We start from the raw sequence: 288358 nt of genomic DNA, 5'->3' as shown, positions 1-288358 counted from the left end.
AGTAAAGGTATGTTAATACAGGACTAGTAATGGTCTGTTAATACAGGACTAGTAAAGGTCTGTTAATACAGGACTAGTAAAGGTCTGTTAATACAGGATAGTAAATGTATGTTAATACAGGACTAGTAAAGGTCCACTAATACAGGACTAGTAAAGGTCTGTTACTACAGGACTAGTAAAGGTCTCGTAATACAGGACTAGTAATACAGGACTAGTAAAGGTCTGTTAATACAGGAGTAGTAAAGGTCTGTTCATACAGGACTAGTAAAGGTCTGTTAATACAGGACTAGTAAAGGTCTGTTAATACAGGACTAGTAAAGGTCTGTTAATACAGGACTAGTAAAGGTCTGTTAATACAGGACTAGTAAAGGTCTGTTAATACAGGACTAGTAATACAGGACTAGTAGAGGTCCGTGTTACAGACGTCGATACTTTGTGATTTTTTAAACTAAATGTATTTGAATGTTTACCTATTTTTGTAACTTGAGTCTGATAATTATCTGTTCAAAACAATCTGATAATGCTTGTGGAATGTAAAAATACTTGCTTGATATATGTTTTCCAGTTTCTTGAAATACGGAAATGGTTTATTCATTCCATTTCCGTTTTAGTAGACACTCATCCAGAGTAACTTACAGTGGTGAGTGCAAACATTTTCATACTTTTCGTACTGGTCCCCCGTGGGAAACGAACCCACAATCATATTATTGCAAGTACCATGCTCTACCAACTGAGCCAAATGATCACAGGGGGTTCTGCAGCACACTCAGTACCCCTACTTCCCACGGCTATGCCTAAATCTACCTACCTTCACCTATAGTGCCTTCGGAATGTATTCACACCCCTTAACCTTTTCCACATGTTGTTGTGCTACAGCCTGAATGTAAAATGGATTCAATTGAGATTTTTTTGTCACTGGCCTACAAGGTGTTGTGTTAAGGACCAATCCAATACAACACATTGCTGAGTACCATATTTTCAAGCATAGTGGTGGCTGCATCATGTTATGGGTATGCTTGTAATCGTTAAGGACTGGGGAGTTTGTCAGGATAAAAAAGAAAAGGAATGGGCCATCTGAGTGGCTCAGAGGTGTAAGGCACTTCATCACAGTGCTTGAGGCGTCACTACAGACCCGGCTTTGATCCCAGGCTGTGTCACAACCGGCCATGACCGGGAGTCCCATAGGGCGTGCACAATTGGCCCCGCGTTGTCCGGGTTAGGGGAGGGTTTGTCCGGGGGGGCTTTACTTGGCTCATCGCGCTCTAGTGTGCTCTGGTGGTGGGCCGGGCGCCTGCAGGCTGACTCCGGTCATGAGTTGAATAGTGTTTCCTCCGACACATTGGTGCGGCTGGCTTCCGGGTTAAGCAGGCGGGTGTTAAGAAGCGCGGTTTGGCGGTCATGTTTTGGAGGACTCATGACATGACCTTCGCCTCTCCTGAGCCCGTTGGGGAGTTGCAGCTATGAGAGAAAATAGCTATGGATATTGCTCTGTGTGTGTGTGTGTGTGTGTGTGTGTGTGTCTGAAATCTCTCCCATCCACTGCCTTTTCTTTTTAAAACAGAGAAACAGAGAAACCTTGACTGCTTTCAGTGTTCATGAGCTTGGCCATTGTCCCATTGTGAGTGCTGTTGAAAGCATCTTGTCCCTGAGTCACCTATCAATTCTGTACTCCGGCTGTCATCAGAGCAGCACTCTCCCCAGTTATAACAGATATATCTGGTCAGGTAGTCATCAGAGCACCACTCTTTATTTTTTTTTATTTTTTATTTTACCTTTATTTAACCAGGCAAGTCAGTTAAGAACAAATTCTTATTTTCAATGACGGCCTGGGAACAGTGGGTTAACTGCCTGTTCAGGGGCAGAACGACATATTTGTACCTTGTCAGCTCGGGGGTTTGAACTCACAACCTTCCGGTTACTAGTCCAACGCTCTAACCACTAGGCTACCCTGCCGCCCCAGCTAGGCTACCCCACTCTCCCCAGTTATAACAGATATATCTGGTCAGGTAGTCATCAGAGCACCACTCTCCCCAGTTATAACATATATATCTGGTCAGGTAGTCATCAGAGCACCACTCTCCCCATCTGGTCAGGTAGTCATCAGAGCACCACTCTCCCCAGTCATAACAGATATATCTGGTCAGGTAGTCATCAGAGCACCACTCTCCCCATCTGGTCAGGTAGTCATCAGAGCACCACTCTCCCCAGTCATAACAGATATATCTGGTCAGGTAGTCATCAGAGCACCACTCTCCCCATCTGGTCAGGTAGTCATCAGAGCACCACTCTCCCCAGTCATAACAGATATATCTGGTCAGGTAGTCATCAGAGCACCACTCTCCCCATCTGGTCAGGTAGTCATCAGAGCACCACTCTCCCCAGTCATAACAGATATATCTGGTCAGGTAGTCATCAGAGCACCACTCTCTCCAGTTATAACAGATATATCTGGTCAGGTAGTCATCAGAGCACCACTCTCCCCAGTTATAACAGATATATCTGGTCAGGTAGTCATCAGAGCACCACTCTCCCCAGTCATAACATATATATCTGGTCAGGTAGTCATCAGAGCACCACTCTCTCCAGTCATAACAGATATATCTGGTCAGGTAGTCATCAGAGCACCACTCTCCCCATCTGGTCAGGTAGTCATCAGAGCACCACTCTCCCCAGTCATAACAGATATATCTGGTCAGGTAGTCATCAGAGCACCACTCTCTCCAGTCATAACAGATATATCTGGTCAGGTAGTCATCAGAGCACCACTCTCCCCATCTGGTCAGGTAGTCATCAGAGCACCACTCTCCCCAGTCATAACAGATATATCTGGTCAGGTAGTCATCAGAGCACCACTCTCCCCAGTTATAACAGATATATCTGGTCAGGTAGTCATCAGAGCACCACTCTCCCCAGTCATAACAGATATATCTGGTCAGGTAGTCATCAGAGCACCACTCTCCCCAGTCATAACAGATATATCTGGTCAGGTAGTCATCAGAGCACCAGTCTCCCCAGTCATAACAGATATATCTGGTCAGGTAGTCATCAGAGCACCACTCTCTCCAGTCATAACAGATATATCTGGTCAGGTAGTCATCAGAGCACCACTCCCCCCATCTGGTCAGGTAGTCATCAGAGCACCACTCTCCCCAGTCATAACAGATATATCTGGTCAGGTAGTCATCAGAGCACCACTCTCCCCATCAGGTCAGGTAGTCATCAGAGCACCACTCTCCCCAGTCATAACAGATATATCTGGTCAGGTAGTCATCAGAGCACCACTCTCCCCAGTCATAACAGATATATCTGGTCAGGTAGTCATCAGAGCACCACTCTCCCCAGTCATAAGAGCTATAGCTGGAGACTAACAGATACTGTGATAGATCAAATCAGATCACGAGCGCACACACACACACACACCACACACACACACACACACACACACACAAAAGGAGGAAACAGCTGATACTAGTGGTCTACTGTTAGTCAAGGTAAACAAGTCATATCCTCAACCTCAGCTATACTAGTGGTCTACTGTTAGTCAAGGTAAACAAGTCATATGATGGTGTTGTTCATGTGACAGTTGATAATATGTTAACTGTAGTAGATGTTAACCAGTACATCAGTAGGACATGGTGTCTGTCTATGGTACTCTCCTTACCTGTTGATTTTCACTAGTATCCATTTTCCATACACAACATTACATGTTGAATTAGAGGTTGAAAATGCCTTCTATTGAACATCAAACCCACGGCACATTGGCCAAACATATTGAATATAACAGACTAACATAGAACATCTGCTTTCATAAGGGTTTCTCTTTTCATAATGATCATGTCAGGGGAAAGCATTTCAAGGATAATGTCTATTGGCTTTGATTTCTGAAATTCTCTCTCTCCCTCAGTGTTGACGCATCAATGATATCAAGACTGCTGCTTGGATTCAAACTGACAGTGTGTCTGATTCAACTAGTTTAGCTTCAGATCAACACACACACTCACACACGCCAGGCAAGCATGCACACACGGTTGCACTTGAATGAGCGAGCGCATACACACACACACAAACAAACAAACAAACACACACAGAAATCATTGCCCACAGACAGTACACAGAAGGTTCTTCTGTACCCTACATCTCTATTCATATAAAACTCCATAACTCTCCATAATTATAAATCCCTGTTTCCACAACTCTCTATTGTAAAACCCTGTTTCCAAAACTCTCTATTGTAAACCCTGTTTCCACAACTCTCTATTGTAAAACCCTGTTTCCAAAACTCTCTATTGTAAAACCCTGTTTCCACAGCTCTCTATTGTAAAGCCCTGTTTCCAAAACTCTCTATTGTAAAACCCTGTTTCCACAACTCTCTATTGTAAATTCTGTTTCCACAACTCTCTATTGTAAATCCCTGTTTCCACAACTTGATATTGTAATTCCCTGTTTCCACAACTCTCTATTGTAAATTCTGTTTCCACAACTCTCTATTGTAAACCATGTTTCCACAACTTTATATTATAGATCGATGGCACACTCACCTCCTCCAGCCGTGCTGGTCGTTGAGGAATATCCACAACCCATCTCACATCCACACTGACCTGACAAGGTGAAAAAGGGAGTCACGGAGAGAGAGAAGAAGTGGAGAAGAGGGGAAGAGGGGGACAGTAGTAGTGGAGAGAAGAGGTGGAGAGGGGGACAGTAGTAGTGCGGTCTTTGGTTTGCTGCTGCTGTCTCTCTCTGTGGTGCTCTCTGAGTGTCTCCACTGTGAGACTGAAGCAGCATGTTAGGATTGGGGGAGGAAACTTAAAGAGAGGGGAGGAGGAGAGAGCGAGGGAGGAAGAGAGAGGTTAACTGTTGTAACACTGTGTGAGAGAGAGAGAGAGAGAGAGAGAGAGAGAGAGAGAGAGAGCGAGCGAGGGAGGGAGGAAGAGAGAGGTTAACTGTTGTAACACTGTGTGTGTGTGTGTGAGAGAGAGAGAGAGAGAGAGAGGAAGAGAGAGGTTAACTGTTGTAACACTGTGAGAGAGAGAGAGAGAGAGAGAGAGAGAGAGAGAGAGAGAGAGAGAGAGAGAGGGGGCGATGGGGAGAGTGGGTATATTCCTCTCCCTGGTGGGGTTGCCCAGGTAACAAGGAGTGGGCATGTCAGGGAGGGGGCTCAGCCAATGAGAGGGCTGTGTGTGTGTGTGTGTGTGTGTGTGTGTGTGTGTGTTTCCTTGTTCTCTACTTCCGTCTTGAGACAACCAGCCCGTTGAAGCAATTGAATCAATCTATTTCAACCTAATCAAAAATCTCAACACACCAAAAGCTTACTTGCAAGGAATAACTGTCTTCAAAGGACTACATCCACATCTGTACAGGTCCGATGGCCATATAACCTTACTGAACCGGGCTACATCCACATCTGTACAGGTCCGATGGCCATATAACCTTACTGAACCGGGCTACATCCACATCTGTACAGGTCCGATGGCCATATAACCTTACTGAACCGGGCTACATCCACATCTGTACAGGTCCGATGGCCATATAACCTTACTGAACCGGGCTACATCCACATCTGTACAGGTCCGATGGCCATATAACCTTACTGAACCGGGCTACATCCACATCTGTACAGGTCCGATGGCCATATAACCTTACTGAACCGGGCTACATCCACATCTGTACAGGTCCGATGGCCATATAACCTTACTGAACCGGGCTACATCCACATCTGTACAGGTCTGATGGCCATATAACCTTACTGAACCGGGCTACATCCACATCTGTACAGGTCCGATGGCCATATAACCTTACTGAACCGGACTACATCCACATCTGTACAGGTCCGATGGCCATATAACCTTACTGAACCGGGCTACATCCACATCTGTACAGGTCCGATGGCCATATAACCTTACTGAACCGGGCTACATCCACATCTGTACAGGTCCGATGGCCATATAATCTTACTGAACCGGGCTACATCCACATCTGTACAGGTCCGATGGCCATATAACCTTACTGAACCGGGCTACATCGTCAACATAATCTTACTGAACCGTGCTATATCACCAATATAATCTTACTGAACCGGGCTACATCGTCAACATAATCTTACTGAACCGTGCTATATCACCAATATAATCTTACTGAACCGTGCTATATCACCAATATAATCTCACTGAACCGTGCTACATCACCAATATAATTTTTACTGAACCGTGCTATATCACCAATATAATCTTACTGAACCGTGCTATATCACCAATATAATCTTACTGAACCGTGCTATATCACCAATATAATCTTACTGAACCGTGCTATATCACCAATATAATCTTACTGAACCGTGCTATATCACCAATATAATTTTACTGAACCGTGCTATATCACCAATATAATTTTACTGAACCGTGCTATATCACCAATTTAATTTTACTGAACCGTGCTATATCACCAATATAATCTTACTGAACCGTGCTACATCATCAATATAATCTTACTGAACCGTGCTATATCATCAATATAATCTTACTGAACTGTGCTATATCACCAATATAATCTTACTGAACTGTGCTACATCATCAATATAATCTTACTGAACCGTGCTATATCATCAATATAATCTCACTGAACCGTGCTACATCATCAATATAATCTTACTGAACCGTGCTATATCATCAATATAATCTTACTGAACTGTGCTACATCATCAATATAATCTTACTGAACCGTGCTATATCATCAATATAATCTTACTGAACCGTGCTACATCATCAATAAAATCTTACTGAACCGTGCTACATCATCAATATAATCTTACTGAACCGTGCTATATCATCAATATAATCTTACTGAACCGTGCTATATCATCAATATAATCTTACTGAACCGTGCTATATCATCAATATAATCTTACTGAACCGTGCTATATCGTCAACATAATCTTACTGAACCGTGCTATATCATCAATATAATCTTACTGAACCGTGCTATATCATCAATATAATCTTACTGAACCGTGCTATATCATCAATATAATCTTACTGAACCGTGCTATATCATCAATATAATCTTACTGAACCGTGCTATATCATCAATATAATCTTACTGAACCGTGCTACATCATCAATATAATCTTACTGAACCGTGCTATATCATCAATATAATCTTACTGAACTGTGCTACATCATCAATATAATCTTACTGAACCGTGCTATATCATCAATATAATCTTACTGAACCGTGCTACATCATCAATAAAATCTTACTGAACCGTGCTATATCATCAATATAATCTTACTGAACCGTGCTATATCATCAATATAATCTTACTGAACTGTGCTACATCATCAATATAATCTTACTGAACCGTGCTATATCATCAATATAATCTTACTGAACCGTGCTACATCATCAATAAAATCTTACTGAACCGTGCTACATCATCAATATAATCTTACTGAATCGTGCTACATCATCAATATAATCTTACTGAACCGTGCTATATCATCAATATAATTTTACTGAACCGTGCTATATCATCAATATAATCTTACTGAACCGTGCTATATCATCAATATAATCTTACTGAACCGTGCTACATCATCAATATAATCTTACTGAACCGTGCTATATCATCAATATAATTTTACTGAACCGTGCTATATCATCAATATAATATCAAATCAAATCTTATTTGTCACATGCACTAAATATAACAGGTGTAGACCAATGCTTACTTACAAGTCCTTTACAAACAATGCAATTTTAAGAAAAATACCACAAAAAAATAAACTTAACAAATAATTAAAGAGCAGCAGTAAAATAACAATAGCGAGGCTATATACAGGGGGTACCGGTAATATGTAGATGTAGGTAGAGTTATTAAAGTGACTATGCATAGATAATATCAGAGAGTAGCAGCAGTGTAAAAGAGAGGGGGGGGGGGGCAATGCAAATAGTCTGGGTAGCCATTTCATTAGATGTTCAGGAGTCTTATGGCTTAGGGGTAAAAGCTGTTTAGAAGCCTCTTTGACCTTGACTTGGCGCTCCGGTACCGCTTGCCGTTGGGTAGCAGAAAGAACAGTCTATGACTAGGGTGGCTGGAGTCTGGCATTTTTTACGTCCTTCCTCCGGCCTGGTATAGAGGTCCTGGATGGCAGGAAGCTTGGCCCCAATGATGTACTGGGCCGCATGCACTACCCTCTGTAGTGCCTTGTGGTCGGAGGCCGAGCAGTTGCCATACCAGGCAGTGATGCAACCTGTCAGGATGCTCTCAATGGTGCAGCTGTAGAACCTTTTGAGGATCTGCGGACCCATGCCAAATCCTTTGTCCCCTGAGGGGGAAAAGGTTTTGTCATGCCCTCTTCACGATGGTCTTGGTGTGCTTGGACCATGTTAGTTTGTTGGTGATGTGGACACCAAGGAACTTGAAGCTCTCAACCTGCTCCACTACAGCCCTGTCCATGAGAATGGTCCTCCTTTCCCTGTAGTCCACAATTATCTCCTTTGTCTTGATCACGTTGAGGGAGAGGTTGTTGTCCTTACGCCACATGGCCAGGTCTCCGACCTCCTCCCTATCAGCTGTCTCATCATTGTTGGTCAACTTAATGATGGTGTTGGAGTCGTGCCTGGCTGTGCAGTTATGAGTGAGCAGGGAGTGCAGGAGGGGACTGAGCACGCGCCCCTGAGGGGCTCCTGTGTTGAGGATCAGCATGGCGGATGTGTTGTTACCTACCCATACCACCTGGGGGTGGCCCGTCAGGAAGTCCAGGATCCAGTTGCAGAGGGAGGTGATCAGTCCCAGGCTCCATAGCTTAGTGATGAGCTTTGAGGGCACTATGGTGTTGAACGCTGAGCTGTAGTTAACGAATAGCATTCTCACATAGGTGTTCCTTTTGTCCAGGTATGACAGGGCAGTGCAGAGTACAATAGAGATTGCATCATTGGTGGCCTCCCGAGTGGCGCAGTGGTCTAAGGCACTGCATCGCAGTGCTAGCTGTGCCACTAGAGATTCTGGGTTTGAGTCCATGCTCTGTAGCAACGGGCCGCGACTGGGAGACCCATGAGGCAGCGCACAATTGGCCCAGTGTGCGTCCGGGGTTAGGGGAGGGTTTGGCCGGCCAGGATGACCTTGTCCTATCGCGCACTAGTGACTCCTGTGGCTGGCCGGGCACAGTGCACGCTGACACAGTCGCCAGGTGTATGGTGTTTTCTCAGACACTTTGGTGTTCGTATGGGAGTTGCAGCGATGAGACAAGACTGTAACTACCAACTGGATACCAAAAAAAACAGGGGAAATTTTTTTTTATAAGAAAAGATTGCATCATCTGTGGATCTGTTGGGGTGGTATGCAAATTGGAATGGGTCTAGGGTTTCTGGGATAATGGTGTTGATGTGAGCCATGACCAGCCTTTCGAGATACTTCATGGCTACAGACGTGAGTGCTACGGGTCAGTAGTAATTTAGGCAGGTTACCTTAGTGTTCTTGGGCACAGGGACTAATCTTACACATAATGCACTTTTAATGTTTGAGTATCCATGTCTCCAGCCCTCCCTGAGCTTTCTGACACAGTTCACTGTTTATGAAGCACGTGCTGCTGATTGCGTCAGGGGAAGGTTGCGGGAAAGTTGAAGTAGAGTTACCAGGGCATTAGCTACTGGATGCAGCCGTGGATGGGCCCTGAGTGTCGTCAAGATCGAAAGTTTAAAATGAAAGCCAGACAAAATTAGAGAAAACATGTCAAGCACAAACACACACAGCTGCTGTATTGCCTTCAATTAAGAGTATTTTAGAAGATTCAAAGAAAAAAGTTCATTTCTAAGAAATCAGAAAGATGGATCTTCAGAAAACGTCGTGCGTGTGACTAGATTGTGTAGAACTAGATTCTGAATATACAGCCGCGAGGTGGGCTGTATATTCACTCCGGTTGTCTATCATTAGTCTATTTCAGGTGCACATGGTAGTCATGCAATCACGGCTGTTTGGGTGTTCATGTTATCCATTCTAACCCGTAATGGCTATGACTCAGAGACATCCTGTGTGTGTCCTTTCACAGTACCCTGTCATCTAGGCTTTGGTACTTAATCTGACCAGGATGAAGACGTCCCAGTGGCACCGGAACAACCATGATGGCACCAATTGGAGTTATTTGCCTCAGTTCATTAATAGCATATATATTTAATGGACCGGAACACCATACATTCAGACAATAACACTGTTATTTTCCACATTTTCTACAAAGACCAAGACTAGCAGCAGAACAGTGATTATGACTTGTGTGTCCTCGCCTTAGCTCTTATAATGCTATATATATATATATATATCCGACCGTAACTACAGTTTCACAAAACAAACAAAAAACACTTGGAGGAATGAGTCATTCTTTGCAGTAAAATTGTGTACCATACTCCAAGCAGGGACAGAGACATAAATCCAATGTTCCCCCCCCCCCTCACATTGGTCCTGTTCCAAAAAAAGTATTATATATATATATATATCATTTTTTTAAATTTTATATATTTGTTTTTCTATAGTACTATTAGCCACCCAACCTCATAACTAGAAACCAAGAAGCCATTTCAGGCTATCAATCAAGTTATAGTAGCTAGCTTGTCTAACAATCTTAGCTGCCATGCCTGCTGGCAAGGTTGGTAGACATTAGAAACATATTTACTGAACAAGACTCACAAACCTTTCAATCTTTTACACAGATTTCAGCAGATGTGCAGAGAAGCATATTTAGTTTATTTTAAAAAAAGAACCAAGATGAATGCTTAGATATGTCGAAATATAATTATATATTTTTTTTTTACATAGAATTAAGAATAATGACTATGACTTCAGATTGCAGGAATACGTGTTTGAAAATTGCAAAATTATCAATTTTACAACGAGGGGCCTTGCCCCCATATGGACCACCCCCCAGCCATCTTCATGTACTTTATGCCCCGTCAGATTTTTAAGGTGCATGACGCCCCTGGTTGGGACTGCGGCCTGTCAAAGCTCACATCCACTTTAAGACCATGGGAAACTGCCCTTCTCTTCCTTCAGGCTCGGCTCAAACTCTACATCCCAACCCAAGCACTCCATTCTGCCATCTCTGGTCTACTGGTCCTCCCTACCCTACAGGGATTTAACTCCCACACAGCCCAAGCTCTTCTCTGTCCTGGGACCCCAATGGTGGAACAAGGTTCCCCTTACGTCAGGACAGCGGAGTCCCAGCCCATCTTCCGTAACCCTACCTCTTTGAAGAGTATCTTAAATAAACCCCAATGCGCCCTCCGCAGTTGTACTTAACCACATATCACAATTGTATTGTCTCACCTAGCTACCTCCAAGTGCCAATCAGCAGTTGAAACAATAACAAAGTGAACTCCCTGCCACTGTTTTGCTAAAAAGCTGAGGGATAGAGAAATGTCACCCCTCTCAAATTCATAGACAGAGCCATGTCAAATGCACTAACTGTAGGGGAGAATGGGGTACGTTTTCACATACAGAATCACTCCGTCAAAGGAAATGTACTATTCCTTCTAACAAGGGTATCTACATATATTTCACAATGTTGTGTGTCTCTGGATATAATCAGAATTCATGTAAACATTACAGTTTAGAAAATTGCCCTCAAAAAAGTGGGCTCTTGGCACAACTTACCGGGTATTGGGTAAGTTGAGCTGTGAGACAGGGTAAGTTGAGCTGTGAGACAGGGTAAGTTGAGCTGTGAGTACATGTGAGACAGGGTAAGTTAAGCTGTGAGACAGGGTAAGTTGAGCTGTGAGACAGGGTAAATTGAGCTGTGAGACAGGGTAAGTTGAACTGTGAGTACCTGTGAGACAGGGTAAGTTGAGCTGTGAGACAGGGTAAGTTGAGCTGTGAGAAAAGGTAAGTTAAGCTGTGAGACAGGGTAAGTTAAGCTGTGAGACAGGGTAAGTTAAGCTGTGAGACAGGGTAAATTAAGCTGTGAGACAGGGTAAGTTAAGCTGTGAGACAGGGTAAGTTAAGCTGTGAGACAGGGTAAGTTAAGCTGTGAGACAGGGTAAATTGAGCTGTGAGACAGAGTAAGTTGAGCTGTGAGACAGAGTAAGTTAAGCTGTGAGACAGAGTAGGTTGAGCTGTGAGACAGGGTAAATTGAGCTGTGAGACAGAGTAAGTTGAGCTGTGAGACAGAGTAAGTTGAGCTGTGAGACAGAGTAAGTTAAGCTGTAAGACAGAGTAGGTTGAGCTGTGAGACAGGGTAAATTAAGCTGTGAGACAGGGTAAATTAAGCTGTGAGACAGGGTAAGTTGAGCTGTGAGACAGGGTAAGTTGAGCTGTGAGACAGGGTAAGTTAAGCTGTGAGACAGGGTAAGTTGAGCTGTGAGACAGGGTAAGTTGAGCTGTGAGACAGGGTAAGTTGAGCTGTGAGACAGGGTAAGTTGAGCTGTGAGACAGGGTAAATTGAGCTGTGAGAGAGTGAGTTGAGCTGTGAGACAGAGTAAGTTAAGCTGTAAGACAGAGTAGGTTGAGCTGTGAGACAGGGAAATTAAGCTGTGAGACAGGGTAAATTAAGCTGTGAGACAGGGTAAGTTGAGCTGTGAGACAGGGTAAGTTGAGCTGTGAGACAGGGTAAGTTAAGCTGTGAGACAGGGTAAGTTGAGCTGTGAGACAGGGTAAGTTGAGCTGTGAGACAGGGTAAGTTGAGCTGTGAGACAGGGTAAGTTGAGCTGTGAGACAGGGTAAGTTGAGCTGTGAGACAGGGTAAGTTGAGCTGTGAGACAGGGTAAGTTGAGCTGTGAGACAGGGTAAGTTGAGCTGTGAGACAGGGTAAGTTGAGCTGTGAGACAGGGTAAGTTGAGCTGTGAGACAGGGTAAGTTGAGCTGTGAGACAGGGTAAGTTAAGCTGTGAGACAGGGTAAGTTGAGCTGTGAGACAGGGTAAGTTGAGCTGTGAGACAGGGTAAGTTGAGCTGTGAGACAGGGTCAGTTAAGCTGTGAGACAGGGTCAGTTGAGCTGTGAGACAGGGTAAGTTGAGCTGTGAGACAGGGTAAATTGAGCTGTGAGTACCTGTGAGACAGGGTAAGTTAAGCTGTGAGACAGGGTAAGTTGAGCTGTGAGACAGGGTAAGTTGAGCTGTGAGACAGGGTAAGTTGAGCTGTGAGACAGGGTAAGTTGAGCTGTGAGACAGTGTAAGTTGAACTGTGAGTACCTGTGAGACAGGGTAAATTAAGCTGTGAGACAGGGTAAGTTGAGCTGTGAGACAGGGTAAGTTGAGCTGTGAGACAGGGTAAGTTAAACTGTGAGACAGGGTAAGTTGAGCTGTGAGACAGGGTAAGTTGAGCTGTGAGACAGGGTAAATTGAGCTGTGAGTACCTGTGAGACAGGGTAAGTTAAGCTGTGAGACAGGGTAAGTTGAGCTGTGAGACAGGGTAAGTTGAGCTGTGAGACAGGGTAAGTTGAGCTGTGAGACAGGGTAAGTTGAGCTGTGAGACAGGGTAAGTTGAGCTGTGAGACAGTGTAAGTTGAGCTGTGAGACAGTGTAAGTTGAACTGTGAGTACCTGTGAGACAGGGTAAATTAAGCTGTGAGACAGGGTAAGTTGAGCTGTGAGACAGGGTAAGTTGAGCTGTGAGACAGGGTAAGTTAAGCTGTGAGACAGGGTAAGTTAAGCTGTGAGACAGGGTAAGTTGAGCTGTGAGACAGGGTAAGTTGAGCTGTGAGACAGGGTAAATTGAGCTGTGAGTACCTGTGAGACAGGGTAAGTTGAGCTGTGAGACAGGGTAAGTTGAGCTGTGAGACAGGGTAAGTTAAGCTGTGAGACAGGGTAAGTTGAGCTGTGAGACAGGGTAAGTTGAGCTGTGAGACAGGGTAAGTTGAGCTGTGAGACAGGGTCAGTTGAGCTGTGAGACAGGGTCAGTTGAGCTGTGAGACAGGGTAAGTTGAGCTGTGAGACAGGGTAAATTGAGCTGTGAGTACCTGTGAGACAGGGTAAGTTAAGCTGTGAGACAGGGTAAGTTGAGCTGTGAGACAGGGTAAGTTGAGCTGTGAGACAGGGTAAGTTGAGCTGTGAGACAGGGTAAGTTGAGCTGTGAGACAGGGTAAGTTGAGCTGTGAGACAGTGTAAGTTGAACTGTGAGTACCTGTGAGACAGGGTAAATTAAGCTCTGAGACAGGGTAAGTTGAGCTGTGAGACAGGGTAAGTTGAGCTGTGAGACAGGGTAAGTTAAGCTGTGAGACAGGGTAAGTTGAGCTGTGAGACAGGGTAAGTTGAGCTGTGAGACAGGGTAAGTTGAGCTGTGAGACAGGGTAAGTTGAGCTGTGAGACAGTGTAAGTTGAACTGTGAGTACCTGTGAGACAGGGTAAATTAAGCTGTGAGACAGGGTAAATTAAGCTGTGAGACAGGGTAAGTTGAGCTGTGAGACAGGGTCAGTTAAGCTGTGAGACAGGGTAAGTTGAGCTGTGAGACAGGGTAAGTTGAGCTGTGAGACAGGGTAAATTGAGCTGTGAGTACCTGTGAGACAGGGTAAGTTAAGCTGTGAGACAGGGTAAGTTGAGCTGTGAGACAGGGTAAGTTGAGCTGTGAGACAGGGTAAGTTGAGCTGTGAGACAGGGTAAGTTGAGCTGTGAGACAGTGTAAGTTGAACTGTGAGTACCTGTGAGACAGGTTAAATTAAGCTGTGAGACAGGGTAAGTTGAGCTGTGAGACAGGGTAAGTTGAGCTGTGAGACAGGGTAAGTTAAGCTGTGAGACAGGGTAAGTTGAGCTGTGAGACAGGGTAAGTTGAGCTGTGAGACAGGGTAAGTTGAGCTGTGAGACAGGGTAAGTTGAGCTGTGAGACAGGGTAAATTAAGCTGTGATACAGGGTAAGTTAAGCTGTGAGACAGGGTAAGTTGAGCTGTGAGACAGGGTAAGTTGAGCTGTGAGACAGGGTAAGTTGAGCTGTGAGACAGGGTAAGTTGAGCTGTGAGACAGGGTAAGTTGAGCTGTGAGACAGGGTAAGTTGAGCTGTGAGACATGGTAAGTTAAGCTGTGAGACAGGGTAAGTTGAGCTGTGAGACGGGGTAAGTTGAGCTGTGAGACAGGGTTAGTTAAGCTGTGAGACAGGGTAAATTGAGCTGTGAGACAGGGTAAATTGAGCTGTGAGACAGGGTAAGTTGAGCTGTGAGACAGGGTAAGTTGAGCTGTGAGACAGGGTAAGTTGAGCTGTGAGACAGGGTAAGTTGAGCTGTGAGACAGGGTAAATTGAGCTGTGAGACAGGGTAAATTGAGCTGTGAGACAGGGTAAGTTGAGCTGTGAGACAGGGTAAGTTAAGCTGTGAGACAGGGTAAGTTGAGCTGTGAGACAGGGTAAGTTGAGCTGTGAGACAGGGTAAGTTAAGTTGTGATACAGGGTAAGTTAAGCTGTGAGACAGGGTAAGTTGAGCTGTGAGACAGGGTAAGTTGAGCTGTGAGACAGGGTAAGTTGAGCTGTGAGACAGGGTAAGTTGAGCTGTGAGACAGGGTAAATTAAGCTGTGAGACAGAGTAAATTAAGCTGTGAGACAGGGTAAATTGAGCTGTGAGACAGGGTAAGTTGAGCTGTGAGACAGGGTAAGTTAAGCTGTGAGACAGGGTAAGTTGAGCTGTGAGACAGGGTAAGTTGAGCTGTGAGACAGGGTAAGTTGAGCTGTGAGACAGAGTAGGTTGAGCTGTGAGACAGGGTAAATTGAGCTGTGAGACAGAGTAAGTTGAGCTGTGAGACAGAGTAAGTTAAGCTGTGAGACAGAGTAGGGTGAGCTGTGAGACAGGGTAAGTTGAGCTGTGAGAGAGTGAGTTGAGCTGTGAGACAGAGTAAGTTAAGCTGTAAGACAGAGTAGGTTGAGCTGTGAGACAGGGTAAATTAAGCTGTGAGACAGGGTAAATTAAGCTGTGAGACAGGGTAAGTTGAGCTGTGAGACAGGGTAAGTTGAGCTGTGAGACAGGGTAAGTTAAGCTGTGAGACAGGGTAAGTTGAGCTGTGAGACAGGGTAAGTTGAGCTGTGAGACAGGGTAAATTGAGCTGTGAGACAGGGTAAGTTGAGCTGTAAAACAGGGTAAATTGAGCTGTGAGAGAGTGAGTTGAGCTGTGAGACAGAGTAAGTTAAGCTGTAAGACAGAGTAGGTTGAGCTGTGAGACAGGGTAAATTAAGCTGTGAGACAGGGTAAATTAAGCTGTGAGACAGGGTAAGTTGAGCTGTGAGACAGGGTAAGTTGAGCTGTGAGACAGGGTAAGTTAAGCTGTGAGACAGGGTAAGTTGAGCTGTGAGACAGGGTAAGTTGAGCTGTGAGACAGGGTAAGTTGAGCTGTGAGACAGGGTAAGTTGAGCTGTGAGACAGGGTAAGTTGAGCTGTGAGACAGGGTAAGTTGAGCTGTGAGACAGGGTAAGTTGAGCTGTGAGACAGGGTAAGTTGAGCTGTGAGACAGGGTAAGTTGAGCTGTGAGACAGGGTAAGTTAAGCTGTGAGACAGGGTAAGTTGAGCTGTGAGACAGGGTAAGTTGAGCTGTGAGACAGGGTAAGTTGAGCTGTGAGACAGGGTCAGTTAAGCTGTGAGACAGGGTCAGTTGAGCTGTGAGACAGGGTAAGTTGAGCTGTGAGACAGGGTAAATTGAGCTGTGAGTACCTGTGAGACAGGGTAAGTTAAGCTGTGAGACAGGGTAAGTTGAGCTGTGAGACAGGGTAAGTTGAGCTGTGAGACAGGGTAAGTTGAGCTGTGAGACAGGGTAAGTTGAGCTGTGAGACAGTGTAAGTTGAACTGTGAGTACCTGTGAGACAGGGTAAATTAAGCTGTGAGACAGGGTAAGTTGAGCTGTGAGACAGGGTAAGTTGAGCTGTGAGACAGGGTAAGTTAAGCTGTGAGACAGGGTAAGTTGAGCTGTGAGACAGGGTAAGTTGAGCTGTGAGACAGGGTAAATTGAGCTGTGAGTACCTGTGAGACAGGGTAAGTTAAGCTGTGAGACAGGGTAAGTTGAGCTGTGAGACAGGGTAAGTTGAGCTGTGAGACAGGGTAAGTTGAGCTGTGAGACAGGGTAAGTTGAGCTGTGAGACAGGGTAAGTTGAGCTGTGAGACAGTGTAAGTTGAGCTGTGAGACAGTGTAAGTTGAACTGTGAGTACCTGTGAGACAGGGTAAATTAAGCTGTGAGACAGGGTAAGTTGAGCTGTGAGACAGGGTAAGTTGAGCTGTGAGACAGGGTAAGTTAAGCTGTGAGACAGGGTAAGTTAAGCTGTGAGACAGGGTAAGTTGAGCTGTGAGACAGGGTAAGTTGAGCTGTGAGACAGGGTAAATTGAGCTGTGAGTACCTGTGAGACAGGGTAAGTTGAGCTGTGAGACAGGGTAAGTTGAGCTGTGAGACAGGGTAAGTTAAGCTGTGAGACAGGGTCAGTTGAGCTGTGAGACAGGGTAAGTTGAGCTGTGAGACAGGGTAAATTGAGCTGTGAGTACCTGTGAGACAGGGTAAGTTAAGCTGTGAGACAGGGTAAGTTGAGCTGTGAGACAGGGTAAGTTAAGCTGTGAGACAGGGTAAGTTGAGCTGTGAGACAGGGTAAGTTGAGCTGTGAGACAGGGTAAATTGAGCTGTGAGTACCTGTGAGACAGGGTAAGTTGAGCTGTGAGACAGGGTAAGTTGAGCTGTGAGACAGGGTAAGTTAAGCTGTGAGACAGGGTCAGTTGAGCTGTGAGACAGGGTAAGTTGAGCTGTGAGACAGGGTAAATTGAGCTGTGAGTACCTGTGAGACAGGGTAAGTTAAGCTGTGAGACAGGGTAAGTTGAGCTGTGAGACAGGGTAAGTTGAGCTGTGAGACAGGGTAAGTTGAGCTGTGAGACAGGGTAAGTTGAGCTGTGAGACAGTGTAAGTTGAACTGTGAGTACCTGTGAGACAGGGTAAATTAAGCTGTGAGACAGGGTAAGTTGAGCTGTGAGACAGGGTAAGTTGAGCTGTGAGACAGGGTAAGTTAAGCTGTGAGACAGGGTAAGTTGAGCTGTGAGACAGGGTAAGTTGAGCTGTGAGACAGGGTAAATTGAGCTGTGAGTACCTGTGAGACAGGGTAAGTTAAGCTGTGAGACAGGGTAAGTTGAGCTGTGAGACAGGGTAAGTTGAGCTGTGAGACAGGGTAAGTTGAGCTGTGAGACAGGGTAAGTTGAGCTGTGAGACAGGGTAAGTTGAGCTGTGAGACAGTGTAAGTTGAGCTGTGAGACAGTGTAAGTTGAACTGTGAGTACCTGTGAGACAGGGTAAATTAAGCTGTGAGACAGGGTAAGTTGAGCTGTGAGACAGGGTAAGTTGAGCTGTGAGACAGGGTAAGTTAAGCTGTGAGACAGGGTAAGTTAAGCTGTGAGACAGGGTAAGTTGAGCTGTGAGACAGGGTAAGTTGAGCTGTGAGACAGGGTAAATTGAGCTGTGAGTACCTGTGAGACAGGGTAAGTTGAGCTGTGAGACAGGGTAAGTTGAGCTGTGAGACAGGGTAAGTTAAGCTGTGAGACAGGGTAAGTTGAGCTGTGAGACAGGGTAAGTTGAGCTGTGAGACAGGGTAAGTTGAGCTGTGAGACAGGGTCAGTTGAGCTGTGAGACAGGGTCAGTTGAGCTGTGAGACAGGGTAAGTTGAGCTGTGAGACAGGGTAAATTGAGCTGTGAGTACCTGTGAGACAGGGTAAGTTAAGCTGTGAGACAGGGTAAGTTGAGCTGTGAGACAGGGTAAGTTGAGCTGTGAGACAGGGTAAGTTGAGCTGTGAGACAGGGTAAGTTGAGCTGTGAGACAGGGTAAGTTGAGCTGTGAGACAGTGTAAGTTGAACTGTGAGTACCTGTGAGACAGGGTAAATTAAGCTCTGAGACAGGGTAAGTTGAGCTGTGAGACAGGGTAAGTTGAGCTGTGAGACAGGGTAAGTTAAGCTGTGAGACAGGGTAAGTTAAGCTGTGAGACAGGGTAAGTTGAGCTGTGAGACAGGGTAAGTTGAGCTGTGAGACAGGGTAAGTTGAGCTGTGAGACAGGGTAAGTTGAGCTGTGAGACAGTGTAAGTTGAACTGTGAGTACCTGTGAGACAGGGTAAATTAAGCTGTGAGACAGGGTAAATTAAGCTGTGAGACAGGGTAAGTTGAGCTGTGAGACAGGGTCAGTTAAGCTGTGAGACAGGGTAAGTTGAGCTGTGAGACAGGGTAAGTTGAGCTGTGAGACAGGGTAAATTGAGCTGTGAGTACCTGTGAGACAGGGTAAGTTAAGCTGTGAGACAGGGTAAGTTGAGCTGTGAGACAGGGTAAGTTGAGCTGTGAGACAGGGTAAGTTGAGCTGTGAGACAGGGTAAGTTGAGCTGTGAGACAGTGTAAGTTGAACTGTGAGTACCTGTGAGACAGGGTAAATTAAGCTGTGAGACAGGGTAAGTTGAGCTGTGAGACAGGGTAAGTTAAGCTGTGAGACAGGGTAAGTTGAGCTGTGAGACAGGGTAAGTTGAGCTGTGAGACAGGGTAAGTTGAGCTGTGAGACAGGGTAAGTTGAGCTGTGAGACAGGGTAAGTTAAGCTGTGAGACAGGGTAAGTTGAGCTGTGAGACAGGGTAAGTTGAGCTGTGAGACAGGGTAAGTTGAGCTGTGAGACAGGGTAAGTTGAGCTGTGAGACAGGGTAAGTTGAGCTGTGAGACAGGGTAAGTTGAGCTGTGAGACAGGGTAAGTTGAGCTGTGAGACAGGGTAAGTTAAGCTGTGAGACAGGGTAAGTTGAGCTGTGAGACAGGGTAAGTTGAGCTGTGAGACAGGGTAAGTTGAGCTGTGAGACAGGGTCAGTTAAGCTGTGAGACAGGGTCAGTTGAGCTGTAAAACAGGGTAAATTGAGCTGTGAGAGAGTGAGTTGAGCTGTGAGACAGAGTAAGTTAAGCTGTAAGACAGAGTAGGTTGAGCTGTGAGACAGGGTAAATTAAGCTGTGAGACAGGGTAAATTAAGCTGTGAGACAGGGTAAGTTGAGCTGTGAGACAGGGTAAGTTGAGCTGTGAGACAGGGTAAGTTAAGCTGTGAGACAGGGTAAGTTGAGCTGTGAGACAGGGTAAGTTGAGCTGTGAGACAGGGTAAGTTGAGCTGTGAGACAGGGTAAGTTGAGCTGTGAGACAGGGTAAGTTGAGCTGTGAGACAGGGTAAGTTGAGCTGTGAGACAGGGTAAGTTGAGCTGTGAGACAGGGTAAGTTGAGCTGTGAGACAGGGTAAGTTGAGCTGTGAGACAGGGTAAGTTAAGCTGTGAGACAGGGTAAGTTGAGCTGTGAGACAGGGTAAGTTGAGCTGTGAGACAGGGTAAGTTGAGCTGTGAGACAGGGTCAGTTAAGCTGTGAGACAGGGTCAGTTGAGCTGTGAGACAGGGTAAGTTGAGCTGTGAGACAGGGTAAATTGAGCTGTGAGTACCTGTGAGACAGGGTAAGTTAAGCTGTGAGACAGGGTAAGTTGAGCTGTGAGACAGGGTAAGTTGAGCTGTGAGACAGGGTAAGTTGAGCTGTGAGACAGGGTAAGTTGAGCTGTGAGACAGTGTAAGTTGAACTGTGAGTACCTGTGAGACAGGGTAAATTAAGCTGTGAGACAGGGTAAGTTGAGCTGTGAGACAGGGTAAGTTGAGCTGTGAGACAGGGTAAGTTAAGCTGTGAGACAGGGTAAGTTGAGCTGTGAGACAGGGTAAGTTGAGCTGTGAGACAGGGTAAATTGAGCTGTGAGTACCTGTGAGACAGGGTAAGTTAAGCTGTGAGACAGGGTAAGTTGAGCTGTGAGACAGGGTAAGTTGAGCTGTGAGACAGGGTAAGTTGAGCTGTGAGACAGGGTAAGTTGAGCTGTGAGACAGGGTAAGTTGAGCTGTGAGACAGTGTAAGTTGAGCTGTGAGACAGTGTAAGTTGAACTGTGAGTACCTGTGAGACAGGGTAAATTAAGCTGTGAGACAGGGTAAGTTGAGCTGTGAGACAGGGTAAGTTGAGCTGTGAGACAGGGTAAGTTAAGCTGTGAGACAGGGTAAGTTAAGCTGTGAGACAGGGTAAGTTGAGCTGTGAGACAGGGTAAGTTGAGCTGTGAGACAGGGTAAATTGAGCTGTGAGTACCTGTGAGACAGGGTAAGTTGAGCTGTGAGACAGGGTAAGTTGAGCTGTGAGACAGGGTAAGTTAAGCTGTGAGACAGGGTCAGTTGAGCTGTGAGACAGGGTAAGTTGAGCTGTGAGACAGGGTAAATTGAGCTGTGAGTACCTGTGAGACAGGGTAAGTTAAGCTGTGAGACAGGGTAAGTTGAGCTGTGAGACAGGGTAAGTTAAGCTGTGAGACAGGGTAAGTTGAGCTGTGAGACAGGGTAAGTTGAGCTGTGAGACAGGGTAAATTGATCTGTGAGTACCTGTGAGACAGGGTAAGTTGAGCTGTGAGACAGGGTAAGTTGAGCTGTGAGACAGGGTAAGTTAAGCTGTGAGACAGGGTCAGTTGAGCTGTGAGACAGGGTAAGTTGAGCTGTGAGACAGGGTAAATTGAGCTGTGAGTACCTGTGAGACAGGGTAAGTTAAGCTGTGAGACAGGGTAAGTTGAGCTGTGAGACAGGGTAAGTTGAGCTGTGAGACAGGGTAAGTTGAGCTGTGAGACAGGGTAAGTTGAGCTGTGAGACAGTGTAAGTTGAACTGTGAGTACCTGTGAGACAGGGTAAATTAAGCTGTGAGACAGGGTAAGTTGAGCTGTGAGACAGGGTAAGTTGAGCTGTGAGACAGGGTAAGTTAAGCTGTGAGACAGGGTAAGTTGAGCTGTGAGACAGGGTAAGTTGAGCTGTGAGACAGGGTAAATTGAGCTGTGAGTACCTGTGAGACAGGGTAAGTTAAGCTGTGAGACAGGGTAAGTTGAGCTGTGAGACAGGGTAAGTTGAGCTGTGAGACAGGGTAAGTTGAGCTGTGAGACAGGGTAAGTTGAGCTGTGAGACAGGGTAAGTTGAGCTGTGAGACAGTGTAAGTTGAGCTGTGAGACAGTGTAAGTTGAACTGTGAGTACCTGTGAGACAGGGTAAATTAAGCTGTGAGACAGGGTAAGTTGAGCTGTGAGACAGGGTAAGTTGAGCTGTGAGACAGGGTAAGTTAAGCTGTGAGACAGGGTAAGTTAAGCTGTGAGACAGGGTAAGTTGAGCTGTGAGACAGGGTAAGTTGAGCTGTGAGACAGGGTAAATTGAGCTGTGAGTACCTGTGAGACAGGGTAAGTTGAGCTGTGAGACAGGGTAAGTTGAGCTGTGAGACAGGGTAAGTTAAGCTGTGAGACAGGGTAAGTTGAGCTGTGAGACAGGGTAAGTTGAGCTGTGAGACAGGGTAAGTTGAGCTGTGAGACAGGGTCAGTTGAGCTGTGAGACAGGGTCAGTTGAGCTGTGAGACAGGGTAAGTTGAGCTGTGAGACAGGGTAAATTGAGCTGTGAGTACCTGTGAGACAGGGTAAGTTAAGCTGTGAGACAGGGTAAGTTGAGCTGTGAGACAGGGTAAGTTGAGCTGTGAGACAGGGTAAGTTGAGCTGTGAGACAGGGTAAGTTGAGCTGTGAGACAGGGTAAGTTGAGCTGTGAGACAGTGTAAGTTGAACTGTGAGTACCTGTGAGACAGGGTAAATTAAGCTCTGAGACAGGGTAAGTTGAGCTGTGAGACAGGGTAAGTTGAGCTGTGAGACAGGGTAAGTTAAGCTGTGAGACAGGGTAAGTTAAGCTGTGAGACAGGGTAAGTTGAGCTGTGAGACAGGGTAAGTTGAGCTGTGAGACAGGGTAAGTTGAGCTGTGAGACAGGGTAAGTTGAGCTGTGAGACAGTGTAAGTTGAACTGTGAGTACCTGTGAGACAGGGTAAATTAAGCTGTGAGACAGGGTAAATTAAGCTGTGAGACAGGGTAAGTTGAGCTGTGAGACAGGGTCAGTTAAGCTGTGAGACAGGGTAAGTTGAGCTGTGAGACAGGGTAAGTTGAGCTGTGAGACAGGGTAAATTGAGCTGTGAGTACCTGTGAGACAGGGTAAGTTAAGCTGTGAGACAGGGTAAGTTGAGCTGTGAGACAGGGTAAGTTGAGCTGTGAGACAGGGTAAGTTGAGCTGTGAGACAGGGTAAGTTGAGCTGTGAGACAGTGTAAGTTGAACTGTGAGTACCTGTGAGACAGGGTAAATTAAGCTGTGAGACAGGGTAAGTTGAGCTGTGAGACAGGGTAAGTTAAGCTGTGAGACAGGGTAAGTTGAGCTGTGAGACAGGGTAAGTTGAGCTGTGAGACAGGGTAAGTTGAGCTGTGAGACAGGGTAAGTTGAGCTGTGAGACAGGGTAAGTTAAGCTGTGAGACAGGGTAAGTTGAGCTGTGAGACAGGGTAAGTTGAGCTGTGAGACAGGGTAAGTTGAGCTGTGAGACAGGGTAAGTTGAGCTGTGAGACAGGGTAAGTTGAGCTGTGAGACAGGGTAAGTTGAGCTGTGAGACAGGGTAAGTTGAGCTGTGAGACAGGGTAAGTTAAGCTGTGAGACAGGGTAAGTTGAGCTGTGAGACAGGGTAAGTTGAGCTGTGAGACAGGGTAAGTTGAGCTGTGAGACAGGGTCAGTTAAGCTGTGAGACAGGGTCAGTTGAGCTGTGAGACAGGGTAAGTTGAGCTGTGAGACAGGGTAAATTGAGCTGTGAGTACCTGTGAGACAGGGTAAGTTAAGCTGTGAGACAGGGTAAGTTGAGCTGTGAGACAGGGTAAGTTGAGCTGTGAGACAGGGTAAGTTGAGCTGTGAGACAGGGTAAGTTGAGCTGTGAGACAGTGTAAGTTGAACTGTGAGTACCTGTGAGACAGGGTAAATTAAGCTGTGAGACAGGGTAAGTTGAGCTGTGAGACAGGGTAAGTTGAGCTGTGAGACAGGGTAAGTTGAGCTGTGAGACAGGGTAAGTTGAGCTGTGAGACAGGGTAAGTTGAGCTGTGAGACAGGGTAAGTTGAGCTGTGAGACAGGGTAAGTTAAGCTGTGAGACAGGGTAAGTTGAGCTGTGAGACAGGGTAAGTTGAGCTGTGAGACAGGGTAAGTTGAGCTGTGAGACAGGGTCAGTTAAGCTGTGAGACAGGGTCAGTTGAGCTGTGAGACAGGGTAAGTTGAGCTGTGAGACAGGGTAAATTGAGCTGTGAGTACCTGTGAGACAGGGTAAGTTAAGCTGTGAGACAGGGTAAGTTGAGCTGTGAGACAGGGTAAGTTGAGCTGTGAGACAGGGTAAGTTGAGCTGTGAGACAGGGTAAGTTGAGCTGTGAGACAGTGTAAGTTGAGCTGTGAGACAGTGTAAGTTGAACTGTGAGTACCTGTGAGACAGGGTAAATTAAGCTGTGAGACAGGGTAAGTTGAGCTGTGAGACAGGGTAAGTTGAGCTGTGAGACAGGGTAAGTTAAGCTGTGAGACAGGGTAAGTTGAGCTGTGAGACAGGGTAAGTTGAGCTGTGAGACAGGGTAAATTGAGCTGTGAGTACCTGTGAGACAGGGTAAGTTAAGCTGTGAGACAGGGTAAGTTGAGCTGTGAGACAGGGTAAGTTGAGCTGTGAGACAGGGTAAGTTGAGCTGTGAGACAGGGTAAGTTGAGCTGTGAGACAGGGTAAGTTGAGCTGTGAGACAGTGTAAGTTGAGCTGTGAGACAGTGTAAGTTGAACTGTGAGTACCTGTGAGACAGGGTAAATTAAGCTGTGAGACAGGGTAAGTTGAGCTGTGAGACAGGGTAAGTTGAGCTGTGAGACAGGGTAAGTTAAGCTGTGAGACAGGGTAAGTTAAGCTGTGAGACAGGGTAAGTTGAGCTGTGAGACAGGGTAAGTTGAGCTGTGAGACAGGGTAAATTGAGCTGTGAGTACCTGTGAGACAGGGTAAGTTGAGCTGTGAGACAGGGTAAGTTGAGCTGTGAGACAGGGTAAGTTAAGCTGTGAGACAGGGTAAGTTGAGCTGTGAGACAGGGTAAGTTGAGCTGTGAGACAGGGTAAGTTGAGCTGTGAGACAGGGTCAGTTGAGCTGTGAGACAGGGTCAGTTGAGCTGTGAGACAGGGTAAGTTGAGCTGTGAGACAGGGTAAATTGAGCTGTGAGTACCTGTGAGACAGGGTAAGTTAAGCTGTGAGACAGGGTAAGTTGAGCTGTGAGACAGGGTAAGTTGAGCTGTGAGACAGGGTAAGTTGAGCTGTGAGACAGGGTAAGTTGAGCTGTGAGACAGGGTAAGTTGAGCTGTGAGACAGTGTAAGTTGAACTGTGAGTACCTGTGAGACAGGGTAAATTAAGCTCTGAGACAGGGTAAGTTGAGCTGTGAGACAGGGTAAGTTGAGCTGTGAGACAGGGTAAGTTAAGCTGTGAGACAGGGTAAGTTAAGCTGTGAGACAGGGTAAGTTGAGCTGTGAGACAGGGTAAGTTGAGCTGTGAGACAGGGTAAGTTGAGCTGTGAGACAGGGTAAGTTGAGCTGTGAGACAGTGTAAGTTGAACTGTGAGTACCTGTGAGACAGGGTAAATTAAGCTGTGAGACAGGGTAAATTAAGCTGTGAGACAGGGTAAGTTGAGCTGTGAGACAGGGTAAGTTGAGCTGTGAGACAGGGTAAGTTGAGCTGTGAGACAGGGTAAGTTGAGCTGTGAGACAGGGTAAGTTGAGCTGTGAGACAGTGTAAGTTGAACTGTGAGTACCTGTGAGACAGGGTAAATTAAGCTGTGAGACAGGGTAAATTAAGCTGTGAGACAGGGTAAGTTGAGCTGTGAGACAGGGTCAGTTAAGCTGTGAGACAGGGTAAGTTGAGCTGTGAGACAGGGTAAGTTGAGCTGTGAGACAGGGTAAATTGAGCTGTGAGTACCTGTGAGACATGGTAAGTTAAGCTGTGAGACAGGGTAAGTTGAGCTGTGAGACAGGGTAAGTTGAGCTGTGAGACAGGGTAAGTTGAGCTGTGAGACAGGGTAAGTTGAGCTGTGAGACAGGGTAAGTTAAGCTGTGAGACAGGGTAAGTTAAGCTGTGAGACAGGGTAAGTTGAGCTGTGAGACAGGGTAAGTTGAGCTGTGAGTACCTGTGAGACAGGGTAAATTAAGCTGTGAGACAGGGTAAGTTGAGCTGTGAGACAGGGTAAGTTAAGCTGTGAGACAGGGTAAGTTAAGCTGTGAGACAGGGTAAGTTGAGCTGTGAGACAGGGTAAGTTGAGCTGTGAGACAGGGTAAGTTGAGCTGTGAGACAGGGTAAGTTGAGCTGTGAGACAGGGTAAATTAAGCTGTGATACAGGGTAAGTTAAGCTGTGAGACAGGGTAAGTTGAGCTGTGAGACAGGGTAAATTGAGCTGTGAGTACCTGTGAGACAGGGTAAGTTAAGCTGTGAGACAGGGTAAGTTGAGCTGTGAGACAGGGTAAGTTGAGCTGTGAGACAGGGTAAGTTGAGCTGTGAGACAGGGTAAGTTGAGCTGTGAGACAGGGTAAGTTGAGCTGTGAGACAGTGTAAGTTGAGCTGTGAGACAGTGTAAGTTGAACTGTGAGTACCTGTGAGACAGGGTAAATTAAGCTGTGAGACAGGGTAAGTTGAGCTGTGAGACAGGGTAAGTTGAGCTGTGAGACAGGGTAAGTTAAGCTGTGAGACAGGGTAAGTTAAGCTGTGAGACAGGGTAAGTTGAGCTGTGAGACAGGGTAAGTTGAGCTGTGAGACAGGGTAAATTGAGCTGTGAGTACCTGTGAGACAGGGTAAGTTGAGCTGTGAGACAGGGTAAGTTGAGCTGTGAGACAGGGTAAGTTAAGCTGTGAGACAGGGTCAGTTGAGCTGTGAGACAGGGTAAGTTGAGCTGTGAGACAGGGTAAATTGAGCTGTGAGTACCTGTGAGACAGGGTAAGTTAAGCTGTGAGACAGGGTAAGTTGAGCTGTGAGACAGGGTAAGTTAAGCTGTGAGACAGGGTAAGTTGAGCTGTGAGACAGGGTAAGTTGAGCTGTGAGACAGGGTAAATTGAGCTGTGAGTACCTGTGAGACAGGGTAAGTTGAGCTGTGAGACAGGGTAAGTTGAGCTGTGAGACAGGGTAAGTTAAGCTGTGAGACAGGGTCAGTTGAGCTGTGAGACAGGGTAAGTTGAGCTGTGAGACAGGGTAAATTGAGCTGTGAGTACCTGTGAGACAGGGTAAGTTAAGCTGTGAGACAGGGTAAGTTGAGCTGTGAGACAGGGTAAGTTGAGCTGTGAGACAGGGTAAGTTGAGCTGTGAGACAGGGTAAGTTGAGCTGTGAGACAGTGTAAGTTGAACTGTGAGTACCTGTGAGACAGGGTAAATTAAGCTGTGAGACAGGGTAAGTTGAGCTGTGAGACAGGGTAAGTTGAGCTGTGAGACAGGGTAAGTTAAGCTGTGAGACAGGGTAAGTTGAGCTGTGAGACAGGGTAAGTTGAGCTGTGAGACAGGGTAAATTGAGCTGTGAGTACCTGTGAGACAGGGTAAGTTAAGCTGTGAGACAGGGTAAGTTGAGCTGTGAGACAGGGTAAGTTGAGCTGTGAGACAGGGTAAGTTGAGCTGTGAGACAGGGTAAGTTGAGCTGTGAGACAGGGTAAGTTGAGCTGTGAGACAGTGTAAGTTGAGCTGTGAGACAGTGTAAGTTGAACTGTGAGTACCTGTGAGACAGGGTAAATTAAGCTGTGAGACAGGGTAAGTTGAGCTGTGAGACAGGGTAAGTTGAGCTGTGAGACAGGGTAAGTTAAGCTGTGAGACAGGGTAAGTTAAGCTGTGAGACAGGGTAAGTTGAGCTGTGAGACAGGGTAAGTTGAGCTGTGAGACAGGGTAAATTGAGCTGTGAGTACCTGTGAGACAGGGTAAGTTGAGCTGTGAGACAGGGTAAGTTGAGCTGTGAGACAGGGTAAGTTAAGCTGTGAGACAGGGTAAGTTGAGCTGTGAGACAGGGTAAGTTGAGCTGTGAGACAGGGTAAGTTGAGCTGTGAGACAGGGTCAGTTGAGCTGTGAGACAGGGTCAGTTGAGCTGTGAGACAGGGTAAGTTGAGCTGTGAGACAGGGTAAATTGAGCTGTGAGTACCTGTGAGACAGGGTAAGTTAAGCTGTGAGACAGGGTAAGTTGAGCTGTGAGACAGGGTAAGTTGAGCTGTGAGACAGGGTAAGTTGAGCTGTGAGACAGGGTAAGTTGAGCTGTGAGACAGGGTAAGTTGAGCTGTGAGACAGTGTAAGTTGAACTGTGAGTACCTGTGAGACAGGGTAAATTAAGCTCTGAGACAGGGTAAGTTGAGCTGTGAGACAGGGTAAGTTGAGCTGTGAGACAGGGTAAGTTAAGCTGTGAGACAGGGTAAGTTAAGCTGTGAGACAGGGTAAGTTGAGCTGTGAGACAGGGTAAGTTGAGCTGTGAGACAGGGTAAGTTGAGCTGTGAGACAGGGTAAGTTGAGCTGTGAGACAGTGTAAGTTGAACTGTGAGTACCTGTGAGACAGGGTAAATTAAGCTGTGAGACAGGGTAAATTAAGCTGTGAGACAGGGTAAGTTGAGCTGTGAGACAGGGTCAGTTAAGCTGTGAGACAGGGTAAGTTGAGCTGTGAGACAGGGTAAGTTGAGCTGTGAGACAGGGTAAATTGAGCTGTGAGTACCTGTGAGACAGGGTAAGTTAAGCTGTGAGACAGGGTAAGTTGAGCTGTGAGACAGGGTAAGTTGAGCTGTGAGACAGGGTAAGTTGAGCTGTGAGACAGGGTAAGTTGAGCTGTGAGACAGTGTAAGTTGAACTGTGAGTACCTGTGAGACAGGGTAAATTAAGCTGTGAGACAGGGTAAGTTGAGCTGTGAGACAGGGTAAGTTAAGCTGTGAGACAGGGTAAGTTGAGCTGTGAGACAGGGTAAGTTGAGCTGTGAGACAGGGTAAGTTGAGCTGTGAGACAGGGTAAGTTGAGCTGTGAGACAGGGTAAGTTAAGCTGTGAGACAGGGTAAGTTGAGCTGTGAGACAGGGTAAGTTGAGCTGTGAGACAGGGTAAGTTGAGCTGTGAGACAGGGTAAGTTGAGCTGTGAGACAGGGTAAGTTGAGCTGTGAGACAGGGTAAGTTGAGCTGTGAGACAGGGTAAGTTGAGCTGTGAGACAGGGTAAGTTAAGCTGTGAGACAGGGTAAGTTGAGCTGTGAGACAGGGTAAGTTGAGCTGTGAGACAGGGTAAGTTGAGCTGTGAGACAGGGTCAGTTAAGCTGTGAGACAGGGTCAGTTGAGCTGTAAAACAGGGTAAATTGAGCTGTGAGAGAGTGAGTTGAGCTGTGAGACAGAGTAAGTTAAGCTGTAAGACAGAGTAGGTTGAGCTGTGAGACAGGGTAAATTAAGCTGTGAGACAGGGTAAATTAAGCTGTGAGACAGGGTAAGTTGAGCTGTGAGACAGGGTAAGTTGAGCTGTGAGACAGGGTAAGTTAAGCTGTGAGACAGGGTAAGTTGAGCTGTGAGACAGGGTAAGTTGAGCTGTGAGACAGGGTAAGTTGAGCTGTGAGACAGGGTAAGTTGAGCTGTGAGACAGGGTAAGTTGAGCTGTGAGACAGGGTAAGTTGAGCTGTGAGACAGGGTAAGTTGAGCTGTGAGACAGGGTAAGTTGAGCTGTGAGACAGGGTAAGTTGAGCTGTGAGACAGGGTAAGTTAAGCTGTGAGACAGGGTAAGTTGAGCTGTGAGACAGGGTAAGTTGAGCTGTGAGACAGGGTAAGTTGAGCTGTGAGACAGGGTCAGTTAAGCTGTGAGACAGGGTCAGTTGAGCTGTGAGACAGGGTAAGTTGAGCTGTGAGACAGGGTAAATTGAGCTGTGAGTACCTGTGAGACAGGGTAAGTTAAGCTGTGAGACAGGGTAAGTTGAGCTGTGAGACAGGGTAAGTTGAGCTGTGAGACAGGGTAAGTTGAGCTGTGAGACAGGGTAAGTTGAGCTGTGAGACAGTGTAAGTTGAACTGTGAGTACCTGTGAGACAGGGTAAATTAAGCTGTGAGACAGGGTAAGTTGAGCTGTGAGACAGGGTAAGTTGAGCTGTGAGACAGGGTAAGTTAAGCTGTGAGACAGGGTAAGTTGAGCTGTGAGACAGGGTAAGTTGAGCTGTGAGACAGGGTAAATTGAGCTGTGAGTACCTGTGAGACAGGGTAAGTTAAGCTGTGAGACAGGGTAAGTTGAGCTGTGAGACAGGGTAAGTTGAGCTGTGAGACAGGGTAAGTTGAGCTGTGAGACAGGGTAAGTTGAGCTGTGAGACAGGGTAAGTTGAGCTGTGAGACAGTGTAAGTTGAGCTGTGAGACAGTGTAAGTTGAACTGTGAGTACCTGTGAGACAGGGTAAATTAAGCTGTGAGACAGGGTAAGTTGAGCTGTGAGACAGGGTAAGTTGAGCTGTGAGACAGGGTAAGTTAAGCTGTGAGACAGGGTAAGTTAAGCTGTGAGACAGGGTAAGTTGAGCTGTGAGACAGGGTAAGTTGAGCTGTGAGACAGGGTAAATTGAGCTGTGAGTACCTGTGAGACAGGGTAAGTTGAGCTGTGAGACAGGGTAAGTTGAGCTGTGAGACAGGGTAAGTTAAGCTGTGAGACAGGGTCAGTTGAGCTGTGAGACAGGGTAAGTTGAGCTGTGAGACAGGGTAAATTGAGCTGTGAGTACCTGTGAGACAGGGTAAGTTAAGCTGTGAGACAGGGTAAGTTGAGCTGTGAGACAGGGTAAGTTAAGCTGTGAGACAGGGTAAGTTGAGCTGTGAGACAGGGTAAGTTGAGCTGTGAGACAGGGTAAATTGAGCTGTGAGTACCTGTGAGACAGGGTAAGTTGAGCTGTGAGACAGGGTAAGTTGAGCTGTGAGACAGGGTAAGTTAAGCTGTGAGACAGGGTCAGTTGAGCTGTGAGACAGGGTAAGTTGAGCTGTGAGACAGGGTAAATTGAGCTGTGAGTACCTGTGAGACAGGGTAAGTTAAGCTGTGAGACAGGGTAAGTTGAGCTGTGAGACAGGGTAAGTTGAGCTGTGAGACAGGGTAAGTTGAGCTGTGAGACAGGGTAAGTTGAGCTGTGAGACAGTGTAAGTTGAACTGTGAGTACCTGTGAGACATGGTAAATTAAGCTGTGAGACAGGGTAAGTTGAGCTGTGAGACAGGGTAAGTTGAGCTGTGAGACAGGGTAAGTTAAGCTGTGAGACAGGGTAAGTTGAGCTGTGAGACAGGGTAAGTTGAGCTGTGAGACAGGGTAAATTGAGCTGTGAGTACCTGTGAGACAGGGTAAGTTAAGCTGTGAGACAGGGTAAGTTGAGCTGTGAGACAGGGTAAGTTGAGCTGTGAGACAGGGTAAGTTGAGCTGTGAGACAGGGTAAGTTGAGCTGTGAGACAGGGTAAGTTGAGCTGTGAGACAGTGTAAGTTGAGCTGTGAGACAGTGTAAGTTGAACTGTGAGTACCTGTGAGACAGGGTAAATTAAGCTGTGAGACAGGGTAAGTTGAGCTGTGAGACAGGGTAAGTTGAGCTGTGAGACAGGGTAAGTTAAGCTGTGAGACAGGGTAAGTTAAGCTGTGAGACAGGGTAAGTTGAGCTGTGAGACAGGGTAAGTTGAGCTGTGAGACAGGGTAAATTGAGCTGTGAGTACCTGTGAGACAGGGTAAGTTGAGCTGTGAGACAGGGTAAGTTGAGCTGTGAGACAGGGTAAGTTAAGCTGTGAGACAGGGTAAGTTGAGCTGTGAGACAGGGTAAGTTGAGCTGTGAGACAGGGTAAGTTGAGCTGTGAGACAGGGTCAGTTGAGCTGTGAGACAGGGTCAGTTGAGCTGTGAGACAGGGTAAGTTGAGCTGTGAGACAGGGTAAATTGAGCTGTGAGTACCTGTGAGACAGGGTAAGTTAAGCTGTGAGACAGGGTAAGTTGAGCTGTGAGACAGGGTAAGTTGAGCTGTGAGACAGGGTAAGTTGAGCTGTGAGACAGGGTAAGTTGAGCTGTGAGACAGGGTAAGTTGAGCTGTGAGACAGTGTAAGTTGAACTGTGAGTACCTGTGAGACAGGGTAAATTAAGCTCTGAGACAGGGTAAGTTGAGCTGTGAGACAGGGTAAGTTGAGCTGTGAGACAGGGTAAGTTAAGCTGTGAGACAGGGTAAGTTAAGCTGTGAGACAGGGTAAGTTGAGCTGTGAGACAGGGTAAGTTGAGCTGTGAGACAGGGTAAGTTGAGCTGTGAGACAGGGTAAGTTGAGCTGTGAGACAGTGTAAGTTGAACTGTGAGTACCTGTGAGACAGGGTAAATTAAGCTGTGAGACAGGGTAAATTAAGCTGTGAGACAGGGTAAGTTGAGCTGTGAGACAGGGTCAGTTAAGCTGTGAGACAGGGTAAGTTGAGCTGTGAGACAGGGTAAGTTGAGCTGTGAGACAGGGTAAATTGAGCTGTGAGTACCTGTGAGACAGGGTAAGTTAAGCTGTGAGACAGGGTAAGTTGAGCTGTGAGACAGGGTAAGTTGAGCTGTGAGACAGGGTAAGTTGAGCTGTGAGACAGGGTAAGTTGAGCTGTGAGACAGTGTAAGTTGAACTGTGAGTACCTGTGAGACAGGGTAAATTAAGCTGTGAGACAGGGTAAGTTGAGCTGTGAGACAGGGTAAGTTAAGCTGTGAGACAGGGTAAGTTGAGCTGTGAGACAGGGTAAGTTGAGCTGTGAGACAGGGTAAGTTGAGCTGTGAGACAGGGTAAGTTGAGCTGTGAGACAGGGTAAGTTAAGCTGTGAGACAGGGTAAGTTGAGCTGTGAGACAGGGTAAGTTGAGCTGTGAGACAGGGTAAGTTGAGCTGTGAGACAGGGTAAGTTGAGCTGTGAGACAGGGTAAGTTGAGCTGTGAGACAGGGTAAGTTGAGCTGTGAGACAGGGTAAGTTGAGCTGTGAGACAGGGTAAGTTAAGCTGTGAGACAGGGTAAGTTGAGCTGTGAGACAGGGTAAGTTGAGCTGTGAGACAGGGTAAGTTGAGCTGTGAGACAGGGTCAGTTAAGCTGTGAGACAGGGTCAGTTGAGCTGTGAGACAGGGTAAGTTGAGCTGTGAGACAGGGTAAATTGAGCTGTGAGTACCTGTGAGACAGGGTAAGTTAAGCTGTGAGACAGGGTAAGTTGAGCTGTGAGACAGGGTAAGTTGAGCTGTGAGACAGGGTAAGTTGAGCTGTGAGACAGGGTAAGTTGAGCTGTGAGACAGTGTAAGTTGAACTGTGAGTACCTGTGAGACAGGGTAAATTAAGCTGTGAGACAGGGTAAGTTGAGCTGTGAGACAGGGTAAGTTGAGCTGTGAGACAGGGTAAGTTGAGCTGTGAGACAGGGTAAGTTGAGCTGTGAGACAGGGTAAGTTGAGCTGTGAGACAGGGTAAGTTGAGCTGTGAGACAGGGTAAGTTAAGCTGTGAGACAGGGTAAGTTGAGCTGTGAGACAGGGTAAGTTGAGCTGTGAGACAGGGTAAGTTGAGCTGTGAGACAGGGTCAGTTAAGCTGTGAGACAGGGTCAGTTGAGCTGTGAGACAGGGTAGGTTGAGCTGTGAGACAGGGTAAATTGAGCTGTGAGTACCTGTGAGACAGGGTAAGTTAAGCTGTGAGACAGGGTAAGTTGAGCTGTGAGACAGGGTAAGTTGAGCTGTGAGACAGGGTAAGTTGAGCTGTGAGACAGGGTAAGTTGAGCTGTGAGACAGTGTAAGTTGAGCTGTGAGACAGTGTAAGTTGAACTGTGAGTACCTGTGAGACAGGGTAAATTAAGCTGTGAGACAGGGTAAGTTGAGCTGTGAGACAGGGTAAGTTGAGCTGTGAGACAGGGTAAGTTAAGCTGTGAGACAGGGTAAGTTGAGCTGTGAGACAGGGTAAGTTGAGCTGTGAGACAGGGTAAATTGAGCTGTGAGTACCTGTGAGACAGGGTAAGTTAAGCTGTGAGACAGGGTAAGTTGAGCTGTGAGACAGGGTAAGTTGAGCTGTGAGACAGGGTAAGTTGAGCTGTGAGACAGGGTAAGTTGAGCTGTGAGACAGGGTAAGTTGAGCTGTGAGACAGTGTAAGTTGAGCTGTGAGACAGTGTAAGTTGAACTGTGAGTACCTGTGAGACAGGGTAAATTAAGCTGTGAGACAGGGTAAGTTGAGCTGTGAGACAGGGTAAGTTGAGCTGTGAGACAGGGTAAGTTAAGCTGTGAGACAGGGTAAGTTAAGCTGTGAGACAGGGTAAGTTGAGCTGTGAGACAGGGTAAGTTGAGCTGTGAGACAGGGTAAATTGAGCTGTGAGTACCTGTGAGACAGGGTAAGTTGAGCTGTGAGACAGGGTAAGTTGAGCTGTGAGACAGGGTAAGTTAAGCTGTGAGACAGGGTAAGTTGAGCTGTGAGACAGGGTAAGTTGAGCTGTGAGACAGGGTAAGTTGAGCTGTGAGACAGGGTCAGTTGAGCTGTGAGACAGGGTCAGTTGAGCTGTGAGACAGGGTAAGTTGAGCTGTGAGACAGGGTAAATTGAGCTGTGAGTACCTGTGAGACAGGGTAAGTTAAGCTGTGAGACAGGGTAAGTTGAGCTGTGAGACAGGGTAAGTTGAGCTGTGAGACAGGGTAAGTTGAGCTGTGAGACAGGGTAAGTTGAGCTGTGAGACAGGGTAAGTTGAGCTGTGAGACAGTGTAAGTTGAACTGTGAGTACCTGTGAGACAGGGTAAATTAAGCTCTGAGACAGGGTAAGTTGAGCTGTGAGACAGGGTAAGTTGAGCTGTGAGACAGGGTAAGTTAAGCTGTGAGACAGGGTAAGTTAAGCTGTGAGACAGGGTAAGTTGAGCTGTGAGACAGGGTAAGTTGAGCTGTGAGACAGGGTAAGTTGAGCTGTGAGACAGGGTAAGTTGAGCTGTGAGACAGTGTAAGTTGAACTGTGAGTACCTGTGAGACAGGGTAAATTAAGCTGTGAGACAGGGTAAATTAAGCTGTGAGACAGGGTAAGTTGAGCTGTGAGACAGGGTAAGTTGAGCTGTGAGACAGGGTAAGTTGAGCTGTGAGACAGGGTAAGTTGAGCTGTGAGACAGGGTAAGTTGAGCTGTGAGACAGTGTAAGTTGAACTGTGAGTACCTGTGAGACAGGGTAAATTAAGCTGTGAGACAGGGTAAATTAAGCTGTGAGACAGGGTAAGTTGAGCTGTGAGACAGGGTCAGTTAAGCTGTGAGACAGGGTAAGTTGAGCTGTGAGACAGGGTAAGTTGAGCTGTGAGACAGGGTAAATTGAGCTGTGAGTACCTGTGAGACATGGTAAGTTAAGCTGTGAGACAGGGTAAGTTGAGCTGTGAGACAGGGTAAGTTGAGCTGTGAGACAGGGTAAGTTGAGCTGTGAGACAGGGTAAGTTGAGCTGTGAGACAGGGTAAGTTAAGCTGTGAGACAGGGTAAGTTAAGCTGTGAGACAGGGTAAGTTGAGCTGTGAGACAGGGTAAGTTGAGCTGTGAGTACCTGTGAGACAGGGTAAATTAAGCTGTGAGACAGGGTAAGTTGAGCTGTGAGACAGGGTAAGTTAAGCTGTGAGACAGGGTAAGTTAAGCTGTGAGACAGGGTAAGTTGAGCTGTGAGACAGGGTAAGTTGAGCTGTGAGACAGGGTAAGTTGAGCTGTGAGACAGGGTAAGTTGAGCTGTGAGACAGGGTAAATTAAGCTGTGATACAGGGTAAGTTAAGCTGTGAGACAGGGTAAGTTGAGCTGTGAGACAGGGTAAGTTGAGCTGTGAGACAGGGTAAGTTGAGCTGTGAGACAGGGTAAGTTGAGCTGTGAGACAGGGTAAGTTGAGCTGTGAGACAGGGTAAGTTGAGCTGTGAGACAGGGTAAGTTGAGCTGTGAGACAGGGTAAGTTAAGCTGTGAGACAGGGTAAGTTGAGCTGTGAGACAGGGTAAGTTGAGCTGTGAGACAGGGTAAGTTGAGCTGTGAGACAGGGTCAGTTAAGCTGTGAGACAGGGTCAGTTGAGCTGTGAGACAGGGTAAGTTGAGCTGTGAGACAGGGTAAATTGAGCTGTGAGTACCTGTGAGACAGGGTAAGTTAAGCTGTGAGACAGGGTAAGTTGAGCTGTGAGACAGGGTAAGTTGAGCTGTGAGACAGGGTAAGTTGAGCTGTGAGACAGGGTAAGTTGAGCTGTGAGACAGTGTAAGTTGAACTGTGAGTACCTGTGAGACAGGGTAAATTAAGCTGTGAGACAGGGTAAGTTGAGCTGTGAGACAGGGTAAGTTGAGCTGTGAGACAGGGTAAGTTAAGCTGTGAGACAGGGTAAGTTGAGCTGTGAGACAGGGTAAGTTGAGCTGTGAGACAGGGTAAATTGAGCTGTGAGTACCTGTGAGACAGGGTAAGTTAAGCTGTGAGACAGGGTAAGTTGAGCTGTGAGACAGGGTAAGTTGAGCTGTGAGACAGGGTAAGTTGAGCTGTGAGACAGGGTAAGTTGAGCTGTGAGACAGGGTAAGTTGAGCTGTGAGACAGTGTAAGTTGAGCTGTGAGACAGTGTAAGTTGAACTGTGAGTACCTGTGAGACAGGGTAAATTAAGCTGTGAGACAGGGTAAGTTGAGCTGTGAGACAGGGTAAGTTGAGCTGTGAGACAGGGTAAGTTAAGCTGTGAGACAGGGTAAGTTAAGCTGTGAGACAGGGTAAGTTGAGCTGTGAGACAGGGTAAGTTGAGCTGTGAGACAGGGTAAATTGAGCTGTGAGTACCTGTGAGACAGGGTAAGTTGAGCTGTGAGACAGGGTAAGTTGAGCTGTGAGACAGGGTCAGTTGAGCTGTGAGACAGGGTCAGTTGAGCTGTGAGACAGGGTAAGTTGAGCTGTGAGACAGGGTAAATTGAGCTGTGAGTACCTGTGAGACAGGGTAAGTTAAGCTGTGAGACAGGGTAAGTTGAGCTGTGAGACAGGGTAAGTTGAGCTGTGAGACAGGGTAAGTTGAGCTGTGAGACAGGGTAAGTTGAGCTGTGAGACAGGGTAAGTTGAGCTGTGAGACAGTGTAAGTTGAACTGTGAGTACCTGTGAGACAGGGTAAATTAAGCTCTGAGACAGGGTAAGTTGAGCTGTGAGACAGGGTAAGTTGAGCTGTGAGACAGGGTAAGTTAAGCTGTGAGACAGGGTAAGTTAAGCTGTGAGACAGGGTAAGTTGAGCTGTGAGACAGGGTAAGTTGAGCTGTGAGACAGGGTAAGTTGAGCTGTGAGACAGGGTAAGTTGAGCTGTGAGACAGTGTAAGTTGAACTGTGAGTACCTGTGAGACAGGGTAAATTAAGCTGTGAGACAGGGTAAGTTGAGCTGTGAGACAGGGTCAGTTAAGCTGTGAGACAGGGTAAGTTGAGCTGTGAGACAGGGTAAGTTGAGCTGTGAGACAGGGTAAATTGAGCTGTGAGTACCTGTGAGACAGGGTAAGTTAAGCTGTGAGACAGGGTAAGTTGAGCTGTGAGACAGGGTAAGTTGAGCTGTGAGACAGGGTAAGTTGAGCTGTGAGACAGGGTAAGTTGAGCTGTGAGACAGTGTAAGTTGAACTGTGAGTACCTGTGAGACAGGGTAAATTAAGCTGTGAGACAGGGTAAGTTGAGCTGTGAGACAGGGTAAGTTGAGCTGTGAGACAGGGTAAGTTAAGCTGTGAGACAGGGTAAGTTGAGCTGTGAGACAGGGTAAGTTGAGCTGTGAGACAGGGTAAGTTGAGCTGTGAGACAGGGTAAGTTGAGCTGTGAGACAGGGTAAATTAAGCTGTGATACAGGGTAAGTTAAGCTGTGAGACAGGGTAAGTTGAGCTGTGAGACAGGGTAAGTTGAGCTGTGAGACAGGGTAAGTTGAGCTGTGAGACAGGGTAAGTTGAGCTGTGAGACAGGGTAAGTTGAGCTGTGAGACAGGGTAAGTTGAGCTGTGAGACATGGTAAGTTAAGCTGTGAGACAGGGTAAGTTGAGCTGTGAGACGGGGTAAGTTGAGCTGTGAGACAGGGTTAGTTAAGCTGTGAGACAGGGTAAATTGAGCTGTGAGACAGGGTAAATTGAGCTGTGAGACAGGGTAAGTTGAGCTGTGAGACAGGGTAAGTTGAGCTGTGAGACAGGGTAAGTTGAGCTGTGAGACAGGGTAAGTTGAGCTGTGAGACAGGGTAAGTTGAGCTGTGAGACAGGGTAAGTTGAGCTGTGAGACAGGGTAAGTTGAGCTGTGAGACAGGGTAAGTTGAGCTGTGAGACAGGGTAAGTTGAGCTGTGAGACAGGGTAAGTTGAGCTGTGAGACAGGGTAAGTTAAGCTGTGAGACAGGGTAAGTTGAGCTGTGAGACAGGGTAAGTTGAGCTGTGAGACAGGGTAAGTTGAGCTGTGAGACAGGGTAAGTTGAGCTGTGAGACAGGGTAAATTGAGCTGTGAGAGAGTGAGTTGAGCTGTGAGACAGAGTAAGTTAAGCTGTAAGACAGAGTAGGTTGAGCTGTGAGACAGGGTAAATTAAGCTGTGAGACAGGGTAAATTAAGCTGTGAGACAGGGTAAGTTGAGCTGTGAGACAGGGTAAGTTAAGCTGTGAGACAGGGTAAGTTGAGCTGTGAGACAGGGTAAGTTGAGCTGTGAGACAGGGTAAGTTGAGCTGTGAGACAGGGTAAGTTGAGCTGTGAGACAGGGTAAGTTGAGCTGTGAGACAGGGTAAGTTGAGCTGTGAGACAGGGTAAGTTGAGCTGTGAGACAGGGTAAGTTGAGCTGTGAGACAGGGTAAGTTGAGCTGTGAGACAGGGTAAGTTAAGCTGTGAGACAGGGTAAGTTGAGCTGTGAGACAGGGTAAGTTGAGCTGTGAGACAGGGTTAGTTGAGCTGTGAGACAGGGTCAGTTAAGCTGTGAGACAGGGTCAGTTGAGCTGTGAGACAGGGTAAGTTGAGCTGTGAGACAGGGTAAATTGAGCTGTGAGTACCTGTGAGACAGGGTAAGTTAAGCTGTGAGACAGGGTAAGTTGAGCTGTGAGACAGGGTAAGTTGAGCTGTGAGACAGGGTAAGTTGAGCTGTGAGACAGTGTAAGTTGAACTGTGAGTACCTGTGAGACAGGGTAAATTAAGCTGTGAGACAGGGTAAGTTGAGCTGTGAGACAGGGTAAGTTGAGCTGTGAGACAGGGTAAGTTAAGCTGTGAGACAGGGTAAGTTGAGCTGTGAGACAGGGTAAGTTGAGCTGTGAGACAGGGTAAATTGAGCTGTGAGTACCTGTGAGACAGGGTAAGTTAAGCTGTGAGACAGGGTAAGTTGAGCTGTGAGACAGGGTAAGTTGAGCTGTGAGACAGGGTAAGTTGAGCTGTGAGACAGGGTAAGTTGAGCTGTGAGACAGGGTAAGTTGAGCTGTGAGACAGTGTAAGTTGAGCTGTGAGACAGTGTAAGTTGAACTGTGAGTACCTGTGAGACAGGGTAAATTAAGCTGTGAGACAGGGTTAGTTGAGCTGTGAGACAGGGTAAGTTGAGCTGTGAGACAGGGTAAGTTAAGCTGTGAGACAGGGTAAGTTAAGCTGTGAGACAGGGTAAGTTGAGCTGTGAGACAGGGTAAATTGAGCTGTGAGTACCTGTGAGACAGGGTAAGTTGAGCTGTGAGACAGGGTAAGTTGAGCTGTGAGACAGGGTAAGTTGAGCTGTGAGACAGGGTAAGTTAAGCTGTGAGACAGGGTAAGTTGAGCTGTGAGACAGGGTAAGTTGAGCTGTGAGACAGGGTAAGTTGAGCTGTGAGACAGGGTCAGTTGAGCTGTGAGACAGGGTCAGTTGAGCTGTGAGACAGGGTCAGTTGAGCTGTGAGACAGGGTAAATTGAGCTGTGAGTACCTGTGAGACAGGGTAAGTTAAGCTGTGAGACAGGGTAAGTTGAGCTGTGAGACAGGGTAAGTTGAGCTGTGAGACAGGGTAAGTTGAGCTGTGAGACAGGGTAAGTTGAGCTGTGAGACAGGGTAAGTTGAGCTGTGAGACAGTGTAAGTTGAACTGTGAGTACCTGTGAGACAGGGTAAATTGAGCTCTGAGACAGGGTAAGTTGAGCTGTGAGACAGGGTAAGTTGAGCTGTGAGACAGGGTAAGTTAAGCTGTGAGACAGGGTAAGTTAAGCTGTGAGACAGGGTAAATTGAGCTGTGAGACAGGGTAAGTTGAGCTGTGAGACAGGGTAAGTTGAGCTGTGAGACAGTGTAAGTTGAACTGTGAGTACCTGTGAGACAGGGTAAATTAAGCTGTGAGACAGGGTAAATTAAGCTGTGAGACAGGGTAAGTTGAGCTGTGAGACAGGGTCAGTTAAAATGTGAGACAGGGTAAGTTGAGCTGTGAGACAGGGTAAGTTGAGCTGTGAGACAGGGTAAATTGAGCTGTGAGTACCTGTGAGACAGGGTAAGTTAAGCTGTGAGACAGGGTAAGTTGAGCTGTGAGACAGGGTAAGTTGAGCTGTGAGACAGGGTAAGTTGAGCTGTGAGACAGGGTAAGTTGAGCTGTGAGACAGTGTAAGTTGAACTGTGAGTACCTGTGAGACAGGGTAAATTAAGCTGTGAGACAGGGTAAGTTGAGCTGTGAGACAGGGTAAGTTAAGCTGTGAGACAGGGTAAGTTGAGCTGTGAGACAGGGTAAGTTGAGCTGTGAGACAGGGTAAGTTGAGCTGTGAGACAGGGTAAATTAAGCTGTGATACAGGGTAAGTTAAGCTGTGAGACAGGGTAAGTTGAGCTGTGAGACAGGGTAAGTTGAGATGTGAGACAGGGTAAGTTGAGCTGTGAGACAGGGTAAGTTGAGCTGTGAGACAGGGTAAGTTGAGCTGTGAGACAGGGTAAGTTGAGCTGTGAGACAGGGTAAGTTGAGCTGTGAGACAGGGTAAGTTAAGCTGTGAGACAGGGTAAGTTGAGCTGTGAGACAGGGTAAGTTGAGCTGTGAGACAGGGTAAGTTGAGCTGTGAGACAGGGTCAGTTAAGCTGTGAGACAGGGTCAGTTGAGCTGTGAGACAGGGTAAGTTGAGCTGTGAGACAGGGTAAATTGAGCTGTGAGACAGGGTAAGTTGAGCTGTGAGACAGTGTAAGTTGAACTGTGAGTACCTGTGAGACAGGGTAAATTAAGCTGTGAGACAGGGTAAGTTGAGCTGTGAGACAGGGTAAGTTGAGCTGTGAGACAGGGTAAGTTAAGCTGTGAGACAGGGTAAGTTGAGCTGTGAGACAGGGTAAGTTGAGCTGTGAGACAGGGTAAATTGAGCTGTGAGTACCTGTGAGACAGGGTAAGTTAAGCTGTGAGACAGGGTAAGTTGAGCTGTGAGACAGGGTAAGTTGAGCTGTGAGGCAGGGTAAGTTGAGCTGTGAGACAGGGTAAGTTGAGCTGTGAGACAGGGTAAGTTGAGCTGTGAGACAGTGTAAGTTGAGCTGTGAGACAGTGTAAGTTGAACTGTGAGTACCTGTGAGACAGGGTAAATTAAGCTGTGAGACAGGGTAAGTTGAGCTGTGAGACAGGGTAAGTTGAGCTGTGAGACAGGGTAAGTTAAGCTGTGAGACAGGGTAAGTTAAGCTGTGAGACAGGGTAAGTTGAGCTGTGAGACAGGGTAAGTTGAGCTGTGAGACAGGGTAAATTGAGCTGTGAGTACCTGTGAGACAGGGTAAGTTGAGCTGTGAGACAGGGTAAGTTGAGCTGTGAGACAGGGTAAGTTAAGCTGTGAGACAGGGTAAGTTGAGCTGTGAGACAGGGTAAGTTGAGCTGTGAGACAGGGTAAGTTGAGCTGTGAGACAGGGTCAGTTGAGCTGTGAGACAGGGTCAGTTGAGCTGTGAGACAGGGTAAGTTGAGCTGTGAGACAGGGTAAATTGAGCTGTGAGTACCTGTGAGACAGGGTAAGTTAAGCTGTGAGACAGGGTAAGTTGAGCTGTGAGACAGGGTAAGTTGAGCTGTGAGACAGGGTAAGTTGAGCTGTGAGACAGGGTAAGTTGAGCTGTGAGACAGGGTAAGTTGAGCTGTGAGACAGTGTAAGTTGAACTGTGAGTACCTGTGAGACAGGGTAAATTAAGCTCTGAGACAGGGTAAGTTGAGCTGTGAGACAGGGTAAGTTGAGCTGTGAGACAGGGTAAGTTAAGCTGTGAGACAGGGTAAGTTAAGCTGTGAGACAGGGTAAGTTGAGCTGTGAGACAGGGTAAGTTGAGCTGTGAGACAGGGTAAGTTGAGCTGTGAGACAGGGTATGTTGAGCTGTGAGACAGTGTAAGTTGAACTGTGAGTACCTGTGAGACAGGGTAAATTAAGCTGTGAGACAGGGTAAATTAAGCTGTGAGACAGGGTAAGTTGAGCTGTGAGACAGGGTCAGTTAAGCTGTGAGACAGGGTAAGTTGAGCTGTGAGACAGGGTAAGTTGAGCTGTGAGACAGGGTAAATTGAGCTGTGAGTACCTGTGAGACAGGGTAAGTTAAGCTGTGAGACAGGGTAAGTTGAGCTGTGAGACAGGGTAAGTTGAGCTGTGAGACAGGGTAAGTTGAGCTGTGAGACAGGGTAAGTTGAGCTGTGAGACAGTGTAAGTTGAACTGTGAGTACCTGTGAGACAGGGTAAATTAAGCTGTGAGACAGGGTAAGTTGAGCTGTGAGACAGGGTAAGTTGAGCTGTGAGACAGGGTAAGTTAAGCTGTGAGACAGGGTAAGTTGAGCTGTGAGACAGGGTAAGTTGAGCTGTGAGACAGGGTAAGTTGAGCTGTGAGACAGGGTAAGTTGAGCTGTGAGACAGGGTAAATTAAGCTGTGATACAGGGTAAGTTAAGCTGTGAGACAGGGTAAGTTGAGCTGTGAGACAGGGTAAGTTGAGCTGTGAGACAGGGTAAGTTGAGCTGTGAGACAGGGTAAGTTGAGCTGTGAGACAGGGTAAGTTGAGCTGTGAGACAGGGTAAGTTGAGCTGTGAGACATGGTAAGTTGAGCTGTGAGACAGGGTAAGTTGAGCTGTGAGACGGGGTAAGTTGAGCTGTGAGACAGGGTTAGTTAAGCTGTGAGACAGGGTAAATTGAGCTGTGAGACAGGGTAAATTGAGCTGTGAGACAGGGTAAGTTGAGCTGTGAGACAGGGTAAGTTGAGCTGTGAGACAGGGTAAGTTGAGCTGTGAGACAGGGTAAATTGAGCTGTGAGACAGGGTAAGTTGAGCTGTGAGACAGGGTAAGTTAAGCTGTGAGACAGGGTAAGTTGAGCTGTGAGACAGGGTAAGTTGAGCTGTGAGACAGGGTAAGTTAAGTTGTGATACAGGGTAAGTTAAGCTGTGAGACAGGGTAAGTTGAGCTGTGAGACAGGGTAAGTTGAGCTGTGAGACAGGGTAAGTTGAGCTGTGAGACAGGGTAAGTTGAGCTGTGAGACAGGGTAAATTAAGCTGTGAGACAGAGTAAATTAAGCTGTGAGACAGGGTAAATTGAGCTGTGAGACAGGGTAAGTTGAGCTGTGAGACAGGGTAAGTTAAGCTGTGAGACAGGGTAAGTTGAGCTGTGAGACAGGGTAAGTTGAGCTGTGAGACAGGGTAAGTTGAGCTGTGAGACAGGGTAAATTAAGCTGTGAGACAGGGTAAATTGAGTTGTGAGACAGGGTAAGTTAAGATGCCTACACATTTCTGAAATATTACCACTATCTTTTTTAAACCTGGTCTCTCTTTATTTCCCAAAGACAATTCAACACAATAGTTTTTTGTTGTATTCTAATAATTTACAACACTTTTAACAAAGGCCAGGCCTTGTTGTTACCTCATATCCCAGAGCCTGTGAAGAAAACACTTTCATTTGCTCATGTAAAATGGACATGGAGAATGTATGTCCATGGCAGTGATTGTTGGTTGTTATTCTACTTTTGACCATGTGAGGGCAGCTTTGTCAAGCAACTACATCTACACCCACACCAGCCCTACGAGAGACCCAACAACATCTACACCCACACCAGCCCTACAAGAGACCCAACTACATCTACACCAGCCCTACAGTATGGACCCAGCTACATCTACACCCACACCAGCCCTACAAGAGACCCATCTACACCCACACCAGCCCTACGAGAGACCCAACTACATCTACACCAGCCCTACGAGAGACCCAACTACATCTACACCAGCCCTACGAGAGACCCAACTACATCTACACCAGCCCTACGAGACCCAACTACATCTACACCCACACCAGCCCTACGAGAGACCCAACTACATCTACACCCACACCAGCCCTACGAGAGACCCAACTACATCTACACCAGCCCTACGAGAGACCCAACTACATCTACACCAGCCCTACGAGACCCAACTACATCTACACCCACACCAGCCCTAAGAGAGACCCAACTACATCTACACCCACACCAGCCCTACGAGAGACCCAACTGCATCTACACCCACACCAGCCCTACGAGAGACCCAACTACATCTACACACACACCATCGCTACGAGACACCCAACTACATCTACACCCTCACCAGCCCTGCGAGAGACCCAACTACATCTACACCGGCCCTACGAGAGACCCAGCTACATCTACACCCTCATCAGCCCTACGAGAGACCCAACTACATCTACACCAGCCCTACGAGAGACCCAGCTACATCTACACCCACACCAGCCCTACGAGAGACCCAACTACATCTACACCCACACCAGCCCTACGAGAGACCCAACTACATCTACACCCACACCATCCCTACGAGAGACCCAACTACATCTACACCCTCACCAGCCCTACGAGAGACCCAACTACATCTACACCAGCCCTACGAGAGACCCAGCTACATCTACACCCACACCAGCCCTACGAGAGACCCAGCTACATCTACACCCACACCAGCCCTACGAGAGACCCAACTACATCTACACCAGCCCTACGAGAGACCCAGCTACATCTACACCCACACCAGCCCTACGAGAGACCCAGCTACATCTACACCCACACCAGCCCTACGAGAGACCCAGCTACATCTACACCCACACCAGCCCTACGAGAGACCCAACTACATCTACACCCACACCAGCCCTACGAGAGACCCAGCTACATCTACACCCACACCAGCCCTACGAGAGACCCAACTACATCTACACCCACACCAGCCCTACGAGAGACCCAGCTACATCTACACCCACACCAGCCCTACGAGAGACCCAGCTACATCTACATCCACACCAGCCCTACAGTATGGACCCAACTACATCTACACCCACACCAGCCCTACAGTATGGACCCAACTACATCTACACCCACACCAGCCCTACGAGAGACCCAACTACATCTACACCCACACCAGCCCTACAGTATGGACCCAACTACATCTACACCCACACCAGCCCTACAGTATGGACCCAGCTAAATCTATACACCCACACCTGCCCTACAGTATGGACCCAGCTACATCTACACCCACACCAGCCCTACAGTATGGACCCAACTACATCTACACCCACACCAGCCCTACAGTATGGACCCAGCTACATCTACACCCACACCAGCCCTACAGTTTGGACCCAACTACATCTACACCCACACCAGCCCTACAGTATGGACCCAACTACATCTACACCCACACCAGCCCTACAGTATGGACCCAGCTACATCTACACCCACACCAGCCCTACAGTATGGACCCAACTACATCTACACCCACACCAGCCCTAGTACCAGATAATAACATGGCTATATACAGGGAGTACCAGGTAATAACATGGCTATATACAGGGAGTACCAGGTAATAACATGGCTATATACAGGGAGTACCAGGTAATAACATGGCTATATACAGGGAGTACCAGGTAATAACATGGCTATATACAGGGAGTACCTTGTAATAACATGGCTATATACAGGGAGTACCAGGTAATAACATGGCTATATACAGGGAGTACCAGGTAATAACATGGCTATATACAGGGAGTACCAGGTAATAACATGGCTATATACAGGGAGTACCTTGTAATAACATGGCTATATACAGGGAGTACCAGTAGCGAGATGATGTGCAGGGGTACGAGGTAATTAAGGTAGATACAGTATGGACATATAGGTAGGGGTAAAGAGATGATGTGCAGGGGTACGAGGTAATGCAGGTAGATACAGTATGGACATATAGGTAGGGGTAAAGAGATGATGTGCAGGGGTACGAGGTAATTAAGGTAGATACAGTATGGACATATAGGTAGGGGTAAAGAGATGATGTGCAGGGGTACGAGGTAATGCAGGTAGATACAGTATGGACATATAGGTAGGGGTAAAGAGATGATGTGCATGGGTACGAGGTAATGCAGGTAGATACAGTATGGACATATAGGTAGGGGTAAAGTGAATAGGTAACAGGATAGATCATCAGCAGCAGCAGGGAGCCATTTGATTAGCTACTTATCAGTCTTATGGCTTGTCCACGTGACTCGAGGTGTCCACACACACAATGCTGCTGTTATGATGAAGCCAAGCCACATCTGCAGACACTAAAGAATTTCTCATGTGGGTTGGTCTGATTACTTAACTACTTCAGAGATGCTGCCCTCCCTCTCGAAGTGTCGTAATCAGTGGGCTGACGAGGGAAATTCAAATATAACCTCCCAACAGCAATTCCTCAGGATCACATAGGACTTCCATAGGAGACAAGTACTACATTCCAGTATCCACACTAGGACAGCACTTAGAATGAATGACCAATACATTACTTCTTTCTAAGTGCTTTACTAGTGTGGTATGGCAGTGAAATAAATCAGTTAGCAGGAGAATGACAGTGATTATGCTCCAAATGGCACCCTATTCCCTACATAGCGCCCACAATTACTGCACTACATAGGGAATAGGGTGTGACTATTAAGATGGAGAGCTGTTGTGATGGTGGGATGTTGACATCCTCCAATAGTCACCCACTTCCCTGGCTATCTCCATCAGTGTCCACCCATCCCTCTGGCTATCTCCATCAGTGTCCACCCATCCCTCTGGCTATCTCCATCAGTGTCCACCCCTCTCTCTGGCTATCTCCATCAGTGTCCATCCCTCTCTCTGGCTATCTCTATCAGTGTCCACCCCTCCCTCTGGCCATCTCCCATCAGATCAGTGTCCACCCCTCTCTCTGGCCATCTCCCATCAGATCAGTGTCCACCCCTCTCTCTGGCCATCTCCATCAGATCAGTGTCCACCCCTCCCTCTGGCCATCTCCCATCAGATCAGTGTCCACCCCTCTCTCTGGCCATCTCCCATCAGATCAGTGTCCACCCCTCTCTCTGGCCATCTCCCATCCGATCAGTGTCCACCCCTCCCTCTGGCCATCTCCCATCAGATCAGTGTCCACCCCTCTCTCTGGCCATCTCCCATCAGATCAGTGTCCACCCCTCCCTCTGGCTATCTTCCATCAGATACGTGTCCACCCCTCTCTCTGACCATCTCCCATCAGATCAGTGTCCACCCCTCCCTCTGGCCATCTCCCATCAGATCAGTGTCCACCCCTCGCTCTGGCCATCTCCCATCAGATCAGTGTCCACCCCTCTCTGTCAGGACAGAGTTTTGGCAAACCTACTATAGTGTCCTCTAATATACTGTACAGTAACATTGATGCAGTGTGTGTGTGTGGGGTCTTTGATACGCCCTCTGCTACGAGGGGCTTGTTAACGAGACAAGAACCCAAACACTTTCATCCTTTTTTATTTCATTTTAGCAGAGCCGTTGGTGCTCTGGGCTAACGAGGATGTCTTTACAGAGCTCTTGCCCCAACTGTTAGGAGGATCTCTCAACAGAATATCATTGTTAACACTCAAATATGCACAGACGGGCGTCTGCAGAACAGACTGGAAAACATTCAGGACAACGTCTTCTGAACAGACGGTATTGTATACCAAAGGGTCTGTATGTAGTGTTGAACAGACTGTATTGTATACCAAGGGGTTCTGTATGTGGTGTTGAACAGACTGTATTGTATACCAAGGGGTTCTGTATGTAGTGTTGAACAGACTGTATTGTATACCAAGGGGTTCTGTATGTGGTGTTGAACAGACTGTATTGTATACCAAGGGGTTCTGTATGTGGTGTTGAACAGACTGTATTGTATACCAAGGGGTTCTGTATGTGGTGTTGAACAGACTGTATTGTATACCAAGGGGTTCTGTATGTGGTGTTGAACAGACTGTATTGTATACCAAGGGGTTCTGTATGTGGTGTTGAACAGACTGTATTGTATACCAAGGGGTTCTGTATGTGGTGTTGAACAGACTGTATTGTATACCAAGGGGTTCTGTATGTAGTGTTGAACAGACTGTATTGTATACCAAGGGGTTCTGTATGTAGTGTTGAACAGACGGTATTGTATACCAAGGGGTTCTGTATGTGGTGTTGAACAGACTGTATTGTATACCAAGGGGTTCTGTATGTAGTGTTGAACAGACTGTATTGTATACCAAGGGGTTCTGTATGTAGTGTTGAACAGACTGTATTGTATACCAAGGGGTTCTGTATGTGGTGTTGAACAGACTGTATTGTATACCAAGGGGTTCTGTATGTGGTGTTGAACAGACTGTATTGTATACCAAGGGGTTCTGTATGTGGTGTTGAACAGACTGTATTGTATACCAAGGGGTCTGTATGTGGTGTTGAACAGACGGTATTGTATACCAAGGGGTTCTGTATGTGGTGTTGAACAGACTGTATTGTATACCAAGGGGTTCTGTATGTGGTGTTGAACAGACTGTATTGTATACCAAGGGGTTCTGTATGTAGTGTTGAACAGACTGTATTGTATACCAAGGGGTTCTGTATGTAGTGTTGAACAGACTGTATTGTATACCAAGGGGGTCTGTATGTAGTGTTGAACAGACTGTATTGTATACCAAGGGGGTCTGTATGTGGTGTTGAACAGACGGTATTGTATACCAAGGGGGTCTGTATGTGGTGTTGAACAGACTGTATTGTATACCAAGGGGTTCTGTATGTAGTGTTGAACAGACTGTATTGTATACCAAGGGGTTCTGTATGTAGTGTTGAACAGACTGTATTGTATACCAAGGGGTTCTGTATGTAGTGTTGAACAGACTGTATTGTATACCAAGGGGTTCTGTATGTAGTGTTGAACAGACTGTATTGTATACCAAGGGGTTCTGTATGTAGTGTTGAACAGACTGTATTGTATACCAAGGGGTTCTGTATGTAGTGTTGAACAGACTGTATTGTATACCAAGGGGTTCTGTATGTGGTGTTGAACAGACTGTATTGTATACCAAGGGGTTCTGTATGTGGTGTTGAACAGACTGTATTGTATACCAAGGGGTTCTGTATGTGGTGTTGAACAGACTGTATTGTATACCAAGGGGTTCTGTATGTGGTGTTGAACAGACTGTATTGTATACCAAGGGGTTCTGTATGTGGTGTTGAACAGACGGTATTGTATACCAAAGGGTCTGTATGTTGGGGCTTTAAGAGATGTAGAGGAATGGAAGTCTGGCTGTTGGACCAGTGTTGGCCAGAGTTCAGTCAGTCATGGCTGAGACTGCAGAGAAGAGGAGCCCCAGACCAGACCTGGAAGGGGCTGGGGTATCTGGCTGGCATTCTCTACTTGTGTTGCCCACTTCTCCTCTGCTAGGCAGGGCAAGGCAGGGTTGGGCAGGGGCATTTGGTTAGAAGTCTAGTTTCCACACAGCCAGCCGATTCACTAACATGGGCGGGAGGACATCTCAACACTCTTCATGCCAACCCAGTCCAGGCCACAGTCAGGAACACCAACAGGCTTAACAGACAGAGGAGGAATCAGATCTGTCTGAGGACGCACGCACACACACACCAGCTGATCTCTTGAACAAAATTAGCCTCAATCAACATTCTCTGACTAAAAAACACTCATGTTGAGTATGGGTGGCTCCATAAAGCACTCCACCAAGCTCTCCTTTCTGAACCATTAAGAAGTGGTGAGTATTGGGTTTGTCCTCACTGTGATTGATTAAACAGTTGTTGCTACAGCCCCATCTGCAGCCCAACAAATCTTTCATCTGTAGTCCAAAACACACTGTTAGGATGTAGGGAGGAAAACACTGGTCTGCTGTGTTCAGTCAGTCAACACACATATCACTTACCCATTACAGTGTTGACCGTGTCAATGGTTTTACCCATTACAGTGTTGACCGTGTCAATGGTTTTACCCATTACAGTGTTGACCGTGTCATGGTTTTAACCATTACAGTGTTGACCGTGTCAATGGTTTTACCCATTACAGTGTTGACCGTGTCAATGGTTTTACCCATTACAGTGTTGACCGTGTCAATGGTTTTACCCATTACAGTGTTGACCGTGTCATGGTTTTACCCATTACAGTGTTGACCATGTCATGGTTTTACCCATTGCAGTGTTGACCGTGTCAATGGTTTTACCCATTACAGTGTTGACCGTGTCAATGGTTTTACCCATTACAGTGTTGACCGTGTCAATGGTTTTACCCATTACAGTGTTGACCGTGTCAGGGTTTTACCCATTACAGTGTTGACCGTGTCAATGGTTTTACCCATTACAGTGTTGACCATGTCATGGTTTTACCCATTACAGTGTTGACCGTGTCATGGTTTTACCCATTACAGTGTTGACCGTGTCATGGTTTTACCCATTACAGTGTTGAAAGTGTCATGGTTTTACCCATTACAGTGTTGACCGTGTCATGGTTTTACCCATTACAGTGTTGACCGTGTCATGGTTTTACCCATTACAGTGTTGACCGTGTCATGGTTTTACCCATTACAGTGTTGACCGTGTCATGGTTTTACCCATTACAGTGTTGACCGTGTCATGGTTTTACCCATTACAGTGTTGACCGTGTCATGGTTTTACCCATTAGTGTTGAAAGTGTCATGGTTTTACCCATTATAGTGTTGACCGTGTAAATGGTTTTACCCATTACAGTGTTGAAAGTGCCATGGTTTTACCCATTACAGTGTTGACCGTGTCATGGTTTTACCCATTACAGTGTTGACCGTGTCATGGTTTTACCCATTACAGTGTAATGTACAGGGTACCATTTGAGGGACACCCTAATTATCTGATAATAAATCAAATAAGCATGTCTTCTCTTTCCTCCGCCCATCATCACTACCTTTATTACCACCAATCCTCTATTCATTAAGAGAATTAAACCTCTGCAATACTGTCAGCATGAGAGAGAGAGAAAACGAGAGAGGAGAGAGAGAACGAGAGAGGAGAGAGAGAACGAGAGAGGCGAGAGAACGAGAGAGGCGAGAGAACGAGAGAGGCCGAGAGAGGAGAGAGAAAGAGAGAGGAGAGAGAACGAGAGAGGAGAGAGAACGGGAGAGGAGAGAGAACAAGAGAGAACAAGAGAGGAGAGAGAACGAGAGAGGAGAGAGAACGAGAGAGGAGAGAACGAGAGAGGAGAGAACGAGAGGAGAGAGAACGAGAGGAGAGAGAACGAGAGAGGAGAGAGGAGAGAGAGAAGGAGAGAGGAGAGAGAAAAGGAGAGAGGAGAGAGGAGAGAGAGAAGGAGAGAGGAGAGAGAAAAGGAGAGAGGAGAGAGAAGGAGAGAGGAGAGAGAGAAGGAGAGAGGAGAGAGAGAAGGTGAGAGGAGAGAGAAGGAGAGAGGAGAGAGGAGAGAGAAGGAGAGAGGAGAGAGAAGGAGAGAGGAGAGAGAGAAGGAGAGAGGAGAGAGAGGAGAAGAGTGAGAAAGAACCATGGAGAACAAGAGAGAAAGTGACAAAGAAAATGAATAAAGAGAATGCATAAATGAGTCAGTCAGTGATGACTTGTGCAGTCATTGTAATTAGAGATCAAAGGAGTTCCCCTGCTGTGTCCGTCTGTCTGGCTGGTGTGGGTCCTTTAGAGTGGGCAGAGACGGGGTATGTGACTGGCAGCCATAGCAACACCAGACAGTCTGCTGATGCCATCTACCCCCTAAGGCACTACTTTTTTTAACCAGTGCCCTATAGGGAATAGGGTGCCGTTTGAGACTTATTCTCAGTCATAGCCACCTGCTATGGTAACAGAGGGGTTCTGAGACCAATCACAACCTGAGGATAGAGTCTCAATTCCTGTTAACATTCATGACAGAGTTGTGCAAGTGTCTGAGTTAGGTGCTAAGTCATATCCCATATTAGGATTAGTCCTCATTCATCCAAGTGTCTGAGTTAGGTGTTAAATCATATCCCATATTAGGATTAGTCCTCATTCATCCAAGTGTCTGAGTTAGGTGCTTAGTCATATCCCATATTAGGATTAGTCCTCATTCACCCATATAGCTGGCAAGCAAGGAGAACCCAGCATCCTCAGATGAACTGAGACTAATCCTGTAGTTGAGGAAAGACTTGAATTTCAATTCAAAAGACGCATTAATATTTATCAGAGTTGCACAAGTGTCCCCATTTGACCCTATGAGTGGTGAACACAGTAAGGAACAACCTAACAATGCTCAGATGAACTCAGACACACTTAGGCAGCGCCCCAAATACCACTATTGCCTTTTATAGTGCACTTTTTTGGGGTAGCACACTATATAAGTAGCATTTTGGATGCACCTTAAAGACATAACCAGGTCAATATGTGAGGATATATGCAGCATCACATCATGTACCATAGAGACATTCTATTCATCTACCCCCTATAGCTTCAGCATGACAACACAGCAACACAGTGGTTTAGTATTAAAATATATTTGAGGAGTGATTCAAAATGAAACAGTTGCATAGCAGAAGAAACAAACGAGCTGATGACGACGTGACAACTATTTGGCAAATGATTTAAGGATGTTTGAAATCCATTGAAATGGTTTCAGAAGAATTGACAGTGGTGACAGGGATCACTAGAGAAAGGCAGTACCTGTGCTGTAGACAACCTCCACAAGTCATGGTGGTTCACAGCTCAATGATTTACACAAGTACCATTCAATTATATACATAAGTAATGATCATTTTAGCATTTCTCTTTTCCATATCTAGTCTCATGTTTCACACACAGGCAATGGTCTACAACGACAATAAGAGCCATTTTGAAATAAACAGTTTTAAAAAATGATACAGGAAAAACAATTATGGCATAAAACATACCAGCAAACATTCTATACTATCAGCATTGAGCTAAAGTGGTTACTATTTCAGATAAACATTAATCTATCCACATACATACTATTTCAGATAAACAGAGCCCTGATTCATCTATCCACATAGTACTATTTCTGATAAACAGAGCCCTGATTCATCTATCCACATAGTACTATTTCAGATAAACAGAGCCCTGATTCATCTATCCACATACGTACTATGTCTGGACCCAAGATGGAAAAATGAAGACAAATGATTTATTTATTGTATAAAAATGAGAAGATGTTCAACTTCAGCTCTACTGTGTATTGGCACTTAGTTAGAGCTCCTACACACGCTTGACTATGTCCACCAGTTACTTTCAGTGAGACGTTGATATCAATGGTACAGTATGAATGTGCTTCATCTTTTAGTCCGGTGGGCTGGTTTTACTACCGTATAGGGGAGAGCTGACCCTGAATAGGGACACAGTCATCATGTGAAGAGGTTCAAGGCTGCACCCTATTCCCCTGCATAGTGCACTACACTGAGAACCCACATCCAAAATATATCAACGACAAATACAAATCATGACAAAAACAAAGTGATTAACCAGTCATAACTAGCCAATGGCAATGCAGATTACACAGTAAGCAACCAATCGATTAAACACAGGATATGACATCATGGAACACCCTGCTTCTTCGCTTCTAGAAACTTTTTAAAAACACAAATTAACAAACTTAGTTGTGCCCATCCATCCTTTAAAAAATAATTTCATCTTGGTATGTAAAGCGTCTTTTGCATAAAGCCTGTGCCATAAAAATATATTTACATACAACACCACTCTCCTAAGTCGGGTCTACTCTGGAGCACATTAAACATCTGATTCTCTGTGCAAGCTGCAAGTCATCAACACCAGGTTGTATATCATGGGACTGACAGGTATAGTTGCTATGGTTGGTCAGTGGTGGTGTACCGTATATCCTCTGTAGGCTGGGTTTACAGTCTGCTAGCTCACTCAGGGACTATACTGAAGGCCCTTGCTCATTCAGTCTATAGGATCCATAGAGTCAGAGAGAGAGAGAGGGAGACTGATGATTAGGGATCACCCTGTCCAACTTTGGCCCAGTAGCTCTGCTCCTTTACAAGTATTTTGGCCAAAACGCAATAGTTTCCCACAGCTTCTCATGTCTCTAGGGGGAAGAGATATGTGTAGCTCTTCATGGTTGATACTGTAATAGTCTGAAGTCTGCCTCAGTCTCCGGTCCCCCTCATCTTGGTCTACAGAGTGGTCCCATAGCTCCTCCCCCTTTCTCTAGGGGTCAGAGGTTAAAGATCGGTGACTTTGTTCTCGAGGGCGGCGGCTATCTGCTGCAGCCGCAGGGTCAGCTGTTTACTCTGGGCGGCTGGGTCATCATCTAAAGACTGGATGATCTGGAGGGAGGGAGGGAGGGAGGGAGGGAGGGAGGGAGGGAGGGAGGGAGGGAGGGAGGGAGGGAGAGAGGGAGAGAGGGAGGGAGGGAAAAATGAGAGAGGACACAAAAGAGACACTAGTAAACAGATTTTCCTGCGACAGCAAGTGACATTAATTTGTCTAATTTCCTACAGGATGTAGGAACCAAGAGGATAGGGCCTTCAAACCACCAAACAAGGAAGTGAGTCCTAAGGTTCTTAACCAAGTGGATAGGGCCTTCAAACCACCAAACAAGGAAGTGAGTCCTAAGGTTCTTAACCAAGTGGATAGGGCCTTCAAACCACCAGACAAGGAAGTGAGTCCTAAGGTTCTTAACCAAGTGGATAGGGCCTTCAAACCACCAGACAAGGAAGTGAGTCCTAAGGTTCTTAACCAAGTGGATAGGGCCTTCAAACCACCAGACAAGGAAGTGAGTCCTAAGGTTCTTAACCAAGTGGATAGGGCCTTCAAACCACCAGACAAGGAAGTGAGTCCTAAGGTTCTTAACCAAGTGGATAGGGCCTTCAAACCACCAGACAAGGAAGTGAGTCCTAAGGTTCTTAACCAAGTGGATAGGGCCTTCAAACCACCAGACAAGGAAGTGAGTCCTAAGGTTCTTAACCAAGTGGATAGGGCCTTCAAACCACCAAGGAAGTGAGTCCTAAGGTTCTTAACCAAGTGGATAGGGCCTTCAAACCACCAAACAAGGAAGTGAGTCCTAAGGTTCTTAACCAAGTGGATAGGGCCTTCAAACCACCAGACAAGGAAGTGAGTCCTAAGGTTCTTAACCAAGTGGATAGGGCCTTCAAACCACCCGACAAGGAAGTGAGTCCTAAGGTTCTTAACCAAGTGGATAGGGCCTTCAAACCACCAGACAAGGAAGTGAGTCCTAAGGTTCTTAACCAAGTGGATAGGGCCTTCAAACCACCAGACAAGGAAGTGAGTCCTAAGGTTTTTACCCCGTCATAGTATTTGCTGGCATACTGGTAGAGCTGGTGCAAGGCTGCCTGGGTATTCAGCGTGTCTGTGTGTTCCTGGAGAGCACAAAGGAGGAAGGATTAATTTTTTTGTTGTATTCTGATGATTCAATAGAAGACTGCCCACACACAAGTACAAACAGATGTGAGGTCACATGTACGTACCCTGGACACCTCAGCCAGGTGTGTGTTCATGTCCTGGTCACTGACTGGGACCATCTGCTTGATTCCCTTGTAGTAACTGAGGAGAGACAGAATGATAGAGAGATGTCTGATTGGCTGCCAGGTCCTACCAACCTATCCCCTTGTGTTGTTTCTGATGCACTAGAAGAGAGTATTTCTGGTGTGTTCTGACTGCAACCTATTCTCTATATTGGCCAAGAGTACTGCAGTATCGGCTCATTTGATGGGCAGTCAATCATGAAAAGGGATGAATATGAGAGAACTCACTCGTCCACCATCTTCTTATAGGTGGAGATCTCCTTTGCATAGAGCAGCTTGTTGCTGGGAGATTCCCGGCTCAGTTTGTGTTCCGTCTTGGTGCAGGCGTCCATGAAGGTCTGAGCGATGACGGACAGCGATGCGTCCACCACCTCCGTCACGTGCACGTCAAAGATGAAGTGAGGGTTCTTCAGGATGTTCACCCAGAAACGCATGGGCAGGCTGGGGATAGAGAACACACACATTAGTATACACACCAACACACACCGCACCGCGCAGAGCAACCCAGAATGAGAGCAAGGTGAAACAGTCGCAGGCTATCCAAACTAAAAGCCAACTCCTTCCTATCTAATTTAACAAGATAACAGATCCCTTTTCCTTCTGCCTCACAGACAAGCTGAGTCACTCAAACCCAGACATCTGAACTCAACCCAGGAAAGCACAACTAAACAGGTGTATGGCTGAATGAAGCCTAATAAAGCAGCCTCAGTCCAAAAATAAATCATGTTACAGTGGTGTGATGCTCCTCCTCTGAGAAGGACTAGAAGTGCTGTGTTATTAAAACGCTGACTGGGGGAGCCTGCAGGGGTAATCTGATCTCCATCTACCTCTGAATCAGCCTTGGTCCAGTGAATTCCTAATGACTACGGTCTGTCTGTCTGTCTGTGTGTGTGTGTCTTATCCTCCAGGTCACCTCAGGGTACACCGAGCTACAGCCTCTTTAAGAATTTATATTTGTTGGCTGGATGCTCACTCTCCCGCTCAAGGTCTTACGTTCTCTCCCTCTATCTGTCTCTTTCCTCTCCGTCCCCTCTAGCCAGCTCAGCTTCACACCTGCTCTAACCCCTACAAACCTCTTCTTGACTGGAGAACAGGCCTGGGGAACATTATCCAGGATACTGGGGGAGAATTAACAAGCCTTTTTAGCTGAATCACATTCACTGAAAGCCCTCATTTAATTGGCTTGCTGATGTCCCCTCTTGCTGATATGCAGGAGAGGGGTGGGAGAGAAAGGGAGAGGGAGGGAGAGAGAGAAAGAGGGTTAGTAAGTGTGTGAAACAGGAGAGAGACATCTAGGAAGGGACTGAGAATGGAGAGAGGAGAGGAGAGAAACAAGGGAAGAGTAAGTGAGTGAAAGAAGAGATGATGGATAGTGAGAGAGATGTCTCTAGAGTCTAATGAATTCAGTCTTTCATCTCCTCATCCTGACTAGAGATCTTACTCTGCCACTCATCCCCACCTGTCAATCCAATACGCATCACAAGCACTATCTATATTTAATAGTTCCCATCAACAGGAGTTCACTAATTCACTCTGATAACGTCCAGGGGTTTCAGGGGAGTTAGGAGTCAGACCCTAGGACTACAACATGGTGAGGAGGAGTCAGACCCTAGGACTACAACACGATGAGGAGGAGTCAGACCCTAGGACTACAACACGGTAAGGAGGAGTCAGACCCTAGGACTACAACACAATGAGGAGTCAGACCCTAGGACTACAACACGATGAGGAGTCAGACCCTAGGACTACAATACGATGAGGAGTCAGACCCTAGGACTACAACACGATGAGGAGGAGTCAGACCCTAGGACTACAACACGGTGAGGAGGAGTCAGACCCTAGGACTACAACACGATGAGGAGGAGTCAGACCCTAGGACTACAACACGGTAAGGAGGAGTCAGACCCTAGGACTACAACACGATGAGGAGTCAGACCCTAGGACTACAACACGATGAGGAGGAGTCAGACCCTAGGACTACAACACGATGAGGAGGAGTAAGACCCTAGGACTACAACACAATGAGGAGGAGTCAGACCCTAGGACTACAACACGATGAGGAGGAGTCAGACCCTAGGACTACAACACGATGAGGACAGTCAGACCCTAGGACTACAACACGATGAGGACAGTCAGACCCTAGGACTACAACACGATGAGGAGGAGTCAGACCCTAGGACTACAACTCGATGAGGAGGAGTCAGACCCTAGGACTACAACACGATGAGGACAGTCAGACCCTAGGACTACAACACGATGAGGAGGAGTCAGACCCTAGGACTACAACACGATGAGGAGGAGTCAGACCCTAGGACTACAACACGGTGAGGACAGTCAGACCCTAGGACTACAACACGATGAGGAGTCAGACCCTAGGACTACAACATGGTGAGGAGGAGTCAGACCCTAGGACTACAACACGGTGAGGAGGAGTCAGACCCTAGGACTACAACACGATGAGGAGGAGTCAGACCCTAGGACTACAACACGGTGAGGAGGAGTCAGACCCTAGGACTACAACACGATGAGGAGGAGTCAGACCCTAGGACTACAACACGATGAGGAGGAGTCAGACCCTAGGACTACAACACGATGAGGAGGAGTCAGACCCTAGGACTACAACACGATGAGGAGGAGTCAGACCCTAGGACTACAACACGATGAGGAGGAGTCAGACCCTAGGACTACAACACGATGAGGAGCAGTCAGACCCTAGGACTACAACACGATGAGGAGGAGTCAGACCCTAGGACTACAACACGATGAGGAGGAGTCAGACCCTAGGACTTCAACACGATGAGGAGGAGTCAGACCCTAGGACTACAACACGATGAGGAGGAGTCAGACCCTAGGACTACAACACGATGAGGAGGAGTCAGACCCTAGGACTACAACACGATGAGGAGGAGTCAGACCCTAGGACTACAACACGATGAGGAGGAGTCAAGTGTAGAAGAAGGTTGGAGGTACTGAACTATTGTGTGTATACAGTGTGCATATCTGTGGGTGTGGTTACGTGCATGCATGTGTGTGTGTGCGCGCGTGTGTACAGTGTTCATATGCGTGTGTGTGTTTGTGTCAGTGTGTGTGTGTGTGTGTGTGTACCTGTTGGTCTTCCAGATATGGACGGTCTCCTCCTCAACGTTGTCGTGTTTCAGAGCCTGCTCATCCAGGAAGTCAAAGAAGTATTTAACTGCAGGAGGAACCACGGCTCCAGAACACAACACACTGCGGAAGAAATCATCCACAAACTGCTGCAGAGTACCCTGCAACACACCGAGGACACACACACATTAGGACACACACACATTAGGACACACACAGTAGGACATATCCAGAGCGACAACCACATATCATATTAGGTGGTCAGTAGACAGTATCTGACAGACACGGATACAAAAATCAGCTCACATTATGTACACCAACATACACTTACACCCACCCAATCAGTGTGTCTCCTGTCCACCCACCCAATCAGTGTGTCTCCTGTCCACCCACCCAATCAGTGTGTCTCCTGTCCACCCACCCAATCAGTGTGTCTCCTGTCCACCCACTCAATCAGTGTGTCTCCTGTCCACCCACTCAATCAGTGTGTCTCCTGTCCACCCACTCAATCAGTGTGTCTCCTGTCCACCCACCCAGTCAGTGTGTCTCCTGTCCACCCACCCAATCAGTGTGTCGCCTATCCAACCCACCCAATCAATGCTACATCTTCTACATGTTCCAGGTCAAATCAGTAATGTAGGAGTAATTCTGAACTGTGCTAAAGGTGTTATAACCCTATTATAACTGCTATATGTAGTACTATAACTGTTAGTAGTGCTTTAACTGCTCTACGTAGTGCTATAACTGCTGTAGGTAGTGCTATAACTGCTGTAGGTAGTGCTATAACTGCTGTAGGTAGAGCTATAACTGCTCTACGTAGTGCTTTAACTGCTCTACGTAGTGCTATAACTGCTGTAGGTAGTGCTATAACTGCTGTAGGTAGTGCTATAACTGCTCTACGTAGTGCTATAACTGCTGTAGGTAGTGCTATAACTGCTGTAGGTAGTGCTATAACTGCTGTAGGTAGTGCTATAACTGCTCTACGTAGTGCTATAACTGCTGTAGGTAGTGCTATAACTGCTGTAGGTAGTGCTATAACTGCTGTAGGTAGTGCTATAACTGCTGTAGGTAGAGCTATAACTGCTCTACGTAGTGCTTTAACTGCTCTACGTAGTGCTATAACTGCTGTAGGTAGTGCTATAACTGCTGTAGGTAGTGCTTTAACTGCTGTAGGTAGTGCTTTAACTGCTGTAGGTAGTGCTATAACTGCTGTAGGTAGTGCTATAACTGCTGTAGGTAGTGCTATAACTGCTGTAGGTAGTGCTATAACTGCTGTAGGTAGAGCTATAACTGCTCTACGTAGTGCTTTAACTGCTCTACGTAGTGCTATAACTGCTGTAGGTAGTGCTATAACTGCTGTAGGTAGTGCTTTAACTGCTCTACGTAGTGCTATAACTGCTGTAGGTAGTGCTATAACTGCTGTAGGTAGTGCTATAACTGCTGTAGGTAGTGCTATAACTGCTGTAGGTAGTGCTATAACTGCTGTAGGTAGTGCTATAACTGCTCTACGTAGTGCTATAACTGCTGTAGGTAGTGTAGTTATCAGACTGACTAACCTTGACAGAGAGCAGTCGTGTCAGGTAGATCTCAGCGATGGCTTTAGTCGTGGCCTTGGCCTTCAAACTTCCTCTCTTAGATTTGACCTCATCCAGCTCGTCAGCAGGCCGCACCAGGTGGAACACCTTGTCATCTTCCAACAGGGCGTTCTCTACAGGGACACCAGGGACATGTTCAGTGGGCATCAAACGGAAGACAACAGACTCAAACAGGGTGGGACAACCTCAACTCTTTTTTGTTTCCTCATGCAAAATGTTTGGCCATAATGAACACGACCCAAAGTTGAGAAGTTTTTCCAAGATGCTGATCTCAGGTCAGTAGCGCATTACCCACCCTGATAGTTAAGGTTAGGATTGGAGGACAGGTAGGCTGATCCTAGATCTGTGCCCAGGGATAACATACTGAGGATATAATGAAATCGGACTCACTTTCTTCATGGCTATCCTGGTTCTGGTGGAACTGGCGATGGGTGTGAAGCACTCTGGACAGAACCAGCGTGGCATTGTCTCTCACCTGAAACACACAGTACCACATATAGTTAACACAGTACCACATATAGTTAACACAGTACCACATATAGTTAACACTGTACCGTACCACATATAAACGCAGCAAAAATAAATAAACGTCCCATTTCACGACTCTGTCTTTCAAAGATAATTCGTAAAAATCCAAATAACTTCACAGATCTTCATTGTAAAGGGTTTAAACACTGTTTAGGCCCTTCTCCCCAGATTGCTCAGTTTGACCACTGTGTTCTTGGGGACCTTCAATGCTGCATCATTTTCCCCCCTGGTAACCTTCCTCAGATCTGTGCCTCGACACAATCCTGTCTCGGAGCACTATAGACAATTTCTTAGACCTCAATGGCTTAGTTATTGCTCTGACATGCACTGTCAACAGTGGGACCTTATATAAAAAGGAGTGTGCCTTTCCAAATCGTGTCTAATTAATAGAATTTACTACAGGTGGACTCCAATCAAGTTGTAGAAACATCTAAAGGATGATCAATGGAAACAGGACGCATCGGAGCTCAATTTCGAGACTCAGAGCAAAGGGTCTGAATACTTATGTAAATAAGATATTAAAATATATATATATATACACAAATGTGCAAAAACATTTTTTAAAAACTGTTTACACTTTGTCATTACGGGGCATTGTGTGTAGATTGCTTGGGGGATTTTTTTACATTTTTTTATTATTTAAACTATTTTAGAATAAGTCAAGGGGTCTGAATACTTTCTGTATAGTTAACACAGTACAGAAACATATCGTTTGAGTTTCACATAGTTTAATTAAACTGTGAAATAGCAAAACCCAACATTTCAACGGAATATCTGGCATGCTCAACTCCGAACATCTTTAGCCCAGGAACAACTCAACGTTAATAAAGCCAGCCAGCCCTGATAGATATTCACATTAACTATACAGTAAGCTGAGAAGATATTCAGAGAGAACACGAATACCAGGCTGAAGTCCTCAGCCAGCCCTGATAGATATTCACATTAACTATACAGTAAGCTGAGAAGATATTCAGAGAGAACACGAATACAAGGCTGAAGTCCTCAGCCAGCCACTCACGTTGTAATGTGCCAGGGTGTTGAGTCTCTTCCACCTGCCCTCCTTCTGTGATGTCAGGTCCATGTCAGACAGGATCTGCCCTGTAGAGCCAGGCCGCCACTCTGTGGACGGGGTGGGAAGTGCACCTTATACATTAGAATATTACTGAAAGGTACAGTTGAAGTCAGGATTTTACATACACCTTAGCCAAATACATTTAAACTCAGTTTTTCCACAATTGCTGACATTTAATCTGAGTAAAAATTCCTTGTCTTAGGTCAGTTAGGATCACCACTTCATTTAAGAATGTGAAATGTCAGAATAATAGTAGAGAGAATGATTTATTTCAGTTTTAATTTCTTTCATCACATTCCCAGTGGGTCAGAAGTTTACATACACTCAATTAGTATCTGGTAGCATTGCCTTTATATTGTTTAACTTGGGTCAAACGTTTTGGGTAGCCTTCCACAAGCTTCCCACAATAAGTTGGGTGAATTTTGGCCCATTCCTCATGACACAGCTGGTGTAACTGAGTCAGGTTTGTAGGCCTCCTTGCTCGCACACACTTCTTCAGTTCTGCCCACACAATTCTATGGGATTGAGGTCAGGGCTTTGTGATGGCCACTCCAATACACTCCAATACCATGACTTTGTTGTCCTTCAGCCATTTTGCCACAACTTTGGAAGTATGCTTGGGGTCATTATCCATTTGGACCAAGCTTTAACTTCCTGACTGATGTCTTGAGATGTTGCTTCAAAATATCCACGTCATTTTCTTTCCTCATGATGCCATGTATTTTGTGAAGTGCACCAATCCCTCCTGCCGGAAAGCACCACCACAACATGATGCTGCCACCTCCACAACATGCTGCTGCCACCCCGTGCTTCACGGTAGGAATGGTGTTCTTTGGTTTGCAAGCCTCCCCCCTTTTCCTCCAAACATAACGATGAGCATTACGGACAAACAGTTCTAATTTCCTTTCATCAGACCAGAGGACATTTCTCCAAAAAGTACGATCTTTGTCCCCATGTGCAGTTGCAAACCGTAGTCTGGCTTTTTTGGGCGGTTTTGGAGCAGTGGCTTCTTCCTTGCTGAGCGGCCTTTCAGGTTATGTCGATATAGGACTCGTTTTACTGTGGATATAGATACTTTTGTACCTGTTTCCTCCAGCATCTTCACAAGGTCCTTTGCTGTTGTTCTGGGATTGATTTGCACTTTTCGCACCAAAGTACGTTCATCTCTAGGAGACAGAACGCATCTCCTTCCTGAGCAGTATGACGGCTGCGTGGTCCCATGGTGTTTATACTTGCTTGTGGAGGTCTACTGATTTATTTTGATTTTCCCATGATGCCAAGCAAAGAGGCATGGAGTTTGAAGGTAGGCCTTGAAATACATCCACAGGTACACCTCCAACTGACTTAAATAGCCTATCAGAAGCTTCTAACGACATTACATAATTTTCTGGAAATTCCAACTTAGTGAATGTAAACTTCTGACCCACTGGAATTGTGATATAGTGAATTATAAGTGAAATAATCTGCCTGTAAACAATTGTTGGAAAAATGACTTGTGTCATGCACAAAGTAGAAGTCCTAACCGACTTGACAAAACTATAGTTTGTTAACAAGAAATTTGTGGATTTGAAAAACGAGTTTTAATGACTCCAACCTAAGTGGATGTAAACTTCTGACTTCAACTGTATGTAGACTAACGTACATGCAAAAATATGAAACTCATTGTTGTTTCCCCCAACTCTTAGCACAGGATAACAGTGGTAGAACCATGTGTGTTCTCACCAAGAGCAACACTGTCCACCTTGGGTCTCTGTGAGTAGGGCAGGTTGCGGTACACCTGTTCAATGATCTTCTCCTTCACCTGAGAGATGGTGTCACAGTTTAGCACCTTCACCGGCGTCACGTCTGGTCCCTCGCCGTGCACCAGCACCTGCAGGGTCTGGTTGGACACACACAGCTGTCAATCATCTATCATCCAGAATCACACTGAGCTCATGATTAGGTCACACCCATTTGTTTTGGTACATGCTAGCAACATGTTGGGCACAGTCCCCTAGGAGCCCCGTGTCGTTCAGAGTGTACTCACCAGGACGCAGTACTCCACGTCGTCCCCTAGGAGTCCCGTGTCGTTCAGAGTGTACTTGGCCTTCTTCATCTTAGCGTCCACTGGGCCCTTCTCTACCTGGTGCTTGATGGCCTTGAACAACTTGTATAGGGGTTCGCCCGCAGAGTCCTACACACACAAAGTGAAGATGCACACACACACAGCGAGAGGGGAGTGAGCTCATCAGTTCTAATGAGACCGTTCTCTCAGTGTAATTACTGAAGATACGGCTCCATGTTCACTGTCACACATGACTGATTGTTTAAAGAGCGCTTTAATCCAAAAATCAATAAGACCAAATAAATTGGAACATTTCATCTAAAACATTAGAAGAAATGGAGAGCGAGAGAGAGAGAGGAGCGAGAGAGAGAGAGCGAGAGAGAGAGGAGCGAGAGAGAGAGAGGAGCGAGAGAGAGAGAGGAGCGAGCGAGGAGCGAGCGAGAGAGAGGAGCGAGAGAGAGAGGAGCGAGAGAGAGCGGAGCGAGCGAGCGGAGCGAGAGAGCGAGAGAGAGGAGCGAGAGAGAGCGAGAGAGAGGAGCGAGAGGGAGGAGCGAGAGCGAGAGAGAGGAGCGAGAGAGAGCGAGAGAGAGGAGCGAGAGAGAGCGAGAGAGAGGAGCGAGAGAGAGGAGCGAGAGAGAGAGAGAGAGAGAGGAGCGAGAGAGAGGAGCGAGAGAGAGAGAGAGAGAGAGAGAGAGAGAGAGAGGAGCGAGAGAGAGAGAGAGAGAGAGGAGCGAGAGAGAGCGAGAGAGAGGAGCGAGAGAGAGGAGCGAGAGAGAGCGAGAGAGAGGAGCGAGAGAGAGAGAGCGGAGCGAGCGGAGCGAGAGAGAGAGAGCGAGAGGAGCGAGAGAGAGGAGCGAGGGAGAGGAGCGAGAGAGAGAGAGAGAGAGAGGAGCGAGAGAGAGGAGCGAGAGAGAGGAGCGAGAGAGAGAGAGAGGAGCGAGAGAGAGGAGCGAGAGAGAGCGAGAGAGAGGAGCGAGAGAGAGCGAGAGAGAGGAGCGAGAGAGAGGAGCGAGAGAGAGAGAGAGAGAGAGGAGCGAGAGAGAGGAGCGAGAGAGAGAGAGAGAGAGAGAGAGAGAGAGGAGCGAGAGAGAGGAGCGAGAGAGAGCGAGAGAGAGGAGCGAGAGAGAGGAGCGAGAGAGAGCGAGAGAGAGGAGCGAGAGAGAGAGAGCGGAGCGAGCGGAGCGAGAGAGAGAGAGCGAGAGGAGCGAGAGAGAGGAGCGAGGGAGAGGAGCGAGAGAGAGAGAGAGAGAGAGGAGCGAGAGAGAGGAGCGAGAGAGAGGAGCGAGAGAGAGAGAGAGGAGCGAGAGAGAGAGAGAGGAGCGAGAGAGATAGAGAGCGAGAGAGATAGAGAGCGAGAGAGATAGAGAGCGAGAGAGAGAGAGGAGCGAGAGAGAGAGAGGAGCGAGAGAGAGAGCGAGAGAGAGAGAGAGCGAGAGAGAGGAGCGAGAGAGAGGAGCGAGAGAGAGGAGCGAGAGAGAGGAGCGAGAGAGATAGAGAGCGAGAGAGATAGAGAGCGAGAAAGATAGAGAGCGAGAGAGATAGAGAGCGAGAGAGATGGAGAGCGAGAGAGATAGAGAGCGAGAGAGAGGAGCGAGAGAGAGAGAGCAGGTTTGAATGAAAAAGGTGAGTCTCACCCTGAGGAACTGATACAGACAGATGGACATCCAGTTACACAGCATCCTCTCCACCACCGTCTCTGACCTGCACACACAGTCAACATGTTAACTACTGTCTGACCTGTACACACACAGTCAACATGTTAACTACTGTCTGACCTGTACACACACAGTCAACATGTTAACTACTGTCTGACCTGTACACACACAGTCAACATGTTAACTACTGTCTGACCTGTACACACACAGTCAACATGTTAACTACTGTCTCTGACCTGCACACAGTCAACATGTTAACTACTGTCTCTGACCTGTACACACACAGTCAACATGTTAACTACTGTCTCTGACCTGTACACACAGTCAACATGTTAACTACTGTCTGACCTGTACACACACAGTCAACATGTTAACTACTGTCTGACCTGTACACACAGTCAACATGTTAACCTACTGACTCTGACCTGCACACAGTCAACATGTTAACTACTGTCTGACCTGTACACACACAGTCAACATGTTAACTACTGTCTGACCTGTACACACACAGTCAACATGTTAACTACTGTCTGACCTGTACACACACAGTCAACATGTTAACTACTGTCTGACCTGTACACACAGTCAACATGTTAACTGTCTCTGACCTGCACACAGTCAACATGTTAACTACTGTCTGACCTGTACACACACAGTCAACATGTTAACTACTGTCTGACCTGTACACACACAGTCAACATGTTAACTACTGTCTGACCTGTACACACACAGTCAACATGTTAACTACTGTCTGACCTGTACACACAGTCAACATGTTAACTGTCTCTGACCTGCACACAGTCAACATGTTAACTACTGTCTGACCTGTACACACACAGTCAACATGTTAACTACTGTCTGACCTGTACACACACAGTCAGCATGTTAACTACTGTCTGACCTGTACACACACAGTCAACATGTTAACTACTGTCTGACCTGTACACAAACAGTCAATATGTTAACTACTGTCTGACCTGTACACACAGTCAACATGTTAACTACTGTCTGACCTGCACACACAGTCAACATGTTAACTACTATCTGACCTGTACACACACAGTCAGCATGTTAACTACTGTCACCACCTGGGTTTACTAGGCACCATACTAAAACACTACGCAACAGAGAGATACTATCGAACCTTGTCCAATAACAAATGCCTGTTTTCATGAAGACAAGCCTGATTGGAAGGCAGGGTGTGTCTCACCTGCGCAGCATGAGTTTGGGGTTCTTGCTGTGCACGTATTCCTCCATCAGCTCCAGCAGCAGGCTTCTCATGATGTCTGTGTAGTACTCTAGTTTACCATGCAGAGCCACGGTCAGTAACGAGGCAAAGTAGACCCTGGACCTGGCATTAAAGTCTGGACGGCCCTCCAAGGTCTTGATGAACTGAGAACACACAGAGAACGCAACAGAGAGATGGGGTTAGCAACTCAGTATAACTCCATAGAACATCTGTAGGTATAGAACGACGGCAATACTCAAACTGTATCTTGGCACAGGTACTTTAGACAGGCAGACAGACTAACAGACAGGCAGACAGACTAACAGACAGGCAGACAGACTAACAGACAGGCAGACAGACTAACAGACAGGCAGACAGACTAACAGACAGGCAGACAGAGCCAGACAGACAGGGAGAGAAACAGTCAGTCATCTCAGCTAGCTGAGTAAACCTACATTGATGAGGAAGGTCTTAGAGTTGAGCAGGTTAGAGAACTGGTTGAGGGCTTGAGCTACGATGACCTTCCGCCCCTCGGGGATGTCCAGCTTGCCAGTGATCATGACGTCGTTGTCCCCGTCTTTAGAGGGCAGGAAGAAGACCCGGTCTGTGTAGGTCTTATAGTCCAGGAAGGGGATCCTGGCCTCACTCAGGTCATTGGTCTGGTCCTCCATCTCAATCATCAGGTCTGGAGGAAGATACAGAACACAACAAGACTAGCTCCTAGTAGAACCCAAACGCAACAACAAGACTAGCTCCTAGTAGAACCCAAACGCAACAACAAGACTAGCTCCTAGTAGAACCCGAATGCAACAAGACTAGCTCCTAGTAGAACCCGAACGCAACAACAAGACTAGCTCCTAGTAGAACCCAAACGCAACAAGACTAGCTCCTAGTAGAACCCAAACGCAACAACAAGACTAGCTCCTAGTAGAACCTGAACGCAACAACAAGACTAGCTCCTAGTAGAACCTGAATGCAACAACAAGACTAGCTCCTAGTAGAACCCAAACGCAACAAGACTAGCTCCTAGCAGAACCCGAACGCAACAACAAGACTAGCTCCTAGTAGAACCCGAACGCAACAACAAGACTAGCTCCTAGTAGAACCTGAATGCAACAACAAGACTAGCTCCTAGTAGAACCTGAATGCAACAACAAGACTAGCTCCTAGTAGAACCCGAACGCAACAACAAGACTAGCTCCTAGTAGAACCCGAACGCAACAAGACTAGCTCCTAGTAGAACACGAACGCAACAAGACTAGCTCCTAGTAGAACCCGAACGCAACAACAAGACTAGCTCCTAGTAGAACCCAAACGCAACAAGACTAGCTCCTAAGAGAACCCGAACACAATGACAAGACTAGCTCCTAGTAGAACCTAAACGCAACAACAAGACTAGCTCCTAGTAGAACCCAAACGCAACAACAAGACTAGCTCCTAGTAGAACCCAAACGCAACAAGACTAGCTCCTAGTAGAACCCAAACGCAACAACAAGACTAGCTCCTAGTAGAACCCGAACGCAAAAACAAGACTAGCTCCTAAGAGAACCCAAACGCAACAAGACGAGCTCCTAAGAGAACCCGAACGCAACAAGACGAGCTCCTAGGAGAACCCGAACGCAACAAGACTAGCTCCTAAGAGAACCCGAACGCAACAAAACTAGCTCCTAGTAGAACCCAAACGCAACAAGATTAGCTCCTAGTAGAACCCCAACGCAACAAGACTAGCTCCTAGGAGAACCCAAACGCAACAAGACTAGCTCCTAGGAGAACCCAAATGCAACAAGACTAGCTCCTAGGAGAAACCGAACGCAACAAGACTAGCTCCTAGGAGAAACCAAACTGAACTTTAACTGACCTAAGACAGAGAATTTTTACTAGGATTAAATGTCAGGAATTGTGAAAAACTGAGTTTACATACACCTCAGCAAAATACATTTAAACTTCCAACTTCAACTGTACATATTACCTCGACTAACCGGTGGTCCAGCACATTGACTATGTACCGGTACCCCCTGTATACAGTCTCCACATCGACTCTGTACCGGAACCCCCTGTATACAGTCTCCACATCGACTCTGTACCGGTACCCCCTGTATACAGTCTCCACATCGACTCTGTACCGGTACCCCCTGTATACAGTCTCCACATCGACTCTGTACCGGAACCCCCTGTATACAGTCTCCACATCGACTCTGTACCGGTACCCCCTGTATACAGTTTCCACATCGACTCTGTACCGGAACCCCCTGTATATAGCCTCCACATTGACTCTGTACCGGAACCCCCTGTATACAGTCTCCACATCGACTCTGTACCGGTACCCCCTGTATATAGCCTCCACATTGACTCTGTACCGGTACCCCCTGTATACAGTCTCGCTATTGTTATTTTACTGCTGCTCTTTAATTATTTGGTACTTTTATTTCTTATTCTTTTTTTAAACTGCATTGTTGGTTAGGGGCTTGTAAGTAAGCATTTCACTGTAAGATCTACACCTGTTGTATTCGGCGCATGTGACTAATAACATTTGATTTGATAGTGTGTGTGTAATGTTATAGTAGTGTGTATGGTGTGTGATAGTGTGTGTGTAATGTTATAGCAGTGTGTGTGGTGTGTGATAGTGTGTGTGCAATGTTATAGCAGTGTGTATGGCGTGTAATGTTATAGCAGTGTGTGTGGTGTGTGATAGTGTGTGTGTAATGTTATAGCAGTGTGTGTGGTGTGTGATAGTGTGTGTGTGTAATGTTATAGCAGTGTGTGTGGTGTGTAATGTTATAGCAGTGTGTATGGTGTGTGATAGTGTGTGTGTAATGTTATAGCAGTGTGTGTGGTGTGTAATGTTATAGCAGTGTGTATGGTGTGTGATAGTGTGTGTGTAATGTTATAGCAGTGTGGGTTGTGCCGCGGCGGAGATCTTTGTGGGCTATACTCGGCCTCGTCTCAGGATGGTAAGTTGGTGGTTGAAGATATCCCTCTAGTGGTGTGGGGGCTGTGCTTAGGCAAAGTGGGTGGGGTTATATCCTTCCTGTTTGGCCCTGTCCGGGGGTGTCATCGGATGGGGCCACAGTGTCTCCTGACCCCTCCTGTCTCAGCCTCCAGTATTTATGCTGCAGTAGTTTATGTGTCGGGGGGCTAGGGTCAGTTTGTTATATCTGGAGTACTTCTCCTGTCCTATTCGGTGTCCTGTGTGAATTTAAGTATGCTCTCTCTAATTATCTCTGTCTTTCTCTCTCTCTCTCTCGGAGGACCTGATCCCTAGGACCATGCCTCAGCACTACCTGACATGATGACTCCTTGCTGTCCCCAGTCCACCTGACTGTGCTGCTGCTCCAGTTTCAACTGTTCTGCCTTATTATTATTGGACCATGCTGGTCATTTATGAACATTTGAACATCTTGGCCATGTTCTGTTATAATCTCCACCCGGCACAGCCAGAAGAGGACTGGCCACCCCACATAGCCTGGTTCCTCTCTAGGTTTCTTCCTAGGTTTTGGCCTTTCTAGGGAGTTTTTCCTAGCCACCGTGCTTCTACACCTGCATTGCTTGCTGTTTGGGGTTTTAGGCTGGGTTTCTGTACATCACTTTGAGATATCAGCTGATGTACGAAGGGCTATATAAATACATTTGATTTGATTTGATCTGTGGTGTGTTTTAGTGTGTGTGTAATGTTATAGCAGTGTGTATGGTGTGTAATGTTATAGCAGTGTGTATGGTGTGTGATAGTGTGTGTGATAGTGTGAACATACCTGTGAATTCCTTCTTGCAGCGGTCTCTCACGCTCTCCTCCAGATGATCCAACTGGTGTTTCACTTTCTCATACTCTCTCTCTGCCTGCTGGCTCTTCCTCCTGTCACATAGGAACAGTCCATTAGACTATAGACATTAACACATAGGAACAGTCCATTAGACTACAGACATTAACACATAGGAACAGTCCATTAGACTACAGACATTAACACATAGGAACAGTCCATTAGACTACAGACATTAACACATAGGAAACAGTCCATTAGAGTACAGACATTAACACACAGAAACTGTCCATTAGAGTACAGACATTAACACACAGGAACTGTCCATTAGACTACTAACACATAGGAACAGTCCATTAGACTACTAACACATAGGAACAGTCCATTAGACTACTAACACATAGGAACAGTCCATTAGACTACTAACACATAGGAACAGTCCATTAGACATTAACACATAGGAACAGCCCATTAGACTACTAACACATAGGAACAGTCCATTAGACATTAACACACAGGAACAGTCCATCAGACATTAACACACAGGAACAGTCCATTAGACATTAACACATAGGAACAGCCCATTAGACTACTAACACATAGGAACAGTCCATTAGACATTAACACATAGGAACAGTCCATTAGACATTAACACACAGGAACAGTCCATTAGACATTAACACATAGGAACAGTCCATTAGACTACAGACATTAACACACAGGAACAGTCCATTAGACTACAGACATTAACACATAGGAACAGTCCATTAGACTACAGACATTAACACATAGGAACAGTCCATTAAACTACAGACATTAACACATAGGACCAGTCCATTAGACTACAGACAGTAACACATAGGAACAGTCCATTAGACATTAACACATAGGAACAGTCCATTAGACATTAACACATAGGAACAGCCCATTAGACTACTAACACATAGGAACAGACCATTAGACTACAGACATTAACACATAGGAACAGACCATTAGACTACTAACACATAGGAACAGTCCATTAGACTACTAACACATAGGAACAGTCCATTAGACTACTAACACATAGGAACAGTCCATTAGACTACTAACACATAGGAACAGTCCATCAGACATTAACACATAGGAACAGTCCATTAGACTACTAACACATAGGAACAGTCCATTAGACATTAACACATAGGAACAGTCCATTAGACATTAACACATAGGAACAGCCCATTAGACTACTAACACATAGGAACAGTCCATTAGACTACTAACACATAGGAACAGTCCATTAGACTTCAGACATTAACACATAGGAACAGTCCATTAAACTACAGACATTAACACATAGGACCAGTCCATTAGACTACAGACATTAACACATAGGACCAGTCCATTAGACTACAGACATTAACACATAGGAGCAGTCCATTAGACATTAACATAGGAACAGTCCATTAGACTACAGACATTAACACATAGGAACAGTCCATTAAACTACAGACATTAACACATAGGAACAGTCCATTAGACTTCAGACATTAACACATAGGAACAGTCCATTAAACTACAGACATTAACACATAGGACCAGTCCATTAGACTACAGACATTAACACATAGGACCAGTCCATTAGACTACAGACATTAACACATAGGAGCAGTCCATTAGACATTAACACATAGGAACAGTCCATTAGACTACAGACATTAACACATAGGAACAGTCCATTAGACTACAGACATTAACACATAGGAACAGTCCATTAGACATTAACACATAGGAACAGGCCATTAGACTACAGACATTAACACATAGGAACTGTCCATTAGACATTAACACATAGGAACTGTCCATTAGACTACAGAAATTAACACATAGGAACAGTTCATTAGACTACAGACATTAACACATAGGAACAGTCCATTAGACTACAGACACTAACACATAGGAACATTCCATTAGACTACAGACATTAACACATAGGAACAGTTCATTAGACTACAGACATTAACACATAGGAACAGTCCATTAGACTACTAACACATAGGAACAGTCCATTAGACTACTAACACATAGGAACAGTCCATTAGACTACTAACACATAGGAACAGTCCATTAGACATTAACACATAGGAACAGCCCATTAGACTACTAACACATAGGAACAGTCCATTAGACATTAACACACAGGAACAGTCCATTAGACATTAACACACAGGAACAGTCCATTAGACATTAACACATAGGAACAGCCCATTAGACTACTAACACATAGGAACAGTCCATTAGACATTAACACATAGGAACAGTCCATTAGACATTAACACACAGGAACAGTCCATTAGACATTAACACATAGGAACAGTCCATTAGACTACAGACATTAACACACAGGAACAGTCCATTAGACTACAGACATTAACACATAGGAACAGTCCATTAGACTACAGACATTAACACATAGGAACAGTCCATTAAACTACAGACATTAACACATAGGACCAGTCCATTAGACATTAACACATAGGAACAGTCCATTAGACTACAGACATTAACACATAGGAACAGTCCATTAAACTACAGACATTAACACATAGGACCAGTCCATTAGACTACAGACAGTAACACATAGGAACAGTCCATTAGACATTAACACATAGGAACAGTCCATTAGACATTAACACATAGGAACAGCCCATTAGACTACTAACACATAGGAACAGACCATTAGACTACAGACATTAACACATAGGAACAGACCATTAGACTACTAACACATAGGAACAGTCCATTAGACATTAACACATAGGAACAGACCATTAGACTACTAACACATAGGAACAGTCCATTAGACTACTAACACATAGGAACAGTCCATTAGACTACTAACACATAGGAACAGTCCATTAGACTACTAACACATAGGAACAGTCCATCAGACATTAACACATAGGAACAGTCCATTAGACTACTAACACATAGGAACAGTCCATTAGACATTAACACATAGGAACAGTCCATTAGACATTAACACATAGGAACAGCCCATTAGACTACTAACACATAGGAACAGTCCATTAGACATTAACACATAGGAACAGTCCATTAGACTTCAGACATTAACACATAGGAACAGTCCATTAAACTACAGACATTAACACATAGGACCAGTCCATTAGACTACAGACATTAACACATAGGACCAGTCCATTAGACTACAGACATTAACACATAGGAGCAGTCCATTAGACATTAACACATAGGAACAGTCCATTAGACTACAGACATTAACACATAGGAACAGTCCATTAAACTACAGACATTAACACATAGGAACAGTCCATTAGACTTCAGACATTAACACATAGGAACAGTCCATTAAACTACAGACATTAACACATAGGACCAGTCCATTAGACTACAGACATTAACACATAGGACCAGTCCATTAGACTACAGACATTAACACATAGGAGCAGTCCATTAGACATTAACACATAGGAACAGTCCATTAGACTACAGACATTAACACATAGGAACAGTCCATTAGACTACAGACATTAACACATAGGAACAGTCCATTAGACATTAACACATAGGAACAGGCCATTAGACTACAGACATTAACACATAGGAACTGTCCATTAGACATTAACACATAGGAACTGTCCATTAGACTACAGAAATTAACACATAGGAACAGTTCATTAGACTACAGACATTAACACATAGGAACAGTCCATTAGACTACAGACACTAACACATAGGAACAGTCCATTAGACTACAGACATTAACACATAGGACCAGTCCATTAGACTACAGACATTAACACATAGGAACATTCCATTAGACTACAGACATTAACACATAGGAACAGTCCATTAGACTACAGACATTAACACATAGGAACTGTCCATTAGACTACAGACACTAACACATAGGAACAGTCCATTAGACTACAGACATTAACACATAGGAACAGTCCATTAGACTACAGACATTAACACATAGGAACAGTCCATTAGACTACAGACATTAACACATAGGAACAGTCCATTAGACTACTAACACATAGGAACAGTCCATTAGACTACAGACACTAACACATAGGAACAGTCCATTAGACTACAGACATTAACACATAGGAACAGTCCATTAGACATTAACACATAGGAACAGTCCATTAGACTACTAACACATAGGAACAGTCCATTAGACTACAGACACTAACACATAGGAACAGTCCATTAGAGTACAGACACTAACACATAGGAACAGTCCATTAGAGTACAGACACTAACACATAGGAACAGTCCATTAGAGTACAGACATTAACACACAGGACCAGTCCATTAGACTACAGACATTAACACACAGGAACAGTTCATTAGAGTACAGACATTAACACACAGGAACAGTTCATTAGAGTACAGACATTAACACATAGGAACAGTTCATTAGAGTACAGACATTAACACATAGGAACAGTTAATTAAAGTACAGACATTAACACATAGGAACAGTCCATTAGAGTACAGAACTGTTCCACTATGTGAATCTGTAGTTTGCACATTTGAGATTATTTAATTGGTCCTAGAGTGTAAACTCCAGACACCCATTTCACCGGGTGAACTAAAAACAATTCACCCATCAGAACTACATGAGTGGTGCTTGATGGGAAGTGTAGTTGTGTACCTGTAGCAGTAGACGGACACAGCTATGAACAGTAGCATAGGGACGATGACAGCTGGGATGATGATAGCCAAAGGAACCTCATACTTCCTCTCATAGTTCACTGAGCCCACCACCCACTCACCATTACCAAACTTGATCTGTTAGGGAGGGAGGGAGAGAAGAAAAGAAAGATAGATATAGAAAGCAAGGGAATGAGAGAGATGAGGGGGAGTGTGGGAGAGAGATGGACAGAAAGAGAGAGAGATGGACAGAAAGAGAGAGAGAGAGAGAGAGAGAGGGACAGAAATAGAGAGAGAGGGACAGAAAGAGAGAGAGAGAGAGAGAGAGAGAGAGAGAGAGAGAGAGAGAGATGGACAGAAAGAGAGAGACAGAGAGAGACAGAGAGAGAGATGGACAGAAAGAGACAGAAAGAGAGAGACAGAGAGAGAGATGGACAGAAAGAGATGGACAGAAAGAGATGGACAGAGAGAGAGATGGACAGAGAGAGAGATGGACAGAGAGAGAGATGGACAGAGAGAGAGATGGACAGAGAGAGAGATGGACAGAGAGAGAGATGGACAGAGAGAGAGATGGACAGAGAGAGAGATGGACAGAGAGAGAGACAGAAAGAGAGATGGACAGAGAGAGAGATGGACAGAGAGAGAGATGGACAGAGAGAGAGACAGAAAGAGAGAGACAGAAAGAGAGAGACAGAAAGAGAGATGGACAGAAAGAGAGAGACAGCGATGGACAGAAAGAGAGAGACAGCGATGGACAGAAAGAGAGAGAGATGGACAGAAAGAGAGAGAGATGGACAGAAAGAGAGAGATGGACGGAGAAAGAGAGAGAGAGAGATGGACAGAGAAAGAGAGAGAGAGATGGACAGAAAGAGAGAGAGATGGACAGAAAGAGAGAGAGATGGACAGAAAGAGAGAGAGAGAGAGAGAGAGAGATGGACAGAAAGAAAGTTCAAGTCAGCTAAAGGCAAATAGGAGAAAGCTAATTCGCTACAATACGTATATAATTGTGGAGAGTCAGATATACATCAAGGTGTTGATAGTGATATTTCTCTGTCAGGACTGAGTGGTCCCGGTCAGAAGACTAGGATTATTGTATGGTTGAATCAGGTGTGTTACTGCCTTGACTGAAGTGAATGCCTGCAACAGGACATTGGATTAAGTTTGGACAGCCCTGATTTAGATAGAAATGTACTGGAACACAAGCACCTATCTGAAATACATGTTGAGAGCCAGAGAGACATATCAGCTTGTCCAGTGCTAATGCCTGAAGCCTCTCTCTCTATGCCTTGGGTTTAGACAGAAGGCCAGTGTTGTCACCGTTAGGTCCAAAGGGTCGGAGCTGGTGTCTCTGCGCTGGCGTTTGGAGCGGGCTCTGGGCTGGGTGGACGGAGCTTCCAGGAACAGCTTGTCATCCTGCAGGATGGTCACCTTACAGGACGCATCTCCCACGAACGCCTGGGCTTCTTCAGCTGTCATGGCCTTGCTGAAACCACGACCCTGGGGAGAAAGAGGTGGCTGGTCGTTAACCTCTGGACTGCAGGGACATGCAATCATTTGTAAAAGCAGATATGATTATCTCAATATTGATATTAATTATATCAACATCAATGCACTATAATTGTCTTTTCTCTCCGAGGGGGACATCATAGTCACAAGGCAGAATACATGTGTTTGTTTGTTTGTTTGTTTGTTTGTTTGCCCTTTTTCTCTCCAATTTCGTGGTATTCAATTGGTAGTTACAGTCTTGTCTCATCGCTGCAACTCCCGTACGGACTCGGGAGAGGCGAAGGTCGAGAGCTGTGTGTCCTCCCGAAACACAACCCAACCAAGCCGCACTGCTTCTTGACCACTAAACCTGGAAGCCAGCCGCACCAATGTGTCGGAGGAAACACCGCACACCTGGCGACCGTGTCAGCGTGCACTGCGCCCGGCCCGCCACAGGAGTCGCTAGTGCGCGATGAGACAAGGACATCCCTGCCGGCCCAAACCCTCCCCTAACCTGGACGACGCTGGGCCAATTGTGCGCCGCCCCATTGGTCTGCCAGCTGCGACAGAGCCTGGACTCGAACCCAGAATCTCTAATGGCACAGCTAAGACCACCGTGCCACTCGGGAGGCTGAAGCAGAATAACATTTAAGCCACAATGGCCCATGGAAAATGATAAGCCAGTATTACTAGAAATAACCCAAAAAACTACTAGACAGTAACCATGACAACACAACCCCATAAGAGTAGTGTTACTGTTCTTTACCGTAACGATGATGATGGAGGTTTCAGTGATGATGTTCTTGGTCAGTTCATTGAAGAATGGGTCGGGGTGGTACTCAAAGGAATTCAGTTCCTCTATCACGTTGTCTAGCTGGAGGAAGGCCCTAAAGGACTGGGTCTCAGAGGACCTGTTCACCACTGGACTGTCAAACAGCAGCACAGTGTCGTTCTTATGTACGGCATACTGGATGAACTGGAGAGGAGGGCAGAGAGAGATAGAATAGAGAGAGAGAGAAAGATATTTCATTCCTGGCAGGACACTGTGTCTGTGTTTAGTCTCACAGAGAAGTCTGTAGTCACAGACAAAAACATACAACTCACTGTTGACATGCTAGCTACCTGCCACGGATAATATCACAGCTAGAGTACTGTACACTAGGACATGCTAGCTACCTGCCACGGATAATACCACAGCTAGAGTACTGTACACTAGGACATGCTAGCTACCTGCCATGGATAATATCACAGCTAGAGTACTGTACACTAGGACATGCTAGCTACCTGCCATGGATAATATCACAGCTAGAGTACTGTACACTAGGACATGCTAGCTACCTGCTATGGATAATACCACAGCTAGAGTACTGTGCACTAGGACATGCTAGCTACCTGCCATGGATAATACCACAGCTAGAGTACTGTACACTAGGACATGCTAGCTACCTGCCATGGATAATACCACAGCTAGAGTACTGTGCACTAGGACATGCTAGCTACCTGCCATGGATAATACCACAGCTAGAGTACTGTACACTAGGACATGCTAGCTACCTGCCACGGATAATATCACAGCTAGAGTACTGTACACTAGGACATGCTAGCTACCTGCCACGGATAATACCACAGCTAGAGTACTGTACACTAGGGCATGCTAGATACCTGCCATGGATAATACCACAGCTAGAGTACTGTACACTAGGACATGCTAGCTACCTGCCACGGATAATACCACAGCTAGAGTACTGTACACTAGGGCATGCTAGATACCTGCCATGGATAATACCACAGCTAGAGTACTGTACACTAGGGCATGCTAGATACCTGCCATGGATAATACCACAGCTAGAGAACTGTACACTAGGACATGCTAGCTACCTGCCATGGATAATACCACAGCTAGAGTACTGTACACTAGGGCATGCTAGATACCTGCCATGGATAATACCACAGCTAGAGTACTGTACACTAGGACATGCTAGCTACCTGCCACGGATAATACCACAGCTAGAGTACTGTACACTAGGGCATGCTAGATACCTGCCATGGATAATACCACAGCTAGAGTACTGTACACTAGGGCATGCTAGATACCTGCCATGGATAATACCACAGCTAGAGTACTGTACACTAGGACATGCTAGATACCTGCCATGGATAATACCACAGCTAGAGTACTGTACACTAGGACATGCTAGCTACCTGCCATGGATAATACCACAGCTAGAGTACTGTACACTAGGACATGCTAGCTACCTGCCATGGATAATATCACAGCTAGAGTACTGTACACTAGGCCATGCTAGCTACCTGCCATGGATAATATCACAGCTAGAGTACTGTACACTAGGCCATGCTAGCTACCTGCCACGGATAATACCACAGCTAGAGTACTGTACACTAGGGCATGCTAGATACCTGCCATGGATAATACCACAGCTAGAGTACTGTACACTAGGACATGCTAGATACCTGCCATGGATAATACCACAGCTAGAGTACTGTACACTAGGCCATGCTAGCTACCTGCCATGGATAATACCACAGCTAGAGTACTGTACACTAGGACATGCTAGCTACCTGCCATGGATAATACCACAGCTAGAGTACTGTACACTAGGCCATGCTAGCTACCTGCCATGGATAATATCACAGCTAGAGTACTGTACACTAGAGGGATTAGAATACACTACTGGCAGGAAACAGAGAACTTGTGGAATGGTATACTAACCTCAATGGGAGTGGACTCTAGAATGGATAACATGTCATGTATTGTATAATAGGAGTGGACTCTAGAATGGATAACATGGCATGTATTGTATAATAGGAGTGGACTCTAGAATGGATAACATGTAATGTATTGTATAATAGGAGTGGACTCCAGAATGATAACATGTAGAGTATTGTATAATAGGAGTGGACTCTAGAATGATAACATGTAGAGTATTGTATAATAGGAGTGGACTCTAGAATGGATAACATGCAGAGTATTGTATAATAGGAGTGGACTCTAGAATGGATAACATGCAGAGTATTGTATAATAGGAGTGGACTCTAGAATGATAACATGTAATGTATTGTATAATAGGAGTGGACTCCAGAATGATAACATGCAGAGTATTGTATAATAGGAGTGGACTCTAGAATGATAACATTAGGTGTATTGTAATAGTAGTGAGTAGTGTGTACTGACCTCAACGGGAGGGGACTGAGAGAAGTCATCAGCAGATGGCAGCACCTTCATGGTGGCTCTCTGGATGAGGTCAAAACCACTGCCCACACACACGATCCTCCTGCCTCCACTGAAACACCAGACAACACACACGTCAGCTCTCAATACAACACACACAATCCTCCTGCCTCCACTGAAACACCAGACAACACACACGTCAGCTCTCAATACAACACACACGATCCTCCTGCCTCCACTGATGTTCAACCTTCCTAACTTCTCCCATGTCAGCCCCCTGATGTTCAACCTTCTTAACTTCTCCCATGTCAGCCCGCTCCTCAACACACTGCACTGGCTTCCAGTCAAAGTTTGGATCCACCACAAGACCCTGGTACTTACCTACGGAGCAGCAAGAGGACCTGACCCTCCCTACCTTCAGGCTATGTTCAAACCCTACATCCCAATCAGAGTACTCTGTTCTGCCACCTCTGGTCTCTTGGCTCTCCTACCCTTATGGGAGGGCAGCTCCAGCTCAGCCCAGTCCAACCTTTTCTCTGTCCTGGCACCCCAATGGTGGAACCAGCTTCCCCCTGAAGCTAGGACAGCAGATTCCCTGTCCGTCTTCTGAAAACATATTTTGTGAACCAACACTCGCACTTGACTCTTTTCTCTCTTACTAGCTGGGACTTTGAAGATATAGACAGATGAAACATGTACTTCCAGTACTATGAATTATTTATTTTTATTTAACTAGGCAAGTCAGTTAAGAACAAATTCTCATATTCAATGACGGCCTAGGAACAGGGGGTTAACTGCCTTGTTCAGGGGCAGAACAACAGATTTTTACCTTGTCAGCTCGCGGATTCAATCTTGCAACCTCCCAGTTACCTGTCCAACGCTCTAACCACTAGGCTACCTGCCGCCCCATGTGGTTGTCCCACCTAGCCATCTCAAGATGACGGCACTAACTATGCGGCTCTGGATTAGAACGTCTGCTAAATGACTAACATGTAATCCTCCTGCCTCCACTGAAACACTAGACGACGACACCATATATCAGGGTCATGTTAGGAAGCACAAAACAGGAGAAACCTTTTGAAACGTTTTGAAAGAGGGAGACACGACCTGAATGTGTCCAATAAGAAACGGCCATTTAATTATCCACTTCAAACTGTTTTGCATTCAACTCAAGCTTGGCTTAAAGAGGGGCTTTGACTTCCACCCTCTCTGGGGCACTGTGGACTCCACTCACCATACGAAGCTGGTCTTGGGGCTGTAGTCCGTGAGTTTGGGGTTCTCAGAGTACTGGAAGTTGAAGGTGACGGGGACGTCCTTGGTGGTGCTCTTCCCATACTTCACCGAGACTCTCAGGGACTCCAATGGAACCTTTTGTCCCTTGTATACACCTGTCTCACAGGTGATCTCACTGCCAAACGACAACCTGAGGGAGAAACGGGGACAGAGAGCATCGTGGGAAAGGTCAAACTGGGGTCGTAGTGTTGAGGGGAGAGAAGGTCATCTCAAAGGAACAAGTCAAACATAATTACTGTATGGCTAATATATTTCAGAGGTCGGCCTTGAGAGAAGAAGTGAATAGGACATGACTCAGGCAACCTATCCAGACAGCAACCTGCAGGGGTTGGAAGACTCAAGTATGATCATCCTTACACTTCACAGGGCGTTCCCCCCACGGTGACAATGACATCATTCTTGTTTGCCGTATCCAGGTGTTTCCCAGAGATAGTGATGACTGTTCCCCCGGCCACAGGGCCCTTCAAGGGGGAAACTTTCTCCGGGATGGGGTCCTGGAGGGGATAAGAGATGAGACATCAGTGATAAGGTAACATACTTAGGTCCTGGACGTTTTCTTGACTGCATGACCTGACAAGAAAAAACTCCTCTCCTGACCTTCTAACATTCTATATGGTTATTTAGCAGATGTTTTCATCCAAAGTGTTTTACAGTTAACAACCCAGAGCCCACTGTCCAACAACCCAGAGCCCACTGTCCAACAACCCAGAGCCCACTGTCCAACAACCCAGAGCCCACTGTCCAACAACCCAGAGCCCACTGTCCAACAACCCAGAGCCCACTGTCCAACAACCCAGAGCCCACTGTCCAACAACCCAGAGTCCACTGTCCAACAACCCAGAGTCCACTGTCCAACAACCCAGAGCCCACTGTCCAACAACCCAGAGCCCACTGTCCAACAACCCAGAGCCCACTGTCCAACAACCCAGAGCCCACTGTCCAACAACCCAGAGTCCACTGTCCAACAACCCAGAGCCCACTGTCCAACAACCCAGAGCCCACTGTCCAACAACCCAGAGCCCACTGTCCAACAACCCAGAGCCCACTGTCCAACAACCCAGAGTCCACTGTCCAACAACCCAGAGCCCACTGTCCAACAACCCAGAGCCCACTGTCCAACAACCCAGAGCCCACTGTCCAACAACCCAGAGCCCACTGTCCAACAACCCAGAGCCCACTGTCCAACAACCCAGAGCCCACTGTCCAACAACCCAGAGCCCACTGTCCAACAACCCAGAGCCCACTGTCCAACAACCCAGAGTCCACTGTCCAACAATCCAGAGCCCACTGTCCAACAACCCAGAGCCCACTGTCCAACAACCCAGAGCCCACTGTCCAACAACCCAGAGCCCACTGTCCAACAACCCAGAGCCCACTGTCCAACAACCCAGAGCCCACTGTCCAACAACCCAGAGCCCACTGTCCAACAACCCAGAGCCCACTGTCTAACAACCCAGAGCCCACTGTCTAACAACCCAGAGCCCACTGTCTAACAACCCAGAGCCCACTGTCCAACAACCCAGAGCCCACTGTCTAACAACCCAGAGCCCACTGTCTAACAACCCAGAGCCCACTGTCTAACAACCCAGAGCCCACTGTCTAACAACCCAGAGCCCACTGTCCTACAACCCAGAGCCCACTGGGACCACCAGTTAGACCTCATGTCACGTCCCATTCCCCTTCACTGGTTTATCACCACAACACAGCTACTGAATACCACTTTATCACCACAACACAGCTACTGAACACCACAACACAGCTACTGAACACCACTTTATCACCACAACACAGCTACTGAACACCACAACACAGCTACTGAACACCACTTTATCACCACAACACAGCTACTGAACACCACAACACAGCTACTGAACACCACAACACAGCTACTGAACACCACTTTGTACTTTATCACCACAACACAGCTACTGAACACCACTTTGTACTTTATCACCACAACACAGCTACTGAACACCACTTTGTCACCACAACACAGCTACTGAACACCACTTTGTCACCACAACACAGCTACTGAACACCACAACACAGCTACTGAACACCACTTTGTACTTTATCACCACAACACAGCTACTGAACACCACAACACAGCTACTGAACACCACTGTCACCACAACACAGCAACTGAACACCACAACACAGCTACTGAACACCACTAACACCACAACACAGCTACTGAACACCACTGTCACCACAACACAGCTACTGAACACCACTGTCACCACAACACAGCTACTGAACACCACTGTCACCACAACACAGCTACTGAACACCACAACACAGCTACTGAACACCACTTTGTACTTTATCACCACAACACAGCTACTGAACACCACTGTCACCACAACACAGCTACTGAACACCACTGTCACCACAACACAGCTACTGAACACCACAACACAGCTACTGAACACCACTTTGTACTTTATCACCACAACACAGCTACTGAACACCACTGTCACCACAACACAGCTACTGAACACCACTGTCACCACAACACAGCTACTGAACACCACAACACAGCTACTGAACACCACTTTGTACTTTATCACCACAACACAGCTACTGAACACCACTTAGTACTTTATCACCACAACACAGCTACTGAACACCACTTAGTACTTTATCACCACAACACAGCTACTGAACACCACAACACAGCTACTGAACACCACTTTGTACTTTATCACCGCAACACAGCTACTGAACACCACTTTGTCACCACAACACAGCTACTGAACACCACAACCCAGAGCCCACTGTCCTACAACCCAGAGCCCACTGGGACCACCAGTTAGACCTCATGTCACGTCCCATTCCCATTCACTGGTTTATCACCACAACACAGCTACTGAATACCACTTTATCACCACAACACAGCTACTGAACACCACAACACAGCTACTGAACACCACAACACAGCTACTGAACACCACTTAGTACTTTATCACCACAACACAGCTACTGAACACCACTTTGTACTTTATCACCACAACACAGCTACTGAACACCACTTTGTACTTTATCACCACAACACAGTTACTGAACACCACTTTGTACTTTATCACCACAACACAGCTACTGAACACCACAACACAGCTACTGAACACCACTGTCACCACAACACAGCTACTGAACACCACTGTCACCACAACACAGCTACTGAACACCACAACACAGCTACTGAACACCACTTTGTACTTTATCACCACAACACAGCTACTGAACACCACTTTGTCACCACAACACAGCTACTGAACACCACAACACAGCTACTGAACACCACTTTGTACTTTATCACCACAACACAGCTACTGAACACCACAACACAGCTACTGAACACCACTGTCACCACAACACAGCTACTGAACACCACTTTGTCACCACAACACAGCTACTGAACACCACAACACAGCTACTGATCACCACTTTGTACTTTATCACCACAAGACAGCAACTGAACACCACAACACAGCTACTGAACACCACAACACAGCTACTGAACACCACACCACTTTATCATCACAACTACTGAACACCACTTTATCACCACAACACAGCTACTGAACACCACTTAGTACTGTATTTTCTCATCAAACAGTACTAAGTATTGCGAGTAGACAGCCAGATCTAGAACAGACCAACTTAAAACGACAGAGACAGAGAGACCGAGAGAGAGCAAACGAGAGCGAGAGAGCAAACGAGAGCGAGAGAGCAAACGAGAGCGAGAGAGCAAACGAGAGCGAGAGCAAAATAATGTTATGTTCCCTAGAAAATCTGAAGCTTTGATCAAATCTATAAGAAGGATAAGTAGCTCAGTACATTCTCATGGGGACATTGTTATTTTGGCAGAAACAAACAAACAAGAAAATACGAACCCCAAAATAAATTAGTGTAAATATTTACCATGAAGTGAAATAGGCTCCCATTATAGATGTGTTTTTAAGTCAATCATTATACTCGTTAAATTCCCCTGTTAAATTCTGTTTCCTTTCAACAGATGCTATTCTGAATTCTAAGAGCATCTCCTAAGAACAAAGTACATTGATGAACGTGGAGAAGCAAAACCAGCAGAGAGAGACTAACATAGTGGCTGTATGAGCAGAGCTTTAACCACACTAAGAGCCATGTACAGTATGACACATCAGATCACTCCTGCAGTGTGACTCTTACAACAGTTAGGATTCATGTTGGGGTAAAGAATGGCCCTGTAGCTGTATGACACATCAGATCACTCCTGCACAGTGTGACTCTTACAACAGTTAGGATTCATGTTGGGGTAAAGAATGGCCCTGTAGCTGTACGAAACGTACCCTGTAGGTGAAGAGGACCTCTGAACGTCCTCTCCTGCCCCCCTCCACCTCCACCTCCACTACCCCCTGGTTGATGGGACCTGGGAGGTCCACTGAAGACCGGACCGGACCGATCTCACACACAACACTGGAGAAGACACAGAACAGCTGGAGTAAGACAAAGGCCCGGTTTCTCCACCACACACACAAGCAGACATACTGTTCATCCAAATGTTGTGTGTAATGAAATATGTTATTCGCTGGACATAAAAGTGCATTAGAGGCAGGGCCGGTCCTTTCCGTTCTGGCGAGACCAAAAAATGCCACCCCCCCCTTCACAAACCGAGAATAGTCCCAGTAAGCAAAATTATGTTGAAAAGACATCTAAAATATGTATTTTCTAGACGTTTAAATCAGGTTAATTTTCGGTTGTGAATTAAAGTTGAAAAGACAGTAGGCAGTCAATAGTTTGGACACCTACTGTACTCATTCAAGGGTTTTTCTTTATTTATTATTTTCTACATTGTAGAATAATAGTGAAGACATCAAAACTATGAAATAACACATATGGAATCATGTAGTAACCAAAACATGTGTTAACCAGTTGGATTTAGGGGGCGCTATTTTAATTTTTGGATGAAAAACGTTCCCGTTTTAAACAAGATATTTTGTCACGAAAAGATGCTCGACTATGCATATAATTGACAGCTTTGGAAAGAAGACACTGACGTTTCCAAAACTGCAAAGATATTGTCTGTGAGTGCCACAGAACTGATGTTACAGGCGAAACCCAGATAAAAATCCAACCAGGAAGTGCCGCATTTTTTAAAACTGCCTCATGCCAATGACTCCTTATATGGCTGTGAATGAGCTACGAATGAGCTTACGTTTTCCACGTATTCCCAAAGGTGTCTACAGCATTGTGACATCTTTTTAGGCATTTCCATTGAAGAATGGCTGTAAGGGACCATATATAGCATGTGGTCACATGGTGTCTCCCGCAGAAAATCTCGCATAAAATACTGAGGTAGCCATTTTTCCAATCGCTTCTTATGAGAAACCAACTGCCTCGACGGATATATTATTGAATATATTTGTTAAAAGCACCTTGAGGATGGATCCTAAACAACGTTTGCTGTGTTTCTGTCAATATTATGTAGCTAATTTTGAAAAAAGTTTGGCGTTATAGTTGAAGTATTTTTCGGTCGATTTCTCAGCCAAGCATGGTGAAGAAATGGGAGCTTTTTCGTCCTACAAAAATAATATTCTTGGAAAAAAGGAACATTTGCTATCTAACTGGGAGTCTCCTGAGTGAAAACATCCGAAGTTCTTCAAAGGTAAATGATTTAATTTGATTGCTTTTCTTATTTTTGTGAAAATGTTGCCTGCTGCCAGCAGAGCCTAGCATAGCATTATGCCATGATAAACTTACACAAATGCTTGTCAAGCGTTGGCTGTAACGCATATTTTGAAAATCTGAGATGACAGTGTTGTTAACAAAAGGCTAAGCTTGTGTTTGAATATATTTATTTCATTTAATTTGCGATTTTCATGAGTAGTAAAAGTTTCTAGGGGTATTTATGTCCGCTGCGTTATGCTGATGCGTTTGAGTCTATGATTACGCTCCCGGATACGGGTTTGCTCGTCGTAAAAGGTTAATCAAAATACATGTTATATTTGAGATTGTTAAAAAGTCGCTACCCGTTGCCTTGACGACAGCTCTGCACAATCTTGTCAACTTGTCAAAAATGGACAGAAACAAACTTGAAACCACTGATCTTGACAACGGGATGAAACCCCTGGACAACAGCTGTGATGATTCATTTACAACCCCCCACTATCACTATACCTGGTGGAGACAGAGTATCTGTCCCCCTGGTGAACACAGTCCACTCCAGCCACCGTCACCTTCTTAATGTCCTCCTTCTTTATGCCCAGGTTAGACCCTTTAATGGTCACCACTATCCCACCGTTCAGAGGCCCGAAACGAGGGATGATCTGTGGGGGAGAGAGAGAGAGAGAGGGGATGATTTAGATGAGTGGTCACCACTATCCCACCGTTCAGAGGCCCGAAACGAGGGATGATCTGTGGGGGAAGAGAGAGAGAGAGAGGGGGGATGATTTAGATGAGTGGTCACCACTATCCCACCGTTCAGAGGCCCGAAACGAGGGATGATCTGTGGGGAAGAGAGAGAGAGAGGGGGGATGATTTAGATGAGTGGTCACCACTATCCCACCGTTCAGAGGCCCGAAACGAGGGATGATCTGTGGGGAAGAGAGAGAGAGAGAGAGGGGGGATGATTTAGATGAGTGGTCACCACTATCCCACCGTTCAGAGGCCCGAAACGAGGGATGATCTGTGTGGAAGAGAGAGAGAGAGAGGGGATGATTTAGATGAGTGGTCACCACTATCCCACCGTTCAGAGGCCCGAAACGAGGGATGATCTGTGGGGAAGAGAGAGAGAGAGAGAGGGGATGATTTAGATGAGTGGTCACCACTATCCCACCGTTCAGAGGCCCGAAACGAGGGATGATCTGTGGGGAAGAGAGAGAGAGAGAGGGGATGATTTAGATGAGTGGTCACCACTATCCCACCGTTCAGAGGCCCGAAACGAGGGATGATCTGTGGGGAAGAGAGAGAGAGAGAGGGGATGATTTAGATGAGTGGTCACCACTATCCCACCGTTCAGAGGCCCGAAACGAGGGATGATCTGTGGGGAAGAGAGAGAGAGAGAGGGGATGATTTAGATGAGTGGTCACCACTATCCCACCGTTCAGAGGCCCGAAACGAGGGATGATCTGTGGGGAAGAGAGAGAGAGAGGGGATGATTTAGATGAGTGGTCACCATTATCCCACCGTTCAGAGGCCCGAAACGAGGGATGATCTGTGGGGAAGAGAGAGAGAGGGTGGATGATTTAGATGAGTGTGGTAGATTAATATAGAATATAATGGTCAGTGCCATCAGTGTGTATATAGTAGAACGGTCCTTACAGTAGTATTTCAGTGTGTATATAGTAGAACAGTCTTTACAGTAGTAGATCAGTGTGTATATAGTAGAACGGTCCTTACAGTAGTATTTCAGTGTGTATATAGTAGAACAGTCTTTACAGTAGTAGATCAGTGTGTATATAGTAGAACAGTCTTTACAGTAGTAGTTCAGTGTGTATATAGTAGAACAGTCTTTAGTGACAGCTAAAGGGAAGAAGACAGGAAGGAAGAGTGCACCAGACAGAGGAGAACACCTCTAGTGATAATCAGAGACAGAGACTGTTCTCACCTCAGTGATCTTGGGGTTGGGGCACTGCGCTGGTTCCTGGGACCGGCACAATTCTCTGTACACACAGGACCTCATGTTGGCACACCACACACAGCTGTATTTGGGGTCGGCATTCTTACACAAGCTGCAGTCCTCACGACCCAGAGAACAGTTATACAACACCACTAAGAGATGGAGAGGAGAGGAGGAGGGAGAGAAGGAGGATAGAGTGAGAGGAGAGAGAGGAGATGGAAGAATAGGAGAGAGGAAGGGGAGAGGAGGAGGATAGAGAGAGAGAGAGAAGGTAGAATGGGAGAGAGGAGGAGGGGGAGAGTGAAGAGGGTAGAATGGAGAGAGGAGGATGGAGAGGAGGTAGAGAAGAGCAGGGGGAGAGGTGGAGGATAGAGAGAGGAGAGAGAGGAGGGGAAAGAGATCAAACAACGACTCCATACCAATAACCCACCAGTCTATACAGGGTTCACATCTTATTCAAATAAGCTTGAACTTTGTCCCAAAAATGTATGAATAATAATAATGGCTGAATATTAAACATGTCCAATACTGGGGTTATCCTACGCAGGTCCATTAAGGTGAAAGAGTTGAAATGGATCAACAGTTTGAGCAGAATAATCCTGGTTGTAATTCAGTCAGTTGTTTGAACAGTGCATTGCACAGCAGCGCTGCATCAACTCCAGTGTGTCAGACGGTCTGACTCACCAGTCAGAGTGCTGTCAATCTTCTTCTCTGTGTCTCGGTCTTTGATGTGGAAGGACACATTGACCTCCTGCTCCTTGTCGTAGGCAAACTAACACACAGGATAACAGAGAAAACTGACGTCTGAGTTACTGAGGGCCAGAGACATGTCAAAACACACTTGCTGGCTCTTTTTCTCACTCACACAGGACCCCCCCACCACACACACACACACACCCATACATACCCCCACACACACATACCAGGGTTTCTGTTAGCTGGTTATAGCTGGCTTTTGGACCATTAAAAATCTGTTTGGAATAGGCAATTTCTTTTTTGCACAGAATCACAAGCTGACCAATAGGTCAACTGTTCTATTATGGGGGATATTAGATTGACAGGCTGGTGATTCTGCTGTTCTTTACTCGTCTTGTTGTCTGAGGAAGAGTCGGCGTGGACAGTTATTCTATCACCTTCAACGTGAGCATCGTTGCATGTTCTGTTACGATGAAGTACCATAATGTAAATGTTATTTCTGTCATTCTGAGCACCGTGGGTGGACGCCCTAATCAGGTTACCACCCTAACCCTAACCACCCAATGCATATGGGTTCAGTAAACTTCTCAAACATCTTAAATTATAATACTTCCTGTCAAATATCCAGCACCACATTTTCCTAACAAAAACACTGACATGCACGCATGTACACACAATCCACACACAACATAGCTCTTAACTCCATACTGGCAGCCTCTCAAACTCAGTATGAAAACAGATGGGTGGAGAGACAGAGAGAGTTAGAGTACTGGCTGGAGGTGAATGTCTTTGGGACTGAGGGAAAAGACTTGTACTGCTCATGTGGGGCGCTGGGATGTAAAACCTGTGTTGTCTCAACTAGAGGTGGATATTACTGACCTCATAACCCTTGAAGTTGAACTTTAACCCCTCATTAAAGGTGAACTCTTCCTCCGTGTGTTTCATGAGCTCCGTGCCAATTTTAAACGTGTGATCCTGGAGAGAGAGAGAGACAGAGACAGACACAGGACAAGAGAGAGAGAGACAGACACACACAGGACAATAAAGAGAGTCAGAGACACACACAGGACAAGAAAGAGACAGAGACCCACACAGGACAGACAGAGACACACACAGGACAGACAGAGACACACACGGGACAGACAGAGACACACACACGACAGACAGAGACACACACACACACGACAGACAGAGACACACACACGACAGACAGACAGACACACACACGACAGACAGACAGACACACACACGACAGACAGACAGACAGACACGACAGACAGACAGACAGACAGACACACACGACAGACAGACACGACAGACACACAGACAGACACACACGACAGACGACAGACAGACAGACACACAGACAGACAGACACGACAGACAGACAGACAGACACACACGACAGACAGACAGACACACACGACAGACAGACAGACACACACGACAGACAGACAGACACACACACGACAGACAGACAGACACACGACAGACAGACAGACACACACACGACAGACAGACAGACAGACACACACACGACAGACAGAGACACACAAACGACAGACAGAGACACACAAGACAGACAAGAGACACACACACACACACGACAGACAGAGACACACACACACACGACAGAGACACACACACACACACACGACAGACAGAGACACACACACGACAGACAGAGACACACACACGACAGACAGAGACACACACACGACAGACAGAGATACACACAGGACAGACAGAGACACACACACGACAGACAGAGACACACACACGACAGACAGAGATACACACAGGACAGACAGAGATACACACACGACAGACAGAGATACACACAGGACAGAGATACACACAGGACAGACAGAGATACACACAGGACAAGAGATCATGTATATTAGAATGAGTAGAAGTCAGTCAGGCTGTCAGGCACAACGAACCACATTAGATAAACAGTACTGTACATGATCTAATAGTGAATGAGGAAGAAAAGAGGACGTACTCTCATTAGAGGAACAGCTAAGTTAATCATCAATGATAGACGATGACTAAATAGAGGTGTCTGAAATGTCATCCTAGTCCCTACAGTAAACCCAAAATGGCACCATATTCCCTACAGTAAACCCAAAATGGCACCATATTCCTTACAGTAAACCCAAAATGGCACCATATTCCCTACAGTAAACCCAAACTGGCACCATATTCCTTACAGTAAACCCAAAATGGCACCATATTCCCTACAGTAAACCCAAACTGGCACCATATTCCTTACAGTAAACCCAAAATGGCACCATATTCCCTACAGTAAACCCAAAATGGCACCATATTCCTTACAGTAAACCCAAAATGGCACCATATTCCCTACAGTAAACCCAAACTGGCACCATATTCCTTACAGTGAACCCAAAATGGCACCCTATTCCCTAAGTAGTGCACTCAAATGGCACCCTATTCCCTAAGTAGTGCACTCAAATGGCACCCTATTCCCTAAGTAGTGCACTGTATAGGCAATATGGCGTAATTTGGGACGCAAGCCTAAGAGCTGTGTCTATCTCACCTTGTAAATGTCCAGGTTCTTCCCTTGGAAGCTGATGGGGATGAGGTAGCCTACAGGGATGAGATGAGGGTCTGGGTTCTCAAACTGAGGACAGCTATCAGCCTGGAGGGAGAACAGAAGGTAGCTGGTTTAATCAGAGAGACAGACAGACAGACAGACATACAGGCAGACAGACATACAGGCAGACAGACATACAGGCAGACAGACATACAGGCAGACAGACATACAGGCAGACAGACATACAGGCAGACAGACAGACAGACAGACAGACAGACAGACATACAGGCAGACAGACAAGCAGACAGACATACAGGCAGACAGGAAGACAGGAAGACAGACATGCAGACATACAGGCAGACAGGCAGACAGGCAGACAGGCAGAGCTTGCCAGTTGCCACCTATAAGCCAGAAAGTCGGTAACAGATACAAGCTGGCTCAGAGACAATAGCTCTTTATCAATTCATCTTCCTTCACTTCCTCACATCCTCTCTTCTGGCCTGCTTCTCAAAAGGTATTGGACCTTCTTCTTGAGGAGGCGGGGAGAGAGGACACAAGGAGTTGTGGAAAGACAAAATGAGTTTGAGCCAAACTGTGTAGTTCACCGAGACAGGGCTTCCTCCTACTTGTTGGGCTTTGACGATGTGAGCTCCATCTACAGAGACATCTCTGTCACTGCAGGTGTGGTCCTGGGCATTCCACTGGCACTGCCACTCACTGGTCACACATGCTATACACCTGGGGACAATCAACCAATAGAAGGAAGAGATAAGGTATCAGAGTTTATATAGCCAATGAGAACAGAAAGGTGTTCGGTGTAAAATGACTGAACAGAATAACAGTCAGAAAAGCGTCATTAACTGGTCGTCTCCATAAAGCAGTGGTCACCTACGGGTCCATCTTCAAGGCATTCCTAGTCGATCACCTTGCACTCCTATTGGTCTTACAGTTCTGCTGGGTAGGCAAAGTGTTCCAACCATTTCATTTGTCTGAAGGGACAAACTCCACGACCAGAGAAAGACCGTCAAATAATACAGCAAACAGTTGCTGTTTTTATGAGTGAGTTCTTTAAGTTTTTATTCAGTACTGTCAACACGGTTTTTCTGTAACATTTTACAAAACATAAATGTGCGTCTCCCTAAACATAAATGTGCGTCTCCTCTCTATTGGTCAGCCTCACCGGAGGAAAGGAGAATGCAGGGACTATGAGAGGTGGACCCTCTCTATTGGTCAGCCTCACCGGAGGAAAGGAGAATGCAGGGACTATGAGAGGTGTCCCCTCTCTATTGGTCAGCCTCACCGGAGGAAAGGAGAATGCAGGGACTATGAGAGGTGTCCCCTCTCTATTGGTCAGCCTCACCGGAGGAAAGGAGAATGCAGGGACTATGAGAGGTGTCCCCTCTCTATTGGTCAGCCTCACCGGAGGAAAGGAGAAAGCAGGGACTATGAGAGGTGTCCCCTCTCTATTGGTCAGCCTCACCGGAGGAAAGGAGAATGCAGGGACTATGAGAGGTGTCCCCTCTCTATTGGTCAGCCTCACCGGAGGAAAGGAGAATGCAGGGACTATGAGAAGTGTCCCCTCTCTATTGGTCAGCCTCACCGGAGGAAAGGAGAAAGCAGGGACTGGACGCTCTCCCTCCGCTGAGACTGACCATCAGTCCAGTAAAATAAAAAAGATAATTATTTCAATTTATGCTCAGCAGAGCCTCGCAAATGATACAACTGATCTATTCTGTTATCAAAGCTCGAGTTTTGAAATATAACATGGTCTGAGAAGAACAATAGTCAGGAAGGCATAAAGCCAATATGTTGTGATAATGTATTAGACCTACTGCACAAACCTCATTCCTACACAACAGTTTTTATTAGGTTACTGTTGTGTAGGCTTACATTATTAAGTCCTGTTTATAAAGAATATCTGAGTGGTCGATCTCGGCTTGGAAAGTGATCTTGCCTCAGAAAAGGTTGGTGACCAATAAGGGTTTTACTGGCGACACTTACGGCGTGTTCCTGGACTTCCTGCCGGTGGCGGCACAGTTGTAGAACTTGTATTCGCTGGACGTCACCTCGATGTCGTCGTTGACCAGGATCTTCACCTGCACCGTGACAAAGTCTGAACGCAATACGACAGAATGTCAGTTACCACAGTGCACTGCTCTGAGAGGAAATATTAGCCTGGTCACCTGACTGGTTCTGTACTGAATAAAACACATCGTTGCCTTGTTCAGCAAGACAAAGACAAGTTAGTTAAAGAAACAGACTGATATCTCCAGGCTTAAAAACAGTATACAGGACCCATCTACCACCCAAGGAGCTAAGGACCGGGGTTAGGACCAGTATTCAGGAGGACTCACCCTGCTTGTCAGGTGTAGAGGGGATGTTCACAGGGTCAGGGAGGGCACAGATCACCTTCTGGTCCATCACCACAGCTCCACTAGTGTCCGAACCAAACCTGCACTTGATAATGTCAGAAGGGCCGATCTTGGGGAGGGAGGGGATGTAGATTTCAACCTGGACAGGACAGAAAGAGGTTTTTGAGGAGTGTGAGAGAGAGACAGAAACCAAGAGTGAGAGAGAAACAAGAGAATAAACTTCCTCTTGAATACAAAGAGGTCCATTGAGGAAATGCAATTATGTTTCGAGTCACAGGAATGGTTGTGACAAAAACTCAAGTTCCTGGAGAGAAATGAGATGGAATGAAGTGAAATAAAGGAAGTGACTGATATTCAGGTCTACAGTTTAAAATGTACACAGTTCATTAATCCAGAACTGACCCAGAAAACTCATTTCTGTCTCTGTGTGTGTGTGTGTGTGTGTGTGTGTGTGTGTGTGTGTGTGTGTGTGTGTGTGTGTGTGTGTGTGTGAGAGAGAGAGAGAGAGAGAGAAATGCACTGGAAGGGAGCAGAGCTTAAAGGAATTGACAAGAGTTAAACTCAGGATGAATGAATTCAGAATGAAGCAAACCCAGCACAACAGCTGAGGGATCTTTGACACTGGAGAAGACAGCTGCCAATGACAGGGAACGTAGACATGTACACTCAACCACTCAGTACCTGCTCGGTCTTCCTACAGCTGAGGTTGGGTGGGTTAAACGCCTGGATCTGAACACACTGCTGGTTGGGGCTCCACAGCCACGTGTTGTCATCCTCAGCCCTGGGACAGTCTCCCTTCCTGGTACACCTGGACGAGAAGAGACCAGTCACACTCTGGACTACAGCTAACCCTGGACTACAGCTAACCAGGAGTCTGGACTACAGCTAACCCTGGCCTACAGATAACCCTGGTCTACAGCTAACCCTGGACTACAGCTAACCCTGGGGACTACAGCTAACCCTGGACTACAGCTAACCCTGGACTACAGCTAACCAGGAGTCTGGACTACAGCTAACCCTGGCCTATAGCTAACCAGGAGTCTGGACTACAGCTAACCCTGGACTACAGCTAACCCTGGACTACAGCTAACCAGGAGTCTGGACTACAGCTAACCCTGGCCTATAGCTAACCAGGAGTCTGGACTACAGCTAACCCTGGCCTACAGCTAACCCTGGACTACAGCTAACCAGGAGTCTGGACTACAGCTAACCCTGGCCTACAGCTAACCCTGGCCTACAGCTAACCAGGAGTCTGGACTACAGCTAACCAGGAGTCTGGACTACAGCTAACCAGGAGTCTGGACTACAGCTAACCAGGAGTCTGGACTACAGCTAACCAGGAGTCTGGACTACAGCTAACCAGGAGTCTGTACCTGTATCCAGGCCCAGTTCCTCACTGATAGGAGCTAAAGAGAGAAACTAGTCCTGGACCATCTATAACAGGATAAATCAGTACTAAGCTCATAAGACATTTATATGTTACATTGTATTATTCATTGAAAAGATCAATGAGCAGCAGGAAATATTGCAGCTATAATCAATGTTCCCCCAAAGAATTGTCACTGAGCAAATTTCAAGTCTGTTGACTTCCAGCGCGCGTTTACTGTGAACACTGAGGCTGTACCTGCTTTAAGTTACAGCTTTAAACAGTGACTATGTAGGTTACTGTGGCTATTTGATTATAATGTAGGCCTACCAGAGTGGCCTACCAGAGTGGCCTACCAGAGTGGCCTACCAGAGTGGCCTACCCTCAAAAACATGGAGAACATTCATTGAACACCACACATTTTAACATGGAAATAGCTGTTCTATCATTCAGCCTACAGTAGCAGCCAATGTGTGGTGTTCAATGTAGGCCTACATTCCATGAGACTTTTGAAAAAAACATGCAGGGCTTGACATGAACCTGTTCATCCACCTGTCCTTCAGACAAGGAGGGGACTGAAAATGTTGTGTTGATGCGAAAAGCACTTTTCTAAATAAAATGCATTATTATTCCCATACCATTATTACAGAGTATCAGACAAATTACGCTACCCTCTGCCTATTGGCTACTTGGCTTATTCAAGCCTGTCTCAAAATACAACACTGCCCCTTTAAGACAAAAAAAAATTGCATCTGGACTACAGCTAACCAGGAGTCTGGTCTCATGGCTTTTCAAAGATGGCTAGAAATGTACAGGTTGTGTGCTCCTGTAGGACGCAATCCCTCCCCTATCGTCCCCTATCGTTGACTACAAATGACCTATAACTGGGATAATAACTCTCTAACTAGCAAAGGACATGAACAAATGTGCCACATGTGGCTACATGCAGCTCTGATTGGTTAAGGAGCACCGGTCTGTGTAGAGTACAGCTCAGCCGTGCCTGTCCATGGAATACAATCCGACAGCGTGCGTTCTGCCTCGGTATGTTGCATTGAAAGCGTGGATTCAATCACAATTCCCACAGTAAAGGGAAACGTTGATAGTGTTAACTAAAAGTCTAGAAAGTTGAGTGAAGTTGAATCTCGTGCTTCTCTACGCCGGGCTGGTATTTCTTCTGCGCGACAGTCCGAGAGGAGCTGCACCCTGCTTAGAGGGAACATTGGCTATAACTGGGACTGTACTCACTTGCCCTGCAGCACACACCAGCCACAGTAGGGGTCTTTCTGTGCCACACAGGACTGGCAGTCTGTCTTCAGGTGGCACGCCTGCACTGGCACCTTGGTGATCTATGAGCAAAACAAAAACGTCTGATTCAAACATGGCTTTGATACGGTACTAACCTAAATGCATGGAACGCCTCACACTGATGAAAATCTACGCTATGGAATAAAGTTCCACGTTAAGATCACGGCTCACCTTCTTCTCTGTGGTGATGTAGAGGTGTGTGAGGCTGGTGTCAAACAGCAGGTTCTTGTTGACCTTGTCCCCGGTGTTCTCCCCAGGGGCGCGGCCGTACACCTCTGGACTGGTCGACAGGTGCAGCTTCAACACCTACGTTACACGAGCAGAAAGAAGACAGAGAAGGCGGCCGGGTCGATGCAGAAGACGTTAGTCAACTATTAAGGAAAATACATACAAGTCAGAGCAGCCTATTGAATAACATTCCAGCAGGACGAGTTTCTGTCCAGCAGACGCTCTTATGTAGAGCAGCCTATTGAATAACATTCCAGCAGGACGAGGTTCTGTTCAGCAGACGCTCTTATGTAGAGCAGCCTATTGAATAACATTCCAGCAGGACGAGGTTCTGTTCAGCAGACGCTCTTATGTAGAGCAGCCTATTGAATAACATTCCAGCAGGACGAGTTTCTGTCCAGCAGACGCTCTTATGTAGAGCAGCCTATTGAATAACATTCCAGCAGGACGAGGTTCTGTCCAGCAGACGCTCTTATGTAGAGCAGCCTATTGAATAACATTCCAGCAGGACGAGGTTCTGTCCAGCAGACGCTCTTATGTAGAGCAGCCTATTGAATAACATTCCAGCAGGACGAGGTTCTGTCCAGCAGACGCTCTTATGTAGAGCAGCCTATTGAATAACATTCCAGCAGGACGAGGTTCTGTTCAGCAGACGCTCTTATGTAGAGCAGCCTATTGAATAACATTCCAGCAGGACGAGGTTCTGTCCAGCAGACGCTCTTATGTAGAGCAGCCTATTGAATAACATTCCAGCAGGACGAGGTTCTGTTCATCAGACGCTCTTATGTAGAGCAGCCTATTGAATAACATTCCAGCAGGAGGAGGTTCTGTCCAGCAGACGCTCTTATGTAGAGCAGCCTATTGAATAACATTCCAGCAGGACGAGGTTCTGTCCAGCAGACGCTCTTATGTAGAGCAGCCTATTGAATAACATTCCAGCAGGATGAGGTTCTGTCCAGCAGACGCTCTTATGTAGAGCAGCCTATTGAATAACATTCCAGCAGGACGAGTTTCTGTCCAGCAGACGCTCTTATGCAGAGCAGCCTATTGAATAACATTCCAGCAGGACGAGGTTCTGTCCAGCAGACGCTCTTATGTAGAGCAGCCTATTGAATAACATTCCAGCAGGACGAGTTTCTGTCCAGCAGACGCTCTTATGCAGAGCAGCCTATTGAATAACATTCCAGCAGGACGAGGTTCTGTCCAGCAGACGCTCTTATGCAGAGCAGCCTATTGAATAACATTCCAGCAGGACGAGGTTCTGTCCAGCAGACGCTCTTATGTAGAGCAGCCTATTGAATAACATTCCAGCAGGACGAGTTTCTGTCCAGCAGACGCTCTTATGCAGAGCAGCCTATTGAATAACATTCCAGCAGGACGAGTTTCTGTCCAGCAGACGCTCTTATGCAGAGCAGCCTATTGAATAACATTCCAGCAGGACGAGTTTCTGTCCAGCAGACGCTCTTATGCAGAGCAGCCTATTGAATAACATTCCAGCAGGACGAGGTTCTGTCCAGCAGACGCTCTTATGTAGAGCAGCCTATTGAATAACATTCCAGCAGGACTAGTTTCTGTCCAGCAGACGTTCTTATGTAGAGCAACAGGTTAACAGGTCAATACTAAGGTGGTAGCTAGTAGTGACAGGTCAATACTAAGGTGGTAGCTAGTAGTGACAGGTCAACACTAAGGTGGTAGCTAGTAGTGACAGGTCAATAGTAAGGTTGTAGTTAGTAGTGACAGGTCGATAGTAAGGTGTTAGCTAGTAGTGACAGGTCAACAGTAAGGTGGTAGCTAGTAGTGACAGGTTAACAGTAAGGTGGTAGCTAGCAGTGACAGGTCAGCAGTAAGGTGGTAGCTAGTAGTGACAGGTCAACAGTAAGGTGGTAGCTAGTAGTGACAGGTCAATACTAACGTGGTAGCCAGTAGTGACAGGTCAATACTAACGTGGTAGCCAGTAGTGACAGGTCAATAGTAAGGTGGTAGCCAGTAGTGACAGGTCAATAGTAAGGTGGTAGCTAGTAGTGACAGGTCAATACAAAGGTGGTAGCTAGTAGTGACAGGTCAATACTAAGGTGGTAGCTAGTAGTGACAGGTCAATAGTAAGGTGGTAGCCAGTAGTGACAGGTCAATAGTAAGGTGGTAGCTAGTAGTGACAGGTCAATACTAAGGTGGTAGCTAGTAGTGACAGGTCAACACTAAGGTGGTAGCTAGTAGTGACAGGTCAACACTAAGGTGGTAGCTAGTAGTGACAGGTCAATACTAAGGTGGTAGCTAGTAGTGACAGGTCAACACTAAGGTGGTAGCTAGTAGTGACAGGTCAACAGTAAGGTGGTAGCTAGTAGTGACAGTTCAACAGTAAGGTGGTAGCTAGTAGTGACAGGTTAACAGTAAGGTGGTAGCTAGTAGTGACAGGTTAACAGTAAGGTGGTAGCTAGTAGTGACAGGTCAACAGTAAGGTGGTAGCTAGTAGTGACAGGTCAACAGTAAGGTGGTAGCTAGTAGTGACAGGTCAACAGTAAGGTGGTAGCTAGTAGTGACAGGTCAAAAGTAAGGTGGTAGCTAGTAGTGACAGGTTAACAGTAAGGTGGTAGCTAGCAGTGACAGGTCAACAGTAAGGTGGTAGCTAGTAGTGACAGGTCAACACTAAGGTGGTAGCTAGTAGTGACAGGTCAACAGTAAGGTGGTAGCTAGTAGTGACAGGTCAACAGTAAGGTGGTAGCTAGCAGTGACAGGTCAACAGTAAGGTGGTAGCTAGTAGTGACAGGTCAACAGTAAGGTGGTAGCTAGCAGTGACAGGTCAACAGTAAGGTGGTAGCTAGCAGTGACAGGTCAACAGTAAGGTGGTAGCTAGCAGTGACAGGTCAACAGTAAGGTGGTAGCTAGTAGTGACAGGTCAACACTAAGGTGGTAGCTAGTAGTGACAGGTCAATACTAAGGTGGTAGCTAGTAGTGACAGGTCAACAGTAAGGTGGTAGCTAGCAGTGACAGGTCAACAGTAAGGTGGTAGCTAGCAGTGACAGGTCAACAGTAAGGTGGTAGCTAGCAGTGACAGGTCAACAGTAAGGTGGTAGCTAGTAGTGACAGGTCAACAGTAAGGTGGTAGCTAGTAGTGACAGGTCAACAGTAAGGTGGTAGCTAGTAGTGACAGGTCAACAGTAAGGTGGTAGCTAGTAGTGACAGGTCAACAGTAAGGTGGTAGCTAGCAGTGACAGGTCAATACTAAGGTGGTAGCTAGCAGTGACAGGTCAATACTAAGGTGGTAGCTAGTAGTGACAGGTCAATACTAAGGTGGTAGCTAGCAGTGACAGGTCAATACTAAGGTGGTAGCTAGCAGTGACAGGTCAACAGTAAGGTGGTAGCTAGCAGTGACAGGTCAACAGTAAGGTGGTAGCTAGCAGTGACAGGTCAACAGTAAGGTGGTAGCTAGTAGTGACAGGTCAACAGTAAGGTGGTAGCTAGTAGTGACAGGTCAACAGTAAGGTGGTAGCTAGTAGTGACAGGTCAACAGTAAGGTGGTAGCTAGTAGTGACAGGTCAACAGTAAGGTGGTAGCTAGCAGTGACAGGTCAACAGTAAGGTGGTAGCTAGTAGTGACAGGTCAACAGTAAGGTGGTAGCTAGTAGTGACAGGTCAACAGTAAGGTGGTAGCTAGCAGTGACAGGTCAACAGTAAGGTGGTAGCTAGTAGTGACAGGTCAACAGTAAGGTGGTAGCTAGTAGTGACAGGTCAACAGTAAGGTGGTAGCTAGCAGTGACAGGTCAACAGTAAGGTGGTAGCTAGTAGTGACAGGTCAACAGTAAGGTGGTAGCTAGCAGTGACAGGTCAACAGTAAGGTGGTAGCTAGCAGTGACAGGTCAACAGTAAGGTGGTAGCTAGCAGTGACAGGTCAACAGTAAGGTGGTACCTAGTAGTGACAGGTCAACAGTAAGGTGGTACCTAGTAGTGACAGGTCAACAGTAAGGTGGTAGCTAGCAGTGACAGGTCAACAGTAAGGTGGTAGCTAGTAGTGACAGGTCAACAGTAAGATGGTAGCTAGTAGTGACAGGTCAACAGTAAGATGGTAGCTAGTAGCGACAGGTCAACAGTAAGATGGTAGCTAGCAGTGACAGGTCAACAGTAAGGTGGTAGCTAGCAGTGACAGGTCAACAGTAAGGTGGTAGCTAGCAGTGACAGGTCAACAGTAAGGTGGTAGCTAGCAGTGACAGGTCAACAGTAAGGTGGTAGCTAGTAGTGACAGGTCAACAGTAAGGTGGTAGCTAGCAGTGACAGGTCAACAGTAAGGTGGTAGCTAGTAGTGACAGGTCAACAGTAAGGTGGTAGCTAGTAGTGACAGGTCAACAGTAAGGTGGTAGCTAGCAGTGACAGGTCAACAGTAAGGTGGTAGCTAGTAGTGACAGGTCAACAGTAAGGTGGTAGCTAGTAGTGACAGGTCAATACTAACGTGGTAGCCAGTAGTGACAGGTCAATACTAACGTGGTAGCCAGTAGTGACAGGTCAATAGTAAGGTTGTAGTTAGTAGTGACAGGTCAACAGTAAGGTGGTAGCTAGTAGTGACAGGTCAACAGTAAGGTGGTAGCTAGTAGTGACAGGTCAACAGTAAGGTGGTAGCTAGCAGTGACAGGTCAACAGTAAGGTGGTAGCTAGTAGTGACAGGTCAACAGTAAGATGGTAGCTAGTAGTGACAGGTCAACAGTAAGGTGGTAGCTAGCAGTGACAGGTCAACAGTAAGGTGGTAGCTAGTAGTGACAGGTCAACAGTAAGGTGGTAGCTAGTAGTGACAGGTCAACAGTAAGGTGGTAGCTAGCAGTGACAGATCAACAGTAAGGTGGTAGCTAGTAGTGACAGGTCAACAGTAAGGTGGTAGCTAGTAGTGACAGGTCAACAGTAAGGTGGTAGCTAGCAGTGACAGGTCAACAGTAAGGTGGTAGCTAGTAGTGACAGGTCAACAGTAAGGTGGTAGCTAGTAGTGACAGGTCAATACTAACGTGGTAGCCAGTAGTGACAGGTCAATACTAACGTGGTAGCCAGTAGTGACAGGTCAATAGTAAGGTTGTAGGTAGTAGTGACAGGTCAACAGTAAGGTGGTAGCTAGTAGTGACAGGTCAACAGTAAGGTGGTAGCTAGTAGTGACAGGTCAACAGTAAGGTGGTAGCTAGCAGTGACAGGTCAACAGTAAGGTGGTAGCTAGTAGTGACAGGTCAACAGTAAGATGGTAGCTAGTAGTGACAGGTCAACAGTAAGGTGGTAGCTAGCAGTGACAGGTCAACAGTAAGGTGGTAGCTAGTAGTGACAGGTCAATACTAAGGTGGTAGCTAGTAGTGACAGGTCAACAGTAAGGTGGTAGCTAGCAGTGACAGGTCAACAGTAAGGTGGTAGCTAGTAGTGACAGGTCAACAGTAAGATGGTAGCTAGTAGTGACAGGTCAACAGTAAGGTGGTAGCTAGCAGTGACAGGTCAACAGTAAGGTGGTAGCTAGTAGTGACAGGTCAACAGTAAGGTGGTAGCTAGTAGTGACAGATCAACAGTAAGGTGGTAGCTAGTAGTGACAGATCAACAGTAAGGTGGTAGCTAGTAGTGACAGATCAACAGTAAGGTGGTAGCTAGTAGTGACAGATCAACAGTAAGGTGGTAGCTAGCAGTGACAGGTCAACAGTAAGGTGGTAGCTAGTAGTGACAGGTCAACAGTAAGGTGGTAGCTAGCAGTGACAGGTCAACAGTAAGGTGGTAGCTAGTAGTGACAGGTCAACAGTAAGGTGGTAGCTAGCAGTGACAGATCAACAGTAAGATGGTAGCTAGCAGTGACAGGTCAACAGTAAGGTGGTAGCTAGTAGTGACAGGTCAACAGTAAGGTGGTAGCTAGTAGTGACAGGTCAACAGTAAGGTGGTAGCTAGCAGTGACAGGTCAACAGTAAGGTGGTAGCTAGTAGTGACAGGTCAACAGTAAGGTGGTAGCTAGTAGTGACAGGTCAACAGTAAGGTGGTAGCTAGCAGTGACAGATCAACAGTAAGGTGGTAGCTAGTAGTGACAGGTCAACAGTAAGATGGTAGCTAGCAGTGACAGGTCAACAGTAAGGTGGTAGCTAGTAGTGACAGGTCAACAGTAAGGTGGTAGCTAGTAGTGACAGGTCAACAGTAAGGTGGTAGCTAGCAGTGACAGGTCAACAGTAAGGTGGTAGCTAGCAGTGACAGGTCAACAGTAAGGTGGTAGCTAGCAGTGACAGGTCAACAGTAAGGTGGTAGCTAGTAGTGACAGGTCAACAGTAAGGTGGTAGCTAGCAGTGACAGGTCAACAGTAAGGTGGTAGCTAGTAGTGACAGGTCAACAGTAAGGTGGTAGCTAGTAGTGACAGGTTAACAGTAAGATGGTAGCTAGCAGTGACAGGTCAACAGTAAGGTGGTAGCTAGCAGTGACAGGTCAACAGTAAGGTGGTAGCTAGCAGTGACAGGTCAACAGTAAGGTGGTAGCTAGTAGTGACAGGTCAACAGTAAGGTGGTAGCTAGTAGTGACAGGTCAACAGTAAGGTGGTAGCTAGTAGTGACAGGTCAACAGTAAGGTGGTAGCTAGCAGTGACAGGTCAACAGTAAGGTGGTAGCTAGTAGTGACAGGTTAACAGTAAGATGGTAGCTAGCAGTGACAGGTCAACAGTAAGGTGGTAGCTAGTAGTGACAGGTCAACAGTAAGGTGGTAGCTAGCAGTGACAGATCAACAGTAAGGTGGTAGCTAGCAGTGACAGGTCAACAGTAAGGTGGTAGCTAGTAGTGACAGGTCAACAGTAAGGTGGTAGCTAGTAGTGACAGGTCAACAGTAAGGTGGTAGCTAGTAGTGACAGGTCAACAGTAAGGTGGTAGCTAGCAGTGACAGGTCAACAGTAAGGTGGTAGCTAGTAGTGACAGGTTAACAGTAAGATGGTAGCTAGCAGTGACAGGTCAACAGTAAGGTGGTAGCTAGTAGTGACAGGTCAACAGTAAGGTGGTAGCTAGCAGTGACAGGTCAACAGTAAGGTGGTAGCTAGTAGTGACAGGTCAACAGTAAGGTGGTAGCTAGCAGTGACAGGTCAACAGTAAGGTGGTAGCTAGTAGTGACAGGTCAACAGTAAGGTGGTAGCTAGTAGTGACAGGTCAACAGTAAGGTGGTAGCTAGTAGTGACAGGTCAACAGTAAGGTGGTAGCTAGCAGTGACAGGTCAACAGTAAGGTGGTAGCTAGTAGTGACAGGTCAACAGTAAGGTGGTAGCTAGTAGTGACAGGTCAACAGTAAGGTGGTAGCTAGTAGTGACAGGTCAACAGTAAGGTGGTAGCTAGCAGTGACAGGTCAACAGTAAGGTGGTAGCTAGTAGTGACAGGTTAACAGTAAGGTGGTAGCTAGCAGTGACAGGTCAACAGTAAGGTGGTAGCTAGTAGTGACAGATCAACAGTAAGGTGGTAGCTAGCAGTGACAGGTCAACAGTAAGGTGGTAGCTAGTAGTGACAGGTCAACAGTAAGGTGGTAGCTAGTAGTGACAGGTCAACAGTAAGGTGGTAGCTAGCAGTGACAGATCAACAGTAAGGTGGTAGCTAGCAGTGACAGGTCAACAGTAAGATGGTAGCTAGCAGTGACAGGTCAACAGTAAGGTGGTAGCTAGTAGTGACAGGTCAACAGTAAGGTGGTAGCTAGTAGTGACAGGTCAACAGTAAGGTGGTAGCTAGTAGTGACAGGTCAACAGTAAGGTGGTAGCTAGCAGTGACAGGTCAACAGTAAGGTGGTAGCTAGCAGTGACAGGTCAACAGTAAGGTGGTAGCTAGCAGTGACAGGTCAACAGTAAGGTGGTAGCTAGCAGTGACAGGTCAACAGTAAGGTGGTAGCTAGCAGTGACAGGTCAACAGTAAGGTGGTAGCTAGTAGTGACAGGTCAACAGTAAGGTGGTAGCTAGTAGTGACAGGTTAACAGTAAGATGGTAGCTAGCAGTGACAGGTCAACAGTAAGGTGGTAGGTAGCAGTGACAGGTCAACAGTAAGGTGGTAGCTAGCAGTGACAGGTCAACAGTAAGGTGGTAGCTAGTAGTGACAGGTCAACAGTAAGGTGGTAGCTAGTAGTGACAGGTCAACAGTAAGGTGGTAGCTAGTAGTGACAGGTCAACAGTAAGGTGGTAGCTAGCAGTGACAGGTCAACAGTAAGGTGGTAGCTAGTAGTGACAGGTCAACAGTAAGGTGGTAGCTAGTAGTGACAGGTCAACAGTAAGGTGGTAGCTAGTAGTGACAGGTCAACAGTAAGGTGGTAGCTAGCAGTGACAGGTCAACAGTAAGGTGGTAGCTAGTAGTGACAGGTCAACAGTAAGGTGGTAGCTAGTAGTGACAGGTCAACAGTAAGGTGGTGGCTAGTAGTGACAGGTCAACAGTAAGGTGGTAGCTAGTAGTGACAGGTCAACAGTAAGGTGGTAGCTAGCAGTGACAGGTCAACAGTAAGGTGGTAGCTAGCAGTGACAGGTCAACAGTAAGGTGGTAGCTAGCAGTGACAGGTCAACAGTAAGGTGGTAGCTAGTAGTGACAGGTCAACAGTAAGGTGGTAGCTAGCAGTGACAGGTCAACAGTAAGGTGGTAGCTAGCAGTGACAGGTTAACAGTAAGGTGGTAGCTAGTAGTGACAGGTCAACAGTAAGGTGGTAGCTAGTAGTGACAGGTCAACAGTAAGGTGGTAGCTAGTAGTGACAGGTCAACAGTAAGGTGGTAGCTAGCAGTGACAGGTCAACAGTAAGGTGGTAGCTAGCAGTGACAGGTCAACAGTAAGGTGGTAGCTAGCAGTGACAGGTCAACAGTAAGGTGGTAGCTAGCAGTGACAGGTCAACAGTAAGGTGGTAGCTAGCAGTGACAGGTCAACAGTAAGGTGGTAGCTAGTAGTGACAGGTCAACAGTAAGGTGGTAGCTAGTAGTGACAGGTCAACAGTAAGGTGGTAGCTAGCAGTGACAGGTCAACAGTAAGGTGGTAGCTAGTAGTGACAGGTCAACAGTAAGGTGGTAGCTAGTAGTGACAGGTCAACAGTAAGGTGGTAGCTAGTAGTGACAGGTCAACAGTAAGGTGGTAGCTAGTAGTGACAGGTCAACAGTAAGGTGGTAGCTAGTAGTGACAGGTCAACAGTAAGATGGTAGCTAGCAGTGACAGGTCAACAGTAAGGTGGTAGCTAGCAGTGACAGGTCGATAGTAAGATGGTAGCTAGCAGTGACAGGTCAACAGTAAGGTGGTAGCTAGTAGTGACAGGTCAACAGTAAGGTGGTAGCTAGTAGTGACAGATCAACAGTAAGGTGGTAGCTAGCAGTGACAGGTCGACAGTAAGGTGGTAGCTAGCAGTGACAGGTCGATAGTAAGATGGTAGCTAGTAGTGACAGGTCAACAGTAAGGTGGTAGCTAGCAGTGACAGGTCGATAGTAAGATGGTAGCTAGCAGTGACAGGTCAACAGTAAGGTGGTAGCTAGCAGTGACAGGTCAACAGTAAGGTGGTAGCTAGCAGTGACAGGTCAACAGTAAGGTGGTAGCTAGTAGTGACAGGTCAACAGTAAGGTGGTAGCTAGTAGTGACAGGTCAACAGTAAGGTGGTAGCTAGCAGTGACAGGTCAACAGTAAGGTGGTAGCTAGCAGTGACAGGTCAACAGTAAGATGGTAGCTAGTAGTGACAGGTCAACAGTAAGGTGGTAGCTAGCAGTGACAGGTCGATAGTAAGATGGTAGCTAGCAGTGACAGGTCAACAGTAAGGTGGTAGCTAGCAGTGACAGGTCAACAGTAAGGTGGTAGCTAGTAGTGACAGGTCAACAGTAAGGTGGTAGCTAGTAGTGACAGATCAACAGTAAGGTGGTAGCTAGCAGTGACAGGTCAACAGTAAGGTGGTAGCTAGCAGTGACAGGTTAACAGTAAGGTGGTAGCTAGTAGTGACAGGTCAACAGTAAGGTGGTAGCTAGTAGTGACAGGTCAACAGTAAGGTGGTAGCTAGCAGTGACAGGTTAACAGTAAGGTGGTAGCTAGTAGTGACAGGTCAACAGTAAGGTGGTAGCTAGTAGTGACAGGTCAACAGTAAGGTGGTAGTTAGTAGTGACAGGTCAACAGTAAGGTGGTAGCTAGCAGTGACAGGTCAACAGTAAGGTGGTAGCTAGCAGTGACAGGTCAACAGTAAGGTGGTAGCTAGTAGTGACAGGTCAACAGTAAGGTGGTAGCTAGCAGTGACAGGTCAACAGTAAGGTGGTAGCTAGTAGTGACAGGTCAACAGTAAGGTGGTAGCTAGCAGCGACAGGTCAACAGTAAGGTGGTAGCTAGCAGTGACAGGTCAACAGTAAGGTGGTAGCTAGCAGTGACAGGTCAACAGTAAGGTGGTAGCTAGTAGTGACAGGTCAACAGTAAGGTGGTAGCTAGTAGTGACAGGTCAACAGTAAGGTGGTAGCTAGCAGTGACAGGTCAACAGTAAGGTGGTAGCTAGCAGTGGCAGATCAACAGTAAGGTGGTAGCTAGTAGTGACAGGTCAACAGTAAGGTGGTAGCTAGTAGTGACAGGTCAACAGTAAGGTGGTAGCTAGTAGTGACAGGTCAACAGTAAGGTGGTAGCTAGTAGTGACAGGTCAACAGTAAGGTGGTAGCTAGTAGTGACAGGTCAACAGTAAGATGGTAGCTAGCAGTGACAGGTCGATAGTAAGGTGGTAGCTAGTAGTGACAGGTCAACAGTAAGGTGGTAGCTAGCAGTGACAGGTCAACAGTAAGGTGGTAGCTAGCAGTGACAGGTCAACAGTAAGGTGGTAGCTAGCAGTGACAGGTCAACAGTAAGGTGGTAGCTAGTAGTGACAGGTCAACAGTAAGGTGGTAGCTAGTAGTGACAGGTCAACAGTAAGGTGGTAGCTAGTAGTGACAGGTCAACAGTAAGGTGGTAGCTAGTAGTGACAGGTTAACAGTAAGGTGGTAGCTAGCAGTGACAGGTCAACAGTAAGTGGTAGTTAGTAGTGACAGGTCAACAGTAAGGTGGTAGCTAGCAGTGACAGGTCAACAGTAAGGTGGTAGCTAGCAGTGACAGGTCAACAGTAAGATGGTAGTTAGTAGTGACAGGTCAACAGTAAGGTGGTACCTGGCAGTGACAGGTCAACAGTAAGGTGGTAGCTAGCAGTGACAGGTTAACAGTAAGGTGGTAGCTAGTAGTGACAGGTCAACAGTAAGGTGGTAGCTAGTAGTGACAGGTCAACAGTAAGGTGGTAGCTAGTAGTGACAGGTCAACAGTAAGGTGGTAGCTAGTAGTGACAGGTTAACAGTAAGGTGGTAGCTAGCAGTGACAGATCAACAGTAAGGTGGTAGCTAGCAGTGACAGGTCAACAGTAAGGTGGTAGCTAGTAGTGACAGGTCAACAGTAAGGTGGTAGCTAGTAGTGACAGGTCAACAGTAAGGTGGTAGCTAGTAGTGACAGGTCAACAGTAAGGTGGTAGCTAGTAGTGACAGGTCAACAGTAAGGTGGTAGCTAGTAGTGACAGGTCAACAGTAAGGTGGTAGCTAGTAGTGACAGGTCAACAGTAAGGTGGTAGCTAGTAGTGACAGGTCAACAGTAAGGTGGTAGCTAGCAGTGACAGGTCAACAGTAAGGTGGTAGCTAGTAGTGACAGGTCAACACTAAGGTGGTAGCTAGTAGTGACAGGTCAACAGTAAGGTGGTAGCTAGTAGTGACAGGTCAACAGTAAGGTGGTAGCTAGTAGTGACAGGTCAACAGTAAGGTGGTAGCTAGTAGTGACAGGTCAACAGTAAGGTGGTAGCTAGTAGTGACAGGTCAACAGTAAGGTGGTAGCTAGTAGTGACAGGTCAACAGTAAGGTGGTAGCTAGTAGTGACAGGTCAACAGTAAGGTGGTAGCTAGCAGTGACAGGTCAACAGTAAGGTGGTAGCTAGTAGTGACAGGTCAACAGTAAGGTGGTAGCTAGCAGTGACAGGTCAACAGTAAGGTGGTAGCTAGTAGTGACAGGTCAACAGTAAGGTGGTAGCTAGTAGTGACAGGTCAACAGTAAGGTGGTAGCTAGTAGTGACAGATCAACAGTAAGGTGGTAGCTAGTAGTGACAGGTCAACAGTAAGGTGGTAGCTAGTAGTGACAGGTCAACAGTAAGGTGGTAGCTAGTAGTGACAGGTCAACAGTAAGGTGGTAGCTAGTAGTGACAGGTCAACAGTAAGGTGGTAGCTAGTAGTGACAGGTTAACAGTAAGGTGGTAGCTAGCAGTGACAGGTCAACAGTAAGGTGGTAGCTAGTAGTGACAGGTCAACAGTAAGGTGGTAGCTAGTAGTGACAGGTCAACAGTAAGGTGGTAGCTAGCAGTGACAGGTCGATAGTAAGATGGTAGCTAGCAGTGACAGGTTAACAGTAAGGTGGTAGCTAGCAGTGACAGGTCAACAGTAAGGTGGTAGCTAGTAGTGACAGGTCAACAGTAAGGTGGTAGCTAGTAGTGACAGGTCAACAGTAAGGTGGTAGCTAGCAGTGACAGGTCGATAGTAAGATGGTAGCTAGCAGTGACAGATCAACAGTAAGGTGGTAGCTAGTAGTGACAGGTCAACAGTAAGGTGGTAGCTAGTAGTGACAGGTCAACAGTAAGGTGGTAGCTAGTAGTGACAGGTCAACAGTAAGGTGGTAGCTAGTAGTGACAGGTCAACACTAAGGTGGTAGCTAGTAGTGACAGGTCAACAGTAAGGTGGTAGCTAGTAGTGACAGGTCAACAGTAAGGTGGTAGCTAGTAGTGACAGGTCAACAGTAAGGTGGTAGCTAGTAGTGACAGGTTAACAGTAAGGTGGTAGCTAGCAGTGACAGGTCAACAGTAAGTGGTAGTTAGTAGTTACAGGTCAACAGTAAGGTGGTAGCTAGCAGTGACAGGTCAACAGTAAGGTGGTAGCTAGCAGTGACAGGTCAACAGTAAGATGGTAGTTAGTAGTGACAGGTCAACAGTAAGGTGGTACCTAGCAGTGACAGGTCAACAGTAAGGTGGTAGCTAGCAGTGACAGGTTAACAGTAAGGTGGTAGCTAGTAGTGACAGGTCAACAGTAAGGTGGTAGCTAGTAGTGACAGGTCAACAGTAAGGTGGTAGCTAGTAGTGACAGGTCAACAGTAAGGTGGTAGCTAGTAGTGACAGGTTAACAGTAAGGTGGTAGCTAGCAGTGACAGATCAACAGTAAGGTGGTAGCTAGCAGTGACAGGTCAACAGTAAGGTGGTAGCTAGTAGTGACAGGTCAACAGTAAGGTGGTAGCTAGTAGTGACAGGTCAACAGTAAGGTGGTAGCTAGTAGTGACAGGTCAACAGTAAGGTGGTAGCTAGTAGTGACAGGTCAACAGTAAGGTGGTAGCTAGTAGTGACAGGTCAACAGTAAGGTGGTAGCTAGTAGTGACAGGTCAACAGTAAGGTGGTAGCTAGTAGTGACAGGTCAACAGTAAGGTGGTAGCTAGTAGTGACAGATCAACAGTAAGGTGGTAGCTAGTAGTGACAGGTCAACAGTAAGGTGGTAGCTAGTAGTGACAGGTCAACAGTAAGGTGGTAGCTAGTAGTGACAGGTCAACAGTAAGGTGGTAGCTAGTAGTGACAGGTCAACAGTAAGGTGGTAGCTAGTAGTGACAGGTTAACAGTAAGGTGGTAGCTAGCAGTGACAGGTCAACAGTAAGGTGGTAGCTAGTAGTGACAGGTCAACAGTAAGGTGGTAGCTAGTAGTGACAGGTCAACAGTAAGGTGGTAGCTAGCAGTGACAGGTCGATAGTAAGATGGTAGCTAGCAGTGACAGGTTAACAGTAAGGTGGTAGCTAGCAGTGACAGGTCAACAGTAAGGTGGTAGCTAGTAGTGACAGGTCAACAGTAAGGTGGTAGCTAGTAGTGACAGGTCAACAGTAAGGTGGTAGCTAGCAGTGACAGGTCGATAGTAAGATGGTAGCTAGCAGTGACAGATCAACAGTAAGGTGGTAGCTAGTAGTGACAGGTCAACAGTAAGGTGGTAGCTAGTAGTGACAGGTCAACAGTAAGGTGGTAGCTAGTAGTGACAGGTCAACAGTAAGGTGGTAGCTAGTAGTGACAGGTCAACACTAAGGTGGTAGCTAGTAGTGACAGGTCAACAGTAAGGTGGTAGCTAGTAGTGACAGGTCAACAGTAAGGTGGTAGCTAGTAGTGACAGGTCAACAGTAAGGTGGTAGCTAGTAGTGACAGGTTAACAGTAAGGTGGTAGCTAGCAGTGACAGGTCAACAGTAAGTGGTAGTTAGTAGTGACAGGTCAACAGTAAGGTGGTAGCTAGCAGTGACAGGTCAACAGTAAGGTGGTAGCTAGCAGTGACAGGTCAACAGTAAGATGGTAGTTAGTAGTGACAGGTCAACAGTAAGGTGGTACCTAGCAGTGACAGGTCAACAGTAAGGTGGTAGCTAGCAGTGACAGGTTAACAGTAAGGTGGTAGCTAGTAGTGACAGGTCAACAGTAAGGTGGTAGCTAGTAGTGACAGGTCAACAGTAAGGTGGTAGCTAGTAGTGACAGGTCAACAGTAAGGTGGTAGCTAGTAGTGACAGGTTAACAGTAAGGTGGTAGCTAGCAGTGACAGATCAACAGTAAGGTGGTAGCTAGCAGTGACAGGTCAACAGTAAGGTGGTAGCTAGTAGTGACAGGTCAACAGTAAGGTGGTAGCTAGTAGTGACAGGTCAACAGTAAGGTGGTAGCTAGTAGTGACAGGTCAACAGTAAGGTGGTAGCTAGTAGTGACAGGTCAACAGTAAGGTGGTAGCTAGTAGTGACAGGTCAACAGTAAGGTGGTAGCTAGTAGTGACAGGTCAACAGTAAGGTGGTAGCTAGCAGTGACAGGTCAACAGTAAGGTGGTAGCTAGTAGTGACAGGTCAACAGTAAGGTGGTAGCTAGTAGTGACAGGTCAACAGTAAGGTGGTAGCTAGTAGTGACAGGTCAACAGTAAGGTGGTAGCTAGTAGTGACAGGTCAACAGTAAGGTGGTAGCTAGTAGTGACAGGTCAACAGTAAGGTGGTAGCTAGTAGTGACAGGTCAACAGTAAGGTGGTAGCTAGCAGTGACAGGTCAACAGTAAGGTGGTAGCTAGCAGTGACAGGTCAACAGTAAGGTGGTAGCTAGTAGTGACAGGTCAACAGTAAGGTGGTAGCTAGCAGTGACAGGTCAACAGTAAGGTGGTAGCTAGTAGTGACAGGTCAACAGTAAGGTGGTAGCTAGTAGTGACAGGTCAACAGTAAGGTGGTAGCTAGTAGTGACAGATCAACAGTAAGGTGGTAGCTAGTAGTGACAGGTCAACAGTAAGGTGGTAGCTAGTAGTGACAGGTCAACAGTAAGGTGGTAGCTAGTAGTGACAGGTCAACAGTAAGGTGGTAGCTAGTAGTGACAGGTCAACAGTAAGGTGGTAGCTAGTAGTGACAGGTTAACAGTAAGGTGGTAGCTAGCAGTGACAGGTCAACAGTAAGGTGGTAGCTAGTAGTGACAGGTCAACAGTAAGGTGGTAGCTAGTAGTGACAGGTCAACAGTAAGGTGGTAGCTAGCAGTGACAGGTCGATAGTAAGATGGTAGCTAGCAGTGACAGATCAACAGTAAGGTGGTAGCTAGTAGTGACAGGTCAACAGTAAGGTGGTAGCTAGTAGTGACAGGTCAACAGTAAGGTGGTAGCTAGTAGTGACAGGTCAACAGTAAGGTGGTAGCTAGTAGTGACAGGTCAACACTAAGGTGGTAGCTAGTAGTGACAGGTCAACAGTAAGGTGGTAGCTAGTAGTGACAGGTCAACAGTAAGGTGGTAGCTAGTAGTGACAGGTCAACAGTAAGGTGGTAGCTAGCAGTGACAGGTCAACAGTAAGGTGGTAGCTAGTAGTGACAGGTCAACAGTAAGGTGGTAGCTAGTAGTGACAGGTCAACAGTAAGGTGGTAGCTAGTAGTGACAGGTCAACAGTAAGGTGGTAGCTAGTAGTGACAGGTCAACAGTAAGGTGGTAGCTAGTAGTGACAGGTCAACAGTAAGGTGGTAGCTAGTAGTGACAGGTCAACAGTAAGGTGGTAGCTAGTAGTGACAGGTCAACAGTAAGGTGGTAGCTAGTAGTGACAGGTCAACAGTAAGGTGGTAGCTAGCAGTGACAGGTCAACAGTAAGGTGGTAGCTAGTAGTGACAGGTCAACAGTAAGGTGGTAGCTAGCAGTGACAGGTCAACAGTAAGGTGGTAGCTAGCAGTGACAGGTCAACAGTAAGGTGGTAGCTAGCAGTGACAGGTCAATACTAAGGGGGTAGCTAGTAGTGACAGGTCAATACTAAGGTGGTAGCTAGTAGTGACAGGTCAACAGTAAGGTGGTAGCTAGTAGTGACAGGTCAACAGTAAGGTGGTAGCTAGTAGTGACAGGTCAACAGTAAGGTGGTAGCTAGTAGTGACAGGTCAACAGTAAGGTGGTAGCTAGTAGTGACAGGTCAACAGTAAGGTGGTAGCTAGCAGTGACAGGTCAACAGTAAGGTGGTAGCTAGTAGTGACAGATCAACAGTAAGGTGGTAGCTAGCAGTGACAGGTCAACAGTAAGGTGGTAGCTAGTAGTGACAGGTCAACAGTAAGGTGGTAGCTAGTAGTGACAGGTCAACAGTAAGGTGGTAGCTAGTAGTGACAGGTCAACAGTAAGGTGGTAGCTAGTAGTGACAGGTCAACAGTAAGGTGGTAGCTAGTAGTGACAGGTCAACAGTAAGGTGGTAGCTAGCAGTGACAGGTCAACAGTAAGGTGGTAGCTAGTAGTGACAGATCAACAGTAAGGTGGTAGCTAGCAGTGACAGGTCAACAGTAAGGTGGTAGCTAGTAGTGACAGGTCAACAGTAAGGTGGTAGCTAGCAGTGACAGGTCAACAGTAAGGTGGTAGCTAGTAGTGACAGGTTAACAGTAAGGTGGTAGCTAGTAGTGACAGGTCAACAGTAAGGTGGTAGCTAGTAGTGACAGGTCAACAGTAAGGTGGTAGCTAGTAGTGACAGGTCAACAGTAAGGTGGTAGCTAGCAGTGACAGGTCAACAGTAAGGTGGTAGCTAGTAGTGACAGATCAACAGTAAGGTGGTAGCTAGTAGTGACAGATCAACAGTAAGGTGGTAGCTAGTAGTGACAGATCAACAGTAAGGTGGTAGCTAGTAGTGACAGGTCAACAGTAAGGTGGTAGCTAGCAGTGACAGGTCAACAGTAAGGTGGTAGCTAGTAGTGACAGATCAACAGTAAGGTGGTAGCTAGTAGTGACAGGTCAACAGTAAGGTGGTAGCTAGCAGTGACAGGTCAACAGTAAGGTGGTAGCTAGTAGTGACAGGTCAACAGTAAGGTGGTAGCTAGCAGTGACAGGTCAACAGTAAGGTGGTAGCTAGTAGTGACAGGTTAACAGTAAGGTGGTAGCTAGTAGTGACAGGTCAACAGTAAGGTGGTAGCTAGTAGTGACAGGTCAACAGTAAGGTGGTAGCTAGTAGTGACAGGTCAACAGTAAGGTGGTAGCTAGTAGTGACAGGTCAACAGTAAGGTGGTAGCTAGTAGTGACAGGTCAACAGTAAGGTGGTAGCTAGCAGTGACAGGTCAACAGTAAGGTGGTAGCTAGTAGTGACAGGTCAACAGTAAGGTGGTAGCTAGTAGTGACAGGTCAACAGTAAGGTGGTAGCTAGTAGTGACAGGTCAACAGTAAGGTGGTAGCTAGTAGTGACAGGTCAACAGTAAGGTGGTAGCTAGCAGTGACAGGTCAACAGTAAGGTGGTAGCTAGCAGTGACAGGTCAACACTAAGGTGGTACCTAGTAGTGACAGGTCAACAGTAAGGTGGTAGCTAGTAGTGACAGGTCAACAGTAAGGTGGTAGCTAGTAGTGACAGGTCAACAGTAAGGTGGTAGCTAGTAGTGACAGGTCAACACTAAGGTGGTACCTAGTAGTGACAGGTCAACAGTAAGGTGGTAGCTAGCAGTGACAGGTCAACACTAAGGTGGTACCTAGTAGTGACAGGTCAACAGTAAGGTGGTAGCTAGTAGTGACAGGTCAACAGTAAGGTGGTAGCTAGTAGTGACAGGTCAACAGTAAGGTGGTAGCTAGTAGTGACAGGTCAACAGTAAGGTGGTAGCTAGTAGTGACAGGTCAACAGTAAGGTGGTAGCTAGTAGTGACAGGTCAACAGTAAGGTGGTAGCTAGTAGTGACAGGTCAACAGTAAGGTGGTAGCTAGTAGTGACAGGTCAACAGTAAGGTGGTAGCTAGCAGTGACAGGTCAACAGTAAGGTGGTAGCTAGCAGTGACAGGTCAACAGTAAGGTGGTAGCTAGTAGTGACAGGTCAACAGTAAGGTGGTAGCTAGTAGTGACAGGTCAACAGTAAGATGGTACCTAGTAGTGACAGGTCAACACTAAGGTGGTACCTAGTAGTGACAGGTCAACAGTAAGGTGGTAGCTAGTAGTGACAGGTCAACAGTAAGGTGGTAGCTAGCAGTGACAGGTCAACAGTAAGATGGTACCTAGTAGTGACAGGTCAACACTAAGGTGGTACCTAGTAGTGACAGGTCAACAGTAAGGTGGTAGCTAGTAGTGACAGGTCAACAGTAAGGTGGTAGCTAGTAGTGACAGGTCAACAGTAAGGTGGTAGCTAGTAGTGACAGGTCAACAGTAAGGTGGTAGCTAGTAGTGACAGGTCAACAGTAAGGTGGTAGCTAGTAGTGACAGGTCAACAGTAAGGTGGTACCTAGTAGTGACAGGTCAACAGTAAGGTGGTAGCTAGTAGTGACAGGTCAACAGTAAGGTGGTAGCTAGCAGTGACAGGTCAACAGTAAGGTGGTAGCTAGTAGTGACAGGTCAACAGTAAGGTGGTAGCTAGTAGTGACAGGTCAACAGTAAGGTGGTAGCTAGTAGTGACAGGTCAACAGTAAGGTGGTAGCTAGTAGTGACAGGTCAACAGTAAGGTGGTAGCTAGTAGTGACAGGTCAACAGTAAGGTGGTAGCTAGTAGTGACAGGTCAACAGTAAGGTGGTACCTAGCAGTGACAGGTTAACAGTAAGGTGGTACCTAGCAGTGACAGGTCAACAGTAAGGTGGTAGCTAGTAGTGACAGGTCAACACTAAGGTGGTAGCTAGTAGTGACAGGTCAACAGTAAGGTGGTAGCTAGTAGTGACAGGTCAACAGTAAGGTGGTAGCTAGTAGTGACAGATCAACAGTAAGGTGGTAGCTAGTAGTGACAGATCAACAGTAAGGTGGTACCTAGTAGTGACAGATCAACAGTAAGGTGGTAGCTAGTAGTGACAGGTCAACAGTAAGGTGGTAGCTAGTAGTGACAGGTCAACAGTAAGGTGGTAGCTAGTAGTGACAGGTCAACAGTAAGGTGGTAGCTAGTAGTGACAGATCAACAGTAAGGTGGTAGCTAGTAGTGACAGATCAACAGTAAGGTGGTAGCTAGTAGTGACAGATCAACAGTAAGGTGGTAGCTAGTAGTGACAGATCAACAGTAAGGTGGTACCTAGTAGTGACAGGTCAACAGTAAGGTGGTAGCTAGCAGTGACAGGTCAACAGTAAGGTGGTAGCTAGTAGTGACAGGTCAACAGTAAGGTGGTAGCTAGTAGTGACAGGTCAACAGTAAGGTGGTAGCTAGTAGTGACAGGTCAACAGTAAGGTGGTAGCTAGTAGTGACAGGTCAACAGTAAGGTGGTAGCTAGTAGTGACAGATCAACAGTAAGGTGGTACCTAGTAGTGACAGATCAACAGTAAGGTGGTAGCTAGTAGTGACAGGTCAACAGTAAGGTGGTAGCTAGTAGTGACAGGTTAACAGTAAGGTGGTACCTAGTAGTGACAGGTCAACAGTAAGGTGGTAGCTAGTAGTGACAGGTCAACAGTAAGGTGGTAGCTAGCAGTGACAGGTCAACAGTAAGGTGGTACCTAGTAGTGACAGATCAACAGTAAGATGGTAGCTAGTAGTGACAGGTCAACAGTAAGGTGGTAGCTAGCAGTGACAGGTCAACAGTAAGGTGGTAGCTAGTAGTGACAGGTCAACAGTAAGGTGGTAGCTAGTAGTGACAGGTTAACAGTAAGGTGGTAGCTAGTAGTGACAGGTTAACAGTAAGGTGGTAGCTAGCAGTGACAGGTCAAGAGTAAGGTGGTAGCTAGTAGTGACAGGTTAACAGTAAGGTGGTACCTAGTAGTGACAGGTCAACAGTAAGGTGGTAGCTAGTAGTGACAGGTCAACACTAAGGTGGTAGCTAGTAGTGACAGGTCAACACTAAGGTGGTAGCTAGTAGTGACAGGTCAACAGTAAGGTGGTAGCTAGTAGTGACAGGTCAACAGTAAGGTGGTAGCTAGTAGTGACAGGTCAACAGTAAGGTGGTAGCTAGTAGTGACAGGTCAACAGTAAGGTGGTAGCTAGTAGTGACAGGTCAACACTAAGGTGGTAGCTAGTAGTGACAGGTTAACAGTAAGGTGGTAGCTAGTAGTGACAGGTCAACAGTAAGGTGGTAGCTAGTAGTGACAGGTCAACAGTAAGGTGGTAGCTAGCAGTGACAGGTCAACAGTAAGGTGGTAGCTAGTAGTGACAGGTCAACAGTAAGGTGGTAGCTAGTAGTGACAGGTCAACAGTAAGGTGGTAGCTAGTAGTGACAGGTCAACAGTAAGGTGGTAGCTAGCAGTGACAGGTCAACAGTAAGGTGGTAGCTAGTAGTGACAGGTCAACAGTAAGGTGGTAGCTAGTAGTGACAGGTCAACATTAAGGTGGTACCTAGTAGTGACAGGTCAACAGTAAGGTGGTAGCTAGTAGTGACAGGTCAACAGTAAGGTGGTAGCTAGTAGTGACAGGTCAACAGTAAGGTGGTAGCTAGTAGTGACAGATCAACAGTAAGGTGGTAGCTAGTAGTGACAGGTTAACAGTAAGGTGGTAGCTAGTAGTGACAGATCAACAGTAAGGTGGTAGCTAGTAGTGACAGATCAACAGTAAGGTGGTAGCTAGTAGTGACAGGTTAACAGTAAGGTGGTACCTAGTAGTGACAGGTCAACAGTAAGGTGGTAGCTAGCAGTGACAGGTCAACAGTAAGGTGGTAGCTAGTAGTGACAGGTCAACAGTAAGGTGGTAGCTAGTAGTGACAGGTCAACAGTAAGGTGGTAGCTAGTAGTGACAGGTCAACAGTAAGGTGGTAGCTAGCAGTGACAGGTCAACAGTAAGGTGGTAGCTAGTAGTGACAGGTCAACAGTAAGGTGGTAGCTAGTAGTGACAGGTCAACAGTAAGGTGGTACCTAGTAGTGACAGGTCAACAGTAAGGTGGTAGCTAGTAGTGACAGGTCAACAGTAAGGTGGTAGCTAGTAGTGACAGATCAACAGTAAGGTGGTAGCTAGTAGTGACAGGTTAACAGTAAGGTGGTACCTAGTAGTGACAGGTCAACAGTAAGGTGGTAGCTAGCAGTGACAGGTCAACAGTAAGGTGGTACCTAGTAGTGACAGGTCAACAGTAAGGTGGTAGCTAGTAGTGACAGGTCAACAGTAAGATGGTAGCTAGCAGTGACAGGTCAACAGTAAGGTGGTACCTAGTAGTGACAGGTCAACAGTAAGGTGGTAGCTAGTAGTGACAGGTCAACAGTAAGGTGGTAGCTAGTAGTGACAGGTCAACAGTAAGATGGTAGCTAGCAGTGACAGGTCAACAGTAAGGTGGTACCTAGTAGTGACAGGTCAACAGTAAGGTGGTACCTAGTAGTGACAGGTTAACAGTAAGGTGGTAGCTAGCAGTGACAGGTCAACAGTAAGGTGGTAGCTAGTAGTGACAGGTCAACAGTAAGATGGTACCTAGTAGTGACAGGTCAACAGTAAGGTGGTAGCTAGTAGTGACAGGTCAACAGTAAGGTGGTAGCTAGTAGTGACAGGTCAACAGTAAGGTGGTAGCTAGTAGTGACAGGTCAACAGTAAGGTGGTAGCTAGCAGTGACAGGTCAACAGTAAGGTGGTAGCTAGTAGTGACAGGTCAACAGTAAGGTGGTAGCTAGCAGTGACAGGTCAACAGTAAGGTGGTAGCTAGTAGTGACAGGTCAACAGTAAGGTGGTAGCTAGCAGTGACAGGTCAACAGTAAGGTGGTAGCTAGCAGTGACAGGTCAACAGTAAGGTGGTAGCTAGTAGTGACAGGTCAACAGTAAGGTGGTAGCTAGCAGTGACAGGTCAACAGTAAGGTGGTAGCTAGCAGTGACAGGTCAACAGTAAGGTGGTAGCTAGCAGTGACAGGTCAACAGTAAGGTGGTAGCTAGCAGTGACAGGTCAACAGTAAGGTGGTAGCTAGCAGTGACAGGTCAACAGTAAGGTGGTAGCTAGCAGTGACAGGTCAACAGTAAGGTGGTAGCTAGTAGTGACAGGTCAACAGTAAGATGGTACCTAGTAGTGACAGGTCAACAGTAAGGTGGTAGCTAGTAGTGACAGGTCAACAGTAAGGTGGTAGCTAGCAGTGACAGGTCGATAGTAAGATGGTAGCTAGTAGTGACAGGTCAACACTAAGGTGGTAGCTAGTAGTGACAGGTCAACAGTAAGGTGGTAGCTAGTAGTGACAGGTCAACAGTAAGGTGGTACCTAGTAGTGACAGGTCAACAGTAAGGTGGTACCTAGCAGTGACAGGTCAACAGTAAGGTGGTAGCTAGTAGTGACAGGTCAACAGTAAGGTGGTAGCTAGTAGTGACAGGTCAACAGTAAAGGTGGTAGCTAGTAGTGACAGATAATCTGCAAACCAACGTCTCTTTTTGAACGGCTGTTTTGGGGGAACGTCGGGAACTGAATCTCATCTGTGAAAGAGCTTTTAATTTGTCTCCCTGATTGGCTCCCTGTGACTCCTGCCGTTTGAGCTCAAGACAACCATTATCTGGAGTTCAGTTAGAGAAACATTCTCTGAAGATGGTAATTTAACCATTATCTGGAGTTCAGTTACAGAAACATTCTCTGAAGATGGTAATTTAACCATTATCTGGAGTTCAGTTAGATAAACATTCTCTGAAGATGGTAATTTAACCATTATCTGGAGTTCAGTTAGATAAACACTCTCTGAAGATGGTAACTCAAACATTATCTGGAGTTCAGTTAATTGTTTTTGCAAAGGTGAAAAAAAATGTCACGTAAACTATTGAATTGAACTCATGTCACAATTTGACATAATGGAAGGCAACCCTTTAGGCTTTAGATGTCATATTGTTCATGGTTTTTCATCCGTTTGTAAGAATTACTGATCAAAGATCTGTTTGGGAGCCAAAAGACCCGGCTCAACGAAAAGACTTGGAATGTTCATCACTGTTAGCTAGTACCTCTCCTAAAGTAGTCCCCAGGAAGGCAACGGCGTGCTCTGTTTCCACAGCGACGGCCACAGCGGTCATCAGGCCCTTCTTGGTGAAAACAGGGTCGGTTGCCAGGGCGAACTCTGCCCTGCTGGCCAGCGGGGAGGGCAGGAACTCAGCACCACACTTTTGATTGGTCACCATGCCCTTCTGAAGAGGGAAGGAATCAATGTCAGATACATTATCTCACTAGTAGGTAGAAGTGATAATGTAGCAGTTAATACATTATATCTACATCCTGTAGAAGAGCAACGACCATAACGTCAAGGTAAACTAGAAAACCATCAATTGCTTCAAAACTGACAGCACGTACATTCTCGCTCTCCATACGAAAGGACATACAGTACGACTGCCCTTGACTGGAGGGACTGGTAAGGCTACAAACCTCTTTTTCAATTTTACACAGCTCGTCTGACTTGGAGGAGTATGGTGAGTAGACAGCAGACTTGTTGTTTATTTGTCCCTTGGTGCTGTAGCAGGCTCCTATGATCTCCACCAGTCTCTGGTTGATGGCCCTCAGTGGGTACATACACACTGCCGAGCTGGTGCTGTCGTCGTCCGAGCTGAACACCACAAACACAACCTGACAGGAAAACACCAGTCACTGTTCTTAACTCACTGTTCTTACCTCACTGTTCCTACCTCACTGTTCCTGACTCACTGTTCCTGACTCACTGTTCCTGACTCACTGTTCCTGACTCACTGTTCCTGACTCACTGTTCCTGACTCACTGTTCCTGACTCACTGTTCCTGACTCACTGTTCCTACCTCACTGTTCCTACCTCACTGTTCCTACCTCACTGTTCCTACCTCACTGTTCCTACCTCACTGTTCCTACCTCACTGTTCCTACCTCACTGTTCCTACCTCACTGTTCCTAACTCACTGTTCCTAACTCACTGTTCCTAACTCACTGTTCCTAACTCACTGTTCCTAACTCACTGTTCCTAACTCACTGTTCCTACCTCACTGTTCCTACCTCACTGTTCCTAACTCACTGTTCTCACGGTTCAGACTTGCCTCCTTAAGTAAAGGTGAAATGCCGCTTTATCTGTCCAAACTCATTTGTGGGATTCAATCTTATTCAAACAACTATTTGTCCCCTTAGGGCAATTCTATTAGGGGTTTTATCATTGAATTGGGGTATAGAATTGAACTGGTTAGTGGATTAAGTTTAAATTGTTAGAGGGGGAAAATAAATAGATACCTTATCCTGGGCTCCAACCGGTCCGTACCAGCCAGAGGAGCTCATATTCTTGGCCAGGGCTTCTCCTGGGAGGGTCACGTAGGCTGCCTGAACCTTGTTGTACTTGTTCCCCGCGCTGCAGTTCAGCTGGAGCTCTGTGTACGAGTAGTAGTTGTGGTCGTTCTCACACATCCTGGAGATAAAGGTGAAGTTCTTGGTTCCTGAATCCTGGGCGCCCAGGGTTCTGGAGAACAGGAAGTAGACAAAGCCCTCGTCCTGGAAGACGAGAGATGGAAATAGAGGAGAGAGAAAGAATGAGATAGAAGAGAATGAGTTCCATGAATCATTATTCATCTTTCAGTCTCTTTCTGGCGTTGTATTCACAGCCCTGAGGGGATGTTTCACACTGCTGTGTGTGTAGAAGGATTTTCTCCGTCTCTCTCACCTTGAAGACGTGTCTGAAGTCATGGAGGTAGCGCAGTGTGAAGGGGTTGGACTGGACGGCCGAGGCCTCAATGATGCTTTCGAACAACACCCAGTCACTGTGGACCTGGAGGATACGGGTGCTGATCAGCTTGGTGCTGTCATGGCTGCCGTAGCCCTTAGCCACCTGAAGAGAACAGAGAGGGGCAAATACGAGTTACCATGATGACCAGGAAGTAAATACAACATGGTTCAGCTTGGTGCTGTCATGGCTGACATAACCTTTACACACCTAGGACGAGACCGAGGGAACAGAACATGGGAAATTCTATTATCTAGTACCTTTACAATTTTAATTCCCAATACGACATCAGCATTGCGATTGCAACGCCAGGATAGTGGGTTTGATTCCTGGGACCACCCAATATGTAAAACATTTATACAAGTCGCTTTGACTAAAAGTGTCTGCTAAATGACATTATTATTACTGTGATATATCACGGAGCGGTTCGTCCACCTACCAGGAAGACGGTGAAGTTCCCCTTGTCCTTGAAGTAGTAAGACATGACCCCTACTACCGACACACTCTCCTCAGCACTGGCCACGTACGACTTCTCTCCTTTCGTATCGCTGAAGTACAGCAGCTGCTCCACATTAGACAGGTTCCTCAGAGAACAGATTCCTCTGTACAGACTCCCACACACTATCAAGGTGTCTTTGGATGGATGGATGAGGAGCAGTTTGTTATGGTTGTCTGTCTCCACTGCTTCCTCACAGGAAGTCACGGGCGGGGTACACTGGCGGTTGTCCAGTTCGGGTCCTGTTCTGGTGTGTGCCTCGGGGTGCAGGGATTGGTCCAGTTGGTAGAGGGCATTGACCGTGCCCACGTACAGCCGGCTGGTGATTGGGTCCTGGACTACGTTATTGATGAGGGTGTCGGAGGTGAACTCGTCGTAGGCGGAGCCGAGGAGGGAGAGAGACGACGTCGCCAAGATGGCAGCCAGGACCCACCGCCACGCCATCTCTGGAGGAGAGGAAGAGAAAAATTATTCTGTTACTCTTTATGTCTCTTTGTAACTTGGTAAAGAAAGAAAGAGAGCGAGAGGGGGAGAAGAGAGAGATAGAAGAAGAGGAAGGAAGGAGTGAGAGGGGGAGAAGAGAGAGATAGAAGAAGAGGAAGGAAGGAGTGAGAGGGGGAGAAGAGAGCGATAGAAGAAGAGGAAGGAAGGAGTGAGAGGGGGAGAAGAGAGAGATAGAAGAAGAGGAAGGAAGGAGTGAGAGGGGGAGAAGAGAGAGATAGGAGGAAGGAAGGAGTGAGAGGGGGAGAAGAGAGAGATAGAAGAAGAGGAAGGAAGGAGTGAGAGGGGGAGAAGAGAGAGATAGAAATATACAGATAAGGGGAAAATATATAATTAGTTCTTAATCTTAATCATTCCATTCTATTAGTCTTTCTGTGGCTTTGTAACTTAGTCATCACAGACAGGCCCGAGGGGACGTTTCAACAGCTAATAAGACATGAAATAAACATGAAGACATTAAGGTTAACAACGTTTAATAACATCCTCAGAATTATTTTTTATATTTTTTAGCACTAAGTTATTCAGTTCTACTTCAGCGTTTCTACCTTCCATTCTTTCATTGTTATTCATCCTCATCCTTCCCACTAAATATAAAGGAGGGAAAATCAATTCACCCGCTCCCCAAACTCCCCTCAGATGTTGAGATGTGGATCAGTGAATTTGACACGGCCGATAAAACAAGTTGTTTTTTTTTTCAAAAGAAAGAAGCGTTTGCAGCATTCGCTTTGCAGGCAAACTCCTCTTCTCTCCTCCCCTCATCCTTTCATCCCTGCCTACAGGTTTTCGGTAGTCAAACTCTCCTGGAATCAAAGGGATTCGAAGAGAGGTTGAGAGGAGTGGCACAGTGCCAAGGTAACAAAGGTGTCCTGTTGCATTACGGGTACGTCCTGTTGCATTATGGGTACGCCCTCAGCATGGGGGCAGAGAAACTCGTCTTTGCAAAAACTCACAACGATTCACAAACTTTTTTCCAAAACTTTTGGGTGGGTTGTTGTGAGACCTAACCAAAAACTTTGGCTGTGACCCAAAGTTGATACATTCCTTCTGACCCAGAGAACAAAGCAACATCCTCAGTAGAAACATGAATGAAGCGTAAAAAAATCAGACCACACCACCACCATGATCTCTGTAGCTTCTCTATGAGCACTTTGACCTTTACCTGGTTCATAAACCTCTTCATCTCCTTTATTAGAAGGGATGAAAACAGTCAGTAACTGGGACCAGGCTACGACATACCTGGGACCAGGCTAAGACAGCTCTGGGACTAGGCTACGACATACCTGGGACCAGGCTAAGACATACCTGGGACCAGGCTAAGACATACCTGGGACTAGGCTACGACATACCTGGGACTAGGCTACGACATACCTGGGACCAGGCTACGACATACCTGGGACCAGGCTAAGACAGCTCTGGGACCAGGCTAAGACATACCTGGGACCAGGCTAAGACATACCTGGGACCAGGCTACGACATACCTGGGACCAGGCTAAGACATACCTGGGACCAGGCTAAGACATACCTGGGACCAGGCTAAGACATACCTGGGACCAGGCTAAGACATACCTGGGACTAGGCTACGACATACCTGGGACCAGGCTAAGACATACCTGGGACCAGGCTAAGACAGCTCTGGGACTAGGCTACGACATACCTGGGACCAGGCTAAGACAGCTCTGGGACTAGGCTACGACATACCTGGGACCAGGCTAAGACATACCTGGGACCAGGCTAAGACAGCTCTGGGACTAGGCTACGACATACCTGGGACCAGGCTAAGACATACCTGGGACCAGGCTAAGACATACCTGGGACCAGGCTACGACATACCTGGGACCAGGCTAAGACATACCTGGGACCAGGCTAAGACATACCTGGGACCAGGCTAAGACATACCTGGGACTAGGCTACGACATACCTGGGACCAGGCTAAGACATACCTGGGACCAGGCTAAGACATACCTGGGACTAGGCTACGACATACCTGGGACCAGGCTAAGACATACCTGGGAACAGGCTACGACATACCTGGGACTAGGCTACGACATACCTGGGACCAGGCTAAGACAGCTCTGGGACTAGGCTACGACATACCTGGGACCAGGCTAAGACATACCTGGGACCAGGCTAAGACATACCTGGGACTAGGCTACGACATACCTGGGACCAGGCTAAGACATACCTGGGACTAGGCTACGACATACCTGGGACCAGGCTACGACATACCTGGGACCAGGCTAAGACATACCTGGGACTAGGCTAAGACATACCTGGGACCAGGCTAAGACATACCTGGGACCAGGCTAAGACATACCTGGGACCAGGCTAAGACATACCTGGGACCAGGCTAAGACATACCTGGGACCAGGCTAAGACATACCTGGGACCAGGCTAAGACATACCTGGGACCAGGCTAAGACATACCTGGGACCAGGCTAAGACAGCTCTGGGACCAGGCTAAGACAGCTCTGGGACCAGGCTAAGACATACCTGGGACCAGGCTAAGACATACCTGGGACCAGGCTAAGACATACCTGGGACCAGGCTAAGACATACCTGGGACCAGGCTAAGACATACCTGGGACCAGGCTAAGACATACCTGGGACCAGGCTAAGACAGCTCTGGGACCAGGCTAAGACAGCTCTGGGACCAGGCTAAGACAGCTCTGGGACCAGGCTAAGACAGCTCTGGGACCAGGCTAAGACAGCTCTGGGACCAGGCTAAGACAGCTCTGGGACCAGGCTAAGACAGCTCTGGGACCAGGCTAAGACAGCTCTGGGACCAGGCTAAGACAGCTCTGGGACCAGGCTAAGACAGCTCTGGGACCAGGCTAAGACAGATCTGGGACCAGGCTAAGACAGATCTGGGACCAGGCTAAGACAGATCTGGGACCAGGCTAAGACAGATCTGGGACCAAGTCAATAATTGATATTTTGCTCCATACTTCCAGATGATTTGCCACTCAGCAGGGAGGCTGCTGGAGCGGGGGGGTGGGGAGATAATACAGTCCTTATTGGTCCTATGCCACTTTCTATAATGTTTACATACCCTACATTACTCATCTCATATGTATATACTGTACTCTATACCATCTACTGCATCTTGCCTATGTCGTTCGGCCATCGCTCATCCATATATTTATATGTACATATTCTTATTCATTCCTTTACACTTGTGTGTATAAGGTAGTTAATAGGTTAGATTACTTGTTAGATATTACTGCACGGTGGGAACTAGAAGCACAAGCATTTCGCTACACTCGTATTAACATCTGCTAACCATGTGTATGTGACCAATAACATCTGCTAACCATGTGTATGTGACCAATAACATCTGCTAACCCTGTGTATGTGACCAATAACATCTGCTAACCATGTGTATGTGACCATTAACATCTGCTAACCATGTGTATGTGACCATTAACATCTGCTAACCATGTGTATGTGACCATTAACATCTGCTAACCATGTGTATGTGACCATTAACATCTGCTAACCATGTGTATGTGACCAATAACATCTGCTAACCCTGTGTATGTGACCAATAACATCTGCTAACCATGTGTATGTGACCATTAACATCTGCTAACCATGTGTATGTGACCATTAACATCTGCTAACCATGTGTATGTGACCATTAACATCTGCTAACCATGTGTATGTGACCAATAACATCTGCTGACCATGTGTATGTGACAAATAAAATTTGATTTGATGGCTCCTCCCCAGGCACTGATGCAAACCAGCCATGAAGACATTTACAATATACCAACACTGCCTGCCTTAAGTTCTCTCTCAGGGGATTAGGTAGAAGGCACACCTGATGTTCTGCCAGTACCAGCCCAACAGGAACAGCTCAACAGAGAAACACAATGTTCTGTTCTACTCCTCTGTTCCACTGTCCTGTTCTCCTCTCTTCTGTTCTGTATTAGTAAGACAGTGTGTTCTTGCCCAAGGCAACCCAGATATGACTTCAGTCCGTTCCTGAAATACCTCTGTGGGAACAACGTGATAATATCTCAGTGAGTTCTGGGGCTTGTCAGGACACTTAAGCCCATGAGGAGAATGAAGTTACATTTACACACTGACTTAAGGTCAGTTGGTATTTTTCCTCCTAACGGAAGTTAAGGAAGCTATGTAAGTAAGCTGATTTTGGACCTGTGACAAAGGGCAACTTCTACGTGGATCAAACAGACACACAGCATAACAGCTCTGACTCAGTCTTGAAGGCTTTTGAAGAAAACAAACAGTCCTAAAAGCTCTATACATGGTGTTAGAGCTCAGACCACCACAATGATGATGGTCTACAGTATTAATCAGTGCATAACAATGTTTCATGAGGACAGAACAGAGGGACAGAGTGAGAATCAACACAAACTGGGACTCAGGCTCTGCCCTCCAGTCTACTCACAAAAGCCCAAGTGAAGTAAGCTCTCTGAGAAACCATTATGAGGGACATAGTAGAGCTAGACACCACAGTGGCAGCTCTCACTGGGTCTTTGATATGATGAAATAGTAGAGCTAGACACCACAGTGGCAGCTCTCACTGGGTCTTTGTTATGATGAAATAGTAGAGCTAGACACCACAGTGGCAGCTCTCACTGGGTCTTTGATATGATGAAATAGTAGAGCTAGACACCAGTGGCAGCTCTCACTGGGTCTTTGTTATGATGAAATAGTAGAGCTAGACACCACAGTGGCAGCTCTCACTGGGTCTTTGATATGATGAAATAGTAGAGCTAGACACCACAGTGGCAGCTCTCACTGGGTCTTTGATATGATGAAATAGTAGAGCTAGACACCACAGTGGCAGCTCTCACTGGGTCTTTGATATGATGAAATAGTTGAGCTAGACACCACAGTGGCAACTCTCACTGGGTCTTTGATATGATGAAATAGTAGAGCTAGACACCACAGTGGCAGCTCTCACTGGGTCTTTGATATGATGAAATAGTAGAGCTAGACACCACAGTGGCAGCTCTCACTGGGTCTTTGATATGATGAAATAGTAGAGCTAGACACCACAGTGGCAACTCTCACTGGGTCTTTGATATGATGAAATAGTAGAGCTAGACACCACAGTGGCAGCTCTCACTGGGTCTTTGATATTCTGAAATAGTAGAGCTAGACACCACAGTGGCAGCTCTCACTGGGTCTTTGTTATGATGAAATAGTAGAGCTAGACACCACAGTGGCAGCTCTTACTGGGTCTTTGATATGCTGAAATAGTAGAGCTAGACACCACAGTGGCAGCTCTCACTGGGTCTTTGATATGATGAAATAGTAGAGCTAGACACCACAGTGGCAGCTCTCACTGGGTCTTTGTTGTGATGAAATAGTAGAGCTAGACACCACAGTTGCAGCTCTCACTGGGTCTTTGTGATTGTTGGAGTCCAGTTCCAGATTAGAGCTGGGTAACTGTCCCATGAACTCCCTGCACCACCCCCCCCTCCCTGCATCCCCTCCCCGCCCCCCACATGTCATCAGCGCTATGTGAGGAGAGGTCTCCTAAGATGCCTGCACAGCATTGCACTGTGTGTGTCACCTGATGGGGCTGCATTAGTTGTTATTGTCAGCACTCAGAGTGTTGTGAGGCGCTGCGTGACGACTGTCACTCATCAGGGTGTGTGTTCCTTCATCAGCACAAGGCTGAACATTTGATTCCTCTTTCACAACTCTGGACAAAACCTTCTCTCTCGGCTGCTTAGCCCACACAACTCCAAAAGAACACACACAGCAGAAATATTTTAGTCATAATATAAGTCATATAAACCATGTGATGTGGTTTCTCATATCGCAATGTGACCGTCTGACTGACTGGGGGTTGGGGAGATTGGGGTTGTGGGTTTCAGAGATTCGGCCTATTGGTTTCTGTGTGTGTGTCTTCAACATACAGTGTGTGTGTGTGTGTGTGTGTGTGTGTGTGTGTGTGTGTGTGTGTGTGTGTGTAAAAACATGAGCTGGCGCACACCCAGGAAAATGTGTTTGTGTGGAGGTGCTGACTAAAGGCAAATAAACTATGAACTACCAAAGTAAAGAAAGTTCCAGACTCCATGTATGAACTCCCAGCAGTTTACTGGTATTTACCAACGTTTCAGCATCGCCGTGCCTCTCAAGGTAATGTCACCAACACTTGAACCAGGTTAAGTAGACGAACAGTGTGTTTGGTGCAACCAATGACAATAGTGAGGGGTGAAACTGTACATAAAAATACATTTAAAAAGGTATATGGCATATGAAATATATTATGCTATTGTTATCATATAGAAACATCATGGAATATTGTACATCGAATTAGCATCAACATACATTATTGTTTAACTCAGTTTCACATAATTGTTACGTATTTAATTTCAGATTTGTTACATGTCATATTTTGGTTCAACCTTAATGTATAATGAGCATCATCAACAGGGGGAACATAGTAGGTGTTCGCTGATAAACTGTAGAAAGAATATCGATTTATAAGATTTGTTCCTAAGAACGGCCTGAGATCAAAGTCAATATTCAGACCAGTAGGGTCAATGTTTAAAGACAGGATATCCAGTAACCCTCTCTTTGTGGTAGTAGGATCTCCATGTTACCTCCTCTCCTTGGTAGAGCAACATGCTCAATGCCTGTGTATTTGAGGGAGGAGATTGAATGGTTAGCTTCAACAAAGTGAGCTGCTACTGGATAGTCAATGTTCTTACACCCGATTGAGCTGCAGGGTCCAGCTATGCGTTTTTTTAATTGTCTTTTCGTTTGTCCTACGTAGGCTTTTCCACATGAACAGGTGATGAGATGGATTACTCCCGTGGTCTTGCATGAGATGATCCCCTCACAGGGATCTTTCAACCTGTATGTGGGTGTCTGAAGAAAAACGTTTTATAGTGCTATTGCACTGTGCTCATGAGCCACGTTTGTCATTCCCATTTGGGTTAGGTGTCAAGAGTGTCTGAGTGGGCTCAGGGGGCAGGTCAGATCTCACCAAACTGTCTCCAAGAGTGTCTGAGTGGGCTCAGGGGGCATGTCAGATCTCACCAAACTGTCTCCAAGAGTGTCTGAGTGGGCTCAGGGGGCATGTCAGATCTCACCAAACTGTCTCCAAGAGTGTCTGAGTGGGCTCAGGGGGCATGTCAGATCTCACCAAACTGTCTCCAAGAGTGTCTGAGTGGGCTCAGGGGGCATGTCAGATCTCACCAAACTGTCTCCAAGAGTGTCTGAGTGGGCTCAGGGGGCATGTCAGATCTCACCAAACTGTCTCCAAGAGTGTCTGAGTGGGCTCAGGGGGCATGTCAGATCTCACCAAACTGTCTCCAAGAGTGTCTGAGTGGGCTCAGGGGGCAGGTCAGATCTCACCAAACTGTCTCCAAGAGTGTCTGAGTGGGCTCAGGGGGCAGGTCAGATCTCACCAAACTATCTCCAATATTACGACCACACTTATAGACCACCAGTGGGGTTTCCTTGAAGAGGTGTGTGATTTTTGTTGTCTGATTGCAGAATATGCCAGTGCTTTATCAGGATTGCTTTCATTTCCACTGAACCCTTGGTGTACTTAGTGCAAAAGACGGTTGTGTTGTTTTTCTTCTTTGGTTGAGTTTTTAGTCATTCCTCTCTTGGTTTTTGAGATATTTTAATCATGGCAGCATCAAGAGTTTTGTCCTTGTAGCCTCATTTTGAATGTCTTTTTTTTTAGCATTGCTGTCAAAATCTGTCTGATGACCACAGATTGGTTTAACCCTGCATGACTGGCTGTATGGTAGAACATTCTTTTTCATTTGACCTTTACCCCCATGTAGCAGGGTATTGCGATCTGTGGGCTTTGTGTACAAGTCTGTGTGTAATGCATCACTCTTTGATGATCCATAAGTCCAGGTAGTTTATTTTTCTCTCATCAGTCTGCATGGTGAATTTGAGGTATTCAGAGCTCTCGTTTAGTAGAGTTTGGAATTAATTTAGCTCCCGCGGACTTCCTTCCCAGAACACAAAGACATCTATGTATCTCTTCCATAGGACTATTTTATAAAGTAAGGGGTGTGTCTCCGTTTTATAAAGGAGTGCTTCTTAAAATTGTCCCACATACAGGTTTGCATAGTTGGGGGAAAAGGGGGAGCCCATGGCTACACCCCAAATTTGAAGGAAAAGGTCTGACTCAAAGACAAAGTAGTTATGGGATAATACCAGTTCAGTAAGTTGTAAGATGCAATCATTAGATGGAGCAAGTGGAGTCTCTCTGCTGTAGGACATGCTGCAGCGCCTGCAAGCCTCCAGTGTGTGGGATGTTAGTGTACAAGCTCTCCACATCAAAAGTGTCCAGCAGAGTGCCCTCTGGTATCCTTCCTAAGCCCTCTATCAATGAGGTCATGTGACTAGTGTCTGACAGAAGATGGGAGATTCTCAACCATCGGTTTAATGTGGTAATCCACAAATGTAGAAATGTTGGATGTCACAGAGTCGATTGCTGCTACAATGGGTCTCCCCGGGGGAGGAGACACTGGGTCTCCCCGGGGGAGGAGACACTGGGTCTACCCGGGGGAGGAGACACTGGGTCTACCCGGGGGACGAGACACTGGGTCTACCCGGGGGACGAGACACTGGGTCTACCCGGGGGACGAGACACTGGGTCTACCCGGGGGACGAGACACTGGGTCTACCCGGGGGACGAGACACTGGGTCTACCCGGGGGACGAGACACTGGGTCTACCCGGGGGACGAGACACTGGGTCTACCCGGGGGACGAGACACTGGGTCTACCTGGGGGAGGAGACACTTGTTTGTGTAATTTAGCAACTGTATAGAAAGTTGGTAACTTAGGAAATTTCACACATAGAAATTCAGCTTCTTCTTGTTTGATTTGTCCTGATTCCAAACAGCTTTCCACTGTGGATGAGATTTATGCTGGAATTCTAGGGTTGGGTCACAATTCAGTTTACGATAGAAGCCACCTTTAGATAGTTGTCAGCGACATTCATTCACACAGTCACATTTGTTTTGTATACAAATTCCTCCTCCGTCACATTCTGTTCATGATAATGGAAGGATCTGACTAAGTCCTTAAGAGCCATTCTCTCGTCTCTACTCAGGTTATCATAGGATTTGTGTTTCTGTTTGTCTTTCAGTAGGTCACCTACATCATTTTCAACAATCCTACAGAAGGTTTCTATGGACACATTGCGTTTGGGGGAGGTACGAATGAACTTTTTGCTCCAAATGTGGTTCTCTCAGATTTGTCAGGCACCTCAACTGGGTTGATGCCTCCATCTCCTCCTTGACTCATGGTAGGACAGGTAAGTCTATTGATTAGCGTGGTAGACCTGTGTATACATCTCACTGAGGATGACATTTCAACTAGAGTCATGGAAGTTTCACTTATCTAAGAACTCACGCAATCTCAAGAGATCTGTGTCGTCAACATACAGTGTGCGTGTGTGTGTGTGTTCAACATACTGTGTGTGTGTGTGTGTGTGTGTGTCCAGTCTGTCAGTGTTACTCTATGATTGACTACTGTGTAAAGCTATACTATATCCTCTCTGTGCCGAGGTAATTAGCCCCGTTGCCCTGCTGTTAACCTCCAATGTCCTGTAATGTGTGAGAGACAGCTGCTTCCAATCAACACACACACAAAGGTTAAAGTGATTACTCTTCCTGTAAAGAAACCAGTTTGGTCCGGTTTCCCCCCACCTTATACGGTCGTTCCACCTCAAAAAACTAAATTAAGAGGATATCGACACACACCATCTCAGAATGTTCTGTTGTTACAAACAGATATGATTACCATTCCTGAAACATTTTGTTGAAATATAATTTGATCTCCAATTTGGTAATTTTAATTTCTAGGATTCATAAAATCAGCAAAAAATAAAATAAAAGTCCTCTCACTGTCATCTGAGTTTATTTTCAGCAAACTTAACATGTGTAAATATTTGTATGAACATAAGATTCAACAACAGACATAAACTGAACAAGTTCCACAGACATGTGACTAACAGAAATGGAATAATGTGTCCCTGAACAAAAGGGGGGGGACAAAATCAAAAGTAACAGTCAGTATCTGGTGTGGCCACCAGCTGCATTAAGTACTGCAGTGCATCTCCTCATGGACTGCACCAGATTTGCCAGTTCTTGCAGTGAGATGTTTATCCCACTCTTCCACCAAGGCACCTGCAAGTTCCCGGACACTTCTGGGGGGAAATGGCCCTAGCCCTGACCCTCCGATCCAACAGGTCCCAGACACTTCTGGGGGGAATGGCCCTAGCCCTGACCCTCCGAGCCAACAGGTCCCAGACACTTATGGGGGGAAATGGTCCTAGCCCTGACCCTCCGATCCAACAGGTCCCAGACATTTCTGGGGGGAAATGGCCCTAGCCCTGACCCTCCGATCCAACAGGTCCCAGACGTGCTCAATGGGATTGAGATCCGGGCTCTTTGCTGGCCATGGCAGAACACTGACATTCCTGACTTGCAGGAAATCACGCACAGAACGAGCAGTATGGCTGGTGGCATTGTCATGCTGGAGGGTCATGTCAGGATGAGCCTGCAGGAAGGGTACCACATGAGGGAGGAGGATGTCTTCCCTGTAACGCACAACGTTGAGATTGCCTGCAATGACAACAAGCTCAGTCCAATGATGCTGTGACACACCGCCCCAGACCATGACGGAGCACTTTTTGCCAGTCCTGTCTGGTCCAGCGACGGTGCGTTTGTGCCCATAGGCGACGTTGTTGCCAGTGATGTCTGGTGAGGACCTGCCTTACAACAGGCCTAAAAGCCCTCAGTTCAGCCTCTCAGCCTATTGCGGACAGTCTGAGCACTGATTGAGGGATTGTGCATTCCTGGTGTAACTCAGGCAAACATCTCATCTGTTTCTAACAAAGGATTTCAGAACAATCTGACATGGTGGGGGTCATGGCTTGTTGAAATGACATGGAACAACCTGTCTGTCATCACAAACCATTCCCAGATCCATTCCCAATGGAGCCAGACCAGGACTCCCAGTCAGGGTTGTGAAGGAGAAGTTAGCCGAGCAGGGAATGTTCTGGGGTCTGTTCTCAGTATCCCCTTTGATCTCAATCCACATGGAGCCTACGCCAGGATAATCACATTCTATAGAGAGCCTATAGAGAGCCTACGCCAGGATAATCACATTCTATAGAGAGCCTATAGAGAGCCTATGCCAGGATAATCACATTCTATACAGAGTGGAGATGGAGGATGTGTTTTATAGTAGAGGATGTGTTTTATAGTAGTGGATGTGTTTTATAGTAGAGGATGTGTTTTATAGTAGAGGATGTGTTTTATAGTAGAGGATGTGTTTTATAGTAGAGGATGTGTTTTATAGTAGAGGATGTGTTTTATAGTAGTGGATGTGTTTTATAGTAGAGGATGTGTTTTATAGTAGAGGATGTGTTTTATAGTAGAGGATGTGTTTTATAGTAGAGGATGTGTTTTATAGTAGTGGATGTGTTTTATAGTAGTGGATGTGTTTTATAGTAGAGGATGTGTTTAATAGTAGAGGATGTGTTTTATAGTAGAGGATGTGTTTAATAGTAGAGGATGTGTTTTATAGTAGTGGATGTGTTTTATAGTAGAGGATGTGTTTTATAGTAGAGGATGTGTTTTATAGTAGAGGATGTGTTTTATAGTAGAGGATGTGTTTAATAGTAGAGGATGTGTTTAATAGTAGAGGATGTGTTTTATAGTAGTGGATGTGTTTTATAGTAGTGGATGTGTTTTATAGTAGAGGATGTGTTTTATAGTAGAGGATGTGTTTTATAGTAGAGGATGTGTTTAATAGTAGAGGATGTGTTTAATAGTAGAGGATGTGTTTAATAGTAGTGGATGTGTTTTATAGTAGTGGATGTGTTTTATAGTAGAGGATGTGTTTTATAGTAGAGGATGTGTTTTATAGTAGAGGATGTGTTTAATAGTGGAGGATGTGCACCCATTGTCAGTGGCTGTGAAGAATAGAGGGTTTCAGCACCTCATGAAATAGCTCAAGCGATGTTATGAATTTCGTCCGCTCACACACAGCAAATAGGTAGTACCCGCTCTATAGTAGCAAGTGTCATGATGTTGGCCTCTTTGGGTATAGCAAGCCCCATCCCCCTCTCCCTGCCTCCCCCATTCCTCCTTCAACTAGGTTGCTGTGGTCAGAGAGACGTCGTAAATCCCTGAGGATCTCCTCATGGACACACAGTATAGAGAGAGTAAATCCTTCTACCTCACAGAACTTTCATGTTCCGGAGAAAGTATAAAAGATCGGTGAAGAATCCTGTTTATATAATAGCCTCAGATATGAGGTTTACATCTAATTGTTGTATTAGATGAATGAGTGAGTATGATACTGTTTGTATAATTGTGTAATATGATTTTGAACTGTTTAATGAAGAAAAATACAATTCCCTTTTGATTTGAACTAAATCAGAGGACCGCCCCTGAGCCCAGTTAGGGTCAGACATCCTGGACCGCCCCTGAGCCCAGTTAGGGTCAGACATCCTGGGACAGCCCCTGAGCCGAGTTAGGGTCAGACATCCTGGGACAGCCCCTGAGCCCAGTTAGGGTCAGGCCTCCTGGGACAGCCCTTTTCTCTGTCATTCCGAATAAAACCCAACTTTGAGAAATGATCATCATGTTTTTCTCCATTGGGGGAGGCCAAAGGTTGCAGACCATTGCTGAATCTTTTAACCATCCCACGTGGTTAAACTCTTAGACTATCGATACTGACAGAATAAGAACAAGTCTTTGATATTAATTACTAGTCTGCAGCTAGGAATTCGATATCATTGAACGCGAAGAACGACAACCGCCGAAACATCCACTCTATAACGAAACAAATGAATGTCACTCTGAACTCTCCACTATAACCAAGACAGAGAGAGAGAGGACAATTCTACAAAAGAAAAACTTTTCAGCAGAGATCAAGACGACACACTGAGCGTAAATATATATATTGATTGCAATTGTTCCCGAATGAGTGAGCGTTCATGTGTAAAGGATTAGCATTTCAATTGTTATAATTATCACTCTGTAGTCACTTAGTCAACCCCCACTTCTCCTTTTGTCTAACAAGCCGCCATGCCAGTTTAGCCCACTAGGGCACATCCTCCTATCATTACATTTACCTTGTTTGTTTGTTTGTTTGTCTGTTTATGCATTTCTGTGAATTACTTAGTTAGTAATAAATAAATGATTTAAGACAACTGATGTATGGATGACTCATAGTGAAGACTGGGTTCGTGCAGATAACCAACAATTTACAACGTTTGGAATGAGACTAACGTGAGGTAAAGTAAATCATTCATTAATCAGAAGACTAATTGATCAGATAAAATATCTGAAAAGTTATTTTAGGAAATGATAACTTTGTAATCTGAATATTTTTCCTTGATGCCGCGACTTCCTAGTTAATTACATTTACATGATTAATCAGTTGATTGCGTAATACTAATTACAGATGAAAACTATGTTTTCAGTTTAATGATAGTAAAGACATGACACAAGCTAAAGCCAAAGTTGTCTTTCATTTGTGTTGCGTTTACTCCAGACAGATGGACCTCCAGGGTCACAGAGAGCTACTTAACAGTGACAGCTCATCACATGACCCCCCAGAGTGGGAGAGGACAAGTACCGTGCTACAGACACAACCCCTTTATGTCACACAAGTCAGCACCTTCTTGTCTTGGGAAGAAAACAGCACACAGACCTAAACAATGTCTGAGCCAAGTTTACATATCGATTTCACACACATACTGCAAGTCAGAGTGGTTGATGAGTAATGGTGAGTTCTGATGTAAGAGAATCCAAAGTGTTGTTATTCCTGGTGGTGATGTCACCAGGCCTTACAGGACTAAAGATCACATCTGTAATCAGGAAGACCAACACTTAAATCAACCAGAAATAACTACAGTAACTGTAGGCATTTCACTTCCACTGTACCGAAACAAACTCCAGAACAACAATACATACCAAACTGTGGGTCTGGTGAACAGTTACACCCCTAGCGCGCGCACGCACACACACACACACACACACACACACACACACACACTGATTAAAAGGCTGCGTTACGCAAATGTAATTTTCTCTGGTGTATGGCCTTCTCTCGCTTCACGCAAGGATGATTAATAACTGCACTGTGGAGCAACCCCCCATTTTATTAACCTGGCCCAGATAGACCCCTACGAGTGTGTGTGTGTGTTCCCACTCCGCTCCACCCTGAGAGATGTAATATGTCTGCCAGCCAGAGTAATTATGACTGGATTCCAATGGGGAAACACTGAACCAACAGTTTCACTGCCTCCTATTCAAAATGTGCAGATTAAACTTTAATCTATTCATTGTGCAGAGTTCATAATTCTGTTCCAGTGACTACGACAAGAAGAGAGCGAGGTAGACAGAGAGCGAGGATGTGTTTAAACGTGTCTGTGTGTTTAGGCACGGTTGTGGTTCTCATGGCCTGTTAGCAAACTAACAGGCTATGAGAGACAGAGAGCGAGAGAGGTAGACAGAGAACGAGAGAGGTAGACAGAGAACGAGAGAGGTAGACAGAGAGCGAGAGAGGTAGACAGAGAGCGAGAGAAAGGTAGACAGAGAGCGAGAGAAAGGTAGACAGAGAGCGAGAGAAAGGTAGACAGAGAGCAGAAGTGCTGGTATGGAGGCAGAGAGGTCAGAGGCTGGGAGGTCAAACACACACACTGAACTAATCCTACAGTTTGCTAACAGGCCATGAGAACCACAACCGTGCCTAAACACACAGGCACGTTTAAACACATCCTAGGAATAAGAGTGTGACCTTGTTTCTTCCTGAGAAAGGCATGTGCGAGCATGGATATGAATACGGATTATTCATAATGAATATTTGATGTATGTGAGAATCGTCCAAGAAACTGACAGTGTGTGTGTGTGTGTGTGTGTGTGTGTGTGTGTGTGTGTGTGTGTGTTAGTCCTAATGCGAGAGGAGAGAAAGTGAGTGAAAGAATGAGTGGACAGAGAGAGAAGAGAGAGGAAAGAGAGAAGGCAAACAGAAATCAAGAGTTTGCACACAGAACGAGAGAGGTTACACAGAACGAGAGAAATAGGAGAGAGGTTACACACAGAGAACGAGACAGAAATAGGAGAGAGGTTACATACAGAGAACAAGAGAGAAATAGGAGAGAGGTTACATACAGAGAACGAGACAGAAATCGGAGAGAGGTTACGCACAGAGAACGAGACAGAAATAGGAGAGGTTACACACAGAGAACGAGAGAGAAATAGGAGAGAGGTTACAAACAGAGAACGAGAGAAATAGGAGAGAGGTTACACAGAGAACGAGACAGAAATAGGAGAGAGTTACACACAGAGAACGAGACAGAAATAGGAGAGAGGTTACATACAGAGAACGAGACAGAAATAGGAGAGAGGTTACACACAGAGAACGAGACAGAAAGAGAGAGGTTACACACAGAGAACGAGACAGAAATAGAGAGAGGTTACACATAGAGAACAAGACAGAAATAGGAGAGAGGTTACACACAGAGAGAGCAGAGTTCTGCACAGCACCACGTTAACAAGGCTGTCTTTGTTTCTCCATTTGAGGGATTGTTCCTCTGCTGCCCCAGGAAGCCCAGCACAGGGAGAAAGAGAACTCTCATTCCTCTGGACATTCTAGGATTTACTGCAACTATCCTTACTAGGGGATTCAACAGAGAAGTAAAGACTAGCTGAACAGACGCAGAGCATGATACCAGACCTCTGGAACACAACTGGAGACTAGAACTGACAGGGCTGAAGAGACTGGAGAACAGAGAAAAAAGGTGATTGAAGGCATCATGAGGGTAAAGAAAAAACAAGGAGAGGAAAGAGGAGAGGTGAGGAGACGGAGAGAAGAGGAGAGGTGAGGGGAGGTGACGGAGAGAAGAGGTGAGGGGACGGAGAGAAAAGGAGAGGTGAGGAGAGGTGAGGAGACAGAAGAGGAGGGGAGAGGGGGTGGAGAGAAGAGGAGAGGTGAGGTGAGGGGACGGAGAGAAGAGGTGAGGGGACGGAGAGAGGAGGAGAGGTGAGGGGACGGAGAGAAGAGGAGAGGTGAGGGGACGGAGAGAAGAGGAGAGGTGAGGGGACGGAGAGAAGAGGAGAGGTGAGGGGACGGAGAGAAGAGGAGAGGGGAATGAGAGGAGAGGTGAGGAGACAGAATAGGAGAGGGGACAGAGATAAGAGGAGGGGTGAGGGGAATGAGAGAAGAGGTGAGGGGACGGAGAGAAGAGGAGAGGTGAGGAGGGGTGAGGGGAATGAGAGAAGAGGAGATGGGTTTAATGAAAGAAAAGCAGGTTCCTACTGAAAGTGTCTGCTACCCTGAGAAAGACAAAAAGCAGTCTCTGCCTCAGGCTGTGTTAGATCAAGACACAGATAACACGTCTGATACTTTGTCTAATTGATCTCACTTCAAAATCCCCCAGAATCATCCCAGACACCATTATTTAAATCATTAGCAGTTGGCTGTAATTATCTGTATCCCTTTACCAGAGGGCTAATACACACATTATTAAGCACAGCTCAAACCAGGCCGGCCGAGAGAGAGGGAGGGTGTGTGAGTGTGCACGTGTGAGTGAGTGAGTAGTGTTGCAAAGGGTCGGAAACTTTCCATGGGAAGTTAAGCCCTGGAATTTGGGGAATTTTGCTTAAATTCATACAAAAATGATGGTTTAGAACCGTGAACCTTCTTCTGTGGGATACACAAGGCAATTCTAGGTGTTGTGGCATATTTTGGTTAAACTATCCCCAATTCAATGGAATTGCAACCCCCTGTATGCACAGTGCATTCTTCCATCACATGTACAGCTGATTCTCAAGATCTTGCACGCTAATGAGATGCTTTTGAGCCCACACTACTATACTGTCTGAGCCAAGGACTACACGCTTTCTGGGAAGTTTTGATTAGAATACTGGGTGGGGTGAATATATTTTATATGACATACATCATTTTTTGTTAACTAGTAATCAGTAGCCTACAGCAAAGTGTGTTTAAATCATTTCTAACTTGTTAACAATTTCTGCTAGTTAGTATTTGCTACCATGTGGGTTTTAGCTTGTTTGAGCCTGCTAACCGAGTGTTAATTCACCTGTTTCCATACATGTATCATTTTAAAACATTTATCTTACAAAAGGAGTTGTTTAATCTAATATTAACTATTTATCTATACATAGAATTGTATTTGATTTTTTACTCCTTACTGATTTTTTACTCCTTTTTTTCTTAATCTTTACAGGAAAATGCAATGGGCACTATCTGATGTGTAGCTACTGTAGAAGGAAAAGCTGTGCACATTTCCAAATACTGTGCCAATTCATATGTGAAGAATGCAACAAAGATGCAGAATCATCTGGCCAAGTTCATAAAGTTCCCTCAGTGCTAGCCCATCAGGCGCTACCCAGGCGCTAGCCCATCAGGTGCTAGCCCATCAGGCGCTACCCAGGTGCTAGCCCATCAGGCGCTACCCAGGTGCTAGCCCATCAGGCGCTACCCAGGCGCTAGCCCATCAGGCGCTACCCAGGCGCTACCCCATCAGGCGCTACCCAGGCGCTAGCCCATCAGGCGCTACCCAGGCGCTAGCCCATCAGGCGCTACCCAGGCGCTAGCCCATCAGGCGCTACCCAGGTGCTAGCCCATCAGGCGCTACCCAGGTGCTAGCCCATCAGGCGCTACCCAGGTGCTAGCCCATCAGGCGCTACCCAGGTGCTAGCCCATCAGGCGCTACCCAGGTGCTAGCCCATCAGGCGCTACCCAGGTGCTAGCCCATCAGGCGCTACCCAGGTGCTAGCCCATCAGGCGCTACCCAGGTGCTAGCCCATCAGGCGCTAACCAGGTGCTAGCCCATCAGGCGCTAACCAGGTGCTAGCCCATCAGGCGCTAACCAGGCGCTAGCCCATCAGGCGCTACCCAGGCGCTAGCCCATCAGGCGCTAGCCCATCAGGCGCTACCCAGGTGCTAGCCCATCAGGCGCTACCCAGGTGCTAGCCCATCAGGCGCTACCCAGGTGCTAGCCCATCAGGCGCTACCCAGGTGCTAGCCCATCAGGCGCTACCCAGGTGCTAGCCCATCAGGCGCTACCCAGGTGCTAGCCCATCAGGCGCTAACCAGGTGCTAGCCCATCAGGCGCTACCCAGGTGCTAGTCCATCAGGCGCTACCCAGGTGCTAGCCCATCAGGCGCTAACCAGGTGCTAGCCCATCAGGCGCTAACCAGGTGCTAGTCCATCAGGCGCTAACCAGGTGCTAGCCCATCAGGCGCTACCCAGGTGCTAGCCCATCAGGCGCTACCCAGGTGCTAGCCCATCAGGCGCTACCCAGGTGCTAGCCCATCAGGCGCTAACCAGTATTGATAGAGTATCAGAGGGCTCCCATCCTGTAGTCTATAGTTGGGCTGGAATGACACCAGTATCACTGTACTCCTTAGTATTGTAGCTATGAAACAAAACAGATTTAACTTCTTTAGAACAGCCCTAATGTTGGAAACAAACATCATTATGTTGTCATCCAGAGACACATTTATTTTCCAAGCCATAGCATACAATATGTTACATACAGCAGGATTTTAAAGAACCAAAGAGTTGTCTGTTTTGTGTTTTCATTTTTGCAATGGAAAAAAATATTGCGATACTTGTATCATCACAGCCCTAGTCTACAGCGGGAAATGCTTATCATCACAGCCCTAGTCTACAGCAGGAAATGCTTATCATCACAGCCCTGGTCTACAGCAGGAAATGCTTATCATCACAGTACTAGTCTACAGCGGGAAATGCTTATCATCACAGCCCTAGTCTACAGCGGGAAATGCTTATCATCACAGCCCTAGTCTACAGCAGGAAATGCTTATCATCACAGTACTAGTCTACAGCAGGAAATGCTTATCATCACATCTCTATTCTACAGCAGGAAATGCTTATCATCACAGCCCTGGTCTACAGCAGGAAATGCTTATCATCACATCCCTATTCTACAGCAGGAAATGCTTATCATCACATCCCTATTCTACAGCAGGAAATGCTTATCATCACAGTCCTCGTCTACAGCAGGAAATGCTTATCATCACATCCCTATTCTACAGCGGGAAATGCTTATCATCACAGCCCTGGTCTACAGCAGGAAATGCTTATCATCACATCCCTATTCTACAGCGGGAAATGCTTATCATCACAGTACTAGTCTACAGCAGGAAATGCTTATCATCACAGTACTAGTCTACAGCGGGAAATGCTTATCATCACAGTCCTCGTCTACAGCAGGAAATGCTTATCATCACATCCCTATTCTACAGCAGGAAATGCTTATCATCACAGTACTAGTCTACAGCGGGAAATGCTTATCATCACAGTCCTCGTCTACAGCAGGAAATGCTTATCATCACAGTCCTCGTCTACAGCGGGAAATGCTTATCATCACAGTCCTCGTCTACAGCAGGAAATGCTTATCATCACAGTCCTCGTCTACAGCGGGAAATGCTTATCATCACAGTACTAGTCTACAGCGGGAAATGCTTATCATCACATCCCTATTCTACAGCAGGAAATGCTTATCATCACAGTCCTCGTCTACAGCGGGAAATGCTTATCATCACAGCCCTAGTCTACCGCAGGAAATGCTTATCATCACAGTACTAGTCTACAGCAGGAAATGCTTATCATCACAGTACTAGTCTACAGCGGGAAATGCTTATCATCACAGTACTAGTCTACAGCAGGAAATGCTTATCATCACATCCCTATTCTACAGCAGGAAATGCTTATCATCACATCCCTATTCTACAGCAGGAAATGCTTATCATCACAGTACTAGTCTACAGCAGGAAATGCTTATCATCACAGTACTAGTCTACAGCAGGAAATGCTTATCATCACATCTCTATTCTACAGCAGGAAATGCTTATCATCACAGTCCTATTCTACACACACACACACAGTGGTGAGGTGCCTAGTGGCTGGTGCCGACCATGACCCACATTCCCCAGGCTTGTGTCCCTCGTCTAAGGAGAGGAAACCGGGGGGGGGGGGGGGGGGGGGGGGTTAGTTCATACCTCCACCACACACACACACCACCCTGTCTCTGTTAGCATCATTTTAAATGAGGATTATAATCATTACAACATCCATAGTGATAAACAAAACCCCACTAATATGCTGCTCTCTGTGTTTTTATCCAGGCCTGGGATGTGGTACACACACACACACACACACACACACACACACAGAAGCCTGCGCGAGCATGCAGGCAACACACATGTACACACGCAGCCACACACTCTGAAGTCAATGTTGGCTCAGTGAAAAGCTGTGGAATTGGTATTAATCATGTCTACACACCATAACACAAATCACAAGAACACTCAGAAGACAATAAGCCATTATGTTCATGTATTGAGTGGAAATGTAGAAAATAACCATCAGTCAGAGAAATGAGGTTGAACCAGACAGAGACAGTGTTCTGTAGGAGAGCAGAGAGGGTGTTAAGAGTCTATGGATTTCATCAGAAACACGGACAGCTCTCCTCCAGAGAGAAATGTATTACAGTCTGACAACAGGGTCCCCACTGACGGTGGGAGTACATGAGTGCCTGTGTGTGTGGTGTGTGTGTGTGTGTTTCAAAGATGAGAGAGAGAGAGAAATGAAAGAAAGCGAGACAGCAGTGTTTCATCTGGGAGTTCCACCCGCTGCCAGGCATCCAGAGGGTTTCAGTCACTCCCCCATCCTGGTGCCATGGCTGGGTGAGATAGTTCTCTATGGAGACGGGCAGGGTGATATAGGTCTCTATGGAGACGGGCAGGGTGATATAGGTCTCTATGGAGACGGGCAGGGTGAGATAGTTCTCTATGGAGACGGGCAGGGTGATATAGGTCTCTATGGAGACGGGCAGGGTGAGATAGGTCTCTATGGAGACGGGCAGGGTGAGATAGGTCTCTATGGAGACGGGCAGGGTGAGATAGGTCTCTATGGAGACGGGCAGGGTGAGATAGGTCTCTATGGAGACGGGCTGGGTAGGGACGGGAGAGGGGATGACACCCGCGTTTCATCATCCAGGCTTCCCCCTCAGTCTCACACACACACACACACAGAGTGTTTTGGTCACCAGCCAAGTAACTGAGACATGTCTTTACATGAAACAGAACCTGGACTAGAACCAGCCGTCCTCCTCTCCTTCATTCCAATGGGGAGGATCTTTAGGCAACCCACACACACCACCCGACACACACACACCACCACCACCACCACCCGACACACACCAGGCAATCCACCCGACACACACCAGGCAATACACACCACCACCACCCGACACACACCAGGCAATCCACCCGACACACACCAGGCAATCCACACCACCACCACCACTCGACACACAACAGGCAATCCACACCACCACCACTCGACACACACCAGGCAACCCACACCACCACCCGACACACACCAGGCAATCCACACCACCACCACCCGACACACACCAGGCAATCCACACCACCACCACCCGACACACACCAGGCAATCCACACCACCACCACCACTCGACACACAACAGGCAATCCACACCACCACCACCACCACCACCACCCGACATGTCACACAGTCACCAAGGTCTCCCAACCAGTGCATCGGTCAGGAAAACGGACACATTGAATTCCAGTCATTACTGGTAATGTATTGACTAGGATGAGACATCTGAGTAGACATTGAAAAGGTTGTATAAATGGGGAGAATCACTAAGTCTCACACACACACAACTGAGCAGAGGCCTTTGCACGGCTATAAGACGACTGAGGTAATACGGAGCTAGCTCGCTCATGTGACTCACATTGTGATTCTCTCTGCTGCTTTAGGTTCGGTTCTCAGAGTTAATCTCCATCACAATATAAACCTTGATCAAATCCCTCCACTGTAGGAGGAGTGCTGGAATTACTGTGTGTGTGTGTGTGTGTGTGTGTGTGTGTGTGTGTGTGAGAGAGTGAGTGTGTGTGAGAGAGTGAGTGTGTGTGAGAGAGTGAGTGTGTGTGAGAGAGTGAGTGTGTGTGAGAGAGTGAGTGTGTGTGAGAGAGTGAGAGAGTGAGAGAGAGTGAGAGAGAGAGAGAGTGAGAGAGTGAGAGAGTGAGAGAGTGTGAGAGAGAGTGAGAGAGTGTGTGAGAGATTGAGTGAGTGATGAGGGTTATCGTAGAGAAGGTTACCAGACAGGTTATCATAGAGAAGGTGATATTTCTCCCAATCTAAATCCCCTTCATGGTGTTCCAAAACACAACAATAATACTGCTGCTGAACCAATGGGCAGCCAGCAACCCTCTGGGTCTCATGCACTGATAACATACACTGTGTGTGTGTGGCACTGATAACTCAATGGGAGGTTTACAGTCCATTCCAGTTGACAGGAAACAGGGAATGAAAGGCCATTCTCTGCTGAGGGGAACAGTCCTGTAGTGGAGGCTCATATTACAACACAGGAATGGCTGCTCTGTGCCAAAATGGAACTAATATCAGTTTCTTTCACTCTCCCTCTGTCTACCTGAATGACTCTACCTCTCTGTACAGCTCTTTATCCTCTCACTCCAGCTCTTTATTCTCCCTCTCCCCCTCCAGCTCTTTATTCCCCCCCCCTCTCCCTCCAGATCTTTATTCTCCCTCTCCCCCCCTCCAGCTCTTTATTCTCTCTCTCTCTCTCTCTCTCTCTCTCTCTCTCTCTCTCTCTCTCTCTCTCTCTCTCTCTCTCTCTCTCTCTCTCTCTCTCTCTCTCTCTCTCTCTCTCTCTCTCTCTCTCTCTCTCTCTCTCTCTCTCTCTCTCTCTCTCTCTCTCTCTCTCTCTCTCTCTCTCTCTCTCTCTCTCTCTCTCTCTCTCTCTCTCTCTCTCTCTCTCTCTCTCTCTCTCTCTCTCTCTCTCTCTCTCTCTCTCTCTCTCTCTCACTCTCTCACTCACAACCAGCTGGGTTCATTCAGTAGTCTAATAGGAGATCTACTTCAGTCCATTATGATGAATGTAATGGTGTTGTACAACTTCCACAACTGTCCAGTCAACCACAGTCCAACCCACATCATTCATGTAAAAGCCTTCGCCAGCTATCTGACCCCCCACGTTACTCATCTCCATCACACTCCATTCATGCCATCCTACAGTATATCAGATTGGGAGGTTACAGGCAAATTATGACTAAATAATTGGATTTTGCTGTTCAGAACAAAATGTCTATGACACACAACATTCTATAAATGGACATGAATAAACCAAGCTTACAGTGGAAAGGAAAACTGATGCCAAATCTACGACTTCCCTTCTCGATTTTACCATGCAGGAAATGACTGAGAACGAGCCACCCAGTCAGCTGATGGCAGGCAGGGAGATTCCCTGTAGCCCACAGACCCTTCTACAGTCAGCTGATGGCAGGCAGGGAGATTACCTGTAGCCCACAGACTCTTCTACAGTCAGCTGATGGCAGGCAGGGAGATTCCCTGTAGCCCACAGACCCTTCTACAGTCAGCTGACGGCAGGCAGGGAGATTCCCTGTAGCCCACAGACCCTTCTACAGTCAGCTGATGGCAGGCAGATTCCCTGTAGCCCACATACCCTTCTACAGTCAGCTGATGGCAGGGAGATTTCCCTGTAGCCCACAGACCCTTCTACAGTCAGCTGATGGCAGGCAGATTCCCTGTAGCCCACAGACCCTTCTACAGTCAGCTGATGGCAGGGATATTCCCTGTAGCCCACAGACTCTTCTACAATCAGCTGATGGCAGGCAGGGAGATTCCCTGTAGCCCACAGACCCTTCTACAGTCAGCTGATGGCAGGCAGGGAGATTCCCTGTAGCCCACAGACCCTTCTACAGTCAGCTGATGGCAGGCAGGGAGATTCCCTGTAGCCCACAGACCCTTCTACAGTCAGCTGATGGCAGGCAGGGAGATGCCCTGTAGCCCACAGACCCTTCTACAGTCAGCTGATGGCAGGCAGGGAGATGCCCTGTAGCCCACAGATCCTTCTACAGTCAGCTGATGGCAGGCAGTGAGATTCCCTGTAGCCCACAGACCCTTCTAGTCAGCTGATGGCAGGCAGGGAGATGCCCTGTAGCCCACAGATCCTTCTACAGTGGCCTCAATCTGACACTTCAGAGAGAAAATAGCACTTAGAGCCAGTCTCTTTCAGGAGGAGAATGTGTGGAAGAGTACAGTATTGGAAAAAGTACCCAATTGGAAAACTTGAAAAAAAGTAAAAGTGAAAGTCACCCAGTAAAATACACCTGGAGGTAAAGTGAAAGTCACCCAGTAAAATACACCTGGAGGTAAAGTGAAAGTCACCCAGTAAAATACACCTGGAGGTAAAGTGAAAGTCACCCAGTAAAATACACCTGGAGGTAAAGTGAAAGTCACCCAGTAAAATACACCTGGAGGTAAAGTGAAAGTCACCCAGTAAAATACACCTGGAGGTAAAGTGAAAGTCACCCAGTAAAATACACCTGGAGGTAAAGTGAAAGTCACCCAGTAAAATACACCTGGAGGTAAAGTGAAAGTCACCCAGTAAAATACACCTTGAGGTAAAGTGAAAGTCACCCAGTAAAATACACCTGGAGGTAAAGTGAAAGTCACCCAGTAAAATACACCTGGAGGTAAAGTGAAAGTCACCCAGTAAAATACACCTGGAGGTAAAGTGAAAGTCACCCAGTAAAATACACCTGGAGGTAAAGTGAAAGTCACCCAGTAAAATACACCTGGAGGTAAAGTGAAAGTCACCCAGTAAAATACACCTGGAGGTAAAGTGAAAGTCACCCAGTAAAATACACCTGGAGGTAAAGTCTAAAAGTACTTGGTTTTAAATATACTTAAGTATCAAAAGTAAATGTAGAAATCATTTCAAATTCCTTACATTAAGCAACCCAGACGGCACCTTTTTATTTACAGACAGCCAGGGACACACTCCAACACTCAGACATCATTTACAAAGTAAGCATGTGTGTTTAGTGAGTCTGCCAGATCAGGGGTAGTAGGGATGACCAGGGATGTTCTCTTGAGAAGTGCAAAAATTTGACAATTTTCTTGTCCTGCTAACCATTCAAAATGTAACCAGTACTTTTAGGTGTCAGGGAAAATGGGGTAAAAAGTACAGTTGTCAAAACTATAAATAGTATAGTACAGATAACCCCAAAAACTACGTAAGTAGTACTTTAAGGTATTTTACACCCGTGGAGTTTCTTCCCCATATAGAGGCCCAGTAGTAGAACTATTGGTGAGAGACTGCAGCTAGATGTTCATCTCCTGCTGACTGGGCCTTCCCAGTCTCACCCAGCCCAAACCCTCCATCCTGTTATCTGTTCTGGAACATTCTGATAGAGTGGCTACGTTATATTTCAGTGGTCTAGGCCTGACCCCTCTTCCAGTGTGTTTTCTCTCTGAACCCCTCTCTTCTCTCCATCTCTCAGACTCTCTCTCGGAAACCCTCTCTTCTCTCCATCTCTCTGAACCCCTCTCTTCTCTCCATCTCTCAGACTCTCTGAAACCCTCTCTTCTCTCCATCTCTCAGACTCTCTCTCTGAAACCTTTTCTTCTCTCCAGCTCTGACCCTCTCTTCTCTCCATCTCTGTCTCAGACTCTCTCTGAACCCCTCTCTTCATCTCAGACTCTCTCTCTGAACCCCTCTCTTCTCTCCAGCTCTCACTCTCTCTCTGAACCCCTCTCTTCTCTCCATCTCTCTGACTCTCTCTGAACCCCTCTCTTCTCTCCATCTCTCACTCTCTCTGAACCCCTCTCTTCTCTCCATCTCTCAGACTCTCTCTCTGAACCCCTCTCTTCTCTCCATCTCTCAGACTCTCTCTCTGAACCCCTCTCTTCTCTCCATCTCTCAGACTCTCTCTCTGAACCCCTCTTCTCTCCATCTCTCAGACTCTCTCTCTGAACCCCTCTCTTCTCTCCATCTCTCAGACTCTCTCTCTGAACCCCTCTTCTCTCCATCTCTGACTCTCTGAACCCCTCTCTTCTCTCCATCTCTGACTCTCTGAATCCCTTTCTTCTCCATCTCTCACTCTCTCTCTGAACCCCTCTCTTCTCTCAGACTCTCTGAACCCCTCTCTTCTCCCAGACTCTCTGAATCCCTCTCTTCTTTCTCTCTCTCAGAACCCCTCTCTTCTCTCCATCTCTGTCTCAGACTCTCTTTCTGAGCCTATAGACCTGGGGGTTTCAGAGAGATAAAAGATTGACACACAGACAGAGAGAGAAAAATAGTCACTCAACATCTAATCTGTCAGCACCATTAAATGATGACTCGGGCAATAGACCGTGTCAGGCATTTTCTTGTCAAGTTGAGAAGAAATTACAGCCAAGCTTTACAATTTCTTTCCACCAGCGTGAACATTGACACAGCATCTTCCTGAGGCCAGCAATAACAGCTGACATACAGAGGAAAACATCCCATCTTGCATTTATGGGGTCAGAGTCCAGAGATCAATACTCTGTCACAGTTTTGACATTTTGAGTCCAACTGACAAGCTGATAACAAGACAACACACTGACTGTTCCCTTGGCCTCCACATCTTAGTGCTACAGCACAGCAGAGCCTGAACGCTGTCTGGACTAAACACAGCAGAGCCTGAACGCTGTCTGGACTAAACACAGCAGAGCCTGAACGCTGTCTGGACTAAACACAGCAGAGCCTGAACGCTGTCTGGACTAAACACAGCAGAGCCTGAACGCTGTCTGGACTAAACACAGCAGAGCCTGAACGCTGTCTGGACTAAACACAGCAGAGCCTGAACGCTGTCTGGACTAAACACAGCAGAGCCTGAACGCTGTCTGGACTAAACACAGCAGAGCCTGAACGCTGTCTGGACTAAACACAGCAGAGCCTGAATGCTGTCTGTCGCTCTCTGCACCCCCCCGCGTGTCGCTCTCTGCACCCCCCCCCGCGTGTCGTTCTCTCCACCCCCCTTTTATCTCCCGGATGGAATATCAGTCCTGGATGTAATGATTACAGTCCTCCTTCAAAACAACAACAACCCTCTGCCATAGCAACACCTTCTACCAAAACCCCCGCAACCATCGACCCCACTCCGTACCTACTGCCATAGCAACGCCTTCTACCAAAACCCCCTCAACCATCTACCCTACTCCCTACCTACTGCCATAGCAACGTCTTCTACCAAAACCCCATCTACCCTACTCCCTACCTACTGCCATAGCAACGCCTTCTACCAAAACCCCCTCAACCATCTACCCTACTCCCTACCTACTGCCATAGCAACGCCTTCTACCAAAACCCCCTCAACCATCTACCCTACTCCCTACCTACTGCCATAGCAATGCCTTCTACCAAAACCCCCTCAACCATCTACCCTACTCCCTACTTACTGCCATAGCAACGCCTTCTACCAAAACCCCCTCAACCATCTACCCTACTCCCTACCTACTGCCATAGCAACGCCTTCTACCAAAACCCCCTCAACCATCTACCCTACTCCCTACCTACTGCCATAGCAACGCCTTCTACCAAAACCCCCTCAACCATCTACCCTACTCCCTACCTACTGCCATAGCAACGCCTTCTACCAAAACCCCATCAACCATCTACCCTACTCCCTACCTACTGCCATAGCAACGCCTTCTACCAAAACCCCCTCAACCATCTACCCTACTCCCTACCTACTGCCATAGCAACGCCTTCTACCAAACCCCCTCAACCATCTACCCTACTCCCTACCTACTGCCATAGCAACGCCTTCTACCAAAACCCCCTCTACCATCTACCCTACTCCCTACCTACTGCCATAGCAACGCCTTCTACCAAAACCCCCTCAACCATCTACTCTACTCCCTACCTACTGCCATAGCAACGCCTTCTACCAAAACCCCCTCAACCATCTACCCTACTCCCTACCTACTGCCATAGCAACGCCTTCTACCAAAACCCCCTCAACCATCTACCCTACTCCCTACCTACTGCTATAGCAACGCCTTCTACCAAAACCCCCTCAACCATCTACCCTACTCCCTACCTACTGCCATAGCAACACCTTCTACCAAAACCCCCTACCTACTGCCATAGCAACGCCTTCTACCAAAACCCCCTCAACCATCTACCCTACTCCCTACCTACTGCCATAGCAACGCCTTCTACCAAAACCCCCTCAACCATCTACCCTACTCCCTACCTACTGCCATAGCAACGCCTTCTACCAAAACCCCCTCAACCATCTACCCTACTCCCTACCTACTGCCATAGCAACGTCTTCTACCAAAACCCCCTCAACCGTCTACCCTACTCCCTACCTACTGCCATAGCAACGTCTTCTACCAAAACCCCCTCAACCATCTACCCTACTCCCTACCTACTGCCATAGCAACGCCTTCTACCAAAACCCCCTCAACCATCTACCCTACTCCCTACCTACTGCCATAGCAACGCCTTCTACCAAAACCCCCTCTACCTACTGCCATAGCAACAAGCACCATTTCACCTCAGCTGGATAACAGACTGAGCAGTGGACTGCTGCTGCCATCCACTACCATTACAGCTGACAGTGTGGACTGGACTGGCATCATTATAGGTGAAAGAGTCAGACCACACATCCATTATAACAACAGCTCCCCCAGGAGGAGAGCTGACTAATACCTAGACCTGAGAGAGGGACGGGAGAAAGAGAAAGAGAGGGATGGGAGAAAGAAAACGTAGTGAAATAGTATAATATATCCCCCCAACAATAGTAACCTTTTCAGTAATTGAATTCTGACCACCTCATTCCTCCCGTATCCCTCGCTCTCCCTCTAACTTTGTGGGACGATCAGATATGGAGCCTGGAGAAATGACCCAGAATTCTCCCCGGCAGAGGGTCAATATTCTCAGATGGGGTTATTTATTAGCAGTAGTGTTGTATAGTTCCAATGAGCAGCCTGAACTCTGATAAATCCCCTAGCTCTGCCTATTGCAGGGATTATCAATCAAAAAGTACACACACACACACACACACACACACACACGCGCGCACACACGCGCACACACACAGAAAAACAAGTGACGCAGTGGTTTCTTTTGGCTCTACAGGAAGGCCAGCGAAGGTGTGTGTGACAGAGAAGACACCACGTCCCAGAGATCTGACACAGTGGCAGCTCGCTGTCACACACCGCCCCTCCTCCACAGTGCTGTCGGACTGGGTGTTTCACTGGTCCGGCCACTGACAGGCCCGCAGATACACTATAACTTCAGCAGCATGAGAACACCTCTTCAAATGAGTGGGTTTGTCTGTTTCAGCCACACCCGGGGACTGGGGTACAGCCGGGGGACCGGGGTACAGCCGGGGGACCGGGGTACAGCCGGGGGACCGGGGACAGCCGGGGGACCAGGGGACAGCCGGGGGACCAGGGGACAGCCGGGGGACCAGGGGACAGCCGGGGGACCAGGGGACAGCCGGGGGACCAGGGGACAGCCGGGGGACCAGGGGACAGCCGGGGGACCAGGGGACAGCCGGGGGACTAGGGGACAGCCGGGGGACCAGGGGACAGCCGGGGGACTAGGGGACAGCCGGGGGACCAGGGGACAGCCGGGGGACCAGGGGACAGCCGGGGGACTAGGGGACAGCCGGGGGACTAGGGGACAGCCGGGGGACTAGGGGACAGCCGGGGGACTAGGGGACATGCTGGGGGACCAGGGGACAGCCGGGGGACCAGGGGACAGCCGGGGGACCAGGGGACAGCCGGGGGACCAGGGGACAGCCGGGGGACTAGGGGACATGCTGGGGGACCAGGGGACAGCCGGGGGACCAGGGGACAGCCGGGGGACAGCCGGGGGACAGCCGGGGGACCAGGGAACAGCCGGGGGACCGGGGGACAGCCGGGGGACTAGGGGACAGCCGGGGGACAGCCAGGGGACAGCCGGGGGACCAGGGGACAGCCGGGGGACCAGGGGACAGCCGGGGGACCAGGGGACAGCCGGGGGACTAGGGGACAGCCGGGGGACTAGGGGACAGCCGGGGGACTAGGGGACAGCCGGGGGACTAGGGGACAGCCGGGGGACCAGGGGACAGCCGGGGGACCAGGGGACAGCCGGGGGACAGCCGGGGGACAGCCGGGGGACCAGGGGCCAGCCGGGGGACTAGGGGACAGCCGGGGGACAGCCGGGGGACCAGGGGACAGCCGGGGGACTGGGGGACATGCTGGCGTAGTTGTTTACATGGGTTTATGACTTTAAAATACACAACAGTGGAAGTCATAATAAATAAGAATTTGTCCTTAACTGACTTCCTTAGTTAAATAAAAAGGTTAAATAAATCATGTCCAACCTCCTAAAACATGACTCCTGGGTTCCACAGTGCAGGGACAGAGTGGGCCCAACATATTGTAGAGAGAGAGGTGCCTGGGGCTGTGAGTCTGTCTATCCTGGCCTCACTGCAAACCAAAACCACACACCACAGTGAGACAACTCAGCCACAGAGGCCCCACAGAGCCCTACTGGGCTGTTAAACTGGCTTATAGATGGGTTCTATGCCTCAGGTGTGTGTGTGTGTGTGTGTGTGTGTGTGTGTGTGTGTGTATGTGTGTATGTGTGTATGTGTGTATGTGTGTATGTATGTATGTATGTATGTATGTATGTATGTATGTACAGTTGAAGTCAGAAGTTTACATGCACTTAGGTTGGAGTCATTAAAACTTGTTTTTCAACCCCTCCACAAATTTCTTGTTATCAATCTATAGTTTTGGCAAGTCTGTTAGGACATCTACTTTGTGCATGACAAGTAATTTTTCCAACAATTGTTTCAGACAGATTATTTCACTTATAATTCACTATATCACAATTCCAGTGGGTCAGAAGTTTACATACACTAAATTGACTGTGCCTTTAAACAGCTTTGGAAATTCCAGAAAATGATGTCATGGCTTTAAAAGCTTCTGATAGGCTAATTGACATCATTTGAGTCAGTTGGAGGTGTACCTGTGGATGTATTTCAAGGCCTACCTTCAAATTCAGTGCCTCTTTGCTTGACATCATGGGAAAATCAAAATAAATCAGCCAAGACCTCAGAAAAAACATTGTAGACCTCCACAAGTCTGGTTCATCCTTGGGAGCAATTTCCAAATGCCTGAAGGTACCACGTTCATCTGCACAAACAATAGTACTCAAGTATAAACACCATGGAACCACACAGCCATCATACCGCTCAGTATGGAGACACGTTCTGTCACCTAGAGATGAATGAACTATGGTGCGAAAAGTGCAAATCAATCCCAGAACAGCAAAGGACCTTGTGAAGATACAAAAGTATCAATATCCACAGTAAAACGAGTCTTATATCGACATAACCTGAAACACCACTCAGCAAGGATGAAGTCACTGTATAAAAATCACCTTAAAAAAGCCAGACTACGGTTTGCATCTGCACATTGGGACAAATATCATACTTTCTGGAGAAATGTCCACTGGTCGGATGAAACAAAAATAGAACTGTTTGGCCATAATGATAATCATCATGTTTGGAGGAAAAAGGGAGAGGCTTGCAAGCCGAAGAACACCATCCCAACCATGAAGCACCGGGGTGGCAGCATCATGTTGTGGGGGTGCTTTGCTGCAGGAAGTTAAAGCTTGGTCGCAAATGGGTCTTCCAAATGGACAATGACCCCAAGCATACTTCCAAAGTTGTGGCAAAATGGCTTAAGGACAACAAAGTCAAGGTATTAGAGTAGCCATCACAAAGCCCTGACCTCAATCCTATAGAAAATGTGTGGGCAGAACTGAAGAAGCGTGTGCGAGCAAGGAGGCCTACAAACCTGACTCAGTTACACCAGCTCTGTCAGGAGGAATGGGCCAAAATTCACCCAACTTATTGTGGGAAGCTTGTGGAAGGCTACCCAAAACGTTTGACCCAAGTTAAACAATTTAAAGGCAATGCTACCAAATACTAATTGAGTGTATGTCAACTTCTGACCCACTGGGAATGTGATGAAAGAAATAAAAGCAGAAATAAATCACTCTCTCTATTATTCTGTGAAAAACTGAGTTTAAATATATTTGGCTAAGGTGTATGACTTCAACTGTATATATGTGAGTGTGAGTATGTGAGTGAGTGAGTGAGTGAGTGTGAGTGAGTGAATAGAGCCCGTCTCTCTCAATAAAGGTCTGTCCCCTACCCACTGTGGACCCTACTAACCACACACAGTGATGAAGAACATTTCTTAAGGCCACACTACTTAGTCATTCCTCTCTCTCCTGCTCTTTGTTAGGTCTGTGTTATTAGTGTGTGAACAGGGCCAGCAGCTCAGTGGGGAAATGCTATGCTGCCATTTACACAGTATTCAATACCTGCCAGACCCACATTACTGCATTTACACACATCTTTATCATTTAACACTGCTCTCTATAGATTTATGACTGTAATCCAGGCTGCTAAATCACACATGCTTACATGATTGACAAGGACTATTAATCAACCCCAGAGCCTGAAGTGGACCTAAGTCCATCAGCAGTCTGCTGGGAAATAGGGGAAGTTTGAAGAATGGAGAATATATTTACAGTCTTTCTCAGGAGGCTGTTTTAAGAAGAGAAAACAAATAGTTTTTGAAAGAGACAGCCTCCAGCACCACTCGGCTGGGCCCGCCTCCAGCACCACCACCACCACTCGGCTGGGCCCGCCACCACGCTGGGCCCGCCTCCACCACCACCACTCGGCCCGTCTCCAGCACCACCACTCGGCTGGGCCCGCCTCCAGCACCACCACCACCACTCGGCTGGGCCCGCCACCACGCTGGGCCCGCCTCCACCACCACCACTCGGCCCGTCTCCAGCACCACCACTCGGCCGGGCCCGCCTCCAGCACCACCACTCGGCCGGGCCCGACTCCAGCACCACCACTCGGCCGGGCCCGCCTCCAGCACCACCACTCGGCCGGGCCCGCCTCCAGCACCACCACTCGGCCGGGCCCGCCTCCACCACCACTCGGCCAGGCCCGCCTCCACCACCCCTCGGCCAGCCTGCCTCCACCACCCCTCGGCCGGGCCTGCCTCCACCACCCCTCGGCTGGGCCTGCCTCCACCACCACTCGGCTGGACCTGCCTCCACCACCACTCGGCTGGGCCTGCCTCCAGCACCACCACTCGGCTGGGCCTGCCTCCAGCACCACCACTCGGCTGGGCCTGCCTCCAGCACCACCACTCGGCTGGGCCTGCCTCCACCACCACCACTAGGCTGGGCCTGCCTCCACCACCACTCGGCTGGGCCTGCCTCCACCACCACTAGGCTGGGCCTGCCTCCACCACCAGGCTGGGCCTGCCTCCACCACCACTAGTAGCTGAGCACAAACACTCCTCTCTGCTCTTCCATCCCCCTCCCCTCGTCTCTCCATCCCCTCTCCTCAATCCCCCTTCTCCTCTACTTCCATCCCCTCTCCTCAACCCCCCTTCTCTACTTCCATCCCCTCTCCTCAACCCCCCTTCTCCTCTACTTCCATCCCCTCAACCCCCCCTTCTCCTCAACCCCCTTCTCTTCTACTTCCATCTCCTCAACCCCCTTCTCTTCTACTTCCATCCAGCTCCTCAACCCTGCTCAACCCCCCTGTCCTCTACTTCCACCCCTCCTCTCCTCAACCCCCCTTCTCTACTTCCATCCCCTCTCCTCAACCTCCCCTCCCCCTCCCCTCTCCTCTCCTCAACCTCCCCTCTCCTCAAACTCACCACTCCTCTACTTCCATCACCTCAACCCAACCCCCCTTCTCTACTTCCATCCCCTCTCCTCAACCCCCCTTCTCTACTTCCATCCCCTCTCCTCAACCCCCCTTCTCCTCTACTTCCATCCCCTCAACCCCCCCTTCTCCTCAACCCCCTTCTCTTCTACTTCCATCTCCTCAACCCCCTTCTCTTCTACTTCCATCCAGCTCCTCAACCCTGCTCAACCCCCCCTGTCCTCTACTTCCACCCCTCCTCTCCTCAACCCCCCTTCTCTACTTCCATCCCCTCTCCTCAACCTCCCCTCTCCCTCCCCTCAAACTCACCACTCCTCTACTTCCATCACCTCAACCCCCCCTCCTCTACTTCCATCACCTCAACACCCCCTCTCCTCCCATCCCCCCGTCTCCTCTACTTCCATCCCCTCTCCTCAACCCCCCCTCTCCTCTACTTCCATCACCTCAACACCCCCTCTCCTCCCATCCCCCCCTCTCCTCTACTTCCATCACCTCTCCTCAACCCCCCTTCTCCTCTACTTCCATCCCCCTCCTCAACCCCCCTTCTCTCCTTCCATCCCCTCTCCTCAACCCCCCTTCTCCTCTACTTCCATCCCCTCAACCCCCCCTCTCCTCTACTTCCATCCTCTCCTCAACCCCCCCTCCTCTACTTCTATCCTCTCCTCAACCGCCCTTCTCTACTTCCATCCTCTCCTCAACCCCCCTTCTCCTCTACTTCTATCCTCTCCTCAACCGCCCTTCTCTACTTCCATCCTCTCCTCAACCGCCCTTCTCTACTTCCATCCTCTCATCAACCCCCCTTCTCCTCTACTTCCATCCTCTCTCCCCTCAATCATTGTGAAGGAGTCTATTTTTAATCTGTCCTTCAGTCATCATTTCCTTTAAAGGATCAGGTTTATTAGTTTATGAAAAGTGATCTGGCCACAATAGGCATTAACTGATGCCAATATAAATGCAATTTCACAATGGGGAGGAATGAATGCAATGTGATGAGGGGAAAGTATTGAGTTGTGTGTGTGTCAGAATGCGAGTATCGGGTTGTGTGTGCGTGTGTCTACGTGCCCGTGCATCCCTGCAAGCTCGTGTATGTGAGTGACTGAGCCTGCATGCGAGAATGAATGTGTGTGTGTGTGTGTGTGTGTGTGTGTTGATTCAGAGGGAGGTGTGTCAGTCTCGTATTTCATTGTGGTCCTTGCCTGTGAAACATTCTTCAGGCTGAATAGACCACTAAGAGCCCAATAGCACACTTAACCACCCTAATGACAAGGGAGGGAGGGAGGGAGGGAGGGAGGGAGGGAGGGAGGGAGGGGACGGAAAGCCAGACAGACTGGGCCCCACCATGGCACCCTATCCACTATACAGTGTACTTCTTTTGACCAGGGCTCATAGGATTCTGGTCTAAAGTAGTGCACTACAAAGTGAATAGGGTGCCATGTGGGACACATCCCTGGACAGAGAAAGAAAAGCAGACTTCCAGACAGGCAGACAGACCAACCACCCTCTCACCAAACCAACCAACCCACCCCACCAAACCAACCAACCCCACCAAACCAACCACTCCACCCCACCAAACCAACCAACCAACCACTCCACCCCACCAAACAACCACTCCACCCCACCAAACCAACCAACCAACCACTCCACCCCACCAAACCAACCAACCACCCCACCAAACCAACCCTCACCACCAAACCAACCAACCCACCCCACCAAACCAACCAACCCACCAAACCTCACCAAACCAACCAACCAACCACCCACCCCTCCACCAACCAAACACTCCACCAACCAAACACTCCCTCACCAAACCACCCTCACCAAACCACTCACTCACCAAACAAACCAACCAACCACCTACCTACCACACCACCCCCTTACCAAACCAACCAACCACCCTCACCAAACCACACACCCCACCAAACCAACCAACCTACCAACCCCTCCCTCACCAAACTACCCCCCCAACCAACCAACACCAACCACCCAAACCACCACCAACCCCTTCCCCTCCTAGCTGAACACCCCCTCTTTATTTCACATTCAGCTCCTTTTCTCTCCCTCCCTTTCTCTCTGCTGCAACACAAAGACCTTGTAATCCTGGTGGTCCAGGCTGGTCTCAGTTTGAACAGAGAAGAGAGCAGAGAGAGAGGCTCATGTACAGTGAATGAGAGATGGGGAGAGAGCAGGGGAGAGAGAATATCATGTAGACAGTGAAAGGGAGAGGGGGAGAGAGAAGATCATGTAGACAGTGAAAGGGAGAGGGGGAGAGAGGTTCATGTAGACAGTGAAAGGGAGAGGGGGAGAGAGGATCATGTAGACAGTGAAAGGGAGAGGGGGAGAGAGAAGATCATGTAGACAGTGAAAGGGAGAAGGGGAGAGAGAATATAATGTAAACAGTGAAAGGGAGAGGGGTAGAGAGGATCATGTGGACAGTGAAAGGGAGAAGGGGAGAGAGAAGATCATGTAGACAGTGAATGAGAGATGGGGAGAGAGCAGGGGAGAGGGGAAGAGAGAAGATCATGTAGAGAGTGAAAGGGAGAGGGGGAGAGAGATGATCATGTAGAGAGTGAAAGGGAGAGGGGGAGAGAGAGGATCATGTAGAGAGTGAAAGGGAGAGGATCATGTAGAGAGTGAAAGGGAGAGGATCATGTAGAGAGTGAAAGGGAGAGGATCATGTAGAGAGTGAAAGGGAGAGGATCATGTAGAGAGTGAAAGGGAGAGGGAGAGGATCATGTAGAGAGTGAAAGGGAGAGGGAGAGGCTCATGTAGAGAGTGAAAGGGAGAGGATCATGTAGACAGTGAAAGGGAGAGGATCATGTAGACAGTGAAAGAGAGAGGATCATGTAGCCAGTGAAAGAGAGAGGGGGAGAGAGCAGGGGAGGGGGAGAGAGGATCATGTAGACAGTGAAAGGGAGAGGGGGAGAGAGGTTCATGTAGACAGTGAAAGGGAGAGGGGGAGAGAGGATCATGTAGACAGTGAAAGGGAGAGGGGGAGAGAGAAGATCATGTAGACAGTGAAAGGGAGAAGGGGAGAGAGAATATAATGTAAACAGTGAAAGGGAGAGGGGTAGAGAGGATCATGTGGACAGTGAAAGGGAGAAGGGGAGAGAGAAGATCATGTAGACAGTGAATGAGAGATGGGGAGAGAGCAGGGGAGAGGGGAAGAGAGAAGATCATGTAGAGAGTGAAAGGGAGAGGGGGAGAGAGATGATCATGTAGAGAGTGAAAGGGAGAGGGGGAGAGAGAGGATCATGTAGAGAGTGAAAGGGAGAGGGGGAGAGAGAGGATCATGTAGAGAGTGAAAGGGAGAGGGGGAGAGAGAGGATCATGTAGAGAGTGAAAGGGAGAGGGGGAGAGAGAGGATCATGTAGAGAGTGAAAGGGAGAGGATCATGTAGAGAGTGAAAGGGAGAGGATCATGTAGAGAGTGAAAGGGAGAGGATCATGTAGAGAGTGAAAGGGAGAGGATCATGTAGAGAGTGAAAGGGAGAGGGAGAGGATCATGTAGAGAGTGAAAGGGAGAGGGAGAGGATCATGTAGAGAGTGAAAGGGAGAGGATCATGTAGACAGTGAAAGGGAGAGGATCATGTAGACAGTGAAAGAGAGAGGATCATGTAGCCAGTGAAAGAGAGAGGGGGAGAGAGCAGGGGAGGGGGAGAGAGGATCATGTAGACAGTGAAAGGGAGAGGGGGAGAGAGAGGATCATGTAGACAGTGAAAGAGAGAGGGGGAGAGAGGATCATGTAGACAGTGAAAGGGAGAGGGGGAGAGAGGATCATGTAGACAGTGAAAGGGAGAGGGGGAGAGAGAGGATCATGTAGACAGTGAAAGAGAGAGGATCATGTAGACAGTGAAAGGGAGAGGGGGAGAGAGAGGATCATGTAGACAGTGAAAGGGAGAGGATCATGTAGACAGTGAAAGAGAGAGGATCATGTAGACAGTGAAAGGGAGAGGGGGAGAGAGGATCATGTAGACAGTGAAAGGGAGAGGGGGAGAGAGGATCATGTAGACAGTGAAAGGGAGAGGGGGAGAGAGGATCATGTAGACAGTGAAAGGGTGAGAGAGAGGATCATGTAGACAGTGAAAGGGAGAGGGAAGATCATGTAGACAGTGAAAGGGAGAGGGGGAGAGAGAGGATCATGTAGACAGTGAAAGGGAGAGGATCATGTAGACAGTGAAAGAGAGAGGATCATGTAGACAGTGAAAGAGAGAGGATCATGTAGACAGTGAAAGGGAGAGGGGGAGAGAGAGGATCATGTAGACAGTGAAAGGGAGAGGGAGAGAGGATCATGTAGACAGTGAAATGGAGAGAGGATCATGTAGACAGTGAAAGGGAGAGAGAGAGGATCATGTAGACAGTGAAAGGGAGAGAGAGAGGATCATGTAGACAGTGAAAGGGAGAGAGAAGATCATGTAGACAGTGAAAGGGAGAGGGGGAGGATCATGTAGACAGTGAAAGGGAGAGGGGGAGAGAGAGGATCATGTAGACAGTGAAAGGGAGAGAGAAGATCATATAGACAGTGAAAGGGAGAGGATCATGTAGACAGTGAAAGGGAGAGGATCATGTAGACAGTGAAAGGGAGAGGATCATGTAGACAGTGAAAGGGAGAGGATCATGTAGACAGTGAAAGGGAGAGGGGGAGAGAGAGGATCATGTAGACAGTGAAAGAGAGAGGATCATGTAGACAGTGAAAGGGAGAGGGGGAGAGAGAGGATCATGTAGACAGTTAAAGGGAGAGGATCATGTAGACAGTGAAAGAGAGAGGATCATGTAGACAGTGAAAGGGAGAGGGGGAGAGAGGATCATGTAGACAGTGAAAGGGAGAGGGGGAGAGAGGATCATGTAGACAGTTAAAGGGAGAGGGGGAGAGAGGATCATGTAGACAGTGAAAGGGTGAGAGAGAGGATCATGTAGACAGTGAAAGGGAGAGGGAAGATCATGTAGACAGTGAAAGGGAGAGGGGGAGAGAGAGGATCATGTAGACAGTGAAAGGGAGAGGATCATGTAGACAGTGAAAGAGAGAGGATCATGTAGACAGTGAAAGAGAGAGGATCATGTAGACAGTGAAAGGGAGAGGGGGAGAGAGAGGATCATGTAGACAGTGAAAGGGAGAGGGAGAGAGGATCATGTAGACAGTGAAATGGAGAGAGGATCATGTAGACAGTGAAAGGGAGAGAGAGAGGATCATGTAGACAGTGAAAGGGAGAGAGAGAGGATCATGTAGACAGTGAAAGGGAGAGAGAAGATCATGTAGACAGTGAAAGGGAGAGGGGGAGGATCATGTAGACAGTGAAAGGGAGAGGGGGAGAGAGAGGATCATGTAGACAGTGAAAGGGAGAGAGAAGATCATATAGACAGTGAAAGGGAGAGGATCATGTAGACAGTGAAAGGGAGAGGATCATGTAGACAGTGAAAGGGAGAGGATCATGTAGACAGTGAAAGGGAGAGGATCATGTAGACAGTGAAAGGGAGAGGATCATGTAGACAGTGAAAGGGAGAGGATCATGTAGACAGTGAAAGGGAGAGGATCATGTAGACAGTGAAAGGGAGAGGATCATGTAGACAGTGAAAGGGAGAGGATCATGTAGACAGTGAAAGGGAGAGGATCATGTAGACAGTGAAAGGGAGAGGATCATGTAGACAGTGAAAGGGAGAGGATCATGTAGACAGTGAAAGGGAGAGGATCATGTAGACAGTGAAAGGGAGAGGATCATGTAGACAGTGAAAGGGAGAGGATCATGTAGACAGTGAAAGGGAGAGGATCATGTAGACAGTGAAAGGGAGAGGATCATGTAGACAGTGAAAGGGAGAGGATCATGTAGACAGTGAAAGGGAGAGGATCATGTAGACAGTGAAAGAGAGAGGATCATGTAGACAGAGGAAAGAAGAACAGGTCAGTTGAGGACAGGGCAGAGAAACAGATTTTATCAGGCAATAACCAGACCAGTGGGTCTCTAACTTCAGCCTATTTTAATACTGTGACCCACTAAAGCTTTTTAACCAAGGCAGTCATTTTAGACTCCGTTCAGTCAAAGTGGACACCAACCAATTATCTTGGAAACACTGATGATTTACCATCGCTACACCACTCCAGCGTCGCTACCCCACTCCAGCGTCGCTACATTACTCCACTCCAGCGTCGCTACCCCACTCCAGCGTCGCTACATTACCCCACTCCAGCGTCGCTACCCCACTCCAGCGTCGCTACCCCACTCCAGCGTCGCTACCCCACTCCAGCGTCGCTACATTACCCCACTCCAGCGTCGCTACATTACCCCACTCCAGCGTCGCTACATTACCCCACTCCAGCGTCGCTACATTACCCCACTCCAGCGTCGCTACATTACCCCACTCCAGCGTCGCTACCCCACTCCAGCGTCGCTACGCTACCCCACTCCAGCGTCGCTACGCTACCCCACTCCAGCGTCGCTACGCTACCCCACTCCAGCGTCGCTACGCTACCCCACTCCAGCGTCGCTACCCTACCCCACTCCAGCGTCGCTACCCCACTCCAGCGTCGCTACCCCACTCCAGCGTCGCTACCCCACTCCAGCGTCGCTACCCCACTCCAGCGTCGCTACCCCACTCCAGCGTCGCTACCCCACTCCAGCGTCGCTACCCCACTCCAGCGTCGCTACATTACTCCAGCGTCGCTACTCCACTCCAGCGTCGCTACCCCACTCCAGCGTCGCTACATTACTCCAGCGTCGCTACTCCACTCCAGCGTCGCTACATTACTCCAGCGTCGCTACATTACTCCAGCGTCGACCACATTACACCACCATCGACCACATTACACCACCATCGACCACATTACTCCACCATCGACCACATTACTCCACCATCAACCACATTACTCCACCATCGACCACATTACTCCACCATCGACCACATTACTCCACCATCGACCACATTACTCCACCATCGACCACATTACTCCACCATCGACCACATTACTCCACCATCGACCACATTACTCCACCATCGACCACATTACTCCACCATCGACCACATTACTCCACCATCGACCACATTACTCCACCATCGCTACATTACTCCACCATCGCCACATTACACCACCATCGACCACATTACTCCACCATCGACACATTACACCACCATCGCTACATTACTCCACCATCGACCACATTACTCCACCAGACAACATTACTCCACCATCGACCACATTACACCACCATCGACCACATTACTCCACCATCGCTACATTACTCCACCATCGCCACATTACACCACCATCGACCACATTACTCCACCATCGACACATTACACCACCATCGCTACATTACTCCACCATCGACCACATTACTCCACCAGACAACATTACTCCACCATCGACCACATTACACCACCATCGCCACATTACACCACCATCGCCACATTACTCCACCATCGACCACATTACTCCACCATCGACCACATTACACCACCATCGCCACATTACTCCACCATCGCTACATTACACCACCATCGACCACATTACTCCACCATCGCTACATTACTCCACCATCGACCACATTACACCACCATCGCTACATTACACCACCATCGACCACATTACACCACCATCGACCACATTACACCACCATCGCTACATTACTCCACCATCGCTACATTACTCCACCATCGACCACATTACTCCACCATCGACCACATTACTCCACCATCGACCACATTACTCCACCATCGCCACATTACACCACCATCGCCCACATTACTCCACCATCGCCACATTACTCCACCATCGCCACATTACTCCACCATCGCCCACATTACTCCACCATCGCCACATTACTCCACCATCGACCACATTACACCACCATCGACCACATTACACCACCATCGACCACATTACTCCACCATCGACCACATTACTCCACCATCGACCACATTACACCACCATCGACCACATTACTCCACCATCGCCACATTACACCACCATCGCTACATTACTCCACCATCGCCACATTACTCCACCATCGCCACATTACACCACCATCGACCACATTACTCCACCATCGACCACATTACACCACCATCGCTACATTACACCACCATCGACCACATTACTCCACCATCGACCACATTACTTCACCATCGCTACATTACTCCACCATCGCCACATTACTCCACCATCGACCACATTACACCACCATCGACCACATTACACCACCATCGACCACATTACTCCACCATCGACCACATTACTCCACCATCGACCACATTACACCACCATCGACCACATTACTCCACCATCGCCACATTACACCACCATCGCTACATTACACCACCATCGACCACATTACTCCACCATCGACCACATTACTCCACCATCGACACATTACACCACCATCGACCACATTACTCCACCATCGACCACATTACTTCACCATCGACCACATTACTTCACCATCGCTACATTACTCCACCATCGCTACATTACTCCACCATTGACTACATTACTCCACCATCGACCACATTACTCCACCATCGACCACATTACTCCACCATCGACCACATTACTCCACCATCGACCACATTACTCCACCATCGACCACATTACTCCACCATCGACCACATTACTCCACCATCGCTACATTACTCCACCATCGCAACATTACACCACCATCGACCACATTACTCCACCATCGACACATTACACCACCATCGCTACATTACTCCACCATCGACCACATTACTCCACCAGACCACATTACTCCACCATCGACCACATTACACCACCATCGACCACATTACACCACCATCGCCACATTACTCCACCATCGACCACATTACTCCACCATCGACCACATTACACCACCATCGCCACATTACTCCACCATCGCTACATTACACCACCATCGACCACATTACTCCACCATCGCTACATTACTCCACCATCGACCACATTACACCACCATCGCTACATTACACCACCATCGACCACATTACACCACCATCGACCACATTACACCACCATCGACCACATTACACCACCATCGCTACATTACTCCACCATCGCTACATTACTCCACCATCGACCACATTACTCCACCATCGACCACATTACTCCACCATCGACCACATTACTCCACCATCGCCACATTACACCACCATCGCCCACATTACTCCACCATCGCCACATTACTCCACCATCGCCACATTACTCCACCATCGCCCACATTACTCCACCATCGCCACATTACTCCACCATCGACCACATTACACCACCATCGACCACATTACTCCACCATCGACCACATTACTCCACCATCGACCACATTACACCACCATCGACCACATTACTCCACCATCGCCACATTACACCACCATCGCTACATTACTCCACCATCGCCACATTACTCCACCATCGCTACATTACACCACCATCGACCACATTACTCCACCATCGACCACATTACACCACCATCGCTACATTACACCACCATCGACCACATTACTCCACCATCGACCACATTACTTCACCATCGCTACATTACTCCACCATCGCCACATTACTCCACCATCGACCACATTACACCACCATCGACCACATTACACCACCATCGACCACATTACACCACCATCGACCACATTACTCCACCATCGCCACATTACACCACCATCGCTACATTACACCACCATCGACCACATTACTCCACCATCGACCACATTACTCCACCATCGACACATTACACCACCATCGACCACATTACTCCACCATCGACCACATTACTTCACCATCGACCACATTACTTCACCATCGCTACATTACTCCACCATCGCTACATTACTCCACCATTGACTACATTACTCCACCATCGACACATTACACCACCATCGCTACATTACTCCACCATCGACCACATTACTCCACCATCGACACATTACACCACCATCGACCACATTACACCACCATCGACCACATTACTCCACCATCGACCACATTACTCCACCATCGACCACATTACTCCACCATCGCCACATTACACCACCATCGCCCACATTACTCCACCATCGCCACATTACTCCACCATCGCCACATTACTCCACCATCGCCCACATTACTCCACCATCGCCACATTACTCCACCATCGACCACATTACACCACCATCGACCACATTACACCACCATCGACCACATTACTCCACCATCGACCACATTACTCCACCATCGACCACATTACACCACCATCGACCACATTACTCCACCATCGCCACATTACACCACCATCGCTACATTACTCCACCATCGCCACATTACTCCACCATCGCTACATTACACCACCATCGACCACATTACTCCACCATCGACCACATTACACCACCATCGCTACATTACACCACCATCGACCACATTACTCCACCATCGACCACATTACTTCACCATCGCTACATTACTCCACCATCGCCACATTACTCCACCATCGACCACATTACACCACCATCGACCACATTACACCACCATCGACCACATTACACCACCATCGACCACATTACTCCACCATCGCCACATTACACCACCATCGCTACATTACACCACCATCGACCACATTACTCCACCATCGACCACATTACTCCACCATCGACACATTACACCACCATCGACCACATTACTCCACCATCGACCACATTACTTCACCATCGACCACATTACTTCACCATCGCTACATTACTCCACCATCGCTACATTACTCCACCATTGACTACATTACTCCACCATCGACACATTACACCACCATCGCTACATTACTCCACCATCGACCACATTACTCCACCATCGACACATTACACCACCATCGACCACATTACACCACCATCGACCACATTACTCCACCATCGACCACATTACTTCACCATCGCTACATTACACCACCATCGCTACATTACACCACCATCGCTACATTACTCCGCCATCGCTACATTACACCACCATCGACCACATTACACCACCATCGCTACATTACTCCACCATCGCTACATTACACCACCATCGACCACATTACTCCACCATCGACCACATTACACCACCATCGCCACATTACTCCACCATCGACTACATTACTCCACCATCGCTACATTACACCACCATCGCTACATTACACCACCATCGACCACATTACTCCACCATCGACCACATTACTCCACCATCGCTACATTACTCCACCATCGACCACATTACTCCACCATCGCTACATTACTCCACCATCGACACATTACTCCACCATCGCTACATCACTTCACCATCGCTACATCACTTCACCATCGCTACATTACTCCACCATCGCTACATTACACGAGCATCGCTACATCACTTCACCATCGCCACATTACACCACCATCGACCACATTACTCCACCATCGACCACATTACACCACCATCGCTACATTACTCCACCATCGCCACATTACTCCACATTACTCCACCATCGCTACATTACTCCACCATCGCTACATTACTCCACCATCGCTACATTACTCCACCATCGACCACATTACTCCACCATCGCTACATCACTTCACCATCGCTACATTACACCACCATCGCTACATTACACCACCATCGCTACATTACTCCACCATCGCTACATTACACCACCATCGCTACATTACTCCACCATCGCTACATTACTCCACCATCGCTTCATTACTCCACCATCGCTACATTACACCACCATCGCTGCATTACACCACCATCGCTACATTACACCACCATCGACCACATTACACCACCATCGCTACATTACTCCACCATCGCTACATTACTCCACCATCGCTACATTACTCCACCATCGCTACATTACTCCACCATCGACCACATTACACCACCATCGACCACATTACTCCACCATCGACCACATTACACCACCATCGCTACATTACTCCACCATCGCTACATTACTCCACCATCGACCACATTACACCACCATCGCTACATTACTCCACCATCGCTACATTACTCCACCATCGCTACATTACTCCACCATCGCTACATTACTCCACCATCGACCACATTACACCACCATCGCTACATTACTCCACCATCGCTACATTACTCCACCATCGCTACATTACTCCACCATCGCTACATTACACCACCATCGCTACATTACTTCACCATCGCTACATTACTTCACCATCGCTACATTACTCCACCATCGCTACATTACACCATCGCTACATTACTTCACCATCACTACATTACTTCACCATCACTACATTACTTCACCATCGCCACATTACTCCACCATTGCTACATTACTCCACCATCGCTACATTACTTCACCATCGCCACATTACACCACCATCGCCACATTACTTCACCATCACTACATTACTTCACCATCGCTACATTACTTCACCATCGCTACATTACTTCACCATCACTACATTACTTCACCATCACTACATTACTTCACCATCACTACATTACTTCACCATCACTACATTACTTCACCATCACTACATTACTCCACCATCGACCACATTACACCACCATCGCTACATTACTCCACCCTCGCTACATTACTCCACCATCGACCACATTACACCACCATTGCTACATTACTCCACCATCGCTACATTACTCCACCATCGACCACATTACACCACCATCGCTACATTACTCCACCATCGACCACATTACACCACCATCGCTACATTACTCCACCATCACTTCAGTAACTTTTCATGAGCACTTCAACTATTCCTCTTACCATTGTGAATGTAGTAAAATGGTGATAAGATTGTATTATGATTAAACCATTGGCCTGGGGCTGTAGCAAGTAGAACAGTAGCAAGTAGAACAGTAGCAAGTAGAACAGTAGCAAGTAGAACAGTAGCAAGTAGAACAGTAGCATGTAGAACAGTAGCAAGTAGAACAGTAGCAAGTAGAACAGTAGCAAGTAGAACAGTAGCAAGTAGAACAGTAGCATGTAGAACAGTAGCATGTAGAACAGTAGCATGTAGAACAGTAGCTTGTAGAACAGTAGCATGTAGAACAGTAGCAAGTAGAACAGTAGCAAGTAGAACAGTAGCAAGTAGAACAGTAGCATGTAGAACAGTAGCAAGTAGAACAGTAGCAAGTAGAACAGTAGCAAGTAGAACAGTAGCAAGTAGAACAGTAGCATGTAGAACAGTAGCATGTAGAACAGTAGCATGTAGAACAGTAGCTTGTAGAACAGTAGCATGTAGAACAGTAGCATGTAGAACAGTAGCATGTAGAACAGTAGCATGTAGAACAGTAGCATGTAGAACAGTAGCAAGTAGAACAGTAGCAAGTAGAACAGACGTGTTCTGACATGTTTCTGAAACCTGATCCCTCACTCTCTCACCCAATCTCATTGATGTCAGAGAACCTCCTCTCTGGCGTGGTGTGTGTGGGGAGATTGAGGAAGTGACTATTTTCTCGATAACAAAAGCCAAACTGGTGTGTGTGCAAATCTTTTAGGGATGAGAATATTCTCTTCAAATCTTCCCATAATCATGGAGGATCCCATAATGCAGCAGGCCCCACTAGAGAGGCTGCTCTGTTTCTGTGCTCCACTGCTATCTCAGACACATTTAACACAGCTTAAAATGGAATGTTGATTTGTCACGGCCTAGTTCCAATCCTGCACTGGGGAGAGAGGGGGAAGAAAGAAAGATTGAGAGAGGGAAAGAAAGAGAGATGGAGACAGGTTGCTTGGAAAGTTCCAGATAAAGAGCCAGGCGTTCAGACAGTAATAAAGGAACGCTGATAATAATTAGTGATGTGAAATGATTTCTTATTCAGCCTCGAGTCCCTTTGTAGCGGGTTCTTACCTAAGGGAATACGAAGACAGACATCACACACACGTTGGTGGTTCTAACCTGAGGAATACTAAGAGGTTACTCATGACACTGGGGCTCAGACGTGTTTAAACACCACAGTCAAATTTCATTAGCCCAACACATCACTCAGGGACAGAGAATCTCATGTGTACCATCACACACACCCACCCTCTACAAGCCTCTCTGGTACCTGAGGAATATTATGTGTGTGGTATTCCAGTACTCATCCTCTGTCTGAGTCAGTCATGTCTTCAGGTTGTTATTCAATACCACTCATCCTAATCCCTTTGGGTACATGTGTCTGTTGGCGTCTCTCTGTCTGCGTCCCTCTGTCTGCGTCCCTCTGTCTGCGTCCCTCTGTCTGCGTCCCTCTGTCTGCGTCCCTCTGTCTGCGTCCCTCTGTCTGCGTCCCTCTGTCTGCGTCCCTCTGTCTGCGTCCCTCTGTCTGCGTCCCTCTGTCTGCGTCCCTCTGTCTGCGTCCCTCTGTCTGCGTCCCTCTGTCTGCGTCCCTCTGTCTGCGTCCCTCTGTCTGCGTCCCTCTGTCTGCGTCCCTCTGTCTGCGCGTCTCTGCGTCTGCGCCGGTGTCTCTGTCTGTGTCGCCGTGTCTGTGTAGCCAGCTCCCAGACTAACACAGTGTAGCCAGCTCCCAGACTAACACAGTGTAGCCAGCTCCCAGACTAACACAGTGTAGCCAGCTCCCAGACTAACACAGTGTAGCCAGCTCCCAGACTAACACAGTGTAGCCAGCTCCCAGAACGAGGCCCCAGCACCTATTCTCCCAGCGATGACAACCAGATGTTGAGGTCCCACATCACACTGCCAATACACACACTTTAACACAAACAACATAAGTAGAAGGACAATATACCAATGTTTCCACATACACAGAGAGACAGAGGAGACAGAGGAGACAGAGAGACAGAGGAGACAGAGGAGACAGAGAGAGAGAGGAGACAGAGAGAGGAGAGACAGAGGAGACAGAGGAGACAGAGGAGACAGAGAGACAGAGAGACAGAGAGACAGAGAGAGACAGAGAGACAGCGAGAGAGAGAGAGACAGCGAGAGAGAGAGAGACAGCGAGACAGCGAGAGAGACAGCGAGACAGCGAGAGAGACAGCGAGACAGCGAGAGAGACAGCGAGAGAGACAGCTAACTATTGGACATGTATGGAGTGAAAACAACCCGCCAGAGAGACAGAGAGACAGCGAGAGAGAGAGAGAGCTAACTATTGGACATGTGTGGAGTGAAAACAACCCGCCAGAGAGACAGCGAGAGAGAGAGAGAGAGAGAGAGAGAGACAGCTAACTATTGGACATGCGGAGTGAAAACAACCCGCCAGAGAGACAGCGAGAGAGAGAGAGAGAGAGAGAGAGAGAGAGAGAGAGAGAGAGAGAGACAGCTAACTATTGGACATGTGGAGTGAAAACAACCCGCCAGAGAGACAGCGAGAGAGAGAGACAGCGAGACAGCGAGAGAGAGAGACAGCGAGAGAGAGAGACAGCGAGAGAGACAGCTAACTATTGGACATGTGTGGAGTGAAAACAACCCGCCAGAGAGACAGAGAGAGAGACAGCGAGACAGAGAGAGAGACAGCGAGACAGAGAGAGAGACAGCTAACTATTGGACATGTGTGGAGTGAAAACAACCCGCCAGAGAGATAGAGAGAGAGCGAGACAGAGAGAGAGACAGCGAGACAGTGAGACAGAGAGACAGAGAGAGCTAACTATTGGACATGTGTGGAGTGAAAACAACCCGCCAGAGAGGCTGAACCTTGACAGAAAGGAATCCCTCTGAGGCAGAGCATTCAGAGAGATAGTCTTTATTTTCTCCCTCTTTCAAACAGTTGAGTTTCTGTTAGAAACATCATGAAGCAGGGAGGGACTCAAACTGTTCATATAAATTATGTATAGCAGAAAAATATGGACTGTTTTATTAGTTTCCTCTCCTTCCAGCCAGGGGCCTTCTCCCCCCCCCCCTTCCAGCCGGGGGCCTTCTCTCCCCCCCTTCTAGTCGGGGACCTTCTCTCTCCCCCCCTTCTAGTCGGGGGCCTTCTCTCCCCCTCCCCTTCCAGTCGGGGGCCTTCCTCTCCCTCCCCTCCCAGCGATGACAACTACAGACTCCCTCATTAACTATCAACTACAGCCTCCCTCATTAACTATCAACTACAGCCTCCCTCATTAACTATAGCCTCCCTCATTAACTATCGCCTCCCTCATTAACTATCAACTACAGCCTCCCTCATTAACTATCAACTACAGCCTCCCTCATTAACTATTAACTACAGCCTCCCTCATTAACTATCAACTACAGCCTCCCTCATTAACTATCAACTACAGCCTCCCTCATTAACTATCAACTACAGCCTCCCTCATTAACTATCAACTACAGCCTCCCTCATTAACTATCAACTACAGCCTCCCTCATTAACTATCAACTACAGCCTCCCTCATTAACTATCAACTACAGCCTCCCTCATTAACTATCAACTACAGCCTCCCTCACATTAACTGGCAACAACTGAACTACAGTCTCCCTCACATTAACTGGCAACCACTGAACTACAGTCTCCCTCACATCAACTGTGAACACATACCTGATAGATGAACGGGAGGATGGATTAAATTATATTTGACCCACCCACACACACACACGTGGACACACACTCGTGGACACATCACATATGGATGGATTGTGGATTCATTCAGAGTCTTGGCTGGTGTTGAAGTTTGGGGGAGCAGAATTGAAGCAGTTAGAGGCTATGCCTCAGAGGGTGACACATCCCCGGGACACAACCCAGAGAGCTCAGCCTCTCTCCTGTGGAGCTGGCTGAGGAGAAGACCCTACACACACAGCCAAGTGACATCTGAGGCAGCTGAGGTAACGTGAGAGAGAGACGAGCAGAGTGGTGAGGTAACGTGAGAGAGAGACGAGCAGAGTGGTGAGGTAACGTGAGAGAGAGACGAGCAGAGTGGTGAGGTAACGTGAGAGAGAGACGAGCAGAGTGGTGAGGTAACGTGAGAGAGAGACGAGCAGAGTGGTGAGGTAACGTGAGAGAGAGACGAGCAGAGTGGTGAGGTAACGTGAGAGAGAGACGAGCAGAGTGGTGAGGTAACGTGAGAGAGACGAGCAGAGTGGTGAAGAAACGTGAGAGAGAGACGAGCAGAGTGGTGAGGTAACGTGAGAGAGAGACGAGCAGAGTGGTGAGGTAACGTGAGAGAGAGACGAGCAGAGTGGTGAGGTAACGTGAAAGAGAGACGAGCAGAGTGGTGAGGTAACGTGAAAGAGAGACGAGCAGAGTGGTGAGGTAACGTGAAAGAGAGACGAGCAGAGTGGTGAGGTAACGTGAGAGAGACGAGCAGAGAGGTGAGGTAACGTGAGAGAGACGAGCAGAGTGGTGAGGTAACGTGAGAGAGAGACGAGCAGAGTGGTGAGGTAACGTGAGAGAGAGACGAGCAGAGTGGTGAGGTAACGTGAGAGAGAGACGAGCAGAGTGGTGAGGTAACGTGAGAGAGACGAGCAGAGTGGTGAGGTAACGTGAGAGAGACGAGCAGAGTGGTGAGGTAACGTGAGAGAGAGACGAGCAGAGTGGTGAGGTAACGTGAGAGAGAGACGAGCAGAGTGGTGAGGTAACGTGAGAGAGAGACGAGCAGAGTGGTGAGGTAACGTGAGAGAGACGAGCGGTGCGGTAACGTGAGAGAGAGACGAGCAGAGTGGTGAGGTAACGTGAGAGAGACGAGCAGAGTGGTGAGGTAACGTGAGAGAGAGGAGCAGAGTGGTGAGGTAACGTGAGAGAGACGAGCAGAGAGGTGAGGTAATGAGAGAGAGAAGAGCGGTGAGGTAACGAGAGAGAGAGACACGAGCAGAGAGGTGAGGTAACGAGAGAGAGAGAGACGAGCTGAGTGGTGAGGTAACGAGAGAGAGAGAGACGAGCAGAGAGGTGAGGTAACGAGAGCGAGAGAGACGAGCAGAGTGGTGAGGTAACGAGAGAGAGAGAGACGAGCAGAGTGGTAAGGTAACGAGAGAGAGACTACTGATGAAAAGTAACTCATGACTAAACACAGTCACACAGTCCCAGCAGGAATACATCCCTTTACATCCCTTTAAAAACACACATTCTAAATATCTGACTATTGTACACATTCTACACACAGTCCCCTTTTCTGTGTCTGTCTGTCGGTCTGCGTCTGTCTGTCGGTCTGTCTGTCGGTCTGCGTCTGTCTGTCGGTCTGCGTCTGTCGGTCGGTCTGCGTCTGTCGGTCGGTCTGCGTCTGTCGGTCGGTCTGCGTCTGTCTGTCGGTCTGCGTCTGTCTGTCTGTCGGTCGGTCTGCGTCTGTCTGTCTGTCGGTCGGTCTGCGTCTGTCTGTCTGTCGGTCGGTCTGCGTCTGTCTGTCTGTCTGCGTCTGTCTGTCTGTCGGTCGGTCTGCGTCTGTCTGTCTGTCGGTCGGTCTGCGTCTGTCTGTCTGTCGGTCGGTCTGCGTCTGTCTGTCTGTCGGTCGGTCTGCGTCTGTCTGTCGGTCGGTCTGCGTCTGTCTGTCTGTCGGCGTCTGTCTGTCTGCGTCTGTCTGTCTGTCGGCCGGTCTGCGTCTGTCTGTCTGTCGGTCGGTCTGCGTCTGTCTGTCTGTCGGTCGGTCTGCGTCTGTCTGTCTGTCGGTCGGTCTGCGTCTGTCTGTCTGTCTGCGTCTGTCTGTCTGTCGGTCGGTCTGCGTCTGTCTGTCTGTCGGTCGGTCTGCGTCTGTCTGTCTGTCGGTCGGTCTGCGTCTGTCTGTCTGTCGGTCGGTCTGCGTCTGTCTGTCTGTCGGTCGATCTGCGTCTGTCTGTCTGTCGGTCGGTCTGCGTCTGTCTGTCTGTCGGTCGGTCTGCGTCTGTCTGTCGGTCGGTCTGCGTCTGTCTGTCTGTCGGTCTGCGTCTGTCTGTCTGTCTGTCGGTCTGCGTCTGTCTGTCTGCGTCTGTCTGTCTGTCTGTCGGCCTGCGTCTGTCTGTCTGTCGGCCTGCGTCTGTCTGTCTGTCGGCCTGCGCCTGTCTGTCTGTCGGCCTGCGCCTGTCTGTCGGCCTGCGCCTGTCTGTCGGCCTGCGCCTGTCTGTCGGCCTGCGTCTGTCTGTCGGCCTGCGTCTGTCTGTCGGTCTGCGTCTGTCTGTCGGTCTGCGTCTGTCTGTCGGTCTGCGTCGGTCTGTACATGCCACACAGTGAAAACAGACAAGGGATTTTCCACATTCCTCTATGTAGAGAGCCAACCACACCCTCCCATCTGACCTCTATTAACCAGAGTCATAAAGCCTACAGTGTTCACAGGCCCACATCAGCCCAGTCACACACACACTCACTATGTTCACCAGTCACACACACACTCACTATGTTCACCAGTCCACAGCGGATCAGTCACACACTCACTATGTTCACCAGCCCCCAGCGGACCAGTCACACACACACTCACTATGTTCACCAGTAACACACACACTCACTATGTTCACCAGCCCCCAGCGGACCGGTCTGTAGAGCTGGCATGTAACTCAGTCACAACTGTCACAGTAAAGACATGTTGTCTTTAAACAAACAGAGCCTGGAGGCCCCTGGAGGCCCTAGTTGAAACCCTGTCCCGCCTAGCTTCCGGTCCAACTGCCCGAGTCAGCTGATGGGCTTCCTATGCCGAGCAGGGGCCTCTGGAGCTCCATCCTATAGGTGGAACCAGTGGACCGGTCCGGAGACGAGCTCAGTCGGTGGTTCAGGATCATTTAGGATTCTATCCACCCTCTCAAGGGGACGAGTGGGTTGTCACAGGTGGGTTGAACTTGAAAGTGATTACACACACACAAAATACGCCTCAGGACAAGGCCAGGTGGGACACGAGTTGGTGTGTGTGTTCTCCTACAATATTTGTACAGAGAGAAATCCATTAAAAAGTCCTGACAATGCAGAAGCCCAGCAAATGATGAAAAACAAAACAGGTCTTATCAGCTGTGGTTTGTACAGCCAGACAGCCAGCAGAGCTGGATAGGGGGATGAAGGGATGGATGGATGATAGGGGATGAAGGGATGGATGGATGATAGGGGATGAAGGGATGGATGGATGATAGGGGATGAAGGGATGAAGGGATGGATGGATGATAGGGGATGAAGGGATGGATGGATGATGGGGGATGAAGGGATGGATGGATGATGGGGGATGAAGGGATGGATGGATGATAGGGGATGAAGGGATGGATGGATGATAGGGGATGAAGGGATGGATGGATGATAGGGGATGAAGGGATGGATGGATGATAGGGGATGAAGGGATGGATGGATGATAGGGGATGAAGGGATGGATGGATGATAGGGAGATGAAGGGATGGATGATGATAGGGAGATGAAGGGATGGATGATATGGTGATGAAGGGATGGATGATAGGGAGATGAAGGGATGGATGATAGGGAGATGAAGGGATGGATGATAGGGAGATGAAGGGATGGATGATAGGGAGATGAAGGGATGGATGATATGGTGATGAAGGGATGGATGATAGGGTGATGAAGGGATGGATGATAGGGTGATGAAGGGATGGATGATAGGGTGATGAAGGGATGGATGATAGGGTGATGAAGGGATGGATGATAGGGTGATGAAGGGATGGATGATAGGGTGATGAAGGGATGGATGATAGGGTGATGAAGGGATGGATGATAGGGTGATGAAGGGATGGATGATATGGAGATGAAGGGATGGATGGATGATAGGGTGATGAAGGGATGGATGGATGATAGGGGGATGAAGGGATGGATGACAGGGGGATGAAGGGATGGATGACAGGGGGATGAAGGGATGGATGACAGGGGATGAAGGGATGGATGACAGGGGATGAAGGGATGGATGGATGATAGGGTGATGAAGGGATGGATGGATGATAGGGAATGAAGGGATGGATGGATGATAGGGAATGAAGGGATGGATGGATGATAGGGTGATGAAGGGATGGATGGATGATAGGGTGATGAAGGGATGGATGGATGATAGGGTGATGAAGGGATGGATGGATGATAGGGGATGAAGGGATGGATGGATGATAGGGTGATGAAGGGATGGATGGATGACAGGGGGGGGGGGTCAGGGAAAGTCATTGGCCTTTATGAATATAATGTTTTCCTTTCCCCAATGTGAGAAAATGAAAAGAACAAGCTCCCATGAAGGGATGGATGGATGACAGGGGGGGGGTGGATGATAGGGGATGAAGGGATGGATGGATGATAGGGTGATGAAGGGATGGATGGATGATAGGGTGATGAAGGGATGGATGGATGATAGGGTGATGAAGGGATGGATGGATGATAGGGGATGAAGGGATGGATGGATGATAGGGTGATGAAGGGATGGATGGATGATAGGGTGATGAAGGGATGGATGGATGATAGGGTGATGAAGGGATGGATGGATGATAGGGTGATGAAGGGATGGATGGATGACAGGGGGGGGGGTCAGGGAAAGTCATTGGCCTTTATGAATATAATGTTTTCCTTTCCCCAATGTGAGAGAATGAAAAGAACAAGCTCCCATGAAGGGATGTGAAAACGGCTGACATGTAGGAATGGACACTTTTCAAGCACAAATCAAAACATGCCATGAGGGAGAGAGACAGCGGGATGGAGGGAGAGAGACAGCGGGATGAGGGAGAGAGACAGCGGGATGAGGGAGAGAGACAGCGGGATGAGGGAGAGAGACAGCGGGATGAGGGAGAGAGACAGCGGGATGAGGGAGAGAGACAGCGGGATGAGGGAAAGAGACAGCGGGATGAGGGAGAGAGACAGCGGGATGAGGGAGAGAGACAGAGGGATGAGGGAGAGAGACAGAGGGATGAGGGAGAGAGGGATGAGGGAGAGAGGGATGAGGGAGAGAGGGATGAGGGAGAGAGGGATGAGGGAGAGAGGGAGAGAGAAAGAGGGATGAGGGAGAGAGAAAGAGGGATGAGGGTGAGAGAAAGAGGGATGAGGGAGAGAGAAAGAGGGATGAGGGAGAGAGAAAGAGCTCCCAGCTCCATAAAAGGCCCAGATTCAAAACTGCCAATATGGCTCTCGCTCTCTACCCCTCAGGTCCTTAGAAACACACCACACACACAGGAAACCCGTGGGCAGAGACTTTGGCAGCTCAAACCCAGCTCTGTACCCAAATGAACCGTGCTCCCATGGTAACCCAAGCCCATGGCCTAACTGTCTTCTGTGCCATAACACGCTTTTGCTTCAGCTGAGGATGTGAGAGGAGAGAGAAACAAAGGCCTGAGAGACAGATGTAGGAAGAATGCTAACCAATGAGCAGCCAATTCCATTTCACAGTGGATCATGGAGGGGACAGACAGAGAGAGAGACAGAGAGAGACAGAGAGGGACAGGGTATAAGAAAGTCTGGCTTGTACCATCAGAGACAACAAGCCGTCACACTGAGGGCTGATTAACTGTATGGTGCAGTCAGCCAGCTGTCTGATTACCTTTCAGACCTCTCTAGACATCCATCTGAAGATCACATTCCTAACAGACTCACTGACTCAGAATGAAAGATGAAATCCGGCTCAAAGAAAACCCCAGAAATAAGACAAGAATAAAAAGGAATGAAAATTGGTTTATTTGCATAAACACTCAGATCCAAGAAAATACCATTTCATGCGTCACATTTCAGCGACTTTAAGGTATGAGGTTTTTGACTAGGCCCGACTGCCTGTTAATCTGGCTAGTACAGAGTTTGTTCCATTGAGAGAGAGAAAAGGAGATATTACCAAAATTATTTTAAAAAATCCAGAAAAGAGCTGTTAAATTCCAAAAACAACTAAAAGGAAGCGATTCCCAAAACCTTCCATAACAAAGCCATCACCTACAGAGAGATGAACCTGGAGAAGTCTAAACAAGCTGGTCGTGGGGCTCTGTTCACAAACACAAACAGACCCCACAGAGCCCCAGGACAGCAACACAATTAGACCCAACCAAATCATGAGAAAACAAAAAGATAATGACTTGACACATTGGAAAGAATTAACAAAAAAACAGAGCAAACTAGAATGCTATTTGGCCCTAAACAAAGAGTACACAGTGGCAGAATACCTGACCACTGATTGACCCAAACTTAAGGAAAGCTTTGACTATGCACAGACTCAGTGAGCATAGCCTTGCTATTGAGAAAGGCCGCCGTAGGCAGACATGGCTCTCAAGAGAAGACTATGTGCCCACTGCCCACAAAATTAGGTGGAAACTGAGCTGCACTTCCTAACCTCCTGCCAAATGTATGACCATATTGGAGACACATATTTCCCTCAGATTACACAGATCCACAAGGAATTTTAAAACAAACCCAATTTTGATCAACTCCCATATCTACTGGGTGAAATACCACAGTGTGCATCACAGCAGCAAGATTTGTGACCTGTTGCCACAAGAAAAGGTCAACCAGTGAAGAACAAAACATCCATTGTAAATACAACCTATATTTATTTATGTGACAGTTGTAATGTCTTTATTCTTTTGGAACTTGTGAGTTTAATGTTTACTGTACTTTGTTTATTTCACTTTTGTTTATCTATTTCACTTGCGAGAGAGACAGAAGGAGAGAGGAGAGAGAATGTGACCGAGGTGATTAGCTGAAATGAGAGAGCTGTGTTTTGACTGTCAGGACTCAAGAACCTGGACCCTTGAAAGGCTGGGAGCTTCCAATTAACCCCTTGAACCTCCATTCACCCCGCCTGCCACGCTAGTAGCAGAAGATACATAAATAAACACTAAATGGCATCTGAGAGGAAAGCTGGTCCTTATTTTAATATGGCTCTTCTTTCCTGGCATGCAATCAAAAACAGCTTTTTTAAGCCCGAGATTAAGACTTGAGTCTGAATAGAGCGCACTACCAAATCCTGAATCATGTGGAGAGAAAGAGGAATAGAGAACAGAGAGAGAGGGATAGAGAACAGAGAAAGAGGGATAGAGAAAAGAGAAATTAGAGAGGAGAGGGTCAAAGAGAAATTAGAGAGGAGGGTCAAAGAGAAATTAGAGAGGAGAGGGTCAAAGAGAAATTAGAGAGGAGGGTCAAAGAGAAATTAGAGAGGAGAGGGTCAAAGAGAAATTAGAGAGGAGAGGGTCAAAGAGAAATTAGAGAGGAGAGGGTCAAAGAGAAATTAGAGAGGAGAGGGTCAAAGAGAAATTAGAGAGGAGAGGGTCAAAGTGAAATTAGAGAGGAGAGGGTCAAAGTGAAATTAGAGAGGAGAGGGTCAAAGTGAAATTAGAGAGGAGAGGGTCAAAGAGAAATTAGAGAGGAGAGGGTCAAAGAGGAATTAGAGAGGAGAGGGTAAGAGAGAAATTAGAGAGGAGAGGGTAAAAGAGGAATTAGAGAGGAGGGTAAAATAGAAATTAGAGAGGAGAGGGTAAGAGAGAAAATAGAGAGGAGAGGATAAAAGATAAATTGATGATGTGTTTGGTCTGACCAGAGAGAGGATAATGAAGTGAAGCTTTGACACCTAGCAACCTCTTGACCTGTAGGTTACCCTGGCGATGAGATGGTTGTTTGTGTTGCCGAGGTTGAAGTTCGTTCCATTTCAATTTGGTCAATTCACGAATTTCAGGAAGGGAATTTAAACTCAAATGTAAGAAATTAAAACATCCACTAATATCCTGAAGGCATTGACCCTCAACCTCTGCTCAGTACACTGCTGTAATTTGTTCTCAGAGTGAGGTAAACTTAGTTCAGAAACACGTCTCGCACCGTCTCTACCCAGCTGTTGTCTCTAACCTGCTGTTGTCTCTAACCTGCTGTTGTCTCTAACCAGCTGGTGTTCAAACAGTAGTCCAGATTGTCTCCTCATTCGATCTCAGTGAGCCATATGTACTGCAGTACTGTTTGAGTGTAGAGCCATATGTACTGCAGTACTGTTTGAGTGTAGAGACATATGTACTGCAGTACTGTTTGAGTGTAGAGACATATGTACTGCAGTACTGTTTGAGCATAGAGACATATGTACTGCAGTACTGTTTGAGTGTAGAGACATATGTACTGCAGTACTGTTTGAGTGTAGAGCCATATGTACTGCAGTACTGTTTGAGTGTAGAGACATATGTACTGCAGTACTGTTTGAGTGTAGAGCCATATGTACTGCAGTACTGTTTGAGCGTAGAGCCATATGTACTGCAGTACTGTTTGAGCATAGAGACATATGTACTGCAGTACTGTTTGAGTGTAGAGACATATGTACTGCAGTACTGTTTGAGTGTAGAGACATATGTACTGCAGTACTGTTTGAGTGTAGAGACATATGTACTGCAGTACTGTTTGAGTGTAGAGACATATGTACTGCAGTACTGTTTGAGTGTAGAGACATATGTACTGCAGTACTGTTTGAGTGTAGAGCCATATGTACTGCAGTACTGTTTGAGTGTAGAGCCATATGTACTGCAGTACTGTTTGAGTGTAGAGACATATGTACTGCAGTACTGTTTGAGTGTAGAGACATATGTACTGCAGTACTGTTTGAGCATAGAGACATATGTACTGCAGTACTGTTTGAGTGTAGAGACATATGTACTGCAGTACTGTTTGAGTGTAGAGACATATGTACTGCAGTACTGTTTGAGTGTAGAGACATATGTACTGCAGTACTGTTTGAGTGTAGAGACATATGTACTGCAGTACTGTTTGAGTGTAGAGACATATGTTGGGCTACTGGAGCCAGGTGGTCTGCAGTCCACCCCAGAGAAGACCACAGAGCTCCACACCACCTCACCTCATTCAGTCAGATGTGGTTTTAACTGCAGTGTACTCCAGATGGGTACCAGACAACAGTCCACTGCCTAGTTATCAAAGTGCCTCATGTCCATCAAGAACCCTCATCCATGAAATCCCCCTGAGAAAGATATTGTCCCCCTGAGAAAGATATCGTCCCCCTGAGAAAGATATCGTCCCCCTGAGAAAGATATCGTCCCCCTGAGAAAGATATCGTCCCCCTGAGAAAGATATCGTCCCCCTGAGAAAGATATCGTCCCCCTAAGAAAGATATCGTCTCCCTTCGTTTGCTGCGCTCTGAAAGGAGATCTGATGTTTGTTCCACTTTTGTGTGTGTGTGTGTGTGTGTGCTGCCATTTCATGTCTTTATTGGATTCGGTTTCTCCAAGCCTCAGACTTGGTGATGACTGGCATGTGTTTGTGAGAGGTCAGAGAGGTCAGAGAGAGTATAGTGAACAGAGTTAGATTATGGCTGGCTGGGGACTTCAGAAACATCTCTCCAAGACCATCACAGAAGCTGTAAGGCTCCATCACAGGGACTATAAGGCTCCATTTAGAAGTTCCTCATAGGAATGGCTCTAAGATCAGCTTACCTGCCCTCAACCTTAAACCTAACCATTAAGGAGAAACACAAAACGAATCTTAGGTCAGTAATTAAAAGCAACAAATACATGTGCTCTGTGGCCATATAAAGGCATGTCTGTGTGGACCTACTCTATGATGTAATCATCTAAGAGGTTTTGTCTGACCTGGGCTGAATGAGCTCCGTGTGAGAGGTCAGGGGTCAGCTGGATAAGTGTTCTAAACCCTCCGTGGTCCAAATCCTGTGACAAACTCAATAAAGGGGAGGCCATTTCACAGCTGCAACACGGTAAGATCTCTGCTCTGATTAGAGAGAAAAATAAAATGCCACGTAAGAAAATGTCACAGACGGCAAGAACGCAATGTTTAGATAACTTGGTCAAGGTCCGTCTCTCTCGCTCAACTGGAACTAGACGCACCAGGTGGCTAACTAGTGGAACTAGACGCTACTGTTTTACCAGGTGGCTAACTAGTGGAACTAGACGCTACTGTTTAACCAGGTGGCTAACTAGTGGAACTAGACGCTACTGTTTAACCAGGTGGCTAACTAGTGGAACTAGACGCTACTGTTTAACCAGGTGGCTAACTAGTGGAACTAGACGCTACTGTTTTACTAGGTAGCTAACTAGTGGAACTAGACGCTACTGTTTAACCAGGTGGCTAACTAGTGGAACTAGACGCTACTGTTTTACTAGGTAGCTAACTAGTGGAACCTAGACGCTACTGTTTTACTAGGTAGCTAACTCGTGGAACTAGACTCGTTTTTAATGCAAAAATAAAATAATTGGTCAAGAATGTGCTTCCATTTTAGCATCAGACGGCCTAATTCTCACTTGAAACATTGTTTTTGCGTTTAATAGGCCAAACTACACATTCTGTTAACATGACTCCAGAGTGATCTGTTCTTGCAATCTGTCATCTAAGACATCACATTTTAATATGATAATTTATACCGAAGTAGTTTGGATGTAGTGAACACATATTTCAAAGTAACTTCAGTTAAGTAAGAAAACAAGAGTTTAATGGTAGTTTTAGTGCAGCTCAACTTCTTCCAGTGTCAAGTAATTGGTCAACTATATCTACAGAGCATCTTACCCAACACTCTGTAGTTAACAGACAGCGCGAGACAGACAGCGGGCACAGATTGCAGACGTGGGCATCCTCTACCAAAAGCAGACCTTTGTGGCACTCACCACAGGGTGTTGTGGACACTGGCACGCCTGCCAAGAGACACGCTGGGGTGCTAGGAGTAGCCACACAAAGACAACTAGGATAACAGACACCAAGAAGAGTGAGAGAGCCCCAACGCACACACACACACACTTAAAAACACACTCTGGATGATTCCAGAATATGTCTGTAAATGCTCTTGTAAAACTGTCAGAGAGGCAGTTCGACATGCAGGGATCTTCACAGACAAAAGGCTGCATTCAGACTCACGCAGAAAATGAGTAAACAAACGGAGATGGATAAACGATGGGGAGACAGAGAGGAACCTTGGCGGGAGGCCACATGAGGCCTGAGACAGCTGGCAACGAGACCCTCCACAACCCTTACTAACACACCGAGGAGAGGGAGAGAAGGAGAGAAGGGGGAGAAAGAGAGTGAGAATGAAAGTGTGTCCGAGTGAGAGAGAGACCGAGAGAAAGGAGGTGGTCCTGGTTCTGAGCTCATCTAGTCCAGATAGGGTGATGAAGGGATGGATGATAGGGGGATGAAGGGATGGATGATAGGGGGATGAAGGGATGGATGATAGGGGGATGAAGGGATGGATGATAGGGGGATGAAGGGATGGATGACGGGATGGATGACAGGATGGATGAAGGGATGGATGATAGGGAGATGACAGCGGATGGATGATAGGGGGGATGTAAAGATGAAGATAAATGTGTGGAAACCCAATGAGGAGTCACTGCTCTGTCCAGGGAACCTCGGACACAAATCCTGCTTTGTGCCAATACATCCTCCTCCATCATAAAATCACAGAGGATGTGATGATGTAACGGTGAAAGTGAGCCACCACAGTCCTTCTACACAGTCACACACACACACACACACAGACAGAGCAGTTCCGAGGACATTTCTCCACTACCCAAAATGCAACTGTACTGTGTGTGAGTGTGAGTGCGAGCGAGAGAAAGTGTGTGTGAGAGAGAGGGCGGAGAGAAACACCATGGTCGTCGTCGCGCCACAGCAGTATAAACTTTAACCCAATTAATTTCAGCTCCAGCTTTCATGTTGTGAAGATGAAAGAAGCAGAGTGCCAGGAGACAGAGAGGGGAGAGGAGACAGAGAGAGGATAGACAGAGAGAGGAGAGGAGGCAGAGAAAGGAGAGGAGGCAGAGAGAGGAGAGAAGGCAGAGAGAAGACAGAGAAAGGAGAGGAGACAGAGACGCAGGAGAGGAGAGGGAGAGAGGAGAGGGAGACAGAGAAGACAGAGAGAGAGAGAGGAGGCAGAGAGAGGAGAGAGGAGGCAGAGAGAGGAGAGAGGAGGCAGAGAGAGGAGAGAGGAGGAAGAGAGAGGAGAGAGGAGGCAGAGAGAGGAGAGAGGAGGCAGAGAGAGGAGAGAGGAGGTAGAGAGAGGAGAGAGGCAGAGAGAGGAGAGAGGCAGAGAGAGGAGAGGAGACAAAGGAGACAGAGGAGACTGAGACGCAGGAGAGGAGAGGGAGAGAGGAGACATAGAGAGGAGACAGAGAGAGAGGAGACAGAGAGAGAGAGAGGAGACAGAGAGAGAGAGAGGAGACAGAGAGAGAGAGAGAGGAGACAGAGCAGGGGGAGAGAGAGGAGAGAGAGAGAGATAGAGGAGACAGCGAGAGAGAGAGAGAGAGAGAGAGATGAGGCAGAGAGAGAGAGAGGAGAGAGAGAGAGGAGAGAGGAGGCAGAGAGAGGAGAGGAGACTGAGACGCAGGAGGGGAGAGACGAGACGGAGAGAGACGAGACGGAGAGAGACGAGACGGAGAGAGACGAGACGGAGAGAGACGAGACGGAGAGAGACGGAGAGAGAGAGAGAGAGACGAGACAGAGAGAGACGAGACAGAGAGAGACGAGACAGAGAGAGACGAGACAGAGAGAGACGAGACAGAGAGAGACGAGACAGAGAGAGACGAGACAGAGAGAGACGAGACAGAGAGAGACGAGACAGAGAGAGACGAGACAGAGAGAGGAGACAGAGAGAGACAGAGAGAGACAGAGAGAGCCGAGACAGAGAGAGAGACGAGACAGAGAGAGAGACGAGACAGAGAGAGAGACGAGACAGAGAGAGAGACGAGACAGAGAGAGAGACGAGACAGAGAGAGAGACGAGACAGAGAGAGAGACGAGACAGAGAGAGACACGAGACAGAGAGAGACGAGACAGAGAGAGACGAGACAGAGAGAGACGAGACAGAGAGAGACGAGACAGAGAGAGACGAGACAGAGAGAGACGAGACCGAGAGAGACGAGACCGAAAGACGAGTTCTCCGCTTATTCTGTGTTATCGAGACAGAAAGAAAGACAACAAGAGAGGCAGAAAGAGAGTGAGAGAGACAGACAGAGACAGAAAGAGACAGAGAGAGTGACAGAAAGAGAGAACATTTTAGATGAACTCTTCAAAATCAAACAATGAAAGGTGAGGAAGTGCTCCGATACGACACTCAGGTTGTTGCCTGTTCATGAGGAGCCACCAGAGAATTGATGTTCTCTCCCCCTCTCTATCCATCTCCCTGAATGACCAGATTGTTCAGTAATGGGTTGGAATGGTTCTGTGTGGTTCCGGAAGGTTCTAGGAGGTCAGTGGTCTGTGCTGACAGCGATCGGTGTGTCAGTGGTCTGTGTCTCTGTGCTGACAGTGAATAGCACAACTCTACTGGGACCTCAAATCCACAGTCCTCTAACTTCCTGTTCTGATTACCAGATACTCCCACACCAACCAGGCCTCTCAACATTCCCCCCCTCCCCCTCCCATTCCCCCTCTTCTAAAGCAAACACACCACTCTCTCAGAAAGTCCTTTCTGGGCAGCCTGGTCATGAATTGCCACAGAACAAGACTAGCAGTATTTGACCAAGAGGCTAGAGGGTGAAACATGGACACCAAATCTCAAACACTTGGAACTGAGCCACTGACCGGTCAAATCTTAATCAGCCACCTTTACGCAACCATTAGGCAACCTTTACACAACCAAGCGCTTGTCACGTCTCCAGCTGACCACCGCCAGGAAGACTGGGGAACAACCGGCCCTTTAGCCTTAATGAGCTTATGAAGGGGACAGAGTGAGTTGAAGAAATCAGGTTGACCACTGCAGTCCTTTGTTAGTAAGATCCTTTCTAAGTGAGGAATGTGTTTATGTTACTGATCCAATCTCAGTGCCTGGATCAGTCGTAAGGCCCTATGTGAGAACGGAGAGTGTTTGTGCTGTGGTTTTATGATCTGACCTGGAGTCAGCCAACAGCCTGGCATGTGTCGAGTTGGAGATGAAGGAGGGAGGAGGAATGACAGAGCTGAGATAACACAAACACGGCCTCCCTTCAGCCTTGATATGAGAGTTCTCTCTCTCTCTTATGACCAAGGCATCCTGCTCCTCTGATTTACCCAGGCAGCGTGAGGGCTGCTGGGGGTGAGAGGGCAGAGAGAGGGGACAGGGTGGAGGTTACACATCTGGTTCCGGTCAGAACGTTTGAGATTCCTCGTCTGGGTGTTTGAAGGAGAGGAGACACACAGCTTTCCCATTCTGCCCAATCAGACGGTCCTAAATCAGATGTTAATGCATTCCATTATCAAAACCTGCCTTTTATCCCAACAATCACATTCTGCAAAATAAATACAATAGAAATCTGATCTGATTTGAGTTCCTCACCATTCCATCACCCAGTACAATGGAGGAAGAAAAACAACGGATAGAATCGTCTTCATCAAAGTTGGCCTGAAATCAATTAAGGGGAAAACTAATGGAATGGCCCATCATACAGGCTGTTCTTTGTGTGAGTCAGATGGAGTCAGACTGTGTCTGAGTCCCACATGGTAACCTATTCTCTACGTAGTACACTACTTTGACCAGAGCTCTATGGAGGCCCTATGGGCCCTGGTCCAATGTAGTGCACTATATAGCGAACAGGGAGCCATTTGGGACTCAGCCAGTCATAACAGTAGCATGAAGTCTGAGAGGCTGGCATCTGCAGCTTCTATTCAATACAACTACAATGGACCCGTCATTGTTCTCTAAATTAATACATTTTCTGCAGACCTGCCACCAGAAGTCATGATGGTGTCCCAAATGGCACTCTATTCCCTATATAGTGCACTACTTTAGACCGGAGCCCTAAGGGCCCAGGTAAAATGCTGTGCACTATATAGGGAATAGAGTGCCATTTGGCAAGCAGAAGGAAGCCATATTCTGATGGTCTATGTATTCCACTGTCTTTAACAGTGATGTTTCAAAATGTCTGAATCCAAACACCAGGGACAGTAATGCTACAGGTTTAACTCTGTACATCCTAGGGGTTTGTCCTCGTTCAGATAGCAGGAAGATACTGCTTTCATTTGTTTTCAGACTCACTACCGGTCCATCGTGTCCAACAGTGTGTGTGTGTGTGTGTGTGTGTGTGTGTGCGTGCTACAGCTGTGTGAGGTTTGGCTGAACTATGTGAAGTCCTCCCTCCACAGAGGAACAGAACAAGACAACATGTAGACCCACACCTTCCCTCCACAGACCAGACCAACAAACGCTTTCCTGTGGTTCCACCATGCTCCCAAGACTGAAGACCGGAGCAGAGAGAGGAGATGCACAGGGTGAATGAATAAAAGGGAGGAAAGAGAAAGAGGTCTGATCCGTCAAGTCCTGTGGAGGAAGTGAGGCCTGTAGAGACGGACCAAGAGAACACAAGGAGGAAGTGAGGAATTATCCCTGGCCTGTAGAGACGGACCAAGAGAACACAGGGAGGAAGTGAGGAATTATCCCTGGCCTGTAGAGACGGACAAAGAGAACACAGGGAGGAAGTGAGGAATTATCCCTGGCCTGTAGAGACGGACCAAGAGAACACAGGGAGGAAGTGAGGAATTATCCCTGGCCTGTAGAGACGGACCAAGAGAACACAGGGAGGAAGTGAGGAATTATCCCTGGCCTGTAGAGACGGACCAAGAGAACACAGGGAGGAAGTGAGGAATTATCCCTGGCCTGTAGAGACGGACCAAGAGAACACAGGGAGGAAGTGAGGAATTATCCCTGGCCTGTAGAGACGGACCAAGAGAACACAGGGAGGAAGTGAGGAATTATCCCTGGCCTGTAGAGACGGACCAAGAGAACACAGGGAGGAAGTGAGGAATTATCCCTGGCCTGTAGAGACGGACCAAGAGAACACAGGGAGGAAGTGAGGAATTATCCCTGGCCTGTAGAGACGGACCAAGAGAACACAGGGAGGAAGTGAGGAATTATCCCTGGCCTGTAGAGACGGACCAAGAGAAAACAGGGAGGAAGTGAGGAATTATCCCTGGCCTGTAGTGACAGACCAAGAGAACACAGGGAGGAAGTGAGGAATTATCCCTGGCCTGTAGAGACGGACCAAGAGAACACAGGGAGGAAGTGAGGAATTATCCCTGGCCTGTAGAGACGGACCAATAGAAGACAGGGAGGAAGTGAGGAATTATCCCTGGCCTGTAGAGACGGACCAAGAGAACACAGGGAGGAAGTGAGGAATTATCCCTGGCCTGTAGAGACGGACCAAGAGAAGACTTACGGTTCATGTTGACACGGTTAACAGCTCTGCTGCCTGTCCTCAGCTCCACACACACTATTATACAGAGACATGAGCGCGTGGACCTCCCTTCTTATATAGCGCAAGTGAACCGAAAACCTGCTTTCCAAAAACAACACCTCAAAACGCCCCTCTCCCCCGTGACCTACGTGTAGTGTGTACGTACCGACACGTGACCTACGTGTTGTGTGTACGTACCGACACGTGACCTACGTGTTGTGTGTACGTACCGACACGTGACCTACGTGTTGTGTGTGTACGTACCGACACGTGACCTACGTGTTGTGTGTGTACGTACCGACACGTGACCTACATGTTGTGTGTACGTACCAACACGTGACCTACATGTGTGTACGTACCAACACGTGACCTACATGTTGTGTGTGTACGTACCAACACGTGACCTACATGTTGTGTGTACGTACCAACACGTGACCTACAAGTTGTGTGTACGTACCGACACGTGACCTACATGTTGTGTGTGTACGTACCGACACGTGACCTACATGTTGTGTGTACGTACCAACACGTGACCTACATGTTGTGTGTACGTACCAACACGTGACCTACAAGTTGTGTGTACGTACCAACTCGTGACCTACATGTTGTGTGTACGTACCAACACGTGACCTACATGTTGTGTGTACGTACCAACACGTGACCTACATGTTGTGTGTGTACGTACCAACACGTGACCTACATGTTGTGTGTACGTACCAACACGTGACCTACATGTTGTGTGTACGTACCAACACGTGACCTACATGTTGTGTGTGTACGTACCAACACGTGACCTACATGTTGTGTGTACGTACCAACACGTGACCTACATGTTGTGTGTACTTACCAACACGTGACCTACGTGTTGTGTGTACGTACCAACACGTGACCTACGTGTTGTGTGTACGTACCAACACGTGACCTACATGTTGTGTGTACGTACTAACACGTGACCTACAAGTTGTGTGTACGTACCAACACGTGACCTACATGTTGTGTGTGTACGTACCAACACGTGACCTACATGTTGTGTGTACGTACCAACACGTGACCTACATGTTGTGTGTACTTACCAACACGTGACCTACGTGTTGTGTGTACGTACCGACACGTGACCTACATGTTGTGTGTACTTACCAACACGTGACCTACGTGTTGTGTGTACGTACCAACACGTGACCTACATGTTGTGTGTACTTACCAACACGTGACCTACGTGTTGTGTGTACTTACCAACACGTGACCTACATGTTGTGTGTACGTACCGACACGTGACCTACGTGTTGTGTGTACTTACCAACACGTGACGACCTACGTGTTGTGTGTACTTACCAACACGTGACCTACATGTTGTGTGTGTACGTACCTACATGTTGTGTGTGTACGTACCTACATGTTGTGTGTGTGTGAGTACCTACATGTGTGTGTGAGTACCTACATGTTGTGTGTGTACGTACCTACATGTTGTGTGTGTACGTACCTACATGTTGTGTGTGTGTGAGTACCTACATGTTGTGTGTGTGTGAGTACCTACATGTTGTGTGTGTGTGAGTACCTACATGTTGTGTGTGTGTGAGTACCTACATGTTGTGTGTGTGTGAGTACCTACATGTTGTGTGTGTACGTACCTACATGTTGTGTGTGTGTGAGTACCTACATGTTGTGTGTGTGTGAGTACCTACATGTTGTGTGTGTGTGAGTACCTACATGTTGTGTGTGTGTGAGTACCTACATGTTGTGTGTGTGTGAGTACCTACATGTTGTGTGTGTGTGAGTACCTACATGTTGTGTGTGTGAGTACCTACATGTTGTGTGTGTACGTACCTACATGTTGTGTGTGTACGTACCTACATGTTGTGTGTGTGTGAGTACCTACATGTTGTGTGTGTGTGAGTACCTACATGTTGTGTGTGTGAGTACCTACATGTTGTGTGTGTGTGAGTACCTACATGTTGTGTGTGTGTACGTACCTACATGTTGTGTGTGTGTACGTACCTACATGTTGTGTGTGTGTACGTACCTACATGTTGTGTGTGTGTGAGTACCTACATGTTGTGTGTGTGTGAGTATCTACATGTTGTGTGTGTACGTACCGACACGTGGAACTATTAGATGTACACACACTACATGTTCATGTTTATAAATCTGTCAACTGTAATGTATTTAGTGTGTAATGTCTCGTTGGTTATATGTCGGCCCCAGTAAGACTAGCTGTCCCCACTGGCATCGACTAATGGACACCCTAATAAATCACACACTAATGAACACCACTACCACAATCACCGAGCGGAAAATCAGCCGTGTGCCAAACAATCGTAGTTAGATACACACACACCTCCGCCAGAACACCATCATTCCACCACTATCAATCATTGTAACGCCAGCAGCCCTCCTCCACATTTATAAACACGTAATGTGTTGATGAACGTGGATCTTCAGAGAGGCCTCAGTAAACAGCACAGATTGAGTTATTAGAGTGGATGAGAAGACGATGAGTTCCCATCAGAGTGGTCTGGTGTACAACGTGACAGGATTCTGGACTCTGTCGTACACGTCAAGGCTGTTGAAGAGACCACTGTCAGACTGACTGGAGAACAGACAGACGTAGAGGTACCAATCACCAACGACAGAGAGTTATTACAGGCTAACGTTTAAATTCATTTGTGTCTTCAGGGGACAGAGAAAAGGGAAGTAGTTAAATAGTGACATCGGTAGCAGCTGAGGACTCCCTGAGGGAGGGAGTGGATGATCACACTCCTGTTGGGAGTCACAACATCTTTGTTGGGTGTTTAAGATGACCAGACACACAGATTGAGTTCTGGAGCAGGTCGTTGGTCGACTCTCCACTCACAGTGGACCATTCCATCACCACGGCAGAAGTAGCCTCACAAGGCCCATCATTGGAGGACAGCCAACAGCCCACGACAGAGATGATTGGGTCGTATCTACAGAGGTCAGGTGCTGACTTCCTGTTACAGCTCAACAACTTCCTCTAGCAGCCTTCAGGAGCCTGGAAATGATCACTTCCCCTTTCTGGTGTCGTCCCGCATTGCTGCTGTTGCTAAGTGTCACACCACACACGCTGTCAACACAGCACACACACGATTCACAGTGGAGTCACACGACCTCAGAGCGAAGATCTTTAGTTGTGTGATGACAGAGCATGAAAAGAGCTTTGATGACAGCCTGTAAACTGGGATCTTGAAATCAAACAGAGTAAATCAAGTGGAACGTTTGTAAGCAGTGATGCTGAAACCCCACATTGAAGGGCAGAAATACACTAAATGAAGCTGGGCCACCTGGTAGTGTGGAGGAGAGTGGATACTTTATGGCCCTGCTTTACTTTGTGATGACGCAGCATGTAGAGGTCATGAGCTGGGTTGAGGAGTCACACAAGTGACTGCAGTAGTTTATGTGTCGGGGGGCTAGGGTCAGTTCGTTATATCTGGAGTACTTCTCCTGTCCTATTCGGTGTCCTGTGTGAATCTAAGTGTGCGTTCTCTAATTCTCTCCTTCTCACTTTCTTTCTCTCTCTCGGAGGACCTGAGCCCTAGGACCATGCCTCAGGACTACCTGACATGATGACTCCTTGCTGTCCCCAGTCCACCTGACCGTGCTGCTGCTCCAGTTTCAACTGTTCTGCCTTACTATTATTGGACAATGCTGGTCATTTATGAACATCTTGGCCATGTTTTGTTATAATCTCCACCCGGCATAGCCAGAAGAGGACTGGCCACCCCACATAGCCTGGTTCCTCTCTAGGTTTCTTCCTAGGTTTTGGCCTTTCTAGGGAGTTTTTCCTAGCCACCGTGCTTCTACACCTGCATTGCTTGCTGTTTGGGGTTTTAGGCTGGGTTTCTGTACAGCACTTTGAGATATCAGCTGATGTACGAAGGGCTATATAAATACATTTGATAAATGATTTGATTTGAAGTGGGCCAGAGACTCCATACTATGGGAGCCCTATAGGTCCTGGCCAGAAGTAGTGCACCATATAGGGAATAGGGTGTCATTTGGGATGCAAGCCCATTCCTCCAGACCCATTAAACAGAGGTTCTCTACATCTACATATCTGCTCAATACAAAACCCACTAGATATTCACCATGTCCCTCTCCTGCCAAGAAATAATGAGAGGAGTGAGAAGAGACAGGAGTGAGAAGAGAGAGAGGAGTGAGAAGAGAGAGAGGAGTGAGAAGAGAGAGAGGAGTGAGAAGAGAGAGAGGAGTGAGAAGAGAGAGAGGAGTGAGAAGAGAGAGAGGAGTGAGAAGAGACAGAGGAGTGAGAAGAGAGAGAGGAGTGAGAAGAGAGAGAGGAGTGAGAAGAGAGAGAGGAGTGAGAAGAGACAGAGGAGTGAGAAGAGACAGAGGAGTGAGAAGAGAGAGAGGAGTGAGAAGAGAGAGAGGAGTGAGAAGAGAGAGAGGAGTGAGTAGAGGTTTAGAATGGGGGTCATAGCTGATCGTCCTGCTCTAAAGACTCCTACAGGAATAACCTAACTGTAGCAACAGAGCCCTGTGAGTCTATCACAAACACCGTCTGTCTCCGCTCATAGAAAATCCTTTAGGACAACAATAGCTCTTGAATGGAGCAGGGCTGGTGTGTGTGTGTGTCTGTGTTGTAAACAGAGCGGTGCTGATGGCTGAGCAGAGGGGCGATGAGGGCCGTGTCGAGGCCCAGGGATGGAGGCAGGGAGAGATAAGAGATCCATGGTTAAACACCGAGCAGAGAACAGACATGTCAGAGCATCCATTACGCTCCACCGTATCACCCTCCCCACACCTGGCAGGCAATTAGTGGCCTTCTGCAGCCACCAAGCTGGTTATTCTTACACGATTAATCACACAGGCCGGTAATTTTCAGCTCTTAACGTCCTAGTGAGTGAGTGAGTGAGAGAGTGAGAGAGAGGAGAGAGAGAGGGATAGAGAGAACATTGATGTAATGAAATTAATGAAAAGTACACCAATCAGACTGTGACTCAGGGCAATCAGGGCTCAAGAGTGCGTGTGATCACTCACTGGCTGCGTTGGGCTAATCATAACCACCGCCCTCATCGCGTTACCCCCTCCAATCACCCACAGCCTCAGCCCTCCTCAACCCTAATCTCTCCCTCAGATGACTCTGCCAGGGCTCCAGGAGAGGGGAAACAGGGGGACAGGGAATGCAGGTCTACGTCTGAAGCGGTTACTACGGTAACGACCTTCAGTAGGTCATACCACTTCATCATCTAGACCCAGAGTGATTGGGCTCTGATTGGTGTCAGCTGTTTGAGGAGGACCATCGTTTATTTTCATCATTGGTGTTGCTAAGGAAACGACACGCTGAACACATTCCCTCTTCATCATGTGTCGTGACCGTGGGGTTCTGGTCCAGTTCTAGATAGATGTTTTATAGTGCTGTTCTAGTGGAATGTCATTCACACCGAGGCCACCCAGCTCCCCTCAACCCCAGTCAGTACTATGACTGAGTGACTGGACTGTCAACCAACAGCAGGAACATTCTCCAACATTCTCTAACAGACTAAAACCATTTCCAGAGTACAAACCTCCAGTTAAGCATTTTAAAAGCACCAACAACAGTGTGTATTTACATAACTGGACATGAACTCAACCAAGGACAGTGAGAACTAAAAGGTCCATGCTGCTCTCCTTCTCCTGCTGAAGTAAGGTCCTGCAGCCCTGGACTGGGTGATCTACTACACTCATTTCAATCTGGGGTTCTGAGCGATATTCCAAATGCCTGTATTGTAAGAATCAAGGTTTGGTTATTTTTATGTGCTTTTGTCTGATCATGTCGTATTTTTGGTCTCGTCTCCTTTGTTCCTTCTGTGCTGTGTGCATCTCTCCATTTACACCAGAGATCCGTATATAATGAAGAGACGCACGCCTCCATTTACACCAGAGATCTGTATATAATGAAGAGAAGCACGTCTCCATTTACACCAGAGATCCGTATATAATGAAGAGACGCACGCCTCCATTTACACCAGAGATCTGTATATAATGAAGAGAAGCACGTCTCCATTTACACCAGAGATCCGTATATAATGAAGAGACGCACGCCCCCATTTACACCAGAGATCTGTATATAATGAAGAGAAGCACGTCTCCATTTACATCAGAGATCTGTATATAATGAAGAGACGCACATCTCCATTTACACCAGAGATCTGTATATAATGAAGAGACGCACGTCTCCATTTACACCAGAGATCTGTATATAATGAAGAGACGCACGTCTCCATTTACATCAGAGATCTGTATATAATGAAGAGACGCACATCTCCATTTACACCAGAGATCTGTATATAATGAAGAGACGCACATCTCCATTTACACCAGAGATCTGTATATAATGAAGAGACGCACGTCTCCATTTACATAAGAGATCTGTATATAATGAAGAGACGCACATCTCCATTTACACCAGAGATCTGTATATAATGAAGAGACGCACGTCTCCATTTACATCAGAGATCTGTATATAATGAAGAGACGCACATCTCCATTTACACCAGAGATCTGTATATAATGAAGAGACGCACGTCTCCATTTACACCAGAGATCTGTATATAATGAAGAGAAGCACGTCTCCATTGACATCAGAGATCTGTATATAATGAAGAGACGCACGCCTCCACACTAACAATGGGAGTTCCAAAAGCGGGAAGGTGACAATCTTGGGTCCAAAATAAGTACATAGAAACACATTGGCCTTATTTTGGACAAAATTCAGCAAGAGTGAAGCCTCTCATGTATCCTCTTCCTCTATGGTTTACACCCACACACACGCCAAGCCCCTCCCCCTGCCTCTCACGCCAACAAGGTTGAGATCACATCTTCCTCTCTGACTAGCGGTTTCAACTCACAATTTGCATTTAAGGTTTGGTCCAGGAGAATCTGTCATATGGACACCAGAACAAACTGAATCATTTTACTGGAAGAGAAGTTGACTTCTCCAACAATACCCTTTTTATGTCTCAACTCCTCAAACTGATCTCAGAGCAGTGTGGTACAATTACATCCTTCAGTTAATCACATGACTTTTACATTAGAATGTATTCCTATACTGGTACGTTCACACTGGTTTTCTGAGAGACGACAGAATAGGGCTCTTAGAACCGATGTGTCTGTGTGAACACTGACACTAGATTTACCATGGCTTGGTGACAACATTCCATTCTATGATTAGTGTGTGTGTGTGTGTGTGTGTGTCGGTGCCAGGGAGAACCCATCTCCACTTTATTTATCCCACATGGAAGATGAACACTGGACTAAATCATCTGAGGGAATGACCTCGTGTTCCAGGTTACAGAAGTACTTTTGTGTCAGCGAGCAGTAAATGAACTAGAGACAGATATGTGGCACCATGTAAATGTTGACGTCTGTTGCGTGAGAGCAGAACGTGTCTTTATAGATCTGTTCTTCATCACACAGGCCTGTTTATTGGGGTTTGACCCTGCACCGCTGGCTCACCGTTAACACTCCATTACGGCAGTAATTCAGCAATGATAAAGTTCAATTGTTTTGAAGAAATCTAAAAAGTCTTGTGATTGGAGCCATTACCATGACAACAGACCACTAAAAACCGGAGTATCAAATGAACATTGATTCTGGAAAATGAATGCTCAGTTTGTCGCTAGCCGCATTTTAGCCAAAGACTGTTAAACTAGCTGTCTGGTCTGTTTTTAGAAATGTGCAATAAGTCGTTGTGATTCTGAGAAATCAGGTCGGCGACTTGATTTCAACACGACAACGTGGACAGGCTAACATGCTGTTCAAACAGGTGGAGACAGACGGGTGTGTTCATAACTAGTCAACTGTTCAACCTTGTTAGCAAATAGATCCAAGTTGGCTAAACTTGAACTAGAAAGATTGAGACGCTGCCTTTTAGTATAACACACACAGTTCTCTTAGTGCCATTGGCACGCAGCGTTGGTTGTTGACTTGACCCCTGAAGTCCGACTGGTAAACATTAATGTCAGGACTGAAGAGCTGTGTTCTACTGTGAAGTCAGCTGTACTCTGGGTAAACTAAAGCTGGAGTTCCTCCTCAGGTCAAAACAAGATGTACTCTGGGTAAACTAAAGCTGGAGTTCCTCCTCAGGTCAAAACAAGATGTACTCTGGGTAAACTAAAGCTGGAGTTCCTCCTCAGGTCAAAACAAGATGTACTCTGGGTAAACTAAAGCTGGAGTTCCTCCTCAGGTCAAAACAAGATGTACTCTGGGTAAACTAAAGCTGGAGTTCCTCCTCAGGTCAAAACAAGATGCTGCCATGTTCATGTCACGGTGAAGACCACAGGCCAGGAGCAACACACACACACACTAACCCCCCCCCCCCTCATTGATTTCGCCCATCCATTCCCTCCATTATCAAGACGTGTAGTTTATTCCAGGCCCAAAGGCTGTTGTAGAAGGTGAAGTGGGTAATGATTTATAGAATATCACGTTGTTGGTGTGAATGTATGTTAGATGAAACCCTGGACCCACATTCATATACATGTTTATGTAATGACTTTGAGATTAAATACAGTGGGGCAAAAAAGAAGTCAGCCACCAATTGTGTAAGTTCTCCCACTTAAAAATATGAGAGAGGCCTGTCATTTTCATCATGGGTACACTTCAACTATCACAGACAAAATGAGAAGAAAAAAAATCCAGAAAATCACATTGTAGGATTTTTAATGAATTTATTTGCAAATTATGGTGGAAAATAAGTATTTCGTCACCTACAAACAAGAAAGATTTCTGGCTCTCACAGACCTGTAACTTCTTCTTTAAGAGGCTCCTCTGTCCTCGACTCGTTACCTGTATTAATGGCACCTGTTTGAAGTTGTTATCAGTATAAAAGACACCTGTCCACAACCTCAAGCAGTCACACTCCAAACTCCACTATGGCCAAGACCAAAGAGATGTCAAAGGACACCAGAAACAAAATTGTAGACCTGCACCAGGCTGGGAAGACTGAATATGCAATAGGTAACCAGCTTGGTTTGAAGAAATCAACTGTGGGAGCAATTATTAGGAAATGGAAGACATACAAGACCACTGATAATCTCCCTCGATCTGGGGCTCCACGCAAGATCTCACCCCGTGGGGTCAAAATTATCACAACAACGGTGAGCAAAAATCCCAGAACCACCCGGGGGAACCTAGTGAATGACCTGCAGAGAGCTGGGACCAAAGTAATCCAAATCCTGCAGTGCCAGACGTGTCCCCCTGCTTAAGCCAGTACATGTCCAGGCCCGTCTGAAGTTTGCTAGAGAGCATTTGGATGATCCAGAAGAAGATTGGGAGAATGTCATATGAAACCAAAATATAACTTTTTGGTAAAAACTCAACTCTTCGTGTCTGGAGGACAAAGAATGCTGAGTTGCATCCAAAGAACACCATACCTACTGTGAAGCATGGAGACGGAAACATCATGCTTTGGGGCTGTTTTTCTGCAAAGGGACCAGGACGACTGATCCGTGTAAAGGAAAGAATGAATGGGGCCATGTATCGTGAGATTTTGAGTGAAAACCTCCTTCCATCAGCAAGGGCATTGAAGATGAAACATGGCTGGGTCTTTCAGCATGACAATGATCCCAAACACACTGCCTGGGCAACGAGTGACTTCGTAAGAAGCATTTCAAGGTCCTGGAGTGGCCTAGCCAGTCTCCAGATCTCAACCCCATAGAAAATCTTTGGAGGGAGTTGAAAGTCCGTGTTGCCCAGCAACAGCCCCAAAACATTACTGCTCTAGAGGAGATCTGCATGCCTCCATGGGCCAAAATACCAGCAACAGTGTGTGAAAACCTTGTGAAGACGTTTGACCTCTGTCATTGCCAACAAAGGGTATATAACAAAGTATTGAGATAAACTTTTGTTATTGACCAAATACTTATTTTTCACCATAATTAAAAATCCTACAATGTGATTTTCTGGATTTTTTTTTCTCATTTTGTCTGTCATAGTTGAATTGTACCTATGATGAAACTTACAGGCCTCGCTCATCATTTTAAGTGGGAGAACTTGCACAATTGGTGGCTGACTAAATACTTTTTTGCCCCACTGTATGTTAGATGTCGGCTGTGTGGAAACAGCTGTATCCTTGGAATTCCCCCAGAGCCTTTGAATCCATGGTTCTGAGAGTGTTTGTGCTCAGGAATGAGTGAGGTAAACACAGTTAACATTACACCCACTAGCTGAGGAGCATGGGGCTGATTCTCCTCCAGGGTGTAGTGTAGCATAGCGTAGTGTAGCGTAGAGTAGCGTAGCGTAGTGTAGTGTAGCGTAGCATAGTGTAGTGTAGCATAGCGTAGTGTAGCGTAGAGTAGCGTAGAGTAGCGTAGTGTAGTGTAGCGTAGAGTAGCGTAGCGTAGCGTAGTGTAGCGTAGCGTAGAGTAGCGTAGAGTAGCGTAGTGTAGCGTAGCGTAGTGTAGCGTAGAGTAGCGTAGAATAGCGTAGCGTAGTGTAGTGTAGCGTAGCATAGTGTAGTGTAGCATAGCGTAGTGTAGCGTAGAGTAGCGTAGAGTAGCGTAGCGTAGTGTAGTGTAGCGTAGCGTAGAGTAGCGTAGCGTAGTGTAGCGTAGCGTAGAGTAGCGTAGCGTAGAGTAGCGTAGAGTAGCGTAGCGTAGCGTAGTGTAGCGTAGCGTAGAGTAGCATAGCGTAGCGTAGTGTAGCGTAGTGAGGGAGATGAAATGTATAAAGGGCTGTTCTGACAGGAGACTCAACCTCACACACGCTTCCCCCTCCATCATCACTTAAAAAATGACCTGTTTGTTCAGTAAGATGATAACCAGTGTATCAACGGAGAACAAGATACGGATAGTATCATTATTAATGATCAGTGTATGTTTATGTAAGGAAAGCCTTCTAAAAAAAAAAAAATCAGCCCCAGTAGATGTCCTGGCAAAACATTAACCTGGCAAAACATTAACCTGGCAAAACATTAACCTGGCAAAACATTATCCTGGAAAATTTCTGACAGTTAAAGGAGAAGAATAGAAACTTTCAGCAGGTACAGTAGTCAGCAGAGACTTGAACACGACAACAAATTAACAATTCAAAGATACACGAAGGAAACAGACCAGGGACACTACTGTAGGCCTTGTAGAACAAGCTCCACCCTTCTCCGGGCATGTCCCCTCCCTCTAGTCCCACATTAACATGTCCCCTCCCTCTAGCCCCACCCCAAGAGACATATTAACATGTCCCCTCCCTCTAGCCCCACATTAACATGTCCCCTCCCTCTAGCCCCACCCCAAGAGACATTAACATGTCCCCTCCCTCTAGCCCCACCCCAAGAGACATATTAACATGCCCCCTCCCTCTAGCCCCACCCCAAGAGACATATTAACATGTCCCCTCCCTCTAGCCCCCCAAGAGACATATTAACATGTCCCCTCCCTCTAGTCCCACCCCAAGAGACACATTAACATGTCCCCTCCCTCTAGCCCCACCCCAAGAGACACATTAACAAACCGGGGTTTGTTCTTAACGGACTTGCCTAGTTTAAAAGGCTTACCGTATTCAGAGCCATTGGAACAAACACGCCCACACAACTACAAGGTTTATTACACTTTATACTGGAATATAACCCAGAGAGGAACAAAGGAATGAGAGAGGAAGTGGAGGATGCCGACTAGACCGATGATATTTGTCTACATGGAGGAATTCTGTCAGTCCACAACACAGCTGCGCGGAGACGGCTGGGGCCAGCTGCGCGGAGACGGCTCGGGCCAGCTGCGCGGAGACGGCTGGGGCCAGCTGCGCGGAGACGGCTGGGGCCAGCTGCGCGGAGACGGCTCGGGGCAGCTGCGCGGAGACGGCTCGGGGCCAGCTGCGCGGAGACGGCTGGGGCCAGCTGCGCGGAGACGGCTCGAGCCAGCTGCGCGGAGACGGCTCGAGCCAGCTGCGCGGAGACGGCTCGAGCCAGCTGCGCGGAGACGGCTCGAGCCAGCTGCGCGGAGACGGCTCGAGCCAGCTGCAGGGAGACGGCTCGAGCCAGCTGCAGGGAGACGGCTCGAGCCAGCTGCAGGGAGACGGCTCGAGCCAGCTGCAGGGAGACGGCTCGAGCCAGCTGCAGGGAGACGGCTCGAGCCAGCTGCAGGGAGACGGCTCGAGCCAGCTGCAGGGAGACGGCTCGAGCCAGCTGCAGGGAGACAGCCTGTCCCAAATAGAACCCTATTCAGTGCACTCTTTTTGAACCAGGGCCCAATTGGGAAACAGGCAGTGGGAGTCAATCTTAGGCATGAGAGGCAATCTTACCAAGCTCCATTATAGACAGGCTTGGGATGGAGAGAGATGGGCGATTGAGAGAGCTGGAGGGACTGAAGGAGACAGAGGGCCAGGGGAAAAAGGTGACCCAGTCAGTCACAGGTGTAGTCTAACAGGATACAGGACTGGAGCAGAGGAGTTTCAGAGGAGTGTCAGAGCTCCGCTGACACTCATTCATCTGACACACACAGTTAAACCCCCAGGGCCCCTGGCCAACCAATTAAATACAGTGAAGAGGGCCTCGTCTGACTTGCGACCCTGCTCCTCCTCCGCAGCTCTAACTCCATACTGAGCAGGTCATTCACTGTTAAGGGCTTTTCCTCAGGAGAATAGGGACACACACACGTCTGTATAATGTGTGTGGAAGCCGCCCAGACATGAGATTTCCCCACGGCAGTGAGGTGAGGTGTGGAGTGTGTGGGAAGATCAAACACAATGCTGCAACACCACTGCAACCACACACACACACACACACACAAACACACACACATTCCCCACAGAAGTTCGGCAGACTTAATTACAGTAGAATTCCAAATGGATTCATGCATTATACAGAGAATAAACATCCCATTAAAATTCAGGGATTTTTATAGTTTCTTTTGAAGATTTCTGAAGCAGGGTTGGACACAATGAACTCACACAGCTGGTCTGTTTGTCATGTGTGGGTGGTTGTGTGTGCTCTCTTCCTATGTACTTCCGTGTGTGTGTTCATTTCTGTGAGTGGTGTTCCTATAAAAACAAAACAGCTTCTCTTCATCACTTGTAGACGTGTGTAAGTTTGTGTGTGTGTAAGCGCATGCTGCTGTTCCTAGACCAATAGTTTGTTTTTCCCCTCGGTTGCCTCCTAGCGTGTGTGTGTGTGTGTGTGTGTGTGTGCGCGTCCTTCCGGACTGTGTGTCTCCCACCATGGCACATCCACCCCATTAGGCAGAAAACAGAACACTGTGATAGATGCAGGTGTTCACCACGTTAGGATGATTTAATGAACCGCCGTGCACACACACACGGACTCATTGAGCACTAGCCGAGGCCATCCATCCATCACCGGGCCAGTCCTCCATCCATCACCGGGCCAGTCCTCCATCCATCACCGGGCCAGTCCTCCATCCATCACCGGGCCAGTCCTCAGCAGCCAATTAGAAAGGTCTCAGACACAAAACAGACTAAGAGAACAGAGCACACTGGCCAACACAGACTGGAACATTCCACTACCACTCTCTGTCTCCGTCTCTCTCTCCCTCTTCCTCTCTCTCCCCCTCTTCCTCTCCTCAGACTAGTAAACTCCCTGTTGGCTCTACAGACAGACAGTGAGTCAGAGAGATGTTGCTAATTTTGGCTATTGATTAACCCACTGGCTGAGCAGGAGGACAGTCATGAGAGAAAATCTCTCCCTTTAGTCTGTCTGCTCCTCTGGCTCCCCCTCCACCGTCAGCCTCTTTCCCCCCCTCCACCGTCAGCCTCTTTCCCCCCCCACCGTCAGCCTCTTTCCCCCCCTCCACCGTCAGCCTCTCCCCCCCCCCCCTCCGTCAGCCTCTTTCCCCCCCTCCACCGTCAGCCTCTTTCCCCCCCTCCACCGTCAGCCTCTTTCCCCCCCCACCGTCAGCCTCTTTCCCCCCCTCCACCGTCAGCCTCTCCCCCCCCCCCCCTCCGTCAGCCTCTTTCCCCCCCCCCCTCCTCCGTCAGCCTCTTTCCCCCCCCCCCTCCTCCGTCAGCCTCTTTCCCCCCCTCCACCGTCAGCCTCTTTCCCCCCCTCCACAGTCAGCCTCTTTCCCCCCCTCCACCGTCAGCCTCTTTCCCCCCCCCCACCGTCAGCCTCTTTCCCCCCCCCCACCGTCAGCCTCTTTCCCCCCCCCCCACCACCGTCAGCCTCTTTTCCCCCCCCCACCGTCAGCCTCTTTCCCCCCCTCCACCGTCAGCCTCTTCCCCCCCCCTCCACCGTCAGCCTCTTTACCCCCCCCCCTCCACCGTCAGTCTCTTCCCCCCCCCCCTCCACCGTCAGCCTCTCCCCCCCCTCCACCGTCAACCTCTTTCCCCCCCCCCCTCCACCGTCAGCCTCTCCCCCCCTCCACCGTCAACCTCTTTCCCCCCCCCCCTCCACCGTCAGCCTCTTCCCCCCCCTCCACCGTCAGCCTCTTCCCCCCCCCCTCCACCGTCAACCTCTTTCCCCCCCCCCTCCACCGTCAGCCTCTTCCCCCCCCCCCTCCACCATCAGCCTCTTCCCCCCCCCCCCCTCCACCGTCAGCCTCTTTCCCCCCCCCCCTCCACCGTCAGCCTCTTCCCCCCCCCACCGTCAGCCTCTTCCCCCCCCCCCTCCACCGTCAGCCTCTTTCCCCCCCCCCACCGTCAGCCTCTTTCCCCCCCCCACCACCGTCAGCCTCTTTCCCCCCCCCACCACCGTCAGCCTCTTTCCCCCCCCCACCACCGTCAGCCTCTTTTCCCCCCCCCACCGTCAGCCTCTTTCCCCCCCTCCACCGTCAGCCTCTTCCCCCCCCTCCACCGTCAGCCTCTTTACCCACCCCCTCCACCGTCAGCCTCTTCCCCCCCCCCCCTCCACCGTCAGCCTCTTCCCCCCCCCCCCTCCACCGTCAGCCTCTCCCCCCCCTCCACCGTCAACCTCTTTCCCCCCCCCCTCCACCGTCAGCCTCTCCCCCCCTCCACCGTCAACCTCTTTCCCCCCCCCCCTCCACCGTCAGCCTCTTCCCCCCCCCCTCCACCGTCAGCCTCTTCCCCCCCCCACCACCGTCAGCCTCTTTCCCCCCCCCACCACCGTCAGCCTCTTTCCCCCCCCCACCACCGTCAGCCTCTTTTCCCCCCCCCACCGTCAGCCTCTTTCCCCCCCTCCACCGTCAGCCTCTTCCCCCCCCTCCACCGTCAGCCTCTTTACCCACCCCCTCCACCGTCAGCCTCTTCCCCCCCCCCCCTCCACCGTCAGCCTCTTCCCCCCCCCCCTCCACCGTCAGCCTCTCCCCCCCCTCCACCGTCAACCTCTTTCCCCCCCCCCTCCACCGTCAGCCTCTCCCCCCCTCCACCGTCAACCTCTTTCCCCCCCCCCTCCACCGTCAGCCTCTTCCCCCCCCCCTCCACCGTCAGCCTCTTCCCCCCCCCCCTCCACCGTCAACCTCTTCCCCCCCCCCCTCCACCGTCAACCTCTTCCCCCCTCCACCGTCAACCTCTTTCCCCCCCCCCTCCACCGTCAGCCTCTTCCCCCCCCCCCTCCACCGTCAGCCTCTTTCCCCCCCCCCCTCCACCGTCAGCCTCTTTCCCCCCTCCACCGTCAGCCTCTTTCCCCCCTCCACCGTCAGCCTCTTCCCCCCCACCGTCAGCCTCTTCCCCCCCCCCTCCACCGTCAGCCTCTTTCCCTCCCCCCTCCACCGTCAGCCTCTTTCCCTCCCCCCTCCACCGTCAGCCTCTTTCCCTCCCCCCTCCACCGTCAGCCTCTTCCCCCCCCCCCTCCACCGTCAGCCTCTTCCCCCCCCCCCTCCACCGTCAGCCTCTTTCCCCCCCCCTCCACCGTCAGCCTCTTTCCCCCCCCTCCACCGTCAGCCTCTTTCCCCCCCCCTCCACCGTCAGCCTCTTCCCCCCCCCACCGTCAGCCTCTTTCCCCCCCCCCCTCCACCGTCAGCCTCTTCCCCCCCCCCCCCGTCAGCCTCTTCCCCCCCCCTCCACCGTCAGCCTCTTCCCCCCCCCCCTCCACCGTCAGCCTCTTTCCCCCCCCCCTCCACCGTCAGCCTCTTCCCCCCCCCCTCCACCGTCAGCCTCTTTCCCCCCCCCTCCACCGTCAGCCTCTTTCCCCCCCCCCTCCACCGTCAGCCTCTTCCCCCCCCCCCTCCACCGTCAGCCTCTTTCCCCCCCCCCTCCACCGTCAGCCTCTTTCCCCCCCTCCACCGTCAGCCTCTTCCCCCCCCGCTCCACCGTCAGCCTCTTCCCCCCCCGCTCCACCGTCAGCCTCTTTCTCCCCCCGCTCCACCGTCAGCCTCTTTCCCCCCCCGCTCCACCGTCAGCCTCTTTCCCCCCCCCCCCCCCCCTCCACCGTCAGCCTCTTCCCCCCCCCCCCCTCCACCGTCAGCCTCTTTCCCCCCCCTCCACCGTCAGCCTCTTTCCCCCCCTCCACCGTCAGCATCTTTCCCCCCCTCCACCGTCAGCATCTTTCCCCCCCCGCTCCACCGTCAGCATCTTTCCCCCCCCGCTCCACCGTCAGCCTCTTTCCCCCCCCGCTCCACCGTCAGCCTCTTTCCCCCCCCGCTCCACCGTCAGCCTCTTTCCCCCCCCCCCCCCCCACCGTCAGCCTCTTCCCCCCCCCTCCTCCACCGTCAGCCTCTTCCCCCCCCCCCCCCACCGTCAGCCTCTTCCCCCCCCCCCCCCCACCGTCAGCCTCTTCCCCCCCCCCTCCTCCACCGTCAGCCTCTTCCCCCCCCCCCCTCCTCCACCGTCAGCCTCTTCCCCCCTCCTCCACCGTCAGCCTCTTCCCCCCCCCCTCCACCGTCAGCCTCTTCCCCCCCCCCCCTCCACCGTCAGCCTCTCCCCCCCCACCGTCAGCCTCTTCCCCCCCCCCTCCTCCACCGTCAGCCTCTTCCCCCCCTCCTCCACCACCGTCAGCCTCTTCCCCCCCTCCTCCACCACCGTCAGCCTCTCCCCCCCCCCCCCCCTCCACCGTCAGCCTCTTCCCCCCCCCCTCCACCGTCAGCCTCTTCCCCCCCCCCTCCACCGTCAGCCTCTTCCCCCCCCCCTCCACCGTCAGCCTCTTCCCCCCCCTCCACCGTCAGCCTCTTCCCCCCCCCTCCACCGTCAGCCTCTTCCCCCCCCCTCCACCGTCAGCCTCTTCCCCCCCCCTCCACCGTCAGCCTCTTCCCCCCCCCTCCACCGTCAGCCTCTTCCCCCCCCCTCCACCGTCAGCCTCTTTCCCCCCCCTCCACCGTCAGCCTCTTTCCCCCCCCCTCCACCGTCAGCCTATACCCAGTCTGTCTGAAGACAGACGGAGATGTGGAAGCAGATAAAACAGAATTAAATTAAGCCAAAAGAGAGTTCTCAATGGCACCGCGCTGGTGGGAGCCATTGATTTCCAATGCCATAAGAAACCTCTTATGGGTTTAAACACAGCCTGTTGGACAGAGAGACACGGAGATGCCTCTAACAGAGAGAAGAGAGAGATTATCTAGACAGAAGGTCGACATTGGATGGAATGTAATGTGGGCATCGAGGGGTTAAGAGTGTGGAGGTAGTATAGTGAGAGACTGAAAGAAAGCCAATGGAGCATTCTGGGAAACTCATGTAGAATTCCTGCAAGTAATGAGGCAAATCTGGCAACCCCAGAAACTCAACTCGGGCCAGACACTATAACAGCAGCCCTAGGAACAGTTGAGGGGTCTATTTAAGAGCAAGCATCCCTAGGAACAGTTGAGGGGTCTATTTAAGAGCAGACCTAGGAACAGTTGAGGGGTCCATTTAAGAGCAGACCTAGGAACAGTTGAGGGGTCCATTTAAGAGCAGACCTAGGAACAGTTGAAGGGTCTATTTCTAGCCTGCTAAGTTCTACAGGTCCTGATGAAACACCAGAACTGAGACATTCAGCAGAATCCTGACAATGATAACCATCTGACTAGACTCTTCTAGTGAAGGGTAAGACTTGTACCATACAGTAGGAATAATCACCTATGAAGAGATAGCGTGAGACAGTAGGAATAAGACAGTAGGAATAATCACCTATGAAGAGAGAGTGTGAGACAGTAGTAATAATCACCTATGAAGAGAGAGCGTGAGACAGTAGTAATAATCACCTATGAAGAGAGAGCGTGAGACAGTAGTAATAATCACCTATGAAGAGAGAGCGTGAGACAGTAGTAATAAGACAGTAGGAATAATCACCTATGAAGAGAGAGTGTGAGACAGTAGTAATAATCACCTATGAAGAGAGAGCGTGAGACAGTAGTAATAAACACCTATGAAGAGAGAGCGTGAGACAGTAGGAATAATCACCTATGAAGAGAGAGCGTGAGACAGTAGTAATAATCACCTATGAAGAGAGAGCGTGAGACAGTAGTAATAATCACCTATGAAGAGAGAGCGTGAGACAGTAGTAATCACCTATGAAGAGAGAGCGTGAGACAGTAGTAATAATCACCTATGAAGAGAGAGCGTGAGACAGTAGTAATAATCACCTATGAAGAGAGAGCGTGAGACAGTAGTAATAATCACCTATGAAGAGAGCGTGAGACAGTAGTAATAATCACCTATGAAGAGAGCGTGAGACAGTAGTAATAATCACCTATGAAGAGAGAGCGTGAGACAGTACTACTCACTGGATATACTATTGCTTTAATGTATTATAGTTATTCTCATTAATATTGTTGTTGTAGTTGCTGTTAAATGATAATCCCATTTCCACTACTGCTATTATTTCTGTTGGTCCCACCATTTTGTTATACTTTGACAATGTAATACATTTAACTTGACCATGTCAATAAAGTCTATTGAATTGAGAACCAGGGTGAAGAGATCTGAATCTGTTCTGTATTAGAGCCCCTGTCATACCAGTGGTGTAAAGTACTTAAGTATTACTTTGTCGTTTTTTTGGGGTATCTGTAATTTACTATTTATATTTTTGACAACTTTTACTTCACTACATTCTTAAAGAAAATAATGTACTTTTTACCCCATACATTTTCCCTGACACCTAAAAGTACTGGTTACATCTGGAATGCTTAACAGGACAGGATTCACCCACTTATCAAGAGAACATCCCTGGTCATCCCTACGACCTCTGATCTGGTGGACTCACTAAACACACATGCTCCGTTCATAAATGATGTCTGAGTGTTGAACTGTGACCCTGGCTGTCTGTAAATAAATTAAACAGAAAATCGTGTCTGGTTTGCTTAATATAAGACATTTGAAATGATTTATACTTTTACTTTTGATACTTCAGAACATTTAAAAACAAATATATTTACTCAAGTAGTATTTTACTGGGTGACTTGAGTCATTTTCTTTAAAGGTGTCTGTACTTTTTCTCAAGTATGAAAATGGGGTACTTTATCCAACACCCAGTCATACCAGGGAACAGGAATGGATGAGTAGCAGACTTCCCAAGAGCACCGGGGCTTTCTCCTTTCCCTCCACTTCCTGGTAAGTAGGGGACTTTGGTCATACTTTAAATAACATGTAAGCCGACGTCTTTAAGCCGAGCAACAATGTGATCTGATCGGCCCACATTGAACAATACAAGGCACCTTTGTCAGCCCTGTGTCCATCGTGGAGTTGCTCTGACTGACAGAGCACATTGTTGCTAGTTCCAGCCCTGCATCATGTTGGGTAGTGCTACTGGAAAGTAGACAAATCCCTCGTGAGTCATTACACACAGAGAAAGAGACAGAGAATATCTCCCTGGAGTTCCCTGTGTTTGCTGACTCGAGGTGGGCGTTTCCCACTGGGCTCAGCAGTAGTCCAGTAGTCTACATTACAGTATCTCTGGGCTCAGCAGTAGTCCAGTAGTCTACATTACAGTATCTCTGGGCTCAGCAGTAGTTCAGTAGTCTACATTACAGTATCTCTGGGCTCAGCTGTAGTTCAGTAGTCTACATTACAGTATCTCTGGGCTCAGCAGTAGTCCAGTAGTCTACATTACAGTATCTCTGGGCTCAGCAGTAGTTCAGTAGTCTACATTACAGTATCTCTGGGCTCAGCTGTAGTTCAGTAGTCTACATTACAGTATCTCTGGGCTCAGCTGTAGTTCAGTAGTCTACATTACAGTATCTCTGGGCTCAGCAGTAGTCCAGTAGTCTACATTACAGTATCGCTGGGCTCGGCAGTAGTTCAGTAGTCTACATTACAGTATCGCTGGGCTCAGCAGTAGTTCAGTAGTCTACATTACAGTATCTCTGGGCTCAGCAGTAGTTCAGTAGTCTACATTACAGTATCGCTGGGCTCGGCAGTAGACCAGTAGTCTACATTACAGTATCTCTGGGCTCGGCAGTAGTCCAGTAGTCTACATTACAGTATCTCTGGGCTCGGCAGTAGTCCAGTAGTCTACATTACAGTATCGCTGGGCTCGGCAGTAGTCCAGTAGTCTACATTACAGTATCTCTGGGCTAGGCAGTAGTCCAGTAGTCTACATTACAGTATCGCTGGGCTCGGCAGTAGTCCAGTAGTCTACATTACAGTATCTCTGGGCTCGGCAGTAGTCCAGTAGTCTACATTACAGTATCTGTTCCTCATCCCTTTCCACTCCTCCAGGTCTCTCCCGCTCTGCATCTCATCCCTTTCCACTCCTCTCTCCCCGTTCCTCTCTTCTGTTCATTAAGCTATGCTAACTCAGTAATACAGGAAGCTGTAACACAGAGAGCCTGGGCCTGCCTCTCAGATATCAATACACACTAACCTTCCCATTGGAAACATCAGACAGTGACTGGAGATGAATAGAGTCTGGAGGTACAGGACTGAACACTGGGCTTTTCCATTCTACTGTGTAGTGATGCTGGAGCTTATGAGAGACCATAGTGAAGGCAACGGCACAGCCCTCCGCGACGCAACGGCGCAGCCCTCCGCGACGCAACCGCGCAGCCCTCCGCGACGCAACCGCGCAGCCCTCCGCGACGCAACCGCGCAGCCCTCCGCGACGCAACGGCGCAGCCCTCCGCGACGCAACGGCGCAGCCCTCCGCGACGCAACGGCACAGCCCTCCGCGACGCAACGGCACAGCCCTCCGCGACGCAACGGCACAGCCCTCCACGACGCAATGGCACAGCCCTCCGCGACGCAATGACACATGTCTACACACATATTTATTCCTTGTAAACACTTGTTGCATGGCAAAGTTCTGATTCAGATTCCACACACAAATGGAACACAATGGCTAATCTAACTTTTCAGGGCATTGCGTAGTTGCATTGACACACACACACACACACACACACACACGTTTGACTAAACACACATTCCTGAGAGGAGGCCTGTTGATAGTAGACACACATTATTATGGAGAAACCCAGATAAGAGAGGTGCTTGGCCACCGCTGGCATCATGTGATTATGTGGGGGTAAGGCTATTGGCTCATACAGGGATATGGGGGAAGGGTTGTGTCATACACTGGACACAGCGGATTGGCAGTCTGACAACCTTGACAACAGATCACGGGTATGTGAGCTACTCAGGTACAACCAGGGCTGAGAGTTTGTCCTGGTCAGGTCACATGGTCAGGTGAAACTCCTGGTTCTAGTCATAGCCAGTCTTAGTACTGACAACAGAAGGTCCTAGTCATAGTACTGACAAACAGAAGGTCCTAGTCATAGTAGTGACAACAGAAGGTCCTAGTCATAGTAGTGACAACAGAAGGTCCTAGTCATAGTAGTGACAACAGAAGGTCCTAGTCATAGTACTGACAACAGAAGGTCCTAGTCATAGTACTGACAACAGAAGGTCCTAGTCATAGCCAGTCTTAGTACTGACAAACAGAAGGTCCTAGTCATAGTACTGACAAACAGAAGGTCCTAGTCATAGTACTGACAAACAGAAGGTCCTAGTCATAGTACTGACAAACAGAAGGTCCTAGTCATAGTACTGACAACAGAAGGTCCTAGTCATAGTACTGACAACAGAAGGTCCTAGTCATAGTACTGACAACAGAAGGTCCTAGTCATAGTACTGACAACAGAAGGTCCTAGTCATAGCCAGTCTTAGTACTGACAACAGAAGGTCCTAGTCATAGTACTGACAACAGAAGGTCCTAGTCATAGTACTGACAACAGAAGGTCCTAGTCATAGTACTGACAACAGAAGGTCCTAGTCATAGTACTGACAACAGAAGGTCATAGTACTGACAACAGAAGGTCCTAGTTAGAGGTCGACCGATTATGATTTTTCAACGCTGATACCGATACCGATTATTGGAGGACCAAAAAGGCCGATACCGATTAAATCAGACGATTTAGTTATTTATTTGTAAATAATTACAACAATATGGAATGAACACTTATTTTAACTCTTAATATAATACATCAATAAAAATCAATTCAGCCTCAAATAAATAATGAAACATGTTCAATTTGGTTTAAATAATGCAAAAACTAAAGTGTTAGAGAAGTAAAAGTGCAATATGTGCCATGTGAGAAAGCTAACGTTTAAGTTCCTTGTTCAGAACATGAGAACATATGAAAGTTGGTGGTTCCTTTTAACATGAGACTTCAATATTCCAAGGTAAGAGGTTTTAGGTTGTACTTAATATAGTATTTATAGGACTATTTCTCTCTATACCATTTGTATTTCATATACCTTTGACTATTGGATGTTCTTATAGGCACTATAATATTGCCAGTATAATAGTTTAGCTTCCGTCCCTCTCCTCGCCCCTACCTGGGCTCGAACCAGGAACACATCCGGAGGAGAGACCCACTCCCCTGGTCCGGAGGAGAGACCCACTCCCCTGGTCCGGAGGAGAGACCCACTCCCCTGGTCCGGAGGAGAGACCCACTCCCCTGGTCCGGAGGAGAGACCCACTCCCCTGGTCCGGAGGAGAGACCCACTCCCCTGGTCCGGAGGAGAGACCCACTCCCCTGGTCCGGAGGAGAGACCCACTCCCCTGGTCCGGAGGAGAGACCCACTCCCCTGGTCCGGAGGAGAGACCCACTCCCCTGGTCTAGAGACCTACTGTGCTCACACTGTTAGCTGTCAGCTCCTGTCACAGACCTAGACACAATAGCCAAGCATTAGAGACTTTAGCTGTGGTTGTGTGTGAGGGGGCCAGACACACACCTTATTTCCATAATCTATTTCAGGTGGCAGATTCAATTATTTTGCCCTCTCCCCCTCTCATTGCTGAACTTATTAAAAGCTTCACATTCCTGCTCGGGTCCACTGGCTGGCTGGCTAAAAACTAATTACTGAGTTATAGCCTGCTACAGGACAAAGCTCACAGACAGACAGGACTAGGACACAGTGCCTCTGTTGGGACCTGACAGAGAAACACACTCCTTGGACACACTTGGCTGGTGATTAACAGCCAACTACTGTCCCTGGTCTTTTTCTCCTCTATCTCGTTCAGACACTGGTTTGTTTAGATGAACACCAACCCCTCGTTTCCACTCCCATGCTCACTGACCCCAGAACTACCGGCCGGTCCTTATAAGAGCCCTCAGCTGAGTCTGACCGCATATTTACACACACACACACAGAACATGGGAAATAATGGTCACATGCTTGGACACACAAGCAGGAAGCCGGGTGGCAGTGTGTAACAGTGTGTGGAACCTAATCCTTCCTCACACATCATTAAGGAGAGAGTACCAGGATGCATCATGTCATTGTTACTGAGAGTAGAAGAGTTAGTCATATAGCTGGATGAAGTGTCTCTGTTGTGGAATGGGAAACGGTAGAACCCTGTAGAACCATAACATTCAGCTGGGTGAACTGTCTCTGTTGTGGAATGGGAAACAGTAGAACCCTGTTGAACCATAACATTCAGCTGGGTGAACTGTCTCTGTTGTGGAATGGGAAACTGTATAGCACTGTAGAACTGAGGGCAATTCCATGTTCATTTTTTCCTATGGCTTCCACTAGATGTCACCAGTCTTTAGAAATTGTTTCATGCTCGTTTGTTTTTTTAAATTAAGAAGTATTCGTATTCTTCAGAAGGACTGGTCTTTTGGCGTGTGTGAATGAGTGAGTGCTCCTCGTTCTTTTTCTCCGGTATTGATCACAGTTTATTCAGTCTTAAATTTGAATGTTTATTTACATATTAGGGTACCTGAGGATTGATTAGGAACGCTGTTTGACTTGTTTGGAGAAGTATATTGGTAACGTTTGGGATTCATTTTGTATGTATTTTGAATGAGGGGAAACCGGTGGATTATTGAATGAAGCGCACCAACTAAACTGGCTTTTTGGGGATATAAAGAAGGACTTTATCAAACAATAGGACCATTTGTTATATAACTGGGACCCTTTGGATTGCAAAAACATGAAGATCTTCAAACTTAAGTGATTTATTTTAATGCTATTTTTGAGTTTTGTGACACCTGTGCAGGTTATGAATTCATGTTAATGCAGGAAGTGGGTGAGGCGCTGTCCTCAGACAATCAAATGCTATGCTTTCGCCGTAAAGCATATTGTAAATCGGACAAAGCGGTTCGATTACCAAGATTCTAAGCTAAAGAATGGTGTATAACACCTGTATTTTTATGAATGTTGAATATTACTACTTTTGTTTTTTGAATTTCGCGCTCTGCAATTTCACCGGAGGTTGTCGAGGTGGGACACTAGCGTCCCAATGATCCGAAAGAAGTTAACATACATTTTAAAGTGAAATATCTGAGTTAACATCACTCTGTTACCTTTGAATTGACCCTGATCAAATTAGTCAGTTAACCAGGTACTCAGTTAACCAGGTACTCAGTTAACCAGGTACTCAGTTAACCAGGTACAGAAAGATCCCACAGTCCAGCGTCGGTCCACGGACCTGAGACTGATTAACACTACTCTGGAGTCTACATGTTTCAATTCCATTTCAGTTCATTTAAATCCCACCTTTCCAAATTATCTCCTAAATGAATTGCACTGACATGGAATGAACCCATGATCCTCTATGTAATGACAGTAGCCCGGCTCCAGCCAGCCAGAGGGCATGGGGCTGGCATTGGCCCTGCCCATAGACCTGTAATGCTATTGGCATCCTGCCCGGTGTCCAGCCATCCACTATCCAGGGGTACAAATGCCATGCGTGCGTGTGTACTGGCATGGGCTGGCTGTGGTCCTGGCCATATACTAAGTCCCTGGCACCATACCCTGTGTCTGGGTGTCAGGTGGGGAAGGGTTAATCCAGGTCAAATGCACATTAGAAACCTCACAGCTGTAGCTGCACGGACACACAGAATTCAGTTCTAAATAAAGAGTACAAACTCACGGACGATCAGTAAAGCTCAAACCATGTTTATTCACCCAAAGGGTCAGACATCTTCACACTGGTATTTAAAGCCATCCTCCTCTGCCCAGTCTCCTCCTCACACATCTGAACAGCCAATCCACCTCTGTTGCTAGACAGAACTTTAGTGATATCTGTTCTTCCTCACATCATCTGACCTGACTTCGGCCCCAAATTCCTCACTCTTCCCCACAGGATCCCTGATGTCTAACAATAACATTCTGACAATGTAAACGTTCTACATTCCCCTCTCTCCCTCAGTGACATGAATAAGAATATTTCATATTTTCAAGTTTAAAATAGAGGTCGACCGATTTATCGGAATGGACGATTAATTGTGGCCGATTTCAAGTTTTCATAACAATCTGAATTTTTGGGTGCCGATTAAAAAAAAAAAAAATTATACCTTTATTTAACTAGGCAAGTCAGTTAATTAAGAACACATTCTTATTTTCAATGACGGCCTAGGAACGGTGGGTTAACTGCCTTGTTCAGGGGAGGAACAACAGATTTTCATCTTGTCGGCTCGGGGGATCCAGTCCTGCAACCAGTTAACAGTTAACTAGTCCAACGCAATAACGACCTGCCTCTCTCTCGTTGCACTCCACAAGGAGACTGACTGCCTGTTACACGAATGCAGTAAGCCAAGGTAAGTTGCTAGCTAGCATTAAACTTATCTTATAAAAAACAATCAATCAATCATAATCACATAATAGTTAACTACACATGGTTGATGATATTACTAGATATTATCTAGCGTGTCCTGCGTTGAGTATAATCTGACTGAGCATACAAGCATTCAAGTATCTGACTGAGCGGTGGTAGGCAGAAGCAGGCGCGTAAACATTAATTCAAACAGCACTTTCGTGCGTTTTGCCAGCAGCTCTTCGTTGTGCGTCAAGCATTGCGCTGTTTATAACTTCAAGCCTATCAACTCCTGAGATTAGGCTGGTGTAAACGAAGTGAAATGGCTAGCTAGTTAGCGCGCGCTAATAGTGTTTCAAACGTCACTCGCTCTGAGCCTTCTAGTAGTTGTTTCCCTTGCTCTGCTTGGGTAATGCTGCTTCGATGGTGGCTGTTGTCATTGTGTTCCTGGTTCAAGCCCAGGGAGGAGCGAAGAGAGGGACGGAAGCTATACTGTTACACTGGCAATACTAAAGTGCTTTATAAAAACTTCCAATAGTCAAAGGTATACGAAATACAAATGGTATAGAAGGAAATAGTCCTATAATTCCTATAACTACAACCTAAAACGTCTTACCTGGGAATATTGAAGACTCATGTTAAAAGGAACCACCAGCTTTCATATGTTCTCCTGTTCTGAGCAAGGAACTTAAACGTTAGCTTTCTTACATGGCACATATTGCACTTTTACTTTCTTCTCCAACACTTTTTTTTTTGCATTATTTAAACCAAATTGAACATGTTTCATTATTTACTTGAGGCTACATTTATTTTATGTATTATATTAAAAGTTAAAATAAGTGTTCATTCAGTATTGTTGTAATTGTCATTATTACAGATACATTTTCCCCCCCCCTTTTTTTTGTTGTTTTTTGATTTTGATTTTATTTTTAGATTTTTATTTTTTTTATTTATTTTTTTTTCATATATTTTTTTTAAAATCGTCCGATTAATCGGTATCGGCTTTTTTTGGTCCTCCAATAATCGGTATTGCCATTGAAAAATCATTTAAATCGGTCGACCTCTAGTTTCGAAGTCAGAACCCATCAACGCACAGACAATTCTCTTAACTACAGTACATTACCTTCATTTGACAAACATTATTTGAAAGAACAATCATGTGACGTGGACATGAGTGGACGACCACAACTGAAAAGGACATTGTCTATTTTAAAGTCACACAGTCATACTGTGTACTCAGGGGAAAAACATATTTTATACACAGACCGTGACCAGCCATACAGAAATGAGTTTACAGACAGAAAAGCCCTGGACCACACAGAGTGGTTAACCACCATATTTCTAATTGACACACCCCTCACTCACGGGGGTTTGAGTGGGTTCTGAGAAGACGAGATATCAGTCAGTCAGTCAGTCCCACACACCGCTGTGCAGCAATCAGGGACAATCATCACTTGACGAAGAGGACAGAGCCAACAAGACTCAGTCAGAAGAAAAACTCTTCAAATACAACCCAGAGAATGACAGCCCTCAGCATGGGGTCATGACAGAAACAGTGTGTGTGTGTGTGTGTGTGTGTGTGTGTGTGTGTGTGTGTTATTCCTGCTCAGAGGGGATGACAGAGACAGGTTGGATGATTGTCAGTCTGTCTGATGTCAGCAGATCTAGATAAGGTAGGATGTGCTGCTGGCAAGCTTAACACCCTCTGTAATGTAGGGTAACATTGTCAGACAGTGAACTGATACTATATACTGGTTGTTGGGGGTGGGATTGGAGTGTGGGGGGGGGGGGGGGGGGGGGGGGGTCTTTGGGCGGCTATTGATCATTTTATTGGATTCTAATCATGGTCCAAATCCGATGTTAGGTACTATAGGTATTGAAGATAATATGAATCCTGTTTTTTGGTTGTTTTTTAGTTTTTTAAAATCACTAATTTAAGTGAAATCAATTAGAGATCAAATTATATTTCAACAAAATGTTTCAGGAGTGCTAATCCGATCTGTTTCTAACTACAGAAACGATTTCAGAACAATCTGAGATGGGTGTCGATAGTCTTGTCCTTTTTGAAGTGGAATGACTCCTCTCACACTAGGAGACCAATACAAGACCAGCACCACTCTAGCTAAGTACGGTTCAAAACGAACATGCCCCCCTGAAGCTATTCATTAGAGCTCTCTTCTCCTCTAGAGGCACGTATCTAACAGGACAAAACGGGAGGGAAAATGACACGTTTAGTGGTGAAATGCCACAGCACCACTCCCAGTCACTCAGCTGAAGAGCTCCTGAGGTAAATGAAAGGGCCAGGATCGCAATTACTGGAGAAAGGCAGCCAATCTCAGGCCTCGCTGTGGACTGCATTGGGATTGGGTAATGGGGTGGGGTCTAGGGGCTATAACAACAGAGTAGGGGTGTACCCTATGGGCCCTAGTCAAAAGCAGTGCCTATATAGGGAATAGGGTGGCATTTGGAACAGCAGAGAGTAGGTGTGTAGAGACTAGAGAGAGTGGATGGTTGAGAGCTACAGCCACTGTGATTATAGTGAGAAGTGTGTGGAGTGACTGGTGTCAGGTTCTCTCAGAGATACTAGTCCACAGCTTGGCATATGGACCCTGGTGTTCAATGCCACGTTACAGGACTGACGGTACTGAGAGAGGAAGACTATGGCCACAGTATTCCAGCAGTTCCCTGGTGTTCAATACCACATTACAGGACTGACGGTACTGAGAGAGGAAGACTATGGCCACAGTATTCCAGCAGTTTCAACAGCATATCCAGACAGATGTTCGCTAGATGTGTGGCCTGTGTTTAATACACTTCATCATTAGGTGAAGGACAGCCAAGTAGAAAACAGACCAGCAGGAACATGAGTTACCTCACTGACAGAGTCTTAATGACAGTTAATTAACCCTCCTTCCATCAGTCAACGTGCTGTCTCTCAGTGACACCACACACACACCTTTCAGTGACATGGCCCGTCGATAAAAACACCACGATGCCACAGCATAACTGATACCCTCAAGTAGCATAATTCACTCAGAGTCCTCATCGATTAGCAGCTTAGTCCATCCATCTAACAAACAGGGAGAGACGCAGATTCACACGCTGGTCTATGACAAGCAATCCTTCACTCGTCTCCCAGTTTTATGACAAACAGAATAGATTCCAATTAAGCAGCAGGCCTTATCTGCCACTAGCACACAGAGAGAGACAACAGAGAGAAAGAGAGCGACAGGAACAGGGAAGTATCCACTACTTTCATCTTCAGCGTCTAAGACTGTCACTCACTATCCTGCTTCTGCTAATTACCAACCAAAACAATCTTGGAACACCACAATATAGACTCCCCGGACAGTTTATTAGGTACACCACCCCATTCACAGAAATGATAGTTCCTACAGACTGCTTATGAAGCAGGCATACAGGCATACAGGCATTCAGTTACTGCTCGATTGAACTTTACATTGTGGACTGGATGGATGTACCCAATAACCCGAGTGTATATTCAGTCAGGGACCAGATGGATGTACCTAATAACCTGAGTGTATATTCAGTCAGGGACCAGCCAGTGTATCTTCCACAGTATAGTGATGATCAAATCTAACATGGAATGTCATTTCATCTTACTCTGCAACCTGTTGGCCACAGAGGAGAGAATCAGGAGAGGAGGATTATGGGTAAATGTCAGATGAGGATGACAGTGCGTGTCCGTGTGCACACTGAGCCTACCGGTACAGTGAAAGAAACACCCAGAACTTTAGAAAACAGCGAAGAGAAGAATCGGCCCAACAGTCTGAAGATTCCAGGTGATGTCATAAACTGTGCCCTGTTTTTGTGAGGATGGATGGGTGGAGGGAGGAGAGCGGGGACAGTGTGTTTAATGGAACCGACAGAGCACAGCTACCACTGCAAATCACTCCTCCATCAGCCAGCAGGAACAGTCAGTCACTCCACTCAGTCGCTCCTCTCCGATGACTACAGACAATGCACCCTCACATTCCTTTCCTCCTCCACTCAGATAGGTCCACTCTCTCGTCTTTCCTCTCCTCCCTCCGATACAGGCCTGGGGCCCTCACTTACCACCCTATTCTTCCTCTTTCCCAGATAAATCCAGAGGAACCTCCCACAGAACAACTTAACACCTCCATCCCTGGCTTGTATAATGAGCTATGTAGTAGGACACACGTTGTACAGCATTTCTATTCAGCCAGATGGAGTATAACTGGTAGACATAATGGGAGAGGTAGGAGGGGAAGCAGGAGCAAACCTTCCTCCTCGTCCTCTGTGATTTACAGTGGGTTGGGTCTTGGACGAGATGAGACTGCCAGAGGAGATCTGTTAACAAACATATGACTGTTGACATGAGACTGCCAGAGGAGATCTGTTAACAAACATATGACTGCTGAGATGTAAATGAGAATGGATAACTGTCGACAGAGAGATGAATCACAGCTGTAGTGGAGTGTGAGTCTGCTGCTGCTGTGTCCTTGGGAAGTGACTGTGATCAGCACTGTCTCTGTGTGTGTGTGTGTGTGTGTGTGTGTGTGTGTGTGTAGGTGCGTGTGTGTGTGTGTGTGTGTGTGTGTAAAGGGGTGTGTGTGTGTGTGTGTGTAAAGGGGTGTGTGTGTGTGTGTGTGTGTAAATGTGTGTGTGTACTCCTTAGTATCGTGGCTAGGAAACAAAACACCAAGCAGATTTAACTTCTTTAGGAAAACAGATCTAGTGATGGAAACAAACATTGTTGTCATCCCGAACACACACACACACCCCCCACAGCTGAAAGACAGTGGCAGGCAGCAGGTCCTTGTTAGAAGGGACAGACGGGAGGGACAGACAGACGGGAGGGACAGACAGACGGGAGGGACAGACAGACGGGAGGGAGGGACGGAAAGACAGACGGGAGGAAGGGAGGGACAGACAAATGGGAGGGAGGGACAGACAGACAAACGGGAGGGAGGGACAGACAGGAGGGACCGTTGAGATTGTCTCCAACCACCACTCATCATGACCAGTATTACTTTATTGATCACCTGACAAATAGGGTTGTTATGGATGGATGGCTGGCTGGCTGGCTGGCAGGCGCACGTGTGTGAGTGAGAGGGGAAGTGGATAGGCTATGTCAGTGAAATATTTCCCTAAAATAAGCAAGGCTTTCCAGAGACAGGGCAACAACCTTCATAAACTAATTTCCCTCCGGCCCTCACAACTCAGTCCACCTCATCTCAGTCCCCCATCAGTCCACCTCCGCCCCCCATCAGTCCACCTCCGTCCCCCATCAGTCCACCTCCGTCCCCCATCAGTCCACCTCCGCCCCCCATCAGTCCACCTCCGCCCCCCATCAGTCCACCTCCGCCCCCCATCAGTCCACCTCCGTCCCCCCATCAGTCCACCTCCGCCCCCCATCAGTCCACCTCCGCCCCCCATCAGTCCACCTCCGTCCCCCATCAGTCCACCTCCGTCCCCCATCAGTCCACCTCCGTCCCCCATCAGTCCACCTCCGTCCCCCATCAGTCCACCTCCGTCCCCCATCAGTCCACCTCCGTCCCCCATCAGTCCACCTCCGTCCCCCATCAGTCCACCTCCGTCCCCCATCAGTCCACCTCCGTCCCCCTCCCTCACCCCTCTGTGCTGAACACACCTCAGCCCCTATCTTCCCTCCTTCCCACCCTCATCCAGACAGAGACAGGGCAGTGGATGAGGAGTGACGGCTGCTGGTCTTATCACAGTGGAATGCTGCTGGTCGCTGTTCACAGTCTGATAAGACTAAATGGAACCGGGGGCATTTCAGCAGGCTGTGGTGAAATGACCAAACACTGACACAAGGCAGGGACGGAATGTACTGTAAGAGTGTGTGTGTTAGTGGTGGGGGGGGGGGGGGATTATTTGTTCCAGCCTAGTAATATCCTGCCTCTGTTTGTCCGAGGTACATACATCCCTAGGGCATCAGTGTTAGCCTAAACCACCTTCACCACAACCCACACACTGTCAGAGACCCAGAGGACGTGCTGAGCTTCTGGTCATTGAAAATCAGTTCACCAAGCGTTAGAGAGCTAAAACTATCCCTCTTACCTGAATGACATACCACTTGTTTTATTCATTCATTTCTGGAGAGAGGCAGCATGTTTGTTGTCTTTAAGAACAGCGAGGTGTGTGAGAAAGAGAGAGGGGGTTGGGAGAAAGAGAGAGGGGGTTGGGAGAAAGAGAGAGGGGGTTGGGAGAAAGAGAGAGGGGGTTGGGAGAAAGAGAGAGGGGGTTGGGAGAAAGAGAGAGGGGGTTGGGAGAAAGAGAGAGGGGGTTGGGAGAAAGAGAGAGGGGGTTGGGAGAAAGAGAGAGGGGTTTGGGAGAAAGAGAGAGGGGGTTGGGAGAAAGAGAGGGGGGGTTGGGAGAAAGAGAGAGGGGGTTGGGAGAAAGAGAGAGGGGGTTGGGAGAAAGAGAGAGGGGGTTGGGAGAAAGAGTAGAGAGCGAGAGATTTAATTGAATAGAGATTGAAGTGTGAGTTTGGCTGAAAGCAGAGTTTCCATTACCGTGGAAATAAACCAATTCCATATGAATAACTGCCCTCATAATACATAATAGTGGCTGGAATTTACAATGAGGGCCACGAGGCATCCACTACATACGTCCACTACATCCACCCACGACATCCATCCATCCATCCACCCACGACATCCATCCACCCACGACATCCATACACCCACGACATCCACCCATCGTCATGTAGAAAACAAATCGCTCCAATCATGGCAGGAAATAAAGGAGAAAAGAGGGGGAACAAAAAGAGAGCGAGATGTGAAGAGAGAAAGAGAGACAGGGATGGAGTAACATTCCAGACAACACACCTCCAGCTCCACTGATCTCAGTTCACTGTAATGAGAGGAGAAAGTCAGCAGGCACAGGGAGCAGGAAATACCAAACTGATTGCTGGAACAGTCTAGAAACAGACAGCAGAGCAGAGTGACTGTTCACACTACTCTGAGTAGGTACTGCTTTAGCTGTTGTTTATATAGCTCCCTCACTGGCATGTATAATGGAGGTTTTGTAGGAATAATGATTCATGACTAATGGGCAGATCGTTACTTCATCTTAAAGCTGCAATATGTACCTTTTTAGGAAGCACAACCAAAATCACATAGAAAAGTGCTTCATAGATCTGTCACTCTTTGAAAGCAAGTCTAAGAAGCGGTAGATTATTCTATGTGCGCTATTTCTATGCTAAGCATTCTTAAGTATAGTTTTTGTGTCTTTTACTTTCGGTTTTGTCCACCAGCTTCAAACTGCTGAAAATACAACATTTTTGGTTCTGGAAATTAGATACAATGTCTCGCTATACTTATACTTGCTTGTTTTGTCACAAACTGAAGTTAGGCAAATTGTATTATAATTTTAGCAACCAGGAAATGGTGGAGCGATTTTTACATAATAACTTTAATGCCTTATTAAATAATAAGCAGATGTGATAAAGTATTACAAACCAAGTGTTTGTTATCAGCTTTAATACATAACTAATTAATAAAGCCCCATTTCCCAGCGTAGTGGACTAGCTAGAACCTCCTCCAGCACGTAGCTGGAAAGAGAACAGAGGGGAAGAACAGGAAGTTTGAGAGAGGGAAGGGGGAGGAGGGCTGTGATCCAGTTTGGCTGGGTGTTTGCTGTAAACATGATATCTGTGGTGTAGGGTGTGTCAAGTCCAAGAGGACACAGAGAGAGACAGAAACACCGAGAATAGAAGGAGAGAAACGCAGACAGACAGACCAACCAAGAGAGTTTCTAGAACAAAGTTATTTAGTCTCTCCAGCTTCAACCACAGCCATTTTTCCTACCAGTCAGGCTCTGTAATTAAACTTCAGTAATGTTGTGATCATCTAATGCGTAAGCCAAGCCGGCATGTAAACAACCGTCCACCCATGCAAACGACACTGCCAATCCTGAAGCATACATTCATAGATTAAAACGTGTGTGTGGGGTGCGGCGCCATCTCCTTGTGATTAGATTTACATTAAGACACACACACAGCAGTCTGTTAGTAGGAGTTTGAAGAGCGTGGTAAGAGGCAGTCTGTTAGGAGGAGTTTGAAGAGAGTGGTAAGAGGCAGTCTGTTAGGAGGAGTTTGAAGAGAGTGGTAAGAGGCAGTCTGTTAGGAGGAGTTTGAAGAGAGTGGTAAGAGGCAGTGTGTTAGTAGGAGTTTGAAGAGCGTGGTAAGAGGCAGTGTGTTAGGAGGAGTTTGAAGAGCGTGGTAAGAGGCAGTCTGTTAGTAGGAGTATGAAGAGGGTGGTAAGAGGCAGTGTGTTAGTAGGAGTTTGAAGGGCGTGGTAAGAGGCAGTCTGTTAGTAGGAGTTTGAAGAGGGTGGTAAGAGGCAGTCTGTTAGTAGGAGTATGAAGAGGGTGGTAAGAGGCAGTCTGTTAGTAGGAGTATGAAGAGGGTGGTAAGAGGCAGTGTGTTAGTAGGAGTTTGAAGGGCGTGGTAAGAGGCAGTCTGTTAGTAGGAGTATGAAGAGGGTGGTAAGAGGCAGTCTGTTAGTAGGAGTATGAAGAGGGTGGTAAGAGGCAGTGTGTTAGTAGGAGTTTGAAGAGCGTGGTAAGAGGCAGTCTGTTAGTAGGACTTTGAAGGGCGTGGTAAGAGGCAGTCTGTTAGTAGGAGTTTGAAGAGGGTGGTAAGAGGCAGTCATACAGTTCCTTCAGAAAATATTCACACCCCTTGACTTTTTCCACATTTTGTTGTGTTACAAGGTGGGATTAAAATGTATTTCATTATAATTTCTCTCTCAAAGATCTACACAAAATACTATTATATCAAAGTGTTAGAAAACTTATGACAAATAAAAAGACAAATATATCTTGATTACATCAGTATTCAGCCCCGAGACAATACATGTTATAATCCCCTTTGGCAGCAAATACAGATGCAAGTCTTTCTGGGTAAGTTTAGAAGAGCTTTGCTCACCTGGATTGTATAATATTTGCACATTATTATTTTTACAATGCTTCAAGCTCTATCAAGCTGGTTGTTGATCCTTGCTAGAGTCATTTTCAAGTCCTGCCATTTATTATCAAGACAATTTAAGTGAAAACTGTAACTAGGCCACTCACGAACATTCAATGTTGTTGTCTTGGTAAGCAACTTCTGTGCATATTTGGCTTTGGGTTTTAGGTTATTGTCCTGCTGAAAGGCACATTTGTATCCTAGTGTCTGATGGACATCAAACAACCAGGTTTTCTAGGATGTTACCTTGTTTAGCTCTATTCCATTTATTTTCATCCTTAAGTTCTTGCCAATGACAAGCATACCCATAATATGATACAGCCACCACCATGCTTGAAAATGTGATGTGTTTGTCCCAAATATAACGATTTGTATTTCAGGACAAAAAGTGAATTTCTTTACCAATTTTTTTTTGAGTATTACTTTAATGCCTTATTGTAAACAGGAAGTATGTTTTGGAATTGTTTTATTCTGTACAGGCTTCCTTCTTTTCACGCTGTTAATTAGGTTAGTATTGTCAAATAACTGCAATGTTGTTGATCCATCCTCAGTTATCTCCAATGACAGCCATTAACTCTGTTTTAAAGTCACCATCAGCCTCACGGTGAATCCCTGAGTGGTTTCCTTCCTCTCTGGCAACTAAGTTAGGAAGGAAGCTCGTATCTTTGTAGTGACTGGGTGTATTGGATACACCACCCAAGGTGTAATTAATAACTTCACCATGCTCAAAGCAATTTCAATGTCTGTTTTTTTTAACCCATCTACCAATAGGTGCCCTTCTTTGGGAGGCATTGGTAAAACTCCCTGGTCTTTGTGGTTGAATCTGTGATTGAAATTCACTGTTCGACTGAGGCAGTCATTCAGAAATCATGTTAAACACTAGCTTTGCACACATAGTGAGTCCATGCAACTTATGTGACCTGTTGAGCACATTTTTACTCCTGAACTTATTTAGGCCATAACAAGTGGTTGAATACTTATTGACTCAAGACATTTCAGATATTCATTTGTAAATATGTGTAAAAATATAATTCCACTTTGAAATGATGGGGTATTGTGTGTGTAGGCCAGTGACAAAATGTCGATGTAATCCATTTTAAATTCAGGCTGTAACAACATATAGAACAAGTCAAGGGGTGAGTTCTTTCTGAAGACTCTGCAGCGAGACAGACATAGTTAAGAGAAGTGGCATGACATTTGGTTTCGTTTAAACTCAGCGTTCTGATTCAGAGGGCCCTCTGAACACTGGCTGGCTGGGCCGTTGTTAGGGAGTTCTGGGAAAGAGCTTTGAGGTTGGAGAGGAGAGGAGGCTGCCAATGTCATGCAGAGTGAAACCGGCACTAGGCCAAACACAGGAACAGGAAATTAAGCACATGGACTGAGACGAGATGGTCAGATATGCACACTGTGTGTAGCCTACAAACACGCACAAAAAGTTCACACACACAGGGAGGAATTGAATGCTGTGCCCTTCAATCAGGCCAGTGATTTCAGTAAACAGTAGTCCTGTAGGGTTTCTTTCCACGTGAGGTCTGGATACAGACATGACTAATTATTACGGAGAATGTATGAGGCCCTGATATAGAACACTCTGATATAGGTAGCATCCTAAATTGTAACCTATTCCCTATTTAATGCACTACTTTTGACAGGGGCCCATAGGGCTCTGGTCAACATTAGTGCACCATGTAGAGAATAGGGTACCATTTAGGATGCAGGCCATACCAGCGTGTCCTATATCAGGGCATCACACAGCCTCCCACATGTTGGATGAGGTTTTAATGTAGACTGCTCTGAGAACAGCCAGTAACGTTTAGAAATACTCCATTAGCATGGATAAGACCCTAATGTAGATAGATGTATAAGTACAAACACATTAGATTAGTCAATATATGGACTGAACTGAGTACAGTGTGCGTGCTAGGGGATGGGCAGAGGTGTGTGACTGTTAATGGTGGTGGCTGATATTCCCTGCTCCAGGAACACAAGCAGATGGAATGCTACCAACAGTGTGTGCATCTCTCCCATACCCATAGGCTACTCCATTATCTACACCCCCTGGCACCTACCCATAGACTATTTCATTATCTACACCCCCTGGCACCTACCCATAGACTACTCCATTATCTACTCCCCCTGGAACCTACCCATAGACTAATCCATTATCTACACCACCTGGAACCTACCCATAGACTACTCCATTATCTACACCCCCTGGAACCTACCCATAGACTATTTCATTATCTACACCCCCTGGCACCTACCCATAGACTAGTCCATTATCTACACCCCCCTGGCACCTACCCATGGACTAGTCCATTATTTACACCCCCTCTGTTACCTACCCATGGACTAGTCCATTATTTACACCCCCTCTGTTACCTACCCATGGACTAGTCCATTATTTACACCCCCTCTGTTACCTACCCATGGACTATTCCATTTGCTACATATCACTGTTACCTACCTATGGGCAGCTACAATCTCTACATTGTTCTTACCTAGCTATGACATGACCTTGTTATTTTTATCTAGTAGCGACATGACCTTTCACGCCTGCTGACCACTGACCCCAGCATCTGTCGTCCTGGGCAACGCAACACAACACACACGACTGTGTGAGAAAACACCGCTGATGTGTGAAATAGAAACACCTTCTGGGCTACAGCTAGCTCCTCACTACACTATGTTTGCATCCCAAATGGCACCCTATTCCCTGTATTGAGCACTACTACCCATGAGGCCCAGGTCAAAAGTAGTGTCCTAACAAGGGAATAGGGTGGCATTTGAGACACAGACTATGCTGCTGTGCTGTTGTGTGACACAGTGATATACTGCCAGTTAAATACCAGAGGGGGAGACAGAGGGGGAGACAGAGGGGGAGACAGAGGGGGAGACAGAGGGGGAGACAGAGGGGGAGACAGAGGGGGAGACAGAGGGGGAGACAGAGGGGGAGACAGAGGGGGAGACAGAGGGGGAGACAGAGGGGGAGACAGAGGGGGAGACAGAGGGGGAGACAGGTCTCAGCCGGTAACAGCTTTAAACAGCAGTATTCAGCATCCACCACCCCTCTCAGTCCAGGATCACCACATCGTATCCAACTAATCATCAAGATGTTGATGATTAATCTAAATGAGTTGTTAGTGCTGGGCTGGAACAAAGCCTGCACCTCTTGCAGCTCTCCAGGATTGGCTGTGAGTCTCTTCTAGAGCCTCAAAGCCTTTAAGCAAGCAGCAAGAGACAGACAAGAGGTACTCCCACAGTTGAACAGATGATCACAGCAGGTGTACAGTCTGTTAGGGGATGTCACAGACAGAATAGATAATGGCAGAGACACAGACAGTGTGTAAAGAAGTCACTCAGTAAGTTAAGTTCACTTCATAAAAGCCAGCAACCACACCTACTGGCCTAGTCTACACTGTGTTAAAACAGGAGCTACGCTAGTCTACTGGTCTAGTCTACACTGTTAGAACAGGAGCTACGCTAGTCTACTGGTCTAGTCTACACTGTGTTAGAACAACAGGAGCTACGCTAGTCTACTGGTCTAGTCTACACTGTGTTAGAACAGGAGCTACGCTAGTCTACTGGTCTAGTCTACACTGTGTTAGAACAGGAGCTACGCTAGTCTACTGGTCTAGTCTACACTGTGTTAAAACAGGAGCTACGCTAGTCTACTGGTCTAGTCTACACTGTGTTAGAACAGGAGCTACGCTAGTCTACTGGTCTAGTCTACACTGTGTTAGAACAACAGGAGCTACGCTAGTCTACTGGTCTAGTCTACACTGTGTTAGAACAACAGGAGCTACACTAGTCTAGTCTACACTGTGTTAGAACAACAGGAGCTACGCTAGTCTACTGGTCTAGTCTACACTGTGTTAGAACAGGAGCTACGCTAGTCTACTGGTCTAGTCTACACTGTGTTAGAACAGGAGCTACGCTAGTCTACTGGTCTAGTCTACACTGTGTTAGAACAACAGGAGCTACACTAGTCTAGTCTACACTGTGTTAGAACAACAGGAGCTACGCTAGTCTACTGGTCTAGTCTACACTGTGTTAGAACAACAGGAGCTACGCTAGTCTACTGGTCTAGTCTACACTGTGTTAAAACAGGAGCTGCGCTAGTCTACTGGTCTAGTCTACACTGTGTTGGAACAACAGGAGCTACACTAGTCTACTGGTCTAGTCTACACTGTGTTAGAACAACAGGAGCTACACTAGTCTACTGGCCTAGTCTACACTGTGTTAAAACAGGAGCTGGGCTAGTCTAACAGACTTTAGGCCATTAGGAACCCTGTTAAACAGGTTAGCATAGCTCCAGTTGTTCTATGACAGTCTACTGTTAAACAGGTTAGCATAGCTCCAGTTGTTCTAACTGTTAAACAGGGTTTCCTAATGGCCTAAAGTCTGTTATTACAACTGGAGCTACACTAGTGTCCTGTTAAGCAGGTTTTCCTGGAGCTTTCACACACACACAAACCTGCCTACTTTATAATGAATGTCCCCGCTTACACTGAAAACAGTATGGTGTTACCCTGTACCCTTTCTAACCGCGTGTTACCCTGTACCCTTTCTAACCGCGTGTTACCCTGTACCCTTTCTAACCGCGTGTTACCCTGTACCCTTTCTAACCGCGTGTTACCCTGTACTCTAACAGCTAAAGGCTATTGGTAAGCAGCAGCAGGGACCTCAGCGTTACCACTACTTTAGGGCTCATAATTAAAACTAAAGCGTGAGGAATGTTTGAGGATTAACGAGCGCATTACGTGGTGTTCAGGGGGAGAGAGAAAGATGAAATTCCAGCACCAACAGAATGCAAGAGGATTAAAACAGTGGTGAGCTCTTGGTCAATATCACCAACACACAAAAGGTCCCCAGCAGGTAGGCTAAGCTGCTTTTGACAGTCACTCCCTCTAAAACCTGGACACTGTGGTGAGCGGCTGACAAACACACACACACATTTGGCGGCTCTCATATATCAGCCATCTGTCAGTGTGTGTGTACCTGTATTTCTCCACTGCATATTTAAACACAAAGCAAAGCTTTGATTTTGTCTTTTGATTTCTCCCCTCCCGGAGACTTGATCTAGCTCAGAGTATAAACAAACTATTCCACTCTTCCTTCACTCTGAGGGATGAAAAACTCTGCTCTTATCTTCCTGTTCCCTTCAAGCAGTCTCTCTGCTGCTCCCTTCAAGCAGTCTCTCTGCTGCTCCCTTCAACCAGCACCACCAAGCAGTCTCTCTGCTGCTCCCTTCAACCAGGGCCAACCAGCCAGTCTCTCTGCTGCTCCCTTCTACCAGGGCCAACCAGCCAGTCTCTCTGCTGCTCCCTTCTACCAGGGCCAAACAGCCAGTCTCTCTGCTGCTCCCTGGATATAGAAAACAGAACAGACAGGGACCAGAGAACTCTACTCTCCATATGGATATAGAAGACAGAGCAGACAGGGACCAGAGAACTGTACTCTCCATATGGATATAGAAGACAGAGCAGACAGGGACCAGAGAACTGTACTCTCCATATGGATATAGAAGACAGAGCAGACAGGGACCAGAGAACTGTACCCTCCACATGGATATAGAAGACAGAACAGACAGGGACCAGAGAACTGTACTCTCCATATGGATATAGAAGACAGAACAGACAGGGACCAGAGAACTGTACTCTCCATATGGATATAGAAGACAGAGCAGACAGGGACCAGAGAACTGTACTCTCCATATGGATATAGAAGACAGAGCAGACAGGGACCAGAGAACTACTCTCCATATGGATATAGAAGACAGAACAGACAGGGAGGGACCTGAGAACTCTACTCTCCATATGGATATAGAAGACAGAGCAGACAGGGACCAGAGAACTACTCTCCATATGGATATAGAAGACAGAACAGACAGGGACCTGAGAACTCTACTCTCCATATGGATATAGAAGACAGAACAGACAGGGACCTGAGAACTCTACTCTCCATATGGATATAGAAGACAGAGCAGACAGGGACCTGAGAACTCTACTCTCCATATGGATATAGAAGACAGAACAGCCAGGGACCAGAGAACACCTGTCTCTAAGAAGTCCTCTGTCTGGAGAGGCCTGCGACATCCCGTCTCTAAAAAGGTGTCTGCATACTAGGTTCAGTTTGCTCCTAGTAGAACTCGGCGTAGTGAACGTCTGTCTCCCTTAAAAATACCTTTGCTTGAAAACACCTTAGCAAGTACGCACTTCCTCTAAAATAGTCTGAATGAGTCGAAGACAACAAGAAATCTGTCATTAATTTTGATGTTTTTGCCAAGTAGATCTTAGTCACTCAATTGTACATCTAACAGATGTTTGGTGAAGTATTTCTCAAGTGAAAAAAATGTTATTCAATGATAGATGGCTCGTTTTTATGCACAACACTTCATTGAAGAATCCCCACTATTGACCAATCACAGACGATGGGCATAGACTTCGGCTACCGAACTTCAGCTTGCTTCGAGAAAAAACTGCAGGAACAGCCGAAAAACCTTGTTGACCACCAACAATGGCACAGAATGTTGACACGTGGACCCCTTAAGTCCTCTGTCTGGAGAGGCCTACAACACACTATGTATGCGTGTGGGTGAGTTGGGGGGGGGGGGGGGGGGTGACACCAGCAGGAGAGAGAACCCCCAGTGTGCTGCAGCAGCTGTCCCCCTACAGGTGTGAGAGGGGGTGTGATCTCACCTCAGACACAATGTTGACACACACACCTAAACAAACCCCAGGCCAGTGAGGTCACACCACCACCCCTCTGCATGATGCCACCACCTCAGGGGAGGTCCCAGCGCACGTGTGTCCAGTAACATCATTTATGTGAGGTTACTACACAGACAGACAGGGCACCAATATACTGAGTCACTTCTCAAATCTGCCACCAAGCCATAGCGTGACATTAAGACCGCCACAACATCCCACAGCTTGGTCACCAAGGGAAAGAATACATACAGACACACCAAACACGACAGTAGTGACCATGGGCCAAGTCCACCAATATCTAACAGCAAACAGTGAGTAGCAGTGCAGTGACAGTAGCATGGCAACATAACTAACTGCCCCATATAAAAAAGTGAAACAAGAGAAAAACAAATAAGACCAAGTAACCTAGTTCATGAATGTTATTTATTTAACCTTTATTTAACTAGGCAAGTCAGTTAAGAACCAATTCTTATTTACAATGACGGCCTAACTAACCCGGACGACAGTGGGCCAATTGTGCACCACCCTACAGGACTCTCAATCACGGCAGGTTGTGATACAGCCTGGAATCAAACCAGGGTCTGTAGGGATGCCTCTAGCACTGAGGTGCAGTGCCCTAGACCGCTGCGCCGCTCAGGAGCCCAAACATATGAACATGTAAGGACAAGGGTAACATTTACAGTAACCCTCCACACACTGAAACAAGTCAATGAGTCACCATCAATTAACCGTCATCCATGGCAGAGCTCAGACTGTGTGCTGGAATTTAGGAATGTCCAGGACTGACAGTAAATGTAGGACAGACAATGGAAACTGAAATGTCCAGGACTGACAGTAAATGTAGGACAGACAATGGAAACTGAAATGTCCAGGACTGAGGGTAAATGTAGGACAGACAATGGAAACTGAAATGTCCAGGACTGACAGTAAATGTAGGACAGACAATGGAAACTGAAATGTCCAGGACTGACAGTAAATGTAGGACAGACAATGGAAACTGAAATGTCCAGGACTGACAGTAAATGTAGGACAGACAATGGAAACTGAAATGTCCAGGACTGACAGTAAATGTAGGACAGACAATGGAAACTGAAATGTCCAGGACTGACAGTAAATGTAGGACAGACAATGGAAACTGAAATGTCCAGGACTGACAGTAAATGTAGGACAGACAATGGAAACTGAAATGTCCAGGACTGACAGTAAATGTAGGACAGACAATGGAAACTGAAATGTCCAGGACTGACAGTAAATGTAGGACAGACAATGGAAACTGAAATGTCCAGGACTGACAGTAAATGTAGGACAGACAATGGAAACTGAAATGTCCAGGACTGACAGTAAATGTAGGACAGACAATGGAAACTGAAATGTCCAGGACTGACAGTAAATGTAGGACAGACAATGGAAACTGAAATGTCCAGGACTGACAGTAAATGTAGGACAGACAATGGAAACTGAAATGTCCAGGACTGACAGTAAATGTAGGACAGACAATGGAAACTGAAATGTCCAGGACTGACAGTAAATGTAGGACAGACAATGGAAACTGAAATGTCCAGGACTGACAGTAAATGTAGGACAGACAATGGAAACTGAAATGTCCAGGACTGACAGTAAATGTAGGACAGACAATGGAAACTGAAATGTCCAGGACTGAGGGTAAATGTAGGACAGACAATGGAAACTGAAATGTTCAGGTGGGGATATTCCAAAGCCTACGGGTGGAGAACTGAAGAACTAAATGATTCACCATACTGTAAATCCAATCGTATTCAGCACCTGTGCCGTATACAACTGGTGTAGACTTTACTGTGAAATGACTGCTGATGAGCCCTTCCCAACAATGCAGAGTTTAAAATAAGAAGAATGAAAAATTAGTAACAATAAACTCTACTTAGCAACAGCAGAACATGATGCATCTGGAGGACATCTGGAAGACTGACAGTAATGAACCATGATGCATCTGGTGTCACTCAGGACTGACAGTAATAAAGAATCTGCTGTCACCCAGGAGGACTGACAGTAATAAAGAATCTGCTGTCACCCAAGAGGACTGACAGTATTAAAGAATCTGCTGTCACCCAAGAGGACTGACAGTATTAAAGAATCTGCTGTCACCCAGGAGGACTGACAGTAATAAAGAATCTGCTGTCACCCAAGAGGACTGACAGTATTAAAGAATCTGCTGTCACCCAGGAGGACTGACAGTAATAAACCATGATGCATCTGGTGTCACCCAGGAGGACTGACGGTAATAAACCATGATGCATCTGGTGTCACTCAGGAGGACTGACAGTAATAAACCATGATGCATCTGGTGTCACCCAGGAGGACTGACAGTAAGTACAGGACTTTATAGGAAATGGAAAGTGAAACCGTCAGGTGTGGAGACTACGGACCTTCCCAGGTTAACTTGGTGAGCAAACAGACTGGAATGAACATGTTCAGTGGTCTGATGAGTCAAGTACAAACACATGCATGCAGACACAGCCCCGTGCTTCCACAGTAAACAACCTTTGGACTCTAGCTTCTGAAGCCCAAGTACAGGTGACACACACTGCCGGTCACTAATGGACTAAAAGCTAATGCTTCAGTACACACACAGGACGTACAAGCGGCACTAAACAATCCCTCTGTAAACCTTTACCTTTCAGACCACTACTGTTCACCTGAACCTCCCTGTAAGAACTACCAGTCCTTAACTGTCCCACTTCACCAGGTGTCCCACTTAACATTTGAGTCATTTAGCAGTTGCCATTATCCAGAGCGACTTAGTTAGTTCATTCATCTTAAAATAGCGAGGTGAGACAACCACATATCACAGGTAGAGAAAGTACATTTTCCCTCAATAATGTAGCTCAGTAGAGTCAGAGTTAGAAAGCAGGGAAAAAGTCAAGTGCAAATTCACGAAAGTGGTGGTGGGATTTCTTAAAATACTATTTGAAGCGGTAGGGTTTCAGATGTTTTCAGAAGACGGGCAGGGACTCTGCTGTCTTAGCTTCAGGGGGAAGCTGGTTCCACCATTGGGGAGCCAGGACAGAGAAGAGGTTGGACTGAGCTGAGCTGGAGCTGCCCTCCCATAGGGGTAGGAGAGCCAAGAGACCAGAGGTGGCAGAACAGAGTACTCTGGTTGGGATGTAGGGTTTGAACATAGCCTGAAGGTAGGGAGGGTCAGGTCCTCTTGCTGCTCCGTAGGTAAGTACCAGGGTCTTGTATGTGAATCTACTATGGATAGAAAGTCAATGTCTTGTAATATGATGAATATATTATAAAATTGTGGCAAGTGACTATAATGAAACGTGAACAGTGGGAGAGAAAAACAAATGAAATACAAAACGATCAATAGACGGGTCATCTGACAACGTCAGGAAAACCATGTGCCCAGAGGTCACGAGGTCACGGCAGAGGTCACGCTTCCATGGGGCAGAGGTCACGCTTCCATGGGGCAGAGGTCACGCTTCCATGGGGCAGAGGTCACGCTTCCATGGGGCAGAGGTCACGCTTCCATGGGGCAGAGGTCAGCGTGTCATTGGGATTCTGGATGACCAGATAGCCAGAATGACTAGAAGCTGCCATGTGGGGAATCCTAAGTGACTTATTTCATCTTGTTCTTGATACCATGTATTGTTGTGACTGATTTCATGTCAATCCAGCTAACCAACAACTTTAACAATGTATATGAGTGTTCATTCACCAAATGTATTTGTTTTCAATAAACACTGGAGCTGAAACATAGTTAACATGTGGTCAACAATCTAATCCAACCAGTCTGTTTGCCCCATAGTTGTGCCCTCGTCGGTTCTGTTGCCCTCGTCGGTTCTGTTGCCCTCGTCGGTTCTCTATAGAAATCAAAAGCTGGGTTGTTTTCATTAATTGTGTTCTCTTCTCCCCCACACGTTCTTAAGCAGACAGACACAGGTCTTTGTTCCACAAATCATTATTCTGAATTGTCTACCAAGCGGTCCTCTTCAGATGAGAGACATGACCCCAAATTAACCCTTGTGGAGAGCTATTAGTCTGCCTGAACATTAGGAGCGACGGCCATGTTCACAATTGACAGGGACTTTTTGAATAGGGAACGGTGTTGCAGTGATTTGAGCCCACAGAAAATCAACACACGACACGTTGTCCACTTTCAGTATGTGTGAGACTCAGACAATGATGCATGGACGTGGTGGAAGGAAACAGCACCTGGCTCTGTGTGGGTGTCCAGTAAGCAGATGGTTGTGTTGGGGAGACCATCCAAGATTTTCCACACACACACACACCAAAATCTAGCTCTTCAATAATGGACATGTTCATTTAACGTTAATCCCTATGAAGGGTTGTGAAACAAACTTATACAGTCTTATGACAGAGATTACTATTTATGGGGGATGGAGGAGAGAGGAGAAGGGATGGAGGAGAGAGGAGAAGGGATGGAGGAGAGAGGGAGAGAAAGAAGACATACAATGTTGACTCTAAACAAGGCAGGTCCAGTGACTACAGAAGGGGGGGGGACTGTTCCGTTCTAGGGACAGAGGGGTACGGACAACGTGACAGTGCACACACACACTTGGTTTTGAGCAGGAAACATGAATCAATAGCGTCAGTGTATACTGTGTCCATGTTCAGCATGAAAGACAAACAAACAGGCCCATTACTCATGGTCAGTCTCAGACACAAACAGAGAGAGAGAGAGAAAGAGTCCCAGAGAGAGGAGGGGAAAATGCTCCCTCTGTTTTTGTCCCTCTCCTTTTGACCTTGAGGGGGCAGGGGCTCTTCCTGTTCTGGGTCTGAACCACTACAGCATGTGGTGACTGACTCTGCTTTCTCTACATGGGGTTCAAAGCCCAAAGCTGAACTGCATTCAGCATTAGATGGGATATGGGAATGAGACGGGACAGTGCTCTTACAAGTCACCTACTTGTTGGAATGGCTATACAAGCAGCCAATGTATGTCCATTGACAATGGCATGCAGGCTTCCATTGCAGCCTTTATTATACCTAAATGCATGTGTTCAGTTGACAGACGCAATGGTGGGAGTGATGCCTAGAACATTGGGAAATCCAGATCAGTCCAAACCAGGCACAGAGACCAGGTAACACATTAGCCTACAGCCAACATGGCTGAATACATACATGTTGCCTGGAGAATAGTTTCTCCTGAAGTCTGCTTGTAGGATGAGATGCTGTAGGTCGGTATTTTATTAGGATCCCCATTAGGTAGGCTACGGAGTAAAAGCCTTGTCGTTTCACAAATCTGTTGAGCACAACTCCCAACGAGTGAAATGCAAATTGTTGGCCTGTTTTGAAGAGCTCCCAAACACCGAGGTCAATGTTTGAAAACCATGCAGTCGTTTTCATGATAACATCCCACTGCAATACACATAGCAAACGCATCTAACGTTACTAAGCTACTTTCACCTACAAACCGTGCAACAGTAGCCCACTCACTGTATCATTGCCACGCAACATTGTAGCCGCGTGACTGGTTAATGAGGAACTGAGATTGGTTCCATTGATTAGGACCGGAACTCACACGCTAGATTTATTACAAAATTAACACTACACTATAGCCTTCTATGCCCTATTCTCAACTCGCTCCCCAGTTGTAAGGGCACAAGACATTTCTACCAAGCATTAGGATCCCGTTGTTATCCCTCTGTCATAGAGCCAGACCAACAATCTGTCGATTCCTTCACATCATTCTTAACCAAACTCAGCCGCAGAGAAGTTAAAATACACGGCCATGACCGGTCGCTTACCTCAGGAATTTGTAGTTGAACACGAACTCGCTGTCCTAATCGGTTCGTCTCCTCTCTTTTTGCAACCAAAACCCAAACGAAGTCCTATTGTCTACGTTGTCACCGTCCGTAAAAAGTTCAGATCTTCCCCGGGAGAGAAAACATTGTGAGATGCCGAAGGGAGCGAGCAACGACGCTCTAAATCCCGGGAAATATGACACGGTATGGAAGTTTGACACTTTCCCCACGACAATATATTTTTTCTTCACGCCCAAAAAAACGTAAATACAGAATGAATTCAAATGTGTTTCATATTCAAAGACGAACACACTGTTGGATTAAGTCCGCCCTGATGAATTGGCAAGAAACTGCACGTTGAACTGTAACGCCCGCGGTAAAGCGGCCAAGAAAAAGAGGGATGGAGTATCTTCTCCACCTCCTCCCCCTCTCTCTCTCTCTCTCTCTCTCTCTCTCTCTCTCTCTCTCTCTCTCTCTCTCTCTCTCTCTCCCCCAAGAAAATACACAGAGCCTGTACGGATCAGTTTACACACAAAACGGGGAGAGACTGCAAACTGTCGTTGAAGCCAGAGAAAAACAACTGAGCACTCCACCCTCTTCTTTTCAGTGGCAGCGCCCAATAAAAAGAGGGATGGAGTATCTTCTCTCTCTCCTCCCCCACAATGCATTAGACCGAGCCTGTACGGATCAGTTTACTCACACGACCGGGAGAGACTGCAAACTGCCGTGAAAGTCTGAGAAAAACAATTTGACCCTCTCCACCCTCTTCTTTTCACCGGAGACGAGAAGTAACCTCTGGAAGGCCCGCGAGCAGCTTTGTTCAAAGTTCGGAATGAAGTCTGTACAATGCTGAACAATTCCAGAATAAAGTGGAACATTGTAGGCAAACGCTAGGCTACATTGTAATCTGTTCTAGTTTTATATCGATGAGATTATTATGCTATATGAACATCCAACCTGGTTGTATAGGACCGACTGTCCCCCTTTCTGAAAATGGTTTTCAGACGCCACGGTGGGGTCAAATCCTACTTGACCGTGCAGTCGCCTATAATGCACGGCTCGTGGAGACAATAGTTCCATTGTTTCCTATGTTTGGTTAGGGGGCAGTGTGGAGGTATTAGGTAAATAACATACCTCGAAGGAATGTTACAGCAGGCCTAATGTCATTATTGCTTTATCAATTATAACTGAAGCAGGCTAATACACGATGCTTCAACACACCCATAACATCTGTCAAGATGTAATAGATCTTTGTTTGTGTGTTTTTCTACTCATTTGTTCATTTGGCCACACAGTTGCTGTGAAAATGTCAAAGAAGTCATTGAAGTCAGCCAGTGTTTGGAGAGGAACAGATTAAGCCTGGCCATGTTAGACTGGGTCCAGAGGAACAGATTAAGCCTGGCCATGTTAGACTGGGTCCAGAGGAACAGATTAAGCCTGGCCATGCTAGACTGGGTCCAGAGGAACAGATTAAGCCTGGCCATGCTAGACTGGGTCCAGAGGAACAGATTAAGCCTGGCCATGTTAGACTGGGTCCAGAGGAACAGATTAAGCCTGGCCATGCTAGACTGGGTCCAGAGGAACAGATTAAGCCTGGCCATGCTAGACTGGGTCCAGAGGAACAGATTAAGCCTGGCCATGCTAGACTGGGTCCAGAGGAACAGATTAAGCCTGGCCATGCTAGACTGGGTCCAGAGGAACAGATTAAGCCTGGCCATGCTAGACTGGGTCCAGAGGAACAGATTAAGCCTGGCCATGCTAGACTGGGTCCAGAGGAACAGATTAAGCCTGGCCATGCTAGACTGGGTCCAGAGGAACAGATTAAGCCTGGCCATGCTAGACTGGGTCCAGAGGAACAGATTAAGCCTGGCCATGCTAGACTGGGTCCAGAGGAACAGATTAAGCCTGGCCATGTTAGACTGGGTCCAGAGGAACAGATTAAGCCTGGCCATGCTAGACTGGGTCCAGAGGAACAGATTAAGCCTGGCCATGCTAGACTGGGTCCAGAGGAACAGATTAAGCCTGGCCATGTTAGACTGGGTCCAGAGGAACAGATTAAGCCTGGCCATGCTAGACTGGGTCCAGAGGAACAGATTAAGCCTGGCCATGCTAGACTGGGTCCAGAGGAACAGATTAAGCCTGGCCATGCTAGACTGGGTCCAGTAAAAACCACCAGGCTGGACCAGGGCTGCTGGACACACTTAAGACAACATTAGGCCTGCGTCCCAAATGGCACCCTATTCCCTTTATAGTGCACTGCTTTTCTCCGGGGCTCATAGGGCCTGGTCAAAAGTAGTGCACTATAAAGGGAATATGGTTCGATTTGGGATGCACACAGGGTCTGAAAGGTCAACAATAAAGCCACCTGCTCCTTTTCAAAGCCTGATGTCGGCCATTGGCTTTTGACCCCACTGTGACCTTTCTACATGCCAGGCTTTGATATGACTTGTGCATGTGTAGTCCTCCATGTTGTTGTTTCTAGTCTATTGAGGTGTGTGTCAGCTCCTATTCATGTTCAGTGAGCTTACTACACACAACTAAACCTAGCCCGTTCTCTCATTCCACTCAAGTGCCTCTTAGAGCCACCATAAGCCTGGCCAGCGACAGCAATGCTTTTTACTGCCAGTTATTATGGTGGTGACTGACTGAATGGGGACTGGTGACTGACTGAATGGGGACTGGAGACTGACTGAATGGGGACTGGGGACTGACTGAATGGGGACTGGGGACTGACTGAATGGGGACTGGTGACTGACTGAATGGGGACTGGTGACTGACTGAATGGGGACTGGGGACTGACTGAATGGGGACTGACTGAATGGGGACTGGTGACTGACTGAATGGGGACTGACTGAATGGGGACTGGGGACTGACTGAATGGGGACTGGTGACTGACTGAATGGGGACTGGTGACTGACTGAATGGGGACTGGTGACTGACTGAATGGGGACTGACTGAATGGGGACTGGTGACTGACTGAATGGGGACTGACTGAATGGGGACTGGGGACTGACTGAATGGGGACTGGTGACTGACTGAATGGGGACTGGGGACTGACTGAATGGGGACTGGGGACTGACTGAATGGGGACTGGTGACTGACTGAATGGGGACTGGTGACTGACTGAATGGGGACTGGGGACTGACTGAATGGGGACTGACTGAATGGGGACTGGTGACTGACTGAATGGGGACTGACTGAATGGGGACTGGGGACTGACTGAATGGGGACTGGTGACTGACTGAATGGGGACTGACTGAATGGGGACTGGGGAATGACTGAATGGGGACTGGGGACTGACTGAATGGGGACTGGTGACTGACTGACTGGTGACTGACTGACTGGTGACTGACTGAATGGTGACTGACTGAATGGGGACTGACTGAATGGGGACTGGGGACTGACTGACTGGTGACTGACCGAATGGTGACTGACTGAATGGGGACTGACTGACTGGTGACTGACTGAATGGGGACTGGGGACTGACTGAATGGGGACTGGGGACTGACTGAATGGGGACTGGGGACTGACTGAATGGGGACTGGGGACTGACTGAATGGGGACTGGGGACTGACTGAATGGGGACTGGGGACTGACTGAATGGGGACTGGGGACTGACTGAATGGGGACTGGTGACTGACTGAATGGGGACTGGTGACTGACTGAATGGGGACTGGTGACTGACTGAATGGGGACTGGGGACTGACTGAATGGGGACTGGTGACTGACTGACTGACTGGTGACTGACTGAATGGTGACTGACTGAATGGGGACTGACTGAATGGGGACTGGGGACTGACTGACTGGTGACTGACCAAATGGTGACTAACTGAATGGTGACTGACTGACTGGTGACTGGTGACTGACTGAATGGGGACTGGGGACTGACTGAATGGGGACTGGGGACTGACTGAATGGGGACTGGGGACTGACTGAATGGGGACTGGTGACTGACTGAATGGGGACTGGTGACTGACTGAATGGGGACTGGTGACTGACTGAATGGGGACTGGGGACTGACTGAATGGGGACTGGGGACTGGGGACTGACTGAATGGGGACTGGTGACTGGTGATGCCTCTGTATAAGGCTGCTCCTCTTACTCAACCCGCAACCCTTTCTGTTCGCACACAGAAGAGCTGGGGCTGTGGTATGTGTGTGTGTGTGTGTACTGGGTGTACTGGGTGTCAGCGGTGAATGATTTATGAGTATGCAAATGAGGCTGTCAGAGGACAGTGTGGAGTCTGCCCTGAAGGCCTGTAAGGGACAGAAAAACACACACATATTCACACACACACACACACACACACATACTGACATATCAAAGCAGAGACTGACAGACAGAGGGAAAGAATGACTGAATGAAAAAAACAGGGAGAGAGTGAGCGACAGAATGAGACACATGCAGAGGGAGAGAGAGAGTGACAGAATGAGACACAGGCAGAGGGAGAGAGAGAGTGACAGAATGAGACACAGGCAGAGGGAGAGAGAGAGAGAGAGAATGAGACACAGGCAGAGGGAGAGAGAGAGTGACAGAATGAGACACAGGCAGAGGGAGAGAGAGAGAGAGAGAGAATGAGACACAGGCAGAGGGAGAGAGAAAGTGACAGAATGAGACACAGGCAGAGGGAGAGAGAGAGAGACAGAATGAGACACAGGCAGAGGGAGAGAGAGAGTGACAGAATGAGACACAGGCAGAGGGAGAGAGAGAATGAGACACAGGCAGAGGGAGAGAGAGTGACAGAATGAGACACAGGCAGAGGGAGAGAGAGAGAGAGAGAGAGAGAATGAGACACAGGCAGAGGGAGAGAGAAAGTGACAGAATGAGACACAGGCAGAGGGAGAGAGAGAGAGACAGAATGAGACACAGGCAGAGGGAGAGAGAGAGAGACAGAATGAGACACAGGCAGAGGGAGAGAGAGAGAGAGAGAGAGAATAAGACACAGGCAGAGGGAGAAAGAGTAATGACAGCCCGACTCAGAAAATTAAATGAAATTGTGACTGACCATGGAACACTCCACTCCGCTATTTACAGTTATCTGTTGTGGTTCTCAGTAATGAACCAATTGTCTGCTCTCAATGGAACTGTCACAGAGTTGTTTACCAGAGCCATGACAAAGAACCGAGGGTGGCGCAGCAAAAACCATTAAGACAAAGAGGAATTGATGAGGGGAAGGAGGGAGGATGCTGAGGCTCGCACTGTCACGAATCTCAACATTTGTTTTTACTTGTTTTTCTGCAGTTTAACAAATAATGAATATTGATCATGTAATCATGGTGAATGGGCTATTTTCTTTGCAATCATGTGGAACTGCAAATTGAGTGATTATTTATAGAAAATTACTGTGACAATGACTTCTTCTCATCACAATAGAGGTGTACTAGACAGGTAGGAAAGGTGAACAGGCCTCCATTCACCAATGTTACAGTGACAGTGCCCTCTATTGGTTGAAAATGGTGGTGCATCAAAACAACAACAGTCAGACGCTTGCTGAACAGTCGGAAAGACAAGCAAAATATTTTTGTTTTTTGCTAATCTAGACGCTTATTCTCAAAATTGTGTTTACAGTAATCTGTCTTCCAACCACTTTGTCTTCTTCATTCTCATAGATCTTGGAATGTGGAGCCCAGGCATGTTCATGAGAGACTGCTGGTGGAATAGGGAGAGGGGAGGACTGTCGATGGAATAGGGAGAGGGGAGGACTGTCGATGGAATAGGGAGAGGGGGGGACTGTCGATGGAATAGGGAGAGGGGAGGACTGTTGATGGAATAGGGAGAGGGGGAGGACTATCAATGGATTAGGGAGAGGGGGAGGACTATCAATGGATTAGGGAGAGGGGAGGACTGTCGATGGAATAGGGAGAGGGGAGGACTGTGGATGGAATAGGGAGAGGGGAGGACTGTCGATGGAATAGGGAGAGGGGAGGACTGTCGATGGAATAGGGAGAGGGGAGGACTGTGGATGGAATAGGGAGAGGGGAGGACTGTGGATGGAATAGGGAGAGGGGAGGACTGTGGATGGAATAGGGAGAGGGGAGGACTGTGGATGGAATAGGGAGAGGGGAGGACTGTGGATGGAATAGGGAGAGGGGAGGACTGTGGATGGAATAGGGAGAGGGGAGGACTGTCGATGGAATAGGGAGAGGGGAGGACTGTCGATGGAATAGGGAGAGGTGGAATAAGTGGAGTGGAGATATTGAAAATGAAAATGGGAGAAAAAATACTTTATTTTAAACCCAAAGAGAGAGAGAGTCCGTCTGTGACGGGCCTCAGCTCAGTGGTTCTTGTCACTGTGATTTATTACAGTCAAATATCACAATACTGAGATTACAGAAAAGGTAGTGTACACACCAACACACTGTACAGACACAGACAAACACACATACACACACACATACACGCATACACACACTGTACATTCACAAACGAGAAACCGATCAAGAAGCAGGGAGAAACCAGAAACAGTGTTTTCAATCACTGAGGCTGAAACTTCAGCCAATCGTCAAATTGACCCTTAAACTGACAACTTCCCAGTAAATAACGTTGTCTTTAAAGTGCTCCTTCCAACTCTTATTTCCACTGCCTCACCCATCAACAGAGACAGAGATTGTGACGGGTTCCCAAATGAAGACAAAGCATTAGTTCATTCTCAGAACTCTGGAGTTTAATCAGTGTGTCGGTAGGGAACAGTCAATCAGGATCCGTCAACCCTTAAGAGCATTCCCATCAGTCACTGGTTCTCTCTGAGGATTTTTCATCAAGACTAGCAATATTACTAACTTTCAGAATGACAAATGGGCTTCATCAAATACTTTCCAGCTGCATTAAAGGTCCCATTTGATATACAGTGGCAAAGATATCACATGCAATAACTTCAGATTTAACGCCCATTGCCTAGTATTGATGTACTGTACTTTGTGTACTGTACGTGTGTTTGTTTGTGTGTGTAGGCTACTGTGCATGTGTTGTGTGTGCGAGCTTGCGTGTGTCCATCAGACGACTCAGTCTGTTTGCTCACCAAGCCAACAGGGGAAGGTCCCTAGTCTATCAAGCCAACAGAGGAAGGTCCCTAGTCCACCAAGCCAACAGGGGAAGGTCCCTAGTCCATCAAGCCAACAGGGGAAGGTCCCTAGTCCACCAAGCCAACAGGGGAAGGTCCCTAGTCCACCAAGCCAACAGGGGAAGGTCCCTAGTCCAACAAGCCAACAGGGGAAGGTCCCTAGTCCACCAAGCCAACCGGGGAAGGTCCCTAGTCCACCAAGCCAACAGGGGAAGGTCCCTAGTCCACCAAGCCAACCGGGGAAAGTCCCTAGTCCACCAAGCCAACCGGGGAAGGTCCCTAGTCCATCAAGCCAACAGGGGAAGGTCCCTAGTCCACCAAGCCAACAGGGGAAGGTCCCTAGTCCACTAAGCCAACTGGGGAAGGTCCCTAGTCCACCAAGCCAACAGGGGAAGGCCCCTAGTCCACCAAGCCAACCGAGGAAGGTCCCTAGTCCACCAAGCCAACACGGGAAGGTCCCTAGTCCACCAAGCCAACCAGGGAAGGTCCCTAGTCCACCAAGCCAACCGGGGAAGGTCCCTAGTCCCCCAAACAGACCATTTTCACTTTCCATTTCCTAACAACTCCAGCTATTACTGACAATCCTGTAAACTGCCAGATGCTTGTCAAGCTCTGTTTAAGATAAGTCAATTGAAGGTGAATCAGTGAGTTGCTCAGCGCACTTCCAGCAAACCATGGAAAACCTCCACCTGACCATTTGCAGTTTCAATTTCAATCAGTCCTGGATATTACTGAACAGGGTTCCCCAACTAGCTTCCCTCAGGATATTCCTGAACAGGGTTCCCCAACTTTCTTCCCTCAGGATATTACTGAACAGGGTTCCCCAACTATCTTCCCTCAGGATATTACTGAACAGGGTTCCCCAACTATCTTCCCTCAGGATATTCCTGAACAGGGTTCCCCAACTATCTTCCCTCAGGATATTACTGAACAGGGTTCCCCAACTATCTTCCCTCAGGATATTACTGAACAGGGTTCCCCAACTGTCTTCCCTCAGGATATTACTGAACAGGGTTCCCCAACTAGCTTCCCTCAGGATATTCCTGAACAGGGTTCCCCAACTGTCTTCCCTCAGGATATTACTGAACAGGGTTCCCCAACTATCTTCCCTCAGGATATTACTGAACAGGGTTCCCCAACTATCTTCCCTCAGGATATTCCTGAACAGGGTTCCCCAACTGTCTTCCCTCAGGATATTACTGAACAGGGTTCCCCAACTGGTGGCCTGCGGGATATTACTGAACAGGGTTCCCCAACTATCTTCCCTCAGGATATTACTGAACAGGGTTCCCCAACTGTCTTCCCTCAGGATATTACTGAACAGGGTTCCCCAACTAGCTTCCCTCAGGATATTCCTGAACAGGGTTCCCCAACTGTCTTCCCTCAGGATATTACTGAACAGGGTTCCCCAACTATCTTCCCTCAGGATATTACTGAACAGGGTTCCCCAACTATCTTCCCTCAGGATATTCCTGAACAGGGTTCCCCAACTGTCTTCCCTCAGGATATTACTGAACAGGGTTCCCCAACTATCTTCCCTCAGGATATTACTGAACAGGGTTCCCCAACTGTCTTCCCTCAGGATATTACTGAACAGGGTTCCCCAACTGTCTTCCCTCAGGATATTACTGAACAGGGTTCCCCAACTGGCGTCCCTCAGGATATTACTGAACAGGGTTCCCCAACTGTCTTCCCTCAGGATGTTACTGAACAGGGTTCCCCAACTGTCTTCCATCAGGATATTACTGAACAGGGTTCCCCAACTGTCTTCCCTCAGGATATTACTGAACAGGGTTCCCCAACTAGCTTCCCTCAGGATATTAATGAACAGGGTTCCCCAACTGTCTTCCCTCAGGATATTACTGAACAGGGTTCCCCAACTGTCTTCCCTCAGGATATTACTGAACAGGGTTCCCCAACTGGCTTCCCTCAGGATATTACTGAACAGGGTTCCCCAACTAGCTTCCCTCAGGATATTACTGAACAGGGTTCCCCAACTATCTTCTCTCAGGATATTACTGAACAGGGTTCCCCAACTGGCGTCCCTCAGGATATTACTGAACAGGGTTCCCCAACTGGCTTCCCTCAGGATATTACTGGACAGGGTTCCCCAACTGGCTTCCCTCAGGATATTACTGGACAGGGTTCCCCAGCTGGCGGCCTGCGGAATATTACTGCTATGGCTTGGTAGTGTGGCACTGACTCCATGTTCTTTTCCATTTGTGTGTGTGTGTGTGTGTGTGTGTGTATGAGAGTGTGTGTGTCACTGTTAGAGTTGACCAGTAGGTGGCAGTAAAAGCTTGTTTTAAAAGTTCTCACTCTAAACTAAAGGGACAATCAGTGTGTGGTTGATGTAACTGTCTGACTTGTGATTGTTTTTACAGTCCAGTATGTAACTCTCTTCATAGTGCAGTAAACCACACTTGACAACAGCAGCCCTCTTCCTGAGGATAGAGCTAGCCTGGATGCCATAGACATCACAGGAGGTTGGTGGCACCTTAATAGGGGAGAACGGGCTCGTGGTAATGACTGGAGTGGAATCAGTGGAATGGCATCCTTATTATAAGCCGTCCTCCCTCAGCAGGCTGCTGTGGGAGACATGTCCTCATCGGGAGGGCCATGGTCCACTGTCCCAGCCGTCCTCCCTCAGCAGGCTGCTGTGGGAGACATGTCCTCATCAGGAGGGCCATGGTCCACTGTCCCAGCCGTCCTCCCTCAGCAGGCTGCTGTGGGAGACATGTCCTCATCAGGAGGGCCATGGTCCACTGTCCCAGCCGTCCTCCCCTCAGCAGGCTGCTGTGGGAGACATGTCCTCATCACGAGGGCCAAGGTCCACTGTCCCAGCCGTCCTCCCCTCAGCAGGCTGCTGTGGGAGACATGTCCTCATCAGGAGGGTCATGGTCCACTGTCCCAGCCGTACTCCCCTCAGCAGGCTGCTGTGGGAGACATGTCCTCATCAGGAGGGCCATGGTCCACTGTCCCAGCCGTCCTCTCTCAGCAGGCTGCTGTGGGAGACATGTCCTCATCAGGAGGGCCATGGTCCACTGTCCCAGCCGTCCCCCTCAGCAGGCTGCTGTGGGAGACATGTCCTCATCAGGAGGGCCATGGTCCACTGTCCCAGCCGTCCCCCTCAGCAGGCTGCTGTGGGAGACATGTCCTCATCAGGAGGGCCATGGTCCACTGTCCCAGCCGTCCTCCCTCAGCAGGCTGCTGTGGGAGACATGTCCTCATCAGGAGGGCCATGGTCCACTGTCCCAGCCGTCCCCCCTCAGCATGCTGCTGTGAGAGACATATCCTCATCAGGAGGGCCATGGTCCCCATATGCCAGCTATAGCACATTGCATACAATTAGTTTCAGACCCCTTGCTCATCTGTGTCATCTAATATACACACATCCACATAGACTACACAGGCATTCCTTCACTAACTGGGAAACATCTTTAACTTCCAGTTGACCTTCTATTCTCTATAATAAATAGGAATCGACAGAAAGACTATAGTAGTAGTAGTGGGTAGTGTTAAATAGAGCTGTGTTTGGATAACATCGGGTTAATGTGGCATCTGTGTGTTTATGCAAGGACATCTGTGTGTTTATGCAAGGACATCTGTGAGATGATTTCTGAATGTCACTGCTGAAGTTACCACAGGGAGAGAGATATGTGTGGGACTCCAGTCATACCATTGAAAGGTAAACAGACTCTCTCTGTTCCTCTGGGTCTGCTGTTGGACCTGGACTTGGGAGTTCATCTACTGGCCACACTGGAGGAGGGAGGAAGGGAGGAAGCGAGGAAGGAAGGGAGGAAGGAAGCGAAGGGAGGGAGGGAGATAGATATAGAGAGAGAACAAAAGGGAGAGAAAGAGAGAGAGAAAGACACACACAGAGAGAGAGAGCTCTCATAGAGATAGAAAATGGAGAGAGAGAGATAAGGATCTGGGGGAAAAAAACATGAAAAAGAAAGATAGAAAGAGAGATACCAACTCTCTCCAAATCATGATAGCATGCATCCATGTTATAACAGACAGGATCATGGGGGGTGTACTTTTGTTGTACGATACGGGGGAGTGGAACACTGGAAGTAGAATGGTCCTGGGGTCTCACTTCCTGCTCTGGAGCACCACAGACGCCCCTACGGCCCCCAGCTCAACTTTCTCATGCTGGGAGCCAGAGAACACGAGAGAAGAACACCATCACAGATCCTCCTCTATCCCAGAGATCCCCCACTGCCCCTATGCCATGCAGCATCGCCATGGAAACCTGTAATGCACATCACTGTTTTCTGATTTCACACAGATATGGGAGTGACAAAGGTGAACTCAGGTGAACTAGAGTTTGAAATGTGATCGTTCTAGATGTGTATGTAGGTGGTACATGCCATAACGTACCCTTAGCAGATGATTCATATCATGTCCTTCATACCACAACACTATGAGACAACAATGTTTATGCATCATCGCATTACTTAAGGATGATTTGTTTGTCTTTGGAGCGAGAGAGAGAGAGAGAGAGAGAGAGAGAGAGAGAGAGATAGAGAGTGGGAGAGAAGGAGAGAAAGAGAGAGAGAAAGACAGAGAAATAGAGAGAGAGAGAGTGAGAGATAGAGAGTGGGAGAGAAGGAGAGAGAAGGAGAGAAAGAGAGAGAGAAAGACAGAGAAATAGAGAGAGAGTGAGAGATAGAGAAGGGGAGAAAGAGAGAGAGAAAGAAAGAGAAATAGAGAGAGAAACAAAGAGAAAGTGAGAGAGAGAGAGAGAGAGAGAGAGAGAGAGAGAGAGAGAGAGAGAGAGAGAGAGAGGGGCGAGAGGATGTGGGCTTTCACAGCTTCACAGCTTCCTTAAGTGTCTTGTGGATGACGCACTCACCACCGTAGCAGCATACGTGTTGGGAGCATCAATTCCCAGCACAGCCCTCCGGCTATGAGAATCTGGAAGTTTCTCAAAAAGCTCAAACTGACCTCATTACCCCTCTTCCACCACTCCACACCTCCTCCATCCCTGTCCCCATCTCCTCGTCTCCATCACCTCATCCCAGCCTCTATGTGTCTCACACACACAGTGTCTTACTGCATTACTTCCTCTGATGGGTTAGGGGTCGAGGGTCATAGATCCCCTTCAAATGTCTCCAGGGAAACGCAGGGGGATGTGAACCTCCGTCCGACTCTGAACGCTGTCCCTCGACGCTGTCACACACTCCCCGTGCCGCCCCCAACCCACCCCTGAGGCCTCGCAATACACTCCCACACACCCTCTCTTCCTCCTCACACACACTGAGACACAAGCCCCCGGCACAGTTCTCATGGTGCTGGGCCACATGGTGGTCCACCCTCCACCCTGCCCTCTGACCTGGCTGTCCCCCATGGATGTGTTCTTTATCTCAGATACGCAACAACTCCAAGCCCAGGCCCAGGCACCAGACAGGCCATGTGCTGCTGCTGCTCTACAACAGGGAGGTCTTCATTTACTGCCTTTCTTCAGAGCCTGTGTACGGTTGTTTCCATTCTGGTCTTTAATCAGTAGTGAATTCATCAGATTTCTCAACGATAACACAAATTAATCAATTGAGTGCAGAGGAAAGACAGAGAGCAGTCGATGCCGAGTGCAGACAAAGTCACACAGGCCCAGAGAAGACTAGAGCACCACTGCTGCACAAACCCAACTGTGTGAGCAGATATTACACTGACCAGACAAACCTACAGGTAACTGCCAAAATAAGGGAAACACCAACAAAAAGAGTCTGAGCCAGCGGCCATCTGATGAATCCCCTGCACTTAGCCGACCTTTTAAAAGCTTTATGAAAAGATCACCTACTGAGAGTGAGAGGACCTTTTTAATAACGGCCTGATACTTTACCAGGGGGTTCTACCTGATCCAGACAAATTGATACTGACACACCATCAAAACAAAGCAAAACGAGCACATCAAAGATCCTAAATCATTCTGTTAAGATGGTTAACAGACCATAATCTCTCTGGGGGAAATGTAGAATATATTTCTTTGAAATCAGATAAAAATCTTTTCAAGATACAGCAGACGTGTATCTCTTAATCCTCCTTAAAAACCAGAGGAGCTTTCATTCAAACAAACAGGGTAGAGGGTCACACACACACACACACACACAGACAGACATACAGAGAGGCACAGACACACAGACATACACACACACACGCACACACAGACAGAGATGCACAGACACACAGAGATGCACACAGACACACACAGACATACAGTGCCTTGTGAAAGTATTCGGCCCCCTTGAACTTTGCGACCTATTGCCACATTTCAGGCTTCAAACATAAAGATATAAAACTGTATTTTTTTGTGAAGAATCAACAACAAGTGGGACACAATCATGAAGTGGAACGACATTTATTGGATATTTCAAACTTTTTTAACAAATCAAAAACTGAAAAATTGGGCGTGCAAAATTATTCAGTCCCCTTAAGTTAATACTTTGTAGCGCCACCTTTTGCTGCGATTACAGCTGTAAGTCGCTTGGGGTATGTCTCTATCAGTTTTGCACATCGAGAGACTGACATTTTTTCCCATTCCTCCTTGCAAAACAGCTCGAGCTCAGTGAGGTTGGATGGAGAGCATTTGTGAACAGCAGTTTTCAGTTCTTTCCACAGATTCTCGATTGGATTCAGGTCTGGACTTTGACTTGGCCATTCTAACACCTGGATATGTTTATTTTTGAACCATTCCATTGTAGATTTTGCTTTATGTTTTGGATCATTGTCTTGTTGGAAGACAAATCTCCGTGCCAGTCTCAGGTCTTTTGCAGACTCCATCAGGTTTTCTTCCAGAATGGTCCTGTATTTGGCTCCATCCATCTTCCCATCAATTTTAACCATCTTCCCTGTCCCTGCTGAAGAAAAGCAGGCCCAAACCATGATGCTGCCACCACCATGTTTGACAGTGGGGATGGTGTGTTCAGCTGTGTTGCTTTTACGCCAAACATAACGTTTTGCATTGTTGCCAAAAAGTTCAATTTTGGTTTCATCTGACCAGAGCACCTTCTTCCACATGTTTGGTGTGTCTCCCAGGTGGCTTGTGGCAAACTTTAAACAACACTTTTTATGGATATCTTTAAGAAATGGCTTTCTTCTTGCCACACTTCCATAAAGGCCAGATTTGTGCAATATACGACTGATTGTTGTCCTATGGACAGAGTCTCCCACCTCAGCTGTAGATCTCTGCAGTTCATCCAGAGTGATCATGGGCCTCTTGGCTGCATCTCTGATCAGTCTTCTCCTTGTATGAGCTGAAAGTTTAGAGGGACGGCCAGGTCTTGGTAAATTTGCAGTGGTCTGATACTCCTTCCATTTCAATATTATCGCTTGCACAGTGCTCCTTGGGATGTTTAAAGCTTGGGAAATCTTTTTGTATCCAAATCCGGCTTTAAACTTCTTCACAACAGTATCTCGGTCCTGCCTGGTGTGTTCCTTGTTCTTCATGATGCTCTCTGCGCTTTTAACGGACCTCTGAGACTATCACAGTGCAGGTGCATTTATACGGAGACTTGATTACACACAGGTGGATTGTATTTATCATCATTAGTCATTTAGGTCAACATTGGATCATTCAGAGATCCTCACTGAACTTCTGGAGAGAGTTTGCTGCACTGAAAGTAAAGGGGCTGAATAATTTTGCACGCCCAATTTTTCAGTTTTTGATTTGTTAAAAAAGTTTGAAATATCCAATAAATGTCGTTCCACTTCATGATTGTGTCCCACTTGTTGTTGATTCTTCACAAAAAAATACAGTTTTATATCTTTATGTTTGAAGCCTGAAATGTGGCAAAAGGTCGCAAAGTTCAAGGGGGCCGAATACTTTCGCAAGGCACTGTACATACACACACACACACAGACACACACGCACACAGAGATGCACAGACATACAGAGATGCGCACACACACACACACACACACATATGCACAGACACATAGACATACACACACACACACACACCAGAGGAGGCAGGTTGGAGGAGCTATAGGAGGATGGGCTCATTGTAATGGCTGGAATGGAGTCAAACACATTTTTTCCATGTACCAAACAGTACCATTCCATTGATTCCATTCCAGCTATTATAATGAGCCTGTCCTCATATATCTCCTCTCATCAGCCTCCTCAGACACACACACACACACACGCGCACACACACACACACACAGAAATGACCCATCGAACTCTTTTCGGGTTGTTGAGATGAGTATAATTAATTTGTGGGCGTTCCTAATGACTTTTTCTCTTGGTTATTCTCATTGATATTGGACCACCACAGAGATCAGTAATTACAATCCAGCCTCTGTGTTCTGCTCTGCATGCTAAAGCATTATAACCAGCAGGTAGGAAACCAATGATGAAGGTCATTCCCCACCAGAGGTCACCAGAGATCAAAGCAAAATCAGAGATGAATCACCTGGTGCATCTGTAACAGCATATCTTTAGACCGTCCCCTCGCCCATACCCGGGCGCGAACCAGGGACCCTCTGCACACATCAACAACAGTCACCCACGAAGCATCATTACCCATCGCTCCACAAAAGCCGCGGCCCTTGCAGAGCAAGGGGAACTACTACTTCAAGGTCTCAGAGCAAGTGACGTCACCGATTGAAACGCTATTTAGCACGCACCACCGCTAACTAGCTAGCCGTTTCACATCCGTTACACATCCCAAACGGCAGCCTGCGCCCATCTGATGAATCCCCTGCACTTAGCCGACCTTTTAAAAGCTTTATTAAAAGATCACCTACTGAGAGTGAGAGGACCTTTTTAATAACGGCCTAATACTTCACCAGGGGTTTCTACCTGATCCAGACATATTGATACTGACACACCATCAAAACAAAGCAAAACGAGCACATCAAAGATCCTAAATCATTCTGTTAAGATGGTTAACAGACCATAATCTCTCTGGGGGAAATGTAGAATATATTTCTTTGAAATCAGATAAAAAGCTTTTCAAGATACAGCAGACGTGTATCTCTTAATCCTCCTTAAAAACCAGAGGAGCTTTCATTCAAACAAACAGAAAACACTGTTCCCTCTTTCTCTCTCTCTCTCTCTCTCTCTCTCACACACACATACACACACACCACGGGCATGGGGGCTAAGAGGAGGGGCTAAAATAGAACATGTTCCCAGAGTGTGAGTTTTATGGAGTTCTCAGGCTACTGAAGTGGTGTGTGTGTGTGCGTGTGTGTGTGTGTGCGTGTGTGTGTGTGAGAGAGAGAGAGAAAGAGGGAACAGTGTTTTCTTGGCTGAGGCCAGCAGGATGGTTGGTACTGATTCAGTCATGAGGGCACAGAGGGTCAGTAGCCTACATGAGGGTAAAGGGAGTTATGGTGTGTGTGTGTGTGTAACAGGGTTGATTATGCTTCCACTTGCCACTGCAGAAATATGTATTGAATGTTTATGTACAGTAGTTGTATTATTTGGTTCAGTCAGATGTCAGTAAAGTGGTATGTCATTGGCTACAGGTGCAGATAGGGGGAGATCCACAGATACCCTAATGAAATCATTCCTTGGTCTACCGCTGGAGAAACCAACATCTTGGCCGTTTGACCAAGATGATCGCAGGACTACATCACCACGTGACCATGAGCAACCATGACCGACTCATATTGTGTCGGAATCAGGTTTCCGTTTAATTAGGGTAGGAGTCATAACTCATTACTGTCAGTGCCCAGGGTAAGACATGGTCATCTATGATCATTTAATAACACTGTTATAATGAAGCACTATGGAAAGGCCGATCACGGCAACTGGCATAATAATGAATAGCCATGAACCAGAGGCCTATGCAGGAGACAGCGAGCAAGTGTTGTCTGCAAGAAATTGTTTGCTCAATCAGTCATCTTAATCAGGAGAAATCATTCTTTGTTGAGGAAACATGGTCACTGTGTAGCCTAGTGTAGGCTATTACATAATTCAACACTGTAGCTTACATCTTCATATTGTCACACTGATAATGCAACGACCTAAATTCATATTTGCTGATGTTGGTTGCTTTATGTCTGTCGGCGTAATGGGCACGTGATCCATCCATCATGTCTTACCAATATACGTTTTATTTTAACTTAACGAGAACGTCTGAAACGTTTACCTATATCATTTGGGTAAAACGGCGGAATAAAACACAACCGTTAAGTGATAACTCCCCCTTTTTTTAGGTGACCTAAATAACGTGATATTGTCATTACTCACTCCTCTGTCTGAGTGATATTTCTGCAGAAAGCCACGTCTTTCCACCGTGTAGGAGTGGACGCAATAATCATACGATGCTGCTACTGACGATGCGAGCGCAGTTCTAATGGAATGAATGAATTCGCTTCAGAACGGCAGCGTCCTCCATTGCATCATTTCACAAATCTCACCAGGATAAAATCAATGACCGGACAAGACAAGACATCCCACAACAGGACGCGTCTTTATAAACCGACGGAACCCCTTAGATAGGGGTAAGTAATGCGGATAGCCTACTAACTGCATACATGGTCTCAGAAAGCCTAATATTTATTTCCTTTGACTCGGTCTGATGATAATATTCACACATTGTCAGGTCACATGATGTGTACCCCTTGTCATCTAAACCGCGCACCTCGAGATATGAAACGGTTCCAAAAGATACAATGATTAGTATAATAAACGAAGTTTTTTTGCCTACAATAATTGCACATTCCTAAGGTCAATGGCAAGTGCTTACTTCACATATAGGTCTGATTCATCGTTGTACCTGCTGACCGCATACATCTGTAGGCTACTGGTTCATTGCGCCTAACAATAGAATTGTAGCCTAGAGGTCAGTTGTAGACTTGCCTATCCAAGGTCCTCCCATGTCCTTGTAGGAGACATGTCAATTCCAAGTATAAACTATATGGACAAATCGTATATTTATATTCAGTCACAGAATACAGTTTGTGTGTTCATAAAAAAATATATAAATATCTACTGAAGCCTTTGCCTAAGAAATGGAACCCTCTTAAAAATATGAATCTGTTTTATAAAACCGAACCCTCACGTTGTAGCCTGCTACAGTATGTCTACCATTCCTACACATGTACCTTACCCCACCACATGGTTGGTGCTGGAACCTAGCGGCAAGGGAAGTTTGCCTCACCAGACTTGGTCAAGTTTTGAAATCCGATAGGGGGTAGCAGTATGGCCAGCCGATGCGCTGTAAGGCTAAAAATAACCACCTCCAATTTATGCTGTGTGGTTACTGTCTCCAAAAACCAGGCGACCTGAATGAAAGCGCGTCAATAAGGACACTTCTCTGAGGTAAGCTACATTGATCTCTATTATTATTCTGTTATGGCCGTATATGCTATGTTGTGCCATGTGTTCAGCTACAGGGTCATATAACTCATAGGAGAGGTCTGAAAACGACTCTTCTTGCGAGTGGTGTTGAGTTCTTATCAGAATAACATTCGGAAAACGACTTTCCAGCTTCAATTGGACAACTACTTGTATAATATGCTTTTGGTATAAAAGCCCTATATAAATATTAAACCTATGAATTTTAACATCGTTTGGCAACATTTGTTTGTTAATTATTTCATGTGATTGGCTCCATTATTTTGAGAGCCAACAGGACTTGTGTTTAGAAAGGGGGGGAATAAGATGAACAGTTCTTGGATGTCAGTGATGCTTCTCTAGAATAAACCGCAACCTTCTCTATCATCAGACTAGATCATTCCTCATCAAGATGTGCCATCATTTCATGTCTTGAAAAACAGAATAAAGCAGAGGTATATTTGTGTAGTGAGATATTCCAGTTTGACTTGTGGTGCCAGTGTAGTTCCTTGAAGAATTGGTGTAGGCGGGTGAAGAACAGTGCACTGCTCTTAGTGTCAGTGTTGTCAACCATGTCAACAGAGGTTAGTGAAGTCTCTGTTGTCAAGGACAGGCATTAACACAAATTGCATTAGAAAAAGTCAAGTCTTGGGAAATAGTATGGTGCATTCCTCCCTTTAATGATTATTGATCCATGTAAACTCTCTAAGCATAGTTTATTTTAAATGTTTTACTTAACCTGTATTTAACTAGGCAAGTCAGTTAAGAATAAATTATTATTTACAATGACGACACACCAAAAGGCCTCCTGCGGGAACAGGGGCTGGGATTTAAAAAATAGGACAAAACACACATCAAGACAAGAGAGACGCCACAACACTACAGAAAGAGTCTCTATATTGAAAGCACCGTATCCGTTGGCTAATGTTATTTGAATCATAAAAGCACTTTAGTCTTACTAATGTATCCTGTGTTTTTTTAAAGCTGATTCACCTTTAAAAGAGCATTACGACTAGACCACTTTCATTGTTTACCTCTCCATTGTCCAACCACTAGACAAGCTGGTGCTCTTGACTTGATTGACAGTTTTGTGGCTTGGGTCCTCCCCCCAGGCTTCTCTGGACCAATAAGGTGGCATGGCTGGCCTGTCGTTCTGTGGCAACAATGTGACCAAGAATGCCTACAGTGTGGATACGGGGATGTTGAACAATGGCTGCTTCGTGGACGCCCTCAACCTGGTCCCTCACGTCTTCCTGCTGTTCATCACCTTCCCTATCCTCTTCATTGGTACGTGGACCATGCATAGTCCTTTACCTTCATGATGTGTGTGTGTGTTTGTGTGTGCGTGCGTGCACATGTGACAACCTTTAATCATAGAGATCACACAGAAAAAGGTTTAACAGAAACATGGACAGAATTGGTCCAGAGGGGAACAAAACGGGCTCAAAAAGGGACAGAATAGGGGCAGAAGGGGACAGAACAGGCTTAGAAGGGGACAGAATAGGCTCAGAAGGGGACAGAATAGAATCAGAAGGGGACAGAACAGGCTCAGAAGGGGACAGAATAGGGGCAGAAGGGGACAGAACAGGCTTAGAAGGGGACAGAATAGGCTCAGAAGGGGACAGAATAGAATCAGAAGGGGACAGAACAGGCTCAGAAGGGGACAGAATAGGCTCAGAAGGGGACAGAACAGGCTTAGAAGGGGACAGAATAGGCTCAGAAGGGGACAGAATAGAATCAGAAGGGGACAGAACAGGCTCAGAAGGGGACAGAATAGGCTCAGAAGGAGACAGAACAGGCTCAGAAGGGGAAAGAACAGGCTCAGAAGGGGACAGATAGGCTCAGAAGGGGACAGGACAGGCACAGAAGGGGACAGAATAGGCTCAGAAGGAGACAGAACAGGCTCAGAAGGAGACAGAACAGGCTCAGAAGGGGAAAGAACAGGCTCAGTAGGGGACAGATAGGCTCAGAAGGGGACAGAACAGGCTCAGAAGGGGACAGAATAGGTTCAGAAGGGGACAGAACAGGCACAGAAGGGGACAGAATAGGCTTACAAGGGGACAGAATAGACTTAGAAGGGAACAGAACAGGCTCAGAAGAGGACAGAAAAGGCTCAGAAGGAGACAGAACAGGCTCAGAAGGGAACAGAATAGGCTCAGAATGGGACAGAATAGGTTCAGAATGGGACAGAATTGGCTTATACGGGGACAGAATAGGCTCAGAAGGGGACAGAATAAGCTCAGAAGGGGACAGAACAGGCTCAGAAGGGGACAGAATATAATCAAAAGGGGACAGAACAGGCTCAGAAGGGGACAGAATAAGCTCAGAAGGGGACAGAATAGAATCAAAAGGGGACAGAACAGGCTCAGAATGGGACAGAATTGGCTTAGAAGGGGACAGAATAGGCTCAGAAGGGGACAGAATAAGCTCAGAAGGGGACAGAATAGGCTCAGAAGGGGACAGAACAGGCTCAGAAGGGGACAGAACAGGCTCAGAAGGGGACAGAATATAATCAAAAGGGGACAGAACAGGCTCAGAAGGGGACAGAACAGGCTCAGAAGGGGACAGAACAGGCTCAGAAGGGGACACAATGGGATCAGAAAGGGACATAATTGCTTTAGCTCTGATGGTCTGTGTTTGTGTGGGTGTTAATGTGGGTGTGTTCGTGACAATCCCAAAGCAACATGATTCAAGGATGCCTTTGGTAACAATCCTTTCATCCCCACACCTGCTTCACCAACAGAAAACACTGTTATGTTGCTGCACTCTATTCAAGCTACTGTCATCCCCCACACCTGCTTCACCAACAGAAAACACTGTTATGTTGCTGCACTATATTCAAGCTACTGTCATCCCCCACACCTGCTTCACCAACAGAAAACAGTATTAAGATGCTGCACTGTATACAAGCTACTGTCATCCCCCACACCTGCTTCACCAACAGAAAACACTGTTATGTTGCTGCACTCTATTCAAGCTACTGTCATCCCCCACACCTGCTTCACCAACAGAAAACACTGTTATGTTGCTGCACTATATTCAAGCTACTGTCATCCCCCACACATGCTTCACCAACAGAAAACACTGTTATGTTGCTGCACTCTATTCAAGCTACTGTCATCCCCCACACCTGCTTCACCAACAGAAAACACTGTTATGTTGCTGCACTATATTCAAGCTACTGTCATCCCCCACACCTGCTTCACCAACAGAAAACACTGTTATGTTGCTGCACTCTATTCAAGCTACTGTCATCCCCCACACCTGCTTCACCAACAGAAAACAGTATTAAGATGCTGCACTGTATACAAGCTACTGTCATCCCCCACACATGCTTCACCAACAGAAAACACTGTTATGTTGCTGCACTCTATTCAAGCTACTGTCATCCCCCACACATGCTTCACCAACAGAAAGCAGTATTAAGATGCTGCACTGTATACAAGCTATTTTTTATTCTTTCTGAGCTTTCAGTTTCACCGTTCATATAAAGCCTTAAAGCAGCATAACGCCTACTGACCACCGACTGGGTGTAATCAATTCCACTGTTACAGACTCACAGTCCTGTGTAGAAGATAGGAAACTCTGTGTAAAGCCCTATGATTGATCTTGTGTGGGACATTCAGCACTGGTCTGTATGTGGGGTGGCAGGTAGCCTGGTGATTAGAGCGTTGGACTAGCAACCGAAAAGTTGCTAGATCGATTCATCGAGCTGACAAGGTAAAAATCCGTCGTTCTGACGCTGAACAAGGCAGTTAACCCACTGTTTCTAGGCAGTCATTGAAAATAATAATTTGTTCTGAAACTGACTTCCCTAGTTAAATAAAAAAATGTGTTCTTCATTGATCTGCTGGCTGTCAGTCTCATTTTCCCCAGTCAACATAAAACAGCTTTCCCCAGACCACAGAACAGCTGGTTAGACTCCTGGCTCTGGCCCAGACTTTATCTAACTGAGCAGGAGGACTGTGGGACTGTGGGATCGTGGTCTCTGAGTTGTTGTGGGACTGTGAGAAAACATAGAAAAACAAGTTTTCTTGAAGAACAGGTCAGATGCAAAATTTGGTAACAGAATGACGGCACCGACAGCACAAGCCATTATTCTGTTAACAAACGTTGCATCTGCACTGGTGTAAATGTGTTCTTGTAACATGTTCAGTGGAAGTTGTTAAAAGTCGTCCTTGTGCATATAAGGGTCGGGTTTGTTCAACTTGGGAATCATTGTTTTTTGTTTGACATGCATTTTAAAGTGAAAACTGACTCTCAGCATCACTCTCTTATCATGTAATTTCCCCAATCACATCAATTTGGCTAGCTAACAGCTAACTTTACGTGGATAAATTTGCTAGGTCATTATCTCTAAATATTGTTTGATTTGCTTACCAGAAGTGGCGAGGAGACAACTTCACCAGGACAATTTTAGACTCAAAATATAGGCTACTAGCTGATTTCAAGCTCTTTCCAAAAGTCTTCTCTGATGAAGCAAGCTAAAAAAACACACGTTGCTTCCTTAGCTAGTTAGCTACATGCCGAATCAATATGCTACCCTCACGTACTGTAGCCTATCTAAAATGACATTAACTATGTTTACTGATGGTGAAAAGCATGCTTGGTAACTTATAGTTGGCAACTCCTTGAAAATGTCACGCAGTTGTCAATGGTTTTAGCGGAGTAGGGGCCTCTCTGCCCGCCAGCAGACAAATCCAACGTTCTGCACTTTAACCCAACGTTTACTGATAACAATCTATTGTTGTGTTGTTCTAGAAGGCCTACTCTGGGGAAACTGACTGGGTGTGTCTGTTGCTCATCTGCTTAATGGGAATGGCTCTGACTAGCAGCCCAGTCCCTGAGGAAAACATTAACTGATGCTTCCTGGTCAAATCTTTGTGTGTGTGTTTTTCATTTCAAATCAAATCAAATCAAATTGTATTGGTCACATACACATGGTTAGCAGATGTTAATGCGAGTGTAGCGAAATGCTTGTGCTTCTAGTTCCGACCATGCAGTAATATCTAACAAGTCATCTAACAGGAATCTAAAGGAATGAATAAGAATATGTACATATAAATATATGGATGAGTGATGGCTGAATGACATTGGCAAGATGCAGTAGATGGTGTAGAGTACAGTATATACATATGAGATGAGTAATGTAGGGTATGTAAACATTATAGAAAGTGGTATTGTTTAAAGTGACTAGTGATACATTTATTAAATCCAATTTTTAATTATTGAAGTGGCTAGATATTTGAGTCAGCACTAGCCTCTCTGTGTTTAACAATCTGATGGCCTTGAGATAGAAGCTGTTTTTCAGTCTCTCGGTCCCTGCTTTGATGCACCTGTACTGACCTCACCTTTTGGATGATAGCGGGGTGAATCAAATCAAATCAAATGTATTTATAAAGCCCTTTGTACATCAGCTGATATCTCAAAGTGCTGTACAGAAACCACAGCCTAAAACCCCCAAACAGCAAGCAATGCAGGTGTAGAAGCACGGTGGCTAGGAAAAACTCCCTAGAAAGGCAGTGAACAGGCAGTGGCTCGGGTGGTTGATGTCCCTGATGATCTTTTTGGCCTTCCTGTGACATCGGGTGCTGTAGCTGTCCTGGAGGGCAGGTAGTTTGCCCCCGGTGATGCGTTGTGCAGACCTCACTACCCTCTGGAGAGCCTTACGGTTGTGGGCGGAGCAGACCTCACTACCCTCTGGAGAGCCTTACGGTTGTGGGCGGAGCAGACCTCACTACCCACTGGAGAGCCTTACGGTTGTGGGCGGAGCAGACCTCACTACCCTCTGGAGAGCCTTACGGTTGTGGGCGGAGCAGACCTCACTACTCTCTGGAGAGCCTTACGGTTGTGGGTGGAGCAGACCTCACTACCCTCTGGAGAGCCTTACGGTTGTTGGTGGAGCAGACCTCACTACCCTCTGGAGAGCCTTACGGTTGTGGGCGGAGCAGACCTCACTACTCTCTGGAGAGCCTTACGGTTGTAGGTGGAGCAGACCTCACTACCCTCTAGAGAGCCTTACGGTTGTGGGTGGAGCAGACCTCACTACCCTCTGGAGAGCCTTACGGTTGTGGGCGGAGCAGACCTCACTACCCTCTGGAGAGCCTTACGGTTGTAGGTGGAGCAGACCTCACTACCCTCTAGAGAGCCTTACGGTTGTGGGCGGAGCAGACCTCACTACCCTCTGGAGAGCCTTACGGTTGTAGGTGGAGCAGACCTCACTACCCTCTAGAGAGCCTTACGGTTGTGGGTGGAGCAGACCTCACTACCCTCTGGAGAGCCTTACGGTTGTGGGTGGAGCAGACCTCACTACCCTCTGGAGAGCCTTACGGTTGTGGGCGGAGCAGACCTCACTACCCTCTGGAGAGCCTTACGGTTGTGGGCGGAGAAGTTGCCGTACCCGGCGGTGATACGTTATGGAGACACTGTTTCTGTGTTACTGTATGTTCTGAGTATTTATGGAGACACTGTTTCTGTGTTACTGTATGTTCTGTGTGTTTATGGAGACACTGTTTCTGTGTTACTGTATGTTCTGAGTGTTTATGGAGACACTGTTTCTGTGTTACTGTATGTTCTGAGTGTTTATGGAGACACTGTTTCTGTGTTACTGTATGTTCTGAGTGTTTATGGAGACACTGTTTCTGTGTTACTGTATGTTCTGAGTGTTTATGGAGACACTGTTTCTGTGTTACTGTATGTTCTGAGTGTTTATGGAGACACTGTTTCTGTGTTAAAGTATGTTCTGAGTGTTTGCTTTGACCTTTAGATTTAAAGAACAGTTAAAGTTCACCATTGGTCTTATAGGTTCACAAACAGCTAAAGTTCACCATTGGTCTTATAGGTTTACAAACAGCTAAAGTTCACCATTGGTCTTATAGGTTTACAAACAGCTAAAGATCACCATTGGTCTTATAGGTTCACAAACAGCTAAAGTTCACCATTGGTCTTATAGGTTTACAAACAGCTAAAGTTCACCATTGGTCTTATAGGTTTACAAACAGCTAAAGTTCACCATTGGTCTTATAGGTTTACAAACAGCTAAAGTTCACCATTGGTCTTATAGGTTTACAAACAGCTAAAGTTCACCATTGGTCTTATAGGTTTACAAACAGCTAAAGTTCACCATTGGTCTTATAGGTTCACAAACAGCTAAAGTTCACCATTGGTCTTATAGGTTTACAAACAGCTAAAGTTCACCATTGGTCTTATAGGTTTACAAACAGCTAAAGTTCATCATTGGTCTTATAGGTTCACAAACAGCTAAAGTTCACCATTGGTCTTATAGGTTTACAAACAGCTAAAGTTCACCATTGGTCTTATAGGTTCACAAACAGCTAAAGATCACCATTGGTCTTATAGGTTCACAAACAGCTAAAGTTCACCATTGGTCTTATAGGTTTACAAACAGCTAAAGTTCACCATTGGTCTTATAGGTTTACAAACAGCTAAAGTTCACCATTGGTCTTATAGGTTTACAAACAGCTAAAGTTCACCATTGGTCTTATAGGTTTACAAACAGCTAAAGTTCACCATTGGTCTTATAGGTTCACAAACAGCTAAAGTTCACCATTGGTCTTATAGGTTTACAAACAGCTAAAGTTCACCATTGGTCTTATAGGTTCACAAACAGCTAAAGTTCACCATTGGTCAGGTTTACAAACAGTAAAGTGTACAAACAGTTGAAGTTGACCATTGGTCTTAGATGTTTACAAAAATAGTAACGTTTACAAACAGTTAACGTTGACCATTACACTTAAAGGTTTACAAACAGTTAACGTTGACCATTAGACTTAAAGGTTTACAAACAGTTGACCATTGAGGGCACTTGCCAAAGTTGCCTGCATTATCCAAGAGTCACCCAGAATATCCATGACTTTCATTGTTTGGCAGGAAAACCTTGATAATATGCAGATTGCTTTAGAATGAACTGCTGTGTTTATCTGTTTACTTAATCTGTTACTGATTACAGATTACATGACAAATAAAGTTATCATTAATGTAATCGTTTGGATTACTCTAAATGAGTAACGTCATTACTTGGATTACTTGTGGATGACGTTACTACCCAACCCTGTGTGTTTGCATGTTTGTGCATGCGTTCTTAGGCGTGTGTGCTTATGTTCCTGTTTATCTGAGTGTGTGTGTTCTCCTAGGCTGGGGCAGTCAGATCTCTTAGGTTCAGATCCACCATAACACCTGGCTCCACTTCCCTCCCCCTAGGCTGGGGCAGTCATATCTCTTAGGTTCAGATCCACCATAACACCTGGCTCCACTTCCCTCCCCCTAGGCTGGGGCAGTCAGAGCTCTAAGGTTCAGATCCACCATAACACCTGGCTCCACTTCCCTGGACACAACCTGCGCTGGATCCTCACATTCACTCTGCTGTTTGTCCACGTCTGTGAGATCGCTGAGGGAATCGTCTCCAACAAGTAAGAAACCCCCTAAAACTACTTCCTGTTACCAAAGAGGTAGTGTACTGTGGAAAAGGAAACGTTAGTAGCTGGTCAGAAGCCAGTGTTCACATGAGATTTTGTTCTGCGTTGCTGAGATTACAGAAGAAGTGCTATTCCTCTCTGCCGTTGTTGTATCCTAAAACGAATGACTCCCAAGTTTCAGGTGCAGTGAACTATTGCATTTCCTTGCTTCCCTCCAGACCAATGTTTATAGAAAAATGAAACCACTGTCCCTCAAAATAACCCCACTCTCCAGTTTACCCAGACTGCAACCAATAAGATCCTCCACAATGCTGCAGTAACACAAAGCTATGATCGGAGCCATCGTCTGACGCATCACAAACCCTGCATCAAAACCTGCTGATTGCACCACCTGCTTATTTAGTGGCTGAAGCTAGCAGCTTCCTTCCATGTTTCAGTGTCGCACAACATTTGATAAAAATATATTTCAATTTTGGTGTGGGGGGGGGACAAAAAATTAAGAGTACAGATTATTGTATGGTACAATATACAGGCGTTTTTGAGAAGGATCATTTGAAAAATAAAATTGTAATGAGTAAATGTATTTATTGGTTTCTTTTCATTTAAAAAAATGTTATTTGTTGATGTAAAAAATAGAAATGTACTGATTTTAAGCTTGTGTCATTAGATTCGTTGGTGGGGTTGTGATAAATTATTGCGAAAAATGGGGTCCCCGGCAATCCTGGCGAAAAAGTTTGAATTCTACTGGGTTAACTGTATGTTAACTGTATGTTAACTGTATGAGACTGAATACAACGTCAACCTATAAAGCAGAGATACATAGCATAACAAAGTGCCTTTGTTTCTTTGAGTATTGATGCAACCTCCTGTCTCTCCATCCTTTCAGACAGATGGACACCAATCACCTCCACCTCTTTATGCCAGCGTTTATGGGTTTCATAGCAGCCACTACATCTGTGGTGTACTACCACAACATAGAAACCTCCAACTTCCCCAAACTACTGCTGGGTGAGTCAAAATGATACCATCAGTGCATTGATTACTCCAAATGAACAGTTAGTGTTTGAGCAGCGCTGAATTAGCCTCCCTTTGGTGTAGTAGTTTAGAGGCTATGGCAGATGGCCCAAACACAGTTCGCTACACATGAACCATTCTGCTGTACATCATGAAGTATACTTGTCATACATCTCTGGGGAAAGTGGTGCACGAAGTGACCAACCTCCTCCTTCCTCAGCTCTGTTTATCTACTGGGTTCTGGCGTTCATCACCAAGTCCATCAAGCTGTGGAAGTTTGCAGAGTACGGCGTTGGAGTGTTGCACCTGAGGTTCTGTATCACAGCCCTGCTGGTCGTTCTGTACGGACTCCTCATGGCTGTAGAGATCAACGTCATCAGGGTCAGGGTGAGTTAGAACACTGGTGGACTGACTGCTTCCTGGGTCAGGGGTCATAGAGGTTCTATATAAAGAGAAGAAGGAAGAGGAGGATGTGATGTGGTGTACTGATGTGATCTGATAGCAGATGCATGGTCTTTATTTCAGCTCCTGTTGGCTTTTTACTTTTTTACCTGGTATGTGTGTGTCTGTCTCTGTCTTTGTGTCCTGGTGTCCGTGTAGAGGTACGTGTTCTTCGCCAACCCCCAGAAGGTAAAGCCTCCAGAGGACCTTCAGGACCTGGGAGTGAGGTTCCTCCAGCCCTTCGTCAACCTCCTCTCCAAGGCCACATACTGGTGGATGAACCCCCTGATTATAGGTTCGTTTCCTAGGTTCCTTCCTTCCAGGTGTTTTTCCTGGCCACTGTTCTTCCGCTTCTGCATTGATTGCTGTTTGGGGTTCAGGCTGGGTGTCTGTAAAGTACTTTGTGACAGCTACTGATGTTAAAATGACTTTGATTGATGTACAATTATTTGGATGGATTGAATGCTTGATCACAGGAGCCCATAAAAGACCCATTGAGCTGAAGAAGATTGGCAAACTCCCCATCGCCATGAGAGCCCTCACCAACTACCTGAAGCTCAAAGACGCCTACGAGGATCAGAGGGTGAGTGGAGGAGGGAATGACAGAGTTTCATATTCTGCTTCTGACAGTGACATACCATTCAATGGATCCCCAGTGCAGTGACATACCATTCAATGGATCCCCAGTGCAGTGACATACCATTCAATGGATTCCCAGTGCAGTGACATACCATTCAATGGATTCCCAGTGCAGTGACATACCATTCAATGGATCCGCAGTGCAGTGACATGTGCAGTGACATACCATTCAATGGATCCCCAGTGCAGTGACATACCATTCAATGGATCCCCAGTGCAATGACATACCATTCAATGGATCCGCAGTGCAGTGACATACCATTCAATGGATCCCCAGTGCAGTGACATACCATTCAATGGATTCCCAGTGCAGTGACATACCATTCAATGGATCCGCAGTGCAGTGACATGTGCAGTGACATACCATTCAATGGATCCCCAGTGCAGTGACATACCATTCAATGGATCCCCAGTGCAGTGACATACCATTCAATGGATCCCCAGTGCAGTGACATACCATTCAATGGATCCCTGCTTTAATTTAATTAGAACATTCTGATCACATTCTCTACAGTTAAAACTCTGTGTGTTAGATATATTACACTTGTATCCTATACACATGTCAAGCCCGGGATAGGTTTGAATATATCTCTAAAGACTGTCCATTATAATTGGGGCGGCAATTGGGGCGGAAATTGTGGCGGCAGGGTAGCCTAGTGGTTAGAGAGTTGGGCTAGTAATCGAAATGGTTGCAAGTTTGAATCCCCGAGCTGACAAGGTACAAATCTGTCGTTCTGCCCCTGAACGAGGCAGTTAACCCACTGTTCCTAGGCCGTCATTGAAAATAAGAATTTGTTCTTAACTGACTTGCCTAGTTAAATAAAGGTTAAATAAATAAATAATGTAGTCTGGCGAACCAGACTCTGTAATCAGGTAGTCTCATCTTCACTCTGAGATGAAGGTTCATTGTAGTGGAACTCTCCTGTGTAGTTGTAACCCTTCCATCCCTGTCCCCTCCCCCTCCTAGCAGAATGCCGAGGACCCAGAGAAGGCTCCATCCATCTGGCGCTCTATGTACCGGGCGTTTGGCCGACCCATCCTCCTCAGCAGTACCTTCCGTTACCTGGCGGATCTGCTGGGCTTCGCCGGGCCGCTCTGCATCTATGGCATCGTCGAACATCTCAACAAAAAGCCCGTCAAGGAAGGGAGTGTGGTGTGTAATTATTGTTCCCATCGGCCCATAACTCTGTTCCTGGTCCCATAATTACTGTTCCCATCGGCCCATAACTCTGTTCCTGGTCCCATAATTACTGTTCCCATCGGACCATAACTCTTGTTCCTGGTACCATAATTACTGTTCCCATCGGCCCATAACTCTGCTCCTGGTCCCATAATTACTGTTCCCATCGGCCCATAACTCTGTTCCTGGTCCCATAATTACTGTTCCCATCGGACCATAACTCTGTTCCTGGTACCATAATTACTGTTCCCATCGGCCCATAACTCTGCTCCTGGTCCCATAATTACTGTTCCCATCGGCCCATAACTCTGCTCCTGGTACCATAATTACTGTTCCCATCAGCCCATAACTCTGTTCCTGGTACCATAATTACTGTTCCCATCGGCCCATAACTCTGCTCCTGGTCCCATAGTTACTGTTCCCATCAGCCCATAACTATTTTCCTGGTACCATAATTACTGTTCCCATCGGCCCATAACTCTGCTCTTGGTCCCATAATTACTGTTCCCATCGGCCCATAACTCTGTTCCTGGTACCATAATTACTGTTCCCATCGGCCCATAACTCTGCTCCTGGTACCATAATTACTGTTCCCATCGGACCATAACTCTTGTTCCTGGTACCATAATTACTGTTCCCATCGGCCCATAACTCTGCTCCTGGTCCCATAATTACTGTTCCCATCGGCCCATAACTCTGTTCCTGGTCCCATAATTACTGTTCCCATCGGACCATAACTCTGTTCCTGGTACCATAATTACTGTTCCCATCGGCCCATAACTCTGCTCCTGGTCCCATAATTACTGTTCCCATCGGCCCATAACTCTGCTCCTGGTACCATAATTACTGTTCCCATCAGCCCATAACTCTGTTCCTGGTACCATAATTACTGTTCCCATCGGCCCATAACTCTGCTCCTGGTCCCATAGTTACTGTTCCCATCAGCCCATAACTATTTTCCTGGTACCATAATTACTGTTCCCATCGGCCCATAACTCTGCTCCTGGTCCCATAATTACTGTTCCCATCGGCCCATAACTCTGTTCCTGGTACCATAATTACTGTTCCCATCGGCCCATAACTCTGCTCCTGGTACCATAATTACTGTTCCCATCAGCCCATAACTCTGCTCCTGGTACCATAATTACTGTTCCCATCGGCCCATAACTCTGTTCCTGGTCCCATAATTACTGTTCCCATCGGCCCATAACTCTGCTCCTGGTCCCATAATTACTGTTCCCATCGGCCCATAACTCTGTTCCTGGTACCATAATTACTGTTCCCATCGGCCCATAACTCTGCTCCTGGTCCCATAATTACTGTTCCCATCGCCATAACTCTGCTCCTGGTACCATAATTACTGTTCCTATCAGCCCATAACTCTGTTCCTGGTACCATAATTACTGTTCCCATCGGCCCATAACTCTGCTCCTGGTCCCATAATTACTGTTCCCATCGCCATAACTCTGCTCCTGGTACCATAATTACTGTTCCTATCAGCCCATAACTCTGCTCCTGGTACCATAATTACTGTTCCCATCAGCCCATAACTCTGTTCCTGGTACCATAATTACTGTTCCCATCGGCCCATAACTCTGCTCCTGGTCCCATAGTTACTGTTCCCATCAGCCCATAACTATTTTCCTGGTACCATAATTACTGTTCCCATCGGCCCATAACTCTGCTCCTGGTCCCATAATTACTGTTCCCATCGGCCCATAACTCTGTTCCTGGTACCATAATTACTGTTCCCATCGGCCCATAACTCTGCTCCTGGTACCATAATTACTGTTCCCATCAGCCCATAACTCTGCTCCTGGTACCATAATTACTGTTCCCATCGGCCCATAACTCTGTTCCTGGTCCCATAATTACTGTTCCCATTGGCCCATAACTCTGCTCCTGGTCCCATAATTACTGTTCCCATCGGCCCATAACTCTGCTCCTGGTCCCATAATTACTGTTCCCATCGGCCCATAACTCTGTTCCTGGTACCATAATTACTGTTCCCATCGGCCCATAACTCTGCTCCTGGTCCCATAATTACTGTTCCCATCGCCATAACTCTGCTCCTGGTACCATAATTACTGTTCCTATCAGCCCATAACTCTGTTCCTGGTACCATAATTACTGTTCCCATCGGCCCATAACTCTGCTCCTGGTCCCATAATTACTGTTCCTATCAGCCCATAACTCTGCTCCTGGTACCATAATTACTGTTCCCATCGGCCCATAACTCTGCTCCTGGTCCCATCGGCCCATAACTCTGTTCCTGGTCCCATAGTTACTGTTCCCATCAGCCCATAACTCTGCTCCTGGTCCCATAATTACTGTTCCCATTGGCCCATAACTCTGCTCCTGGTACCATAATTACTGTTCCCATCAGCCCATAACTCTGCTCCTGGTACCATAATTACTGTTCCCATCAGCCCATAACTCTGTTCCTGGTACCATAATTACTGTTCCCATCAGCCCATAACTCTGTTCCTGGTACCATAATTACTGTTCCCATCAGCCCATAACTCTGCTCCTGGTACCATAATTACTGTTCCCATCAGCCCATAACTCTGCTCCTGGTACCATAATTACTGTTCCCATCGGCCCATAACTCTGCTCCTGGTACCATAATTACTGTTCCCATCGGACCATAACTCTGCTCCTGGTACCATAATTACTGTTCCCATCGGACCATAACTCTGCTCCTGGTACCATAATTACTGTTCCCATCAGCCCATAACTCTGTTCCTGGTCCCATAATTACTGGTCCCATCAGCCCATAACTCTGTTCCTGGTACCATAATTACTGTTCCTATCAGCCCATAACTCTGTTCCTGGTACCATAATTACTGTTCCCATCAGCCCATAACTCTGTTCCTGGTACCATAATTACTGTTCCCATCAGCCCATAACTCTGCTCCTGGTACCATAATTACTGTTCCAATCAGCCCATAACTCTGTTCCTGGTCCCATAATTACTGTTCCCATCAGCCCATAACTCTGTTCCTGGTACCATAATTACTGTTCCCATTGGCCCATAACTCTGCTCCTGGTCCCATAATTACTGTTCCCATCGGCCCATACCTCTGTTCCTGGTACCATAATTACTGTTCCTATCAGCCCATAACTCTGCTCCTGGTCCCATAATTACTGTTCCCATCGGCCCATAACTCTGTTCCTGGTACCATAATTACTGTTCCTATCAGCCCATAACTCTGCTCCTGGTACCATAATTACTGTTCCCATCGGCCCATAACTCTTTTCCTGGTACCATAGTTACTGTTCCCATCGGCCCATAACTCTGTTCCTGGTACCATAGTTCCTGTTCGTTCCTTCTATGTTATGCCCGTCCATTACGGCTCATTCAAGTGATTAAATTTGATACAGCAGACATCTTGTTTGTGTGACACATTCCTCCATGTTGTTGTGACTGTTGGCTAGTTAGCTCCATAGAGATAAACCGTTTATTATATAGTTAGCTCACTGTCTGACGCTGTGGGATGTGTCATCGACATCGTACCGCCATGAGGGCGCAGCAGGGTGGTCTGCTCGTCTTCTCATGATGACTCACTTCCTCTGTGATGTCATGAGGCGTCGACAGCGCCATTGTTCCCAACCCTGTCCCTGTCCCAGCCACCACGTCACCCCCATTAGACCAATTATATTATAGACACAAATGATCCCACAGCATATTTCACACCCTCACACACACACACAGATACAAAAACACACACACACTTTCCTCAACTAACTTTTAAAGGTACACCAGAAATCCATTTAGGACACAGAAATAAACTATCCTGGGACCTGTGGGGAGTCAGCAGCACTGAACTGATGAACTAAGGTAGAGCATCATGTCAGAGGGCTGAACAGAGGAATGTCTCTCTAAAGTAGAGCATCATGTCAGAGGCTGAACAGAGGAACATCTCTCTAAAGTAGAGCATCATGTCAGAGGGCTGAACAGAGGAACGTCTCTCTAAAGTAGAGCATCATGTCAGAGGGCTGAACAGAGGAACTCTCTCTAAAGTAGAGCATCATGTCAGAGGGCTGAACAGAGGAACGTCTCTCTGAAGTAGAGCATCATGTCAGAGGGCTGAACAGAGGAACGTCTCTCTCTGAAGTAGAGCATCATGTCAGAGGGCTGAACAGAGGAACGTCTCTCTAAAGTAGAGCATCATGTCAGAGGGCTGAACAGAGGAACTCTCTCTAAAGTAGAGCATCATGTCAGAGGGCTGAACAGAGGAACGTCTCTCTAAAGTAGAGCATCATGTCAGAGGCTGAACAGAGGAACGTCTCTCTAAAGTAGAGCATCATGTCAGAGGCTGAACAGAGGAACGTCTCTCTAAAGTAGAGAATCATGTCAGAGGCTGAACAGAGGAACATCTCTCTAAAGTAGAGCATCATGTCAGAGGGCTGAACAGAGGAACGTCTCTCTAAAGTAGAGCATCATGTCAGAGGGCTGAACAGAGGAACATCTCTCTAAAGTAGAGCATCGTGCACAGTGCCGGTGTCAGAGGGCTGAACAGAGGAACAGAGAGTTTAGGCTGAAGTACTGCAGGCGTGCATTTCTAAGTGACATGGAAAATTCCTCACTCATCTCACACTCTCTCACTCTCTGTCCTTCTCTGTGTGTGACAGGGTCTGGGTAGTGACAGGGTCTGGGTAGTGTCAGGTCTTGCTTTTTACAGTCCCCTACATCTGCTCTAACCTACTATCTGTGTGTGTGTGTTTGTGTGTGTTTGTGTGTGTGTGTGTGTGTGTATATGTGTGTGTGCGTGTGCGTGTGCGTGTGTGTGTGTGTGTGTGTGTGTGTGTGTGTGTGTGTGTGTGTGTGTGTGTGTGACTGTCTATCAGGTCCCCTATTTTGAGGTCTACTTCATGTCATCCAACGAGCTGCTCCAGAATACGTCAGTGCTGGCTGTTCTGCTGTTCCTGGCCCTGGTGCTACAGCGGACCTTCCTACAGGCCTCCTACTATGTCACCATAGAGACCGGCATCAACCTCCGTGGAGCCCTGCTGGTGACTGACTGGAGGATTCTGGGATTTGTAGGATACTGCGTCACCGATTCTCCATCCTTTACCCAAAGTGTTCACTTGTTCAGTCTCTGTCATAAATTTAAAAGCATTAGATGTGTAGTCATTGGCTGACGGGAGTTTCTGCCATTGTTCAATTCATGACGGGGAGTGGGGGGGAGGTGCAAAAATAAAGTGGGGAATCGGGACAGCAGTAGACAGTCACAGAGGTGGAGAATTGGGACAGCCGTAGACAGTCACAGAAGTGGAGAATCTGGACAGCCGTAGACAGTCACAGAGGTGGAGAATCGGGACAGCCGTAGACAGTCACAGAGGTGGAGAATCGGGACAGCAGTAGACAGTCACAGAGGTGGAGAATCGGGACAGCAGTAGACAGTCACAGAGGTGGAGAATCAGGACAGCCGTAGACAGTCACAGAGGTGGAGAATCGGGACAGCCGTAGACAGTCACAGAGGTGGAGAATCGGGACAGCAGTAGACAGTCACAGAGGTGGAGAATCGGGACAGCCGTAGACAGTCACAGAGGTGGAGAATCGGGACAGCCGTAGACAGTCACAGAGGTGGAGAATCGGGACAGCAGTAGACAGTCACAGAGGTGGAGAATCGGGACAGCCGTAGACAGTCACAGAGGTGGAGAATCGGGACAACCGTAGACAGTCACAGAGGTGGAGAATCGGAACAGCCGTAGACAGTCACAGAGGTGGAGAATCGGGACAGCCGTAGACAGTCACAGAGGTGGAGAATTGGGACTGCCGTAGACAGTCACAGAGGTGGAGAATCGGGACTGCCGTAGACAGTCACAGAGGTGGAGAATCGGGACAGCCGTAGACAGTCACAGAGGTGGAGAATCGGGACAGCCGTAGACAGTCACAGAGGTGGAGAATCTGGACAGCCGTAGACAGTCACAGAGGTGGAGAATCGGGACAGCCGTAGACAGTCACAGAGGTGGAGAATCGGGACAACCGTAGACAGTCACAGAGGTGGAGAATCGGAACAGCCGTAGACAGTCACAGAGGTGGAGAATCGGGACAGCCGTAGACAGTCACAGAGGTGGAGAATCGGGACTGCCGTAGACAGTCACAGAGGTGGAGAATCGGGACAACCGTAGACAGTCACAGAGGTGGAGAATCGGAACAGCCGTAGACAGTCACAGAGGTGGAGAATCGGGACAGCCGTAGACAGTCACAGAGGTGGAGAATCGGGACTGCCGTAGACAGTCACAGAGGTGGAGAATCGGGACTGTCGTAGACAGTCACAGAGGTGGAGAATCGGGACAGCCGTAGGCAGTCACAGAGGTGGAGAATCGGGACTGCCGTAGACAGTCACAGAGGTGGAGAATCGGGACTGCCGTAGACAGTCACAGAGGTGGAGAATCGGGACAGCCGTAGGCAGTCACAGAAGTGAATGTACTGTATCTAGTAGGTTGTTAATGTCCTCTGTCCTGTCCGTTTCCTAGGCGATGATCTACAACAAGATCCTGCGTCTGTCCACCTCTAACATGTCCATGGGAGAGATGACCCTGGGCCAGATCAACAACCTGGTTGCCATAGAAACCAACCAGCTCATGTGGTTCCTCTTCCTGTGTCCCAACCTCTGGGCCATGCCAGTGCAGGTGGGTTTTGACTAGATAGAATTCAGCTTATGTCGAAATGTACTTTTCGTAGCAGGTTAGGAGAATTTACGCAGTAGGTTAGGATAATTAACGTAGCAGGTTAGGAGAATTTACGCAGTAGGTTAGGATAATTAACGTAGCAGGTTAGGAGAATTTACGCAGTAGGTTAGGATAATTAACGTAGCAGGTTAGGAGAATTTACGCAGTAGGTTAGGATAATTAACGTAGCAGGTTAGGAGAATTTACGCAGTAGGTTAGGATAATTAACGTAGCAGGTTAGGAGAATTTACGCAGTAGGTTAGGATAATTAACGTAGCAGGTTAGGAGAATTTACGCAGTAGGTTAGGATAATTAACGTAGCAGGTTAGGAGAATTAGGTTACGGTTAGGAAAAGGGTTAGTGTTAGCTAAAATGCAACAACAACAAAAAACGTTTGAGGTCAATTCGACGTAAGTGCAGGTGGGGCCATGCTGGTAAGATACAATCTATCTGGACATAGTCTCTATGTATGATGCGGCCAACAACCTGATCTTAAATTAACAAGTATGTCTTTTTTAAGCCATTATCTGCCAGTACCAATATGACTGTAATATTATGCATCAATAATATATCCCTAATAACTCCCTAATAACTCCATAATATATCCCACAAAGCTCCCTAATTTATTCCTAATAACTCCCTAATATATCACTAATATATCCCTAATACATCCCTCATAACTCCCTAATAACTCCCTAATAACTCCCTAATATATCCCTTATAACTCTAATAACTCCCTAATACATCCCTCATAACTCCCTAATAACTCCCTAATAACTCCCTAATATATCCCTAATATATCCCTAATAACTCCCTAATATATCCCTAATAACTCCCTAATATATCCCTAATATATCCCTAATATATCACTAATATATCCCTAAAATATCCCTTATAACTCTAATATATCCCTAATATATCCCTAATATATCCCTAAAATATCCCTTATAACTCTAATATATCCCTAATATATCCCTAATATATCCCTAATATATCCCTAATAACTCCCTAATAACTCCCTAATATATCCCTTATAACTCTAATAACTCCCTAATACATCCCTCATAACTCCCTAATAACTCCCTAATAACTCCCTAATATATCCCTAATATATCCCTAATAACTCCCTAATATATCCCTAATATATCCCTAATATATCCCTAATATATCCCTAATATATCCCTAATATATCCCTAAAATATCCCTTATAACTCTAATATATCCCTAATATATCCCTAATATATCCCTTATAACTCTAATATATCCCTAATATATCACTAATATATCCCTAATATATCACTAATATATCCCTAAAATATCACTAATATATCCCTAATATATCACTAATATATCCCTTATAACTCTAATATATCCCTAATATATCACTAATATATCCCTAATATATCACTAATATATCCCTAATATATCCCTAAAATATCCCTTATAACTCTAATATATCCCTAATATATCCCTAATATATCCCTTATAACTCTAATATATCCCTAATATATCACTAATATATCCCTAATATATCACTAATATATCCCTAAAATATCACTAATATATCCCTAATATATCACTAATATATCCCTTATAACTCTAATATATCCCTAATATATCACTAATATATCCCTAATATATCACTAATATATCCCTAATATATCACTAATATATCCCTAAAATATCACTAATATATCCCTAATATATCACTAATATATCCCTTATAACTCTAATATATCCCTAATATATCACTAATATATCCCTAATATATCACTAATATATCCCTAATATATCCCTAATATATCACTAATATATCACTAATATATCCCTAATATATCCCTTATAACTCTAATATATCCCTAATATATCACTAATATATCCCTAATAAATCACTAATATATCCCTTATAACTCTAATATATCCCTAATATATCACTAATATATCCCTAATATATCACTAATATATCCCTAATATATCCCTTATAACTCTAATATATCCCTAATATATCACTAATATATCCCTAATATATCCCTTATAACTCTAATATATCCCTAATATATCACTAATATATCCCTTATAACTCTAATATATCCCTAATATATCACTAATATATCCCTTATAACTCTAATATATCCCTAATATATCACTAATATATCCCTAAAATATCCCTAATATATCACTAATATATCCCTCATAACTCCATAATAACTCACTAATATATCCCTAATATATCACTAATATATCCCTAAAATATCCCTAATATATCCCTAATATATCCCTTATAACTCTAATGTATCCCTCATAACTCCCTAATATATCCCTAATAACTCCCCAATATAGCCCTCATATCTTTGTGTTGTGTTCCTCCTCAGATTGTGATGGGCGTGATCTTGCTGTACTACCTGCTGGGGACCAGTGCTCTGATTGGAGCTTCGGTCATCGTGCTGCTGGCTCCAGTCCAATACCTGATCGCTACCAAGCTGGCTGACACCCAGAAGAGCACCCTGGTGAGTCACCCTCTGTTCACGTTGAGACACTCAGGTTGTACACTGCCTGCACCAATCCCTTAGACCGTAGTTTCACTGTCTCTTTAGATATGAACCTGCAAGCTTTACCATCAATAAATAGCCTAGATTTGAGTGATTTCAGTTATTTTCTGTTGTGATGAGGGAAACAGTATATGATAAGGAAACAATAACCTTTAAAAACAGTTGAAGTGAGAATATATTTATATTATTTTGTAGTTTAAATCTTCAGTAAGGCATCGCCCTCTTCTGACAGGACCAGTCTACGGAACGTCTGAAGAAAACCACAGAGATTCTGAAGGGGATCAAGCTGCTGAAGCTGTACGCCTGGGAGAACATCTTCTGTGACAGTGTAGAAGATACCAGGGGCAAAGAGCTCACCAGCCTCCGCACCTTCGCCCTCTACACCTCCATGTCTAGTGAGACACACACACACCTACGCCCTCTACACCTCCATGTCTAGTGAGACACACACACACCTTCGCCCTCTACACCTCCATGTCTAGTGAGACATACACACACCTTGGCCCTCTACGCCTCCATGTCTAGTGAGACACACACACACCTTCGCCCTCTACACCTCCATGTCTAGTGAGACACACACACCTTCGCCCTCTACACCTCCATGTCTAGTGAAACACACACACCTACGCCCCCTCTACACTTTCATGTCTAGTGAGACACACACACACCTTCGCCCTCTACACCTCCATGTCTAGTGAGACACACACACCTTGGCCCTCTACACCTCCAATAAGACACATCTCCTCTGTTACTTTATAATAGCTATCACATCCTTTATTTTGAGCTGTGAAATCCCCCCATTTTGTCCAGTAAGACACTCACACTGCTTATATTCTGTCCTGATTTATATTTGGAGCTCAGTTTGACTTAAGAGCTTTGAAGTTTGAACATGTCTTTGTTCTCTAAAGGCTCTCTGTTGCTCCATAATATTACCTCTTTTCCTCCCCAGTTTTCATGAATGCTGCTATCCCCATCGCTGCTGTGCTTGTGGTAAGAGGGTTTCTCATCATCCCTGTATCCTGCAGGCCATTTTTCGGGCCAATTGTAGCTAGTGTTTTGCCAGCTCTGAAATCTGGTAACAAAACCAAACTGAGTATCTGTGTGTCTTTGTGTCTCTGTCAGACGTTTGTCAGCCACGCCCTGATCAACAAGTCCAAACCCAGCTCCTCAGAGGCCTTCGCTGCTCTGGCCCTCTTCCACATCCTGGTTACCCCACTGTTCCTGCTCTCCACCGTGGTCCGCTTCGCAGTCAAGGCCATGGTCAGGTGAGAGGCCTACTGAGGACGCCCAGGGATACTGAATACTGGATAGTTACCAGTTAGACAATCTGCTGGAATCTTATTTGTATCATAGAAGGGTTATTTATGTGTGTGTGTGTGTGTGTGTGTGTGTGGGTGTGTGTGTGTGTGGGTGTGGGTGTGGGTTTGTGTGTGTCCTATCATATCGTGTCCTATCCACAGCGTCCAGAAGCTGGGTGAGTTCCTGCAGAGCGATGAGATTGGCGATGACAGCTGGAGGAACGGAGACATGTCTGTGTCCCTAGAGGCCTGTAAGAAACACCCTGGGACGGTTAGTACACACACACACACACACACACGCACGCACGCACGCACACACACACACACGCACGCACATACACACACACACACACACCACCATCCCTATTACCAAACACTGCCCCTATTACAGGCCTGAGTCGTGTTTAGTAGGGAACACTGAAGCAAAATGTAAACTAAATGGTGTGTTTCGAGGTAGTCTCTTAGCGTTTCAGTCTGTTTATTCACTTTGGTCCCTAATGAACATGACCCAATTACTTATCTGTCCCTCTGCCAGAGCAGCTAATGCTGGACATTCAGCCAGCACAGCACAGAGCCTAATCCAGGAGCTATTCATTTACAGCCAGCATGGAATACAACAACTACTGTGTTACTACAGGGTTTCCACAGCTCCCAACACGGCTAATGGACTCGTCAGGATGATGTGATGGTTATGATGCTTTTCAACTGACCAAGTTTCAGAGCCAACGTGTTTCTAACTTCAAACTGTTGGTGGAACTGCAGAGAAAGTGTCTGTTTGACCAGAGCAGATCTGGTCTCTGTAGAAGGAGGAACTGTAACTACACACCGTGTCAATCTAGCAGCAGTGTTTCATGGGGAATCTCAACCAGGAGTCGTTAAGTTGCTGGTTGCTGCCAGTCTCGTCATGTCTTCAGCTGTTCTCAGGACTTTGACAGGTTTATTTCTGTGTTGGACTCCTCAGAAGGAGTGGAGGGAGACGGAGACCGAGTGGTGGAGGGGTTAGTGTGAGATGGAGGAGCCATTTGTTTAGGGCTGAAGGAGGGATGGAGGGAGGGATGTCTTGGGGATGAGGGGTAGGGGATAAGAAGCTCCCTCTGGGGACAGTCTCAGTCAGGGTCTGAGAGGGGGTCCTCCCTGGAGGTTACAGCGGATGAGGGGCCAAGTTTATCACTGAATGCAATCTCTCTCTTTCTGTTTTCTCACCCTCCCTTCATCTACCTCTCCCCATTTCTGTCTTTCATTCTATCCCTCCCTCCCTCTCTCTCTCCCCCCTCTCCCTCCCTTCCTCTCCCCTCTCCCTCTCTCCCTCCCTCCCTTTCTCTCCCTCCCTCTCCCCTCTCCCTGCCCATCCCCCTCCCTCCCTCTCTCTCCCTCTCCCCTCTCCCTCCCCACCCCCCCCTACCTCTCTCTCTCCAGACCAAGGCTATAAACAGGAAGCAGCCCCTGCTCTACCAGATGGACAACTATGAGCAGCCAGCACGCAGACCACTGCGACCTAACGAGACTGAGGACGTGGCTGTCAAGGTCAGGGTTCAAAGTTCAACACCTCAACAAGCTCATTGGCCCTTCTTCTCAGGACCTGTGACACACACAGCACCGCACACACTGGCTGACTGCATGCACGGACACAGGAACAGACACGTAGCCTATCAACTCACAGACAAGCTGTAGCTCACGTACATGTGCAGCCATGTCACACACGTAGACACGTAGACACGCAGAGGCTTCTGAGCTGGAGTCTGACAGTTGAGTCACACGTAGACACGTAGACACGTAGACACGTAGACACGCAGAGGCTTCTGAGCTGGAGTCTGACAGTTGAGTCACACGTAGACACGTAGACACGTAGAGGCTTCTGAGCTGGAGTCTGACAGTTGAGTCACACGTAGACACGTAGACACGTAGAGGCTTCTGAGCTGGAGTCTGACAGTTGAGTCACACGTAGACACGTAGACACGCAGAGGCTTCTGAGCTGGAGTCTGACAGTTGAGTCACACGTAGACACGTAGACACGTAGACACGCAGAGGCTTCTGAGCTGGAGTCTGACAGTTGAGTCACACGTAGACACGTAGACACGTAGACACGCAGAGGCTTCTGAGCTGGAGTCTGACAGTTGAGTCACACGTAGACACGTAGACACGCAGAGGCTTCTGAGCTGGAGTCTGACAGTTGAGTCACACGTAGACACGTAGACACGCAGAGGCTTCTGAGCTGGAGTCTGACAGTTGAGTCACACGTAGACACGTAGACACGCAGAGGCTTCTGAGCTGGAGTCTGACAGTTGAGTCACACGTAGACACGTAGACACGTAGACACGCAGAGGCTTCTGAGCTGGAGTCTGACAGTTGAGTCACACGTAGACACGTAGACACGTAGACACGCAGAGGCTTCTGAGCTGGAGTCTGACAGTTGAGTCACACGTAGACACGTAGACACGTAGACACGCAGAGGCTTCTGAGCTGGAGTCTGACAGTTGAGTCACACGTAGACACGTAGACACATAGAGGCTTCTGAGCTGGAGTCTGACAGTTGAGTCACACGTAGACACGTAGACACGCAGAGGCTTCTGAGCTGGAGTCTGACAGTTGAGTCACACGTAGACACGTAGACACGTAGACACGCAGAGGCTTCTGAGCTGGAGTCTGACAGTTGAGTCACACGTAGACACGTAGACACGCAGGGGCTTCTGAGCTGGAGTCTGACAGTTGAGTCACACGTAGACACGTAGACACGCAGAGGCTTCTGAGCTGGAGTCTGACAGTTGAGTCACACGTAGACACGCAGGGGCTTCTGAGCTGGAGTCTGACAGTTGAGTCACACGTAGACACGCAGGGGCTTCTGAGCTGGAGTCTGACAGTTGAGTCACACATAGACACGTAGAGGCTTCTGAGCTGGAGTCTGACAGTTGAGTCACACGTAGACACGCAGGGGCTTCTGAGCTGGAGTCTGACAGTTGAGTCACACATAGACACGTAGAGGCTTCTGAGCTGGAGTCTGACAGTTGAGTCACACGTAGACACGTACACACGCAGAGGCTTCTGAGCTGGAGTCTGACAGTTGAGTCACACGTAGACACGTAGACACGTAGACACATAGAGGCTTCTGAGCTGGAGTCTGACAGTTGAGTCACACGTAGACACGTACACACGCAGAGGCTTCTGAGCTGGAGTCTGACAGTTGAGTCACACGTAGACACGTAGACACATAGACACGCAGAGGCTTCTGAGCTGGAGTCTGACAGTTGAGTCACACGTAGACACGTAGACACGCAGAGGCTTCTGAGCTGGAGTCTGACAGTTGAGTCACACGTAGACACGCAGGGGCTTCTGAGCTGGAGTCTGACAGTTGAGTCACACGTAGACACGCAGAGGCTTCTGAGCTGGAGTCTGACAGTTGAGTCACACGTAGACACGTAGACACGTAGACACGCAGAGGCTTCTGAGCTGGAGTCTGACAGTTGAGTCACACGTAGACACGTAGACACGCAGAGGCTTCTGAGCTGGAGTCTGACAGTTGAGTCACACGTAGACACGTAGACACGTAGACACGCAGAGGCTTCTGAGCTGGAGTCCGACAGTTGAGTCACACGTAGACACGTAGACACGCAGGGGCTTCTGAGCTGTAGTCTGACAGTTGAGTCACACGTAGACACGTAGACACGCAGGGGCTTCTGAGCTGGAGTCCGACAGTTGAGTCACACGTAGACACGCAGGGGCTTCTGAGCTGGAGTCCGACAGTTGAGTCACACGTAGACACGTAGACACGCAGAGGCTTCTGAGCTGGAGTCTGACAGTTGAGTCACACGTAGACACGTAGACACGTAGAGGCTTCTGAGCTGGAGTCTGACAGTTGAGTCACACGTAGACACGCAGAGGCTTCTGAGCTGGAGTCTGACAGTTGAGTCACACGTAGACACGTAGACACGCAGAGGCTTCTGAGCTGGAGTCCGACAGTTGAGTCACACGTAGACACGTAGACACGCAGAGGCTTCTGAGCTGGAGTCCGACAGTTGAGTCACACGTAGACACGTAGACACGCAGAGGCTTCTGAGCTGGAGTCCGACAGTTGAGTCACACGTAGACACGTTGACACGCAGGGGCTTCTGAGCTGGAGTCTGACAGTTGAGTCACACGTAGACACGTAGACACGCAGAGGCTTCTGAGCTGGAGTCTGACAGTTGAGTCACACGTAGACACGTAGACACGCAGGGGCTTCTGAGCTGGAGTCTGACAGTTGAGTCACACGTAGACACGTAGACACGCAGAGGCTTCTGAGCTGGAGTCCGACAGTTGAGTCACACGTAGACACGTAGAGGCTTCTGAGCTGGAGTCCGACAGTTGAGTCACACGTAGACACGTAGACAGTTAGACACATAGAGGCTTCTGAGCTGGAGTCCGACAGTTGAGTCACACGTAGACACGTAGACACGTAGAGGCTTCTGAGCTGGAGTCTGACAGTTGAGTCACACGTAGACACGTAGACACGCAGGGGCTTCTGAGCTGGAGTCTGACAGTTGAGTCACACGTAGACACGTAGACACGTAGAGGCTTCTGAGCTGGAGTCTGACAGTTGAGTCACACGTAGACACGTAGACACGCAGAGGCTTCTGAGCTGGAGTCCGACAGTTGAGTCACACGTAGACACGTAGACACGCAGAGGCTTCTGAGCTGGAGTCCGACAGTTGAGTCACACGTAGACACGTAGACACGCAGAGGCTTCTGAGCTGGAGTCCGACAGTTGAGTCACACGTAGACACGTAGACACGTAAACACGCAGAGGCTTCTGAGCTGGAGTCTGACAGTTGAGTCACACGTAGACACGTAGACACGTAGAGGCTTCTGAGCTGGAGTCTGACAGTTGTGTCACACGTAGACACGTAGACACGCAGGGGCTTCTGAGCTGGAGTCTGACAGTTGAGTCACACGTAGACACGTAGACACGCAGAGGCTTCTGAGCTGGAGTCTGACTGTTGAGTCACACGTAGACAAGTAGACACGTAGAGGCTTCTGAGCTGGAGTCCGACAGTTGTCCTCAAACCTTTAAACTGGCCTTTTTGTCACATCCACCCAGGTCATTCACTCTAGTAACACGTGACACCACGGATGTTACCACTGTCTATCTCTCACCACGGATGTTACCACTGTCTATCTCTCACCACGGATGTTACCACTGTCTATCTCTCACCACGGATGTTACCACTGTCTATCTCTCACCACGGATGTTACCACTGTCTATCTCTCACCACGGATGTTACCACTGTCTATCTCTCACCACGGATGTTACCACTGTCTATCTCTCACCATGGATGTTACCACTGTCTATCTCTCACCACGGATGTTACCACTGTCTATCTCTCACCATGGATGTTACCACTGTCTATCTCTCACAGCAGATGTTACCACTGTCTATCTCTCACCACGGATGTTACCACTGTCTATCTCTCACCATGGATGTTACCACTGTCTATCTCTCACAGCAGATGTTACCACTGTCTATCTCTCACCACGGATGTTACCACTGTCTATCTCTCACAGCAGATGCTACCACTGTCTATCTCTCACAGCAGATGTTACCACTGTCTATCTCTCACAGCAGATGTTACCACTGTCTATCTCTCACAGCAGATGCTACCACTGTCTATCTCTCACAGCAGATGTTACCACTGTCTATCTCTCACAGCCGATGTTACCACTGTCTATCTCTCACAGCAGATGCTACCACTGTCTATCTCTCACAGCAGATGTTACCACTGTCTATCTCTCACAGCAGATGTTACCACTGTCTATCTCTCACAGCAGATGTTACCACTGTCTATCTCTCACAGCAGATGTTACCACTGTCTATCTCTCACAGCAGATGTTACCACTGTCTATCTCTCACAGCAGATGCTACCACTGTCTATCTCTCACAGCAGATGTTACCACTGTCTATCTCTCACAGCAGATGTTTCATCTCTTGGCCTGTCCATTGTGTGAAACACACCCTGAGGAGAAGTCAACATTAACCGACAGTTTAAACTCTCAGGACCCACATAATGAGTCAGAGGCAGGGGATTCTCATGAGAACAGAGAACCCTGTGCCCCGTGTCATTAACTGACATGTTCTCAGCCCCTGTTCTGGTCTCTTTGGGGTCCACATCCTGTTGCTATCCCTGTGGACCCACAGCATTATTGTAGGCAGTCTGTTAATGAGCTTGGGGGCAGCAGGAGGGTCGAATGGATGGGCTGCTGCTGTGTGTGAACCAGACAAATCTTCTTTCTCTGTCTCCTCTCTCATCTCACCCGCTTTCTCTCTCTGCCTCTCTCTACCTTCCTCACTGTCTCCCATCACCCCTTCTCTCTGCCTTTCTCTACCTTCCTCACTGTCTCCCAACACCCCTTCTCTATGCCTCTCTCTACCCTCCTCTCTGTCTCCCATTACCCCTTCTCTCTACCTCTCTCTACCTCCTCTCTGTCTCCCATCACCCCTTCTCTCTACCTCTCTCTACCCTCTGTCTCCCATCACCCCTTCTCTCTACCTCTCTCTACCCTCCTCTCTGTCTCCCATCACCCCTTCTCTCTACCTCTCTCTACCCTCCTCTCTGTCTCCCATCACCCCTTCTCTCTACCTCTCTCTACCCTCCTCTCTGTCACCCATCACCCCTTCTCTCTGACTCTGTCTTCCTCTCTGTCTCCCATCACCCCTTCACTCTACCTCTCTCTACCCTCCTCTCTGTCTCCCATCACCCCTTCTCTCTACCTCTCTCTACCCTCCTCTCTCTCCCATCACCCCTTCTCTCTACCTCTCTCTACCTCCTCTCTGTCTCCCATCCCCCCTTCTCTCTACCTCTCTCTACCCTCCTCTCTGTCTCCCATCACCCCTTCTCTCTACCTCTCTCTACCCTCCTCTCTGTCTCCCATCACCCCTTCTCTCTACCCTCCTCTCTGTCTCCCATCACCCCTTCTTTCTGTCTTCTGCTCTGTCTCATCAACCATTCTCTCTCCCTATTTATTCCTCCCTCTCTCTTCTCTTCCATCTTATCCCCCCATCTCTGCCTCCCAGCGTACCCGTATCTTCCTCCACTCTCTCTCTACCTCTCTCTACCCGTATCTTCCTCCACTCCCTCTCTACCTCTCTCTACCCGTATCTTCCTCCACTCCCTCTCTACCTCTCTCTACCCGTATCTTCCTCCACTCCCTCTCTACCTCTCTCTACCCCTATCTTCCTCCACTCCCTCTCTACCTCTCTCTACCCCTATCCCAGCCTCCCTTTCAAGACTCCCCATCCCCTCTGGTCCTCACCCCCGTAACATCCGATCTGTCTATTTACAAACTTAATTTACCAAGTCTCTTTTCTCAGCGGTAATAAGACGTCTGTCTTTCATTTTCAACTTGTATTTATTAGTTCTGCGTCACTGAATCTCAGATCTTGTGTGGTTTTGCTGTAGGGGATGGAAGGGAGGGGGATTACTGGCTATAATAAACAGTGGAATCGGACAAGACATAAAACACAACATAACTATGTAAACATGCTATTATATTTGTCTTAAAGACCTAAATGGTTCATTATTTCTATGTACACATACGTATCTAAACCACCAGCTGCAGACTATAACATGTAGGCTCCATGTCATGTAGGCTCCATGTCATGTAGGCTCCATGTCATGTAGGCACCATGTCATGTAGGTTCCATGTCATGTAGGCTCCATGTCATGTAGGCTCCATGTCATGTAGGTTCCATGTCATGTAGGCTCCATGTCCTGTAGGCTCCATGTCATGTAGGCTCCATGTCCTGTAGGCTCCATGTCATGTAGGCTCCATGTCATGTAGGCTCCATGTCTAATGCTTTTCTGTCAGCCTGATCCCACTGTATCCTGTTCAGGTGAACGGTGGATTCTTCACATGGGGAAGCAACTTGTCAACGTTGTCCGACATCAACATCTGCATTCCAACAGGTAACCCGATCCTGCTGGGAACACTATGGCAACGCCAGGCTGCGTCCTGTTTAGGAGGTCGTCGACAGTCAGTGTAGTATATCTAACACCAGCTGTGTGTGTGTTTGTGTGTGTGTGACAGTGTAGTATATCTCCCTGCTATGACCTCATGGCCCGTGGCCCGTAAGATATGACAGCTAAGACAAACAGGACAGGCTGGTCCTGGTAGTCCACTATTTGCTGCAGCTGAGGGAGTAGATGTGTTATGTAGGATATGTGGAACAGTGGAGGCTGGTGGGAGGAGCTATAGGAGGACAGGCTCATTATAATGGCTGGAATGTAATAAATGGAACGGTATCAAACGTATGGAAACCACATGATTGACTCCGTTCAATTAATTCTCCATTATTATAATGAGCCCATCCTCCTATAACTCATCCCACCAGCCTCCACTGATGTGGAAACATGACTGATCTAAATTGAGAGTGTAAAGATATCCCAATATCCTGTCCTACTTTTAAGATTTAACCAGGGCTGTAACAGACATTATCAATGTCAGATTGACATAGAACAATCTGTTGTCTCTAATGCTTCACATAGTGTCTTCATACCTTTATATAGTGTCTTCTTATCTTTATATAGTGTCTTCTTATCTTTATATAGTGTCTTCATACCTTTATATAGTGTCTTCTTATCTTTATATAGTGTCTTCTTATCTTTATATAGTGTCTTCTTATCTTTATATAGTGTCTTCTTATCTTTATATAGTGTCTTCTTATCTTTATATAGTGTCTTCTTATCTTTATATAGTGTCTTCTTATCTTTATATAGTGTCTTCTTATCTTTATATAGTGTCTTCTTATCTTTATATAGTGTCTTCATACCTTTATATAGTGTCTTCTTATCTTTATATAGTGTCTTCTTATCTTTATATAGTGTCTTCTTATCTTTATATAGTGTCTTCTTATCTTTATATAGTGTCTTCTTATCTTTATATAGTGTCTTCTTATCTTTATATAGTGTCTTCTTGTCCTGTGTCTGGTCTCCAGGTCAGCTGACCATGATCGTGGGCCAGGTGGGTTGTGGGAAGTCGTCCCTGTTGCTGGCCATGCTGGGAGAGATGCAGACCCTCAGTGGAAAGGTCTACTGGAGCAAGTGAGTGGTAGCAAACGGCATAAGCTACATGTTAGAAGGTCTATAACAGGGTGTAAATCTCTGGGGTCCTCATCTTTATTAGGTACTGAACATGCTGAGATCCACTCAAAGACCAAGATGGACACACATCTCATTTCCTCTTTATCCCTCTCAGTCTCGTTTTGGGTCGTCGTGTCTTTCTAGAGTTGACTAGCTGTCAGACTCGTCCATTAAGTCCATGTGAAATGGGTGTTTCACTGTGCTTCTCCACCAATGCTAATCAAAGCCTTCATCTGTGGAATAAGAAGCCATTCCACCCTCCATCTTTTTGGTCCTGTGTGTTGTCCTTCCTGTGTCTGTGTCTGTGTCTGTCTCTGTGGCTGTGGTTGCTATGGAAGGAGAGCTGTCTGCTCCTCTGTCTCTCTGTACATCGCTCACTGTCTGCTTGCTGGGGACAGCTTTGCCTGAACTTTGACTGTCTAACATCATCTATCTATCTACTCATCTCTATAACACAACCTCACAGTCACCATCACTTATAAAGCTGGACCTTTCCATTTTCAACTCTCTGTCTTCACATATCTCTGTTATTCATATTTTTACAACAAAACAGAAAATCTATGTCCATCTCCTAGGGCCAAATCTTAATTTGAGATCTGCATTCACATTAATGTACTCTAATGTCAAATTAAGATTGGGTCGTCTGTGATGTTCTGGAGATGGATCTCTGATTAGCATTCATAGCATTAGCATTTAGACTGAAACCTGAGCGGAAGAACAGACACATGCTAATTGCTAACGAACTGGGCGTTGCAGCATTTTCTTGCCAACGACATATTGGCTGGGAGTTAGCGTGATTACTTGTCCAGGAAGTGTTCAATTGTATAATTGAATTAGATTGGATGGGGTTAAGTATTTGTTTGGGTTATTGAATGAATAATACTCTTCTGACCGGAAGGTTTTCATTTGGAGCTGGACTGAATGAAAACAGTGGTATTAGTTTGTTGTAGGTTTAGTAACTGTTGATTTGATTGTTCTCCATTAAGTCCCAGCCTGTTAATAAGCTGTAATATACCCTACCAATCTATTAAACACTTCTCTCCCTTCATACACTGCTATGAAACATGGTCCATATAGTTCTTTAAAGTTCTCTATGAGACTGATGGTGCACCACAGTTACCATTAGAACCACTATGTCTCCTCAATCTGTTTAGAACCGTAACGGCTGCTCTTCTTAGCAGTAATCCAAAAATGAAATTGACCTTTCCAAATAAAGTCCACTCTTATGTGAGCGAACGAAGGTGCCAGTCAGTACCATAGCAGGACAGGTAGTCACCACGGGCCGTAGACACTAACCTCAGCCTTGTCTGTGTTCTGTCTTCTTCTGTCGTGGTTGTTTTCTATCTAAATCAGACTGCCTGTGAGTGAGATGCTGCACGAGGCCAACAGGTATTTTCTCCCTCGGGTTTACTCTTCCCATCTCACCCCTGTACAGTACATTCTACATTTATAAGTCATTTGGCTATTAGTTGACCATATGAACCATTTAGGTCTCAACACTTAAGTCAGTTGGCTATTAGTTGACTTGTTGAATCATTTAGGCTAGTTTTGAATATACACCAAATATGTGAACGGACTAGTGGCCCCAAGGACTGGGTTGAGAATGGTTGATTAAGCAGACACTGTTATCCCCACTGAATCCCACCCACCCTCATGTAGACCCACATCATTCTAGGAGAAGCCATAACACTATTAGAGCAGACAGAGCACTGGGCCTGAGACAATGACAGTATCATGACAGTATGCCTGCACTGTTGAGGGAGGTCATTCTGTAGATAAAGCTGGATTAAATTGACTCTTGGCTCTCTGTCCAAATGTCTTCGCCCCGATACACAGTTTTAGGGCTGTAAGGACACTTCTGCTAGATTTACATTTGAACACACA

At 47.2% G+C, this 288358-nt stretch overlaps 3 protein-coding genes across 9 annotated transcripts in view; 2 read left to right on the top strand and 1 right to left on the bottom strand.

The window, feature by feature from the left end:
- Positions 1 to 52327: 52327 nt before the first annotated feature.
- LOC110490812 (plexin-B2) lies at positions 52328 to 237239 on the bottom strand. Its single transcript, XM_036945206.1, has 38 exons — positions 236781 to 237239; positions 122498 to 123000; positions 121999 to 122163; positions 121575 to 121829; positions 120754 to 120951; positions 120339 to 120518; positions 97068 to 97202; positions 96837 to 96937; positions 94907 to 95033; positions 94208 to 94364; positions 93855 to 93966; positions 92480 to 92591; positions 91857 to 91958; positions 90176 to 90271; positions 89285 to 89372; positions 88589 to 88752; positions 87160 to 87308; positions 85332 to 85458; positions 81358 to 81494; positions 80942 to 81130; positions 79711 to 79819; positions 77284 to 77493; positions 76350 to 76529; positions 75034 to 75170; positions 70341 to 70441; positions 67047 to 67276; positions 66574 to 66755; positions 65343 to 65409; positions 63691 to 63837; positions 63387 to 63543; positions 61611 to 61711; positions 60455 to 60539; positions 60026 to 60177; positions 58470 to 58630; positions 55593 to 55805; positions 55308 to 55383; positions 55125 to 55199; positions 52328 to 54146 (listed from the first exon to the last, which is right to left on the bottom strand). The coding sequence occupies exons 2-38, from the start codon at positions 122996 to 122998 to the stop codon at positions 54042 to 54044; spliced, it is 5583 nt and encodes a 1860-aa protein (XP_036801101.1). The 5' UTR covers positions 122999 to 123000; positions 236781 to 237239; the 3' UTR covers positions 52328 to 54041.
- On the top strand, positions 219572 to 221154 carry LOC118938899 (pollen-specific leucine-rich repeat extensin-like protein 3). Its single transcript, XM_036945559.1, has 2 exons — positions 219572 to 219580; positions 220549 to 221154. The coding sequence occupies exons 1-2, from the start codon at positions 219572 to 219574 to the stop codon at positions 221152 to 221154; spliced, it is 615 nt and encodes a 204-aa protein (XP_036801454.1).
- Positions 237240 to 254050: 16811 nt separating the features above from the next.
- The window catches only part of LOC110516361 (ATP-binding cassette sub-family C member 9), a 69299-nt gene continuing 34991 nt past the window's right edge, over positions 254051 to 288358 (top strand). For 2 of the 7 annotated variants that reach the window (XM_036945205.1, XM_036945200.1), the window contains exons 1-19: positions 254895 to 255115; positions 256243 to 256417; positions 263418 to 263559; positions 264452 to 264573; positions 264800 to 264966; positions 265180 to 265315; positions 265497 to 265603; positions 266630 to 266812; positions 271691 to 271855; positions 273326 to 273481; positions 275893 to 276027; positions 276302 to 276464; positions 277019 to 277059; positions 277192 to 277334; positions 277530 to 277638; positions 278784 to 278891; positions 285229 to 285301; positions 286330 to 286435; positions 287828 to 287863. In XM_036945205.1, coding sequence (XP_036801100.1) covers positions 256267 to 256417; positions 263418 to 263559; positions 264452 to 264573; positions 264800 to 264966; positions 265180 to 265315; positions 265497 to 265603; positions 266630 to 266812; positions 271691 to 271855; positions 273326 to 273481; positions 275893 to 276027; positions 276302 to 276464; positions 277019 to 277059; positions 277192 to 277334; positions 277530 to 277638; positions 278784 to 278891; positions 285229 to 285301; positions 286330 to 286435; positions 287828 to 287863 — 2243 coding nt within the window. In that variant the 5' untranslated portion in view covers positions 254895 to 255115; positions 256243 to 256266. Of the gene's footprint in view, positions 254296 to 254894; positions 255116 to 256242; positions 256418 to 263417; positions 263560 to 264451; positions 264574 to 264799; positions 264967 to 265179; positions 265316 to 265496; positions 265604 to 266626; positions 266813 to 271690; positions 271856 to 273325; positions 273482 to 275892; positions 276028 to 276301; positions 276465 to 277018; positions 277060 to 277191; positions 277335 to 277529; positions 277639 to 278783; positions 278892 to 285228; positions 285302 to 286329; positions 286436 to 287827; positions 287864 to 288358 lie in introns of those variants that run through there. The other 5 variants (XM_036945198.1, XM_036945199.1, XM_036945203.1 and 2 more) reach the window with 5 other exon arrangements.

This window comes from Oncorhynchus mykiss, chromosome 15 (assembly GCF_013265735.2).
Source record: "Oncorhynchus mykiss isolate Arlee chromosome 15, USDA_OmykA_1.1, whole genome shotgun sequence".
In the NCBI taxonomy this organism is placed as follows: Eukaryota; Metazoa; Chordata; class Actinopteri; order Salmoniformes; family Salmonidae; genus Oncorhynchus; species Oncorhynchus mykiss.
Note: the sequence above shows the minus strand (reverse complement) of the source record. Positions and strands in the feature narration are given on the sequence as shown.

Bases quoted from the DNA above. Each gene is read 5' to 3' on its own strand.
- LOC110490812 (XM_036945206.1), bottom strand. From the start codon at position 122,998: ATGGCGTGGCGGTGGGTCCTGGCTGCCATCTTGGCGACGTCGTCTCTC. The intron at 90,272-91,856 runs GTGAGATAGACA...CTCTCTCTCCAG, and splicing joins AGAACCTGGACATTTACAAG to GATCACACGTTTAAAATTGG. The intron at 58,631-60,025 runs GTTAGTCAGTCT...GGTGTGTTGCAG, and splicing joins CACGACTGCTCTCTGTCAAG to GGTACTCTGCAGCAGTTTGT.